The 288358-nt window shown below is 46.8% G+C and overlaps 5 protein-coding genes, 1 long non-coding RNA gene and 3 pseudogenes across 6 annotated transcripts in view; 4 read left to right on the top strand and 5 right to left on the bottom strand.

Moving 5' to 3' along the window:
- Positions 1–14000: 14000 nt before the first annotated feature.
- On the bottom strand, positions 14001–14753 carry LOC146188825 (uncharacterized). The gene has a single exon (XM_084605130.1). The coding sequence runs from the start codon at positions 14745–14747 to the stop codon at positions 14001–14003; it is 747 nt and encodes a 248-aa protein (XP_084461256.1). The 5' UTR covers positions 14748–14753.
- A 7204-nt stretch (positions 14754–21957) lies between these two features.
- Positions 21958–22797, bottom strand: LOC146188824 (kelch domain-containing protein 3-like). The gene has a single exon (XM_084605129.1). The coding sequence runs from the start codon at positions 22795–22797 to the stop codon at positions 21958–21960; it is 840 nt and encodes a 279-aa protein (XP_084461255.1).
- Positions 22798–37098: 14301 nt separating this feature from the next.
- Positions 37099–38583, top strand: LOC146188823 (uncharacterized; annotated as a pseudogene).
- Positions 38584–83931: 45348 nt separating this feature from the next.
- On the bottom strand, positions 83932–138183 carry eIF3d1 (eukaryotic translation initiation factor 3 subunit d1). Its single transcript, XM_084603920.1, has 13 exons — positions 137961–138183; positions 137791–137836; positions 134608–134744; positions 131322–131410; positions 128928–129255; positions 125222–125329; positions 115592–115640; positions 94052–94182; positions 93419–93501; positions 89926–90198; positions 89286–89478; positions 86529–86711; positions 83932–84038 (listed from the first exon to the last, which is right to left on the bottom strand). The coding sequence occupies exons 1-12, from the start codon at positions 138126–138128 to the stop codon at positions 86568–86570; spliced, it is 1749 nt and encodes a 582-aa protein (XP_084460046.1). The 5' UTR covers positions 138129–138183; the 3' UTR covers positions 83932–84038; positions 86529–86567.
- On the top strand, positions 98246–100322 carry LOC146188822 (uncharacterized). Its single transcript, XR_014707257.1, has 3 exons — positions 98246–98345; positions 98428–98588; positions 100135–100322. It is a non-coding gene; the product is annotated as an uncharacterized LOC146188822 (long non-coding RNA).
- A 961-nt stretch (positions 138184–139144) lies between the features above and the next one.
- On the top strand, positions 139145–238161 carry LOC146188819 (uncharacterized). Its single transcript, XM_084603919.1, has 3 exons — positions 139145–139410; positions 233958–234021; positions 234105–238161. The coding sequence occupies exons 1-3, from the start codon at positions 139354–139356 to the stop codon at positions 234374–234376; spliced, it is 393 nt and encodes a 130-aa protein (XP_084460045.1). The 5' UTR covers positions 139145–139353; the 3' UTR covers positions 234377–238161.
- LOC146188820 (uncharacterized) lies at positions 190701–194930 on the bottom strand (annotated as a pseudogene).
- Positions 238162–287664: 49503 nt separating the features above from the next.
- Positions 287665–288358, bottom strand: part of LOC146188818 (uncharacterized) — a 926-nt pseudogene continuing 232 nt past the window's right edge.
- LOC146188817 (uncharacterized) overlaps positions 288125–288358 on the top strand; it is a 2932-nt gene continuing 2698 nt past the window's right edge. The window contains exon 1 of the mRNA XM_084603918.1: positions 288125–288358. This exon is cut by the window's right edge and continues 2698 nt beyond it. The gene's annotated coding sequence lies outside the window, so the exon portion shown is untranslated.

Below are 288358 nucleotides of genomic sequence, written 5' to 3'. Positions count from 1 at the left end.
GGTGTCCACTGCTTGTCGACCAGCATCCCCAGAGGTAGGCGCAGTGTTCATAGACTACGACGGAGTGGTCTCCCATCAGTGCTGTCCCGAGGTCCTGGCTAATCTTCGTCGGCACCGTGCACCACCGGCAGGACGTCGGGTCGAAAACGTACACGAGAATATGATCGCTCAAAGTGTAGCGTGTGTCGAACCAGTAGATGTTGCCGTTCACGGAGACTGCTGTCTTGTCGGCCGCCTCTGGCACACCCTGCAGCTGCGTCGTCCACATATATGGAGAATGTCAGTCTCTGTGGACGGATATGAGCACTTCTGCTTTTCCGTGCTGCACTGTCGCCTGGATCCTACAGGGAGCTCAACAAGCTCAGCGTTCTATCGTTCTTGTATGGGCACATCCTTTTTATGACGCGAGCTATAGGTAGGTGACGTGGCCGACTCCCTAATTTAAAAAGGTCATGCACCAGTCAGGACTCCTTCTCCACATTTATTTTCGCCTACTGATAAGGAGTCTTTGTTATGCTGCACTGGGCAAAAAGACATACCTATACTTTGTCTCACAAGATGTTTGCAGCTCTGAGAAAGGCAGAGGCACCCCGGTCCAATCAGGATCACAGGCTACTATAGGCAACTGTGCTTCTCCAACCCTCTCGCCCTTCAAATTGGTGTAGGTGATAGTAGGAGCACAATTCTCTGTTATAGTGCGCAGGGGCGAGAGCACTTAGGAGCACAATTAATAGGATTCCTCTGCCTTTCGCAGTGCTGCAGATATCTTTTGAGGCCAATTATACCTGGCCAACAAAACCCATGTGGGCCGGAAACAGCCATCCAGTGAGGCCTGCTTGCAACCCAACTCCCGGAAGAAGCCCTCTCTCAGCCGTTATCTACTCGTGTTTATCTCGCTGATACAACTAGTGTCCTTTCATTGGGCTACAGATAGCCAAATGTTCTACTCTGTTTCCAGAATCTTGTAGAAAAAAACTTTATTTTTACTTTATAGCTGCTTCTGTATTTGGTCAACCTTGATATGAAGGCAGGTGGCGGGGTGACTAACAGCAAGGTCAGCAAGGTGGCGTGTCATTCGAAGATATTACAGCCTCTTATCTGCGCTGGCATGCAGGGCTGGCCTTACCTCACTCAGCGCCCTGTACTAACTCTGCTATGCCCCCCCCCCCCCCCCCTTCCATCTTTCCTCCTACTATCTCCCGACCAACTCTTTTTCTTATATTTACCTTTTTCTCGATCCATTTTTTTCCTGGGGACACTTGAAATTAAAACAAAATTATTTTTACTGTTCAAATTAGCGTCACCTTTGTGTTTCGTTGTCTAAAGCATGAAGGGAGACTGCCAATCAATATCGCCACCCAGAAGTATAATGTGCTCTAGGCCATATCTGTAGGGTCTGCGCGAGCTAAGGATCTCTATCATTACAAGTAGCTGGTATGGTCTAAAACACGTACGCATCAATGAAAAATAGGTCAGATGCATTTCCAGACAACTTCAGGTATCCTTCACAATAAGAAGGTAGCGCGCAAGAACAAAGCGCAAATACTGGCTCCTTGATTGATTTAAACATTTATAAGAAAGCAGCGAATGCTGTAGACGACAGCGCGGAGGGTAAATTAATGTAGCGCCATCTATATTTGCTACAACGAAACCGAAACGACGCCTCTGGACTGCCAAACGGGGTGACCACAGGTATGCGTCGTGATTGCACTTTCACGCCTATTTGAAGTTGTCGCTACCGCTTGCTTGTAAAATCGTCCGAATAGCAGCCTCATAGCAAAACTTTTGCGCATCGCGCGATGTCAGGGGCGAGAGCAGCATCCACAAGTGGAGCGGGAGGTTCGGGTAAGGCCACGCTACAGTTTCATGCAGAAGTACTTCAGCCATGACATTCCCAATTTGATATGCCTGCCACATATTGTGCAATTTGCTATCAAATCCCTTTATACCTTGCGTGGTGTTTGCCAAAATCTGTCGCAGCCGGCAGCTCACAAGCAGACGCAATGCAGCAACAGCTAATAAGGCTTGACGCCACATCTGCGCTGGTTCCCTGATGTCGCCTTTTTTTATTTCAGCAGGCAAAAAGAAGCAGGTAGCATTAGACCAGCTGAGCTGAAGCAACAAGATAATTTAATATTTTAAACAACCTTTGACAGCTTGCCACTCTGATTGTGTCATGATCAGTAACACCAACCGATCATGAAATTCCACCTCACTATTGGATGTTCCTTATTATAACAGTACCGTAACACAGCGCCGGAAACTGCTGCTAAAAAACGCCGATTCCTTGCAGCTCTAACGCCGCTGATGTAATGCTAATTCCCTCTTCTAGTTCCCTCTTCTAAAGCAAGGAAGGAAACATAAGGTAATGAGCGCAAAAGCGGCGTGTTTAATCGCACTTGTGGCATTGCGTCTGCTTATGAGGTGCAGGCTGTTACGAATCTTTAGCAGACATCACCCGATAGTGTAATATTACACGTATTGCAAGGGTTGTTACTCGTCGTGCATATGAAATTGGGAAAGTAGTTTTGCGTAAAAGATACAATGCTCTTACTAGAACCCTCCGTTTCATTTCTGGGCGCTTTGCATGCCCCAGCCATTGCGAGATGTATACGAGGCAGTCTTACCGTGAGCCTGAAATGAACATTAGATGATTACGAGCATTCCGTCTCGAAAGCTTCAAAGAAACGGCCTCCTCGTTTGGCAGTCCAAAGCCTTCCTTTCGCTGCGGCGCCGATAGGGGCGCTACAACTCTTTTAAAATGTTGGCGTTCAGTTTTTCATCTGGCCTCTGGTCTATAGATCATTGAATAGAGTGGACGCCAAAGCGACACGTACTACAGCTACTCGGAAACAAATAGAATCAATTAGTTCCTCGTGATGAAGTCACCAATGAAGTGTCAATTTAGGATCGAACAGTCGCACAGAGTTAGCTCTCTACTTATAGAGCGTAGTCTGTTCAGTCCATTACATTGATTCCAAACCCTTGAATTAGCACGCTGGCAAAACGCACGCGCCCTACACATATGCAGTATTAGATGGCTCAGCATAAGGTAGTTTGTTCCCTAGCATTTTTGCCGGCGTACTGTGCACGCATTCGGCTTCGAGAACTTGCGACATTTCGAGCCGAGAATGCAAGCATCAGAGCGAAAAAAAAAATAATATTCGGTCATTTGATGGACTTATCAGTCTCTGTGTTCCTATTTTATAATGTACGATGTACCATAAAATTATATAAAAAAGAAATATCAGGTGCTTTCGAATGAAAAATTGTAAAGAAAATTTTTACAGAAAGCGTAAGACAGTGATTTTTACCCAATGCAATGGATAAACAAAACCTGTTGAAAAGAGCAATTATCATAAGGATTAAACATAAGCACGAACAGAAATGTTACATGATAGTACAACTCAAGAAGCATACCAAAAGGCCGTTTGCGATACATGAATGGAAAAGGTTTTTACAGCATTTAACAACAACGTGGCTTCTACGCTGCGGTTATCCTTATGCATTTCTTCGGTGCTCATTAACAGTGGAGTCGTGTGAAATTTGACGCAATACTTTTTTTCACATAAACAAATGTTCAGAGGTAAAAAATTATTGTTGCTAATATGAACTGAACCTGCTCAAATCATGCTATAGGTAGTGGGATACTTATCAGACTAAATCAGGTTAGTTTAAACTTACTAAGTAAACTAGGCTCTTTATTGTACAATAAAGAGGCCTTTTTTGTTGTGGTTTTTTTTTTTCATCTTCTAAATTTTCAATGCGCACCTGTAAATTTAGCATTTCTGCCTTCCTTTCCTTTGACAAATCGTCTTGCTCAGAACGGTGCTTAAGAGAAGACATACGCAACCATGGGTTGTCATGAGGAGTATTAGTTTTTCTTCGGTCTGCAACACGGCATGGAGACTTCAAAATGAAAACAAACCATGTTTTAACGTAATACCAGACTCGGCAAATCCACCTTCTCTTTCCGCAGTAGCCACACTACCGAACGACATTTTGTCCCCAGTCACATCCATGCATGCAGCAATAAAACCGTTCTTCACTCTAAAATAAGAATATTTGAATTTTCTCCGCCAGTCAATTTTAGCGTTCATAATTAGAATAATTTGTATAATCCAAAATATCTTTTTTTTTTTTTCAGTTGCCGAGTTGTTATAGGCTCACATCTCAAAGTCCTGTGCTCCTCAAAAAGGGCATGAACAGGCCAACTAATTGAAATTCAGATCCGTTTACAACCTCAAAATCACGTTCTTTTTTGTGGTTTTTTTTTTCGTCGAAGCTGGACGCTCCAACAATACGTTTGCACTTAGTGCATGCAGAAAGGAAAGAGATGGTCGTCATTCAAAGTAGTATGTTGAAAGAAGTTTTAAGTGACAGAAAAAAATTGAGGGTCCCTTTTATGCCTCTTAAGAGGAGAATGGCTAAAGCCTATACCCTCTCTCCTACAATTTGCCTCTTATCGGCGTTCGTTGTAGTGCTACATATAATTATAATTGGTTTACAGGAAAGGAAAGGCGCAGTATCTGTCACGCTTCTTCCAGGAAGTTTGTTTAGGCGGTGCACTGTCGTTCCTGTCGCGTGGCGTTCCTTGCTGCGTGTTCATGTGTCTGACGGCAGATGGCGGGAACGCTAGACTCTTGGAATCGCACCGAATATTACAGAACTCGCGCACAGATCCCGCGCACAACTCTCACGTACGGCATTTTGTTGCATGAGCAAGGGCTTTCGCCTTCCAAAAAAAAAAACGAAAAAGAAAAACAAAAATGCTGAGGCTTAGCTAAGGTAAAGCCTAGTCAGATGCGAAGTACATTGGTGGCTGGGCTTGGAAATGCACGGTTTTTCCTTGGTTAAACTCGGAAATACACGGCTTTCCTTGGTTAAACTCGGCAATAGCATGACTCGTTCATCTCGAAAATACGGTAGTATAACTGTGTTACCGACACAAGGGCTTTCGCCTTCAAAAAAAAAAAAAACGAAACAGAAAAAACAATAATCAACTGAGACAGGCACTGGACGGTAGGCTGGAAAGACAGCAGCATAGATACCTCCCCCCCCCCCCCCCCCCCCCGCCACTCGTCCCTCGTACCTCGCGGAGCTATGGCGAAAAAGTGCCCTGTAGACGCTTCAGTGTGCCACAAAAGAAGGCGGAAACCACGCAATGTCTCGAGGCTTCCGCAGGCGGTCTCTGTAGGGTGCGTTTTCCTTTCGCGACCCTCGTTTTGGAGATTCTGCGCCAAAACATACTGCCTCCCTAAATTCGAAAAGCACATTCCTAAAGTGAAGGACAAAATAGAAGGAGAGGGAGGGGCATACAGAGAGGAAGGGTGGGCGGCACTCAGTGCAGAACGGCGCACCCTTCATGTTAGCGCACGGTGCGACCGCACTAATCGCCCACACCAAAGGTAGGTACCACTGGCATGCACTTCAAGAAAAGACATGTCTGGAGGGCCGACCCACTGGAAATATTGCAGGTGTTCTTTGCGAAGAGAGGCTCCCCACGCTGGGTTTACTTAGAAAGTGCAACTGTTGGTTTGTAAAATTGTTCTTTGCAGATTATACAGAAATTGAGGGCGAACTGCCTCATTTTTATGATCATGTTCCATGTTTTTTTTTTAATCGTTACTGCTGTCGAAATTCTGTGTTTCTTGCCTTGGTTGCTTTGTACTAGAAGTGCTACCTCACATTTCTTTAAGCTCAGATTACGTGGCTTGTTTTTTTTTTTTTTTTCACCTCCTCAATGCTGTCAGCTCTTTTCTTGCCTGATCCTGCTTAAGATATTTCAACGTAACTGTGGTTTTCACACATTGGAGTTGGTTACCGCTGCCTGTCGGCCCGCTCTTCAAGCCCACTCGTGCTTCGGCAGGCCAGTGATGTAATCCTGGATAAAACTCTCAGTTTATTATCAATATCAATGTTCTTATAGAGCCACAACACACGCGTCTTTTGTTTTCTCTGGAGGGAAAGACGGGTGCCTCTCCCGATTCCACGACCTGCAAACGGGGTGAAGTTCTTTTGTCGTTTTTCAGGCTTTCTGCCTGCCGCTCCCACCATCACACAGTTCCAGTGGACATCGATGCTGAAATAAATTCGACTTTGTGATAGAAGCTCTATGCCATAGCTATGCAGTGCACAACTTGCTTTTTTATAGTCCCTTTACAGCGCTCACGCATGTAGGCTGCCATATTGTATCACGTGACGTCCGAAGCCATCGGTGGCCTTCGTTCTTCGCTGTCTGCCCGTACGGATGCTGTCTGTCCGCGCGGACGCTGCCTACCCGTGCGGACGCTGGACCTGCGAGTCTGTTACTGCAAGTACATCTGAAATATTATTTCTTCCCAAAATGGATACGACGGGATGGATTGACGACACGAAGCTTTGGCCAAACCTTCAGCGGCCGTGTAAGTGTGCTGCCTCTCTTCGGCCTTCACGCCTCCACTTTGTTTGAAGATGGCATTCTCGCTGTTTATTCCCTTTCCTAATTTTTCTAAACTTAAATGCACTGCTAGAAATTTAAGCCTGCTTGTGTGTTTGCGACAGTTTTGGCGTATGCATGTACTATCGTGAGCAATATGAGCAGGAACACGCGAGCGCGTGGGAAATAGTCTCGAAACTGAAGTGGGGCGATGCGTTGCGGCCGCTGTAGGAAACAAAGTGGAAAGGGCGCCGCGGTTCCGCCAACTGTCGGCACTCCCGCCTCACTAGCGTTGCTGCGTAATGGCAGCTGACTGCGTGTCACCGGGCGCTAGCGATGATAACGCGGTTATGTCATGCAGAGCGTGGACCGTGCTGTCTTTAGTTGAGCGCAAAATATCTTTAGCTCTCTTTTTATCATACTTGCGGAACGTATCGCAATGATACCGGCCTGATACTGTGGCGCCTGATAGCGCTCGCACGCAGGAAAAAGCAGGGTTGTTTTGTTATGCGTGTTTTTCTATGTCTCGGTTATTGTGAACAAAGAAAAGTTGTACGCAGCAGTGAATTTAAAGGTTTCATTAGACGATTGCTTTGTGGTAACAAAATTTTCATCCACACAAAAAGTATCCCAATAAATCAGTGTTACAGCTTGACCTTTCCTTGCAGGCTTCATGCGTTAATAACGGGTCATGGCTCCGCCAGCTTGAATGACGGCCTCCATTCTTTTTGGCAGAGACACGTAGAGAATCCGATGAAGGCTTTGTCATCTTGAAGATGTTTCCACTCGCGCTTTATGGCTTCCCACAGTTCATCACTGGTCCAAGGAGAGCCTTGAAAGGTTAGCCTTCATACGTGCCCAAACATGTTCTATGATATTCATGTCTGCACCCTTCGCACACCACTCCAAGCTCCTTACCCCTAGTTCGCCTAAAAGACGTGCCACGACCTTTGCTGTGTGAACGGGAGACAAGCCCTGCTGGAATCGATAATACCCATCCAGGTGTGGACCATTCAGTGCATAGGGGATCATCTCGTGCTCCAGCAATGTGCAATATGCAGAACTCGTAAATCTTCCAGGGATTCTTACAATGGGACTTAGGCCATCCCGCGAAATAGCCGCCCACGCGTTTACTGACGTGCGTCCACTTGCGGCCACCTGCTTGACGTTCTGCGGAGAGAAGCACGTATTCTCCATGCGCCACACTCTTCTCTGCTGGTCCCAGCGGCTTGAGAACGTAGATTCATCAGAGAAGATGACATATTTCCAATCCTCGACCTTCCAGCTGCGGTGATCGACAGCGAACTTTAGGCGAGCAGTCTTGTTGGCAACTGTGAGAAGGGGCTTCTGAGCAGCGATACGACTACGGAGGGCGGCTTCCCTTAGCCTTCGCCGCACCGTGCTGTCGCTTACATGTTCCAGGGCAAGAGTACTGCGCACCTCCTTCGCATTTAGAAATGGCTTCTCGTTGACTGCAGCAACAATTTGTAGGTCTTGATCCGCCGACGTGGCGCGAGGTCGCCTCTCGTGCGGCGCATCCTTAATGCGTCCTTCATCTCGGTACGCCTGCGCTATCCTGTTGACTGTGTTCAACCGGCAGCCCGTCAAGGCAGCAATGTTTCGCTGCGAGTAAGCTTTCTTCGACAACTCAACGACTTCTCCCCGCTTATTCAACGGCACTCGAGACATCGCAGGACGCTGAAACGCACTTCTAACCGCGGGCAGTCGTGGTCTCCCTTATAAGCAATTGCCACGAAAAAGAAATTAAAGATGCGCGTCGGCCGTGACGTAGCGTTTTTACTTCTTTTCTTGTTCATCAAAGATTCGAACGTTTCCATAAAAGGTGTGACTGGCCTTACGATAGACCTTTTAAGAAGTCGGCTAGAAAATATTCCCTGTCGCATGCTTGCAGATATCTGAGTCGGGTCTGACCGCTCCACATACGCACACTCATACAAAGAAAAAAGGAACAAGAAAGGTTAACAGCGCTATTTTGCGCTGAACTACAGACAGCGCGGTCCACGCTCTGCATGCCATAACCGCCTTATCATCGCTAGCGCCCGGTGACATGCAATCCGGTGCCGTTACGCAGCAACGCTAGCGAGGCGGGAGTGCCAACAGTAGGCGGAACCGCGGCGCCCTTTCCACTTTGTTTCCTACAGCGGCCGCAGCGTGTCGCCCCACGTCGGTTTCGAGGCTTTTTCCCACGCGCTCGCGTGTTCCTGCTCATATTGCTCACGATAGTACACCTGTTGATAAAGCATGTCTAGTAAAGCTTTAAAAATTTGTATTTTATGTAGCCGGCGCGTAACTACCCTAAACTACGAGAAATTTCTCGCAACAGTGCACAAGGTGGTAATGCATATTGAGGATTGATTACATTGCGCCTTATCGCACACGCCTTTCTTCAAGTTGCTGAAATCTTGCTCTGCGTGCGACCCACCGCAGATTGGTAGAACAATTAACAAGCCCCCCGACGTTAGACTGCGCTTGAGATTGATTTTTTCGCGCTTGCACGGGCAACGTGCTCGACATCAAGCTTTTCTTATTTACTTACAAGTGCAATATTCAACACGTACTGGTTCAGGTGCGTTTTAAAAACCTTGTTTGCGAGATCTGCTGCCTAACCGGCAGTTGCTGCTTTACATGTCGCGATGTGTTGCGGTAGCTTTGCGTGTGATAAACTGAAGTTGCCAGCGTAGACAGCCATAAGTTACAGCCGTCAGTAAACCGAAGAAAAATGACAGCGCAAGCATTATTCTTCATTGCATGATTTATCTGGATTGCGGCGACCGTGTTTCGATGGAAGCGGAACGCAAAATGCGCCCGTGTGCTTTGCGATGCCACTGCACGTTAAAGAACCTCAAGTTGTCGAAATCATTCTAGAGCTCTCCATTATGGGGTTCCTCATAGCTGATACCCAATTTTAAACATTAAATCCCTCAATTTCCAATTTTTGTGCCTATTTCTGCACTTGTGAGGTTAACTTTACAAAAAACGCAAGATCTGCGCATGCGATCACCAGTTCTCAGTTTCTGTTATTTTATTTGGATGTCTACCCCTGCTCAGAGCATTAGCATTGACTTTATTTAGGTCCCTTGCAAACCTAACAGCAGACAGGGAACAACTGGCATGCACACCAGCTTCTAGTATGGGGCGATTTTTGTATTGTTTCAAGAGTCAGCCAACTATGGAAGTAGTACTCACAAATGACAAAATTGATGTACATCATTTCCTTTTATTTCAGTTGTCTACAACTACATGATCAATGCTCCAGACGCTGACGGAAAACCAGCCCTAAACTATCGAGGCTTCGCCGAGGGCAGCAACCTGCTCGACAGTGGGCATGTTGGCGTGGCACTGTGCCAGCAAAATAAAAATGTGTGCAGCATAAAAGCAACAATCAGGTCATCACAAACAGTTGGCAGGATGTACAGCACTCAGATTGATTTTGGAGAAACTGTCGCAGCAAGCTGCACATGCAAAGCAGGGCTGAGTGAAAATGCAGCCATATCTGTGCCCTCTTTATGAAGATTGTTGAGGCTACATCAAGGGGACTTACTGGAGTATCAGCCACATACAGACTGTGCACATGGAATAAACCAACGTAAAAAAGTGTGACCCCGGCAACAATGGAGACAGTCTACTGTCACAAAAAAAAAACAACTGCAAAAACTCTACAGTTCCTGTCCGAGAGAGAAAGGATAGAACATTTTAAAAAATGTTGACTGGATATTAGCCAAGCGCACAACACCATGCTACACTCTGTCCTCATGCAACGCGAGAAAGCACATGCAGATGAAGGTCGACGTGCACGTAAGATTTCCTTTTCCATTGTATTGAGTATAAAATGTGCTATCAGTCACTGTGTTCAAAGCTGTAAGTAACATTTCTTTAGTTAGAACAATCCCAATATATGAAACTGCTGTGATGGTTATCCGGTGTTAAGCTTTACAGTATAGCATGCATCTTGATCTTGGGACAAGAAGTATTGCATCAAGCAGACTGTTCATTCTAATACACACAATCTAAGTTGCCTAGTAATAGAATAGGATGCATTGTCGACAATGAAAATGCGTTAATGCGATATCACTTTACAACAGACTCATTTGATATATTAGTACCACTTTGTGCCATAAACCTGGGACATGGGGCCATACTGCAGCAAACTTTTTCTCAAGTTTGTGCGATCTGGAGATGAACATAGTACATAATACCTGATTTGCCAGTGTTCATTCTGATCGCATAAAGTTTAGGTGCGAGCCACCTGAAACTAGTTTTGAATGCATACAGAAAGAGCTCATTAATAAAGCAGTCCTCATAACTTTACAGCTGTTCAGCAAGAGCATATGGGCAGCATGACACAAGGCTGTTGTGCCAGCCATGTCGGGAGTTCTACAGGGATAATGTGTTGCTGTCCCCTGACCGAGCTGTAGCCTTGGCAAAACACCCCCAAGGAAGTGCAGCCTGGTACGAGGAACGTCTACTAAGAATAACAGCGAGTGAGGCTCGAACAGTTCCTGTCAAGGCTGCCCCTGAGAAGTGGGTGACGAAGCACATACACCCAAACTTCTATGGCAATGCCAGCACACGGTAAGATCTAAACACAGTGTCACGAACAGTCACATTGATAGTAGACTTGAAGTGATGTAAAGTAGGATATAACTCAAGAACGAATTTTCAGTGTTCCTCAAGAGAAGCTGTCCTGCCAATGTGGCTGATTGACTGTCATGCCACTGGCACTAAATTCTCTAATTAGCCCGCTGTCATGACATCACATGTGGATGGCAGGTGTCAAGGGATTAACACCAGATTAATAATCTGACTTAAATATTATGACAGTTTGTCATCAGCTGGAAGATCTGCTTTGAAGGGCATTCTCACTTCGTTTTTGAGCTGTGTCCGGTCACATTTACTGTGCATGCCATGCGGAAAGTCTAGTTCTACAGCACTGATTTATAACTGCTATGCCAAGTTTGGTAGTGCAAGAAACTTGGCTAAACATTCACTTGTGATGCTGTCAATAAGCCAGTTGAACACCATGCTTTCATTATAAATTATAACATTTTAGGTAGAGCAGCAGTGTCACAAATTAGCATGGATTCTATTATAGCATTACGCAAAGTGGCATATGCTAGCCGCATCTGTCTGCAAAGCACAGAATTATTATTCAGTTGTAGCTTGTGGTGGAAATTTGCATGTTATTATTTATATGCATTGCTTTGAATGACAAAGCATTACTTGATTGTTCAAAGCAAAATTCATGTATGGTGCAATACTGACACTATTAAGTAGGAGGCTCTGAATGGAATGTTTACTGATATCCATTATGTTTTGCATGCACAGTTTGAGTGTTTCGGCATACTAATCCTTGTTGCAGTAACTTGCATTAGACAAGGTACACATGAACATGATTGCTATTTTTGCATGAAGGTATGGAAGGGAATCAGAAGTGAAAGCCGGTGCCTGGTATGAGCAGGTGAAGAATGCGGACGTTACAGAATGCGGCCTTGTCGTCCGGCCTGCTACGTCGTGGCTGGGTGCCAGCCCTGATGGCATTATTCCACGCCTGGATAAAGTTCTGGAGATCAAGTGCCCAACCCCTCAGACAATTCAAAAGCATGGAAGTCTTGCTGCCCTCTTTAAGAGTGGCAAGTATGACGTCGTGGAAAATGACAACCGCTTCACACTGAGCAAGACTGGCAAAAACAGGTCTACCACCAAGTACAGTTGCAGCTTTTTTGTTATGAGAGAAGTCAATGTGACTTTGTGGTTTGGTCACCCAATGAGGCATATGTTGTTGAGGTGCCCTATCATGACGTATTTCTTAAAAAGCAAGTAGCACATCTTGAAGATTTCTATTTTTCACACCTGCTGCCAGCAATCGTCGAGAGCAAGCAGTAAAGTTTTCATCGAAATAATTGTGAGAAAGATGTTTGGACTGGCTGCCCTTTCTTACTAATGCTCTACATAATACACGAGTATAAAAACATGAGCACATAATTTCATAATACAAAAAATCCCGCCTCCCTTCCCTCCCTTACTGCACGGTTCGGGTGTCCACGGACAAATGTGACAGTTACTGCGCTTTTCCTTTCCCGTGAACCAATTAAAAAATGTACGCAGTATACCATATTACATAAAGCAACAGGCTTGCATGCTTGCCCAGTGTTCAACTTCTGGTCAACCCTTTCCTTCAAAAGTCAATTTCTAGTTGTGAACGCAAGGAGCTCAGAAAGCATTTTTAAAGATGAGGTTCCCCGAAGCAAGCACACACAGAAACTGCCAAATATGACATTGCGTTTTACACATGACATATTCATTGTGTATTAGTATTAGAAACAGCAGGTTCTCTTAACAGTCCTGCGAGCTAAACTTCTACCAACTTCTGCACTCTGAGGAGGTGCGGACTGCCGTACTTTGGGAATCCAAAGTAATTACTGGGCCAGTCGCATCACATATTGGCATCAGTACTGAGCATGGACAATACATTGTGGATAAAATTTGGTTCTTCAAGTATAGCACCTGCAAGAGTTCATTGAAGTATATGTTACCTAAAGGAATAATGAATTGGTTTGTTCAGTTTGAAATAACTATTAATATTTGCAAAAGCAGGTAATACAATAAAACCAACTCGTAATATTTTTTGCTTCACCTTGAAAGGTTTAAGGTGTGCACTTAAGGGCCAAAGAAAAAATATCCTCCAGTGACTGAGAAATTTGATTTAGTCGAAACACTGGCAGTGACTGTGCAACCCAAGTGCAGAAAAAGCACGTGCATAAGTGCTGAGAAATATCAAAAGATTGCAAGGCAATGATGGCCATCTATACAAAACATGGCGAAATACCAATCAAAGATAAAAGACAGTTTCACAACTAATCAGGTTTTTCCAGAAGATAGCGACGGAATTCAATGGGGTGAGATCAAGTTAATTGAAAATATATTTGCAATTTTCAGATGATTGATAATAATGCACTGCTAAGTAATACAACAAGCTGTGGAGATGATCGATGACCTAAACAAGTGAAATAATAAGACGGATCCAAAATCTAATATAAAAAAATTACCTACGTGGGTAAAGAACACCAATTCACGATACAGAGCAAAGTATTGGAAGGGGCAAATGAATACACCTATTAATGTGTCTCACCATAATACTGAAATAGCTAGGAGCATACAAACAGGCTAGAGCGAACTTGACAGTAACCCTTGCATTTACCAGCATCCCCCAAGAGGGAACTATACAATAGCTATATCCTTGCCAGGAGTCACAATAGAAAAATAGTTGGATCCTAACAAAAAAGACTGGAATAAGCCTGGAATTAAGATGAAGGCAGCATACCAAGCTATGGAAAAGGATGGGTTTATTCGGTGAACATAGTTTCACTATTGGTATTTGAGCTGAAACTAACAAGCAGTCGCTGCAGGCAAGACACCTAATGCAAAGGGAAGATAACCAATAATATCAAAGCGGCAGTCAGGTGGGCAAATGAAAATGCGAAATTTAGAGAGATCTGGCATCTGTTGTCTCCTAGTCTGAATGCGATGGCAATCAAGCTCCAGGTTCTGACATTCCATCGCACTAATCCCTGATCAAACGTGGCTGAAGGTTACACAGCCCAGCTTTGGCAATGAGTATGTTGTTTGCTAGCGGTTTCTTATCGAAAATGCTAGCTGGGAATTGCTTCAGGATTCTGAAGCACTTAAGACGCCTGATTGACCGTTCCACATGAATACGTAGTCTGGCCAGTCGACGCGAAGCTACAAGTTCGGACCGACTCATCTGGGGCCGGCCTTTAGAGAAACTCGCTAGTGAAACTTTCACGCCTGGCGGAAGAAGATCGGCGATGGTAAAGCCTCTGTCGGCGAGGACTTCATCACCTTGCGTCAAGTGCTCTAAAAAACCACTCTCCAGTGTTATGTAGAGGTCACTTGCACGGCCACCATATGGTTTCGAAGTGAACATTATGAATCCACTTGGTGCGATAGAATGAAGGACTTTGGCCGTGTTGTGTGATTTGCATGAACTATAGGTTATGTTTCTTCGCAGCAAATTCTCGGGCCTGTCAATGAAAATTTCAAAACAATCCACAATGCAAGTCACTGAATAATTCTCCTCAAAACAATCAGGCAATGTTCTCTTTATTGTTTGTCGGGGCAACCAGAACACTAAAAACTCTCTGGCAAACTTGGCAAGTTCAGATACTACGAAGCAGAAAATTCTGCTCACGGCTGCTGTCGATACGCAGAAACGTATGCTGAGGTCATTGAGCAAGAGGCCTAGGAGAAGCCGCATCAATGTTAGAAGGACTTGGTCCTCAAAAGGCATCGTAAAGAGGCTCTTCACAACAGTTTTGAGAGTCCTGACCAGCTCGTAAAATGTCACTTTGGATAGTCCTGTGAAGAAACGGAACTGGCTTGCAGCTATCAATGAACTGACACTGAACACTGTTTGGCAAGCACTGTCAGCAACAACAGGGGCCTACTTGAGGTGACTGTATATGCGTGGTCATGGATATGTGCTGGCTGAACTTGAACTCCTTTTTCAGCCGTTTCGGCACTCTTGCATCTGCAACCGCAGGTCTTGCAGCTGTCGACCACATTCCGAGCTCCTTCAAACCTGTGCAAAGAAAAACGTGAATAAATATAGGAAACAACACAGCAGCATGAGCCAGAAGGTACACTAGGGTCTGTATAATATAAAAATTACTTCCCAAATCCATTTTAAGCCCCCTCCCCTTGCCACTGACAAGTAATGCCAAGGCCTAGGCTGCAACCAATAATCAACTGCGAATGCAGGGTGTGACGGGTGAAAAATCAACACGGCATAGAACCGTTTTTTGGCACCCCTATATTATACCACCCAAAACATGGTCACCTTGCCACGTGCAAGTACTATATGCAAATAAATGACCTCTATTGTACTCTCTAGCCGACTTCCTTAAGTTCCAAAGGCTTTATAAATAGTACTACCAATACTGTATTATGTCCAGCATGCAGTAGATGATTAAACTGTGCAGTAGAATGGCTCTGCAATGTACACGCACTAAAAATGAGATACCTGTCGCATATATTGCTTGTACAGGACGCCCACCCCGGGAAGTGTCGTGAAACAAACAAGTCATCATAAACATGTACAAGCTTCATGTGACAAACTAGCATTGCATGGGAAAATGAATGCAACATTGGTGGCTGTTCCACTAAAATGCAGCTTACATACTTCTGCACCATTCACTAACATGTAAAATTATTGTACTATTGCAAAGAACAATGTCCATATGCTTCATGTAGTTTTTGACAAAAATTTGGCATTTATTCAACACCAAGGAAGATTTTGTTCAGTCTAGATGCCATTATCAGAATGCAGCAGTATTTTCAGCATCACAATATTTGCAATTTCTCTTACTAATTGTCTTCCTATAGCAATACATATTTTACACCAGCCACACGAGTAGTCAAACTGCTATCAAGTTGACAGCTTTTTATAGGTATCCTCAATGGTGACCGATCTAGAGATAGTTTTGCTGCTGCCACATAGCAAAGAGCTGCTGAAACGTTCCAAAATCTAGCAATAAAGTGGTGTGAGATGATGTGGCCCACGTAAACAATAATTTTACAGTCATGCAAGCAATACGAACACATTTGTAACCCGAGAAAAGGTTTTAAAAAGTCTTATTTTGGAGCTGCACAATTTTTCGACAATTATGCAGCTCGGATTTTATTTCTTAGCATGTTCCTGACAGCATTCAGCACCCAACCCTGCATGCTGTTGCTGCTGCTGTTTGAGGGTCTTTAAAATCTCAGTTCTGCACTGCTTGGCTAACTAATAAACTATTGACTTCTGGAGCTGCCAGTGCAGCAGAATTCAACTGGCTGCTTAATTAATAGGCTATAAGTTTGAAAGCCTTCGAAATGTTCATGTGACAGGCATTACACATCTGTTTGCTTCTGACAACTCTTTCAATTAAAGTGCATGATGTACTGATTGATAAATTATTTCTGCTGATTCTTCTCCACAAGTGAGCTTAATAGAACTAAAAACACTAGATTTTCAAAGCATTATAATTTACTTTTTCCTAAACTTAGGTTCAAATATGCAAAATTTGCCACTAAATTTGATGGCATATTACCTTGCATTTTGAAAGTAAATCTTTGTGTGCTCCAGATTTATTTCACTATCATATTTAACAGCATGTCATCAGTAAATTGACTGGTAACAAATGAGCTAAACTATTTCTTCCTTCAATGCATTTGGCTACCTGCTTTCGATTGCTAGTTTGAAAATATAAATACTCTACTGATGTTATCGCTATTTGTTGCATTTTCTATGACCGTTTACCACACTTGTTGTTAGGAAGTTCCCTGGCAATTTTTACTGTGGAGCCTCCTAGAATAATATATATAGTCCATTCAATTCTACTGCATGATCTTTTCGATTAAACTCAATACCTGGCAGCATGAGAGACATTCTGGCTGGAAGCTATCGGCTGTAATCAGGTTGGCTTTGTATGAGTGATCCTAAGAAATTTTAACTCAACATGATTATGCTAGAGCTGGCAAGACCAATATGCAAAAGTCTGCTGTGAATCGCAGAATATCAGCTAAATTATAGCGGGAACAGGCTATGCTGCTGAAATTCTTAAATTCTGCCACATATTGCTGAAAGCAAAGATTTACGTTTTTACAAAAGACAAACACAAAACCATATAAAGGAGTACCCGTCAAAAGTAATCAACTGTACTGTACCTATGTTCAAGTTCAACCGCTGCAACATCCCCAGGGAGCCGGTCAGCCTCAGTGCTGTATTCGTTGTTTTGTGTGCCTGTTTCGTTGCAAGGCACAGGGGAAGGCGTTTTACTGGTCTCTGGCTCCAGAGCTGTGGCAATGTGCCGTACTAGCTTCCTTCGTCCTTTGTGATGAACAGTCTAAGGTATTGCAATCAACAAAAATACAGAAGGACAGTAAGTAGACTGAAGCAGGGAGTAAGTATGACCATATTCGTAGTTCATACTCAAAAGGGTAATAATGCTCAAACGACGACAGTGCACTATTTCTTTTGACCATAAATAGGGTCAAGTTCAAAGTCAGAGTATTTCATTCAGGCAGCAAGATTCCTAGGAAGTAGACAAAAAGGCAAAAAAGGCCTGACTCAGTGTCTGTACCTCCCCCACCCCCACACCCATCACTCAACAGCAGTACAGTAATATACAAAGCCACAGTGTTTTGGAATTCTTAAACAATACCATTACAAACAATACCATTACAACAAAAGTATTACATTAATACAGACAGTGAAAACTATTAACATTAATATGAGAAATACACAGCTGTGAAACAAAATCCACACTAGGCATGGTAATAAACCACTAAAATATGCAGCTATGAACAATGATAGTTATCAATAAAACAGGAAAATAGAAACCATATAAACGCATTCATGCTGAACTTATGTAGGACGCACCACTTAGCACCCCGAAGAAAAGAATAAAAAATGCTCAAACATGTGTGCACAAAAGGTGTATGTGTATGTTTTTTTTAACGCTTGCAGTGAGGCAATTTCTGTAATGATAGTCATTACCCGGTAATGTTTATGCTAGTTCAAAACAAAACCTCAAAATCCATACCGGCTTGCCAAGGTGCAGCGTTGGATATGGGTTATCTTTGGAGGGCCGCCTGTCAACAAAATGAATTGAGCATACCTGAAAAAAAAAATGCGAGGGCTACAACATGTACTGAAAAACAGTGTAAGCAGGCTACTTTCAAAGCCATAAATACAAAGAATATTAACAGAAACAGTCACATAATCGAGTAGAGTAATTCCATGCAGGTGCCCATGGCATTGCACGTCTTCCTTTATCCTCTTAAAAACAATCCATTGCCGACGTTTTCTCAAGGCATATTTTTTGTTTGCTTTGTTTTCCAGCATGGTCATTTATAATAATTCACAAAGGTAGGCACAGCATATGCATCACTGAAACGTGTTTGTGCATACCACTAACTTCGCCGACACAGCACAGTTGAGGAATGTATTAGTGAGGCTGTCTGGCATAAAGAAAACGCGAGCCTGCCTTAACTTCTTTCGCAATCGCAAGCTAAAAGCACAGCAGCAATCACCTGCTACCAGCATCCGCAATTACTCAACGAAACCAAGCACATATTATCTCTACTATGAAATAACACAATTCGCTGAAACAAAAACGACCAACATAATGCACTGAAGGCTTGTGGTGTTTGCAGGACTGCCTATTTCATGCGCGCGTAAAGGCCGGAATACATGGAGCGTTTTTGCCGCGTCAAACCGGCGTTTTACGCCCGACGGCGCGCACTCGACGCTCCGCGTCAGAAAAAACGCGCGCCGCCACCGATCTGGCCCAGCCAGATATTTGACGCGCGGGCGGCGCGGCGTCCTCTCGAACCGGAAACGACTGTCGACGCGAGCCAATAGGAGCGCGGAAAGCTGGAATTTCCGGTTTGAGCGGCCGCTGTCAACATGGCCGCCATGGCTGACGAGGTATGGGGCAGTTTGGTCGCAGAAATGTGGTTATCGTAAAAATAAACGCTTAATCAAGCACGGAATGTCGCTTTTTTGTGAGTATACGACCTACTCTCGGATCGCTGTGTGTTTGTTTGCTCCCTGGAGTGAAATTTGCAAAAATAAATACAAAATAACCGTGCCGCTGGTATCCGAGCGGGCATTCCGAAGTATCTTCGTTCATTCGAGCAAGCCAAATCCTTGCGCACCTATGTACGCTTTCTACATTTAGCACAGTAGCATTAGAATGAGCACTTTCGGGATTTTACCACAAGGGACAGCGTCGCTTCTCTCACGTACCTCGCTCTGCGGTTATTTCCGCTCGCTGATGCATTTGCTTTCGCATCGAGGTATCCGCGGCGGCGCTCGCGCCGTTTCGTCGTTCCATGTATCTCGAGCTGGGCGTCGCGTCGGCGCGGCAGTTTTCGACGCGCGAAAATCGTGGAAAAAAACGCCGCATGTATTCCGGCCTTAACACTCACAAGCGCCTCATCGTTGCGGTGAAACCGAAATGCATCCAACACCTCATCTAAAGCATTTTGAATATTGTGAAAGAAGGCGTCGTTCTGAATGCGTCGACGACAGAAGCGGTGTATATGTCCTCGGATTCCACAGTAGTAGCACACTGGGCGAGAGGGGCGCCAAGGTGCGTAATATGATGGCGTAGGCTGAGCCGTCGTCACGGCGTTGATGTGGTTGTAGGGCGGTGCTTGTCGTGGGGGTGGAACAAAAGGAGGAGGAGATGCAGCAACGTGAGCATAAGTCGGCGCTGTACGAGGTGCAGAAGGGTCAGGTGCGACAGGGTGGGTGATAGTTGCCAATTCTTCTTTAATGATGGTGCGGAGGCTGGCGTCATTAGAAGAAGAGTGATCACAACCGTGCCGGCAGAAAGGGCTCAAGGCTTGGAGCTCCTCGCGGATTATCGCTCGAATTAGGGCTCGTAGATCGAGGTCAGTGGAGGGCGGACCAGTAGAGAAGCCGGGCTGCAATCGGGAGGACTGCAGCTGTTCGATGCGTTGACAGGTCGTAATAATGGAATCAACACTTGATGGATTCTGGGCAAGTAGGGTGTTATAAGCCACAGAATTGATTCCTTTCATGACATGGTGCACGCGTTCAGGTTCAGGCATGGTGGGACTAATACGCCGGCAAAGTGCAAGTATGGCCTCTATGTAAGACGCATACGACTCATCGGAACCTTGAAGACGGGAAGCGAGCTTGTTCCTCGCGATCTCAGTCCGAACTGCCGAGTCGGCGAAGTATTGGCGGAACTGCTGTTTGAAGGTAGGCCAGTTAGTGGTGTGGGGCTCGCGGTAAATAAACCAATTCCTGGCGACCTCAATAAGGTAGAAGGAAACGTTGAGGAATTTTAAAGCGTCATCCCACCGGTTGTAGGCACTGCAGCATTCATAAGTGTCAAGCCAGTCATCCACGTCCCTCGTCGCGACGACCGGCGAACAGCGGCGGGTCGCGTTGTCGTGTGGGCAAAGTGGGAGGCGGCGGTGTAGCCGAGGTAGAGGGTCCGGCCGGGTCGGGACTGCTCTCGGTTGACATAACGATGGTGGTTGTTGCCAAACGGCGACCGAAACGTAGCTCCAGCGAGAGGCAGGGCACCAGGTAGCAAGGGGATCAAATTTCACCTCCACCACTTGTGAAAGAAGGCCAGGTCGAGACGCCAAAGTCGTGACGGCAAGGCAAGGTACGCCGTGTCAGCGTTTTAATCTGATGGTGAACCCAGGCGCGTGCTGGAGCCGGCGCCGCGGGACGATGATGATGGTATGTACAAAAGAAAGAAGATGATTGTGGTATGTACAAATGAAAGAAGGTCCGTGGATGGCTCACAATATATAGAAACAAGTTTGATCCCATAAGTTGTTTACAATACAAGCGCGAACGCACAGTTGACTCGTAACGCGGACGTAATTCGAAAACCTAAATGGTATCCCACTACGATCGGGTGAGCAGAGTCAACGACATTGAAAATGAAGTCATGGACACGTTCTCCCGTTCAATCGCGCACAGAAAAATTTGAGCCCGTGCTCAAGGGCATGATCACTGACGGCGGTCGGCATGGCAGCTACCATCAATAAACGATCGTTGCGCGATATTTCTACTATGCAGCATACTCACTCTAGCCGGTGTTCCAGGGTTGAAGTTCTTTCTCTGCAGGTTCGAAATCCAACGCTGGCGAATCTGCTTGTTGTTTTCACCTTGCGGGAATCGATGCATTCCGAAGGGCCTAGCGCATTTGACAAAAGCGTTTAATATATATTTTGCTTCAGCTTCAAAATCACGTAAAACCTTCCCACGAATGAGACTCACAGCTAGCACGATAGTTAATGACGTATGAAGTTGGAAACCATATCAGTAATTGCAATTAACAATTATTGTTCATGAGCTATAGTGCTCACCTGACCTGTGCTCGGTGAAGAGCGTTCAGGATCGAGTCTCAAGCAGTGCAAACAAAAAAACATCAAACAATTCAGGCGACAAAGAAGTGACACAGTGAGGTGTTACACATTTATTTTTAGGACAAAATGGTTCAGCAGAACTGCATGTCAAAAAAAGAAGAAAAAGGACCAGCCGTTAGTCTGAGCGAACTAAGTAATCAACAGTCTCTGGATCCCCCGCAATGGGCATTGGTCAATGGCATAATGAAGCGCATGGCACACATAGCAGTCTTGTACCTAACATCACCGGTAAAGGCAGCGGCACAAAACACATTTTTCACGAAGCTTACCTTCATCTTCATGCTGCTTCTGATTCAAGGTGCTGTTCTCGGAAGACGTCACACTCATTTCATAGCTTAGGTTTGGCGGCAATGGACCGGTCTACACGCCTGCATCGATGACAGCCAATAAAGATATGGTTGTCAGTGACAGTGAAAACTCCAGCACGTGAAGGTCCCTCAGATGTTTTTCTTGAGCGCTAAATATCGCCATCTGTTCGACGTCCACAGTGGTAAACCGCGGGCCTTTGCCACCGAAGACGAATATCTTTCCGTCGATTACGCAGCATCCCGCCTCAGTTCGGCAGAGGGTCCTGATCGCCTCGGAGTCACTTTGCGCCAGGTCGAGCTCTCCGGATTGTATCTGTGCATGTCTTCAAAATAGTTGCAAGAGATGTTGCGACCTCCAAAAATGTAAAGTTCTTTCTGGTACACGAAGGCAGCGTGGCTATGGCGTCCCTCTGGAGGCATGCCAACAACTCGTGGGCGCGTCCACATCAAGGTGGCTGTGTCCAGAGTGAATAGCGAGCGGTCAAAAGCTTCCGATCCCCAACAATGCACACTACGGCCTCCCCACACATATATGCTGTTACCAATGGCGGACGCCGAATGGTAGAGGCGCGTCTCTGGTACATCGCCAGTAGTGGAGACTCGATGCCACCGCAAGGTTTCCAGATCCAGGAAATCAAGAATCGTCGACGGCTCGTCGTCAACCGGAGACCCGCCGAGGAGGTACATTTTTTGCCCAACCACGCACGCCACGTGGCCATCGCGGGCTTCTGGAACATTCCCGTACACTTCTGGGCGGCTCCAGGTCACTGTGGTGCTGTCGAAGCAGTAAAGGCTACTGCAGAATCTATTGCGTGTCGACCAGACTCCCCACAGGTAGGCGCAGTGCTCATAGACCACGACGGAGTGGTCTCCCACCACTGCTGTCCCGAGGTCCTGGCTACTCTTCGTCGTCACCATGCACCACCGGCAGGACATCGGGTCGAAAACGTACACGAGGATATGATCGCTCAGAGTGTAGCGTGTGTCGAACCAGTAGATCTTGCCGTTCATGGAGACTGCTGTCTGGTCGGCCCCCTCCGGCACACCACTCAGCCGCGTCGTCCACATACTGCGGAGAATACAAATTGCTCTCTGGACGGAGGCGAGTGCTTCTGCTTTTCCGTGCACCACTGTGGCCTGGATTCTTCTGGGAGTTCAACTATTGGCCAGCATTCTGTCGGTCTTGTATGCGCACACTTTTTATATGTGACAAACTAGGTAGGAAACCTGGCGGACTCTCTCTTCTAAAGAGGTCATGCCCAAACAGGACTCTTTCTCCCCTTTTCTTTTTGCCTCCTGATAAGGGGCCTTTGTTATGCTGCACAAAGCCAAAAGACCTTCCCACTTGACCAACAAACCCCAAGAGGGAGGGAAATGTAGCTACCCAGTGAGCCTTGCTTGCATACCCAACTCCCTGGAGGAAGCCCTCTCTCAGCCTTTCATTATCTGCCGGGTTTCTCTCGTCAATAGAAGCATCTGTCCTTTCATCGGGCTGCAGATAACCAGTGGGTCTACTCTTTGTCCGGGTTCTCATGAAAAAAAAACTACTTTTACTTTAAAGCTGTTTTTGCATTAACTCATGCTTGATATGGAGGCTGATGGCAGAGCCACTAATAGCAAGATAATGTGTTCCGGAAGAAGAGAGGGAGGGAAAGTGGAGCCAGCTGGCGTTAATCGCCGACTCACATGAAAAGGTGCAGTCCAGCTGTCAGGAAAAGGTCATGTAAAAGAAGATAGCAAAACTGGGATCAGGGTGTTTCCCGGAAAGACCTTAAGCCACGTGCTACAGATAACCAGAGACAAACGGTCGGAGAAATGTGCAGACGGCAGCATGGTCATTGCAGGAGCAGGGTTAAATGTTTTGAACGGCAACGGGGCGAGAGTAGCGGAGCGGCTGGCAAAAGGTGTGGAATATTTGATGGCAGTAGCTCTAATGGCAAGAACATTAACAGTCAATGCGCAGTACCAAATGTCCTACGAAGGAACCCGGAGATTGTAATGAAAGTTGCCAGGGTCAACCAGGAAATTAGAGAATTAAGCCACGAAATGCGTTTCAAGGTAACTGATAATCAACAAGGAAGTATGTAGAGCAGGCCCTGCGAGGGATTTCAGCGAGGTGGAAACCATTTCAAGGAAAAGGAGTGCGCTGAAATCGGCTGACGCCTGACAGGTTGTGCAGTATCTTTTCAGGGTTTCCGCGAGAGTTCCGAACGTAAATAGGGCTTCACAGTGAAGCAGAGAATTTCAGGCTGGAGGACAACCAGTCGACCAGAAGAAGGCGTTAGAAGAATGCTAAGAAGAATAAATTTAACTCCATTATTCATTACAAACATGCATGGCGGCAGAAGGAGAGCGAAGTGGTTAGAAATAGAGCAGTAGTTAAGAGATGGTGAAGTCGGTGTCTATGCTATGTGCTAGGCCCCCTCAGGCACCTGGAAGCAATGTTGCCTGGAAGAACCACCGGACATAAAAGACTATGTTTAGGAAGGGTGCAACAGATCAATAAGGGAGTCGAAGGGTGGTGGGGTAGGTATTCAATTATACACCAAAGGACTAATTGGCAAATTGTAAAACCAGCTTGCAAAGAGTATGTCTGGGTTTCGTTAGTGCTCACGGAACGCGCTTGCCTCGTTCGACGGTTTACTGACCCTTGCTGCATCCGTTGCTGCTTGCACCCCTCTGATACTCTATACTAACGAGCCCCATGGCTTCGCGCTTCCTCTAGCTGTGCCCCGCCCCAGCACTCGTACGCACCGCGGCCCGGCGGCCGACTGAAGCAATGGACGGCGGAACAGCGATGTGCCTTTTCAACCTCAAGAAGACTTTCCTCTCTTTTCTCAACCAAATTTGTACCTACATTCCGTCAATACGCTTATCAGCACCTACTGCCAATGTAGCAGAAAATAATTTATCCCTGCTGAGTCTCCAAGGCTAAACAGAAGTTCGCTTATTATTTCAACAGATGAAAATCTCATTTCTAATTATTTAGTTCTGCTTTTCATTAAACTCTGCTTGAACTCCACGAACAGCTTTTTTTTTTTAATATCTTGAGCATTAACCTTTCCTTTTTTGCATGTACGCGTATAGATATGCTCTTATGCTAAAATCGCTGAAATTTTCCCATGGAAGACCGTCACATATGTGCGCTTCTACAAAATTTTCGTGCTTCACGCTCTTGTACACTAAGGCTGAGAGGCCGCATACAAAAGCAGGCGATTTTGAGTTAACATGTTGCAGTTATTTTCTTCTTTCTTTACGTCAATGCCGCAGAGGTCATCGCTAACGATGGGCGACAGAGTTATTTTTGGTTCGGCATCCGTCGAATTTTTCGTTCAGAGTATTTGAGTTCTGATTCCAAAATTAGGGCTTCATTTGCTGCACACGATATTATTGTTTGCTAAATTTTCGTTCTGACATCTGCAGGTATAGCTCCAAAAATGGAACATTATGATTTTCTAGAATAAAATGCTGTAGTGTGGCGAGAATTTCCCAGCCTCAAGGCTGTTCTGTGCAACCATTGTTTTGAGCTCTGCTCTACAAACGAAAATTACTCTTGCTATTGGAACCAGACTCTGAGCGCTCACTTACGCGGTGATATTTTACCGCTTCACACTCTTGATCAACCAATATTTTCTATGCGTATCGAATTTTGTTAGCCCTAACTTACTTTCTGTGACAAGAAATATTTAGACTGGTCCGTTTCCGCATTGATTTATTCTTGCTTGCGATGTCCACCTAATCTTGAATTCTGCATTCAGAATCAGCACCATTTGCCATTACGCTGTTCATACCTCCGGCGAGTGCAATGTATGATCAGCATCGCTGTCATTGCAAAGCATGGTGAGAAAGAAAACAGGCCTGTAGCCAAATGGAAGCTGTATAAATTAGCGGCAGCGGCTGATGCTTTATATAAACTATGGCTTGTATTGATAGTCATACTTCACTCCAGCTTATAACAGTTCTGCTTTCTTTTTATTGGCCAGCGTTTAGTACGTTTCGCTGGCGTTTTTTGTTTCTTCTTCAAAGCGTAACAGACATCCGGTGTCTCTTAGCCGCCAAGCTGACTCAGCTGGTATACCTATTTTTCATGAAACTGCCTTTTCATGCTGAAGTATTTCAGCCACAACTTTCCGAATTTGATATGCACGCCCAATAATATACAATGTGCTAGCAAAACCCTTGAACATGTAATGCACTATACCTTTTGCGTGGTGTCTGCCAAAATCTGTCACATTCTGCACATCACAAACAGACGCAATGCAGCAAGGGCGAAAATAAAGACCACTGCTGAATCTGCTTTGGAGTAATTGCGAAAGCACGAATGCTGCTTTTGGTTGCTTCTGGTTGCTTCTAGTTGCTCTATTGAATCCTTGTTTGCTCATTTTAGTGTTTCGTACTTTTATATTGCGCGCCAATCCCTTCCTATGCCATTTTTCGGCTCTACTTCCGGTTGCATGACGGCACATCCTTGACGTCACCTTAATTCACTTCTTGATTACCCGTTTTAGTCTTTAGTAATTTCAAATTGCGAGCCAATCCGTTCCTATGCCCTTTTTCGGCTTTATTTCCGGTTGCGCGACGGCACAGCTTTGACGTCACAATAATTCACTTCTTATTTATAGTATGATCACTGAATCTTACAAACTAGATCGAAAAGACTACCCCCCTCCCCCCCCCCCGCTTTCCCAGACTGGTCCTGTCACCCCTCACTGACAATGAAGCACGCATCTGGAGGCGATTTCGAGCCGGTAACTACATCTGCCCGGTCTCCAGAACACAGACCGGAGTGGAAGAAGAGTCAAAATCTAAAAATTGCTGCCCAAAAGGCACATTAGATCATATAATATGACAATGCGCCGACTCCTCAGGCGCTGGCGTTAACATTGACAGTACAGAAGCCTGGGAGGTTTGACTGCGGAGCGGAGAACCCACCGTTCGGCGGCACGTGACCAGCCTGCCGGCCGCGGCCGTGAAACCTTCTTGTAACCTCACCTGACCTCAGCCTGCGGGGCCCTCCTGACCCCCCCCCCCCCCCTCTTGTCGTGCCGGGGGCGGGAGATGCAGAGCTGCTTTTCGGTGGAAATTAAGTTTTCATTCATTCATTCATTCCCATTTTAGTCTTCGGTACCTTCGAATTGCGCGTCAATCCCTTCCTATGCCCTTTTTTGGCTCTACTTCCGGTTGCGTGACGTCACATCCTTGACGTCACCTTAATTGACTTATTTAATTATTTATTTTAGTATTTCATGTATTCATTTCATTTTATTTCATGTATTCAAATGTGCGCCAAACCATTGGCTAATATGAGACCGTTTTCGCCTTTACTTTACAGTTTTTGCCTCAAATTAATTACCTAGTAACCTAATGGCTTAATATCTCGCACACAACATTACGGCCCCCTCTATCGATTGAACATAGCGAAGTAATGCTTTCGCATTAATAAAAATGTCCCAATTGCGCTCATTCCCTGATATCGCCGTTTTTAATTGAGGAGGGAAAAAGAAGCAGGTAGCAATAGACCAGCCGAGCTGAAGCAACAAGAAAATGTCATATTTTAAACAACCGTTGACAGCGTGGCACTGATTCTGGCATGATCAGTAATAGCAACCAGTCAAGAAATTCCTCCATACTATTTGATTTTGCTTGTCATAACAGAGTCGTAACACAACGCGGGAAATTGTTGCTAAAAAAGACAATTCCTTGCAGCTGTAACGCGGCTGATCTAATGCTAATTCCTTCTTCTGCACTTTAAAGTAAGGAAGGAAATATCAGGTGATGAGCGCAAAAGCGGCGTGTTTAATTGCAGTTGTGGCATAGCGTCTGCTTATAAATTAAAAATCTTTGCAGACATCACTCGAAGGTATATATTTCGTATTACAAGGGTTCTTGATAGAGCATGGTAGATTATTTGGCATGCATATGAAATTGGAGATGCCACAGCGGTATCAGTTTTCTATAATAGATACCATGTCCTTACTAGACCATCCGTTAAACTTCTCGACGCTCTGCATACGCCTGCCATTGCGAGATGTGCAAGTAAGTCTTACCGTGAGCCTGAAATGAGCATTGGATGATTTTACGACATCCAGTCGCTAAAGTTTCAAAGAAACGTAAAACTGCAAGCGCGGTGTATATACGTGGCCTCCTCGTTTGGCAGTCCAATGCCGTCGTTTCGCTGCGGCGCCGATAGAGGCTCTACAACTCTTCTAAAATGTCGGCGTTCAGTTTACCATCCGGTCTCTGGTCTATAAAGGCATGAATAGAGTGGACGCCAAAGTGACACGTACTATAGCTACTCGGAAACAAATAGAATCAGTTAGTTCCTCGTAATGAAGTCGCCAATGAAGTGCCAATTTAGTATCGAACAGTCGCACAGAGTTAGCTCTCTACTTATGGAGCGCAGTCTGTTCAGTCCATTACATTGCTCCAGAACCCTTGAATTAGCACACTGGCAAAACGCACGCGCCCTGCACATATGCAGTATTAAATGGCTCAGCATAAAGTAGTTTATTCCCTAGTATTTTTGCCGGCGTACTGTGCATGCATTCGGCTTCCAAAATTTGCGACATTGCCAGCAAAGAATGCGGGCATCAGAGTGAAAAAATAAAAATAAAATTCGGTCATTTGATGAACTTATAAGCCCATGAATTCCCATTTTTTAATGCACGATATGTGCCATATAGATACAAGAATTATGAGGTGCTCTTGAACGAAAAATTGTAAAGACAATTTTTTCATAAAGCGTAAGATAGTTATTTTTACCCAAAACAGTCGATAAACAAAACCTGTTGAAAAGAGGCATTATCGTAAGGATTAGACATTATCACGAACAAAAATGTTACGTGAAAGTACACCTCAAGAAGCATACAAATATGCAGTCTTGTGATATATGAATGGAAAAGGTTTTCACAGCATTTAACTACAACAACAATCCTTATGCATTTCTTCGGTGCTCAATAACTGTGGACTCGTGTGAAGCAAGTTTGCCGCAATAGTTTTCTTCACATAAACGGGCAAATGTTCTGCGCCTGAAAATGATTGTTGCCAATATGAACTGAATCTGCTCAAGTCATGTTATAGGCCATGCGATGATTGACAGTCTAGATCTGGGTATTTTAGCGTTGCTACGTTAAGTAAGCTTTTTCTTGGACTTTAAAGAGCCACTTTCCATTTTTTTTTTCTTCAAAACTTTCACTGTGCACCTGTAAATTTAGCATTTCAGTCTTCCAGAGGGGATGGAGACTTCAAAATAAAAACAAACTGTGCTTTAACGCAATAGCAGACTCGGCAAATCCACCATCTCTTTCCGAAGTAGCCACAATACTGAACGACATTTTGTCCGCAGTCACATCCACGCACGTAGCAACATATAGTAGAAACAAAATCGCTCTTCATTAAACATAATAACTGAAATTTCTCTGGTAGGTATTTTTTTTAGCATTCATAAGTAGAATACTTTACTTCTCCTAAAACGAATTTTTTTTTTTTTTTTTTCAGAGGCCGAGTCATTAGAGGCTCACATTCCAAACTCCGCTATTCAAAAAGCATATCAACACGCCATCTATTCGAAGTTCAGATCCGTTTTCGACCTACAAATCATAGTTGTTTTTTTCGAACCTGTGCTCTAACGATACTTTTGCATGTATAGCATGCCGAAAGCAAAGAAGCGGTCGTCATTTAAACGACGCTTTGAAAGGCGTTTTATATAACAGAAAAAAAAATTTGCTGTGGCTTAGTAAAGGTTAAGCCTGGTTATCTCGAAGCGAAAAGCGGTCCTCTCGTACTTCTGGAGCTTCAGCCGCTAGTCTAACCTTGCGCCGTTTGATATCTTCGCTGCTTTTTAGCCAACTCTCAAGCTACCACATCTGGATCGGTGTTTCTGCTCCGTCCCACTGTGTCTGCTTCTTCTCCTTCCATGGCGAGTGTCTGCGCCTGTTCCATCAGGAAGCGCGCCTTATCAAGAGAAGCGGCGGCGGCGAAAGGTCAGGCGACGGAGTCAGCAGCCACCTGCGCCATGCTTGACGTCACTCGGTCTCGCGCATGCGCAGAAGTGGCAAACATGAGGCTCCGGCTTACGCGAAGCGCGGTGTTGACGAGCCTAGTGAAGCTTTTCGCTTCAAAAATGAGAGGGCCTCCTTGATGTCTCTGAAAAAGAGAATGTCTAAGCCTACCCTCTCTCTTATCATTTACCTCTTATCGGCGTTCGTTGCACTGCTACATATAATTAAAATTGGTTTACAGGAAAGGAAAAGCGCAGTATTTATCAGGCTTCTTCCGGAAAGTATGTTTGGGCTGTGCACCATGGTTCCTGAGTTAGCCATTGCAACACTACATTACTCCCTATCACCCTAAAATCTCTAAACCTGAAAGTGGTCGACGCAGCAAATTCGAAGTTAAAGAAAACGAACACAATCGAATAGACTTGCTCGGTACGTAAGGTCACGATTGGCTAAATATTGGAAAGGATAAACTTTTAATACATATTTTGCTGCAGCTTCTAAGACCCGTTAAATCATCTTTCTCACGAACGAGACCCACAGCTAGCTTGATAGGTAATGACGTATGAAATTTTAAACTATACAGCAGTAAAGGTAATTTCCAATTATTTTTCACGAAATACAGGGAGCGCAGCAGAAAATGCAATGTGGCCAGCTAAGAGATTATGCAATTGTGCCTAGGCTGAGGCTGCAGTGAGATCCATAGCGTAAGAGGCGAAAAAAAAGAAGAACGACGAACAAAGCGAGAACACGAACACAAGGGTTCACTTAAGTTATGCGTCCATACCGACCTGTCCAAATTTTCACCCTGCTGCAATAAGATGGCCGTGCAAAATTATTCACCACGTAGCAACTAGGTGTATTCATCCCACAATGCAGCAATAAAACAAACATGACAATTATTTTCCTTTTGTTTTTCTCATTTGGCGCGTGCTCATTTAGCTGCCACTGTTTGGGCCTCGCGAGACGGGCCTCCACCAAATACTGAACCATAGGCCACATTAGACCAACTGAAGTGGGAGAGGACCGCCTCCCGGGATTATGGCATTGCTAAAAACGAAGAAGCTATCAATGCTCTTTTTTGAAACTCCTGAAGTTAGCTGGTCACCACCGAGAGAATCCCTTCACAGTAGTAAATTGAACCAGAATTGATCGCCAACGGCTACACCGGTTTGGGATGCAGGTGCAGCGCATTCTGCACGTGAGCTGTGGAGAAAAATTTCCCGCGGCTACATGAGTGCTGAATGTTAGTTAGATTGTTCCCTGCATCGCTTATTGCCACGGATAATATTCGTCGAGTTACGCGGCGACAGCTCCTTTACTGAATAATGTGCTTACTCCCGGAGAAATCGCAGCAATGCTTCAAACACCAGAAAGATATCAACGAATAAACTCAATGGCATTAGGCGCATTGCAAACCCGGAGCCTGCTTAAAGACGCGCTTTCAGTGCCATCACGACAACATATGATGCTCACCTGACCAGTGCTCGGTGAAGGGCGTTCAGGATCGAGTCTTAAGCAGTGCAAACAAAAAACATCAAACAATTCAGGGGACAAAGAAGTAACACAGTGAGGTGTTATACATTTATTTTTGGGACAAAATGGCTCAGCAGAACTGCAAGTCAGAAAAGGAAGAAAGAAGACCAGCCATCAGTCTGAGCGAACTAAGTAATCAACAGTCTCTAGATCCATCGCAATGGGCATTGGTCAATGGCATAATGAAGAACATGGCACACATAGCAGTCTTCTACCTAACATCACTGGTAAAGGCAGCGGCACAAACCACATTCTTCACGAAGCTTGCCTTCATCTTCATGCTGCCTCTGATTCAAGGTGCTGTTCTCGAAAAACCTCACACTGATTTCATAGCTTAGGTTTGGCGGCAATAGACCGGTCTGCACGCCTGCATCGATGACATCTAACAAAGACATGGTTCTCAATGACGGTTAAAAATTCAGCACATGAAGGTCCTTCAGACGTTCTTCTTGAGCGCCAAACATCGCCATCTGTTCGACGTCCACAGTGGTACACCGCGGGCCTTTGCCACCGAAGACGAATATCTTTGCGCCGATTACGCAGCATCCCGCCTCAGTTCTGGCAGAGGATCCTGACCGCCTTGGAGTCACTTTGCTTCAGGTCGAGCTCTCCGAATTGTATATGTGCATGTCTTCAAAATAGTTGCGCGAGATGTCGTTGCGACCTCAAAAAAGGCAAAGTTCTTTCTGGTACACGACGGCAGCGTGGCTATGGCGTCCCTCTGGAGGCATGCCAACAACTCGTGGGCGCGTACACATCAAGGTGGCTGTGTCCAGAGTGAATAGCGGCGGTCAAAATTGCTTCAGATCCCCAACAATGGACACTACGGCCTCCCCACACATATATGCTCTTACCAATGGCGGACGCCGAATGGAAGAGGCGCGTCTCTGGTATATCGCCAGTATTGGAGACTCGATGCCGCCGCAAGGTTTCCAGATCCAGCAAATCAAGAATCGTCGACGGCTCGTCGTCAACCGGATACCCGCCGAGGAGGTACATTCTTTGCCCAACCACGCACGCCACGTGGCCATCGCGGGCTTCTGGTACGTTGCCGTACACTTCTGGGCGGCTCCAGGTCACTGTGGTGCTGTCGAAGCAGTAAAGGCAACTGCAGAATCCATTGCGTGTCGACCAGACTCCCCACAGGTAGGCGCAGTGTTCATAGACTACGACGGAGTGGTCTCCCACCACTGCTGTCCCGAAGTCCTGGCTACTCTTCGTCGGCACCATGCACCACCGGCAGGACATCGGGTCGAAAACGTAAACGAGAATATGATCGCTCACAGTGTAGCGTGTGTCGAACCAGTAGATCTTGCCGTTCATGCAGACTGCTGTCTGGTCGGCCCCCTCCGGCACACCACTCAGCCGCTTCGTCCACATACTCCGGAGAATACAAATTGCTCTCTGGACGGATGCGAGTGCTTCTGCTTTTCCGTGCACCACTGTGGCCTGGATTCTTCTGGGAGTTCAACTAATGCCCAGCGTTCTGTCGGTCTTGTATGCGCACACCCTTTATATGACAAACTAGGTAGGAAACCTGGCAGACTCTCTCTTCTAAAGAGGTCATGAACAGGACTCATTCTCCCCTTTTCTTTTTGCCTCCTGATAAGGGGCCTTTGTTATGCTGCACAAAGCCAAAAGACCTTCCCACTTGACCAACAAACGCCAAGTGGGAGGGAAATGTAGCTACCCAGTGAGCCTTGCTTGCATACCCAACTCCCTGGTAGAAGCCCTCTCTCAGCCTTTCTTTATCTGCCGGGTTTCTCTCGTCAATAGAAGCATGTGTCCTTTCATCAGGCTGCAGATAACCAGTGGGTCTACTCTTTGTCCGGGTTCTCATGAAAAAAAACTACTTTACTTTAAAGCTGTTTTTGCATTAACTCATGCTTGATATGGAGGCTGATGGCAGAGCAACTAATAGCAAGATAATGTGTTCCGGAAGAAGAGAGGGAGGGAAAGTGGAGCCTGCTGGCGTTAATCGCCGACTCACACGAAAAGGTGCAGTCCATGCAGCTAACAGGAAAAGGTCATGTGAAAGAAGATAGCAAAATTGGGATCGGGGTGTTTCCAGGAAAGACCTTAAAGGGCAACTCCGGGGGTTTTTCGACATTCGAATATTCTAATAAAAATTTGACTGTAGATTCTCCTCTCCGTCCTGACGCATTCTACAAAATTTGGGCGCTGTACGATAATCCTATCGCGCGCAACACGACTTTAAAATATGCTGTTTTCATGGCTTAAGTTGAGACTATTTCTGCCGGCAACACTGAGCTTCTGACGTCACAAACAGTATACCGGCGTTACTGTCCACTTCCTGCATGATTATGAAATTGTGAGGCTTATATTGAACTACCTCAGACATTTTATGCAATGCTTCATGATTTCCATACTTTATTTTCGCCATCCAACGCACGTACGAGTGTTTCTCTAATACTGAGTGTGACGTCACCATTTCGTCACCTGGGACGTCGTTTCTGGCCGTGAAAGCAGTTTCGGTTTCGATTTGCTGTTTTTTCTTTTTAAAAATACTTCTAATTGGAATTTCGAAAAACGGTTTTTTGTGTTCGAGTCAGGACGTGCCGAGGAATGTAATTCAACCAAAAACGCAGAATGATGGAAAAACCACCGGAGTTGACCTTTAAGCCACGTGCTACAGACAACGAGAGACGAACTGTGGGACAAATCTGCAGACGGCAGCATGGTTATTGCAGCAGCAGGGTTCATTGTTTTGAAGGGCAACGGGGTGAGAGTAGCGGAGCGGCTGGCAAAAGGTGTGGAACATTTGTGGGCAGTAGCTGTAATGGTAAGGACATTAACAGTTAATGCACAGTACCAAATGTGCTCGAAAGGAACCCGGAGACTGTAATGAAAGTGGCGAGGGTCAACCAGGAAATTAGAGAATTAAGCCACGAAATGGGTTTCCAGGTAACTGATAATTGACAAGGAAGTATGTAGAGCAGGCCCTGTGAGGTATTTCAGCGAGGGGGAAACCATTTCAAGGAAAAGATGGGCGCTGAAATCGGCTGACGCCTGGCAGGTTGTGCAGTATCTTTTTAAGCGTCACCTGTGTATTTGATGTCTAATGCATGAAGGGAGACCGCGAATCAATAGCGCCAGCCAGAAGTATATTCTGCCCTAGGCCATACCTGTAGGGTCTCCGCGAGCTAGGGATCGCTAACATTAGAAATAACCGCTATGGTCTAAAAACACCTACGCAAAGAGGATTATCAGTGAAAAATAGGTCAGATCCATTTGCAGACAACTTCAGGTGTTCTTTATAATAAGAAGGTTGCGCGCAAGTACAAAGCGCAAATCCTGGCTCCTTGATTGATTTAAACCGAGGTGCCACAGGGTGGCGTCGTGTTTGCGCTTTTACGCCTATTTAAAGTTTTCTCTACCGCTTGCTTGTAAAATCGTCCGAATACCAGCCTCGCAGTAATATTGCTTTGCCCATCTCGCAATGTCAGGGGCGAGAGCAGCATTCAAAAGTGGAGCGGGAGGTTCGGGTAAGGCCACGCTACAGTTTCATGCAGAAGTACTTAAGCCATGACTTTCCCAATTTGATATTGTTACAAAGCGGCAAGCCGATGACGACAGGAGACAGAACATGACCGATGACGATGGTAGATGACGTTTAATGAATGTTCGCGGGCCTTGCGCGAGCGCTCCTGCCCGCGCCACCGCCCGCTTCTTCTTCCTTGTCGTCCGTAACAATATGCATGCCAAATATTGCACAATGTGCTAGCGAAACCCTTTATACCTTGCGTGATGTTTGCCAAAATTTGTCACAGGCTGCAGCTCACAAGCAGACGCAATGCAGCAACAGCTAATAAGAACGCCACATTTGTGCTCATTCCCTGATGTCGCCTTTTTTATTTCAGCAGGCAAAAAGAAACAGATAGCATTAGACCAGCTGAGCTGAACCAACAAGAAAATTTCGTATTTTAAACAAGCGTTGACAGCTTCCCACTCTGGTTGTGTCATCGTCAGTAACACCAAGCCCGCCACACGAAATTCCACCTCACTATTTGTTGTTGCTTATCATGACAGAGGCGTAACACAACGGTGGAAATTGTTGCTAAACAACGACAATTCCTCGCAGCACTAACCCAGCTGATCTAATGCAAATTTGCTATTCTATCCTGCTAAAGCAAGGAAGGAAACATTACGTAATGAGCCCGAAAGTAGCGTGTTTAATTGCAGTTATGGCATATCGTCTGCTTATGAGGTGCAGGCTGTTAAAACTCTTTAGCAGACATCACTCGATAGTGTAATATTGTACGTATTGCAAGTGTGTTTAGGCGGTGCACTGTTGTTCCTGTCGTGTGGCGTTCCTTGCTGCGTGTTCACGTGTCTGACGGCAGATGGCGGGAACGCTAGACTCTTGGAATCTCACGGAATATGACAGAACTCGCGCACAGATCCCGCGCACAACTCTCACGTACATCATTTTGTTCCATGAGCAAGGGCTTTCGCCTTCAAAAAAAAAGAAAAAGAAAAAACAATAAGCAACTGAGACAGGATGCTGGACAGACAGCATAGAAACATTTCTCCCCCCCCCCCCCCCCCGCCATTCATCCCTGGTACCTCGCAGAGCTATGGCGAAAAAGTGCCCTGCAGATGCTCTAGTGTGCCACAAACGAAGACGGCAACCACGAGACGTCTCGAGGCTTCCCCAGGCGGTCTCTGTAGGGTGCGTTTTCCTTTCGCGACCCTCGTTTTGGGGATTCTGCGCCCAAACATACTGCTTCTCTAAATTCGAAAAGCACGCGGCTAACGTCTCTTGTGAAGGACAAAAGACAAGAGGTTGGAGGGGCATACAGAGAGGAAGGGCAGGGGGTTCTCAGTGCAGAACGGCGCACCCTTCATGTTGGCGCAGGGTGCGACAGCACTAATCACTCACACCAAAGGCCCGAACTGCTGGCACGCACTTCAAGAAAAGACATGTCTTGAGGGCAGACCCACCGGGAAATATTGCAGGTGTTCTGTGGAAAGAGTGGCTCCCCACGCTTGGTTTACTTATACCCTAGTCACACAGTCATTTTCAAAGGCGATTGAGTCGATAGCCTTCGAGATTTTCAATCGCGATCGAACTCCAAGGAGTTGTGCCGCTGCTACACGGCAAAACTCGAAGGCTATTGAAATAGTTCTGGTGTTTGCGCCAAACTTTCGTGGCGTCACTATCGTTGCTTTCGATTTTGCTTAAAGAGCTGAAGTCTTTCTATAAATGCAAAATACAATATATATGTTACCTTTTTTTTTAGCAACTGCAGATTTCTAGTTGTTATTAAAGGACAACTGTGTGTTATTTTTGTAAACACGTTGACGTTCATAGGAATTGTCGCAGTTTTGTGATGCTCTCGCAACACTGATATTGCTGATATCGCGGCCATTTGCTTGTGGGTTTTGTGCGGCGTAGGTTGCTCTCTGTGTTGCTACTGTGTTCATACAGGTTGCAATCCAGGCCATCTCCCTATCGATCCTGTGTGTTTGTGCACGTTTATTGCCATGACTGACGAAGTGACGGAGGCAAAGACCAGAGTCATGGTTCTGCTCGCTGCCATCTCCCAGCTTGACGCTGACATCGAGGCGTCAAAAGCTGAGGCAGATGCCATCGAAGAAGAGCTGCTACTGCTGACTGGACTAAACGCGGCCACATTTTCATGCGGCATAACCGTCAACCGTGAAAGATGGGCTTTCAGTCGGAACACTAGGTGGTTTGAGGAGACGCTGCCGCAACTCGAAGTACTTCAAGTGCGCGTTTCGAGTCACGCCATCTACGTTTCGATACATTGTCGAAACGGTGCGACCGCTGCTGGAGCGGCAAGACACGAACATGAGCGAAGCCATCCCTGTTGACAAACGGGTCGCCATCGGGTTATACCGGCTGTGTTCTTCAGGCGAAGAACGCAGTATCGCCGAGCTTTTCGCCGTCGGACGCTCGACCGTCAATGAAGCTTACCGCGAGTTTTGCGAGGCCGGGGTGGAACTGATGGAAAAGCAGTGGTAAAGATGCCGACGCGCAACACGATGCCGCAGCACATCAGGGAATTCTACGCTGCGTGCCAATTCCCGCAGGCAGTTGGGGCGTTGGACGGCTGCCATTTTCCAGTGTCGCCTCCCACGGAGAACGCCGCCGACTACCGGAATTACAAAGGATGGTAAGCTCTCAATCTGCTGTATAGGCACCCTGCAATGAAGTTTGCTGTGTCGATCGCCGCGCCGTAACACATACCCTAGCGAAAAGAGCAAATACTTTTAAGGCGCTTTCGTAGGGCGTTTTCACACTACCTGCATGAGCTTACAGGGGTCACATTGCACGCTTTGGCGAAGCTTTGCATGGCTTGCCGGATAACTGGGCTACATCGAGAGCGCTCAGGCAAGGACGTTATCTGTCACATGCATATCTATAACAGGGATCAATATGCTCGGTCGTTTATCGCGAACCAAGCGGCTAACAGCAACATTTTTTGGGCGCACTGTGGAACAAATGCAGCGCTGCCTAGCCAGTGCAGGTTTCCTATAATGGTAATCGGTATATATTGAGCGTCTACATGCTACCGGATGTCATACTTTGGGCGCCAGGGTCAGCAGCGTATTGGCCCCTCATGCATGCAAATGATTCATGCAAGAGCAAACAAAAAAAAAGCTTATGGCAAGCATTGCAATGCTACGCGCAAATTGTTTTTGTTATGTACTAACTGCTTGGGAATGATAAATTAACCCTATAAATTTTTATTACAGGTACAGCATCATCCTGCTTGCACTTGTGGACCACCGCTACAGGTTCCTTTACATTAAAATATGATCCCCAGGCCGCTGCCATGACTCCCATGTGTACAGTGGGTCAAAGCTTGAGCAAGCTGTGAACAGCTCTCTGTTCCGGCAGCCAGTCACAATGATGGGTAGCACTGCAGTGCCTCCGGTCATATTATGTGACCAGGCATTTCCGCTGACTGCCAACCTGCTGAAACCATTCAGCCACCGGGCCCATATGAGTGCCGAACAAAGGCAGTTCAACTATCGCTTGTCAAAGGCAAGGCGAGTGGTCGAAAACGCCTTTGGCAGACTGAAAGCCCGGTTCCGCTTCATTATGAAGCGCATGGAATGCACAATCGACAATTCCCGGCTGGCTGTTCGTGCGTGCTGCATTTTGAATAACGTTTGCGAGGAGCTTGGAGATGCCGTGCTGCAGCAGTGGCTCACAGAAGTGGAGAACACCAATGATGGCCTCTAGCAGCCGCAGCACAACACGGACGTAGAAGAAAGCACCGGCAGCGAGGTCAGGACAGCACTCGTCGAATTCTTCAAGCACAGGTGATTTCACATGGCTGCTGCGGCTATGTGTACACTGCAGTGTACCAGGAAAAGGATGTTCCGAGTTTGTCAGGAAGACACAAAAACGGTCCTTTTCAGGACCACCAAGTGTGTGCCTTGGCAAAGCCACAGTGCAGACCCCTCCAGAACCAGTTCCCTCTCTATAGTGTGCCATTATTTACAATACACACATCTAGACAGTCAGATTACCTCCAAACTCCCTGTAAAGTCAGAACACAACTAATTTCTACTGCAATAGGACATAATGTACCAGAGCATGGCAGTACCTTTTCTTGCATGTCTGTAATAACAGAATGCATTGAATATTTCAGTGCAAAATCAATGTTTGAGGCCGTGGTGACATCACCTAATGTAGTGAAGAAACAGCTTGCATAGCATTGCTGTAATTTCCACTGCATCGCCATTTCTACACACAATAGAAAATGGTGAAGCTGATATACGTCGTTTCACAAGCTATTTGCAGCACTACGAAAGCTAAGAGCGATCTGGGCCAATAAGGATAGCACGCATTGCGTGGCTGTGTTCCTGCGTGCCTATCGCTGACGGCAGCACAAAAGATTATGAGCATAGCCATGCAATGCGCACCACCCTCATTGGCCCAGATTGCTCTTAGCTTTCGTAGTGCTGCAAAGAGCTTGTGAAACGGAGTATAGTATTTTTTCAAGACGCATTCGTAGCAACAGGCAAAAATTTAAATGGGCTAAAAGCACCATGTCAAAAGATGTGCACCATGCATCATAAGCAGCACTGGAATGTGTGTGTATCATGCATATTCTGGAGCAGACAAATGCTTCATCAAAGCATGCGCCTACATTCTTACGAACGAGCTTTCAGCCAATATAGAGGTCTGATTGCTGGCGTCTCTTCTGGAACACACTAAGGTCATGCTGTTGTACTCAACACGGAAGTAGCACAAATTGTTAACAGTGAATTTTATTTTACTTCTGAAAGTAATTTTTCAATGTATTAATGAGTTCAACTTGCAGAGCGATCTGTCGCTCCCTCTGTTCATATTATTTTGCGCGGGCTGCAAGCAACTGTTCCCGCAGAACCTTTTGCTCTTGCAGTTGTGCAGCTTGAGCTTCTGCTTGGCAGTTTCCCTGCCGCTTTCTCTTTCTTGCCAGAGGCGTAGGGTGTGGTGGTGCGGCACACGACTGTGGTGGCGTAGGCGGTGTGGCACATGGTGTAGGCTGTGTGGCACATGGTGTAGGCTGTGTGGCACATGGCGCAGGCTGTGTGGCACATGGCGCAGGCGGTGTGGCACATGACGTAGGTGGTTGTGCCACCTCGAAGTCCTCTGCGCCAGGGCTGCTGCAACACAGGTCATCGTCCGTGCTGGGCAGGGGTGCTGGAATCTCCTTCAATGTGCTGGGATCTTCCCCTCTTTCCATTTGCAGAATTATCTGCATGGCAGTCATAAGAACATTATGCAGGAGAACTGAATAGACAGCAAAAGATTCTTTTCACAAAGCTCCACATTTCTATTTTTTTTTATTTGTCCTAAGAACAAGTACACACAGTCTGTTGGACCCAAAACTTTTACGGCTACTGATGGGTCGAAATACAAAACAAGCACAATGTTACTGGCAGACACGGTAAAGAAAAAAACTTTAAACGCACACAAACTATACATTCTTACATTTCAATGGACATTAGTAGTGTTTGATAATGGGTAGCCTATATTCATTTATGTACTTAGAAGAAGTACATGCAACTGCCCTTAATGACATGGCTATGCTGAAATAAACACGGCTTTGTTTAGTTTACTCCTGTTGTGCTGTTTTCCTATGACATTGTGGCACGGGCAGTGTACTGAAATAAACTTCCTGTACAGGCATCCCGGCACAAACGCAGACGGTGCATCAGCTCCTGTTTTCAGCTATATGAATGATGACTGCTATTTCAACCCATTTCTGGGCATTAACTTCATAACAAGCACTGGAATGCTCTCTACTGGAAGAACACTAATAAAGAAAAGCACGCTGTGCAACAAATACCACTGCTAAAAGCTGCAATAAATACTACCGCTTACTTCCTCAACTGTCACGTCGCTTTCCTGCGCTGTAGTCGGGTCATTGAGTGGGAGCGTCCCCAGAAATCCATGAATTCTCCAGAAGAATTCCCAGGGGACAGCTCCCGAGCCCGTCGTTCGCTTCCTCAGCCACTGCCTGAAAAGTGTAGGCAGTGAACTGTTCAGAAAAGAGAATACAGGAAAGTGGAATGGGAAAAAAAAAAGATTTTGCGCTTATCTAGCCTAGTGCATGCAAAACTATGCTGGCTTTGACCACTTCAGCAGCTGATGTTTACAAACTTGCAAAGGCTTGTGGAATCATTTTGTTAGCGGTAAAAACACGGACGCAAAGAACACGATACACAAGGGACACTTAACGCTAACAAAATTATTCGAAGAAGAAATTACCAACTAGCCCAGCTTGCAGTTTTAACGAAGTTGCAAAGGCTCTGCGCCAACATTTTAACGCGACGGACACCATGAATATAAACCCCGTGCACAAAAAAAGTCACTTACCGGTATGTTTGGCCTAAATTCTCTATCTTATTATGGACCTGGGCGCGCGTCCTGAAGAAGCCGTAATTCCGCAGGGCTGCAGCAATATCTTCGTAAATCCCCCCGTTCCGTTTCTGACGACGGAGGTCGTTGAGGCGATCTTCCCACAGATCTGTCAGCAAATACGTTTCTCGCTCACTCCACAAGTGCCGCGACGCCGGCGCGACGGAAGCACGTTTTTTATCTTGTTCAAACGTCATGTAAAAAAAAAAAGGCACGTAGAGAAAAGGAGGGACAACAAGAAGACACCTGATAACCGCTGGTTCAATTAAAAAAGAAAACGCTTTAAATGAAATTGTAAAATTTTACAAAAGCAAGGCAGAAAAATATTATTTGCTAACGATCGACAACCGTGCACCGTGGTCCGAGGACTACACCAAAATGGCTGCGCTTTTCATTGTGTTTTCTTTTCTTGGCGGCGCAGGTTACAGTGGTAGATAGCACAAATATAATGCGCCGAAAATAAAACGATGCTATTTTTAAATTATTAATAATAAACTAATATTTTACCGAGTAAATTAAAGATATGAAATAACGCTTTTTAATGTTTTGGTATCGTAAACATGTAAACGCGTTGTGCGCGAGGGTGAGCGTGGGTCAACTCTAGCAACCTTGCGCGACGTTCGATGGCCTTCGAAATCTCAATAGAGTTCTGAGCTGTTCCGTTTACTCGATAGACTATCGACTCAATGGCCGTTGAAAACACCCGTGTGGCAGCGTTCGCAGGCCTTCGAGTCGATAGACAATCCATTCGAGGGCCTTCGAAATGCCTGTGTGACAGCGGTATTAGAAAGTGCAAATGTTGGTTTGTAAAATTGTTCTTCGCAGATTATACAGGAATTGAGGGCGAACTGCCTCATGTTCATGATCATGTTCCGTTTTTTTTTGTTGTTGTTTTATTTGGAATTGTTACTGCTGTCGAAAATCGGTGTTTGTTTGCCTTGGTTGCTTTGTACTAGAAGCGCTACCTCACATTTCTTTCTAGCTCAGATTACGTGTTTTTTTTTTTTTGTTGTTTTTGTCAACTCCTCAATGCTGCCAGCTCTTTTTTTGAATGATCCTGCTTAAGATATTTCAACGCAACTGTGGGTTTCAGACATTGGAGTTTTGTTACCGCTGCCAGTCGGTCCGCACTTCAAGCCCACTGCCGCTTTGGCAGGCCAATGATGTAATCCTGGTTAAAACTCTCTAATAAAGTTTATTATCACTATCAGTGTTTTTAGAGCCACAACACCCGCGTCTTTTGTTTTTTCTAGAGGGAAAGATGAGTGCCTCTCGCGATTCCACGACCTGCAAACAGGGTGAAATTCCTTTGTCAAGTTTTTCAAGCTTTCTGCCTGCTGCCCCACCATCACACAGGTCCAGTGGACATCGATGCTGAAATAAGTTCGACTTTGTGATAGAAGCTCTAAGCCATAACTATGCAGTGTCCAACTTGCTTTTTTTGTAGACATGTATGAGTGGCACCGTGCAGCATACTGATTTCCAGGAGGAGCTGGAGTGTATTCAGTGAGCCATGGACAACACTACATCACTCACTATCACCCCAAAACGTCTAAACCTGAAAGGGGCCGATACAGCAAAGTCGAAGTTAAAGAAAACGAACACTATGGGATGGGCTTGCTCTGTATGCAAGATCTCTGTTGGCTAAATATTGGATACAACAAACTTTTAATAGATATTGTGCTTAAGATTCTAAAATGCGTTAAATTGTCTCTCCCACGAACGAGACTCTACGCTAGCACGACAGATAATCACATATGAATTTGGAAATGATAACAGTCAATGCATTTTCCAATTATTATTCATGAGCTATAGAGGGCGCAGCACAAAACTTTAATGCGTTCACTCTAGAGATTATGCAATTATGTCCAGGCAGAGGCTGCAGAAAGATCCATAGGGTAAAAGGCGAAAAGAAAAGGACGACGGACAAAACGAAAAAACACGAACACAAGCGCTCTCTGTTTTTGCGTTCACTTACGTTATGGATCCATACCGACCTGTCCAAAATTCCACCCTGGTGCAATAAGATGTCCGTGTAAAATTATTCACTACGCAGCAATTGCGTGTATTCATCCCACAATGCAGCAATCAAAAAAACATGACAACAATTTCTCTTTTTTTTTTTCTACTTTGGCGCTTGTTAATTTTATTGCCACTGCTTCTGTCTGGCGAGACGGGTCTCCATCAAATCCTCAACTATAGGCTACATTAGACAAACTGAAGTGAAAGAGCACTGCCTCGCCGCATTCTGGCCTCGCTAAAGACGAAGAAGCAATCAATGTTCCTTTTTCAAACCCGTCAATGTCAAGCTGGACACCACTGGGAGAATCCCTTAACAGTAGTAAACTGGACTAGAATTATTCGTGAACGGTTACACCAGTTTGTGTTGCAGGAACAACGCGTTCTTATCATGCGGCGACATGAGTGCTGAATATTAGTCAGCTTGTGCCCTGCGTCGCTTCTTTCCACGAATTATAGTCGTCTAGGTACACCGCGACAGCTCCTTTACTGAATAACGTGCTTTCTGCGGGAGAAGTGCTTCAAATGACCACAAATATATAAACGCCTGACCTCAACGGCCTGAGGCGCATAGCAATACCGTAGCCTCCTTCGTAACGCGCTTTCAGTGCCACCGCGACAACATACGAAGCTCACCTGACCTCTCTTCGTTGAAGGGCGTTCGAGATCGAGTCTCAAGCCATCTCAAGCAGTGCAAACAAAAATAATCAAACAATGCAGGGGACAAAAAAGTAACACTGTGAGGTGTTACTCATTTATTTTTAGGATACAATGGTTCAGCAGAACTGCATATCAGAAAGAAAGAAAAAAGACCAGCCATCAGTCTGAGCGAACTAAGCAGTCAACAGTCTCTGGATCCCTCGCAATGGGCATTGGTCAATGGCATAATGAAAAGCATGGCACACATAGCAGTCTTGTACCTAACATCACCGGTAAAGGCAGCGGCACAAAACACATTCTTCACGAAGCTTGCCTTCATCTTCATGCTGCTTCTGATTCAAGGTGCTGGTCTCGGAAGACCTCACACTGATTTCATAGCTTAGGTTTGGCGGCAATGAACCGGTCTGCACGCCTGCATCGATGACAGCCAATAAAGACATGGTTGTCAGTGACGGTGAAAACTCCAGCACATGAAGGTCCTTCAGACGTTCTACTTGAGCGCCAAACATCGCCATCTGTTCGACGTCCCCAGTGGTACACCGCGGGCCTTTGCCACCGAAGACGAATATCTTTGCGTCGATTACGCAGCATCCCGCCTGAGTTCTGGCAGAGGGTCCTGACCGCCTTGGAGTCACTTTGCGCCAGGTCGAGCTCTCCGGATTGTATCTGTGCATGTCTTCAAAATAGTTGCACGAGATGTCGTTGCGACCTCCAAAAATGTAAAGTTCTTTCTGGTACACGAAGGCAGCGTGGCTACGGCGTCCCTCTGGAGGCATGCCAACCACTCGTGGGCGCGTCCACATCAACGTGGCTGTGTCCAGAGTGAATAGCGAGCGGTCAAAAGCTTCCGATCCCTAACAATGCACAGTACGGCCGCCCCACACATATATGCTGTTACCAATGGGGGACGCCGAATGGTAGATGCGCGTCTCTGGTACATCTCCAGTAGTGGAGACTCGATGCCACCGCAAGGTTTCCAGATCCAGGAAATCAAGAATCGTCGACGGTGCGTCGTCAACCGGATACCCGCCTAGGAGGTACATTCTTTGCCCAACCACGCACGCCACGTGGCCATCGCGGGCTTCTGGTACGTTGCCGTACACTTCTGGGCGGCTCCAGGTCATTGTGGTGCTGTCGAAGCAGTAAAGGCCACTGCAGAATCCATTGCGTGTCGACCAGACTCCCCAGAGGTAGGCGCAGTGTTCATAGACTACGACGGAGTGGTCTCCCACCAGTGCTGTCCCGAGGTCCTGGCTAATCTTCGTCGGCACCATGCACCACCGGCAGGACATCGGGTCGAAAACGTACACGAGAATATGATCGCTCACAGTGTAGCGTGTGTCGAACCAGCAGATCTTGCCGTTCATGGAGACCGCTGTCTTGTTGGCCCCCTCCGGCACAGCACTCAGCCGCGTCGTCCACATACTGCCGAGAATACAAATTGTTCTCTGGACTGATCCGAGTGCTTCTGCTTTTCCGTGCACTACTGTGGCCTGGATTCTTCTGGGAGTTCAACTAATGCCCAGTGTTCTGTCGGTCTTGTATGCGCACACCCTTTATAGGTGACAAACTAGGTAGGAAACCCTGCGGACTCTCTCTTCTAAAGAGGTCATGCCAAAACAGGACTCTTTCTCCCCTTTTCTTTTTGCCTCCTGATAAGAGGCCTTTGTTATGCTGCACAAAGCCGAAAGACCTTCCCACTTGACCAACAAACCCCAAGTGGGAGGGAAATGTAGCTACCCATTGAGCCCTGTTTGCATCCCCAACTCTCTGGAAGAAGCCCTCTCTCAGCCTTTCTTTATCTGCCCTGGTTTCTCTCGTCAATAGAAGCATGTGTCCTTTCATCGGGCTGCAGATAACCAGTGGGTCTACTCTTTGTCCGGGTTCTCATAAAAAAAACTACTTTTACTTTAAAGCTGTTTTTGTATGAATTCATGCTTGATATGGAGGCTGATGGCAGGGTGACTAATAGCGAGATAATGTGTTCCGGAAGAAGGGAGGGAGGGAAAGCGGAACCAGCTGGTGTTAATCCCCGACTCACATGAAAAGGTGCAGTCCAGCTATCCGGAAAAGGCCATGTGAAAGAAGATAGCAAAATTGGGATCGGGGTGTTTCCCGGAAAGACCTTCAGCCACGTGCTACAGATAACGAGAGACGAACTATTGGAGGAATCTGCAGACGGCAGCATGGTCATTGCAGCAGCAGGGTTCAATGTTTTGAAGAGCAACGGGGTTAGTGTAGCGGAGCGGTTGGTAAAAGGTGTGGAACATTTGTGGGCAGTAGATCTAATGGTAAGAACATTAACAGTCAATGGACAGTACCAAATGTGCTCCGAAGGAACCCGGAGATTGTAATGAAAGTGGCCAGTGTCAACCAGGAAATTAGAGAATTAAGCCACGAAATGCATTTCGAGGAAACTTATAATCAACAAGGAAGTATGTAGAGCAGGCCCTGCGAGGAATTTCAGCGTCATCGAAACCGTTTTAAAGAAAAGGTTAGCGCTGAAATCGGCTGATGCCTGGCAGGTCGTGCAGAGTCTTTTTAGGGTGTCCTCAAGACTTCCGAGCGTATATAGGGCATCACAGTGAAGAAGAGAATTTCAGGCTGGAGGACAACCAGTCGTCTAGAAGAAGACGTTGGAAGAATGCTAAGAAGAATAAATTTAACTCTATTATTCGTTACATAAACATGCATGGCGGCAGAAGGAGAGCGAAATGGTTAGAAATAGAGCAGTAGTTAAGAGATGGTGAAGTCGGTGTCTATGCTATATGCGAGGCCCACCTCAGGTACGTGGAAGCAATGTTGCCTGGAAGAACCACTGGGCATAGAAGACTGTGTTTGGGAAGTATGCAACAGGTACGGAGTATAAGGGCGGTGGGGTAGGTATTCAATTATACACCAAAGGACCAATTGGCAAATTGTAAAACCAGCTTGCAAAGAACATGTCTGGGTTTTGTTACTGCTCAAGGAACGCGTTTGCCTCGTTTGACGGTTTACCGACCCTTGCTGCATTCGTTGCTGCTTACACCTCTGATACTTTATAGCATTCTATACTAACGAGTCCCAGGCTGCGCGCGTTCTCTAGATGTGCCCCGCCCCAGCACTCGTACGCACCGCGGCCCGGCTGCCGACTGAAGCAATGGACGGTGGAACAACGATGTGCCTTTTCAACCCCAAAAATTTCCTCTCTGAGCTCAACCAAATTTGTACCTACATTCCGTCAATACGCTTATCATCACTTACTGCCAAAGTATAGCAGAAAATACTTTATCCCTGCTTAGTCTCCAAGGCTAAACAAAAGCTCGCTTATTATTTCAACAGATGAAACTTTCATTTCTAGTTATTTAGTTCTGCTTTTCATAAACTCTGCATTAAACTCTGCTCTGCTTTTTTTTTGTATGAACGCATATAGATATTCTCTTATGCTAAAATCACTGAAATGTTCCCAGGAAAGACCGTGCGTGATATATATATGCGCTTCTACTAAATTTTTGTGCTTCACGCTCTTGTACACTATGGCTGAGAGGCCGCATACAAAAGCAGGCGATTTCGAGTTAACATGTTGCAGTTATTTTCTTCTTTTATTTTACGTCAATACCGCAGAGGTCATCGCTAACGATGGGCGACAGAGTTATTTTTCGTTCAGCCTCCGTCGAATTTTTAGTTGGGAATATTTGCGTTCTTATTCCAAAATTAGGGCTCCATTTGCTGCACACAATATTATTGTTTGTTAAGTTTGCGTTCTCGACATCTGCATGTAGCTCCAAAAATCGAACATTATGCTTTTCTATAATAAAATGCTGTAGTGTGGCGAGAATTTCCCAGCCTCAAGGCTGTTCTGTGGGACCATTGTTTTGAGGTCTGCTCTACAAACGAAAATTACTCTAGCTATTGTCACCAAACTCTAGCGCCCACTTACGCGGTGATATTTTACCGCTTCACACCCTTGATCAATCCATATTTTCTATGCGTATCGAATGTTGTTAGCTCTAACTTTATTTTTGTGACAAGAAATATTTAGACTGGTCCGTTTCCGCATTGATTTATTCTTGCTTGTGATGTCCATCTGATCAATTCTGCATTTAAAGTCAGTACCATTTGCCATTACGCCGCCCATAACTCCGGCGAGTGCAATGCAATATTTGAGTATCATCAGCATCACTGTCATTGCGAAGCATGGTGAGAAAGAAAACAGCTAAGCCTGTAGCCACTTGGAAGCTGTATAAACTAGTAACAGCTGATGCTTTTTATAAACTACTATGGCTTGTATTGCTAGTCATACTTTACTCCAGCTTATAAACTTTCTGCTTTCTTTTTATTGGCCAGCGTTTAGTATGTTCCGTTGGTGCTATATTTTTTTCTTCTATAAGGTGGCGGTTCCACGGTCGCCATCTTGAGAGTAGTACAGATTATGCACACCAGGCTACTCCACTAATCCATGACTAAGGAATTGATTGAGTACCCAGCCCTCTTGGCCTGCGCTGCCTGAAGGCTTTTCTTTTGTTGATGCTCGGGATTTCAAAGATTTTTGTGGCTCCACAGGGGCGTCCAGGCAGAGAAGGGGAGGGCTTGTGTCCCCGTCCTGCGCAGCAGGGGCTGTTTCATTCAACTCCCTCTTCACCCCACCGCACCGCTACTTCGAACAATACTCGCACTGACGACGGGACAAAAGCGTTTCCTCTACTACCTATACTTCGTCTCACAAGATGTTTGCAGCACTGCCAAAGGCAGAGGCACCCAGGTACAATCAGGAACACGCGCACTACAATAGACAATTGGGCTCCTTCGCGCCTCTCGCCCCCTAAATTTAGGGGAGGGGGGGGGGGGGCTACAGTAGCAGCACAATTCTCTATTATGGTGCCCATAGGCGAGAGGCACTTAAGAGCACAATTGCAAGGGCTCCTCTGCTGTGTTGCAGATATCTTGTGAGAAGAAGTATAGTTTTGGCTGTAGAGCAACGAACCCGATTGCTCCTACCCGCCTAGCGTGAGGAGGTTGGACTGGACTGCAGTAGGCTAGCTTGACTGAATAAAAATAAAACAGGGTGTCAACATGATTACACAGTGCAATTTTAGTACCAGCTTTATTTTTCCTTCGAGGGATTGCATGATAACCAACCCTCTAACGCGCAAGATTTCAATGCCTCACTCTCAGTGTAAGGCTGACTCGATGATATGAATGTAGAAAGATTTCGCGTTGTCTGGATGCATGTCTAGTTGGTAGGTTGCAATTATGACAGCACTGTTCTTTGAATGGCTGATTCCGCTTAGTCGTTTCTGTGGAAGGAAAGAGGCCTCTCTGTTCATCGGTTTCCCCGTGTTGAGTGTACTAGCGGTTATTCGCTTCTCGTGCGAGGCAGCCTCATGAGCAGCGAAATGCCTGCTTTTGCCAAACCATAGGAGGCTATGGCCGAACACAAGCATACATCCTGTTTATTACTAAAAAAAAACTAAAAATGAGTAACGAAAGCCACTACTTGTACTGTACCGGGAGCATGTTTCCTTCGATGGGGTACAGTGTTCGCTGTAGCCGGGGCGCACCTCAGATGCACGCGTGAGAGCTTTAGCTGGTGGCGTTTCGTTCCAAGAGGGGCCCCGCACACAAACAGTATTACACACTGAATAGGAGGCAATAAATACATCACAAAGCTAGCAAGTGTACACTGACAATGGATCTTTTTTAAGTAGCGCTACTGCGCATGCGCGCAACCTCCTCGGACGGCATTTTCGCTGGGATTCCATGCGAAAATAGGGCGAGGACTTGGCTGCATGCCCTTTTCCAGGAAATGATGTCCCTCCCTTCATCAACGCGACGAACAGCTGCACAATAATTGCCTGCAGTGCTAACCCCCTCCCCGCCTCCCGCAGCTTGCCTCAACAGAGAAGACGCGGCCAGGTTCGCCAGCTTCCTGTTGTCATTGTAGGGGAGAGGGGAGGGGGGGGGGGACGTTTACAGATGACTCACGTGTCTCCACACAGGCTGGACAAGAGCAGCGCTACACTCAACTATGGTTTGGAAGATTGCACAAATTCTTGGCAATGCGTCCCGTCAATAGTACTTTGCCTGGAGCCCACAAGAAGGGTGTCCTATTGGAAAAAGGTCCATTAGCGGAAGTCCCGAGACTCGATTCGTCACGGAGGGGGAGACGCAAACAGTACCCCAGGCATTGTTCGGATTTCACCCTCCGTGACAAATCCTTGGCAAGACCTTCCACTATGTCCTCACTCAAGTCGACCGCGTTTACATGCTTTCTGTAGCAGGGTCGGGACCAGTCAAACCACTCCTGCACCGCAGTTCGACTCGACCCGTACCCGCCAATGTTTATGTCCCTCGCTGGATGGAAAGGGCACAGTGAAAACGTTGTAGAAACATCATACCATCTCGTAAATACCCCTCGATTCAGGGTGTTTGTAGTGCCACCCTAATTTTTCTGAACTGCGACATTCTTATTGAAAGTACATTTCATAGATGTCGCTACCTACTACATTTATCGCATGTGGCTCTGCTATTTCACTATTATTCGTTTTTTGTGCACTTTATAGTTGATCATTGTTACCAGTTGAATAAAGAAAGGAAAGCCTAAAACTTTAACAGAAAAAAACAAGCCATGGACATTTCAATCGTGCTTAAAAAAATTTCATGAAGAGCTCGCGCGCTTCAAGCGAACCACGAAAAAATTAGCTGAAATCACCCTTACCGTGCACATTCCTCGAGAGTCGTAGAGCAAAACCGAGGCTTATCCTCTGACAGCGAAGTGTAAAGTTTTTCCACGCGAAACCTCAGCACCGCTAAAAGCTTGTTACTTGAACAGTTTATCATTTTCTTTTAGTCATTTTACAAAAAACGCTAACTTTGATCACAAATAACTTTTACACTAAATAAAGCAGACAGTTGATATTTTCAGGAAAAAGCAAACCCTACAAGGCTTCCAACTGTGCAAAAAATTTCCGCAGCAGTATGCATATCTTGAAAGTTATTGTATATAAAATTACCTTTTTTATACACTTTTTAAAGGAGCGTGGCTAATAAACTAAATAATACACCCTAATAAAAATGCTTAACTTTGTTCATTGACATCTAATCTCAAAACATCTAGAACGGTTTTTCTCTAGGTGCAAAAGGTTTTGCACAATTTTGCATTTCCTGAGACAAGTAGAGCTGAAAAGCCGTTTGTTACCTTTGCGTGTTTCTTTACAGCTTAAAGATCTTTGTAGCCATTTAAAAACCAAATGCACCATTCGAAAGCAGAGGAAATAAGCTTTACAAAGATATTAAAATCACATTTATAAACTAAACGAGTGAGGCACAGTAGACGTATGAATATCACCAAAAATCTCGTCTCTTCCCCGCTGTAGTGGGACCGCCACCTTAAAGCGTAGCACTCCTCCGATGCCTTTTAGCCGTCAAGCTGATTCAGCTAAAACTACGTAGTAATTATTCCTCCCAGGACCTGTTCACGTGTTTTATGACCATAAATGCCGTTGTTGAACACGAAGTTTGCCATGTGCCTGAAAGCACTTACGTCAATGTGTCCTACCTTTTGTTCCCACCAATTGTCTGCGGTTGCCCGAAGTTTGATATGGCTCACTCTCGAGCCGGAAAGCGCTCCGCAGTTCGCATTAGTGGAAATAAATCAAGAATGTAACGTGCGACATGTTTACTAAAGTCGCACACGCATGAGATTCATATGCAGCACAAGAGGTCATTTTTGGCAAGATAGAACTTTCTTTGATGCGTACCGAGCGCTTGCCTTAGCATCATTTCCTATGCAGTGCTGGCTTGAAATGCCAGAACGAAAAAGACAAAAACCCTGGTAGTGTTAATACAAAGGTAGAGATTTCGCTGCGAAAGAAAATGAATAAGCATATATTACCCGTCTCGCAAGGTTGTGACACACGATAGCTGCACGTGGGGAACCCCGCGAAAAGTATTCCTGTTTTGATTTTAAGGCGAAAGCCTCTAATGGCTCATACTGTGTTGGACAAACTGTGTCCCGGTTTTGCGGCGGCTTTAATTGGCCGAGGCGGAATGACGTCATAGAGGCATCAACCAATCACAGAGCACCACCACAGTATGTGCGAATGCGTGCCTTGTATGGCCATATGCCAATCAATGATCAATTACTAATTAATAAGTAATCATGCCAAATTACTAATTTCATTAATTAAGTAAATAATTAACACACACACATGCGCTGTGCGTGTCCTCTTCCTTTTCCGTCGTCTGCTAGCGTTGTTTCTCTGACATTGTATATTCGTATATCCATTCTTTTGGTCTGAGAACTATAAACTCTCACAAACCAACTTTTCGATTGCTTAAACTTGCATCATGTTGGTAATGTTGAGCTGTTTGTGTCCTCCTCTTTCTTGTCTATTGTCTGCTGGCATTCTTTCTCTGACAATGAATAACCAACTCGCTCAGCAACATACTACAAATATACAAATATAAAACTGCAGGGAGCCAACAAAAGGTTATTTAAGGGTTCCAACAACTTGCCTTCAGATTTTTTTGTGAGAAGAATTGTTATGTTTGCTCAAGGGTGCCCTATTCTTGCAATCTGTAAATTTTCACTTCCACTGAGGATGCCAGGGCAAAATGTAATGGCCTCGTTTTGAAGAACTGATACCATCGTTTAGCAAGCCCAGGTAGACAAGAATGTCGTATCCTGGAACGACATCCGAGAAAACGGTTTTATATTTTTTCTTTGAGGTATTCCACAGTCGTCTTGTCGCTGTCCCGATCCCAAGTGCGCCAAACCACCTTCTTCCCAAGAGCCTGGATTCGCTGCCTATAAAAACTAAAAGAAGCAGCTTGAAGTTCATCTCTTTTTTGGGAACGTTAACGCCAGCGCTACCATCAGTGACCACGACCTAGAAAGTACGTGTCGTCGTGGTTGTTTCGGCCACAATGTGTGAAAGGTGTCCTCGCTGATGAGGGTTCATGCCGCTGCGGTACATCTCGAACTGCATCAAATGGTGTTTCATGGTCTAGTGACTTGTTAATTAGATCACTGATTAGCAACGGTGTCAAGGTCATACAGCATTGACGATGCTGACTGGAGTTGTTACGTCCCAAATTGTGTAATTGAGAAGCATCTGCGCTGTGGCTACGTAAACTAGCTGATTTACCTTGTTTCTTTATGGTGATGCAGGCCTCCTCCAGGTGTCCACGCCGGTAGCAATTAAACGTTGCACGTAACTTCGCGACCGGCATGTCTGTATATTTTGTTCGTCACAGCTAGCGCCAACAGCAGCGACTTTATGTACGAGGCTGATATGTGCACACTACTGTTCTCGAAGGCAGAAATCAATGATATTGTCGAGGAATCCAGCGCTAGCTGTACTTCGTTGGCCGAGGAAGATGGCTAGCTGGTTTTCTTCTCTGTTGCTTTCGATTTGCAGGCCTGCTTTTCTCCGAAAAATTAACGACTATATTCCTTACCATATCACATTTTGTCTAGCCTAATATTTCAGCCTTCTCTGAGAGTCGACACCGAACGCCCGTGAACGAGAAAAGGTCAGGTGCGGATCGGAGGATGACGCGTTGCCATTGAAAGCAAGCCGTGAAGGAGGATCCGGCTTTGCAATGCGTCTTGGTCGTTTCAGTTCTCGCCTTCACGGCTTTGTGGCCATTTTAAGCATTGTTTCGACTTCCCAGGCAAGAAAAGCGCCTCACTCGGTGAACACTTAGCTGTCGCAGTGTAGCACGGCGAGTCTTATCCGCGACAAAAACGACGCAGCCAACAGTTCTTTCAGCACTCGTGTCGCCGCTGTTATGGAGCTGCGCGGCAGTAGTCAGGCTACGGGGGCTAGAAGTTGAGGTGCGAGAACAGGCCTGTCGAAGCTGGTCCCTGTGCTCACCATGCTGCAGTCAGGCAAGGCTCCGTTGGCTTTCGTGCGGTGCGGGCAGTTTTGGGGCGCTCTGCAAACAACACAACTGAGAAGGACCAGTTCTAGGAATAGGTGGGTTAGCGACAGCGAAGGGACATTTTTTATTTTAGGCCTTCTTGCCGATAGAAATTTAGTAGTACGTCTTTTTCACAAAATGTGGCACCCTCTCGGAGTGGTTGAAAATTCGTCTGCTAGTGGCTGAAAACGCCCTTCGGAGGTAAATCGGAGGGGAGGATGTTTTCGTGAATCTTTCTGCAGATCCTGAACGCGCAATCACATGACATAAGAGTGACGTAGAGCATACGTCACTGCTATGTACTATGTAATTTTTCCCCCCTCTTCGCCATAATCTCTCATCCGATGAATGAATGAAACAACTTTATTGCCTAGCCTGATCGGTTAGCGCAGAAAGGATCGGAAGGGGCGTGCAGGCTGGCCAACGCAGACGGCGCGGTTCAAACGTTGCCGTCGGAGCACGTTCGACTAATGATGGGTTCAAGCTTCTCTCGGCGCTCGATCGTTTCCGGGGGTCTAGCGTAGATCAGCATGAACGCTTGCTTCTCTCTCTCTTTTTTTTTTTTCTTTCCTAGCTGTGAGGTATGGGCTGCTGTGGCCGGAGCGGCAGCGCGGAGGGAGCTATAAAAATTCGTCTGCTTTAGAAACGGAACGCGCGTACGGTGCGACGTACGTGATTTCAAAGTGACCACTTCTTGTCTGATATACTCAGAATAAACTTCTCGAACACAGTTCATTTTGCGAGAACCGAACAGTGAATGCATGGGTTTAACTAGCCGAATGATTCCCACCTTGTTGCGGACAAAACGGTCGCTGTGAAAAATTCTTGAATAACCTTTCGTGATAACCTTAAAATCGCGGTAGACTATACTGGGCTCAAATGGACCGCGTTTATGTATGTGCATGTATGAAAACTTTATTGATCCACCGAGATTTGCACCTTAATTAAGTTGCGAATTGTGCATCCATATCAGCGCGCGCGACAAGTTGTATAATATATATATATATGTTCACGTGTGTGCATGCATGTTACTGCGGTAACGTGTTGCAAAATTAAGTCGGCATAAATAATATCGTGTTCTTGACGACCTGCAATCACGGACACGCACCTCGATCAAGATACCGAGCGCGCGATCACTTTTGCTGGGCGGGCGCGCGACTTCTAAATTCTGTCTTGAGTGTTTATAGCATAAAACCAAACAGACTGCAATTATAATATTGCAAGAGTATACATGCATATATATGCTGCTGCCGCACGGCTTTACTCCAAAGGAGATGCCTCGACAGGATTCCCAGAAGCGAGCACCGAAAGTAGCTGGGATAAGCACTTTCGCTCGGCAGGATAGACCACGTGCGCTTTTAGGGCCCTTAGCCAATGCGCATGTGCGAGACAAATGTTCGTACTGCATGAGAGCCACCGAGTCCGCTAGATAGGTCCAGCCATAGCCTCTTTTGTCCAGCTTGCCCTGTTCCTGATTTTTTTTCTCTCTCTCTCTCTCCCTTGATCTTCCTTGCGCGCCTTTACGTACTATTGTGATCGGACGAGCTACGGAGACCGCCGCGGAAGGGCGACCACGATCGAGACTGGAAGCAGGTGCCACGGACCTCCACAAGCCAGAGCAGGGGTGATTGTCCGGCTATGAGCGCCTAAAATCGGCGATGGTGAGTCGCCTGTGCACCTGCGGACGACCGGATAAAGGAGAGGAAACGACCACTTTCCGGTCCCTTCAAGTGTGGAGCATCGCTACAGAGAGCGGGCATGCATTATTCCCTTTCTTCCCGTCGTTGGCCACGGGGACAGCTTCTAGCTAAGTTGCCTCGTTGAATGCCGGCCGGCGACGTGCGGACCGATGAGCCAGCCCAGGTGCAAACACGCGCGGTGACTACCTGCTGATGCCATCTACGCCCTCTAGACAACCACCTCCTCACCTCCAAGCCAGGACCAGTCAGAGGGGCATGTCAACGAGTGCGAGCAGTGTTGGTGCATGAGTGCGGGAGAGTGAGGTGACAAAGACACTCCCTCATAAACCGGCCTGCCTCTCATCTGAGAAAGAGGGAAACAGCCCTATAAAACTGGCGACAAGTGTGTGTCGTGGGTCGTAAAACAAGAGACTGTTCCTCTAGTCAGTCTCCCACTAACCAACGCTACCATGTAAATATTGTATATAAAAGTTGGCCATCTCACTTCAAAGTCCGTTTCCAGCCGCCTCGTCCTTGTTCCTGCGCCGACAACCAACCGGGCCTACAACAAGCAACCTGGTTCACGACGGTACCAAACGAGAGTGATGCTTGGGAGTTCGCAGTCACTTCGCGAGTTTCAGCGCGCGAAAATGGCGACATTAGAAAGTGCAAGAGGAAGCAGTACTAAAAAAAGTATACAAAAACCTGAGCTAAGCTGCAGAATTGTAGACAGGTTGCATAGAGTTAGGAAGTACTCGAGTCCACGGAGCGCGAACTCTTGACTTTGGGCGTATCGTTCAAGGCTACGACTTCGAAGCACCATGGACAAGAAAATTCGAAAAAAGAAGGTAAGAAATTTCCATGTATCCTTCATTCCCGCGATCAGAATTAATATGTAATCTTTACCGCCAGATACACATGATACATCCAATAGATATTTAGCGTACGTGTAATGAGTATCGCAAGAGCTGCGCGTCCATATGTGCAGTAAAATAATAATTATAATGGAGAGATCCCAACATCTCATCGTTTATGCCCAAAGACGTCCAACTGTGCAGTCATTTGTAATTTGTTCTGTCACTTATATATATATATATATATATATATATATATATATATATATATATATATATATATATATATATATATAGAGCGAAGGGTACGCTTCATTTAAAGAAACATTTTATTAGACTCGACGTTTCGACCAGAAGCTGGCCTTCATCAGGAGTGTGAATGCAAGCAATGGGAGTAGGTTTTATATGCAAAGAGTGGAAAGAGAGACAGGTGCGCAGAGTACAATGGCATTGTAGTGATGGGTGGGGTAAAAAGCAGGTGCAGGCGGGGAGTGGAAGAAAGTGCAGGTGGGAAAAAAAAAAACGGCACATGGAAGGAAGCACAGTAATAGGTATGACCCCAGGCGACAAAAGCAGGAATTGTGTGACCTTCATTGTGTGTATGGTGGGGGAGGCTGACATTCCTTTGGGCCACCTGCAGTAAGCTTGAATTGGCCATTTTGGGTGTGTTTGTGGAAGGAATTTAGGGGGTAACTGAACTTTGAAGTGGAGAAAGAATACCAGGGCTCTCATTAATACCAGCATGCAGGGCATTAAATTTAAATATAAAGTACGATTCTCGCTGTTCCCGTTCGCGGTTGCTATGGAAGCCGCTCTGGAGCAGGAAAACTTTAAGTTTGTCGAATTTGTGACTTTCCTGTTGCAGGTGTTTGTACAGGGGAAGGTGGGGGAGAGATTTGGTGTGTGCGCGATGATTGTTGAAACGAATTCGGAAGGGGTTCTCGGTCTGCCCTATGTATTGCATTTGACACTCTATATATATATAGAGTGTCAAATGACACTCTCTCTCTCTCTATATATATATATATATATATATATATATATATATAGAGAGAGAGAGAGAGAGAGATCACCTCTGCGCACCTGTCTCTGCGCACCAGACTAATGGCCTCACTGAGCGTTTCAATCGTACCCTTGGCGACATGCTCTCTATGTACGTCTCCTCCAACCACTCAAACTGGGACCTCGTCCTTCGGTATGTCACGTACGCATACAATACCTCAACACAGTCTACTACTGGCTTCTCTCCTTTTTTTTTCTCATCTACGGCCTTCACCCCTCTGCTACAATCGACACCATACTCCCGTATCAGCCAGACATATCAGAGTATACACCTGCGTCTCAAGCAGCCCAGTCCCCCCCCCCCATTCTTACAATATATATATATATATATATATATATATATATATATATATATATATATATATATATATATATATATATATATATATATATATATATATATATATATATATATATATATATATATAAATGTTTCTTTAAATGAAGCGTACACTTCGCTCTCTCTCTCTCTCTCTCTCTATATATATATATATATATATATATTATATTTTGTAAGAATGGGGGGGGGGGGGGGGGGCTGGGCTGCTTGAGACGCAGGTGTATACTCTGATATGTCTGGCTGATACGGGAGTATGGTGTCGATTGTAGCAGAGGGGTGAAGGCCGTAGATGAGAAAAAAAAAGGAGAGAAGCCAGTAGTAGACTGTGTTGAGGTATTGTATGCGTACGTGACATACGGAAGGACGAGGTCCCAGTTTGAGTGGTTGGAGGAGACGTACATAGAGAGCATGTCGCCAAGGGTACGATTGAAACGCTCAGTGAGGCCATTAGTCTGGGGATGATAGGCGGAGGTGGTTCTATGAATAATGTTGCACTTGGTGAGCAAGGCTTTCACAACGTCACTCAAGAAAACGCGTCCTCGGTCGCTGAGCAGCTCTCGAGGTGCACCATGGCGAAGAACAAATCGCTGCAAAATGAAGAAAGCTACTTCTGACGCTGTGGCAGATGGAAGTGCGGCGGTTTCTGCATACCTCGTCAGATGATCAACGGCTACGATAGCCCAGCGGTTGCCGGCCGCAGTGTAGGGAAGCGGCCCGTACAAATCAATGCCGACGCGGTCGAAAGGACGTGGTGGGCTGGGTAACGGCAGCAACTCTCCAGCAGAACGTTGAGGAGATGGCTTGCGACGTTGACAGGTGAGGCATGAGCGAACGTACTTGAGTACAAAGGTGTACATACCCCGCCAGTAGTAACGCAGCCGGAGACGAGTGTATGTCTTGAAGACGCCCGCGTGACCGGATTGTGGGTCAGCGTGGAAATAGTCACAAATTTGCGAACGTAGCTGCCGGGGGATAACTAGCAACCACTTGCGGCCATCCGCGCAGTAGTTGCGGCGGTAGAGGAGGTTATCACGAATGGCGAAGTGGGAAGCATGGCGGCGGAGAGCACACGATGGAGAAGCAGCTGTAGGATTGGAGATAAAATTGAGGATAGAGTTTATCCAAGGATCTTGCCGCTGCGCTGACGGCATGTCATTGATGTGAACGATGGCGGGGAATCGTCGGAAGGGGAAAGGCTCGCGAACTCAGCTGTAAGGGGGCAGCGGGAAAGTGCATCGGCGTCGTGATGTTTGCGGCCAGAGCGGTAAACAACGCGGACATCATATTCCTGAAGGCGAAGAGCCCATCTTGCCAGTCTGCCGGACGGGTCTTTCAGTGAGGAAAGCCAGCAAAGCGCATTGTGGTCCGTCACTACGTCAAAAGGGCGACCATAGAGGTAAGGGCGGAATTTAGTAAGAGCCCAAATAATCGCTAAGCATTCTTTTTCAGTGACAGAGTAATTGGATTCAGCCTTCGTGAGTGTACGGCTAGCATAGGCGACCACGTATTCAGTATGACCTGCTTTGCGCTGAGCGAGCACAGCGCCGAGACCAATACCACTGGCGTCTGTGTGGACCTCAGTAGGCGCTGTGGAGTCGAAGTGACGTAGGACAGGCGGTGCCGTGAGGATGTGTCGTAAAGCATTGAAGGCATCGTCGCACGCTGGTGACCACGACGAAAGGTCGGAACTGCCGGACAGAAGTTCTGTCAAGGGAGCAGCAATGGGAGCAAAATTCCTAATAAAGCGGCGAAAGTAAGAGCACAGCCCGAGGAAGCTACGTAGATCTTTGATGGAAGTTGGTTTGGGAAAGGCTGTTACGGCACGAAGTTTGGCAGGGTCTGGAGATACACCTTCTTTGGAAACAACGTGGCCGAAAATGGTGAGCTGACGGGCGGCAAAACGACATTTTTTCAAATTCAGCTGCAGTCCGGCATCAGATAGGCAGGTCAAAACGTGCTTCAGACGGTAGAGGTGTGTGTCAAAGTCACGAGAAAAGACGGCAATGTCATCGAGGTAGCAGAGGCATGTCTTCCGCTTTAGGCCACGCAAAATGGTGTCCATCATCCGCTCAAATGTTGCCGGAGCATTACAAAGGCCAAACGGCATAACTGTGAATTCGTACAAGCCGTCGGGAGTTAAAAAGGCGGTTTTGGGGCGATCAGCCGCTTCCAAGGGGACTTGCCAGTACCCGGAACGTAAATCTAGGGAAGAAAAGAGTTCGGAGCCTTGCAAACAATCGAGAGCGTCGTCGATGCGTGGGAGAGGATAGACGTCCTTTCGCGTAATCTTATTAAGGCGGCGATAATAGACACAGAAGCGGATATAACTATCTTTCTTTTTTACAAGGACAACAGGTGAGGCCCAAGGGCTGCTTTAGGGCTGAATCACGCCATTCTGGATCATTAGGTCGACTTGCTCTTCAATAGCCTGGCGTTCGGTTGCAGACACACGATAGGGGCGCTGTCGTAGTGGTGCGTGGGTGCCGGTGTCGATGCGATGAGTGACTGTAGAAGTTTGACCTAAAGAACTTTGATGAGAGTCGAAGGAGGAGCGAAAGTGATGTAGTAGGTTCAAAAGCTGAGTGCGCTGCTCTGGAGGAAGATCGGTATCGATGGAACGGAGGAACAAGTCTGTAGAGGGGGGAGCGGGCGCAGGTGAAGGTGGGCTGAGCGCAGTCACGGCACAGTGCGGCGCGTCGTCAGGTTCCTCAGAGATCAGAAGGGATGCGATTGGCTGGATACTTCCGAGGCATTCGCCATGGCGCAAAGCAGTAGGGGTGTTAAATGGGTTAGAGACCCATAACATGGAAAGGCCAGCGGAAATAGCGAGCACTGCGTAGGGCAATGGAAGACGCGGCGCAGGAAAGTATGGGCTGGTGTGAAGAGAACGGTGTCATCGCTAATAGATGCACAAGCGACACGAACAACCACTGAAGAGCAGGGAGGAAGGTCGATATCTTCGGCGACGAGGGCTTTAGCACTGGAATTTGATTGATCAGCGTCTGGTAAGGCATCGGGCATAGTCGAGAACCCCACTTCAGCTCGAGCACAATCAATAATAGCAGCATGGCGCGACAGAAAATCCCAGCCTAAAATTACAGCGTGCGAGCAACTTGGCAGCACGACGAACTCAATCGTATAAAGGGAATTCTGGATAACTGCTCGAGCGGTGCACGCTGCTAAAGGCTTGATATGCTGAGCGCTGGCCGTTCGCAACGAAAGTCCCGCAATTGGCGTCTTCACTTTCTTTAAAGTGCGACATAGTTTTGCGTCCATTACCGAAATCGCAGCACCAGTGTCAATTAGAGCCATATGACAGCAACACCCTCGACGAAAACTTCAATTAGGTTTGTCGGCGACAGATGAGGACTTGGGAAGTTCGACTGGGTCGCAGTTCTCGCCTCAGGAACTGCGGCCTCTAGTTTTTCTCATGTGAAGCGTTCTGTCGACGTCGCATCGGAGAGATAGAGCGGCGTCGCGGCGACGGTGAACGGCGGTAGGACATGGCTGAGCGGTCTGTGGAGAAATGAGGGCGGGCTGGAGGGTCAGTAGGCGAGGAATACTGAGGCGTCGGAGACCAGTATGCAGAACCATGAGTAGGTGGTGCCGACACCGGGAGACGGTTGCGGCAATAACGAGAAATGTGTCCAGCAAGCCCGCAAGTGTAACAAATTGGCCGGTTATCCGTCGTGCGCCAGGGATTACGTGGTCTTGGAGCCGGTCGCATAAACTGCGCAGGTTCTCGCGCAGGCGCAGGAGGCGGCTGAACGTAGGCAGGTGGCGGTGGAGCATATGTAGGTGGCGGTCGGGCCACAACAGCCGCATATGTTAACGGCGCTGTAACAGGCATGGGTTGAGGGGCTGGAGGAAGAGATTCAGCTACCTGTTCTTGAATAATGTGGCGCAAACTGGGAGCTAGGTGCGAGGAAGGTTCTTGATGGCAGGATATAAGGGAGAGCTGTCGAGCAACTTCTTCCCGAATGAAGCTCTTAATTTGTGGCAGGAGAGAAGAATGTTCGCCTGCATCTGTCAGGCCAGCAAGGGACTCCGAGTGCATGGTGTTCGTGCGAGTTATGGCCCTTTGTTTCCGCAGTTCATCATAACTTTGACACAGTGTAACCACTTCCGCGACGGTGCGGATATCTCGAACCGACAGCATCTGAAAGGCATCGTCATCGATGCCTTGCAAAATGTGCTTGATCTTCTCGGCCTCTGACATGTGTGGGTTAACGCGCTTGCACAAGTCGACGACGTCCTCGATATAGCTCGTGAAATTTTCGCCAACTTGCTGAGACCACGTACGCAAGCGCTGTTCAGCGCGGAGTTCCCTCACAGCTGGTCGGCCGAAAACTTCAGAGAAGCTAGCTTTAAACGCGGACCATGATGGAATGTCCGCTTCATGGTTTCGAAACCATAGGTTTTCTACGCCGGTGAGATAGAAAACGACGTTGCTTAACTTTGTTTCCGCGTCCCATTTGTTGTAAACGCTCACTCATTCATAGGATGTGAGCCAGTCCTCGACATCGTGGTCGTCAGTGCCGCTGAAGATGGCGGGGTCTCGCTGGCGGAGGGAGCCAGGACAGATGATGGCCGAGCCAACTTGTACGGCTTGGTGGTTGACGTCCTCAGGCATCGCAGGAGGTGGTAATGTACGGCTGCGGAGTTTCAGGGCGAGAGGATAGATCTTGACCGGCACCTCCACCAAATGTAAGAATTGGGGGTTTATTCAGTAGACCAACAGGACTTGATCAGCAGGACTGAGCAGATCAGCGGCGAACACAGCGGCAGCGAACACAGTCAGATCCAGCACGCGCAGCGATCACGATGCCACTGACTGGCACGTTCCTTGTGCACTTCTTCCTCTTCACAATATATATATATATATATATATATATATATATATTGTCACGCCACTGACGATGAGGAAGAATTGTGCTGGTCTGGGAGAAGAGGAGAAAGCGTCGGTGCCTGGGGGCTAGTAAGCTTCACCTTATCCCACTGCCATATCACTGTTTCACCATGACAACTTGGTGGAGGTGCTGGGTATTGGATTGCTGAAAAACGGGACTGTATTGCCGATTCTTGGGTGCTGTTGGAGGCGTCGGACGGTTATAGCGAGGTGGGAACCTACTGCGTCAGTACCTGGCGATGTGACCTTCGACGCCGCAGCGGTAGCATATCGGCGGGGAAGGTAGAAAATGCTGTTGTGGATAAGAGCAAGGAACAGCTGGGCGCGTCATAGGTCTGGCTGAATGCTCATACTGCTCAGGAATCCTGGTAGATCGAATGGAAGATCTATGTGCACTTGAGGCGGGGCGTCAGGCATCGGCGCATTCCGGTTGGCGAAATGTATAGGAGGATAGTCAATAGAAGCCGCAACTTCAGGAGCTTGTGCGAAAGGCTGCACTTTAATCGCTTGTGGTGGTGAAGCCGGCCGCCTGGACAGAGACCTCAGCAGATTCGTGCAGGGGAAGTGGGTTGAGCCGCAGGAGTTCTTCCCGCACGATTTGCCGGATCGTCGACGGAAAATCTAGTTGGGCATGGTCATCAAGGCTGGCCATGGTAGGCACGTTGGCCAGCCGCCCAAATTTTGGCGCAATACGACGGGTTTTGAGAGCTTAAAAAGCGCGGATGTGTTTATAACATCAGAGACGGTTTCAAGGGTGTCTTTGGCAATTAAAAAGTTGTACACGTCAGCCGCGATGTCCTTCAAACTGTGGCCGACTCTGTCTTCTTCGGGCATGTTGGAATTCACACATTTGCACAATCTGAGGATCTCTTCTGTATAAGTGGTACAAGTTTCATCCGGCAATTGAGCTCTTTGAGCAAGGGTCTGCTAAGCCCGCTTTTTGCTCGGTACTGTCACCAAAACGCTGTTTTATCTCGGTGGAAAACCGTTCCCAAGTTGTCAAATTGTCCTCGTTATTCTCGAATCAGGTCATAGCCGTGTGAGTTAGAAAGAAAACGACATTTGTGAGCATGGTGATAGGGTCCCACCGGTTGTCGACTAACTCGTTCATAATGAAGTAGCCACTTCTCAACTTAATCACCTTCTTCTCCTTCAAATGGTCGTGGTTCCCGGTAAGGCTGGCAGGGAACAGAGCTGGAGGGGGCAGGCCTATCACCAGCCTTGCTTGCAGCGTCGCGGCTGGCACGGTTAGATTCGGTGTGGTCCATGATTATTGGAAGCGGTGGCAGTCCAGCAAGGCGGCGACTACGTCGAAACTCAAGTTGGTCTTGCTGAGCCGTACTTAGGGATCGAACGGAGCACCTTCCACCTATATATATATATATATATATATATATATATATATATATATATATATATATATATATATATATATATATATATATATATATATATATATATATATATATATATATATATATATATATATATATATATTGTCACGGACAACAGGGCTAGACGTAACAGACGACAAGACGAAGCTGTACCAGCAGGCAAAACGTTCGGCGCACAGCACGCGAGTCAACTTCAGTGTCCTCTTCTTCCAGGCGCAGCAAGAACATGGAGACACCAGGTGGTGTCAGCATCTTCGTGCTTCTGACCAGATTTGTACACAATGGAGTAATCAAATTCTTGAAGGCGAAGGCTCCATCGTGCTAGGCGCCCTGATGGATCACGGAGATTGGCCAGCCAGCACAGAGAATGGTGGTCAGTAACGACTTTAAACGCGAGTCCATAGAGGTAAGGCCTAAATTTCATAGTTGCCCACACAACTGCGAGGCATTCCTTTTCCGTAGTGGAATAATTTGTTTCAGCGCGGGAGAGCGTGCGGCTGGCATACGCAATGACCCTTTCCACGCCAGCTTGGTGTTGAATGAGTACAACACCAAGGCCGATGTTGCTGGCGTCGGTGTGGATTTCGGTGGTAGCGTCTTCATCAAAGTGCGCAAGAACAGGAGTAGTTTGCAGTCGTCTGCGTAGCTCCGCAAAAGCCTCCTGTTGCTCGGCGGCCCACACGAACTGTGTATCATCCCGCGTGAGGCGGGTCAGGGGTGCGGCTACCTTGGAAAAGTCGGCGATGAAGCGGCGGTAGTACGCACACAAACCCAGGAAACGTTTTAAACTCCTCTTCGTGGTAGGAACGGGAAATTTTGCGACAGCGGCAGTTTTGTCGGGGTCTGGCCTAACGCCTGCGGCACTCACGAGATGACCAAAAAACTTCAACTCTTTGTAGCCAAAGTGGCACTTTTCGGGCTTGAGCGTCAAGTCAGCTGACCGGAGGGCATCTAATACTGCTCGAAGGCGCTCAAGGTGTTCTCCAAAGGTTTCAGAGAACACGACAACGTCGTCGAGATAAACTAAACAGATTTGCCATTTGAGGCCAGCGAGAACGGTGTCCATCATGCACTGAAAAGTAGCCGGCGCTGAACATAGGCCGAATGGCAGCACTTTAAACTCATACAGTCCATCTGGGGTAACAAAAGCTGTTTTTTCGCGGTCCCGCTCATCAACCTCAATCTGCCAGTACCCGCTCTTCAAGTCAATGGAGGAGAAGTACTGGGCGCGGCGAAGCTTGTCGAGCGAATCGTCGATACGGGGCAGCGGGTGGACGTCTTTTTTAGTGATGTCGTTCAACTTTCGATAGTCAACACAGAAGCGAAGGGTGCCATCCTTTTTTTTCACAAGCACGACAGGGGATGACCACGGACTGTTGGAGGGTTGGATGACACCATCACGAAGCATCTCCTGAACCTGTGTGTGAATCGCTTCACGTTCCGTCGTTGAGATGCGGTACGGCTGCTGGCGTATAGGGCGGGCATCGTCGGGAGTAATTATACGGTGCTTCACAAGAGGCGTCTGCCGAATTTTCGATGATGTCGCGAAACAAGCACTGTATTTTAAAAGGAGAGAACGTAGGTCGTGCTGCTGTGTTTTCGAGAGATCTGTACTAATATCCAGACGATCAAGGGATGGGTGTACATTTTCAACTTCTCCGAACGTAAAGCATTCAGAAACGTCCGCTAAGGCGTCGGCGAATGCGATAGCGGTAGCGCGGAAAAGATGGCGGGGCTCGTTCGTGAAGTTAGTCACCAGGAGCTCAGATCGGCCGTTACGGAGATGGATGAGACTCCGCGCCGAGGTGATGCCGTGGGTGAGCAAAAGGGACTGGTTGCCCTCAGCGACCGCCGTTCCGTCACGCAGTTCATCGCATTTAACGGTCACAAAAACACTGGAACGTGGCGGAATAGAAACGCTCTCGGCGGAAATTCGAAGAGGGGCGTGGCTTTGGCGGTCTGCGGTGTCAGTATCATCCGCTTTCTCAGTTGAAAAGGTCACGGTACGCTTCCGGAGATCGATAATGGCCCCATATTCCCGAAGAAAATCGACACCAAGGATACAGTCGCGAGAGCAGTCAGGTATTACAAGGCAGCTTACAACAAACGTGGAGTTGCGAATTTGGACTCTCGCGGTGCACTGACCGCTCGGAGTTACGACATGCCCGCCAGCGGTTCGAATCTGCGTGCCAGACCATGGCGTCATCACTTTTTTTAGAAGCGCCGCTAGCTTCCCGCTTAAAATGGAAAAATCAGCACCAGTGTCTACCAATGCGCTAACCTTATAGCCGTCGAGGACCACGGGTATATCCAGCGAGAGTCTATCTTCACGCGTACGGACTGTCGTCGGGGCCGTCAAGTCGCGGTCGCTCACAGGTGGCGTTGTCGGGGGGTCTTCGTTGCGTCGATTGGAAGCGGCCTCGCCCCCTGAGGTCGCTGTCTTTAGTTTTCCCGGCTCGGACTAGACGGCCGTCGCTGCGCCATCCAGGAGGAGCTGGGCTGCGAGGATAGTCGGCGTGGAGACGGAGATCGTGACTGTCGTCTAGAAGTTGGCGCCATGCGCTGCTGGGCTACGTAGTCCTTAATATCCCGGGGTCGTTGGCCTAAAGGAGGACTACGCATGTCGATGGGGAAACCCTTCAGTCCAAGTTGTCGATATGGGCACTGTCGATACAGGTGGCCAGGTTCTCCGCAATGGAAGCACAGGCGCTGCCGATTTGGGGCACGCCACAGGTCTGCCTTTCGGTGGGGTGGTCGGCGGTTGTCGATGTACGGTTCGGAGTGGGCTGAATAAAGCGAGCCTTGGTCGGGTGGCGGTAATTGTGTGGAATCGGTTGGGGAACGTCGCAAGATGTCCGCATAGGTTGGCCGACAGGGCTCGGTGGAAAAGGATGGCGGGTTAGCGGATGGTACCGAAGGCCGAAATGCTTGTTGGAGCTCTTCTCGGACAATACTAGCGATAGAGCCGATCGTCGGCTGGGGAGCACCGAAGAGCGTCTGGAGCTCTTCACGCAAAATGGAGCGGATGATGTCGCGAAGAAGGTCCGGACTAGCCCCGAAGGCCGAATGCGGCTCCGTGAGCGAAGCGGCGAGTACCGGCCTGTCGTAGGTCGTAGACCGCTGCTGGAGCATCCTTTCCATCGTGACTGCCTCCGAAAGAAACTCTGCAACTGTGCTCGGCGGATTGCGCACGAGCCCAGCGAACAGTTGTTCCTTAACGCCGTGCATGAGATGGCGTACCTTTTTCTCTTCGGGCATGGCCGGGTCAGATCGTCGGAACAGCCTAGTCATGTCCTCCACGTACATGGTTATGGTCTCGTTCGGCATCTGTATGCGAGAACGTAAAGCCCTTTCCGCTCGTTCTCGGCGATCCGGGCTGGTGTAGGTGTCCAGGATGCAGCGGCAGAACTCGCGCCACGATGTTAGGGTGCCTTCGCGATTCTCATACCATGTACGAGCGCCATCTTCCAGGCTGAAGAAGACGTTCCTGAGCTTTGCGGCGTCGTCCCACTGATTAAGTGCGGCGACGCGTTCAAACTGGGTGAGCCAGTCTTCGACGTCTTCCGTCTGACAGCCGTGGAAAACCTTAGGCAGTCGTGGGTTCTGGAAAGTGTAATACGTTGGCGTTTGCATGACAGATCGAGGGGCGGCTGCGGTGGTGAATTCCAACGGCCCGTGCTCAGGTGGTAGGCCTAGGTTCCTCCGGCTAGCGCGGTGAACAGGCGTGTCAATTGGCACAGGACCTGAATCCTGGGTATGCGGAGGAGTGCGGGACATATACTGGGATCGATACCCTGCGCCGACACCAAAATATGTCACGGACAACAGGGCTAGACGTAACAGACGACAAGACGAAGCTGTACCAGCAGGCAAAACGTTCGGCGCACAGCACGCGACTCAACTTCAGTGTCCTCTTCTTCCAGGCGCAGCAAGAACATGGAGACACCAGGTGGCATTATATATATATATATATATATATATATATATATATATATATATATATATATTGTCACGTCTCGGTAGAAGACCAAGGAGAACCTAGCGATAGATGGTTTGAATGGTCGACCAGAACAAGTCTTGTGTTCAAGCTTCTTTCACTTCCAGGCTCGCGCTTGTCGTCATCTTTTGCGTCGTCTTCTATGCGGCATTTGCCCCCCTCCTTAGGAAGCATCGTCCCGATGAGAACAAAAGGAAGTAGGAGGTTAAGGTCAGACTGAGTGGTATGGCTTCATACGCACGACGTGGACGACGTCAGCTTGGTGCTGGCGTCGTTTTGATGTCGACACCCCGTCTGGCATCACCTCATAAGTGACGTCGGTTAAACGTCGCTGAACAACATAGGGTCCAAAGTATCGTCGCAATAGTTTTTCGGAGAGTCCACGGCGGCGAATAGGTGTCCAGACCCACACTTTGTCGCCAGGTTCGTACATTACATGCCGGTGTCTCTGATTGTAGCGTTGTGCATCGTGCTCCTGCTGATTTTGAATCCGCACACGAGCTAGTTGGCGAGCTTCCTCTGCACGCTGAGCAAATTCCTCGGCGTCCTGGTCGAGATCATCGGTGTCGGCATTCGGGAGCAACATTGCATCCAGCATAGTTGTTACTGGTCGCCCGTGAAGGAGGCTGAATGGTGTCATGCGAGTGGTGTCTTGGCGGGCCGTATTGTAGGCGAACGTAACGTAGGGAAGTATTTCGTCCCAATTCTTGTGGTTTACGTCGACGTACATGCAAAGCATGTCTGCGAGGGTCTTATTGAGGCGTTCCGTCAACCCATTGGTTTGAGGGTGATAGGCAGTAGTTTTACGGTGACTGGTACCACTGAGGCGAAGAACGATTTCCAAAAGTTCGGCCGTAAATGTAGTTCCTCGGTCAGTTATAATAAGTGCCGGAGCGCCATGCCTCAGGACAATGTTCTCAACGAAGAACCTAGCTGCTTCGGCGGCGGTACCCCTTGGCAGAGCCTTGGTCTCCGCGTAGCGGGTCAGATAATCAGTGGCGACAATTATCCATTTATTCCCGGCTGTAGACGTCGGAAATGGTCCCAGGAGGTCCATGCCAATTTGCTTAAAAGGTGTCGCTGGCACTTGAAGAGGGTGGAGTATGCCAGCTGGTTTTACAGGGGGTGATTTACGGCGCTGGCAGTCAATGCACGTACGTACATAGCGTTTCACTGTCGCCGGCAGTTTTGGCCAGTAGTATCCGTGCTGTACTCTAGCCAACGTGCGGGTGTAGCCTAGGTGACCGGCGGTTGGCTCGTCGTGGCACGCTTGCAAAACTTCAGTGCGGAGAACCGATGGGACGACGAGCAGAAAACTGTTTCCCCCAGGACGGAAGTTCTTCTTGTAAAGGACGTTGTTGCGAATAAAAAATGAAGAGATTACTCGGGCGAAAATCTTCGGCACAACCGTAGTTCGCTTCTCCAAGAAATCAATAAGAGGGAGCAATTCCTGATCCTCTCGCTGCTGTTGGGAAAGCGTTGCGTTATCTATGACACCTAAAAACGCAGTGTCTTCATCGGTCATAGTGGAAGGTTCGACCGGCGCTCGCGAAAGGCAATCTGCATCTGTGTGCTTCTTTCCAGATTTGTAAATAACTGCCATGTCAAATTCTTGCAATCGAAGGCTCCAACGCGCGAGTCTCCCTGAAGGGTCCTTTAAGTTCGTCAGCCAACAGAGAGAGTGATGGTCGCTGACGACTTGAAAGGGGCGAGCGTACAAATAAGGGCGGAATTTCATAACCGCCCATACCACTGCAAGACATTCTTTTTCGGTTGCCGAGTAGTTCGCTTCTGCTTTAGATAGGGTCCTGCTGGCGTAAGCAATTACCTTTTCCACACCATCCTGGCGCTGTACTAACACAGCACCTAAGCCCACGTTGCTGGCATCCGTATGAAGCAGTGTAGGGGCGTCGTCATCAAAGTGCGCCAGGACAGGTGGTGTCTGTAGACGCCTCCTCAGCTCATTGAAAGCTTGTTGCTGTTCTTCACCCCAGCGAAAGACTGCGTTGTCACGAGTCAGTGAAGTTAATGGCCAGGCTATTCGTGAAAAGCCAGCAATAAACCGACGGTAATAGGCGCAAAGACCCAAGAAGCGCCGCAATGTCTTTTTGTCCGTAGGTGTTGGGAACTTGGCGACTGCGGAGAGCTTTTCAGGATCCGGCCGAACACCTTCTTGGCTGACGACGTGGCCTAAGAACTGCAGCTCCTCGTAACCGAAGTGGCACTTCTCGGGTTTTAATGTGAGGCCCGCAGATTGTATGGCCTGAAACACAGCTAGCAAACGGAGTAGATGCTCTTCAAATGTAGCCGAAAACACTATCACGTCGTCAAGATACACCAAGCATGTTTGCCACTTAAGTCCCGAAAGCACAGTGTCCATCAGTCTCTGAAATGTTGCTGGCGCCGAGCATAAACCGAACGGAAGGACTTTAAACTCATACAATCCGTCGGGAGTGATGAATGCTGTCTTCTCCCGATCCCTCTCATCCACTTCGATTTGCCAATATCCACTTTTCAAGTCCATCGACGAGAAGTAACGTGCATTTCGTAGGCGATCTAAGGAGTCGTCGATGCGAGGGAGAGGGTACACGTCTTTTTTGGTCACTTGGTTGAGCTTGCGATAGTCTATGCAAAATCGTAAGCTGCCGTCTTTCTTTTTAACAAGTACCACGGGGGAAGCCCAGGGACTCTGTGACGGCTGGATAACGTCGTCTCTAAGCATTTCGGCCACCTGGCGCTGAATGGCTTCACGTTCTTTCGGAGCCACACGGTAAGGATTTTGTCGAATCGGGCGAATCGAGTCATCCGTGATAATTCGATGTTTTGTCAAAGGCGTTTGGCCGATCCGCGATTCTGAAGCAAAACAGTCTCGAAATTGATCTATGAGATCCAAAAGGCGGTCCCGCTCTGAAGAAGACAGATTTGGGCTCACATCAACGATGGTTACGGGTGTCTTGCACACTGATCCTCTCTGTTGCAGTAAGCAACAGTGCTGCGCATTTGGGAGGCTGTCGAAAAAGGCCACAGTTGTGCCTTTCGGAATTTGCTGACGCTCGTCGCTGAAGTTTGTCAGCAGCAGTTCGGTATGCCCATTGGTCAAGTTGACCAGCCCTCGAGCTATAGAAACACCTCGGCTGAGTACCAGGGTAACTGCCCGTTCGGCGACGCCATCGCCTGTATGCGCCACGTCGCATTTCACTTCAACAAGAGAACATGATCTCGGAGGTAATGTCACCGTCTCATTGGCGACGCGTAAGGGCAATAGTGGTACTTGCGCATAACCAAGGTCTTCATGGTTATTGGTGAAGGCAACGATGCTGTCACGGATGCTGATTACAGCCCCATGAAGACGCAGAAAGTCCATGCCCAAGATGAGGTCTTTGCAGCAGTCAGGGAGAATAACGAAGCTGCCAACAAACACCGCGTTTCCTATTCCTATCCGGGCAGTGCATTTCCCTGTCGGTGCCAGTAGCTGACCCCCAGCACTTCTTATTACTGGCCCAGTCCATTCAGTTTTTACTTTGCGCAGGGTGTCGGCCAGTTTCTGGCTAATAATTGAAAAATCTGCCCCGGTATCCACCAGAGCATGTACCGCCAGCCCATCAATGGAAACGGCGAGGTCAGCGCTAACAAAATTATCTGGGTTGATCGTCCCTTTCGGCATTTGCGGCGGAAGCGCGGCAAGGTCGGCGCTGTCAGCTTCGTCGTCATGGCTGATCATCTGGTACGGCATTTTCGGCGGTAGTGCGGAAATGTCAATGTTAGCGGCGGCGTCAGAAGCCCGGGTTGTCGGTAATTGCGGCGGTGGTGAGGGTTTCGACACTTTTAGACTGGTTGCAACCTCCCCTCGCGAGGTTGCAGCTCTTAGTTTCCCCGGTGAGGGCTAGGAGACCGCCGTCCGCTAACGCCAGTAGTGTTGCGACGTGTCGGCGAATAACGCTGTGGCGATGGGGAGGAGCGGCGGCGGAAACCCGGGGTTTCGGTTTCCCTGCTGACCGGAGGGTCGTCGTCGATTTGGGCAGAATTAGTGTCGAAGCGGCGGCGAGCAGAAGCAAGCGGAAAGGACTGCCCCTCTTCGCGGTGGCGGCAGTACCGATACACATGGCCAGGTTGTCCGCAGTAGAAACAAAGTGGTCGGCTGTCATAACTGCGCCACCTGTCAGTTCGGCGCAGTTGAGAGCGCCTGGGAGGCGCCCACTGAGGCCCCTGGAGGAACCGAATCTCCTGACGGTTCGGTGAGCTCGGTGGGGCGTGGTCTGGAGGTGGGCGACGAAGGACCGCAGCATAGCTCTCGGGCTGCGGCTCGAGGTAAGCTGCAGGAATGTTGGCGGTGCAGCTGATCGGTTTTGGAGCGTGGTATGGTTCGGAAAGGGGTGCCGCGTTGTAGACTGGATGAGACTCGTTGCATGGTGTAGACGGTGATAGGGCGTATCGAATTTCATTCCTCACTGTTTCCATGAGGGCCCCTGACGACTGAGCCTTCGTAGTCGTAATTCGCTGCAGCTCCTCAAGGACAATGCCTCTAATGATGTCTCGAAGAGTGGTCGTATCTGTTGCAGTCAGCGCCGCCGCAGTCGTCGGGGCACAGTTGACCGGTCGGTTGTACTGGCGGCACCGGTCTTGGAGGGCTCGTTCGATAGCCGTAGCGTCCTTAACGAACTCACTCACGGTTTTAGGGGGGTTGCGGACCAAGCCGGCAAACACCTGTTCTTTGACGCCATGCATGAGATGCCGTAGCTTCTTTGGTTCACTCATATCAGGGTCGGCACGGCGAAAAAGGCGAGCCATGTCTTCCGCAAACATAGCCACGCTCTCATTTGGCTTCTGGATGCGCACTTCAAGCAGGCGCAGCGCATTGTCCCGTCGGTCAGTTCTCGCGAAAGTGTCGACCAGCTGGCAGCGGAAGTCATCCCATGTGGATAAGCTGGCCTCATGGTTTTCAAACCACGTTCTAGCATTATCCTGAAGGGCAAAATAAACATTACAAAGCTTCTGGTCCGCGCTCCACTGGTTGATCTTTGACACTCGCTCAAACTGGTCGAGCCAGTCTTCCACATCTTCAAACGCTTCCCCGCGAAAGCACTCTGGCACCTTGGTGTTCTGTAGAGTCACCGGTGTAGGATTGGTATGTGCCATGGCTTGAGAGGTCTTAGGAACTTGGGCGTTTGAGGAGTCGTTCGGCAGATGACTGTACTCCGGCGCTAGGCCTAGAAGGCGGCGGCTAGCACGATGGACAGGCGTGTCGATGTTTGGGATCCGCTGTGGACTGCCGGAAGGAGTCCTATGCATACCCCAGCGCGCTCCACCAGTGTCACGTCTCGGTAGAAGACCAAGGAGAACCTAGCGATAGATGGTTTGAATGGTCGACCAGAACAAGTCTTGTGTTCAAGCTTCTTTCACTTCCAGGCTCGCGCTTGTCGTCATCTTTTGCGTCGTCTTCTATGCGGCAATATATATATATATATATATATATATATATATATATATATATATATATATATATATATATATATATATATATATATATATACTGGACGGAGACTGGAAGGTGGTATACCACCGTCCAGTCTCAGCCCGGACCTGAAGACAAGAACAGACAGACCAATCAGAACAGAGACGAAGGACCCGAAGGAACCGATGGACACGAACACGCAACCCCCGCCCAAGCTGCCCGACGTGACCTCGAGCCATCGGTCCCATGGACTCTGGTGACGGATGGTTGACAGCTCCAAGGGAGGCGGATCACCCACGCATCAGATGATGATGATGATGGTGATGTCCTGAGGCAGAATGGCACATACCCACGGCGGACATCGTACCGGCAAGCCGTTCTTTTCTTACTTCTTCCTCTTCTTCAAGAATCCAGACACGCCCATCATCATGCCATGGAATCATCGGTAAACTTCCTCGCCTAGTTCGGGACCATCACTCGCCCTGGGTCATGTTACGGACGAAGGAGAAAGAAGAGGACATGGCGCGGGCAGGAGCGCGCGCGCTAAGCCCGCACACATGCAGATTCATAAAACGTCATCTCACGACCATCAAGCATCTTCTCTCTGTCCTCTGTTCTCCTGTTGTCATCGCTTGCCGCCACGTAACATTATATATATACTTTATATTTATATACACACACACCGGGTGTCCCAGCTAACTTGAACCAAAGGTTACAAAATAATATATTTGCAGTAGGTATAGTTGGTCAGATCTGGGCTTGAAGGGCTGGGGCGAAGCCGCTCGGCGATGTCCCTGGGTCCTCGGTCGATGGTCCCGCAGCTTACAGATGGCGTCGATGCTCCAAGGCGAGGATGGGTATGGGTACTAGCCACTGTAGTATGGGTACGCCGCACCTAGCTCCAACCATATGTTACATGGCGGCAAGCGATGACAACAGGAGGACAGAGAGAAGATGCTCGATGGTCGTGAGATGACGTTTTATGAATCTGTTTGCGGGCCAGCGGGCGCACTCCTGCCTGCGCTACTGCCCTTTTTTCGCCTTCGTCCGTAACAATATATATATATATATATATATATATATATATATATATGGTTGGTTGGTTTGTGGGGTTTAACGTCATATATATATATATATATATATATATATATATATATATATATATATATATATATATATATATATATATATATATATATGTTTTAGCAGACAATTATTATGTTATATGTGGTACTTAAATTATTGCTTATATAGAGTTGACATTTCAGTATTGCACCTAAAACTTCATCTATTACAGCTCAGCTATGTTTCTCTTTGGAGCGTGGAATTCCGCTTCTGCATCATGCCATTCAGACTGATCTCAAAGGTTCACAAAGTATGCCTTTTTGGAAAAGATCAACCCAAGAAAAAAGAGCAGCTTCAATAGTGACGAATATATGTATTCTGAATGAAAACATTTCCACTAGTTCATAAACCCTTATTCGGAGCGCACACGCACACGCGCACGCACACACACACGCACACACACACACACACACACACACACACACACACACACACACACACACACACACACACACACACACACACACACACACACACACACACACACACACACACACACACACACACACACACAACACACAGGTATATTGGATGCATGGCAACAGGCAACTGTCAAAACCATACAAGTTTTGACTCATTGAAGGATGTGGCTGTGTGTGAAAGTTAGCAACTGTTTAAATACTGCAATGGCATAGAAGTCCCACGAAAGCAGATATAAAGCTGCAGCTGCTGTTCAGAGTTTTTTGTGCTGCTAGTTTTTTTATAAAGCTACTGCAAATATTGCAGGATTCATGACATAGTTATTTGCATCTTGGTGACTCAAGTCACCACTTTGAGGATTGAGTAGCTGCAGATGTGTGCCCAAAATCATAATTTCGCGTACATATTTTGGTTAAGCTGCACTTATTCTAACCTTTGCTGATATTATTTTATTATTGAGTATAAGCAACAAAAATTTACTAAATAAAATAGACAAATAAGAATGCAATATATATGAACAGTATTGTGTATGTATCATACATGTCTAGGAGCTAGTACAAAATTCCAAACTGGTTATCTAAATTACTGAAGTAATGTAGGTGAGAATAAGTGGTAGCATTAATTTACCTCGTTGACAGAGATCTTGCTCACTTAAACATGTGTGAAACATTTCACCTGGCGTCAGTAAGCAAGATTACACATTATTTGTTGTACACATATGCCACCTACAGCATTTTTGCAAGCCACTTCATGCAGCAAACAAATATTAATAAAATTTCTCATTTCATTTAGAGAAAGCTGCATGAACTGAAATGCTATATTTTATAATTTTGTCAAAACTGTATTCTTTTCTCGTGTTGTGAAGCAAAAGACATAAGAAGAGTGGCTTCCTTTATTGAATGCTTGGGGATATGTAGTGCATATTAGGTACCACAGTTACAAAGATGTTAGTGCATATGCAGATGCAATTCTGGATTACTTTATGTTTGAGACAGCTGAGAGATTGAAGTGAAACTTCTTTCAAACCGGTGAAAACCACACTGCATTACCTTCATCAACCCTTCTGCAGTAGTAGGAATAACACAATTCAACTTATTCTTTGAAACAGTCAAACGAATATAAGTGATCGATGATGTGTGTGGGCAGTTTTCATGACTGGAGCCCTTGTCGTACATATTTGAACTAAGAATTCAAAATCAAAACACAACAGATAGGTTATGATTGACTTCCTGCTAGTGCTATACTCTCACATATTAGAAGGAAAAAAAAAAGACCAGGTCCTCTTTTCATTTTTGCAGAGCAAAGATTGCAAGCCAGAGTGGAGTCACGAAACCTTCAAGAGAACAAAGACCAAGTTGCAGGGCACACACACACACAAAAAAAGGGGCTGTGTGGCGGTCATGCTTATTAAGGTTATTGACACATTTCCAGAATACAAGGCAAGTTGTGTGTGCTACTTCCACACTAGCAGAACAAAGTGACCACATTTTTGTGGTGCATTACTTGGCCATTTTTCTACAATACTGCGAGATTTAATTTGTTCAGTTATTATGTGCTAGTACTATAGAAAGATGGAGCCTTAATTTTGCAGCTTTGGTGATGCATAGTAGCTGAACAAATTTAAGTTGAGTAAAGGATGTGTATATATATATAATTCTCAAACCTTATGCTTATCGACATATTTCAGAATTCTGCCATATGTGTAGTTGTGTACAGCGAAAAGTACACGATCAGTATGTGCTCAGTGTGATAATATTAATGATCAAAAAATGTCTACACATTATGTTTCAGCTCATAGCATTATCAGCTAAATGTTAATTTTGACAAAGTCTACAGCCTACCATTCTGATTAAGCCCCAACTCATGCTTACACATTGGCAGAGTTATGCACTGTTCTGGAATCTCAAAAAGTGTGTTTATCTTACAGCTCGAAGCACCAGAAGGAATTTCAGAACACAAGGTTCGACGCCTGAGGACAGCTTAGCTGTCAAAGCTGGCTGATGCTCTTTTTTTAGGCCAAGACTTTATAACACAAAATGATTTTCTTTGCAATGTCCCCAAGATCATGCCCCCACACGGAGCACGACTTTTCGGAAATTATTAACTTTGGCCAAACAGTGGATACTAGTATCTGTTAGCGTATTAAGGATTTGGTGTGTGAAGGCATCACTTCAGTTTCTGAGGTAAAGAAATGTGTTTGATACTATGTTAAGGGTGTATACTGTTTGTGGGCAAGCAACCTCCTGATGCCACATGCCATGCATTTCATTCTACTAATCAGGATATTGCTAACCACATTCAGGCAGCACTGCAACAAAAAAGGTGCAGTGACCTGGATCAAGAGAATTCTGCTCAACTTGTTGATGAGTTGAAAAAGCAAGACACTGATGCTAATTTTTTTATGCGTACCTACAAAGAAAGTGAAGGTGCTTCACTCGATGAGAATGAAAATGTTGAAGAGTGGATAAAAAGGGGATGTGGCAGCACATTTATTTTTTGCTATCAGTCCAAATTTATGGCTAGTCTTGCTTTTCAGCAAGAAGTTTAATTTGTCCTGATGCCACTAATAAGACCACTGACTACGGCTTACCGCTCTTCTTCCTCGTCGTCAAAACACCATTGGATTACATGGTTGTGGGCAGATTTGTAGTGCAGTTCGAAACAGCAGCCCGCATAAAAGAAGCACTAGATATATTTAGATTATGGAGCTCTGGGCTCAGCCCTGAGTATTTTATGACTGACTGTTGCCAAGCAGAAATAAAGGCTATTAATTGCGCATTCCCAGAAAGTAAAGTAACGCCCTGCAATTTTCATCAAAAGCAAGCGTGGGAAAGATGGATACGAAAAAAATAAAGAAAATGAAGTAGAAAGTAGAGAAGATGCCCTCTCACTTCTGAGGCATATGGCATATGCTTTCCTCACCTCATAGGTATGATGTAGCATATAAGTCGCTGACTGAGTCAGTGCACTGGACAAATCCCCGTTTGAGGGAATACATGCATACATCGTGGCTTCCCATCTCCCACATGTAGGTAAAGCACTATACCAGTCAAGACTATTCCATTATTGTGACTACAAACAATGGAACAGAGTCAGAAAATAAACTGTTAAAGGAGTTTTTATCTAAAAGGGGGCCATGGCAGAAAGAGCCTGGCAGCACTCATTTGTCTCGTAAAGCAGTTTTTCCCCGATCGGCTGCAGCACTTTCACCAAGAAAATATTAAACGGTCATTATGTTACAGAATTTATCATGAAACTGTGCCAGAGTATCAGCAGAACAGGCCACCAGCCTCAGTGAAACACCGCCACACGGACGCCCGGATCGAGCACTCGGCAGGGTCAGTGAATCTCCTGGTGACGTCATTATCACTTCCGGCTTTTAGGCATAGCTGGATGTGATGACACAATGTCGCATCCGGTCACGACGTTACGGCCGATGACGTCACCATGTGATGGCATCATAGTCATTAATCAGGACTAATTAGAAGTAGTTAATTATACTAGTTAATCATTAGTTATTACTGATTAGACATTAGTACTGTTAGTTAATTAGCCTGATTGGGTAATTAACTAAGTAAACTCAGACCCACTTTGGGTACTACTACACCAACCCTCTAATTAGTTGATATAGTGAGCAGAATGGAAACTGCACATTGTTACACAGAGGCAGATATAACCAACGTTTTTAGATCCCTTTCAGTTTGAAAGCTACGGCGCGGGGAGTGTCGCCTTTCCGTTTCCTGCCGCGCGGTGGCGCTCGCCTCGCTGTTTGCCCCAAAACGTTGGTTTGCCCGACTGGCGCGGCCCTTTATACCTGCGCTCGAGTGGTTTTGCACGTGTGCGTGTTTGTGGTGTGTGGTGCCGTGATTATTGCCGCTTGCTTATGTCTACGAAGTGAGTAGCGAACATGCCACGTTGCTTCGTGCCCGGCTGCAAAAGCGGTATGACTCCCAGACACCTGCTACCGGAAAAGATTTTTTTTCGGCCGCCCAGTGACCCTGTACGTCTCCTAGAATGGCAGCACAGACAGCTTTCGAGCTCTTGCGTTGTATGTGATGTACACTTCCACGACGAGGATGTACTAAAACATTTTGTGCACCAGATTAATGGTGACACTGTCGTCATTCCGCGCGACAAGTGGGCATTGAAAGCCCATTTTATATTTTTCAGCGCCACTTTGGACTTGTACGCTCATTTGGAGGAGATGAGTCTCATCCTTCAGTTGTCAACTTTACCCAAATATTTCGACTACTTAGTCTGTACACTCCTATAAAGACAGGTCTGCGTAGAAGTGTGGAGGGTGCACCGAGTGCTGTGCTTGTGGGTGTTCAAGACACACTGAAGAAATGCAGAGAAGCACACCGATGCAAGCAAGCTCACCTGCGTGAACTGATTGAATCAAGGATACTCGACCTAACTTCTGAAGTTGACACGCCCGATCACAGTGACAGTGACCACATTTACTCGAAAGCAGAAATCGATGAAAGCATACTGTACTATTTTTCACGCTATGTGGTCCACAAATTCTCCAAAACCTCAACTTGCACTTCCTGCATGGAAGATATCAGCTCTCATGTGCCAGTTGTTGGCAAAGACGCATGCCTTACAGTGTATAAAAGCTTCAAGCAAGGATGCCTAAAGCATCCCACAAAAAAGATGCTAGAGTTTACTAATATTATGAAGAAAGCAGTTTCGATTTCCTTGAAAGGAGGTCCAGTTTTTGGGGACATTTTTTGGGATGAGCTGGAATTCCAAAACCTTGCCCGGCTTGGTTGTGCAGAACATAAAGCCACTTTTACATGCCAGGTTCTGCCTTCTGTAGCCATTCTCTCTGTGCTTCCAACTCAGTGTGCCTGCATTTAATGCTTGCCTATGCTCACTGAAATTAACATTCTAAAAATTAAAGTGCAAAACGCTGCTCCCGGCTGTGCGATCATTGCAAATAAAAAGCTCGTCTTCTGCAGCTGTTCCCTCCGTGCATCCGGCTAAGTGTGTCTGCGTTTAATACTTGTGTCCAGTGAAATTGGCATTGTAAAAAACGTGAAAAACGCTGCTCGTATGTGCGGTGGTAACAGCGCGGAATTTCGTGAATGCGATCTAGAAACGGAACATCGTTGGTCCTCATTCCTTAATGTGTCGTGCATTCTCCCAAATAGCTATTGATAGCTTTACTCCAACAAATACTAAAATGTCCAGGATAAACGTCGCAAATGCGATGCGATAAAGCGCGAGGCAAATAAACGATCTTTTTTTTTTTTTCGAACAGGCATCAGCCTGCTCTTTACCTCACCCAGCCTCAGGCGAAACAGTTTTTTTAACCATGAGACTGAAGTTTTAACGTGACAGCTCCAAAAGCCCAGCAAATTTGAGCTCTACGTGTCCGTTCCCAGTTTTATCGCGGATGAGAACCGGCGAAGGCTGCCACCCCACCAACAGCTGAGTGCGAGCGGTTTCGGGCCGACAGCGACAGCAGCGCCGCGTGACGAGTGGAAACGGACGGGAACCGCTTTCTCGGGAGTGACTCGGGGGAGCTTGCAAACTGAAAGGAATCTAAAAACGTTGGATATAACTGATGGGGTGAAGATGGGACTTTTTTTGTGAAGTCTAGTGGTGCCTGAAAAACACCACGTCATTATTTGGCATACCATCCTGCTCTTGCCTAGACTTTGCACAGAAATTCTTTGCCAGAAACTTACAGATCAGGGCCACTCTTGGCCATCGACACATGCAAATTTGACATGCCAGAACCGCCCTCAAGTGTGGATTCATTCAGACCACAGGATGACAATACCAGCCACCCTTCCAAGAAGAACAGCGGGAAGAATGAGGGAAGGCGCTGACAAGCTAAATAAAGGCAATGGTAAGGTATTGTTCTGAAAGGGATAACTTTGAGCAGGCCCACTTTCACCTCCTTGAAGCCCAAAAGTATTTGGCACAGGGTACCCCAACCTCAAGTGGAATTACTGTTCGTGGCTCTCCAGCGAAAGGATGTTCTGGACAGAAATGAGTAGGGCCATCTGTGTCCTTTCGCGCTGCAGCTCTAAAGAAAGCAAAAAGCATTTCTCTGGAGCACTGGAAGTTGAGGGGCAGATTTGGACAAAAGGCTGAATCAATCCGGAAAGGATACACAGCTCCTTCAATATAAGTACCTTAGATCTCCAGGCAATAATAGCACAGGTCAACTTAGCCTTTTTAAGTTAAGGATGATATTGTTGAATTAACATCAATCTTTTTGCTGGAATGGTCACCTTGCATAATTGTATACTGGGTGTATTTATTTCCCTTTACTGTGTGTTTAACATAAGCTTTGGTTGCCTCCTTAAGCAAACAGTGTTTTGATCATAACTGCGTAGTTTCATTTGTTTTCTATGGCTGTTATCAGACTGCCTGAAGCAAGGCTTTCATGACATGGTGAATGGTCTCCATGAAGTGCTATGCTTGCAAAACAGCTATGGCAGATATAATCCTCACATCAAGCTGTTTTTATGAAATGTATGTCATGCAATCCTTTTATGATAACTCTTTTTACTATATCAGTCTTTAAACTATTGTATATGTGTCTTGTTATAAACGGATGTGCACCTCTCCACCTGCACAGATGTACAAAATGCGTCTTCTTTTTGTAACAGATATGTGTTACCTACAAAATTATTTACATGTACAATCACTTAGATTTATTTTTCAACATCTGCTGACAAACATTGACAATTATTCTATGTTTACCTTATAATGCTTTTTTCAAGTATTATATTTTAATTACTGTCCACATCTAACCCTGCACTGTACTTATTAAAGTGTCTATTTACCCATTCCTTTACCGGAAATTATTTGCAGCCAGTGAATAAACAAGTCTATCTATGTAATATGTATGTAGCATGATTTTTATGAGTGTTGTTCGATCATTACTGGAGAACATTTTGGTTCTCTGCATGGTTTTTCTGGTGAACATATTCATGCCTATTAGACAAGCCCAAAATGTACGTTTCAGATCTTATTGCTATTTTTAGCTATCCAAAAACAAATGACGTTGAAAAGTTGTCTTTTCCTTGCTACTCACAAGAAGAGTGGGTGATGCGAGTTATATTTATGCAACGGGTTTAATTTGAGCTGCCAGATGATTTAAGATTAAGTGATTGTATTTGCGCAGGTGCTGCGCGATCATGCTTTCATGGGAGCATATGCAGTTATAACTCAACATGGCATGCATATAAATAAGTGTTCTAGAATATATATATAGCTCTTATCAATAAGAAAATGAATTAACAGACACACATACGCACACCATGCAGGCACGTGAATAACAGTACGCACGCGCAAAGTTCAGGGCATGCACCAATTCGCACTGTATAATTAGACTACGATGCTCTCTTTTCCTGAAAATAACTGATCATCTAGGCACTGCATGAGATAACGATTTCCAGCGCCGCATATGTCGTTATAGTGTGCCTGCGTATGTAATATATATGTTATATGACACAGCAAAAGCACAATCTGCGCGCGCTTCATGTGAAGAAGGAGACTTTATGCTCTCCCTATGTCGCCTTGCATTCCAGCCACACGTCAAACCGACGGAAAAAAAAAGAACCAAAGTAACAAAATGCGGGTGCATATAAAAGACGCTCTTCTTACTACTCATCCAGTCTTTTGACCGAGCAGACCGCCTCCCTCAAGAAAAAAAACAAACATGCATGTGCTCTATCTTGGCAGTTATTTCTTTTCAGTCATGCATGGACGTACGAATCATATGTGCACAAATAACTCATGCGCAGCTAGGTATTCAACCGCATACATGCAAGTACAGTCAGTGCTCTTGAAAAGCAAACGCATATGATACCTGCACGCTATGAACAAGCAGCTAGACTCACTCTGGCCGCCAAATGCCAAACCAGCCAGAGCGTGCTTTTCTTAAAAAGAAAAAAAAAATCATGAGATCAGTGTCTGTGACGTATGATCTAAGTCACCTACGTGTCACGTGATTGCATGCTCAGGCCCTGCACAAATATCCTCCTGGGTAGAGGCAGCCGACTCAAAACGGCATGATGATGTCACGGTCATGCCCTTTGCAACGGGTGGACGTCGGTTTACAAGAGTCCAACCAAAACCGTTCTTGACAGCCACCACCATCTGTCGCATAGGCCTGTATCGAATACTGACTAACATGGTCTCGGAGATCAGCTCCTGCTGTACTGATCGCGGAGGCCAAGAACTGCGTATGCGCAGCTGCGGTTGGCGGTTAGGAGAGAAGCTTGCATGCGCAGAGCGGCCTTGTGAAAAAGGCGGATTAAATAGCAGACACAGCGCATAAGGCAACTAAATGACATGCCAGAATCTGCCTGCTGTTTATTAAAACCACGTTGATTCAAATTTATCTCCAACTGGCCGTTGGATAACAAGTACACGGCCCAACAAGTGATAAATCTTTTCATATAGTGCAGTTTTCCACTCTCTCTGCTTCAGTATTGGAATCATTCTGAGCTGCACCGTTTAGACCATATATAAGAGTGACACCTGCCCATTAGTCGTCTGGCCTAGCTGCAACATCTCACAGGCGGCATAAATCATGCTGCCCAGTAGGAGAAATTACAAGAAAATAGCTAAAAGAGAGAGGTGTTTCTCTACTTTCAGGATTAACGTTTCTATACACGTGGACATTTTGTGGCTCTACAGCAAAAGGAAGGTTAAGGGCTTCTGTCCCTGTCCTACTTCGGCCCTACTCTGAACAATATATGACACTGCATGATGACAACGGCATGGGCCCTTCCGTCTAGCTTGTCCTTTCGAAGCTTTTAAACTGAGAGGAACCCAGCACACAGGTACCTTGTACACCGCGGCACACCGATGGCAACATGTTCTTCACCTGAGTGTGCACTCATATTAAGGCACATGTGCTCCAACTTGCCAAGTGAAGCATCTTGATGAAAAAAAAGAGAACCTCTTCACAGCAATCGCATTCGATTCCCTATTTATTTATTACAAATTTATTACACTCTCTTGACAAGGTCACAGAAGGCGGCTTTTTTCTCAGAGAACCTCGCCACCTTGTCCGTGACCCCTAGAAAGAAAAGAAAGGCCAGTTAGTCACTCAATGTGACTCGTGCAGAAGTGCACGCGTCTACACCAGAGTCTGCCTGCAGTTTCAGCCTCCTGTTAGACTGCGAACAGAGACTTTGCTTATCTTCGAAAAAAAATAGATACCCCAGATCATTCTCACATCGTATTACCCCAAAACAGAAAACAGAAACCATGTGCCAGAAGCAAAATTTATGGGGGTTTAAGCATGGCTTGAACCCAGTGACAGAGCAAAAGCTGAGTGCTGCAGCAATAGCTTGTTATAATTTTTATTTAAATTAGGTTTTGGGGAAAGGAAGGAGCCTGGACTCCATGGAATTGACGACACCTACACCTAACCAGGTATAGATTCATATTTTTTTCTTGCATATAGTACATTTGGTTATAAGAAAGGAAAGGCGCAGTATATGTCTTTGACCTTCAAGGTTGATCAAGGTGACATTGCCCAACACAGGGCTGCCTCCGTTTTTTTTTAATTACTGCAATAGGAGAGGAAAGGCACAGTATCTGTGGGCACCTAAACAACAGGCAGTACTTGTTCTGTGGACACCTGAACCACCCAGCAAGGGAAAGGTGCATTCCATATGTGAAAAGCATCACCTAGACTTGGCTTGCATTGTCTGCAAAGAAGGGGTGCTAAGAATGAACAGGCTACTACCATGGGATGTCTCCTCCCCCTCCCAAAGGACTGTCACCTTAAAGAAAAAAGCCAAGGTATTGTACAAGAGGCTGCACTAATCACTCCACTGAGCCAGCTTGGATGCCCATATACACCTAACTGTTATGCTAAAACGATCCGTCTTTGGCGCCTTGAGCAGGCTGAGGACTGGTGGGTGCATGACCAAAGTACAATTCTGAGTTCAAACGCTACATTCACTGTGAAAATGCGTGCAAAGCCCGTATCCAAACCTTCCACGACCCATGTAGTAAAGGCCTTCTAAATGCACGTGCACAGGAGCTTTCAGATGCCGTCCACGAATAGCGGCCAAGGTCGCGGGTCATCATTATATTTTCCTTCTGCCGTGAGCTTCCGCAATCATGGGCATCGCCAGCCCCTGCCACTCTGGCTTTGTTTTGAGACTGTCAAAGACACGTGAGTAGTGGTAGCGTGATTGCCGTGGTCGCACGCCATAGTTCTGGCTCTTGTGTGCTCTCTGCTTAATTTCTCGGAAACTGCTGTCGAGCGTTGCCATTCTAGCACGGCAAGCTTTGAACTGAAAGTAGTGGAGCTCAGAGTTGAAACACTAAACTAGTGACGACTGAATGGTAAATAAATGCCACACATTCACTGATTCATCTGTTTTAACACGAAAAAAAATTTTTTTTTCCCCCGTATGTTGCACGTGTTGGTCGCACACCAAAAGTTGGCCCTCTAATTTCAAAAAAGCATGGCCCTTACATGTGTTTACATGACATACAGAATCCCCTGCTTGGTCTGCCCGGCCTCTTACTAAGGGAAACTAACTTCATGCTGGGAATGAAACAAAACAGAAAGGACGTCTGACAAATGCATGCGACCACAAAATTGAATTTGAGAAACCGAAGCAGTGGCATTCAGCAAACAGGATCGAATGCTTATTTCCCTACTTTTTTCCCTACTCCTTTCTTATATCCATGGTTTGCATCCCCTGACCCATAAATAGGCTGTCCGCCGAGCTGTGCCTCGCCTGTAGTCAGACCATGAAAATAGAACCTGGCAAATCGTGCTTTTTCTGTGAAAGAACTTGATTCATTTTTTCTGCCTTGCAAATTTTTGCCCCTGAATTTGCTTTTCACCATGGGTGTGTGGTATTGGGGGGCAGCTAGAGGCTCGTATGAGGCTGGTGGATGACTTTAGTTAAGTAGCAAGTGCACCTTCCAGGTCCGGAGAATAGAGCCACCGAACACCATCGCCGAGCACTTTTTGCAACAACGGCCACTGTAAGGCGATGCATTACAAGACTAATTATATAAATAGCTCAGCTGCTGAGTCTGCACTGCTGCTATGTCCAGAGAGCAAAACAAGTCTTGTTCAGCACACCCGAAATCGGCATCCCTGGTCTAATCACACTCATTTCCCCACTGGTGGCCACTGACCAGATTGCACTGTTACGGTTTTGAAAAGTCTGCCACGGGTGCGTGTGACGTGATCGAGATTATGGGGTCATAACAAAGTTGGAATCTGTGCACGAAAGTTATGGCGAAGCGGCGTCAGAGTGGAGCTCTCGGAGGATTGCTACTGTGCAAGGAAAAGGTAACTTTAGGGCCATGAGAGCAGTGAAAGGCTGTCATACAATTAGATATTGGCTAGAAACAAGCACATCATTAGGGACACCACAGCAGCATAAGTTTGGCATTTTGGCCGCCAATGCTGCGGCCCAGATTGGGAAAAAAAGAAAAGAATGATGCCAAACTTCAAGATGAAGCTTACAAACATACCCCCTACCCTTCCTGCACTACTTGTGAAGTGACTCTGTTGCCAACGGGCACTCACCAAATGAGGCAGCTGCAGCTGCAACAGTGGCACAGCACCTCAGGCCTTCTTGTCGCCTTCACCACCGCCAGCCCCGCTGCCAGCTGCCCCTTCTTCATCATCCTCGTCTTCGTCCTCCTCATCCTCGGCCTCGTTCTCCGTCTCGAATGTGTTGTCCGGAATGTCGTACAACCGGATCACAGGCTGCAAACAAGCAGTTCCAGCACTGAACTCTGGCCGTACTACCAAGTTCAAATACATTTAGGGCATGCACTTGATGCATTAGAGAATGAGAAAAAAAAAAAAAAAAAAATTAGTTACATTCGTTAAAACACCCTACTCTCATAGTAGGGCATCCTGGCATCCTACGGTTTTCAATGCATTCGTTACCGACAGTTTCCAGTAGACAGCGCAGAGCTGATCAAACAATTAGTGAAATTTCATTGCTACGATCCTGCTTATTAAATTTTTTGGAACATTTTCTGAACAAAAATTCCCGCCTGCACGTGCGAGTCAGAGCTCTTCAACACCCCCAGTTGCGAAATTTCCCATAAGGCCCATGTATAAAAAAAAAGGCGGTTTCGATTGGTCAAAATTTGGGTGTTTACGAATGGTGGTGGCATCCGCGGCCATGAAAGGAAACTGCGTCGAAATTGCAAACTTTCCGATTGTTGATAAATGCATAACCATCAAAGAAAATAAAATTAGTCGAAGACTTGCAGTAGCAAAAATTCTTAAATATAACAGCCATGTAGTTATTTAAAATGTAAAAGAAGAGAGAAAATTTGACTTCCAAAAGGTAATGATGGCAACAGCAAACAGCTTGTACTGACCGCTCCCAGATGGCGCGGCAATTTATAGACACCCGAGAAATGCATACAAAATCCAGTCACTTTTGAAGTGGAGTTTCGCAACTGGTATGATCCAAAAGCTCTGATGCGAATGGCATGAACAACCGACTGGTGAACGACACACAACACACAGAGGAAGAAAAGAGGCAGGCGGCTAAGCCTGTTGGTTACTGCACGTTGAACCCCAGCTTTGTGGTGGCGCCAGGAGTTGGCACCAGATACAGTGACGATGACAGCTATAGCTAATAGCATACACGCAGAAATACAGTCGAAACCCGCGATAACGCAATCTCGAGAATACGGCAACAAAATATTTCCGTATCTCTCGGTAACAAAACATTTTCGTACCGCGATCCCAAGATAACGAAGTTTGCTGCAAAGCCGGTCCGCATATTGTCTCCCACATTATGAATAACAGCGTCAAAAAAGTGCTCAAATTGAGTACACTGCCACAGCGCACTTGCGTGGCTGCAGTGACGGTGTTGGCGCCTGGCAACCTTGCAGCCGGAGTGACTTTAGCCACAATTTAGCCGGCGCTAGCCACCATGCCGGTGCTCGCGGAGGTACGACTTGAACAAGCCCAGAGCACGACCTCCAAGATCACCCACACGCGTTCGCACACTGATCTCTGAGGCTATGTTCAGGGGAAGCAGCCTCGCAGCGACACCATCAGGGGGCAACACTAGACATCATCGGCGCTACATTTTTAGCCCTGCTGAAGCGGGGCAAGTGTGCTCGTTGTGTACGGAGGTGGTGCTGTGTGTGGGTGTGTGTATGAGCAGCAGTCGGCATGTTTGCATTTCGAAAGATGTCTCCGCCAGCCAAACAACAAAGATTTTTGTTGCTGCAAGAGAAGGCTGCCATCAATGCTCAAGCAGAAAAAGACAGGGAAAAAATAGATATTGTCGACGAGTACGGGATTGTGTGCAGCTCTCTGTCCACAATTTGGAAAAGTAAGGCAGCCATGCTCGGTGCGCTTGAAATAGTGCTCAAGCACAGCACAAAACAGTGACGGCTGCGGAGTTCCTGGACATCGACAAGGCGGTGTTTGGCTTGTTTTGTGAACAGCGCGTGAACAAATTTAGTGACTCTGTCTGGCAAAGTGCTGCAACAGAAGGCTCTGGGCTTTGCCTGCATGCTCGGGCATGAACAATTCAGAGCAAGCGCTGGCTGGTTGAGCTGCTTTAAATCCAGTCCCGATATTGTGGCTTGCAATGTGAAAGTAGAACTATGAAGTTGTTGCAAGGCAAGGCTCGGCAAGCCAAGCTAACTGAGACTCGGCAATAACTGTTCTTTTTGTGAGTTTTCTATCTTTTCTGTCTGATTTTCGCGGCAACAAAATCCTCACAAAAGCTTGCTGTCCCCGGCGATTTCGTTATTGCGGGTTTCGACTGTAGCGGTTTGTGTCACAAGGCCTTGATTATGCAAGAAAAATTACGTATGTAATTTTGAAAAAATGCAGTATATTGAAATTTGCAGTTCTAAAATATTTACACATTGAAAACATCAAAAGTCCGTTGGGGATTTTTAAAAAATTCGTTAATGTGGTGTTCATAGTACCGAAGTCTTACTGTAGGGCAGTGGTCATACAATTGAAAAGTTCAGTGAAAAGTCTTCCGGGTCAAATGGTCAGAGGGTCGGCTTGTATGCAAATCTCATGCAACTATTTCCGATGAACTTCTTTACAGTCAAATCCACAAGAAACAAGAACAATGACTGCAAGCTACACTATCTCTAGCTTTAGGTGTTCCATAGCTTTCTGCAAAGAACTCTGTTTAAACATTGCATGGAGGAAGTAGGCTAGGGAGACAGTACTGCGGTGCCAGCAAAGGAAGAATGGAAATACTGGGGTTCTCTCCCGACCAATCTCTCTTTCCTTTGTGGCAATCACAGGGCCAAGTGAAAGATGCCGTGATGGACTGCTCACCTTGTTGGGGTCCTTGAGAATGAGGTACTTCCCCTCAGGCAGGCGCATGCAACAGTCTATGATACAGCGCAGGATGCCCCAAGCATTGTCCATGTTCAAGTTGATCTGGTCCGCAAACTCCTTGGGCTTGAACTGCTGCGTGCCCAAGATGGCGTGCTTGGACGAGTCCCGCACGTGCACCCGCGACACGTACCTGCGCCATTGCCACACCCTTCCCTCAGGGTCCCAAACCTCACAATATGCGGCAGATGCTTACCACCACTGTAAATGGCATACTGAGAGTAGACTGGCTCTACACTGTTCAGCACAACACAACTCCTGCACACGCTTTTTCAGTCCCGGTTCCACAAGAGGAAAGGCTTCATCACACAACTCTGCATACAGAGATTTGCCAAGCAGGATGATTACAACAGAATGACTTATCCGCGCTGCTAGCACATCCCCCCCCCCCCCCCCCCCCCTGAAAATTTCTGATATCACGATGCCACAATTCCAAACCAATTAGTCAGCAGTTTTGCACCTGCTCGCAAAAAAAGAAAACAGCTCAAAAAACCCTCAGCACCTTCACCTTTCACTGCAAACCTGGATAACTAAAGACCTTGCACATGCAACCGTTTAGAACAGGCAGTGAGGAACTCACCCGAACTTGATCTGGTCGGACCCGGCCAGCAGCGCCTGCACGGTCCACTTGGCCAACTTGCATGAATTGTTCTTGAGCTCATTGGCCAGCACAGCACCCCGCTGGGTGTCCAGCTTCTGGCGCCAGTCGATGCCACCGGAGTAGCGGGGGTCCCACTCGTTCAGCGCTTTGATGCTGACGAACTGGAGTTCCCCGTTAGGGCCCACCATGGCCCCATCGTGTTCGCACCGCACAATCAGCCCCACGTTGTCGCCCAGGTCAAACTTGCGGTACCTGTGCCACAACCACCACCACATACTACAGCTAGAGTACACACCGGTGCAAATAGTGCACTCGCATTACTATGACAAACAAAACCTGGCCAGGGCAAGTCTCATCACATACTCACACAAGTTTTTATGGGCCCACTTCCTGGTTCTACAGTGTAAAGAGGAGAGTGCGTCCCGCAATTACACAAGTTTACTAAAAATTTATAATGCAAACAAGACAACCCCAGGGAGATGACGCACATATAGGGGAGACAATCTGGGCCAGAGAGCGCTGCGCCGCTCTTTGCGTCAGCGCTCTCCATCGAGACCTCGGCAAAACCTCTGCATAGCACGGCCGCGTTGTCTGCTCCTCGCTGCATTGAAATGCATGCTATCGTCTGCTCCCCACTGCATTGAAACACACGTTGTCGTCTGCTTTGTGCTGATCTTCCAGCGAGCGGTTGTTTCTCTCCTGGCCGCATTCTGGGCGCCGGCGAGTTCCAACAAAGGGGGCAAAAAAGAATGTGAATGCAAAAATGACGACGCGCTTTTTTTGCAAAACTTGTGTGGTAAATGGTAATGAGGTGGAAGTCAGTCCCTCCCTTCCCCCTTCAAGTATCTCGCACCGCTTGTATTGTGTACTGCTGTTTGTACCTGGCAGTGCCGCAGCGGCCACCATGGAACCGAGTTGGCCTCGAACAACAGATATGTCAATCCTTCTATCCTCAAACGCGATCCTGCTTTGGGAGATCAAAACTGTGCACTCGCTAGAGGAGATAACTGAAGTAGGGATTTAACAGAGTAGCTGTAGAACTATGAAGAAAAAGGTTTCCGTGGAGAGATGTCCCCTTCTGCATGAAAAGTCGTCAGGCATTTCCTCGCTGTTTGTCTGTGGAAAGAGAAAACTGAAGCAGGAATGGCATGCCTTGGCTTCTGGTGAATGACCCTGGTCGTTAGGAACCAGTGATCGTTAAAGGTAGATAGGTTATTGATATTTCGAACAGAAGCGCCGCAGCAGCAAACTTTCCCCGGCCGTTGTCGGCAAAAACCAAAGGGTAAGGTGTGTTTTATGCCATTGTAAGGAACATGTGTAGTTGTCGCTTGCTGAAGCGAATGGGTCATTATGGGCGGCAACGTTTACTTTTGTTCCCCTTGGTGGGGGGTTGCCTAAAACCTTTGTCCACAAAAAGTTAATGGGCCCCTTTCAAGTGAGCAGTTGCAAAGGGAAAGGAAGCTATGAACAGCATGCACATCGGGGCTTCCACATTATTCTTTGCTCTCCTACACCTTGACAACACAAGAGGTGCAGCCTCAAGTCCCTCAAAGTACCTGTTACTCGCCTCTCGCCTTTGAGTAGCGAATCCGCATTCATTTTTTTTTTTTCATGCCTGAGCCTGCCAACAAGCGCTCTTTGAAGACAATGCTCGCAGCAATCAATCATAATTTCTCCCTTTTGAAAGCACCGATAAAAAACATGTTTCCAACCAGCCTCTTTGTCAGCCGGGGAACTGAAAATAGCAAAAATAAGAAACTCCACTGGCAAAGAGCGCCGGCTTTGCGCGTGTCTGCACGCGACTGTTACCCCCCCATTCTCCTTCTCCGCGTACATGCGCGGCTGCGTCTAGCACAAGCTTCTGCATGAGCAGGTTGCGCAGATGCCACAGACAGCCGTGTGCTGCGTGACTGCGGTTGCGCGTAGGCTTTGTAGTTTCTCTTCGCTCCGCCAGAAACCGAGCGCTGGCATCGCGGAGCAAACTCCAGCTTGGGTTCCCGTGCAGCTTTCTTGTTTGCACTACATCTTTTTAGTAGGGGTGTGCAAATATTGAAATTTTTGAATAAGAATTATACAGTTAAACTTCTATCGAACCTCCATGTAGTGAATTCATCGATATTACGAAGATTTTCGATTCCCCAACGCTGCCCCCATTGAAGTGCATGTAATTTGAAAACTCCATGTAACGAACGTGTTACGGCGGTAGACTTTGATACAACAAACTCGCGGCGCCGACTGTCTCTTAGCTAGTGCCAAGCTACTGGAAATTCTCAGAACCCCGCAAGAAGGATGATAAAACACGAACTGAAGTTAGAGGAACGCCTACTTATAGCAAAGAGTGACTGCAGTTGATACGTGCTATGTTTTAGCTCTGACGCTGCATCTCCTTGGCAGATGCAGCTGATTCGCTATCAGAACATGGCACTACAATAGTTCATGCTTAGAAGCGGCAAAAAATAACAGAAAAGACACTGGGTGAGCAGCGCGTGTTCATCGCTGCCACGCGGTTGCACGGGGCCTCCCGTGAGTCGGGCTCCCACGCGGGACAGCGGAGCGCGCTGGTGACTCGAGGCAGAGTTGGTTTCCTGGGACCATGGTGGTGGGCGAGCGCGCATGCGTGGCGCGGCGGCGGTGCCGACAAGGCCGCAACACGCGCTCTCTCCCCTGAACCGATTCCTCCTCCCCCTCCTTTCCTCGCAGACGCGTCACGCCAGGCGCAAAGGAGCTGAAGGTTACCTCTAGAGTTGCTAGCAGTTGTGCCGCGCTATCAGTGCGTTTGCGAAGCATTTCACCGCTTCCATTACTTTGAATAATTCTGATTTACTGTAAAGACTTTCACGATGGTTTCCCTTACATCAATTCTTAATCTGGTTTTCGTTCTACATTGCCTTTTTGCGTTTTCATGCTAAACCTGCATGCAATGAAAAATTGCGGACATTTTACACTTTTGTTATAACCAGGTTTAACTGTATATGAGAAAAAAAAATTCCTCCCAATATTGAATATCTCACCAGGAAAAAAAAATTATAAAATAGCAAATGCTGTTTCATCCTCATTATTAGACATACTATACCTACTGCAGGGCGAAAGCCTCTCCCGTATTCCTCCAATTGATTTCAACTGCGCGTTCTTGTTTGCACACACGGTTTCAAGTGTAGCTGTCTTCTCTGATAATAGCTACTTGTCTCTTTTGCTTCCTCTTGGGTAATTTTCCACTGTGGTACACACCTTCCCAAAGCCATGGGAAACCAATTCTGAAGCAGAACCCATCAAGGCCAAGACAAATTCTCACAGTATCTTTGATTACCAACAGCACTGCGCAAAAGTTTTGTGTGCAATAAATTGCTCTCGAGTACATAGGGCTTCATAACTTTGGGCTTCGGAGGTGGATCTTTGAAGAAGTCCCACACAGGTACAAGATGCAACAAGCGGTGCTCAATGAGCATCGCAGCCTGTAGAGTAGGTGACTCACCTGTAGGCCACTGAGGCCACCTCCCCTTCCTCATCATCCTGGATGAATGGGTTCACATTCTCGAAGCTGTGTTTGTCTTCACCCTGAGAGGAAAAAGACAATGAGGCATGAGGATGGGAGCCTTCAGCGACAGAAATACGGGGATCCCGAGAACTCCACTCCCCTGTTTGATCAAGGCTAGGCCTGGTCACACGAATTTGCACACTGGGGACTGCCTGCCATTTCGAACCTGTGATGTCACCCGCCAGGCTGATCAGCCCGAGTGACATGAACGTGGCTTTACACCCTTGCCACGTGTGCGGACAGCGCTCACGCTCAGTGGAGGGATCCTCCTCTCCCTTGCCAAGCGAAAGTGCGATGAACTGCTTTGCTCTGCGACTAGGATGGTTGCACGACGTTTTTGAGGATAACACTCGTGAACCCTAATGCTACCGTGAAACCAAATGCTACACTGGCTCCTAACAGCTTCATAGCATCAAACTACTAATTCCAAATTTTTATGATAACCTTTGTGACACTGCCATGCTTATGACCTGGCAGATTGCATTTGTGTGGTGGTTTCGGCCCGATGCTACTGGCTTGACATCTGAGCGCTCGTCAGTAGAAACTGCCCAGCTGCTGCCCTCTACTCACCATCTTGAGCACCTGCTGGGAGAAGTTGTGGTTGATGAAGGTGGCCTCCAGAGCCAGGTTACGCGGGGCATTGATGCTGTTGCCTTCCTCGTGCGGGGGTTCCGAAGCAGTCTCGTTCACCGTCAGAAGATCTGCAGAAACCAAAACCAGGGGCCTCAGGACTGACAGCGCTGAACGACACTCCTAAGTCCTCTGTACGCAAGCCCTGACCACTAGAGCCCTAAATGTGTGGCAACACTGGATGCAGACACCACCAAATTAAAAGACCAATCCCCCGACCCTCCGTTCAACAATAACGTAAACAGCAACATGCCATGACACGTACATCAACATCATCAGCCGGACTATACCCAATGCAGGGCGAAGGCCTCTCCGATATTTCTCTGATTAACCCTGTCCTGTGCTAGCTGCATCCACTTGACCCCTGCAAACTTCTTAACCTCATCCGCCCACCCAACTTTCTGCCGCCCCCTGCAACGCTTTCGTTCTCTTGGAGTCTAGTTTGTTACCCTAAGCGACCATCAGTTATTCTCTCTTCACCCTACACGCCCTGCCCGTACCCGTGACATATATACAGTCGAACCCGGATATATCGAACTCGAAGGGGATCGCGAAAAAGTTCCGATATATCGATAATTTGATATACAGAAATTGGCTTGTGACGGCACTTACGATGCGAAAAAATGATACCATATTTGCCGCGTAATCAACCCACTCGCATAATGAACTCACTCTCCACTTTTGCACCCAAGAATTTGGAAAAAAGCGTTAAGGGGAGACACGGGGGTTCGCGGCCGAAAAATGACCAAAAAATTGACTTTTCAAACTATTTTTTTTCCGAATCTAGATGTTCTGAGGAACCCATACATAAAATATTATAACTGTCAGTTAAGTATTTATTGACTTATTGCTCTTCAAAGTCATCAATGTGACAGTTTTCCTCGCGAAAATGACTGAAAAAAAAAAACGGTCAAATTCAAAGGCGTGCCATACAAGAACGCCGCTGCGGAGCGCCACCATTTTGGTTTCGTTTGAAGCATGAAGCTCTCTGCTGTCCGTTTTTAGTGGGAAACCGTGCATGCGTCTGGCAACAGCAGAGCCACAAGCCAGTAAAAAAATAAAGAATACTCGCACCGCATTGGCGCTTTTGCGTCACGTGCTACGAATCCTGCCTCCCTATTGAACACTGCGAAATCGTCTGCTAAAAAGATAAAAAAAAAAACGGCATCGCGTCCGCCATTTTGGATTGAGCTTTCTCGAACACGCTACAACGCTACGATGGCTGGTGGCAATAGAAAGTTCCGCACTGCGCACGCATTCGGAAAGAAGAAAAAACGACGGCAACCGCGCCCGCAACGGCTGCAGTCACGCGAAATGCTGCCGGATGCACCGACATCGGAGACCGCCGACACTTCAATCCCTGCTGCGGCGTCGTCTCAAGATGATGCAACAACCGACGGAGCCGGGAGAGCCGTCCGTGTAGACACGCCTTTTCTGTCCGACGCCGATAGAACAGAACTAGAACATCGCGCGACGGAGGCACAGCGTGAACTTTCGTCAGTTTCAGGCACTCGGCGAAAGCGGTCTCTTTTGGGATCAACGATCGAAGATGCGCCCGCGTCAGGAACGCCGTTCACTGTGCTAACCCTAACCTCCGTGAACGAGCTGCTTGAGTGCGTGAAATGCAAAGTGTGCGGCGGTTCCGTAAGCATTGCAAAAGGTGAGCTGGAATTTGGGCTTGCTGTTAAGCTCGCGCTCAATTGTGAAGTCTGTGGGCAGGTGAAAACCACTTGGAGCTCGCCTAGGGTAGGCACGAACGCAACCTGCAAGCCTTTCGAAGTCAACGTTCTCGCCGCGCGTGCTGCTGCAAGCACGGGGAACGGGCAGACCGCGTTGAATGACATTTTCTCCGCGCTCAATATTTCGCGGCGTGGTATGCACTGTAAAACATACCAAGACTACTTGAAAGGCAAGTTAAACCCTGCTGCTCTGAACGCTGCCGCACAAGTGATGATTGACTGTGCTGATACTGTGAAACTTACCTACCGGAACCTGAACTTTGGACACACGGGAAATATAGCTGTGTCGTTCGATGGAACGTGGCTCACTCGGGGCCATTCCTCACATGTATGTGTTGGGACTGTAATTGAGCTTTTTACGGGCTATGTTCTCGATTTTGTGGTTTTGTGTAATTTCTGCCTGGGATGCCGCTTTGGTCCTAAGGAGGGCGAACCAAACTTTGAAGCATGGAAAGCGGGCCACAAATGCCAGAAAAACACCTCCAGCAAGCCAGGTGAGATGGAAGTTGAAGCAGCCAAGATTCTGTTCAGCCGGTCAATTGAAAAGTATGGACTGCGCTATGTAACCATGCTTTGTGATGGTGACAGCCGCGCCTTCAACAGTCTTCAAGACGCGAATGTGTACGGATATGTGCAGATTCAAAAAGAAGACTGCACCAACCACGTCAGCAAGAGGATGGGAACAGCACTTAGAAACCTAGTGCATAAAAGGAAGGGAGAAAATGGACCAAGCCTCAGCGGGAAAGGAAAGTTGACTTGTGAGCTCATTACAAAGCTCACCATGTACTATGGCTGGGCACTGAAAACGCACCAGGGTGACATTGACAAAATGCACAATGCGGTGCTTGCTACATATAGCCATGTGACATCAACGGATGCAGAGCCAAACCATAGTCTCTGCCCTCAAGGGCAAGAATCCTGGTGCAAGTATAACCAGGCTTTGGCTAAAGATGAGCCACCACCAAAGCACCGCTATAATTTGCCAGAGTATGTCGCAGCTGCACTGAGGCCTGTTTTCATCCGCCTCTCCGACAAGAAGTTGCTGCAGCACTGCCAAAGGGGAAAGACCCAAAACTCCATTCCATCATTTGGTCCCTGGTGCCCAAGACTAAGCAGTCATTAGATTCAATGCCGGCAAGGAATGCGCTACCAAAGCCATTTTGCAGCAGCTGAGCGTGAACCATGGCACTACAGCCATTGAAAGGTCAGCCGAGAAGGACAGGCGTCGGCTTGCGGCATCTGATGGAAAGCATGCACGCGCAGAAAGCTTCCGCAGCGCAATGAAAAGAAAGCGCACAGTTGTAAAAGACAGTGATTATATGCCTGGTGCATTCTAGAGGTCAGCCCTTTCGTATCCATGGTTGCTTTTGGCCATAATAAAGTTTTGTGGTGTTCTAAAACTTATTTTCTTGTTTTCTCAAAATGGACTTTTTTTCCACGCTGACAACCCTTGCTCACGATATTTTGAGATCTACTGGCCCAATTTGCATCATTTTTGTTGCATTTGAAAGCTTATGAGATGCTTTCTGCAATCATACTAATACATTTACATATTTTTGTGCATAAATATAAATAGCAACCAATTTATCTGGTTTAAGAAAATCTCATTTTCAGACTAGAAATTTCCAAAGACTGTAACTTTTTTGGGGATTGGTTTAAAATTATGCCTATGCTATGGTTGCATTCCCTGGTCCTTCTAGAGCATGTAAATGTAAAATATAGGCCAGTATTTGCATTGCAAGTTGCCTTAATTTTGGGCAAGGTGGTCCAACATGACACATTGAATATCTTCACATCTATATAAGTTAGGTAAAATCCAATTACATATTTGTTATCAGCAGAAAAATCTTCATCAGCTATAAAAATTTCAACCTTGTAACTTAAGAAATAAGGAAAAAAGGTCAAACCCCAGTGTCTCCCCTTAAAGGGGTCGTGAAACGTTTTCCGGAAATTTTGCACGGCTTAGTTAAATGGAATCCTTGTCCTGCATCATATAATATACCTCGATTCGTTTCATCGCCCGCGTTGATTTAATAGCGACAAAAACAGAATTTCGGTTTCCTAGCGCGCGTCCTCCTCAACTCAACAGATACGTCATAGCGCTAAGCCAATGAGAAGCTCCCGTTGCCGGAGCCTGCTGAGCCAAAGTTGACCAAGCTCGGTGTATTTTAGAGGTTCTAATTGTGCCCTACTCTGCGCTCACACAGGGTTTTTTAATATGGCCGACGCCTAGGTTCCTCCGTGGGTTCCAGCGTCGCTGTGCTGCTATAGTGAACTAGAATATAGTCGCTACTGTTAAAACATGGTTACATCGTGGGCTTTGAGCCTTACGCCGACGCAACTTTTCGGGTGCCAGGTCGGCGAAGATGGTCCCTGCGAGCGACCGGTACAGTAACACTTGTGTCGAGAGGCCGCGGTAACCGCAGCACAACTCCGGCTTGCAGAAGCCCCGACCGTCAGCCTCCCGATCCCAGCCGTTTCGGAACTACGCATTGGTATGTATGTCCGAGTCTTGCAGCCTAGCCTACGTTTGACCGTTGCGAGAGTGCACAATCGCTAACCGAAGCTTTCGAACAGGTGCAGCTGCGGGCGGTGCGTGCCGATGCCGACTGCTCTTGAGAGCATCTGGCGAGATCCCGGCGGCGACTACGTAGTTGAAGCAGCCGTCTGGGTGTTACAGATCATCCGCATTTACTCCAAATGCTTCTTGATCATGGACTGCTAGTCGAGAACACAAGGTAAGAACCTTGAGCGAAAGGCGACATAACTTGAACAAGCGGCACCTGTTTTTCATTTTCTCGAGCAAGAAATGCTGTAATGAAATCTATTGCGGAAGGCAGTGTTAATAAAATAAAGCTTCCCCTTTAACGTTACTTACCTGCGATCATCTACACTGTCTACAGTGTTGATATAGCGCCACGTTAGCGCGAACACATCGCTGGTTTTAATATTTTTCTTGTTTTCGTAGAAGCGCATGAGCATGACGTTTCACCATGCAAATTACTGGTTTGCTTAATTCCATGCACGAGTAAATGAGAAAACACGCATCATCTGATAGTGTGAACTTGCTAAATGGAAAGGGCATGCACATTGATGTGAAGTAACGAGGGGGGGGTGGGGGGGGGGGACGCTGTCCGGACACATTTGCTTGTTTTATTAGCCAGGTATGACCTTCAGCAAGTGCAGCACTTCAAAACATAAATACATAAGGAATGCCACAAGAAATGCAGTAAATAAGTACAAAAGCAATCTCATTTCGGAGGACTCTGTGCTAAGTGAAATTGCATGCAGTGAAGTAGCCTGTCTCCTGCGGAAGCCGTGGGAAAATGCACTAAAAAACGACACAGAAAAGAAAAACACACAGAGCAGGACTGGCTTCTGCAGACGATCACTAACTAGCCCGACAACTCTTGTTATAGCCTGTCCCCACTTGCTGCCAGAACAATCACCATACCAGCACTCAAAGTTTTATTTGCTAGTTTTTTTTTTACCCACTTGCATTAGGTGAGTGTTGTATAGTGTGCAAATATAATTAAAAAAATTGACTTCACTGATACCATCATCAACACCTGCACACAGTAAACCTCTCCAAAATGCTTTGACACTGACATTTTACATGTGCTGAAATGTAACAACCAAAAAAAAAAAAAAAAGAAAGAAAGACGTTCTCCCAAAGGCCAGTACGCCGAAACTTCCACAGTTTGAGTAAGAGTTGGAAATTTTACAGTTAGCAAATGAAGTTATAGAGTAGTTTTGGGGCACTTGCAGAAAGTTTGGCACGTGCCGTGTTGTGGGAAAACTGAGAGCTGTTGACAGAAGTGCACTTGTAGTTTATGGCTCCTTCGAATAGAATGACTCCATGCACAGAGCTGCTTAATGCATAAGTCGCATACTTAACATCTTCGTGCTATGCGGATGATATCAGCGTGGACATTGACATCGGCCACAACACTAGTATAGAGGGTGTAAGACGACTACCAGGTTTTGTCAGTCAAAAGCTGCATTGCCTTCAGGCATTATTTTGCTGCAGTAGCAAATTGTGATTGCACTGGGGTTCTAATATTGGGTGGGTCTCATTCTCTCTCAATCACCTTCAGCAGAATTCAAAGTTTGGCATACTTCCAGGGAGAATAAATTGACAGTGAAAGTTACACTGTACAGCTTTTGTTAGATGGGAATTAATTGTACAGATGCATGAATAACTTTCAAATTTGTAAAAGACCTAAATCATATTTTCATTTTGCTATGCTGAAAAGTGAATATTGCTTTTTCTCTTGTCAACAGGAGGCACCACTACATCTGCTACAGCCAGCTTGCGCACTGGCTTTGGGGATGCCTCGGCAGACATCACAGTAAAGTCCTCCCTATTTGTAATGCAAGCCAAATAAGGGAAAGGTTTCCATCTGACAGTTACACTGGTTTCCAGTTTGTGCAAGGTTTGTAGAGTCATCACCTTATTCATTCTGAAACAAGCCGGAAAATATGATTGCAGGAAAGCTGGACTAATAACTGGAATTTTACTAAAGGATAGAGGCAAAAGAAGACTTGCACAGAGATGCACATGTAAAAAAGGCCCCAAAAGACTGTTGACCGATTTCTTAGCCACACACACGTCCTTAGCCTTTGCAGTATAGTGTGCCTTTGGACTTGGATCTGTGGCTTCCCTTTTGTAACGAGTGGTTCTTGACCATAAGGAATTTGCTTTTTTTTAGATTTTGATTTTTTAAACCCTTTCTGCTTTCCACGCTTTCACTGCTTTGGGGGTTTTTCGTGCACGTGCATTTCTGTGCGAATCTTCTTTTGCCTCTTTCCTTCAGTAAAATTTCAGTTGTTAGTCAAACTTTGTCTTGTGCTCCTCTCACGTGTTTCGTCTTCTGGCTGGTTTTAAGATGAATCAGTACCAACTCATCCAGTTGTTAGTCTTGTTGATATCACTAGCCTGACTGCACCCACTGCTGGGCAAATGCTTCTCCCATATCCATCCGAATAACCCGATCCTGTGCCAGGTGCACGATTCTCGCAAACTTCCTAATTTCATCTGCTTGCCCGAGTTTCTGCCGCCCCCTGCTAAACTTGCCTTCCCTTGGAATCTAAAAGACATATATAGGCTCACTTAGAATGAATTTTGTGTACTCACTCCCTTCCTTTACCTTTGACGGGTAGAATTTTTCTTCTTTTGGAACTGACCGCAGATACATCAGCTGCATCCATATGATCTCCGCAGACTTCCTAATCTCATCTGTCTGCCCGAATTTCTGCCGCCCCCTGCTACGCTTGCCTTCCCCTGGAATCTACAAGACATATATAGGCTCACTTAGAATGAATTTTGTGTGCTCACTCCCCACCTATACCTTTAATGGGTGGAATTTTTTTTAGCACTGACCGCAAATGCATCATAATTGTGCAGTTGTGTATATACCTGCTTGTATAGATGTCTCTCCCATATCTATCCTAATAACCCGATCCTCTGTCAGCTGCATCCATCTGATCCCCGCAAACTTTTTATCTGCCTGCTTGAGTTTCTGCTGCCCCCTGCTATACTTGCCTTCCCTTGGAATCTACAAGACATATATAGGCTCACTTAGAATGAATTTTGTGTACTCAATCTCTAACTATACCTTTGTCGGATGCATTTTTTTTTTTTGTTTAGCACTGACCTTAACACATCATGATTGTGAAGCTGTATATACACATTTGTATATTTAGGAGAGAGGAAGACAGCAAAGAAGCGTGAATAAAAGATGTCTTGCTCTAGGTCAACTTCCTTCTAGCCTAAAAATTTTGTATGCACTGATGAACCTGCGGCCAACCAATAAATTATTTTGAAAGCAACATGTCTCTAACACTCATTTGGTAACATTAGATAATGCCCAAATGTACTACAAAGTGGTGGTCCTTGTGGCACTGACAAACCTAGATTTTCTAGTTGCCGCGTTCACCTTTACACGACCTCGAAAAATAGTGGCTCATGGGGAATAGAAAAATCAAACCGTTTTCTGCAAAAGCTGCTTTGAAAGGTGGCCACTGTTTTCAGCATTTTGCAGTCTCATTCAGAAGCAAGCCAGCATAATCTGCAATCTGTAGACATGCATACAATAATATGTGCCTTATACTTTGAAATGTACCAGACTTTAACCAGTCATAAAACAGCGTGCTGAAAAGGTATGTATAGTAAAGCCTCCTTCGTTGATGATACCCGTAGTTTGCATGAAAACATCTGCACTAGAACCTGCATGAGGTTGAGTTAATTGGCCTGCTGGTTGAATATGCCACCAAAATGCTGGTAATACAATGAACTTTGTCGGTGCTGGGGTCAAGTCTAGAAATATAAAGTTGGGATGATTTAATTGTGAAACCTTGCTGCTGAATTCACTGCAGGCTAGAATGTAACAGGGTTAAAGGGCAGCTGTAGACGTAAGGGCAGTCCACATTGTCACGGCATCTTATGCGTCCTAGTACACATATCTACATACCGTGCATGTTTTGCTAGTAAACAATGTAACCACAGATTTGCGAAGCTCCAAGAATGCTACACTGATGCTGTCTGAGTAGCTGCTTGTGTCGCTGAATATTGTGAAAGCCTTTTGATGGAACGAAAACTGCTTGGTGAATACTTATGCAGAGTGAGGTTGGTCAGGAGCGCAGGTGATATGTACACCCTCGCTATTTAACCATACTAGCACAGACTGTATGATACTCATACAAATTGAAAAATATAAGGGAAGGAATTGAACTGAAGACTTCGCGGTTCGACAGTCCAAACTTCTACTACATGTGCTTTGGGCTGTGTGTGCTAGCCCGCCTGCAATCTGATTGCCCGAGCCAGGAAAATGGTACACACCCATATGAGCACCACTCCCAGTACTCTTTAACATGTACATAGAAGTGCAGGTGCTTGGGATAAACCTTGGCTGCCGCAATGCACCTCAAACAATGGCATGTTAGCCAGAATAGCAGGTTGGGCTTGTTGGTTTTCCATCCTGAGGTAACAGCGCAAAATGTGGACGGGAGCACAAGACGAGAAGACGATGAGACATTGTGTCGTCTTCTCGTCTTGTGCTCCCATCCACGTTTTGTGCTGTTACTTCAGAATGTCACGTGCCTGCCCAATATCTACATAATTGTCACACGAACCACTTTGTGTGTATTTACGACTACTTGCACAACACCATTGCCACCCACTGATGATGAGCAGCTGAACAGCAGTTTTTCACGTACACTCCGCTGCCATTAATTACAAATGCTATCACGCTACGACTTCCCATACCACCCCACCCAACCTCTGTGTGTAATGACTCAACCTTTGGTGCGTTTGCATGTTCTCGGGATACTGGAGAAATCCAAGATATCAATTAGTAGATTCAAGCAACTTAATCTGACATACATCTGGTGAGAATATTACAACTCTATCCATGTATACACAGATCTGTATCACCGCAAGCGTCGCCTACAATTGTGGTGATGCCGCTCAGAACATGACTCGCTCTTTTTTTTAGGGGCATAATTCTCCACAAACCTCTGCTGAGCTTGTGGCCCCTTGGTAAGAGGCTTTCCACATCTGTGGGAAACCACTTTAGAAGTGGTGTGAATTCACAGTTTCAAAGCCTGCATTACAAATTTTTGGAAGTTTTCAACACCACACCCTTACCAGCCTTTGGCACTACACATCACTGAGTTCCTTATATCTACTTGTGCTCAAGGCCACAAGGTAGTGCTTTAGTGGATCCATACCCACTTGCCAATTATATGCCATTATGCATGCTTTCTCCATAGACTGCATCTAAATGTGGTTTCACACACAAATATTTATACTTACAGCCCAGAATGTTCCACATGTGACATTACGGAGACTCTGGAGCGTGTACTAGTGGTGTGTCCCAGTATATGCGTGCAAAACAATAACTCGAGTTACTTCTTTGAAGTGTTTTGGCAACAGGCCTCTCTCAGAGGACTTATTGGCCGGTTGGCCAGAAATGGAAAGCTCTACAGGCAGTGCAGGCTTTCTGCTGCTTCTTGCATGACACAGGACTTGACTCGTGACTGTGGTGCAAGTTACTATTCCTGTATATATTTTAATCAAGTCATGACCCTCTTTGTTCTTCTCTTTCTGTAGCAGGTCAGATATTAAACTTTTAAGCCAATCTATCCGCCTTTCCAATCAATAACACTTGCGTGAATGCATTTCTCCTGGATGGTTGATCTGGTAATCACACCATCGTAATGCAAGGACATGGGGCGTATGAGCTTTTGAGGTGAACAATTTTTACCCTAGAAATGTCTTTTAAATGATGTGAAGGATTCTGTATATATTTTAATCAAGTCACGACCCTCTTTGTTCTTCTCTTTCTGTAGCAGGTCAGATATTAAGCTTTTAAGGGGGGACACGGCTCTTTGGCACCGAAAATCGGCCTGAAAATCGGACTTTCAATTTTTTCATTTTCGTATTCCTCGCACTATTCCGCATCTGCACGCAAATTTTCATCCTTATACCCCGCGTATTTATGAAGTTATAGCGATTAAAAAATGCAGTACCACACCCACTGCCCTTTAAATTGTGGACAAACGACACCCAATTTCGATCGCCCGGCGCATGAGAACTACGCGCTCCACCGCGGCGATTTTGGTCTCGTTCGAAAGCGCGCGTTTTCGGCTTATTTTTTCTTTCGGAAAGCAACCCTGTGCGCTCCGCCTTCCCCATAAAAAACAAACAAAAAGATAGCATGCAGCGCGCGCTACTATTGGCCGGTTAAGGCACGTGATCAAAATGGCGTCGTTTGGTTGGTTCCGGCAAGCTAGCCCTGAAATGCGGACTCCCAGTGACGCCATTTTGTCTTTCTGCCGACCACGCTAGTGCAACGCGAGAGTCATGCCAGGCGCGAAGAAGTACCGCTCTTTGCACAAGTTCGGGCGAAAGCAACCAAAGAAACGCGTTAAGAATGCGACTTCGTTGCATACTGTGCAAGAAGCAAGTGCCAGTGCTGCGGGATTGTGTGACGATCACGTTGCGGGCGGCGACGCTTCTCCGATTCCGCTGGACAACGGCGCCGTTCTTCGTGCCGACTGCAGTCGTGTACGTATTGATACCGCGCCTGTCACTAACAGTGACATAACTCAAGTGAGTGCCCGTGAGCAGGCTACGCTTGATAGACTGGTATCGACGCCGGCGACGGCACGAAAGACCGCGCTGTTCGCCGATGCAAGTGGTGCGTCCGCAGAGTCAGATGCGGACGGAACAGCCTCCTATGCGGTAATTGACCTCAGCATTGTGAATATCCTTCTGGATGCCGTGCGGTGCAAAACGTGTCGTGGATGCGTGCGTTTAATTACCAGCGACCGGAGCTATGGCCTCGCCGTAAAACTGATCGTGCTGTGCGACAACTGCGGTGAGATTGCGGCCGAGTGGAACTCGCGGAGGGTTGACGGCGAGAAAAGGTGCAATCCTTTTGAGCTGAATATTCTGGCTAGTCGAGCAATGCTGTCGACCGGTAACGGCCAGACAGCAATGAACGATATCTTTTCGGCGATGGGGTTGTCGCGGCGCGGGATGCACAACAAGACGTTTCAACGGCATCTGAAGAACACACTGCAACCCGCTGCTACCCGAGCCGCCACGACCGCTATGGCACAAGCCGCGCAGGCAGTGGCGAAGGTCTACGATGACTTGTGTTTTGGGCATAGGGGGAACATTGCCGTGTGCTACGACGGCACATGGATGACGCGCGGACACTCATCACATATAGGCGTCGGTGCCGTGGTGGAACTCTTCACTGGTTACGTGCTTGATTATGTGGTGTTGTCAAACTTTTGTCTGGGCTGCGAAATTGGTCCCAAGCCAAACACTGACGGCTACGAACTTTGGAAATCACGCCACCAGTGCCAAAAAAACACCAACTCCAAGGCTGGTCAAATGGAAGTAGAGGCTGGCAAAATTCTGTTTGAAAGATCTCTGCAGCGCCACAACATGCGCTACACAACCATGCTATGCGATGGGGACAGTCGCACGTTCAGTGCTCTTAAAGATGCTGCAATCTATGGCTACATTGAAATAGTCAAAGAGGACTGCATAAATCACGTGCACAAGCGTATGGGAGCAGCTTTGCGCAACCTCTTGCAGAGACACAAGGGTGCAGGGAAGCAAAGTCTTGGCGGCAGAGGAAGGCTGACAGCTGATCTAGTTGACAAGCTGGCAATATATTATGGCCGAGCGCTTCGATCAAATGTAGGTGATGTGGATGCCATGCAGCGAGCTGTGATGGCGACATATTACCACATCACATCTACTGATGACTGCCCCAAACACAGTTTGTGTCCTACCGGTGAGAAGTCATGGTGCCGCCACAACGCTGCAAAGGCAAAAGAGGAGCCTGCACCAAAGCACAATTACAGTCTGCCAAGAGATGTGGCTGATGCTCTTTTGCCTGTTTATAGTCGTTTATCAGAGAAGAGCCTGCTGCAGAGGTGCATTCGGGGGAAGACCCAGAACTCGAACGAAAGCTTTCACTCGGTCATCTGGACCTTGATCCACAAAGAGCGGCACTCATCACTGTTTGCTGTGGAAGCAGCCACAGCAGAAGCTGTGCTGCGCTTCAATGCCGGCTGCAAGCATACAGCAGCAGCAATTCTGCAAGAATGCAGTACAAATGTGACAGCAGCTGGGTCCAGGAGAGCTGAAGAAAAGGACTTGCACCGTAGCGTACGTTCTGCAAAGAAGCGGGCGGCTTCGCTTGGCGTTGCTAAAACAGAAAAAAGAAAACACCGCGACAGCATGCACCCCGACTATGCTCCTGGTGCATTTTAATAGCATGAGGTCTTTGGGGTTGCCCTTCCTGATTAAATGCTGTGAGGCTTGAGTGCTTCCGACAATCCCCCAATTTTGGTAGTGTTGCATTTTTTAAAGATCAATATCTCTGGTCCTGTTCTTGCTATTGCTTTAAAAATTTTTTTTCTAGAAAGGGAATCCTGCGAGTCTCATGAAACCAAGGTAAATGCAGTGACGACAAAAAAAAATTTGCTGAGAAGGTTATGTTGTCTTCGGTACCCAAATGGAATTTTCCTTTCAAGCGTTTCCTATTGCGTAACTTTGGCTCAAATTGGCATAGACCATTAATTTTCGCTTCAGATCACTTCCCACCTGTTTCTGATCTTGTTGACATATCAATCATTGACATAATTCACACCTACATGCTGTGAAGTGTTTTTCCTCGTTTTCTCAAAACTGCAATTTTGAGGGTGCTGCAATTTTGGAGGAGAGATATCTCTTAGTCTATTTGTGCTATAGCTCTCATTCTTGTCTTGTTAGAAAGAGAAAACCTTCGACAGTGCCGTAGGACAAAAATATGTACAGTTATTATGCGGCAACATTTACCGAATTAATTATCAATCTTAGGTGCCAACCTGGGCTTTTATTCATAAAAGTTTGACTTATTGTAACTTTGGTTCAAATTCTTCTACCACGTTAATTCATGACTAGCGGCACTCTATGATCCTTCTAGATCACTCTGGCAGGGCTATTCTCCTCATGCCATAAAGTGTTTAGTAATTAACTCACCTCCAAACGAAGAACATGAATTAGGGATTATTTTGAAAGCTATTTCATCTACAAGAAAACTAATCAGATATTTGAAATCAGCATGCAAAAGTACATTAATGGTGCAAGTTTCAGTCAGATCCACCCATAAATAAGGAAAAAAGTTTTAAGAGGGGTGTCCCCCCTTAAGCCAATCTATCCGCCTTTCCAATCAATAACACTTGTGTGAATGCATTTCTCCTGGATGGTTGATCTGGTAATCACACCATCGTAATGCAAGGACATGGGGCGTATGAGCTTTTGAGGTGAACAATTTTTACCCTAGAAATGTCTTTTAAATGATGTGAAGGATTCTGAGCTCTGCTCAACATGATCCTCCTCTTTGGAGTCTTCATCAGGTTCTATGGGACTAGATGAGTGCTGTGGAAAGAACGTGATCGAAGTGGAACCAAGGGGCCTGTTCTGGGTGGTACGATATGCTGGTAGGGGCACCTGTTGTGCTGGCCTCACGGTATCGTTCAAAATAAAAAAAAATCCAAAATGCGCATATTACTGCTATGAGGGCAATCTGGCAGGAAACAATCAAATAGAACTGGTGGCTTCTGCGAGTCGAGTAGTTCTCAAATAAACATATCTGTAAGGCTACAAATCGCAACTACGTTTACTGCCTTTATCACGCGACCTACACTTTTTTCTGCCAATGCACTGGGCCAGCGGTTTTGAGTCGGTACGACGCATCGTTTGAGGTGAGCTTTCTTCGTTTCCGGTCCATGCCGAGGCTTCGAATGACGCCGAGGTTCATTTAGGACTTCCAGTAGAAAGTAGTACGAACACACGAACCCAATCGGTGTGCCAAAACTTGTGAAAGCGAACGTTACTTCCACTCGGAGAAGCCGTGCTGCAATCGATCGCGACGTACATGGTTGGCATAGCGAGCACTCAAACCCGCACAACACGCCTAAACCCAGAACCTAACGGTGACAGGAAAAATAGGCGAAGTCTGAGCACTGTAGACGTTGTAGGAAGTATGCTTCCTCTTTTTTTTTTTTTTTTTGAGAAAGGTTACGAGAGAGGCGTCGGGAAGGTGGGGGAGCAAAGCTGCGACAACGCGTAGGGTGAAAGGGCCACCCAAGTACATTGTAGCAACCTTTTTTTTTTTTCGGTTTCCGGCTTTCCGTGTAGTGCCATAGTTCAGGTCATCCGGACGAAATAAAGGAAGCGAAGCTCGACACGCTATTCTCAGTGATGCAGCGCGGAGGCGAGCAACTAATATACGAGTACGCGCCGCGGCGCCCGCTCCTGAAACACTCCACCCACCACTCGGATTGAACACACTTGTCGATTTCTTTGACCTGGAACCGTATTTAGATCGTATCTTTAATGACGCCAAGAATAATAATAATAAAAGAAATTACAGCAGCGGCCGCACAACCAAGTTGTACCGGTGGTATGAGACTGCTCAAGACGTTGTGCTCCATCACGAATGTTCACAAAAAAAGAAAAAGAAAATAACAACAACAAATTAGATTGGAACCATTGTCATTTGGAGTACCCGGCGGAGCGAGGTATAGCCGTCGTTACCGAAAATCTGAACTTGAGCGTCACCTCTCGCTCTGTTCCAGAGCGCAGCGAGAAGCAGACACCACCCGTAAAGTGAGCTTTACCACCCGTCCTGCTCCGCCGCCGCCGACCGCGCGTCACGTGACAGTATTGTTGAAGAAATGCGTTTGCGTGAGCGAATAATTGATATAATATATTTTTATTTGCTAACTTTAACAGCAACCTATTATTGTATGGGAAATAATGATTATATCTGCGTTTCCAAATGGCTAAACATGACGTAGGCGAGTACTTCTAATTCCGGCCTACAGGGTCGCATGGTCGCTTCAGGAACGCAAAAATGCTTTGATTTCAGAATGGTATTATTAAATGCAAAAGCAATATTTCGACGAGATATTTTGGAATAGGCATACCTAATGTTTACTGAAGCAAGGAAAATTGCAACTGGGCTGCTACATTTTCGTTTCACGACCCCTTTAAGGGGAGATGCGCGTCGAAAAAGCGAGTTTTCCGAGTAATTTTTCAGTTTTGAGTTTTTGCCTGTAAAATTATCTTTGAACATTTAGCTACAACTTTCTAAAAGATCAAGGCAAAATTCGATCGTGAAGTTAGTAAAAAGTCCATTTTATTCAACCACGGTGGCTCGAGAAAGTGCTATTTTCCGCGCAAATCGTTAATTTTCGTGCGCCTATACTTCGAGAACGCCGCGTCGCCCGCCATTGCCGTTTGCTGGGAGAGGTTGAGCAAGCCTTTCTCTTGTAGATAGCATCTCTCGCAGTTTCGTATCTCGGCTGCAAATAATTAAAAAAAAACGTTTTCCGCGCACGCTTCGAGCGTCCCTACTGGACCTTTTAAATCACGTGGTGCTCTAGAGAGGCCGCCATTGGCCTAGACTGATACGACGCTGTGGCGAAGCCTACCTCCTGCTTTCGTTTTGTGCAGCGTCTGGATCGCGCTATATCGTGCTCTGCTAGTTCTTTTCAGCGGCCTTTTAGCATTTGTTGAGTTCGCGATGAACGACACGCAAAAGCGCAACTTCCGAGCTCGAAAGTCTCGGTCGAAGAACCCGTACCGAGGACGCCGTCGCGGACCTCACCGGAAAACTGCAGCGGGAGACGCAAGCTAGTCCTAACCAGGCCAACGTGCACTCGGACGAGATCGATGCCGTGGTGAACTTTGTGAGCACCTCGGAGGTGAAGATTGGACTCTTCAAGGAAGATAGGGCAGCATGCGGTCATCGATATTCTAAGAGTGTTGCGATATGCGAGATTAGCACGCTTACGGTGCTGGTAAGCGGTGCTGCTTGCCCTACGTGCCGCACCTGTACCCTTGCGGTACGCGAACCGGTGGAAAAGCGAAAGGGGATTTCGGCCTTTCTTCAGCTGCACTGTGAAAGTAGCAAGTGCCTAGCATCAGTGCTTTCTGCTGTGTACGCGTTGTGCCCGGTGGACTTGCAGATAGCGCCAGTGGAAATCGGGACTATCGGAGTGGAAGCTCTCGCGACAGCTTCGCCGTCAATGTGAAGGTGGTGGTGGCTGCGCGCGCGATTGGCATCGGACACGAACAGCTGTCGCGATTTTGTGCAATTCTTGACCTGCCGAACCCATTACACCACAAGAACTTTGCTGCTATCGGCAAGAAAGTTCATGGTGCGGCCATGAAAGCAGTGGCAAGAAGTTTCATGTGCTTTTGTTGTGTTTATGAAAAAATACAGATGTTTGAAACTTTCAAATGCAATTTTCTCCATTCGTAGTTTTCAGCATTTTTTACATTTTGTGCAACAAATTTTGAGTACTTTCAGTGGTCAGATTTGGATGAAATTTTGCGCACAGCCTCTTCAAAGTGTGTAGAATGTTGTCATCTACCTGGTTATAAAAAATCTCTTGAACTTTTTTTTTTTTAAATTCAGAATGTTGACACATGGTGCCCAAAATATACACATTGGTGTTCCTGAATTTTTTTTACAATTATAGGATAAAATGAATAAATTTGAAGTAGCTTTCGACATACTATATTACCAAAGCAACATAATGAGCTATTGCAAGCTGGTCTAAACATGCATTTCATTATCAAAAAAGTGTGCACAAAAGGCCCTATATTGTGCTTTTGCAGACACTTCTACACAAAAACTAATAAAGATATGTGAAAAGCAAAAACATATTTGGAATCAGCATTAAAAACTCTATAAATGGCCAATGTTTCATAACCTTAGGTTCAATATTAAAGAAAAAGTGTTTTCGAGGAGCATCTCACCTTAAGGCCAGCTCGCTCACATGCAAGCGATTGAGCGATCTCAGCGACAAACGGCAGCGACAGAGCGAAAAATTTCCAACTTGTTGGAACTGCGCCCCGCTCGCTGCTCGAGCCACCGCGGCAGCTCAAAACAACGTTTCTGTGTTGCTGCGGCAGAAAATCGCGAGCGTTTTCGCTTGCATGCCGATGGTGCGCGTCACTCCGTTTCGGTCGTCGCATCCACAGCTCATTTCTTGGCAGCGTGCCAAGATGTTGGGCAGCGATAACGTCAGGGCGCATTTATCTTTTTATAGCTCCTCCGGTGGCGGGGTGTGAACTTGGCAGAGTGCCCGTGATGGCTTGATTGCACAAGTCCGGTTCGATTTATCATGCCGCGCTTGGGGCGGGCATCATGATCGCAGCAGCTGAAGGCGTGCTTCCCTTGATTCATACATGCAAAGATAAACGGCTCCCGCCAAAAATAAAAAAGCCTGCCGCTTCTTAACGTCCAACGTCCGCAGCCGCCATATCTTGCGCTACGTCGCACGTACAGCACAACGATAAGAAAGAATGACAAAAAAAAAAAAAAAAAAAAACACAGAGCTGCCGCTTCATAACATCCGCAGGCGCCATAGCCACGTCAGCCGCCGCGCGCAGAGGGTTCGCCACACACGCTGGAGAAAGCGTCCCACGTCTGTCTGAAAACGGGCTGAGCTGGCTTGGCGCATGCGTTGCGCGTGCTGAAGGAGAGAGCTCCGCAAAAGAATGGGCACACCCACGCACATGGCTTGCAAACGTGATGTGTTGACGCGCGGGAAACGATAACTGCAGATGCGCGCGCCTTTGGGGAATGGGTGCGGCGCTGTCCAGAACTGTCCCCTCTCATTCCTCCACGCGTGGCTTGAAAACGTCACGCAGCAAACGGCCAAGGGTGATGCGATCGTCTTTGGGGAAGGCACACTTTCCAGTGCGTGGTGCGGAGTTCGATATATCGAACGACCGGCGAAATTGAGTTCGATATATGACGCGGCTTTCCTATACTTTTACATGGGATTTTCAAGGGGATATTCCGCGAGTTCGATATAACCAAAATTCAATATATCCAGGTTCGATATAACCGGGTTCGACTGTATCTGCCTACAATGTTTGCAAGTGTTCCCGAGTTCTTGAACAGCCAGCCAGACAAATGTTCATGATGATCGCGATAGAGTGGCCCCACATGTTCTCACTGTCTCGAAATCGCAACTTTGTGTGCATTGCAACTTTACAGCCCTGCCATGACTATTTACACTTTGCCGAAGTCGTTCACCACGCCCCAAGTCAGTCTCCAATGCGACATTTGTGTGTGACCTTCACTGGACGACACCCACCACATGTCCACGATGCTGTCACTGGCATCAGTTTGCAGAGACTGCATTGCAGCGTTCGAATAATGCAAGGCAGCCTCGTTGCTTCCACTGCCATTCTCATTCTTTGCTTTCGTGAAGGATCGTATAGCATGCCGATCATTCTCGTCACTGATTGGAGGCCAGTTCTTGCTTTGTCCAATAAACCTGTTGAGGGCTACTATTTCTGCGGTGAGGGCTGCATCTACAACGATTAAGGGACCCCAACATTGCGTGGTAGAAAATCTTTAATGCTGCATAAGATGTCAAATTGTGCCTCAGAATGCACCTCACACAACGTTCGCAACTACTGCTGCGAAGCTTCTCCCTGAAAATGGCTAACTGCAGTTACCGTTGTTACTCTGCTAGTGCATTTGGCACTTATTGGGAAGAGCACAGAATAAATCAGAGAATCGGAAACGCCGACAAAACACCCGTGTGGTTCGATATGCCCTCAAGCCGAACTGTTTCCGAGAAAGGGGCGAAGCAGATAAAGCTTCTAATTACGGGAAACGAGCACTCGCGATTCACTGTGATGCTCGCGTGCACAGCCGATGGGAAGAAGCTGCCCCCTTTCATCATTTTTAAAAGAAAAAAATTGCCGAAGGAGGAGTTCCCACGCGATGTCATCGTCCGGGCCAATGAAAAGGGCTTTATGAACGAAGCGTTAATGCTGGAGTGGATCCGGCTCATCTGGAAGCAGCGACCTGGTGCTCTCTTTGAGCGAGCGAACATGCTCGTTCTCGACTCATTCCAAGGTCCCCTCACAGCCGACGTAAAACGGGCCCTGCGCGATGGCAAGACTGATCTCGTGGTCATACCTGGTGGGCTGACATCTGTGCTGCAGCCACTAGACGTTGTGCTAAACAAGCCTTTTAAAGATAGAACGCGCGAACTCTATAATGAATGGATGCTGGGCGACAACCTGACCACCCCCACCGGCCGCCTGTGACGTCCACCGCTTGCGACTGTCTGTGGTTGGGTGTCTTCGGCGTGAAAACCTCTGCCCGAAGAGATGGTGCTAAAGGCATTTAGAAAATGCAGCATCAGCAACGCGCTGGACGGCACAGAGGATGATGCTCTGTAGGACGTGGGCAGTGACAAGTACTCGTCATCAGACTCGAGTTTGGACGACTCTGAGTAGACCAACGCTTGTGCACTTCGCGTCTTTTCTGTGTACCGTACACATGACCAATTTTTCAACAGTGTCGCGCGATAATTGATCCGCATGCTTGTCAGTGCCTTATTAACGGTGCCGAGTGGTGAAACAAACGAGGTACGCGCATGTGTACACTTGCGCTTACTCTCGCTTCTTTCGCTGCTCCGTGCCATGATGATAAGGTGGCTGACAAACGCGCAGGTCAATGGTCGCACAATACTGTTGAAAAATTGGCCGGGTGTACATACGAGCAGCATTTCAGTGAAAATAAATACTGTTACCACTGTGCAACCGGTTGAGTTGCATTTGCTTCAAGGTAAGGGTGTCTTTCGGTACTTTTGCCATTGAAAAAGATTTTTTTCGTTTTTAGAATTGGTGAGTTAGGGGGTCGACCTATAGTCCGGTTTTTACAGTATCTTATAACACAGGCTGTGGAACAGATTAGCAGCAAACTGAACGCTTCCTCGTGCGCTTCATAACAGAACACCTAGTCTGACCTAATGCGTTTACCTATTTTGACTTGATAGATTCAAATGTTGAGTCTACCACTTCGATGCAGCGATACTAATTTGGAGTTGAGATTAATGGTCATAACATTTCCGCTCCCTATCTGGTGCATATTTATTTATTTAGAATACACCTCAAAGTCCCTTATATGGGATACTACACGATCCTTTTTGATCCTATGCCTGGGCTGATAAATTCCTGAGCACTAGTTATGTTGTCTGCCAAAAAGCCGCCTTCAGACCACACTACTGCGCCTTGACAAGCTTGGCGCCAGTGCCGCTCTTGTGATTTTTGCCTACTCTGGGATTGTAGATGACTGCACAACCACCTCGTTCGCCTTGTTTGTTTGTAAACATGGAGGAGGTCTACAAGGGTGGAAGCAGGCTCAAGCATTTTGGAGAAGCTGTGGAGTACAGACAGACAACATTGAAGGGTACACTATTCTTCAGATTTACTCCCCTGCCTCCTGGCAATAGTTTATCGCTCATTTTTAATATCTTTGCGATAGGCCACATGCCTTTCCAACACTCTTGAGAAGCTTCCTAGTGATTGACAGCTTTGGCATAGCAACCCATAACGCTTCAAGTATGAGTTTGTCTGACGTAGACCTGACGTGCTTGTCAAGGACAAAAGGGCTCCATGTTGAAGTACTGGCTTGTTGTCATAGTAAAACCATTAAAATGGAGCCGGACAAGTTTCCTAATGGCTAGCGGTAGTTTATGCCATCTGCTTCATTTGCTGCTCTCCCTACTCTCTCCACTGGCGATGCAAAAGGCTGGGAAGAAGCGCTACATCACATGCACAGTGCATTTTTTTTTTGCAATTATCTCCAATTACCGGTAGCTCATACTAAATTTACTTGCGAACAAGTATACATTTTGCTCCATGCTTCCTTCCCTTACAAAAATTTCATTTTTATTAAGCCCAATGCAAGATGCGTTATATCTTTGCCCCCAATGCCGACATTCCCGTGCTCTGCTAAAATTGATGGCAGAACATCGAGGCAGTCAGTTTGGAACTATTTTGGAGCAATATTGAATTTTGGAGCAGGGAAAGCAGTTTGGAGCAGAATGGAGCAAGTGGAGCAGCGCTTCCATCCCCGTGTAATTGAAAAGGCCTTGTATATTCCAAATCCGATCCTTTCTAAAAATAGCCTTTTTTTTTTTGTGAGATTTTCGTAATTTGACCCCTCTGCCCCCTTAAATGGCCTGAATTCGTGTGAAGAGTAACACAATAAAATCTGCCATTCTGCAAAGGGAAAGCAGAAGGGTCTGGAGCACAGACTACCGTCAAAGGCTACGCAGTTCCACCCTACAACTTCCAGCCCTCGAGGCAGTGCTTGTAAGCTCATCTACTCTCAGGGGCACTCACCAAACTCGGAGTCGTCCCGCTTGTCAAAAAACAGCTTGTCATTCACACGCTGCAACAGAAAAGAACGAGTCTCAGAACAAGTACAAATGTGCGCACTGACCGGCACACACACACAAAAAAAGCCCCAACCTTTTCTTTCTTTTTTTTTTTTTTTTTAATGCTGCGGCCAGACAGAAAGTTTTCACAGGAAAAAAGAAGGCACAGAACTCCATTTCGAAACAACGCAAGACCGACTGCCACGGCGCCTGGTTTTAAAATATGCAGCCACGCAGATTTTTTTTTTTTTTTTTTTTAAGTGCCCGTTTGCAAGTTAAAACACCAAGACCAGGCGCGAATTCCGAAACTTCTCAACAACAAAACGACTCCTGGCTTGCAAAATCTCACCTACACATGGCTGATTTTTTGCAGCAAAACTGAAAATTCGTTTCAAAACAACAAGCAAGTGTGCTTAGTTTAGAAATGTGCCACAACCTGTCACCTCCACATTTAAGACCTTAAGCACACATCCGTGCGCATTGCAAATCTGCCGCTTTTCCCTAAGAGTGCGCTAAAGCTGGCAGCGATTTCTCTGTTTCAGACCTAATTAGTATTCTTGTAATAAAACTGGGGGCACTTCCTCCACGCCCATGCAGTGTCCAGTTGAGACGCATATCATAACTACAATCACACTCATATACAAGTGACGCATATCATAACTACAATCACACTCATATACAAGTGGTCTTGGTCTAGGACTCAGCAAGACCAGCAAGTACAAGAAGGCTTCATTGCATGGGTCCTGGAGCTAATTTTGTTATTTTTTGACGAACTGTAATAAAAAATCACAGCCTTACTGAATTTTTCATATTGATTTCAAATATGCACCCCCCCCCCCCCCCATAAACCCCATTAGTTTGCAAGATAATTAATAATTTACTTCTACTGTTTATTGCCTAAATTCTGAAATAATGGGTTGCTAAAAACTTAAATTTGAGGCATGGTTAGATAGCCAGGAGAGTAAAGAATGAAATGTTGGGAGCAGTTTCCAGATGTTAACTACAGTTATTTACTCGCATAATTTGTGCACTCGTAACTTATTACCCGGATTTATATAAAAAAAAAAGCACATTTAACCGCATATTTCGCACAATTCATTGCGCGAAAACGCCAGCATGCACGTGGGAACGCACAAGCAGACCGCATCGGTGCGGCACACCGCCAAGGCCAAGCCAAAGCAATCCCAGCCGAAGCGAAGCCGCAGCGCAGTTGCGTCTGGTGCGTTCATCTCTTTGTTGTTGGTGGCTCGGCCTTGTGCGTAGTGGTTTGACGTATGGTTGTTCTGTTGCAATGGCATACCACAACTATCCGACGAAATGTAAACTCTAGGTGATTGAATTTGCCGAAGAAAATAGAAATCGTGCCGCTGCCAGGCAGTACAAGCTTAATGAAAGCCACGTGCGGTACTGGCGAAAGCAGAAGGCAGAGCTGATAGATGCAAGCCTGGAAAGGAGAGCATTTCAGGAAACCTAAGAAGACTGAATTCTCCACCGTTGAAGTTGCGTTATGTTCGCGAGCATCGGGCCTCCAGGATTGCAGTGTTGTGCGAGATGCTGCAGTTCCAGACGAGGAAAATTGCTCGCGACAAAGGGATCCTAGTTGCGATGTTCAAAGCAAGCAGGGGGTGGGTGACCCGTTTTATGAGACGCCACCACCTGTCTCTGAGACGAAGGACAACTATCTGCCAGCGTTTACCATTATGAGATGCCACCACCTGTCTCTGAGACGAAGGACAACTCTCTGCCAGCGTTTGCCAGTAGACTATGAAGAGAAAGTGGTGGCATTTCACAGTTTCGTGATAGCGCAGCGCAGGACCGAAGGTTTCATCATGTCCTAGATCAGGAACGCTGACGAGACGCCGTTGGCATTTGACATGCCACCCAACGTGGTGAGCGAAAAGGGAGTTTCGTCTGTTGCCATAAAAACAACTGGCAGCGAAAAGCAACGGTGCACTGTAATGCTGGCAGTGACCGCTGATGGTCACAAACTGCCAACCTTCGTCATATTTAAGTGGAAGACAATGCCAAAATTGAAAGTTAAAGGATGCATCCATGTTCATGCACACGAAAAAGGGTGGATAAACGAGGCATTAATGCTTGACTGGCTGGACACTGTGTGGGGACTGACATCGATGTCGGTCCTTGATAGCTTCAAGGGCCATCTCGTCGACAGTGTCAAACAGAAGTTGAAGGAGATGAAGACCACAAGCCGTTTAAACAAGAAATTTCCGGAGTCCTCCACTACGGCGTCTCTTATAGCTTGAGCTGCTTTGGCAAGTTAAGGGGGGACACTGGTCTTAAAACTATTTTTCTTATTTACCAACCAAAATTGATGCAACTTGGTGGGTTTGTGTAGTTTTTTGTGCAGATTCCAAAACTGCAATTATTTCTTTTGCGATCCAATTATTTCATGAGATAATTACACCAATTAGTCTAATTCCTACAAGAACAATTACAAAATGACCACTGAATAAAAACTTCAGATAAACACATTGCTGGACACTAGAAAGAATGAGGAACACAATGTTGCAAGCAGTTTTTTGATTAAGCAATTATTTCTTGTTTTATTGCATAACAAAGTTCAAGGGTCAAAATATAGCATATAATGGTCACACAAAAAAGACATTTTAAAAATTTTGAACAAGAAATTAAAAAATCTACTTGCAACATTGTGTGCTTCACATATTTGGCTTTATGCTGAAAAAGAAATTATTACTCCATCTGCAGTAGGTGCAGAGATATTAAGGCCGCAAAACTGCAAGTGGTCGACAATGCATGTTTTGAGAAAAGAGCAAAAAAGAAACGGGACTACCGTATTTACTCGCATAATGATCGCACCCCTGAATTTTGAGGTCAAAATTCCATTTTTTAAATTCCCCGTGTAATGATCGCACCCCGAACATGGAGCCGCCTGGTGGTTGATCTGCAGTCATCCCGCAGCGAATGCATTCCGACGAGTTCCCAACCTAGTCTAGTAACGTTGGAGTTCCCATGATTCCATGCTTTGCGGCCCTTCCTCCATGTTTGCGGCGTTCGCCATTTTGCAATTCGGCAGCGTCGTAGCGTGCTTTGTGCTTTTGTGCGAGTTTACGCCATTTCACCATGGGGCGGTATGCCAGTTACACCGCCGCGTTCAAGCTCAAGGCTGTTGATTATGCACTGGAGCATGGCAACCGCGCTGCTGGTAGGCATTTCGGTGTGGGCGAAATGAGGATACGCTATTGGAAGAAGCAGCGCGAGAAGCTGATGGCTACGAACAAGACACGGCGGGCTTTCCGTGGACCCAAAACGGGCAAGTTCCCTCGTGTTGAGGAGGCGGTCCTAGAATACGTGAGGGACCTGCGCAAGGATGGTTGTGCAGTGTCATTAGAAATGATACAGACGCAGGCGCGCACAACTGCCAGGAAGCTGGGAATCGCCGCAAAGGATTTCCGCGCTAGCTCCGGTTGGACGACTCGCTTTATGCGACGGAATGGACTTTCCCTGAGGCGGCGGACGTCGTCGTGCCAGCGGCTCCCAGCCGCGTATGAAAGCAAATGATAGACTTCCATCACTTCGTCCCTAGGCTTCGCGAAAAATGCGGTTACCTCATGTCGCAAATTGGAAACGCCGATCAAATTCCACTGACGTTCGACATGCCCCGGAATACAACTGTGAACGAGAAGGGTGCTCGGAGCATCCTCGTGAAGACGTCTGGCGCAGAAAAACAGCGATGCACAGTCATGCTTGCTGTGACGGCCGACGGGTGGAAGCTGCCACCATACGTGATCTTCAAACGGAAGACTATTCCGAAGGGAAACTTTCCCCGTGGCATCCATATACGTGCACAGATGAAAGGGTGGATGACTGCAGACCTGATGGTCGACTGGATCAAGACTGTTTGGGGAAGAAGACCAGGAGCATTTCTGCTTCCCTCGCTTCTGGTTTTGGACAGTTTTAGGGGTCACCTTGTGGACAGCGTGCGTGCCAAGCTGAAAGAGCTGCGCACGGACATTGCAGTCATTCCTGGCGGCCTGACTTCGCTGCTGCAGCCTCTCGACGTGTCTTTGAACAAACCGTTCAAGGACAACGTTCGACGACTTTATGCTGAGTGGATGGCGATGGGCCAGCATGATTTGACGCCGAGCGGAAAGATTAGAAGGCCATCCGTGGAGATGCTGTGCTCGTTGATCACAGAAGCGTGGAGCAGTATCCCCGACGAGGTAGTGGCTAAGAGTTTTAAGAAGACAGGCATATCTAACGCTTTGGATGGAATGGAAGATGACTTCCTGTGGGATTGTGAAGATGCTCCCAGCGACGACACTGCCGTTTCCGATGAGTCGTGCAGCAGTGAAAGCGAGGATTCAGACTTTGATTAGAGTACTGACGAAAAAACATAAATGGGCATTGTGCACTCCATGTGATGCTTAATGTGCGTGTTTATTGCGAAGGTAAGCCTTACTCAGCTTTTATTTTTGGTTGTAATCGAGATATATGTTCTAAGACGTCTGACCTGCAACTTGTTTGCGTTTTCGGTGCTCAAAAATTTTTTGTAGAAAATTTACCCCGCGTAATGATCGCACCCCGAAATTTGCGTCAGTATTTAAAAAAAAAAAAGTGCGATCATTATGAGAGTAAATACAGTATTTAACAGACATTCACTGGTGCAATGCACACATTTACAATTTAAAATGGCTAGAAACCTCCAGGGATGTAGTCTCTTTGCTTTCCAACGTCCAAGCGTCGCCTATTTCATTTTGATTTGCAGTTGCAGCACATTCAGTTGTCACTTTTTCGGCTGCGCGAGTCACATGCAGGCAGCATTTTCCTTTTTTTTCGTTGTTTTGCTACGTCCTCGCATCAAGACCGCGGTGAGGAACGTTTATTGCGGAAAAGAAATGTAATTTGGAGCTGTTTGCTGCTTTCCTGTGCTCTGCATTGCACTGGAAGCAAGTGCATTCACTAAGGAGTATGAACGAGGTCCGATCGGCGCAAACGCGCGGCGAGCATTACGAAGACGACGTGTCCCGCAGTTTACGCATTAGAGAATAAGTTTGACGGCGATTTCTTATCCCCGTTCACTTTTTTAAATGCCAATATCGCCGCCGTACGTTTTAAGCTTCGCCAATCTTGGCAAACTGTTTAGATCTGACGATCGTGAACTCCGCCTCGCCAAGCGGACTGTCCGCCGCACTGCCGTCATCGTCACGAAAACAATCCGTCTACCGCTTCACTGCTGGAGTTGGCGCGAGTTCAAGCTTTTTCTGTTTCGAGCTTATCTTTCTGTTCATCTGCGGCGGGTGCGACCGCTGGCAGTAGCAGTCTCCCGTGCTGGGGAACACGCTAGGCCTACTTCAGGCTCGTACACACGATCGTTTGGCGCACGACTTTCGTCGACCTGAGTGCGCACAGCCGGGGCAGGGCATCACTTGAAATGATTAATCAACTATTTCTTTTTTTCACTTTTTTCACGAATTCTTGCTGTGAATGCACCTCGCAAATCGGGACCAAGCGCGGCCGGCGTCATGTCTCTGCCGTCTCCTCGCGGCTCGGGCGTGCCGAGCAGACGCCGTCAGCCAGCTCCACCAATGCGGTGACGCCTTATCGTCATGTGCACCCCGAAAGCCAATGGGATTGCAAATGCCCCATTTTCTTTTTTGCTATTTCTTATGCGACCAATGGGCGAATGTAAACAGCAGAGGCGGCAATTTGAAGACGAAAGGCGGCTCTTTCGAATGAGACCAAGATGGCTACGGTGCCGCGCACAAAATGGGAGCTACGCCTCGCGGAAAATGGTTGTTTCGGGGGTCGTTTTCGGCCCAAATTTGGGCGACATCGATTATATAAATTGGCATTGTGACTAAAATACTGACCCTAGAGATGAAAAACTTAGCAGATCAGTAGATAAAGAGCTACTGATCTCGCTAATCACATTTTCTAAAAAGTGATTTTTTCGCGATTTTTTGGCCCGAAAGACCCGTGTCCCCCCTTAAACCCCCCAAACCAACCAACCAACAACATGCGGAAGCTGTACGAAGAGTGGATGGCCAGCGGAGAACAGTCTCACTCTGACTGGAAGAATGAAGAGGCCTGAATGGATACTGGCAGCGTGGGACAGAATCTCTCTCAACGTTGTGGAGCATAGCTTCCAAAAAACTGGACTATCAAATGCGCTTTATGGAACCGAGCACGACGCTATTTGGGACGCTAACAACGATGGTGACTACGGCCGCGACTATGTCAGCCATGGCTCAGAATCCAGTTTTTCGAGCAACAACTCCGACTAGACTAAGTATGTGCACTTAATAAAGGAAAGTGTTTTGCTTGCATATGATGCCTCACTTTTTTAGATATATATTGTTACGATGTGGCAAGCCGATGAAAACAGGAGAACAAAGGACAGAGAGAAGGTCGATGACAGTGAGACGACGTTTTATGAAATGTTGCTGGACCTAGAGTGAGCGCTCCTGTCTGCGCCACTGCCCGCTTCTTCCTTGATGTCGTCCGTAACAATATATTGTGCTTTATATTTTCTTTGTGGGTGAGTTTTAAGGCATGTTTGCAAAATTTTAGCGTAATTTGCGCACCCTTTTTGAAGCCTTAATTTATAAAAAAAAAGTGCTCAAATTATGAGAGTTAATATGGTAGCACTCATTTTGCAGCCTCATCAATATACAAAGCGTGTGTACCAAGTGGGAGTAAATTCATCAAAAACATTATTTTAATTTTCAAAAACAAAAAATCTGCTTGCAATGTTTCACACAGCATAGATTCAGCTTCCCATTGTAAACAAAATTTCAGCTCTATGTGCTTTGCTTTTCCCCCTCTCGTTCCCACCGGTTCTCTCTGGTTCATTCACGCACATGGCTTGCAAACGGGGAACGATAATCGCAGATGCGCGCGCCTTTGGGGAATGGGCGCAGAGCTGCCCTAGACCAGCCATCGCCGAACTGTCCCTTCTCAATCTTTCCGCGCGTAGCTTGAAAACCTCACGCGGCAAACGGCCGAGGGTGATGCGATTGTTTTTGAGGAAGGCACACTTTCCAGTGTGTGGTGCGGAATTCGATATAACCAAAATTCGATATATCCGGGTTAGAATGTAGTGTAGTTTTTGTATTCAGAAAAGTGTCCTAACATCCAAAATTCGATATATCCGGGTTAGAATGTAGTGTAGTTTTTGTATTCAGAAGTGTCCTAACATTAGTGGTAGTTTTCGCCACATGCTTCACTTCATGTTCTTGCTTCTCTCTCAAACTACTTGCGGCTCGCTTTAAATTGACTCGAGCACAAACATCCATCCCTCTTCCCGCTTCTCTAGCTTTCAAAAATTTTTATATGTATGCTTCTGCCACCAGGGCACCGCAATCGTTCCAGTGTTCAGTTAAATTTGATGGTAAAACACCACGCCAGCAAGTTTGGAGCAGAGAAGCTGTCTGGAACAGAATGGAGCAGCACTTCCACCCCTGTACAATATTTCTTGCAACATTTCTAACACCGCCTTAAGGGGAGATGCGCGTCGAAAAAGCGAGTTTTCCGAGTAATTTTTCAGTTTTGAGTTTTTGCCTGTAAAATTATCTTTGAACATTTAGCTACAACTTTCTAAAAGATCAAGGCAAAATTCAATCGTGAAGTTAGTAAAAAGTCCATTTTATTCAACCACGATGGCTCGAGAAAGTGCTATTTTCCGCGCAAATCGTCAATTTTCGTGCGCCTATACCTCGAGAACGCCGCGTCGCACGCCATTGCCGTTTGCTGGGAGACGTTGAGTAAGCCTTTCTCTTGTAGATAGCATCTCTCGCAGTTTCGTATCTCGGCTGCAAATAATAAAAAAAAAAACGTTTTCCGCGCACGCTTCGAGCGTCCCTACTGGACCTTTTAAATCACGTGGTGCTCTAGAGAGGCCGCCATTGGCCTGGACTGATACGACGCTGTGGCGAAGCCTACCTCCTGCTTTCGTTTTGTGCAGCGTCTGTATCGCGCTACATCGTGCTCTGCTAGTTCTTTTTAGCGGCCTTTTAGCATTTGTTGAGTTCGCGATGAACGACATGCAGAAGCGCAACTTCCGAGCTCGAAAGTGTCGGTCGAAGAACCCATACCGAGGACGCCGTCGCAGAAAACTGCAGCGGGAGACGCAAGCTAGTCCTAACCAGGCCAACGTCCACTCGGACGAGATCGATGCCGCGGTGAACTTTGTGAGCGCCTCGGAGGTAAAGATTGGACTCTTCAAGGAAGATAGGGCAGCTTGCGGTCATCGATATTATATGAGTGCTGCGATATGCGAGATTAGCACGCTTACGGTGCTGGTAAGCGGTGCTGCTTGCCCTACGTGCCGCACCTGTACCCTTGCGGTACGCGAACCGGTGGAAAAGTGAAAGGGGCTTTCGGCTTTTTTTGAGCTGCACTGTGAAAGTAGTGAGTGCCCAGCATCAGTGCTTTCTGCTGTGCACACCTCGAGCCGTGTTGTGCCCGGTGGACTTGCAGATAGCGCCAGTGGAAACCGGGACTATCGGAGTTGCTCACGACAGCTTCGCCGTCAACGTGAAGGTGGTGGTGGCCGCGCGCGCGATTGGCATCGGACACGAACAGCTGCCGCGATTTTGTGCAATTCTTGACCTGCCGAACCCATTACACCACAAGAACTTTGCTGCGATCGGCAAGGAAGTTCATGGTGCGGCCATGAAAGCAGTGGCAAGAAGTTTCATGTGCTTTTGTTGTGTTTATGAAAAAATACAGTTGTTTGAAACTTTCAAATGCAATTTTCTCCATTCGTAGTTTTCAGCATTTTTTACATTTTGTGCAACAAGTTTCGGTGGTCAGATTTGGATGAAATTTTGCACACAGCCTCTTCAAAGTGTGTAGAATGTTGTTATCTACCTGGTTATAAAAAATCTCTTCAACTTCTTTTGAAAAAAAATTCGGAATGTTGACACATGGTGCCCAAAATATACACATTGGTGTTCCTGACTTTTTTTACAATTATAGGATAAAATGAATAAATTTGAAGTAGCTTTCGACATACTATATTACCAAAGCAACAGAATGAGCTATTGCAAGCTGGTCTAAACATGCATTTCATTATCAAAAAAGTGTGCACAAAAGGCCCTATATTGTGCTTTTGCAGACACTTCTACACAAAAACTAATAAAGATATGTAGAAAGTAAAAACATATTTGGAATCAGCATTAAAAACTCTATAAATGGCCAATGTTTCATAACCTTAGGTTCAATATTAAAGAAAAAGTGTTTTCGAGGAGCATCTCCCCTTAAGTGTCATAGCAGTGTAAAGATCCTATCACGTGCAGTGAATGATTGACAGGGAAGCATCTCAGAAAAAAAAAGAGAGAGACAGTAAGAAAGATTAAAATCGCCTTGATCCCCTGAGCATCCCTTCCATAAATCCCGGCTTCCACAACTACCGTGGCACATTTTTTTTTCCCACACAAGCCACTAGATATAACCACTGTTAGCCTTTTTCGTTGCTTGATTATGCCAGCATGGATTACTTTGGCTGAAAATATTTTTGCCAAGAGGAAACGTCAAAGGTGTTCGAAACTCGAACCAGCAGGAACTTGTGGCACCGGACTGAACTTGCCCGAGGTCCTTTATTCTTTCTCACCTGCACGACAATATCCCAGGAGTAGACAGAGCGGCCTGCACACATGAGGCAGGCAATGATGGCGTCCGTGGCAAACACCTTGTTGTTTTGCCCTTCCGTCTTGGCCAGCTGTGCAGAGCGGAAAAAGAACACAGTCTTTCAACCTCCATAGAGAAAAAACAGAACACTGCCTCACAAAGAGGGAAGAGGGGCAAGTTAGATACTTGTTTTCCATCAAGCAGCCACACTGTGAGCAAGGCAATGAAAATAATAATAATAATAATAATAATAATAATAATAATAATAAAAAAAAAACACTCTACCTTTAATTAGTGAAATTGCTGCTTTGTTGCAAACCTAAGGATGCAGTAAAGCGGCGGCATTCCGAGTATTGTAAATACTGAGTTATCAATTATACCCCTTCCCCAAACCCAGCAAAAAAAAAAAAAATTCACGCAGTTCGCAGCATAGTGCTGAGCTGTTACATTATATAAAATTTGGTTAAGTCCGGTTCAAGACTAGACAAATGTTCATCACACCAGGCACAACTAGCCTCCTCAGTACCTGCTGTCATCATGCACACTGGCTTCTCTACTGAAGTTCTCGGCTACTTCGGAGAGGCCTGTTGACAAATAAAGAAGAATTTGCAAGACCACCGTCTGCTGACCCCTCGCGAAACTAGCATCTTTCACCAATCAACACATGGCACTAATAGCAACCTAATGTGTGCTTTTCGTGGGCTCTCAACATTAGGTAAGCTTCTGCATGGCTTAATTATGTATCTATTCAATAATCTTTCCACACTGCTCCCATTTGTGACATGACCATACCTGCTAACATGGTGAGGTAAAAAAACTGGATTACCACATATGGTCATGTAACGAGCCATTTTTTCTTTCCCAAGAAAAATTGACATTACTTTGCAAGGAGCTTCATTACATGGGGAGAAAAACTGCAGCCACTGCAGATAGGCGTTAAAATGGAAGAGCGTAAGATGTTCAGTGGTTAAGATGCTTGGCTACAGAACCGGTGTACCTCGGTTTGACCCCAACTGTGGCGGTCGGTGAGTTTTGATGGAGGAGAAATGCAAAGGTATTCGTGTGCTGTGCAATGTCAATGCACGCTAAGATCCCCAGGTGGTCGAAATTACTCCGGAGCCCTCCACTACGGCACCCTTTTCTTTCTTTCCACTTTCACTCCCACCTTCCTCACTGCGCGATTCAGGTGTCCACCAAGCACCCTTCCCCAACTCCCTCTTCCTCTACGAACGAGGCACGCCGTAAAGGCGATATTGTACCTTCGCATTAACAGCTAATGATTGTAGGACTCTGATCAATGCTTTAGCTCTCTTTCTTGAACTTTCGGAAGAAAGCTTAAACAAAAGTTCGCAGCATAGATTGCTGGTCTATTGTAGTGAGCTGCCCCTATCCCGGTGAACATGAGCAGAATATGTGAAGAAATAGGTCCCTGAGATGCTCTTGTTTACGTTGTGGATCATCATTATCGTCGGCTGTATTTAATGAGAAATACTTAACTCTTCTCATGCCTAAGTAATGCTGCGGGGGTCGTGTCACAGAGACATGCGCCTTTCCTTTCCTCTAAACCAAATTTAACGATTTATCGCCACGTTCGCTGGAAGTTACACCCCCTTATGGTTGCAATGACTAGAGGTAGCCGATATGACTCCTTGACATATTTTAAAGCTCGAATCACTAGCAATTTTGTGTGCATTAACCCAACGAACCGTTTACCCCCGGTCCGAACCTTGGGTGACCAGCGATTAGACCACAATTTTGAACCCCGCTAGCAGCTTCAATCTTACAAAGGGACTCTGTGCTTGTCTTGTTGTCATTCTCTGCAAAGACCCCAATTGGACGCACCTGTCGGGTACAATCAGCCATGTGATAGTTCAGTGGGAGCCTGTGCTCGTCTTGTTGTCATTCTCTGCAAGGACCCCAACTCGGCGTACCGTATGTACTCGAATCTAACGCGCACCTTTTTTCCGATATATCGTGTCCAAAAATTGGGTGCGCGCTAGAATCGAGTACGACCCTAAATCTCCGATATCATATCGACATCGGCATTTCAAAATGGCCGCCTGGTATGCACTTCGAGCCTACTAGCTGGTCTAGCTGTCTATGCCTAGCTGCAGTAGCGTCCTTCATGTGCTCTGGTACATGTGCTTTGGTTAGCCTACCCGTTTTCTGCGATTGACCGACCAGTATGGACGTGCCGAAGATTCGTCGAGTTCATCATGATGCCGCATTTAAACGGAAAGTCATCGTGTGTGCAGAGACGGACGGAAATCGGGCCGCATCACGCGCATTCGGAGTTCCGGAAACATGCGTGCGGGACTGGCGCAAGCAGAAGGAAAAGATTTTCGGCAGCAAGGCTACACGAAAAGGTTTCAGTGGACCGAAGCAGGGCCGGTTCACCGAAATAGAAGAGCGGCTCGCAGAATATGTTCTAGAGCAGCGAGCGGCGCAGCGGCCAGTGACGACGGACCTGCTCAAAGTCCGGGCGATGCAGCTAGCCCTACAAACAGGGCTAACGCGGAGCGACTTTAAAGCGAGCAGGTGCTGGCTGTCTAATTTTATGAAGAGAAAAGGCTTTTCTCTTCGAAGGCGGACAGGGATATGCCAGAAGTTGCCTGAAGAGTACGAAGAAAAGCTGCACAGTTTTCAGCGGTTCGTTCTAAGTTTGCGCCGCAAGTACGGCTACCACCTCGGCCAGATTGGAAATGCCGATCAGACACCGCTGTACTTTGACATGCCTGCCACCACAACCGTTGAAAAGAAGGGGGCGAAGCAAGTGCGCGTGTTGTCTTCCGGCCACGAAAAAACACGCGTCACCGCAATGCTTTGTTGCACCGCGGATGGACACAAGCTGCCCCCGTATCTCATATTCAGGCGCAAGACGCTCCCGAAAGGAATCGTGTTTCCGAGTGGCGTGATTGTGCGCGCCAATGAAAAAGGTTGGATGACAACGGACTTGGTCGCCGACTGGATCGATAACGTCTGGCGCAAGAGACCCGGCGGCAGTTTGGGCCTGCGTGCGATGCTTGTGCTCGACGCTTTCAAGTGCCATCTCGACCAACGCATCAAGGACAAGCTCGCTGCGTGCAACACCGACCTTGTCGTGATACCAGGTGGCATGACATCGCAGCTCCAGCCGCTCGATGTTTGCTTGAACAAGCCAGTGAAAGATAGGATTCGGGCGCTGTACACCGAATGGCTTGTGAGTGGCTGCCATGAATTCACTCCCAGCAACAGAATGAAGCGTGCCTCGCTGCAAGAGTTCACTGGATGGGCGAAAGATGCGTGGTGCACGATACCGTCTGCCATGGTCATCAAGGCCTTTAAAAAATGTGACATATCGAATGCCATGGACGGCACCGAGGATGAGATGCTTTGGTCCGTCAGCAGTGACAAGGAGTTGTCTGACAGCGACGACGAGTGAACCTTGTGCCGGCATAGTGACAATCTTGGCAAGATAAGCCGTTTCCTTTTGTGTGTGTGTTTTTTAGTGCACCAAGATTAAATCTTTGCTTTTCCAAACGAGACAAAGTTGTATTGCTGTATGAAAGCGTTAGGTGCGCGGTACTCTTTTTCGCGGAGAACGGGTGCGCGTTACAATCGGAGCTTTTTTTTTTTTTCGGGGGTGGGGGTCACGAAAAACGGGTGCGCGTTACAATCGAGGGCGCGTTAGATTCGAGTAAATACGGTACCTGTCGGATGATGGGGTCATCGGTGGTGGTGACCTTGTGGAAGATGCGATTGATGCGCTGCAGGGGCCGCTCATTTTTGCACGTGACCAGGTTGTACGCCTTGTCATAGAATTCCACGGCCCCGCACAGGTAGACGTCACGGCCCTCCCCAACGCTGGGCAGCGAGAGCTTGAAGAGGCGCGGGAAGTCCATCTCTTCCAGCACCTTCCAGCTGGGGCGCACCGCCACCGAGGCCTCGCGGTGCTTCACGGGCACCTGATTGCCGCCCTTGTTGTCAAACTTCTGGCGCATCTGCTTCTGCCACTTGCGAACCTGCTGCATTCGCTCCCTGTTCAATCGGAGGAGGCGATGCGCCATTAAAACGAGAGAGAAATAGGGGTTGGAAATAAAATCACAATTTTGAATGCTGACCATCAAATTCTAGGCGTGGCCTAAGTTCGATTTTGAAGTTTTCAAAATGCGTCCATTAATTCTGGCAGCTGTCCTGGCCAGCCCAACCTTGATATTTTGCCGAAGGACCTTTCAATTTTTTGGGTTGAACTAAGGGGCCCTTTCAAAGCTTATGCCCATTCCTGATTGGTCATTAAGTGGTGACACCCCAGCCCTGTTAAAACCAACTGAATTTTTCAGTGCCACTTTTTATGGCTGCTGGTGCTGACACCGCCATTTTTCTAGCAATGAGAATACAAGACTGTCGCCTTGGAACTAGGTACAGTTAAATCTCGTTACAAGAGACACTTGGTTAGAAGAGCCACTTGAAAATGGTTCGGTTGGCTTTCCTATGTTTACCATGTTAAAAACATTGCATACAAAAGGCATGGTTACAAGAGAGACTCAGTTACTAAGGGCAACCTTTTCAGGTCCCTGGAGTAAATTCTTCAATATTTAGAAGAGACACAACCCAGGTGTGCTCATGTAATGCAGCTGAAGCATACCAACTCGTACAATGATGCCCTTCAGATCCCTTAGCTAAATTCTGTTCCATATCAACGTCCATAGCACCAACTTGCCCCTCAAGAAGCTGTTACTTTGAGTCATTTTTATTGCATATGTCAAGAACTGAGGAGTGCTTCCCCATGATTGGAAAGTCAAACCGACTCCACGGTTTCAGCCACTGGCATCACATTACAGCAAATAAAAATTCATGAATGATATCTAGCATTTTTAACTCCACGGTTTCAGCCACTGGCATCACATTACAGCAAATAAAAATTCATGAATGATATCTAGCATTTTTAACTCCTCGCTGTTAAGATTTGATCACAAGATGAAAGCTCAGAATCCTGATGTCTTTCTCTTTGCGAACAATGCTTCTTGCAGCACCAAAAGCACCAAAGTTCTCGTGCTCAAAGCCACAAAAGTTATTTTTCTCTCCAAACTCCACACCCTACTTTCAACCAATAGACAAAGGCATTATGCACTCTGTCAAGTTGCTGTACAAAACAAGGTTGGTAGAACGCCTGTTGCTCGACAGGCAGCAAGACTGTACAATAGTAATTGATGCGAAGTTTGCTGTTCAGGTAATTTCAGGTGTCTGGAATGGCCTGAGAAATGAAGCTGAGTAAAACCGTTTCAGACAAGTAGGTTTTAATTGTGGTGACGTGATGTAAGAGGGCCCATATATGGATACTGTGGAAAGCTTTCTTGAAGATGAAGCTTGGGCGAGCATCCAAGAGACCGCTGAGGTACCAGAGCCTTTTGAGGAATTCATATCTGCAGACGTGGACCTTGTGTGCTCTCGAAGAGCTTACAGACTGCAATTCTCGCATAAGTGGCACATGTTTCACAGAGGATGACAACGAGGACATTTCAGAGGAAAAGCGTCAGCATCTGACGGTGACGAGCATGTAAGAGTGCCTCAAAGGTATTAGAGCAACAGGAAGGCTTGCAAGGTGAAGTGCTTTACCTCCAGAATTTGGGAATACACTCTGCACTCAAATACATACTAGTATGAATAACTTCTTTAAGCTTTCCTGAACAATTTCCTGTTAATGCATGTGAATGCATTTATATGCTGATGTGCAGTAAACTAATCAACACACTGCTTTTAGAATTTTTGGTTACAGAAGACATTTTTTTCGGGTCCCTTGAGTGCCTCTTGTAACGAGGTTTTACCGTATTTTGCCTCATCTCCACAACTACAATGCAGCAATCAACAAGAGTCATGTTTACCAGGCCGCACAGTAAACAGCTCTTCTGATTCCTGTGAAAGAAAAGGAGCTTCATAATAACTTTGCGGTGCGTGCATTACTGAGATGTGCAGCTAACACCATGAGCTCTCGCAAGCACATAAAAGCCGCAGCAAGGTCGCACAGTTAACAACAAGACTATATTTAACAAAATGACACCCCCCCCCCCCCCCCCTACCGAAGATGAGATGAGAGACAAACTGACCGTTCGCGACCTTTCGCAGACTTCGACAGCACCTGTAGTTGCTGTTGCTGCACCATCTTCTGTCGCTCACGGCTACGCAGGTTGCGTTGCTACACGGAAATGAAAAAGAGACAACAGGGTAAGTAGGGCAAGTACAATTTGCCACTCAAAAGCAGCTCATGCACAGGCCAGCTATTCAAACTTTAAAAGTGGTGCCAGAGTTACAGGGTTCAATCCCCACTGCTAGTGGCTGCGTCTCAATGGAAGCGAAACGGAGAGGCGTCCGTGAAGTGTGCCATGTCAGTGCACGTTAAAGATCCCCAGGTGGTCGAAATTACTCAGTAGCCCTCAACTACGGCATCTCCTTCTCTCCCCCTTCTCTCCTGTCTTCCTTCCTTACCCTGCGGTTCAGGTGTCCACAGAAAAAGTGTTGCAGATACTGCACCTTTCCTTTCCTGTGAACCAATTATTTAAAAGTGGTGCATTTGCTTTCCTAATGCTGCGAAAGTGCTGCAAGATGGCTTCTTTGGGTTTGCACCATGCACTGAAGTAGACAAAACCATTCGCTTAATCCATTGAGTAAGCTCTATGCAGCTAAAAACAACAACAAAAAAGCTTGAAGGTGTAATTATGTATCTTTGCACTGGCTACCTTCAGCACCCCAATTTCACAGAGTCAGCCTTGAAGAATGGTCCGCTCGTAACCAGCAGTTTCAATCCCTGTAATATTTCCCTTGCAAGAGGAGGATACCATAGGCAATGAATATATGGGCTGTAAAGGCACAGTTTATAGCCTGTGCCCTGAGCATGGCTTCTGCTTGCAAAAAACAAAAGGTGGCTTGCCATCATGACTCGAGATGCTCTGGAGAGCGGGATAGTAGACCCCCACACTGTCATGGACAACTCGCATGATTTCTGCACCCACGCATTTAGTTTCCTTCTGTGCTTCATTCTGCAACTGCAAGGTACACTCGTGTCTTGTTGTAATACTAACCACAACTACATCCATTAGAGTCTCTTTTTTTTTTTTTTTTGGAGAGGGCAAAGCGAGAGGTCATCGCTCAACCCCTACTGCATCGTCAATAGTGGAGAGTTCAATCGCAGCGCACTAGAAATGCCTCGTCACACCATGACATGCGAGTGATGACGAATACTGTCCATTCACTGGTCGCAGAATTGAAAAAGAAATTTTGTTTTTATACCTGACGTGCACGGAGCAACGGCAGCTAAGAACTGCGTTAGGAGATTCTAAATAGTATATTCAACAGTGGGAAATGCAGCACCACTACTTTGAGAGCCAGCGCAGAGGTCAACAACTTCAATGCTATATTTGGGGACAGCTTTCTGTGGCTATGCAGCCAAGGCTACAGGGGTGGGGCTTTCATCAATGCTCTATTACACCAAGCAGTTGAGGCATATCTAGCCACAGCCGGTCTCGAGGAAGAGCGCGCTTCTCTCCTCTTACGACCTCACCAATGAGGTCTGTTTCCATCTCCCGCCGCGCCTTGGTGGGGCCGTCACCGCCCCACTGCCGCGCCTCTGCTACCGCCGCTCACGCGCAAGGAAAACGCGCGCTCGCTCTTCGCTCCGCACCAAATCAACTGCAACTGCCAAGTCCAGACATTTCACCCCTTATGATTTATACAAAGATGCCGTAATCAGCGTCCGAAATTTACCGTGTATGAGGAATAAAATGCGGTCAATAATCCGCGCATACGCGCGCGCACCTTCGTCAGTGTGGCCGCGCAAGTTCGAATAAATCTTCGGGTACAGTTGCCTCACCACTTTTTGCCCCTAAATTTTGTACAAAAATGTACCAGGTTTTGTAGTCTGCCTTTGGAAGCTGTAAGTAGGTGTAGTGCAACCTGACGTGAGTGCATGGTAAACTGATGGGTGGAGATTTTGTCAATCGCTGCCGTTTTCGTTTAGAGTAAAAGAGGCACCAGCGAAAATTCATGGCGTGTCTTAAATTCAGAGTAAGGAAAAGAAATTTCCACATATAGTTAGAATTTCAGTTTTCTAGTGGAGTGGGCTGTTCTATCTTCGGTCAAAACGTATCAGTCCGTTGAAAGACCGAAGATGTATATGTAGTCTCGAGGCTGACGCACACCTATGATAGAAGTAGTCTGTTTAATACATAGATAAATAACTTTTAATCAGGGAAATTGGCATAAACAATTATGCATAATTGAAAAGAGCGGCAAACAATACAAAAATTCTTTTTCAAAGTTATACATTGTACTGCATATTTATCAATTCATCAAACTGCAACCTGCCGCTAAAAAATTCAGTCTCAAAATCTTTCTGGACGGCCTGTACATATAAGGAGCTGGCATCTCGTTCCTATTTGTCACTTTTTCTTGGCATCACTGATTAGAAGGATACTAAGAAATTTTTCAGATATCAAAGAAGCGGACTTTATAGCATGGCCGTTGTCAATTCTTTCCGGGCAACTCGGCAATGGTGAATTCTGAAGTGCTGGTTGAATTAAGATCTTAAGTGTGTAGTAGGTGCACATTTTTTCAAGAAAGAGAAAAGAAGAAGAAAAAAAAAAAACCCTTGTTCTGGTTTCAGATAATGCAGGTGACTAGCTAGAACCTTGGCTTGTAGAAGAATGTACGTTGGGCTTATTCTTTCGCTAGTTTCAAGAAGGATAGGGCAAGTTTCACACCCGAAGTCACTGATTAATTTAACAATGTATCCAGCGGCGTGAGCTAAACCGGAATATGTGACAGTGGGTAATGGGATGACAGGAGATGCCACCACTTCCGTCAATTTGTCGGTTACTGACTGCGGCAGCGCAGAAATAACTCCTTCGGCACCAATGCAAGGTGCCTCGATTTTGCTCCCATATGACACATTCGTTTTGGCAATGTTATCAAGTGCCACTGTTACAGCTCTTGAATCTAGCATGTCGTTCCCTCCACACATAAGCCTTACTTTCCCGAAGACAGACTTATAGGGTTGCTATTGAGTTTCCTGGTGAGGATGGAGCCAACACCTTTCCGAAGGAGGTATTCTACTGGATTTCGTGGTGAGCAGCAATGTTTGAAAAGCCACCCATTGCCACTGAAGCAGATGCGGAGCGAACAGTGAGCAGGTTGCACCCCTTGCGGCGGCGGAGAGCGTAACTCTAGGGCGATTAAGAAGGCCGTAGGAAAGAGCGTGTGCTCTCCCTCGAGACCAGCTGTGATCTAGCCTCCGTTGTGCCTTTACATTGCACTACTATTGTTCAAGCCGCCATCTACGCAGAAGTGTTCCCTTACACCACCGCTTTTAGTACTCCCACGCAGAGAGCATGCACCCACCTGGTTCATGCGGAACCGACCCCGCTGGTGCATGGGCTTGTGCATGCGTGTCGTGTCCACCAGCTGGAAGGTGCTCTCGTCCTCATCGTGGTAGTAGGCGTACTGGGTGCCCGACCCAAACTGAGACGAGTACTTGTCTGCGGCACAAAGAGGCACACGTCAGGGATGCACCGGCGTACATCCACTGTATGCTCCCAGGCAGCAGCATGCTGCTGCTGCTGTAACAAGAAGCTTCCAGCAAGGGCTCTATGGCCTGTCACGCCATTTCAGCTTACACGTAATGTACAGTCAGGGTCAAAAGTTTGCGGGACAAGAGTTCGTGAAAAAAAAAAAAAAAATATCTGTGTGCGGTCGGGCAAATATGAAGAAAGAAAATATCAGATGACAAACCAGCAGGGCAAGGAAGAAATAAATGCTTTTCTACAAACCCGCGTCCCGCAAACTTTTGTCCCTCGCAGTACACAAGCAGGGACTGAGCATCTAAAAGGAACACTGAATGAACCCCATGTATTTTCTGTTCACCTTTTGATGTCAAAAAAAAAAAAAAAAACTGCAATAATCATTTTTCCAAAATACAAAACTAAAAGGGGTTAGTTATTTTTACACTGGGCTGAAAGGTGGCGTATCCTGGCTCCAGGAATCGACGCTAGAAATAAAAAATTAATAGAAAACTGTCACACCATTGCCATACCTTGCTTGCAAAACAGCTGGCAACAGCAGTATATGTGCATTTTAGATTACGGTCTTTCCTACCTTAGAGAAGCTTCTCTAACTCACCGACACATGTGTACCAGTTTGTCCCACTGTCACTCTAAGTTGGCACACATGGCATCAGGACATAGACCTGCAGGCAAGTGGTGAATGCTGGCTCTTTAGACTGATGATGTGCACATGATGGTTGCTGCTCTGTGGCAGTGACGAGTCTCGTGAAACAAATTAGAGGGTAACCCCATTCCCTACTGCTTTGGACCCAACACCAACCATCCACTGAGTGCATGGACGTCAAGAACCACGTTCAGCCCTTTGCGAGCTTCTTCGGAACCTGAAACATTTATATCACCACTATCACGGCCCAGCCCAATCACCCCAAACTTCTGAATATTCTGAAGTTCTGAATATTACCACCAAAAAGTAATTAAAGAGTGGATTGTTTTAACAGCAAGGTTATGGTAGAGCAGCTACTTTTTAAATCTTTCAGACACTTCACTTTCTTAATGTTTTACTTCATATGCTTTCCCCCACAACTCTGTTAGTAATATATACAGGCATTACTCAATGTTGACATTTTCCTCCCATCATTTGCCATCCCTGCTTGGATTAGATTGAGGGTTTACAGTACTGTACAAGTAAATAATAAAATGTCTAGATTTGTACGAGAAAAACATAAGTATGCTGATAGGGAATCAATGGTCCCTCAACTGTTTGCTGAACCCAATGAAGTGCCACTTTAAGACTGAATGGACAACATCCTAAGCTCATGCAATTGAACGGAGCGTGCTAGTGGGGATGCAACCTACATAATGCAATCTTCAATAGAACAATCATATACTAGGTGTTGTGCTGTGTTCAAGTAAGAACATCTCTGAGAGTAACTGCTTTAAGTGCTAGCAGAGGGGTTGTTGGCGGTGCTTCCTCCAAACACGCACCGGTCAGGAGCTGGGTGTCAGGCTGGGACACTCGTAGCCATTTATTGCCAGAGGGTGTCTGGCAGTGGGTTTCAAAGTCGAGGCAAACATCCAAAACCATCAGATCACAACTACACCATCCTTGCACCACCTTAATGCCTGCAATCCATGTGAACTGCCAACTCCCACATGCAAGAGAGATGCTTGCAATTTTTCACTCAAAATGGTCACCAGAGCCAACACAGAGTGCCTTCCTCCTCCACTTCTTATCTCGCATTTCCACCTTTCCCACTTCCTGCACTGCACTCCTCATTCTCCAGCTACGTCGGCCTTCTTACACCTTTCGTTGTGCCCCTCTACGGGGGCACATTCCTGCACCCCTGCCATAACCTTCTACTTCCACAGTAGCCACCCTTCAGTTCTCATCGCACCACCCTCAGATTGCGCATTCTTCAGCTCTCATCATAACATCCTTCCACGGTAGTCATACTGTGGGCTCTTACCACAACAGCCCAGTTCCAGCTTTGTGTTCCTTCTTTCTTGCTACACAGCTCAAGCCACTAAGCAACCCGTTGCTTCTCACCTTCTTCGCTGTAAAATATGGGGAGGAAATTTGCACCTGCTAGCTGCAGCAGGTGGCATTATACCATGCTGCTACCAGCCATGATTGGCAGGCGGCATGCGACTACAACAACGAATTAAGGAACAAGAGCAGATGGCTCGGATCTGCCCTCTGTAAGAAAATCAGCAAAATTTTACCTGAAAATGTCTTTCATTCGATTTCTAGGGCCTGTTACTACATTTATTTTGGTTCTTTCCCTATTCCTTTCGCAACCCTCCTCTCCAGCCATCACATATACTACTCAATCTATCCACATCTGCCTGAAATTCTCCACCCGACACATGCCATATCAGCTTCATGAATATGCTGCCAAGTGGGGACTACCTGCAACACTGAGCTCGAACTCAAATTTGAACACACGGCTGAAGCCATTCTGAGCCGTAGCAGCTGCTTTGCGCCATGTCCCAGACGGCTTAAAGATATACGTTCAAGCTACACCGATGCTTACAAGTCAGTATCCTGATAACAGCTTGGCCATAGAAGTGCGATTTGTGCCGTGAGAGATGTGTTTTCGCAGCATGCAATGATCCCTTGCGTATAACCAAAGGCCTGTCAGTACAAAGGCAGGAACCGTGAGATTTTTTTTTTTTTTGTGCTCGTGCAGTATAGTTGCCCAAAATATTCACATTTATCATTCACGAGTACGACGGCATTGTGACAACACCGCGGCAGAATCGAACAACGAACAATCTCAGTACACTAATCCCTCCGCATTCCAGGCCTGTTCAGCCGAACACGGTCAAGTACCACTCGAAAACTCAGATTTTAGGGACGACAGATGTGTGCCAGTTTAAACATCTGGCAAACACGAAGGAAAAAAAAAAAAAAGGACGAAAGCAATCAAGTCATGCGATTTGAATACGGTCTTAACTGGAGGCTCGGGGTCTCAATGGGCACACCGCAACACGTCACACGGTCAATCGATACAAGACTCACTGGCAGCTCTTCTGTCCTGGTACGTGGTTCCCGTCCAGTCTGCCACCTGAGAAAACGTACGAGAAGCCCGTCAGCTCCTCACAAAGCACGAGAACGCATCGCGTCCGCGAACGCCAGCAGTAATGATTGGCATGCCGGTGGCGATGTCTCGCTAAGCCTAGACTACTCGCCTTGCCCAGACGGTCGCTCTTGGCGAACGGCTGGTATGGCATGTCCTGGTACTGCTGTGGGATGGCACAGGGACCCCAACCATTGGGGTTATCTTGGATCGGCGGCAGCACGAAGCGAGCCGTCATTGTGGACGATGTATTTCTACCGGCACCGCTGTCGGCTACCATATGCCTCTTGATGGTCAAAGAAAGCCGGAAACGGAAAACGTGTTTTGCGAAGTATGACCGGCATAGAGTTCCTTACACTAACTAGAGGGAAAGCTGAGGGCGCTGCACTTCAGCCACCATGGGCGCGCTAAGAATCATGGGCCGGTGTGCTACTTGTTGCGGGACAGTCGGTTTTTCTCGGGTACGTGGAGTGGCGTTACTGCAATGTTTCTTTTTTGTTATCATCATCATCTGAAGGTGCGTACATAGACCGCGAAAGCCATAGTAGCGAAGGCGCAAAAGCAGACGTCGCCAATAAATGGTTTTTGTTTCCCGAAATGCCACTAAAAACTTCCTTAAGTGATTGCACAACGATAAATATTTTTAAAACATTTTTTTTGTTTCAAAGTGTGCCTATTAACTGTGAATTATTGGTATTTGTGCTGCTCAAAACTAAGCCAATAGGAGAAAGGGTCATCGCTTATATTGGATAAATCTCACACTGGCATTCTGTTTCTCTCTCTTTTTACAATTTATAGTCACAATATTCAATCTTAGGACATTATTTACGGTAGAACAACGTTTATCTTTGCATTACTTTTAGCCAAAAGTTGTAGTTCTGCACTCGGTAGCTCTCCGGCCCATGATGCTTTGAGCGCCCATGGTGGCTGAACTGGCCGTCTGGAAACTCCATGTAAACTCCCATAGACGGCAGCACAGCTATAGTGCTCTAGAAGATTATTCTAGAGCACTATAGCACAGCTTTCCCTCTAGGTAAGAGTAAGAAACTCTATGATGACCGGTATGACTGGGAGGACCCTGTAGACTAATAAAATGAGCAGTCCCACAACAAAATACATTCCAAGAATACGAAAACAAACTTGTATAAAATATAAAATAACATAAAATAAAAAATAACAAAATTTTTAATAATTTATTAAAGAGGTGGGCAATTATAAGCACCGTGATTATAAATTATAACCGAGGCTAGATAGCGCAGGCTACCTCCCCGTACTGGGATACTGGGATGAAACGAACACAAAACATGACATCTATGCATCCACATCGTCTCAATATGTCGTGGTCGCAAATGGTCGCAACGCACGCCGCTCGCCACACACGCGATGCCGCGTGCATTGTTACAATGTTAATCTTGCTGTTGTGGGTGGATTTTGCTAATTTGTGGACTTTACACTTGCTTGTGTAGTGGTAGCAGTACGAAGCGACGAGGACTGTCTCCAGCGTCATGATTTTGTTTTCTCCCGGGACGCAACTGCTGTGTGCCTCAAGGGTATCGGGAAAGGTACTGTACTGAGCTTGCAGTGGCATATGCGGCGTTGCATGTGCGTTCAATCCGCTGCGCTACTGTGCATGGTTTATTTCAGTTATCATTGCGCTGCCTAAAGAAGTACTTTGGTTTGGTCTAGTTGGTTCATAGCTAAAGTTGATTCTGAGGACGGCGCGAAAGGGACGAAGACAAAGAAGGAACACGAAAACAACAGGACAGGCGCCAACTTTCAACTGAGGTTTATTCGCGCAAACCTTGCTTTTTTATGAAGCACCCAAGCCGTATCACAAAGCCAGCCACATGTAGCGCCAAGCCGTATCACAATAGCCTATCGCAAAGTCATCCACGTGCAGAGTTCAGAACGTTGTATGTGGATGACATAGGCTATTGTGATACTGCTTGGGTGCCTCATAAAAATGCAAGGGTTTGCGCGAATACACTCCAGTTGAAAGTTGGTGCCTGTCCTATTGTTTTCATGTTTCTTCTTTGTCTTCACCCCGCCGGGGTGGTGCAGTGGTAAGACGCCCGACCACTGTGCCGGAGTACCCGGGTTCGAACACGACCGCGGCGGCTGCGTTTTGATGGAGGCGAAACGCAAAGGCGTCCGTGTGCTGTGCGATGTCAGTGGGCGTTAAGAAACCTCAGGTAGTCGAAATTTCCAGAGTCTTCCATTACGGCGTCTCTCATAGGCTGAGTCGCTTTGGGACGTTAAACCCCACAAACCAAACCAAACCTTCTTTGTCTTCGTCCCTTTCGCGCCGTCCTCAGAATCAGCGCTGCGTTAGCATATATCAAAACAATCTAGCTGGAATAATCTTTCGTTTGGTTCATCTGTTTCGAATTATATCGTTCTCATCGAAAGAGGCACGTGACCAACGGGAGTGTAGCGGCGGTACCGTTGTCAGGTGGGAGGAGGTTTGGCTCCAGAAGGCGCCGGGCTTCTGCCAGGCGCCGCACCTCAAGGTCTCACATAACCTATCTGCCCGTCATCATTCATACATCATCCCCGGTACCTCCCCCTCCTCCCGGATGTCCGGGGGGAGGAGGATTTTGATTCGGGATGACGGCCGTACCCTGGCAAGGGGGCAGTTGTGTGGTGACACGCACACAGCAGTCATCGAACACTATGCCAACTGTGTTTAAGGTCCCCGCTGTGCTAGCAGGCTAAACACAGGGAGACCGGACCTTCTTTGGACCTCTGATGTCCTGAAGGACAACTGTAACTTTAAAGGGCTTCATATCGACACTGTTATGGTACGCCCAGAAACCTCGCAAATAATCGGTGGCCTGCTCCACGTGTCTATGAACTCTTGCTCGCTGAGGTGACGCTGCTCACGGCTTAAGTGAAACCAGACCTCCCTGCGGACTCGTGCGAGCACCTCATGAAGGCCTGGAACACTGCGCGAAAATGCAGCGGCGCACCTGGCAGACCAGACTTGGTACATGCACTCAACGAGCAAGAGCACAAACTGTTTCACAGCATGCCTGGGTAACGGGTTGAGGTACCTGACAGTTTGATATGGCACTCCTGGAATGCTAAACAAGGTAGCCACTCGTCGAAGGAGGGCTGCTGGGAGAAGACATTGTGTAAAGATGTGCACAATGTCTTCACGACCACCACAGAACGGGCAAACTGGATGCAAGCTCGCTCGTGTGAATGCCTGGCTGCGGATGGGGAGCCGTCCGTGTGCAAAGCGATACATGAACGTCGCTCTGCTTGCATCCAAAAAGTCTGCCAGTATCAGATTCCAGCTTGGACGCATATTGGACAGATCTGTTTGAATATACCTAGGGGGGAGCTTCGGCGTCAAAAGATTGGCTAGGTCTTTTAACGGTACTGCCAGAATGTCTGTGTCGGCCTGGAGGCCTCTGAGTCGCTCCAAGCAGTTAGCTGCTTGGGCGTAAAAGGGCGAAGGAGAGCCAGAACGGGGAACACAATGGGAGAACGTGCTTTGCGAAAAAAGACGAAGGCGGGTGCTCAGGAAGAACGAGGTCAAGCTTCGAGTCAGGGATATGTCTGAATTCAGGGCTGTCTGGGTCCATCTGACGTGTAGCACTGCGGTTACTATGCCCAGGTCGGGGAGGCCAAGGCCTCCCTTGTCCCGAGGCTGTTTCACCACAGGCCTCCCGATTTGATCTATCATTCCGTTCCACAGGAAACGGAAGAGGATTCTTTCAAGCTGCAGCTTGGTACGTGCCGGCAGAGGTGTTATGCAGGCAACATACGTCAGGAACGAAAACAGAATTGACCGAACGACAGTAGCCCGTGCCGTGAGGGGGCACGCCAACGTCCCATATTCTCTAACTCTCTTCTCAAGCTTCTCTTTAGCAAGAGGCCAGTTGGTCTCGGATAACCCGTCGGAACGGAAGTGGAATCCTAGTATACGAACTTCATCCCTCACAGGAAGGCCATGAGAGGGGTTTGGACTGGACGGTGCTTGCCTGATGTACAGGGTGGCACTCTTGGATTTATTCAGCCTAGCCCCACTAGCCCTGCAGTACCCTTCTATGACGTTAAGGACGGAGCACACAGATGCCTCGTTCGGAACGACGATAGTCAGGTCGTCTGCATAGGCAAACATGGGGACAGGCGGAGAGCCTGGCGGTAAAGGAAATCTGCCTATCTGGGAGTCTTTTGCTAGTCTTTGGAGGAGAGGTTCGATTGCAAGCACATAGAGAGCAGGTGATAGGGGACATCCCTGTCTAACTCCACGGCCTACATCGAAAGCCTGCGAAACCATACCTTGAACTGTTACCGCAGAGGTAGGCCTTGAGTACAAGACTCTCACCATCCTCTGAAAATCAGAGTGGAGGCCAGCCTCCTGTAACACTCTGAACAAGTAGGCATGACTAATGATGTCGAATGCCTTTTCTTGATCAAAAGAATAAAGAATGCCTGATACATTACGCGCCTGCGCCCAAAGAAAGAGGTCTCTAAGGGCGAAACCATGAAGCTGGGTGGAGCGGCCTGGAACACAACAAGCCTGATACGGACCTAATAAGTCTATTGAACAATGTTAACCGTTTGGACAGGCATCTTGCGATGAGCTTGTAGTCGCAGTTCAGGAGCGTGATGGGACGCCAGGCTCTCAGGTCAGTGCGTCTCGACTCGTCCTTACACAGGAGAGTGATCAGCCCCTCCCTTTGAGTATCTGACAGAGCCCCCTCACTAAGGAGCCTATTCACTAATGAGGTGAAAGGACCCCCCAGTTGCCCCCAAAATTTGACGTAAAACTCAACGGGGAGGCCGTCCGTCCCTGGACTGCGATTCCGATTGGAAGCCTTAATGGCTGCTAAAATTTCCTCTGCCTCTAAAGGACCACCTGGGACATCTACCATTTTTGACGGCCTCTCAAAAGGAAAAGAGGTCATTGACGGAGGAGGAGCTGTGTACAAATTAACATAAAACTGCCTTGCCAATTTCAAAATGCCCTCAGGTGTTTTTTCCGCGGCGGTTTCCGTGTGTCGGAGGGAATAGACCATCTTCCCGCAGCGCCGAAATCAAGTAAATGGTCACGCATGCGTTTCCCTGTGTGTCGGCTCCCTTTGCTCAGAATCCCCTCTCACCCCACCCTTCTTGTCGGCAGTTGAAAATGCCGGGAGCAGGGGTCAGCGCCATACTGCCCTCCACAGAAGAATGGTTTTGAGCGAGCATCTTGGTGACGAGCTTGTGCACGTTTCCTTTTTTCTTTTTTTGCTACTGGAGTTGAAGGGCGCTTGAGGGCGTGGGGAGTAGAGGGCTGGACCAGGCAGACTGGGTTCTGCGAAAAGGGGGAAAATGGCAGTTTCTTCCCAATCTTTCTTCAAGCATTGACGTAAAGACATTGCGGCTCAGACCACACGTGTCCGCTTATCGGTACTCGATGGTTTAAGCTAAGCTGCCGAGCATTGCTGTTGCGCAGGCTTGAGTACAGGTGTGTGCCGCTTCACGGTTTTTGTGCAAGGTTACGTTGGAATGACACATGGTGGTGTTTACAGAGCCGAAAAGTGTTCATTAAAATTGGCTGGCCTACGAGTGTTCAGGAGCACATTAAATGGCTGCATCGAAGACGACAGGGTTCTGCAAGTGCCGAAAGCGTCCCTCAATGTACTTGAAGAAAGTTGTATTTGAACAGCAGTGAAAAATAACTGTTCAGGATGAAGGTGTTTTCTTTTCATTTACATGCCGCAATGAATGACTCCCTACCAAGGTGTAGAGAAAGGAAAATTAAAGCTGGTCCCACATACGATTATCCAGAGGACGGCCGGTCAAGCTCTTAAATTTACTTCATATTTTATATGCTGTTGCCTGATCTGCAGAATAAAGCGATGTAATTACTCGCTCCCCCATCCACACTTAAACTTTTTGAAGCACACATTATATTTTTGTTAAGGAAAGGTTGGTAAAGAATGAAGTAACATCATGCGTAGTAGTAATATACACTGTTATGTCCGCGGTTGGCTTGAAGAAACAAGGCGTTTGTGAACACGAAAAACTGTTTATTAGAACTAGACGAGCGGTACGCGCTGGCGGCCGCTCACTGGGGCGGTCCAAAGTCATCTCTCTCCAGACACGGTTGGCCAGTGCAGACAGGAGAGGGCTGGGGGAAAGAAGGAAGGGAACATCGAGAGGGTCGTTGGTCCTTCGTTCACAAGCGCAACCCTTGCAAACACAACACCGCGGCGGGAATCGCGCACTGGTTCAGCGGTTCATTGCTCTCCCAGCTACGCACAAGACACACTACCTCCTCCCCCCTTAGAAAGGGGCCTTGTAGCGGTCAGGAGGCTGGCGGGAACGTGTGGATGTGCACTATATTATGGCCATGGCATCAGAACAGGCGCTTGCCGTTTCTGTATTTGGCGTACACCTTGCATGTTGGAGCGATGCGTCCTCTGCCTCGATATCCCAAGCCATGGTACCAGGGACCGAAGGGCTGCTTGTTTGGATCGGTGTTGTTTGTGGTGGTGCCATCAAAAGACGAAGCTGGTCGAGATGTTGGCGGGCAATGCCCCCTCCATGTGTACAAGCCAGGATCTCTTCCCAGTGCGTTTGTCTATTACAACTGGGGCCCGCGCCTGCTGTCCGTGGAATTTTTGAGTGAGAACGCGTTGACCGTCTTGCATTCTCATAACGCGGGGAAGATCGTCTTCCTTCTGCCCGGTTTCAGGTGCTGGCATCGGAAGGACGGCACTCAGATGGGTTCACAGCTCGCATGCGAACATGAGCTGTGCTGTTTGAAGAGAAAGCGGGTGATGAGTAGGTGCAATGACCCAACTTGTTCCTTCAATAGAGCTCGCTTGAGCTCTGCCACATATTGTTTAACCTGGCCGTTTGTAGCCGGATGGTAGGGAGCCGATGTGACGGCTGCGATACAGTTTTGTTTGAAAAACTGCCTGATCTCTGCTGACAAGAAGGTGCAGCCATTATCAGAGGCGATTTTTCTTCGCAATCCAAACGTGGCAAAAAATGTTCTCAATGCATCAATGACCGCAGCTGACATTACTTTGGTCATCTGTTTGAGCTCGACCCATTTAGTGCAGGCGTCGACAATAGACAAGAAACGTGCTTCCCTCAACCGATCCTGCAAAATCGATATGAATAGTGTACCAGGGCTCACTTGCCTTCTCCCACTGTGGGGCCGGGGCCTTTGGTGGTGCTTTTTGGTTGTTTTGGCATATCTTGCAATTGTGAGCACTTGCTTCGATGTCGCTGTCGATTCCAGGCTACCACATAAATCTTCAGGCGCACTTCTTCATAGCAACAATTCCTCAATGTCCTGCATGAAGCAGTGACATAGCTTGCGTGCGTAATGCTGGTGGGATAACAACTCGTGACCCATAGGTGATGCAGCCGTGGTGCGTCGTTGATCTCTTGTGGTATGTGTTGAAGTTTGCTCTCTTTAGTCAGCTTATGTTGCCTTCTTGAATGGCGTTGAAAAGCTGCGATAGGGATGGGTCCTCTTGCGTCTACGTAGCAGCTGTATCTGCTGTTAGTGGCGGCTTGGGCAGGGCCTTGAGCATGACCACGTCTCCTGGGTTAGGTGGCTCTTCGTGAGTAGTGCTCAGCGGTAGGCGGCTCAGTGCGTCTGCATTCTGGTGCTTCTTTCCCAATCGGTGTACAAGGTCGTAGTCATATGCTGACATCTTGATGCACTAGCGTGTGATGCATGGTGACTTCTGGGGCCCGAAATGCCTAGCAGTGGCCTGTGATCTGTTATGAACGTTACTTTTCACCCAGCAATGTACTGGTGAAAGTGTTCGGCTGCGTAGACCAAAACAAGCCCCTCGCAATCGAGCTGAGAACATTTTCTTGGCTCATTTCCTGCCATTTGGCACCTATCCTTCCTGAACCATCATCGTGAGCGTCGGTTTGCATCCACCTAGTCTTTAAAGCAGGAAGTCAATGCGATCAAACTTTTTGTTTATTCTTTTAAGGAAAAAGGGGAGCAGGAGAAGACCCTCATGAATGCAGCTGGATGAGGTTGATTCCAAGCAGGCCGGTACTACAATATTACAAGTACAACATTAAAACAAAATAAACTTACAGCATGAAATTAAAGAAGTGAGAGCAAAGACACAGACACATAGGATTTCAATTACAACATGAAAAAAAAAATAAAGGCATTTTTATTATGCACACATTAAAGAAACAAAATAAAAGCTGTGCAAAGTATCCTGAAGAAAATGCAACGTGGAAAACTCACTATGATGTAAACCAGATACCCACGAAACCACGGCACAACATGAAACCATTGTATTATGATGGAAAACACTCGTCAATAATCTGAAGAAACAAATGGCTACTAGGTCTGTACATTACGAAAGGAAGCATATGAGAATGAGATGTAATGAACAGATATCCAAGATTATTTAAATTTTTTTGTTCAATGATTCCAACCACAATGCTTGAAAATAAGAGTATGCCGTACTGTGGGCACTTATCACACATAAAATAATAGGAAACATGTATGAGCAACTTTACTTTTCTATTTTTGCCGAAACAGAATAAAAACAATGTGCTGAATATTTCACACTCCACGGAAGTGCTGCATCATCTTCAGAAATTGCCCTAGGTTCAGTTCTCTGCTGGCAAGGCATTGCTCCAATTTCTGTATTTCTTCGTCCTTCTTTGCCATTTCTTCCTTTCCTTGCTAGGCCGCTGTTAGACATTTGAAGCAAGGAAGCTCTGCTCACGGCCTCATCCCACTTTATTATGTCTTCAAATGTGTAGATATTTGGGTGGGCCTTCCCAAGTGTGTCAATTTTTCTGCAAATGAAAATCGCGATGGTTGGACAAATATGAAATAAGCGCTAAAGAAATGATGACAATAACGTCCTTGCCTATGCCAGGCTTCCTTTAGGTTATTCGTCTGTGCTCCGCTGTTCTGGTGTTGATTCCACTGCAGGACGTTGAAGTTGCCATTGATCCATGTATTCTCGAAGTACAGCATCAGCTGCAAAACCCCCTGTGTCACTGATGGGGCCGCTGCTTTCAAACCACGCCATGCAAGCCGCACAAACGTCTCGGTGGCATGAATGCCCAGCTTATCATCTGGCGTACGAATGTAGTCACTGACACATCTTCTGCATAAGCCTTCACGAGGCCTGGCACTTGCACTTTTTGCCAGATTGCCTGGGAAAAATGAAAATGACAGCCCCGGCCGAATGCCATGAAAAACAAGAAAGTGCCGGAATGAGCGAAATTTCAGTCTGTGCGCGCTTTAACCAGCGATAAAGGCAAGTTCGGTCGCAGCACAGTTTCCTTAAATGTTGTGAAAGCTGACACGTATACTTCTTGCTGTTTACCTGGCAGAAGGAAGTGTGCAACGTTAAAAACGTATGCCATATTTCACCATACTCTGTGTAACAGTTCACAGAACAGTGATGGGCGCGAAAAAAATGTGCCGTCGATAAGCACTTCCTCTGCTTCCACAAAATTACTGATGGCCTCGTGTGTAGAAAAGCACAGCCCGTGGCCTGCACTTTTGCCGATGTCGAAGAGTAGAAGGGCTCTTTTGTCGATGGCTTGGGTGTACACTCCACGTAGCTTAATTTCGGCCGCTTCTGCAGGCAGTGCTGGCTGTTTTCTTTTTTTTTCTGTAAATGATACTTTTGACGCTCTCAAACGTCAGGAGCCTGGCTGTGGTTGAGTCTTGAGATCGCTGATCGCTAAAGCGTGTGAAGGACATGGCATCTCACGGCCACAAGGAAAGAAAGCATACATGATGCTGGATTACCAAGCCTGTCAAACTAACGACTTTTGCTGTATATCAGCGTCTACTCTTATATTTTTCATGATAAGGAGACTATGAGGAATGCAGAACTTGATTTTTTATGGCCCCCACGTAGAGCAGGTACATCATTTCTTGCAGCACTATTCAGCTCTCGTAAGCACGTGCACATGCATGCATGATTCAGCTAAACGAATGTCTCGACTCTTAAGATGTGTTGGCAACACTTCGCACTGTTAAAGGCTGTGCCATGGTAGGTAAAAAGTCATCACAATATTTTCAAGCCGCTTTTTGCACCACAGTGCAAAGATACAAGCAAACTTTTAGCTTTTTCATTGATATGACTTTCTCTCAGAGTGCACAGTCATGGCGCTCGGACCAAATAACCAAAGCTGCAGAGATTATGTTCATCGCTCAGAAAATACCATAAGGATTCCAACTCTCATGCACTCTCTACAGGCTGCAGGCATTTTCATAAGACTTCCCTTATGAGCTAGGTGGTCCTTACCTTGCAGCATGCAACTGCTATGCACGACTTAGTTTTGTGCACCACATACCTCATTTCCAACATAGTGTTGACCGGTACGATTGGCTGGATGAGGCACAAGGCATTCATGGTGCAGGAGAGCCCATGAGCAGAAGCTGCGATGAAGCCAAGATCCCACAATCGCTGTGCAGCATGATTATTTCAGCACACACTGAAAGGAAATAAAAATGGTTGCTCTTGCTGAGACAGGGCTATTTCGGGCCGGAATCGTACTCGAAAATGAGCCGCCGGCGACTGATCGAAGCATAGGTATTGAAGGTGCTGCTTTCTGGCACACGGAAAGGAGCTCTGTAGTCCCTTCTACGCTTCACTTGAAGCTATCGACTCACAGCAAGATGCCGTAAAAAGAATTGTGATCACTGAATATCGATGCATCAATGCAGAAAACTTTCCAAGCAAGCTGTAATTTGGGTAAAGCGGTGCCATGAGCTCTCCTAGAGTTAGCGAGGCAAGTACGGGATGCCGTCGTGTTTTGCGCTGCATTTTTGCAGTACACACAGTCTGGAGAAACGTGCAAGGGTAGGTGCCGCCCGAACTATTTTGCAGAATCCATTTCAGTCCGGTCAATCTGAAACAACGCGATGTGAACGAGCCTCTTGCCTGGCACCTGCGCCACTGTGTGCCAAAATTGAAAAGAAAAATAAGTCATCAGCCCCGCCAGGATGGCGCAGTGGTTACGGCGCTCGACTGCTGTGCCCAAGGAAGCGGGATCGAATCCCGGCCTCGGCGGCTGCGTTTCGATGGAGGCGAAACGGAGTAGTGTCCGTGTGCTGTGCGATGTCAGGCATGTTAAAGAACCCCCAGGTGGTCGAAATTTTCGGAGTCCTCCACTACGGCGTCTCTCATAGCCTGAGTCGCTTTGGGACGTTAAACCCCACTAACCAAACCAACCGAAAATAAATAAAAATGCGACTGCGGATTTTGGCGAGAAGAGCTTCTGGGCCTGAGCAGCCAAAAGCACATTTCCATGAGCAGGGCACTTCTTGGAGGGCTGGCTGAACCATTTTGTTCTGTGCGTGTTTGGGCATGATATTGTCACGGTGACGAGAGATCCAGTGACCTGCACACATACAGAAATGAGATTTTTAAAAAAATATGAAATAGCAATCTACCATCCTGATGACAGGCTAAAAAGAAGAAACCTCTTATTTATTCCACACTACAGAAAGAATTTGCCCTGCATCCTAAAACAAAGGTTTTCTGAACAGACTGAAAACACTAGGTACAATGGAGTAATACCGCTGTCACACTGGCATTTCGAAGGCCCTCGAACCGATTGTCTATCGACTCGAAGGCCTTCGAACGCTGCCACACGGGCGCTTTCAACGGCCTTTGAGTCGGTAGTCTTATCGAGTCAATGGAACAGCTCAAAACTCTATATCGAGATCTCGAAGGCATTCGAACGTCGCGCAAGGCTGCTAGTGTTGACCCGAGGAGTGCCACATGCACTTTAGTGCACAGCATGTTTAAGATACCAAAACATTAACAAGCGTTATTATTCCATATCTTTAATTTACGCGGTAAAATATTAGTGTACGTAATAATTAAAAAATAGCATCGCTTTCTTTACGGCGCAATATTTTTGTACTCACTACCACTGTAACCTGCACTGCCGAGGAAAGCAAACACAATGAAAAGCACAGCCACTTTAGTGTAGTCCTCAGACCACAGTGCACGGTTGTCGATCGTTTGCAATATTTTTCTAGTGTTCTTTTGTTAAATTTTCCAACGCCATTAAACCGTTTTCTTCTTAATTGAACCGGTGGTTCAATTAAAAGCGGTTATCACAATGTTTTCTTTTTTTCCCTTCTTTTCTACATGCCTTTTTTTTTTTTTGTTCTGAAATGGCGCACTCATATGGGCCCGGTGACTGAATGGCTTCAACAGGTTGGCCGTCATAGGAAATGTCTGGTCACATAATATGACCGGAGGCACTGCAGTGCTGCCCATCGTGGCGATTGGCTGCCGGAACCGAGGGCTGTTCATAGCTTGTTCAAGCTTCGATCCACTGTACGCATGGGAGTCATGGCAGCGGCCTGGGGATCCTAATTTAACGTACAGAAACCTGTAGCGGTGGCCCACAAGTGCAAGCAGGATGATGCTATACCTGTAATAAAAATATATAGGGTTACTTTACCATTCCCAAGCAGTCTGTACATAACAAAAACAATTTGCGCATAGCATTGCAATGCTTGCCATAAGCTTTTGTTTGCTCATTACATGAGGGGCCAATGCGCTGTCGGCACTGGCGCCGAAAAGTGTGACTTCCGGTAGCAAAGTTTTAATTGCAGGTGGACGCTCAATATATACCGACTACCATTATACAGGAGATTGAGAGCTTACCATCCTTTGTAATTCCTGCAGTCAGCGGCGTTTTCAGTGGGAGGCGACACTGGAAAATGGAAGCTGTCCAACGCCCCAACTGCCTGCGGGCATAGAACTCCTTGATGTGCTCCGGCATTGTATTGCCTGTCGGCATCTTTATCCACTCCTTCTCCATGAGTTCCACCATGGCTTCACAAAACTCGCGGTAGGCTTCATTGACTGTCGACCGTCTGACGGCGAAAAGCTCGGCGATACTGCGTTCTCCGCCCGAGGAACACAGCCGGTATAGCCCGTGGTGACCCGCTAGTCAACAGGGATGGCTTCTCTCATGTTTGTGTCTTGCCGCTCCAGCAATGATAGCACCATTTCGACAATGTAGCGAAGCGTAGACGGCGTGATTCGAAGCGCACACTTGAAGTACGTTTCGCCGAGTTGCGGCAGCGTCTCCTCGAACCACCTAGTGCTCCGATTGAAAGACCATCTTTCACGGCTGACGGTTCTGCCGCATGAAAATGTGGCCGCATTTAGTCCATTCAACAACGGAAGCTCTTCTCTGATGGCATCTGCCTCAGCTTTTGACGCCTCAATGTCAGCGTCAAGCTGGGAGATTGCAGCGAGGAGAACCATGAACTTGGTCTCTGTATCAGTCGCTTTGTCATTCATGATGATAAAAGTGCACAAACACACCATATCAATACGGAGATGGTCTGAATTGCAACCTGTACGCGAAGAAACATAGCAGCAACACAGAGAACGCAACGTACGCCGCAGAAAACCCACAAGCAATAATGGATGGCCGCGATATCAGTGTTGCGAGAGCATTACAAAATTGCGACAATTCGTGTGAACGTCAACAAGTTTAAAAAAAGAATAACAAAGTTGTTCTTCAATAACTGAAAACCTAGTTACTGAAAAAAAAAAGACCTCGCCGGGGTGGCGCAGTGGTTACGGCGCTCGACTACTCTTCCCAAGGACGCAGGATTGAATCCCGGCCACAGTGGCTGCTTTTCGATGGAGGTGAAAAGCAAGGTGCCCGTGTGCTGTGCGATGTCAGTGCACGGTAAAGAACCCCAGGTGGTTGAAATTTCTGGAGTCCTCCACTACGGCGTCTCTCATAGCCTGAGTTGCTTTGGGACGTTAAACCCCACAAACCAAACCAAACTAAAAAAAAAAAAGGTAGCAGTTATATTGTATTTTGCATTTATAGAAAGATTTTAGTTCTTATCAAAATCGAAATCAACGATAGTGGCGCCACGAATGTTTGGCGGCGAACACCAGAACTATTTCAATAGCCTTTGAGTTTTGCCGTGTAACAGCGGCACAACTCTTTCCAGTTCGATCGCGATTGAAAACCTCGAAGGCTATCGACTCAATCGCCTTTAAAAATGATCGTGTGACTGAGGTATAACACTATTTCAGTGCTGGACAAACGGCCTCACAATTCTTGCGGAGCATGCAGACAGTGAAGGTCCGTCTCACCCATCGTGCCATTTTAATGCCTTTTTGCCAACGCGGGCCAATCAGTGCTGCTTCCATCCCTGTTTTTGGAGGTGCTTTTAACTATTCTTACAAAAATTTTTCTGTTGCATGCATCCTGCAAGAAGGGTTGGACCTGGGCAGCCTGCACTTGCTTTATCACAAATACAACCAGTGTATGTGCTCGAGTGCCCACCATGATTCATGCTTCGTTTTGTGTCAGTTCTTCAGCTAGCAATTAATCATTGCAGGGGGCATTACAAGCGTTCCTGAAGAGCACAGATCGAAGCAGCTCAGCTGCACTCATGCTGGCAGTAAGGCGAGCATCAAAACTGCAGAATAGGTTCACCAGGTCATCAGTACCTGCATACACTTCTGCTGCTACAATGCACTGTGAGGCAACCCATGCACTTCTTGCATGCCCCGTTTTTCTTTCTGGGGATTGAAAAAGAATGGTGGAACTGCTGCAGCACCTGACAAGTTCCAGTAATTTACATACCTTTAGGGACGACTTCTCAAGGTGGTGGCATTTCCTGCAGAAGGAGGTCAGCTACAGCTAGGGACCTCAAACTACAAATTTACGTTGAGTAGATGGTTCAGGGACAGACCTGCAAGGAAGGTTTGGCATCGCAAAGCACATAACGAAAGGGTACACACAACATACGTCTACTATAATGCTCAAGGAAAGATAGCCTGCAGTGGCTACTGTGAATATATTTCACTTACAAAGTTGTTGCTAAACAAATCTTGCTTTGAAGGCACTGTAGCCATTAATAAAAATAGTACCTAATAAAGTACAAGTAAGTTTATATATTTATTCACACTGTTAACCCTTACTGAGGGCCATGACGGATGATCCACTAGCTATTACACATACACTAGTTACACTAGTTAATGACCCACTAGTTAGTGCACATACTCTGTCGAGCTGTCTAAGGTCTGCTGGTAGGTGGTGTCATGAGGATCGTCGTCAAACGTCAGGGACAGTTCAGCACGTTGTGGTGAAGACCGTGGTTCCATCTCCTCACGTAGCATAATGTCTGCAACTGTGAGTTCAGTCTGACATTCTGAAATTAACAGAAGAATTGAAGGCAATGTGCAACTTGCAAACAGGGTGACAGTAGAGTGCTAGAAAGGTGAAGATGGATCACAAATGATGGTTTTAAGGGGCTTAACATTTGAAGGCAACTAAGGCTGTGATTGACATCGCTTTTGAGCACTCCAGAAATTTTAACCATCTGGGGTTCATTAACTCGTATTACATGGCATGGTACACAGGTCTGGGACCACCGTGGCTGGAATTGAACCAGTCATTTGGATCAGCAGCCAACTATAATCTAACAAAGAATGGGCGTTCATGATCTATCTTTATTCATTTAGTCACTGTTCTCTTTAATTTCCTTTGATGTTGATTACCTAACAGCCGGACCGTGCTTTCGTTAATCTCGTTGCCCTCTTGAGTAAGGCGTGCCATTTTTTTTGCGCAATTTATGTGCCCTTTTCTCAGCTTTTCCTGCTTGAGCCGATTCTTCATGTAGTGCAAGTAACTGCTAAGCTGCTCTCCCGCTTGCGTCTGCTTCTCTCACCTCCACCTCTTCCATCTGTTGTGCTGGCAATATTTGCTTTGCTGCTGCAATTTGCGGGATCACTTTCACTGGGTAGCATAGCAAGGGGAGATGTGCTCAGTACTGCAGCAGTAGTGCTGCTACTGTGTGTGCCGGCAACAAGGACTAGGGTGTCAAGGTGTTTCTGAGGGGACCATCCTCCCCTGAAGCGAGCACTCTGGTGCCTCAGTGATGACTGGCAGCTGCACATGACCAAGTATAGCATATAGCATTTGTCATCTTCACGGGTGAGGGGTTAGTTGACCTAATGGCAAGCAATCATCAGCTACCCTATGCTATGCCGGCCAAAACAAAAAAAGGTACAGTTCAAAAACTTATCTGCACATAACTGCATAGATATATTAGTGAAGAACAACTTAACAACACAGTCTTGTAAGCTGATAACTCAAAAACAGTAATGAATAGTACGTTTAAAATGAGTGAGACATTGAGTGTGCCATTTGTAATATACACCCTTGACAAAGGGCCATACCAAGACAAAAAGTAAATAGAGGTAGGAACTATAGTATGACACTGTGGTTGTACTTTTACAACCCATGGCTGTACAAGTACTCTCTAATATTTGCAGCTGGCCTCCCTTTTACGGTGTTCTGTACACAGTATTCTGTACATAAAAAAATCAGTAGTGAAGGAATAATGCCATCATTGAGTTTGGCACATGTTTGTCGGCCACGGCAGCTCTGGTAGCCATGACCAAACTTTTGGCAGTTGAAGCAACCCCTAGGGTTTGGGATGTAGGGTCAGATGTCTACTTTGATATAACCTATGGAGTCGGGGAGCTTGCTGGAATTGAAGGTTAGGACTATGTGCTTTGTCGGCACATCTTGTCTTTTCTGATTTTGATCCTGTGCACTCTGATTACATTTTACTCGGAAAGGCCTTCTAGTAGTTCATCAGTGAGACAGGAAATCCTTCTCTGAGATCACACCCTGAACAGTGTTCAGCGATCTGTGGGCAGTGACTGTTACTGGGATGTCCCCAAATGTGACAAATTTATGAAGATTTGTATACTGGTCGGTGCTTTGGAGTTTGAGCAGGAGATGCCCGCTGGCCAGTTTGCATACTTTGTATCTGGGTCCTAGGATGTTTGTTAGGGACTTTGAAACTACAAAAGGTGAAATTATCCGGGTATGTTTACTAGGGTTTTCGCTGTGGATTACATGGTACTTGGGGAAAAGAATTCGGCTGTTACAATGGTCCGCCTTTTTTTAAGGCAGTCATTTGGTTTTGCTCAGGATGCCATAAAAAAAAAAAAATGCTGTTCGGCCACGGTGCCAGCCGCCCACCACGGAGCCCAACAAGGGGACGGGACAGGAAATTGCGAACAAGTCCTGCCTCTGCCCGCTGTACACCATAGCTATAACCTAATATGGGGCAACGCAGGGTAGTTACTCTACACAAGGTTGACCCTTGCTGCTTCAAATGACCACACATCCGAGGAGTGTGATGCCATGCGCTACACTGTGCAAACTGTGCTGGTGGACACGCTGCATACTCACGGTCATGTCCCTCTTGGAAGGAGGAAAAGGACATAATAACAATAAAAGTAAAGGAAAATATAACATTTAAAGAGGCACGTAAGTGTTACCTTGTTGCACAGGGCACATTCGTTTTCACTGTTAAACCAAACTATTCCAATGTTGTGGAGCATTGTGGCCTCTGCCCAGACACAGCCTAGGGCAGGACCATCCCTGCTCCAGGCAGGAACAGCAAGAGCTGTCCTGCCATTGCAGAAACGGCCCGTCAGCCTCTCAGGCGGCAGCCTACACGGCTTTCCCCCAACAGGAGAAGCCAGAAAACGCCACATCCGCATCTCATTCGCGAACCTCCATTGCCTCTGAGCAGGCAATCGATACAAACACCTTCCGCCACTGCTACAGAGGCGGAATAGCTCTTTGAACGGAAAAAAAAAAGAAAAACGTAATAACTGGACCAGACAAACCACAAACTTTTTTTTTTAATGAAATCGGTGCGATTGAGAGCAGGCAGGAAGGCTCTCTGGAGGCGTTGCAATTGCTGTCAGGAGTGATGTTGCAACTAGCGAAATCAGCCGAAGAACTAAATTCGAAGCCGTGGCTGTAACAGTCGTTCATTTTAAAACATTAACAATATGCTCTTTGTATCCACCACTACCTTTAACCATAAACCTTGCTGACTTGTAAGAACTTCTGCAACAGCTTCCAGAAGCATATATCACATAGTCGGTGATTTTAATGCTCACTCATCATTTTGGGGAAGTGAACTAACCGATACTAGAGGTCGTATTTTAGAAGATTTTATGTAACATCTGCCTTCTAAACACGGGAAAGGAAACATACTGCTCGCCAAGCTACGGAAAAATGAGCTGCTTACACCTATCATTCTGTTCACCCTCCATTTTTGGCAATTGTAAATGGGATGTTCTAGACAACCCTTACGGGAGCGATCGCCTGCCTGTGGTTATTAGCCTTTTATCCTCCCCAACAATCTTCTCTACTAAACCACGCCATTTGGAAATTGCACCTGGTGGACTGGTCATTGTTTAAATCAGAAGTCCATCTGGAGGAGATATTTTCAGATAGTCTCTGTGTGTATGAACTCATGATATTTTTACATCCTGTATTCTCGCTGCTGCGCATCTTGCCATTCCTCAGAGTTCAGGAGTGGTAAGAAAAAATAAATATTGGTACACACAATAATGCAAGGCAGCAAAGAAAGAACAAAATAAGGCATTGGGCGTCTTTCGTAGATACCCAACATACGAAAATCTAATATTTTAAAAAGGCCAGAGCTAAAGCTCTGCATATTCGTCATAGCGCTCAAAAAACATCCTGGCAAAATTACATATCCTCAATAAAGAGTTCAGTCACATCCAGAAAAATGTGGGAGCAGGTAAATAAACTAAATGGCACCTACTCTCCCTTCACTCTTTCCCTGCTGACAGCCCCAGGTGTGCAAACCAGTATGGAGGAGCAAGCTAATATATTAGGGGAACATTCTTCCACAATTTCAAGTTCCACACACTACACTAAATCTTTCTTAAAGCACAAAACAGCTTAAAAACAAAGACTTCCAACAAGTGGAGGCCAAGACGAGGAGCACAATAGCCTAATCACAATTCAGGAATTCAAAAGTGTTTTATCTGCAGGTAAACAAGCTGCACCCGGTCCTGGCCAAATACATTATAAAATGCTCCCCAATCTATCCGAATGCTCAAAAGAAGCACTTTTGAAATTTTTTAACAAAGTATGGATTGCCGGAATACTCTCAGAGGCTTGGAAGAAGGCAATAATTGTACCATTCCTAAAGTCTGGAAAACCACAGACATCTCCAAGCAGTTATAGGCCCATTACCCTCACCAGCTGCCTAGCGAAATTTTTTGAAAGCGTTCTTAATATCAGAATAATGTTTACTCTTGAATCCCATGAACTTGGCACCCGAGGGTGCCGCGTCCCAGGATCGCACATAATCCATCACCCTATCATCATTCATCCGACGCCCCCGGCAAGGCCCCCTCCCCCTCCAAAAATGCCCACGATTAAGTTACTTCCTAATGCGAAATTTGAGCGCAGCTCATCAGCTGTTTCATCTTTTCGATAAATTGAGGCAAAACGAAGAGGCGTCCGTGTGCTATGCGATGTCAGGGCACGTTAAAGATCCCCAGGTGGTAGAAATTACTCCGTAGCCCTCCACTACAGCTCCCCTTTCTGTCTTTCCACTTTCACTCCCACCTCCCTTCCCTTACGGCGCGGTTCAGGTGTCCACAGAGCAAATGTGACAAATACTGCGCCTTTCCTTTCCCGTGAACCAACAGAGAAAAAAAAGAAGCAAGGATTTCGAGCAAAGCACATAAGCACAATTACATACTTCTTTTTTTTTTTAATTTTTCACACGTATTCCTTCAAGAAACACTCCACTAACAGTTCTTGGCTGTCATGAAAGAAGCTTTGTGGTCCGAGAAATGAAGAGAGCAATTGAGTTATCGGGAGGTTGCGGGAGGCAGCGCGTGGGTCCATAGGAACGTTGCGCAACGAACAGATAGCACCAACTCGCTGACGCCGCTAGCGAGTGAAGCGAGCCTGGAAGCGAGTGAGAACGGGATGTACGCACCGTGATCCGCCGCTGTACGGTTGCTTTCTGCGGATGAAGGATGCGAGCGCTATTGTATCCTTCTCCGGACCGGTCGTTTCGGTGCGCCCGCATACTTGCGGAGCGGGTCGGCGTTTCCGCAACCGGAGAGCACCCTCTCCTCCACTCAGGAAGAGGGGGGGAGGGGGTCTCCTCTTTCTGCATGGCGGTGACAGTGTTCTACGCAGCACGTTGTGTTGACTAGCTAGCGACGTCAGTGGCTGCTAGCGCTGCCTCCGGCGACCCCCCTTTTTTTTTCCTCGTGTGCTCCGGTAGCTGCGCGCGCTCCTGCCCCCATCATTCGCCGCTGAGTGTACCCCCCCTCCCTCCTCCTGCGAGGCTCCGGTGGCCAAAGCGCCGGCTCGAACGGGGGGGCTGAAAGGGGGGCGGAACTGGTTACGAGGCCGACGCTGCCGCGAAACCCGGGAACAGCCGCCAAAGAGCTGCGCTCTAAAATGGGGGGGGAGAGTTTTTTGTTCTGGGGCGAAGGTCCTACCCAGACAAGGGCCGCAACGCGCCAGGAAGGCGGTTACTGTCACGGGGCATCTGCCCCCTCCTCTGACGAAGAGCTCAGTTCCACACAGTCGCATTGGCCTGGAAAGGCGCCACCACATAACACACATGGCGCAACACTCACACCCTCGGTCATGCACAGCGATGATGGTGATCGCTCATTGCGCCGCTTCGCCTGAGTGGCAGCTCCCGATGTTGCTGAGCTGCTTGCGGAAGCGGTTCGATGACGAATGCATGGCAGCGGTCTGCCTCGTTTCCTCCGGGTGACGGGTGTGAACTCTTCGTCATCGGATTGGCCGAGGCTGCCGTTTGTCTGTTGCTCTAGTTGGTCGGCTGCCTCCTGCGCAGGCGCTGCGTGCTCCGAACTCTCGGCCAATGGTGGCGCTTGTTGCTCGATGGGATCAGCAGGGCCATGGTGCGCGTGGTCGCTCCGAGGAGCGAGGCGGTTCGGCGCGGCCTGCGAAGACAGTTTGGATGCGGTGAGAGAAATGTCACTCACCGCGACTGCGTTGTCTGTTGTCTCCTCGTAGTCCTCGGTGCCTTCCGGCGGTTGCTCAGAAGACAACGCGTCGGTCGGCTCGCTGGCAGCAGGCTGGGTGGGTTGTGGCAAAACTGCGGCTGCAGCGGCCACTACCATGGCGTGTTTAGCCACGGACGCGAACGTCCTAGCGCCACACTTGATCAGCGCGTGGTCCGCGCCGCACTGGGGGCAGGGGAGGGTGCACGAAGCGTGGCCGAAGGCCCCGCAGCGCGCGCACAAGGGGACATCGCACGCAGCGCGCACGTGGCCGCTAGCGCCGCAGCGCCGGCAAACACGTGCGACCCCCTCGTACTCGCACTGCAGGGTGAATTCGGCCACCTGCAGAAAGTTCGGCAGCGGTCGTCGCAAGTCCATCTTCACGCGGCGGTTGCTGCTCGGTATCCCCTTGAACTCCGGCACGAACTCGGCGGTGATGGACTCCACGGGTCCGTACCGCTCCAAGGCCTCTCGCAGCTCTCTCACGTCCAGGTCGTTCGGAAAACCAAACACGCGTACAGTCGTGCTTAGTTTACCGCGGTACGCGAAGCGTACGGCGGTGCCCTTCACGGTGATCACTGGGTCGGCAAGGAAGGCTTGTACCACCCTCTTGTTCTTCAGGCAGATCTCAAAGCGTCCAGCTTGGAAGTCCTGCACGCCTCCAATCTCAGCTCTGGTAAATCGGTTCACCAGCTCTTTGCAAATGTCGGTGCTGTTCACCCCCTTTGGTACGCGGCCGTAGAAGGTAAACGGACACAACCTAGGCTGCGGCGGTGCCATCGCAACGACTTAGAGCCGTCTAGCTAGCTCAATGCCTAACCTAACCCCACCTAAGCCTTCTTTCCAATGCGGTTTTAGAAAAACATATTCAACAACAGACCATCTGGTTCGCCTTGAAAACACAGTTAGGCTTTTATACACAAGCAACACTGCCTCGTCGTTTTGTTTGACCTAGACAAAGCGTACGACACAACCTAGAGGTTCGGGATCCTACGTGACCTAGTAGACTTAGAGATCCGTGGCCGAATGCCGGAAGTTCTGAACGATTTTCTATCCAAACGCACATTCCAGGTGTGTCTAGGTACTACATTGTCGAAATCCTTAACCCAAGAAAATGGTGTTCCGCAGGGATGTATTTTAAGCACAATGCTCTTTATAGTTCAGATGACTTCCATTTCCAAAGTAATACCTAAATCTATTATATACTCGGTCTACGTCGACGATCTTCAAATAGCTTGCACCTCCTGAAACGTAGCAACATGTGAGAGGCAAGTGCAGCTAACTATTAATAAGCTAGTGACATGGGCAGACAAAAGTGGATTTCAGTTTTCTCCACAGAAAACAGTGGCAGTTATGTTTTCACTCAGACGTGGAATACAAACTGACCCCACTCTGCACCTGAACGAGACCGAATTACCAGTTAAAAATGAGCACAAATTCATGGGGATAACTTTTGACAGAAAATTCACTTTTTTGTCTCATATCAATACCCTTAAAAAGAAAGCTACCAAATCTCTAAATATACTCAAGGTCCTTTCAAGAATACACTGGGGGTCCGATAGAACATGCCTTTTGAGCATTTATCACTCTGTTGTACTGTCTTGGTTGGATTATGGTTGTGTAGTGTATGGGTCTGCAAGAGCGTCGTACCTAAAACGACTGGACCCTGTGCACAACCTGGGCTTGAGTCTCTCATGTAGTGCATGTAGAGCCTTTCCTATAAACAGTCTCTATGTTGAAACAAAGGAGCCCTCCCTCGAATACAGAAGAACCATGCTTACATTTTCATATCTCCTCACAATACGCTCATTACCAAAACATATATGCTACCCTCTTGTTACAAAGTGCAGCTCCAGAATGTTGTTGAACAATAGATCGCACTTAATCAGACCCTTGCTACTCCGGTTCGAGAATAAATGCCAAGAGCTGGGAATACTAAATGCTCTCCCTGATATTGAATCAAGGCACGATCCACTGCCACCATGGTACAGACCCCCCATTGTTTGTGATTTCACATTGACTCAGTTTTGTAAACAGAAAACACCACATGAGCATATTTTGCAAGAATTCTTAGCTCTTGAAGAAAAGTACTCAAACTGCACACAGTTTTATACAGATGGCTCCAAGACAATCAAGCATGTTAGAAGTGATTAGTGCAAGTAAAATGGGAAAAAATAGACTACCTCAGTGTACGAGCATTTTTACCGCTGAGTGTTATGCACTTGCTATGGCAGTAAGAAAAATAGCCAATGGGCACATCACAAACAGTATTATTTACACAGACTCTCTAAGTGTTTTAACAGCCCTTCACCACAAAAATGCAGTTGCTCCACTACTTGGAGACATCATACATAATATATCAGCAGCCTCTGCTCAAGGACATAACATAACATTTTGTTGGGTCCCGAGTCGTGTCGGAATTGGAGGCAATGAGAGAGCAGACGTTTGCGCTGCTCAAGCCCATGACAAACAGATTAAGAACATAAATATTCCATACAGAGACTGCATGGCGCTAGTGCGCTGTAAACTAAAGGAGAAATGGCAGTCGTCATAGTGTAGCGAGATAAATAACTTACTGCAGTTGGTGAAGCAGATTTTGGGCGAATGGAAATCATGTCATCATCAAGAATGTTTCATAGAAGTGATTTTATGCCGACTCCGCATTGGCCATGCACACTTGACACAATTTTTTGTCGAGAAAAGAAAACAAACCATTGTATCAAGGATGCGGAGAGGAACTCGCCAAAACCATGTTTTATTTTCATGCACAGGACTTGAAACACGAAGGAAAAAGTATTTTACTAGATTTTACAATGAGCACATTCCGGTCCATCCGTCATTGATTTTAGGTGAAAATGGTCTTGTTGATCTATCATGCGCTTTTAGCTTTCTAAAGGAAGCAAATTTTTTAAAGAAACTGTAGAATGAATTTATATACTCCACTAAACTCAAGATACATCCTTGTGCCTGCCGCATGATAGCCTGAGCCGCTTATGCGCCACTAAACCCAGTACAGTACAATACAATCCATCATTGAGTTGTCTAAGGATGGTAATGTTATAAGTTACAAATGACCTCCAAATTTTCCTCAACCCGCCCATCATCATTGATGGGGCGGCTACCGAGGAAACTGTGAAGCTGCCAGTAAAACTGCCACGGGACACCAGGTGAGCCAATGGATGTTCCCGTTCGTCTTAGCTGCCTGGAAAGATGGAAATGATTTGAACATTAAATGTGCTCTTATAGAAAATATATTTACGCTTGATATCAGCAGTTCTCTTAAAGCCATCAAGCTTCCCTGTGAACACTGGGACTGTGTCTAATTACATAACGAACTGGCAGGTACTGGTAAAATTGTGACTTTACTGCACCAGTTGGAGCTTTGCTAGTGGTTGATTCAGCTGATAGCGTTCTAGCAATATCTGCGCAGTAGGCCAACGAGGCCGTCAACAGCCATATATGAAAAGCCAATCGAGAAATTTGCTCAATTGTTACCCTAGCTGGTAACCAGAATCACTCCATAATGAGAAATTGAAAAAGACGAAGTCTGCATGAAGAGCGTTGAGCTCTCGCTGTGTTTTGCGTGCAACATACACTGCTTCTGCCGTGAGGGCTCGGGAGCTCGCGAGGTAAGCAAAACGCGCTGACGGCGAAAGGAATTTGCAAGTTGCTGAACATATGAGATGGCAACACACCATGAAAACAGCGCTAAGAGAGCAATGCAATAAAGGTAAAGGTCGCACTTATCGTTATTTCTTGTTCAGATTGTCCATTTTTTGCTTGACCTGCTTGGCCGAGTATGGGCCTTTGCCCGGCGGTAGCCCGGCGTTTAGCTCTTCTGCTATAGCAGCATATATACGCACAATGCGTATATTTCCACGCAGAGCTGGTAGCTGGTTTTCCCAGATGGTAATCAATACCGCTGTTGTATCGGGCCAGTTCACACGCCTCTGGGAGGGTGATTCCTGTGACACTGACGCTCCCTCCGCCATCCCTTCCGTGGGAGCCGCCATTTTGTCGGCTTATTGTAAATGGAGGTTTAGCCAGATGGTTAGTGGCGTAACTACGGCTTGGCTTGCCGTGTGAGCTTGGGTAACTATAGTTATGTGTAACCGCAGTTTACTTAACCGTGGTTAAGAGTGCCCGTGTAAATAAAGTATTAGGGTGCGGCCTTTTAACTGCTGGTGCCGTGTTACCAGAGATGTTACAGATACACACAGTGCTAGAAGAGACCAGATTGCTTAATGACGCATGCTTTTGCTTTGTTTTCAATGCCACTTAAGTCATACACCTGTACCCTGCAAATGAATTGGCGTCGAAAACCAGTCTATATAGGCATGGGCTAGCAGTACTGAAGGCAGTGTAGTCAGTTTAACATAGCGACAACGAAAAAGGCCATCGCTCTCATCATCGCATGTTGACTCGACACTGCACAACTCTAATTGCACTAAAAAAAAAAATACAAAAATGTGCAAGGATTTTTGGCATGTTAACAAAGAAGTATTTCAAAACCTGCTTTTGTCATTCAGCATCAGGCTCAATCAAGAGATAAAAAATACAGTAATTTAAATTAAACCTGCTGCATTAATGGTCAGATATCAGTGCTGTGCAATCTGCCTTCCGTGATACTATTGGTGAAAGTAGGCTCCTGAGCACGCTGAACATCTCCCTCGAAAGGCTTCACTGCGGTGTGACCTCTCAAATAACCACATTTGTAAAGAAAGCCTTCAGTTTCGAAAACGAACATCGTGCTCCACTTCAGCGGAAAGCAGTAGATCAGGTCATGAAAGAATAGAGTCAAAGTGTGGGTTGCATTCTTTAGGCCATCGGGTTTTGCCTGTATGCATTTCTGGATGGTTTGGTTTGGTTTATGGCACCTAACATCCCAAAACGACTCGGGCTATAAGAGACGCTCTGGAAATTTTGATGCATTGATATCGCATAGCACACGAGCGCCATGCTTTTGCCTCCATAGAAATGTGGCTGCCGTGGCAGGGATTCGAATCTGCATCTTTGGGCACAGTAGTCCAGCGCCCTAACCACTGCACCATTGCGGCGGGTGTTTACACATTTCTGTTTAGCTTTCTAGTCTTAACATCCAGTGCTTCACGGGATCGCGGTACATTAGCACTGATCACCGGCATGCGGCGACAATTTCGAGGTAGCAACAATCGGGCGAGAAAGATATTCTGTTATGGGCTGCAAATGAAGCCAATGATAGTTGGGCAAAAATGTTATGGCCTATTTTAAACTAGGGACAACAAAATTACCACCTCACTTTGATAGTTTACTCAACTGATATGTGGCCGTCATTACTGCTGAACTGCACTGGCAGTCGTGCCCGCTTGCTTCACTGTTTGTTTTTCTGAGTGCCTTAAATAAGCTCTCGCAAATCTACTATACTTAAGCCCCTCACGAGATGTTACTCAACACGAGGACCATAAAAGAAATGACTGCTTTTTACTTACTAAATAATCACAGATCTTAGGCCTTGCAGATACCGCATCACATTTCTCAGCCTTGATAGAAGTTGTCACACCACCTAGACCACTTCAAATTTACGCAGACGTTTCGGATAAAATGCCCTAAGTCATTCATACTGAAAACAGCGTTTGAATCCTGTTAACAGCGCAAAATACTTCCGCGTTCGCAAACACGAGTCAGTACAGAACAGTTCAGTACGTAAATGTCTAGACTTCGGAACGGCTACATTTAAGGCGAATGTTCTGCCGCATACTGTCGTCCGCAAATGTGTCCGCGTTTTGGGTGCATGCCTTATATGTGCATATGCCAATTACCATTGAATCGATAGTTAATCAATAGCAATCAGATGATATCGGAACCTGATTTAAGGCATTTTCAAGGTAATTTTATGATAATTTACAACTAATAATAAAATGGTTGAGCAGACACCCATAGGAACTCGTGCATTTGGATGTATTTGTCACTATCACTAACCATCACTTACTAGTTAAGGGTTGTTCAACTAACACTAACTAGACAATGACTAGTACGGATGGATGGATGGATGAATGATAGTGGCTCTGCCTTTTGTATCGGACGGCAGCTTGCGCCGCGTAGCCAAAAAAATTAAAAGAAATATATTTATCTCTTCCCTATTTTTAGCTTCTAATTCGCCCGTATCTGCCCTCCCTCCCTTTTTTTCCTCTCTTTATTCTCTTGACTTTTTCCACCAATCCTCTAACCTCTTTTGTTATCAAAACGCATTCCTCATCCATTCGTCCATCTTCCCCAGCAAATCCCAGCGCTCTCTCCAGATCTGCCGCTTTTCCCGCGGGAAGGGCAGGGCGAAGTTTTTGGCACCTTAGAACAACATGTTCCGTTGTTTCCGCCTCAGTTCCGCACGCCGCGCATAATATATCTACTTCCTGAAATTTTTTCCTGTACGTTTTTGTTCTGAGGGCCCCTGTCCTAGCCTCAAACAGCAATGAGCTCCCTCGTGAGTTGTCGAATAAACTTTCTTTCTTTATATCCTGTTTTCAAGTTCTATACATACCCAGTGCTGATTTTCCGTGCATTCTTTCCTCCCACATTTTCCTTTCTGCCTCCTTTACCTGCTTTTCAATGCTGCTGTTTTGCTGCGGTGCATCTCCAAACTCTAGGTACTTAAATCTGAGCTTTCGGGTTCTGTTAGTCCATTTCGTATTCAGGCTTTTCATGAAGAGGTGCTTGTACATTTTTCGTGCCCACCTTGATTCCTCCATTTCGGTTAGTCTCTGATCATATTTTAGTTTGCTAATTGCCTCTCTAACCTCGAATGATGCCCAGCCCATATCTCCCTGGACTCCTTCATTAGGTGTTTTGCCATGTGCTCCCAATGCCAATCTACCTACCTTTCTCTGTCTGATTTCAAGGCCTGACTGTACTTCTGATTTCATGCACAGGACTGCATTTCCAAAAGTGAGTCCTGGTACCATAACACCCTTCCATACCCCTCTAACAACCTCATACCTGTTATAATTCCAGAGGGCCCTGTGTTTCATAATATCTGAACTCCTTTTCCCTTTGTCTATCGTAATTCTTTCATGCTTTTCTAGGTAATTTTTTCCTTCATTGTTCCATATGCCCAGGTATTTATAGCTCTCCACATGTTCAACCTTGGTGCCTTGTATTTCCAGCACATCCCCCCTTTCATCATTAAATACCATTATTCCTGATTTTTCGCTGCTAAATTGCAGTCCCAGCTTTTCGCCCTCTTCTCCACAGATCTTAAGCAGCTCCTGCAACCCATCCCTCTTATCTGCCAGCAGTACAATGTCATCCGCGTACATCAATCCTGGTACAACTTGTGTTACTTTCTGTCCTCCCTGCATATAGCTTGCATCGAATCCCATATTACTGTCCTCCAGGCGCCTTTCCATTTGGCTCATGTATATCATGAAAAGCAGCGGTGACAGTGGGCACCCTTGCCTAAGCCCCCTTTTTATTTTTGCTGGTTTTGTTGTTTCCATCTCCCATACTATCACTGCCTCATTATCTGCATACACTTCTTGTATGAACTGAACCAGGTTTTTATTCAGGCCATATTCCTTCAACTAGTCCCACAGTTTTTTCTGATCTACACTGTCATATGCCCTTTTAATATCTAAAAACGCTATCCATAATGGTCTCTGACTTGCTGCTGCTGTTTCTATACACTGGGTAACCACAAATAAATTATCCTCTAGTCTTCTGTCCTTGCGGAAACCATTTTGTAGTTCTCCGAGGATATTCCCTCCTTCTGCCCATTCCTCCATCATTACTTTTACTAACTGCATTGCTACCCTGTATATAACTGATGTAACTGTGATTGGCCGATAGGACTTTATGTTATCTCTGCTTCCCTTGCCTTTGTATATTAGTCTCATCCTGCTTAATTTCCAATCTTTTGGTACTTGTCCGCCCTTATTGTTTGTTCAATCAACTGTCGCAATTTTACTTTGCTTTTTTGTCCTAATCTGGTAATCAATCCCATGGGTATGCTATCTGGTCCTGTCACTGTTCCCAAGGGGACCTTCCGTTCTATTCTTTCCCATTCTCTTGCTGTCATCTCCTTGTATTCTTGCTCCTCGTCCCTGTGGTCCTCATTATTCTCCATTTCTTCTGCGGCATTCACTTCCAGACTGGCAAAGGCTGTTTCTATTGTGCGCCTTACATACTCCTGTGCTTCCTCTCCCTCCACTCTTTTTCCTTCCTGTGTGGTCAGTGAGTGTTGGACCCCTTCCGTCTTTTTTGCTTGTAGCCTTATGTTGTTCCAAAACCTCTTTGCACCATTTTTATCTTTTTTTACTTATGTCCATAATCCACTGGACCCCAGCTTTTCCTATTTTGATTTGGATTAAGGTTGACGCCTCCTTTTTTTTCTCAAGGTACTCCTCCCATTTGGATTCTACTTCCCTTGGTGTGGCTCCCTTCTTCTTTGCTAATCTGTGCTCTCTGGATGCCTCTTGACGCCTCGTTATGGCTGCTTTAACTTCAGCATCCCACCAGCTTTTTGGTTTATATTTTCTCTTTCCTCTTCTAATCTTGCCCTTTTTTAGTTCTTTTAAATACTTCTACTAGGTCATCGTATGTCCATTCTCTATTTGGTTGTTGGTTTACTATGTCCTCAATGCGCTTTGACCCTTTTTCCAACTGCATATCATTGAGTTTCTGGTTGCTTTCACATACCTGCATTTTTGTTGCGGCCGCTGTCCCGCCAAATTGGAGTTTAATCCTTTTGTGATCGCTTGCTAAGCTCTTCGCCCCTTCTTCATCAATTTCCATACCTACTAACCTGTCATGTCAGACAATAGTCGATAGTGGAATGAAAGTTATTTCTTTCCCATGTTATTTTTCCCTCACACTTTATCTCTGAATTAACTATTGTGAGATCCTGGGTTTCACAAAATGTTCCTAACATTTTGCCTGTCGTATCGGTAGCTCCATCAAAAAATTCCATATGGGCATTCATGTCCCCTAAGATTATCACTTCCTTATTCTGGCCAAATTCCTCTATGTCTTTAGCTAAACATCTGAAATGTTCTGAATTTTCCTCATTTGAGTCATTTCCTGTTTTTAGGTAAACAAACCCTAGTACTGTATCCAGGTTTCCCACTCTACCCTGGAGCCATACATGTTCTCTGCAGCTTTCTGTTATCCTTTTCCAACCTTGGCCTTTGATTAGTGCCCCCAGGCCACCTCCTTTTCGGTCCTTCCCTTTTCTATTGCACCCCAGCCATGAGTATCCTTCAATGTGTGGAGGTTCTTCACTGTCTCTAAGGTGGGTTTCTGCTACATCATATACTACAAAATTTCCATTTTGCAGTTGCTCCTGAATTTCATCCCATTTAATTCTACTTCTACCCCCTTGCATATTAATGAAGGCCAAATTTACGGTTTGTTTCTTTTTCCTCCTCCGTGCCTTCGTCCTGCCCTTCCTCCCTCCATCTTTGTCTCCTACTTCTCGGTATGCAGGGGCAATCTGCTCGCCTGTAAAAAAGCTAGCGCCCTTCGCCCCATCCGTAGCCCAAGCTGCCATCCCGCTGGTGCGGTGTAATGGATGCCATCAGGAGTGAAGGGGAGGTAGTTCCTATCCCCATGTATCACCCTGTTCACATCCATGACATCGCACCTGAGGGCCTTCCCTACCTCCCAGATCATCTCATTAGCCCTCCGTACTTGGTGTGCTACGTACGGGCCCTGTCCCTTGACTGCCGGCACTGTGCACAGCACTATGTGCACATTCTCAGCTGTAGCCTGTAGCTTCGCCACCCCTGTTCTTATCTGCCTGCCTAGGTTTTGTCCCCTGTTCTTCAGCACGTCGTTTACTCCGGCATGGATGATTACCAGATTGTCTCCTTCTCTATTTTCCCACAGCATATCCTTTGTCCTCTCCACTACCCGCCCAAAACACTCGCCCGGCCTGCTTTCCACTTGCACTTTCTCATTAAAGTACACAGAAAGTGCAAGTCATGGTTAACTATCACTAACCAATAGTAATGGTTAGACGTTTCGAGACGTCCGTAGCAGTCACATGGTGACATCATCGGCCGTGATGTCATGACTGGTGATGACTTCACCAGAAGATTCACGCATATATGAAGCTGACCCCGCCGGGCCTTCCATTCCGACGTCCGTGCGGCGCCTTTCATTCGGCGCTTCCTCAAACGCTGCACCACAGCATAATATAGAAATAGACGCACTACAGCAGGCATCAGCGGCGTTTAAAATTGGTTGACAGCAAAGAGAAGGCAGTATCTGTCACAATTCTAGTCAATCGTAAACAGTCTCGCAGTCATTGCCTAAGCAGCGTGGCGGGGAAAACTTCCGCCTTGGAGCACTTTAGTGAGCCAAAGTGCCCCTGAATTTTTTAGCTTGTTAAGCATCAAGCCGAGGATGGTAGCGATAGTGCCGTAAGGGCCGAAAATCTGCATTTGTCAAATTTTACGGCAAAAAATACATGAAATGGTCCAAATTGTGTTAATATTACTATGTGTGTAACCTTCTTACACGTAATTGTATTCGCTCCGCTTTGAGCGTTGCACCCAGTCGGCAGAAGGACGTCGTCAGCTGCGCTAGCAGATACTAAGGTAACTGAAGTGCACACATTTGTAAACGTCAACGGGTTACTTGCCTGTTCCAGTAAAATCCCAGGATGAAACTAGCACTGATGTAACCATCAAAGAAATTAAACCAGCAAGCATCCTGCTGGAACCAGCACAGCCAGCAGGTTGCCGGCTTGGACCAACAGAAGCGCACTGCTGGATCCAGTTCAGCCATCAGGTCGCATGCTGGGATCAGCAGAAAACCAGTAAGCACCCTGCTGGAACCAGTACAACCAGCAGGAAACGAGGAGGCTACCTGCTGGTTTCAGCACAAACCAGCAGCTTCCAGCAAGAAACCAGCTGAAAATATTCACCTGGGGAGCCTCTACAAGAGCTGCAACACCTGGGGTCACATGCGCATGTAAATTCTACCACTTCGGCAGCAGTCTTCATGTGTCTGTGCTGGAGCAGCCATCCTTAGTTTCCTGTTGCGGTCAGAGAGCTGCCTGAGCTTTGCTGTGAGCTTGTCGACAGGGTTCAGTACATGTTCATATATACTTACAGAACAAAGAAATGCATGTTAGTGTGAAAGAGTCACAATTATAATCCTGGTCATAAGGGGAATTTCAAGCTGACTTCATGCATGGTGTTGGAAGACCAGACAATGTCATGCTCACAGCTGTCACGTTCTATCTATGTTGGTCTCACAATCAGTAGCAGGCATGTGGTTGTAGCGCTGTAGGGCCCATTATCCAGCTGGCCTTGTATAGGTAAATACACATTAACTGGCTGCACACAACTAATGAAGATAAACGGCAGGCCTTCCTGTTAACTTGCCCAGGGCAGCTGCATCACTTTAAAAAAAAAAAGGAGTTCGGAATACAGATATATAGTTTACGACCCCCTGAAGACGAATACTACGTTAAATTTAGTCATAAGTGACCGCAAGCTACTTTTTAATCAGAAAAACGTGCACCAACGCCGTGGAGCGTTATGAAAGTGGCGCTCTTGCCTCTGATTGGTCAAGCGCGCCGTGACGTCAATGACTGTGTGCCATTGAGTGGTAGCGCGGTCCAAGCGATTGTACATGCACGCACGTGCTTTTCTGTGGATGTATGCCGCTGAACATGCAACGATCACGCTGCTCAGGGGAATATGATATTGAGCCATACTTGTTCGAACCAGCGGCGGCTTCGGAACAAGGTGACACTGGCGGCAGCGGCGACATGACGAGCGAGGAGACAGCGCTAACCTTTTCCCGCATGGGAAATTCACACCGGTACGTACCGCTGCGCTGCACTGCTGTATGCGCCTGTGATCCGCTCTCAATTGAACATATCTGCGTTACTCGTGCCCTAAATCTACTGCCTGACTCAAACGAAGCAGTGTCACGTCAATGCGCTTCATGTGCCGATTGTAAACAAATGAATTCATCCAGACGAGCCGTCGCCCCAGTTTTGTTGCGTGAATTTAGTCATTTATATGTCAGCAAGAGCAGCAAAAGTCATGCTCTCAGCTCCCGCAATCTCGAGTACGTATACATTTTATTCTGGCGGGATTTAGCAAATTAACGCGGGAGCGCGGTATCGACGAGAAGCCAGGCCGCTGCCTTGCTGCGCGCGCGTAATCCCATTTAGAACACCGGTAAAAATACCGAAACGCTAGGACAGCTATCGGCAGTCACGCGTTGCCATGTCGCGAGTTTAGCGCACTTCATTTAGCTGCGCTTAACATCGCGACTTCGACCACAGACATCAAGCTGCCCCAATTTCTTTTCTTAATTGGGATAGCTGTTGAAATGAGTCTGATAGTGGGTAGCTCAAAAGAAAGCTGAACACAGAAGGCAGGGGGACAAGACACACACTAGACTTGCGACTGAATTTTACTCCGGAAGGAACGAGTTTATACGCATTTTTTTATCTTTATCCAGGTGCGACCAAGGAAGATAAAAAAATGCATAAATTCATCCTCTTCGGAGTAAAATTCAGTTGCAAGTCTAGCGTGTGTCCTTGTTCCATTGACAGAGATGTATAACGCGCCCCAGTCCGACGCGCGCGGCTAGCGCGGTCGTTCGCGTTCTCCCGGTTCAAGTTACGAAGCACGGCGCGCACTTCGTGCACTGGGTGCGGCGTTGGGGTTCCTGGCTATGCATGAGCGCGTGTAGAAGGTATGGCGCTCCTCACATCCCACTAATTACCCACTTCCTCCTCTTAAAAAAAAAAAAAAAAAAAAGTTCTACTCTCTGACATTACTTCTCACAGTTTTCCAGCCGCGTCAGCGGGCGCCAATGCTGAATAGTTTTACTTTCACCTGTGCCTTCATCTGCCTGGCCACCCATCTGCCCCACAGAACAAAAACGTAAACAGAAAAGAAGAGCAATGTGATGTATTGGGCCTCTTACTTCGAGTTTTCTTCTTTTTGCGAAAGCAGCTCTTGGCGGCGGAGAGGTGCTCTTGTGTGCGAAGACAGAAGGCACAGCACCGGTTTTCAATCGCGCAGATTTGATCGGTATCCCAAAAGATCGCATCAACGACAAGCTTTGGTGATAGTCACTGTTGCGAAAATGATCTGAGCAGATCACCGACGATTTTGTAGGCGTGAAATCCTTCCTCTTGACCGCGGCAGCCCACTGCGCCGATAGCTTGCGCTCCTTTGGGAATTTATGAAACGCAACATCCTCTCGGCCGTCAGTGTTCGTGCAGCCATAGGCTGCGCAGAACCACGGCATGGTCATTCTTTTCGTGAAGAACGGTGCAAGATGCACTGAAAAAGCTTGCGGTAACGTTCACAAGAAGAAAACAAGCGCGAGACAAGAAAAAGGTTGCACTGCGTAGCCTGCAAGCGACAGGCGATGCAAGGCCTGCTCGGGCAATAGAAGCGGAAGAGAGGTAGATGCCGTCCTTGACGTCACTACCGCCTGTCGTACTCGTATCGTCTGCTACTGACATCCCCCCTCCAGCGCTGTGCACTGCGGAGAAGCCTGAACGCGGTAGCAACTTTAATCAGTGATTACGTCACTATTTCAAAAGCTAAAGCCAAAATATTTCGTATACTTAACATGCAAACCCTGCAGATTCGACCCTCTGAAGCGCATCAAATTCTAAAACCGGTGCAGCTTCCCTTTAAGAATGGAGGTGTGTACTGCCGGCTACTAAGTATTGCGGAAAACATGAAGCCTAGTACGCAAGAAATTCTTTAGCCATGAAACAGGCGAGAGTAGCCTGAAATAAGCATGGAGCTTGAAGCAGACGACACTGACTAGAGCTCACTCACCGATGAGTCTGGTGGGAATTCGTGTAGTAAGACACAGACGGTTGAGTCCACGCTGCTGCAATGTGCCACAGAGCATCGCTTCCTCACTTTGCACGGGCTCATCTTGCGATAGCGCAAATCTCTTCAAACGAAGACCGAGAAGCATAATACAAGGCTGCAAGAAGACTTTGCACTGGCTGCACGGCAAAGGAGATGAAACCAAGGAAACCCTGCTACAGGGGGATATTAATCTCGCCAAGCAGCGACAGAACAGTGAGCTGCAATGACGTCGAAATCTTCGCAAAAGGGACATTTTTAGACTTGCGAGGTAAAGTTATATGCTTTCCCGGGCGCACCACAGCAGACAGTGAGAAGAAACCGCTTTGTTATGTTGGCTTCGTCAGCTTCATTGCCTTGGTTACCTCTGTGGTTGCCTACTTCGCAAGAACCTAACAAGGGCTGCAAAGTTTTACCAAGACTGATGCAACATCAAGGGGGGCACAATAAGTGTTTCAAAATTAAAAAGAAATTAATAATGCTTTAATACCTTACCTCATTCACAAAGAAGGTTATCAAAATATCTATTCTTATTTTGATTCATACTTTTTTTATTTGTAGTAATATAATTCCTTAATTTGAGTGTTTGGCCCCCCGACCTCTGGCTACGCTGCGGTAATGCTAAACTGCTTTTGGCCCAGCCTTCGCCACTACTTCCGCCATGATTGTTTCGGTTGATAACCTGTTGCCAGGCTTTACTACCAGTTTTTCCAACAAATATGATGGCCAGATATACCCCAAGTTTGACGGGCACAGTGTGGCTGTTTCCACTCCCTGCAGTGCTGTCTCGTTCAATTCCTCGGGAACTTTCCTCTTCTCAATCAAGTGCTTTCTGCTGCAAAATGATCGCTTGCAGGAGCGCGCTCACTCACTTTTTTTTGTTGTTGCTTGCTACACTTTCCTTTTTTCAGCTGCTCCCAAATAATGCGATTGCCACTACGCAATGACCGCTCGCTAGTGCCCACTCGCTGTAGCTGGCAATTTCGACTACACAAGCTCTGATATAAAATTGCATACGGTTAGCTTGCACATGCCTGTTTTTCTTGCTGGCGTTATATAACCTTGACAGCGCTTCTGGCAGCCTCCGTGGCTGCGAATTTTGACTATATGTGCTCTGATATTACTTCTGATTTGTAGCAAATCGCGTACGATTAGCTGACACACGCCTTTGCGGCTGACATTACATCGTTTTGCTTCCTTTTATTATTTCTTGTAAACTAAGCCACTTACTGCTACTACTAAATCACAGGCTTCAGTGCTCAATGTTGTTTCTGTGAACTGCATGCATTTGTCACCTTTATGTGAAATTGCATAAACAAGGTAAATCAACGATTGGTCCTTTATCATTCGCTTCGGATGCCCACACTATTCAATATAAAATGCATGGGTAAGCGCTGAGCTTGGAAAAATAAACTGGAGATGTGGCACTGGTAAGCAACTACGAGTGACTTGAGAGAGGGTTGGGGTGGAGTGGATAGCGACGACCCTGCCTAGGCATCTCTTGGTGGCTCCGATAGGACCTGGTTAAAAATGGGGACAGCTAGTGCTGTCGCTGAAGCCAGCGTTGTTGGCCTCCAACATCAAAGCGAATAGATGATTGGCGATGTCGACGGCAAAGCCAGGGTCCTTCACAATGTATAGCATCTTGCGATGGCCTTCATGAGGTGCAGAAAGGGGTCCGAACACTTCTTGCGGCCATTGATGGACTGCTGCCAATGCCAGTATAGGTGCAACTCCAGAGGAGCTGACGATGTCTTCTCGCTGTTCCATGCTAGCTTGAGCTTGGTTTTTGCCTTGTACTTTCAATATGCTGAGTGTTTGCCCCGGTCACAGGGTCGACAATGGAGGGTGTGGTTAGCTGTGTGCCATTCAAGACTCGGGAGCTCTGGTTGGGTCCTGAAGGCTCGGAATGGAGTTGTACATGACCCATTCATCGCTGTACACTGTGGTTCCTGGCTTGATGTTAGCCGTGACGATAGGGCCTAGACTAATTGTGTCCCTCTTGTCAGCTTTGAAGAGGCAAAGCTCTCCAATCTGGGACCACACCATCCTGAACACCTATGAATCCTTGTCTCTGGCTAGAAGCCTACCTTTATTGGCCTTCTGCTTCCCGCGCAAGAGGTATTCGTCGATTTGTATCTATTTGCAGACTCCTCCCATTGGAGGCTGCTGGAGAAACTCCTACTGTAGCACTTTCCGAGTGTAGTTCCGCCAGTCAGTGGGTATCGTTATGAAACTCGAAATATTTGAGCACGAGCTTGCGAGTCTGGCTGGATGTAAGCTCTTTTCTCTTGCAGAAGGTGATCCAAATCATGTCTCTCTTTGGCAGGTTTGCATTTGGACGTTCAAAATGGTCCATACAGGCAAAAAAGGACCCTTTGCCTTGTTTCCCTTGAAGCACACCGCTGCCATGAAACTGTGATAGCTGCTTGCGGTACTTGTTGCATCTAAAACTTGGCTACATTCTGTTTTTGGCCTTCCGGTTGAATGTAACCACTTTCCCTTCGCAGGACGGCTTGTCGGCTTTGAACTTGAAGTCTTTACACACACCCCAGTATTCCGACGTTGCAGGGTGGCCTGCATAGCTACTGGCTCGGGTTGGCCGGCTTGCAGTAGATTCGGAGGTAAGCCTTAGCTCGCGGATGAATGCTTGCTCCACCTCACAGGTCTTCATAGGGGCACACACCTCACCAACCGAAGAGTCAATCCTTGAGGTCACCACATCATAGAGTTGCTGCCAACCAACACGACACTGTATGACACGATAGGAAGACTTGCAAAACTGGAGGATCCAATTTGACTACTTGTGGGCAAGAATCAGAAAGATGTGCACGGAGCGACTTAAGGGAGTCTTATGTTTTGTTTTGCAGCACGCCCGCTCGGGAGCCTTCACCGCTGGTTCTCATCCGCTGTAACTTTGTGAACGAAGACGGAGAATACAAACATGCAGTTTTTTAGGTGCCATTTTCAGATCAGTCTCATGAATAAAGAGCAGTTTTGGCCCACCAGTAAGGGCGAGATGAAGGGCATGTTGAACGAAGATCGCGAAAAACTGCGATCGATTACTTGGTTCGAGGGTCACTGAACGCTTCTCGTTTGCTACGTGCTTGTTGGCATAACACTTCTATTTTTGGTTCCAGTGTATTAAATGTTAGAATTGAAAGAGGGCAATTGTTTATTCTGTTTCTAGAAGAGTCGCAAAATTGAGCGCTCACTTATTAGCTGTGCACGAAACAGAGCACAGACGAGAGCAGGGCTTTGCTTGCTTGCTTCTAAAAACTTTATTTCAGTGCATATAAAAAAGAAGAGTGAATCCTTACTTGGCCAGAAACACAAAAGAAATAGCTACAGAAGGCGAGAGTGTTTATTTGAGAGGCGACGCTTGCTTTTCTCAAGCCCGTGATTCACGTCTCTAGCATAGAAACGCATGCAGGTGACAATTAGAAAATTCATCACCTGGCATGTTAACGTGGCCCTATGCTCCGCACACCAAAGGTGAGCAAGGCAAAAAAAAAAAAACCTTCCCAAGCATCTTGAATTCAGAGCAGGTAGCGCTCAAGGTCTAAGTTGTGCATGTTGTTCGTTGCCAGGTATCACCATCCTTAGTGGCCACCGAAGACAACAATATATGGGGATATAACTTGGCAAGACAGTTCGTGCACAATTTTAACTTGTCCACGTCGCAAAGAAAATAGTTACCTCTTCAAGAGAATGCATGCCCTTGATTTCATTATCGCTTTACGCTGTCGACTGCACAGGTTTACCATAAGCACTGGCTGAAAATTTAAAGGTGGTTGTCACTACAACGACCTTTTCTACTTTTGGAACAGCATCTTCGACTTCCAACTTATACAGGACGAAAAAGCATCAAAAGCTTCGGCCAGCCAACCTTCAATCTTTTGCCCTTCCTTTTTTATGCAGGAGTTCGTTGTACAAAGCTGATATTGTCTCTGCAGGAGAGGGCTGCAATCCTCGTCATTACAGCTCACTTTTGGCCCTCCTCGGTCGCCGTCAACTTTTTTTTGTGCCGCTTCTCCGGAGGGTCTGAGCGCACTGCAGGCTCTTTGCTTTTCCGCACAGTTTTTGATAGGTATTTTGGGCAGTTGGGAAACAAACGTTGCACAGCGTTGTCTTGTGCATGCATTTAATATTGTGCACAAAGATTTTTTACCCAGTCCGCACCTTTAAAGTGGAGGTTGCACATAATGGAGGAGCTTGAAAGCTGTTCTAAAAGTATTCAGTGTGGCTTTACAGTCGTGAAAACCGTTGTGCACTTCTGCGTGTTATCAAGGTGTCGCCAATGCGACGTTGGCGGATTTACCTCATTACATGAGCAGGAATACTTGCACTTGAAATAGCGGAAAATATTGCTTGGTTTTTGTTTCTATAGCTGAACAAAACGTCTCGATCGAGAACTTCGTGGGAAAAAGCACACCGAGCTTTTGATATCCGTGCCCTATGTATCCCACTGTGCTAACATTCAAAATGGGGGGAAGTAAGTTTTTTCAAAATCATTGAGTATACAGGAATTTTGTATTGGGATTCAGCGCGCAAGGTATTGTAACGGAAAGTGCAGCTTTGCGGTGCCAGCGAAAAATTAATTTTGAGCAAGTTTTGCTCTACGCAGCGTTCTCCACGACTAGCACAGCTCTCGAAAGGCACGATATCGCGCGCAGCACATGCTACCCGCTTACGTCAGCCAGCTTACACTTGCAACCGGAAAGCAGCGACCACCGTTTGTGACCGCCACGCCGACGTTCGGCCCTGCGCCCGCTTTGTTGGTCGGCTGAGCTGCTTAGTTACTTTTGGCGAAGACGGTACATCACGTACACATCTTCCAGGCAAAGCTAGCTAGCCTACAATAGCTGAGCGAAAGGTCGCTAGTTTGAACTGAATTCGCCAATTTATTTGTTTTTGTTTTTTTTTTCGCCTGGATGTGGGGTCCGGCAATGACACGAGCCAAATTTAACTCTCGTATAATAGCTGCTTCAAATACACATTCCTTCCATGAATCATTTCCGGCAAGAACAAACGCTGACAATTTTGTACTCACAAAGCAGGTTAGTTCACATCGATTGCTTTTTGTGTTCCTGCCGTAAGCACTATAAGTGCCCACTACAGCGGAGTCGACAAAATAGACAAAAGAATTGAAAACAGAAGTGCCCGACTTGCGTCGCAGGCTTGATATATGCTTATTGAACTCTGGATGAAAAAGAAAACGAGGAAATTGACTTTACAAAAGAAAATAAGGAACTTGCATGCTGTAATTAGCAATTAACACTAGGATTGTCTGAATAAACAATGGTGAAGTCAAAGGAGTTCCTTCGACCCAGGGTGAGAGCTGCGTCGCATTCTAGCAACAAATCGGCTCGAAAATATATAGTTGTCCAACTGTGTTTTAGAGACTTTTGACCTAGCTCTGCCGCCGACCGCGGCTGTTCACCGCTTCCGCGCACCGTCAGCTCAGCACGCGCTGATTGGCTCCCGCGTATGGCAACCGCCAAAATTTCACAGGTACGTGGCGCCATCAGTCGCCATAGGTGTGATCTGCGCATGCGTAGTGACGCTCGCACGGCAGCGGCCAGCGGCAGCGCTAAACTAAATCTATCAAAAACACTCGATGTAGCATTTAGGCCGCTTATAGCTCCTGCCTGAACGCATTTTAAGTTTCTAGGGCGTAGTCGCTGAGGGCTTTTTGTCTAGCGTCAAGATATTCAACTCTACGTGCAGTTTTTTGCACTTTAGCTCCTGCCTGAACGCATTTTAAGTTTCTAGGGCGTAGTCGCTGAGGGCTTTTTGTCTAGCGTCAAGATATTCAACTCTACATGCAGTTCTTTGCACTTTTCCAACAGGTGCCGAGCCCGCGAGGTCGGGCCGGTGCGGCGTTGAAGCGTATCCTTCAAACAATCGTAGGGCGCCAGCCATTTCAACATGATACTGAAATTCTTGCACTGTTTCAGGTCGCGATCGTTGTTATCTGCGCATGCGTGGTGAGGCTCGCACGGCAGCGGCCAGCGGCAGCGCTAAACTAAATGTCTATCAAAAGCACTCGATGTAGCGTTTAGGCCACTGATAACTCCTGCCTGAACGCGTTTTAAGTTTGTGGGGCGTAGTCGCTGAGGGCTTTTTGTCTAGTGTCAAGATATTCAACTCTACGTGCAGTTCTTTGCGCTTTTCCAACAGGTGTCGAGCCCGCGAGGTCAGGCTGATGCGGCGTTGAAGCGTATCCTTCAAACACTCGTAAAGCGCCAGCCGTTTCAACATGATACTGAAATTCTTACACTGTTTCAGGTTGCCATCGGTGTTATCTGCGCATGCGTGGTGACGCTCGCACTGCAGGCGGCAGCGGCAGCGCGAAACTAAAAGTCTATCGAAAACACTCTATGTAGCGTTTAGGCCGCTGATAACTCCTGCCTGAACGCGTTTTAAGTTTGTGGGGTGTTGTCGCTGAGAGCTTTTTGTCTAGCGTCAAGATATTCAACTCTACGTGCAGTTCTTTGCACTTTTCCAACAGGTGCCGAGCCCGCAAGTTCAGGCCGGTGCGGCGTTGAAGTGTATCCATCGAACACTCGTAGAGCGCCAGCCGTTTCAACATGATGCTGAAATTCTTACACTGTTTCAGTGAGTTCAAAGCCCGCGAGGACAGGCCGGTGTCCTGTCCCGCGGCGTGGCACACACATGGCACACTGGGAGCGAGCCGACGATCTCGTGGGAGACCGCACTTGCTGCAGTTCGCCACGGCCGCCTGCTTATCAGCAAACTCGACGCCGCCGTCGTCGCAACAGAGCCGTTCCACCACGACCTGCGGAGCATACACACTCTTCGCTGAATGCATCCAGAGTTGTGACACGAAGCTCTTGTTTCTCACCTCTTGTGATTTGGAGTTGTTGGCGCGGGCCATCCATCTTCGAGGGCTGCGTAAGCGGAAGGGGCCGAGCACTGATGTCTTTGAAGGTCGTATCGGACTTTTTCTGTTGTGTTATTGTAAATAAATAAGCCCAATATCCGGAGCTCCTCAACCTCTCTGATGGGACCTCCCGTCAGCGAGATGTGTAGACTCGTGTTATCTTTTGGGCGTGATGGATATGTAAAGGTTCAGATTTCGCGGGAGCGCATTAGAGTACAAAAGTCTATCTTAAACACTCGATGTAGCGTTTAGGCCGCTAATAACTCCTGCCTGAACGCGTTTTAAGTTTGTGGGCGGTGTCCTGTCCCGCGGCGTGGCACACACACGGCACACTGGGAGCGAGCCGACGATCTCGTGGGAGACCGCACTTGCTGCAGTTCGCCACGGCCGCCTGCTTATCAGCAAACTCGACGCCGCCGTCGTCGCAACAGAGCCGTTCCACCACGACCTGCGGAGCATACACACTCTTCGCTGAATGCATCCAGAGTTGTGACACGAAGCTCTTGTTGCTCACCTCTGGTGATTTGGAGTTGTTGGCGCGAGCCATCCATCTTCGAGGGCTGCGTAAGCGGAAGGGGCCGAGCACTGATGTGTTGGAAGGTCGTATCGGACTTTTTCTGGTGTGTTATTGTAAATAAATAAGCCCAAAATCCGGAGCTCCTCAACCTCTCTGATGGGACCTCCCGTCAGCGAGATGTGTAGACTCGTGTTATCTTTTGGGCGTGATGGATATGTAAAGGTTCAGATTTCGCGGGAGCACATTAGAGTCCACAAAAGTATCGAAAACACTCGATGTAGCGTTTAGGCCGCTAATAACTCCTGCCTGAACGCATTTTAAGTTTGTGGGCGGTGTCCTGTCCCGCGGCGTGGCACACACACGGCACACTGGGAGCGAGCCGACGATCTCGTGGGAGACCGCACTTGCTGCAGTTCGCCACGGCCGCCTGCTTATCAGCAAACTCGACGCCGCCGTCGTCGCAACAGAGCCGTTCCACCACGACCTGCGGAGCATACACACTCTTAGCTGAATGCATCCAGAGTTGTGACACGAAGCTCTTGTTGCTCACCTCTGGTGATTTGGAGTTGGCGCGAGCCATCCATCTTCGAGGGCTGCGTAAGCGGAAGGGGCCGAGCACTGATGTGTTGGAAGGTTGTATCGGACTTTTTCTGGTGTGTTATTGTAAATAAATAAGCCCAAAATCCGGAGCTCCTCAACCTCTCTGATGGGACCTCCCGTCAGCGAGATGTGTAGACTCGTGTTATCTTTTGGGCGTGATGGATATGTAAAGGTTCAGATTTCGCGGGAGCGCATTAGAGTCCACAAAAGTCTATCGAAAACACTCGATGGAGCTTTTAGGCCGCTGATAACTCCTGCCTGAACGCGTTTTAGGTTTGTGGGGCGTAGTCGCTGAGGGCTTTTTGTCTAACGTCAAGATATTCAACTCTACGGGCAGTTCTTTGCACTTTTCCAACAGGTGCCTAGCCCGCGAGGTCAGGCCGGTGCGGCGTTGAAGCGTATTCTTCAAACACTCGTAGAGTGCCAGCCGTTTCAACTTGATATGGAAATTCTTGCACTGTTTCAGTGAGTTCAAAGCCCGTGAGGACAGGCCGGTGTCCTGTCCCGCGGCACGGCACACACACGGCACACTGGGAGGGAGCCGACGATCTCGTGGGAGACCGCACTTGCTGTTGTTCGACACAGCCACCTGCTTATCAGCCAACTCGAAGCCGCCGTCGTCGCAACAGAGCTCTTCCACCTTCACCTAGCCTGAGTTCTGACACGAAGCGGTCCTTGCTCACCTCTGGTGATTTGGAGTTGTTGGCGTGAGCCATCCATCTTCGAGGGCTGCGTAAGTGGCAGGGGCCAAGCAATGATGATGTGTGGGAAGTTCTTATGGGACTTTTCCTGGTGTGTTATTGTAAATAAATAAGCCCAAGATCCGGAGCTCCTCAACCTCTCTGATGGGACCTCCCGTCAGCGAGGTGTATAGATGCGTGTTATCTTTTGGGCGTGATGGATATGTAAAAGATCAGATTTTGGGGAGCGCATTGGAATCCACAGCCAGCGGCGTAACCATCAACTATTGTGGCGGCCCGCTGGAGGCGGTCCTCCATGTCTCCAAGGCTCCCCTCGCTTGTCCAAATTATGTCGTCCGCGTATAACGCGTGACGGATGCCTTTCACCCGGGCTAATTGGTGGAGAACCTGCATCATTGCTATATTGAAGAGGAGGGGTGACAAGACCGCCCCTTGGGATGTGCCCCGTGTTCCCATGGTATAAGGTCCGTCCGTGCTCCTCGTCCTCGATCCTGAGGAGAGCTTCGAGAGAAAATCTCGAATGTAGGCGAAGGCATTGTGCCCACAGTTAGTTGAACTCAAGTTAGACAGGATACTGCCATGTTTGATGTTGTCAAACGCTCCCTTCAGATCGAGGGCGAGGATGGCCTTGCCATTTTGGTGCATGGCAGTGGGTCTGATTATATCTCTGTGTAATTGGAGTAGGACATCCTCCCGGAACCTGAACATGGTGTCAGCAAAGAGTCCCTTGGACTCCATGTATGCAGTGAGGAGATCCCTTACCATAGTCTCCATGAGTTTGCCCACACACAATTTGAGTGATATGGGCCTCACGTCTGTATTCACCGCCTTCCCTGGTTTCGGAATGAAAGTGACCAATGAGGCCTTCCAGTCTTGGAGGAGTGGACGCCCGTCCCAGGTCTGATTAATATACTCGAATAGATGTAGGTATGCCGAGTTCGGAAGATTCAATAACAGTTTGACTGGTATGCGATCTCGACCCGGAGCAGTACCTCGTCTCATTTTAGCTAGCGCTGCCTTCAAGTCATGCAGCTGTTTGTACTGCACCCGCTTGTCATCTAGGTCCCCTGTAGACCGGTCCTTCGTGTACCTTCTGGGCTGCTGCTTTTGGTGGGTTGGCGAACAGAATAAACTTTTACATACGGAATTGTGTGGGTGGTATGCTTAGTCTAGGATTTCAATTTCTTGGGCTGCATTCCAGGCCTTGGTGAGCAGCCTGCGCTGCTCAGATACTCGTGTGGACCAGCTCTGCCTCCCACTCTGACTGCATGCTTATTTTATATTTCCCTAACTGTGCAATTCCATGTCGTGAACCAGTGGCGTCGCTAGGGTCACGTACACCCTGTGCGGAGCCGACCCCCTCCCGTTCCCGCGTTTTAAGCCATGCACCCAACCATGCAGTGCGAGTGCAGTGTCATTTTTTTTAGCATATGGACGCTGGGATCGTGCCCCACGACTGGTAATTCAGCAATACCTCACAAAACCTGTTCGCGCTCCCTCCCTCGACATTCAGTTTCAATGCAGCTTATATGCTTTTCATTTCAACAAAGACTGCATCTGCTAACGAGAGACTAGTGTTGTCTGGTAATGATACCTTTGGGTTGGAAGACAAGCCCTGCAAAGGAGTTGAATTACACAAGTGGTCTCTTAGAACAGAGGCCATAATAGTAAATGAACATTATTCTTTTTTGTACAGGATATCCAGAGCTTAGCAGTACCCAATAGTAGATTGATAGGTACCCTGTGTGCGGAACCCTTTTTGGAAAAGTTTGACAGGTGTGGCACGTCAGACGGTGAGTGTTAACGCCAGTGGCAAGCGTCGGCCAGTGAAATGAACTGCGTATGCGCTGCTTGGTCCTCTTTTGCAGTTTCCCCCGCATGACATATCGTGCACCAATGTAAGCACTTCCTTGCGATGAATTTTTGGGAGGCCCAGCTGTTTACACGGTCTACTCTCGACCACCTCCTGGTGTAAAAGTGTAAAAGCATCTCCTGATCTCTCAGCATGCCATATGTGCCCGTTCGCGCTTGCTCACAGGCATTAACTAGAGATGGGTCTGCTCTCTGTTCATCCGCAAATCCGCGGTCAGCTGTGGTAGTTTCCATGGATAGTATGGTTTATCCGCCACTCTGCTGATCACCTGCTATCATGGCACTGAACTGCTATCAGCAATGCAAATTATCGCCTTTTGTGAAGTGCACAGTAGTAGGGTGCTGCAGTTTAATTCTGAGCACATGGGGATCTTTAATTAGCGTACTGTAAAAAAAATATTTTTGCTGTGGCTTTTTATAGTCTGCTTACAAGGAAGTTGCACAGCAACTTTTATGCATGTCGGGGTTTCAGGAACAAAGTTACGGCTATGTCGCGAAAACTCGACAACAGGTTGTAATACATCTGAAAATATTTATTTTCAAACACACTTCAGAACTCATTTCTTTGTGCTCAGCACATATGTACATCAGTTCTTGTGAAAAGATATGAAACAATTTGAATTTTTATTTATGCAGAAAGAAACAGGTTGGCCTTTGCAGCCAGGCATCTTGCACCGTTGTCGTTGCTGCGACACTTCAGGCCAGTGGCAAACATTGTCTTGACGGACTTGAACGTTAGGTGTTGGAGCTGCTGGTCCTCTTCTTTTCTTCTTTTCAAGCTCTGCTTCCACAGAAAGAGACGGCCGGCCCCTCTTCTTCATTATGTCCTTGTTCTGATTACAGAGGCAGCTGGCCAGAGAAACCTTGAACGCTAAAAGATCTAGTTGCTCTTTCTTTGGTATCGCTAGAGCATCACAATCCCTGCGGTAGAGCAGCCAGCTGCTTACAACAGCCATGTCAACAAAATGGAAAAAAAATCGCAGGTAGAATTTCTTCGACTTCAGAAAAATTCTGTAGTACGCCATGAGCCCATCTAGAAGGTCGACTCCACCCATAAAAGTGTTGTAAGTCTTCACAATGGCTGGCTGCTGAACTTCGCATCTTTCTTCTTGCGGTCATACCGCTGGCAGCTTCCTAGTGGCTCGGCACTCCCGAATGTGCTGGCAGTGTTCACTCCCCGGCTGTCGTACCACTTCACTACTCGGACTTCGACTCCTTCAATAGTAGCCTCCCTTTCCACGTGGCTTCCTCTTCCGTTCTTCTTCATTTCTGCATCGCTGGGCAGTCGGCCTCCAGAAATCCTGTTTGCGTGCAGTTCCCATGGCTGGAATACCGCGCTGATGCAAATTTACGAGCAGTTTTATGGACTTGAACCAGTTGTCAAAAAAGAGCAAGTAGCTCTTGTTTTCTGGGATGGAGCGCGAAAGCTCGAGCACAACATTAGAGCTTGCTCCAAGGTCAGGTAATCCAGCAACAGGGCGGATGTCCCCTGTGCAAATAGAGAAGTCATAGACCAGTCCATGGGTGTCGCAAAGTACGAAAATCTTGTAGCCCCACTTGTGAGGCTTGCTAGGGACGTATTGCTTGAGTGACGAACGGCCTTTGAATGGCACAATTTGCTCATCGACCACCAGCATCTGTGACTTTGGAAGGATTTGAAATTTGGGCAGCAGATTGTCAATGAGTGGTCGAATTTTGAAGAGCCTGTCTTTGCCAGCATTCGCTTGTAGTAGATTGTTGTCGTTGAAGTGAACGTTGTTCTTTATGGCTTGCCACCTGTCACGTGACATAACCTCTGTCACTTTTTCTACTCGCATCTCGCGGTTCCAGTACATGCGCGATCGCAGAAGCCTGTATATGGACATATACATTGTGGCGGCACGAAACTGCTCTAGTTCAGCGCTTGTTAGGCGTAATGCTTTGTTGGCATTCTTCTGTACTGCATAGAGATTGGACTGGTCTGTAATCTCGGCAAGAAGCTTGTCGTCAAAAAAATAGCGGAAGTACTGAATGGGAGCTTTCGGCTCATCTGGAGGGTCTGGGAGACCGTCTTCCTATTCAGGGTGGCATGTCCGCGGATCGTTCGCTTGCTTCCAGAGGGAACCCCTTGCACTTGACGTTGAAGGCTGTTCGGTTTCATCTTCGTCACCTGCAAAAAAGAAAAAGAAATCATTGCGAGGTCGGCATACCACATTTGAGAAGCCCTACAACCTTGGCTTGAAAAAGAAACGGACGCGCCACTGCAAGCGCCGCTGCAATACAACACAAAGGAACGCTGACGACATTTCACGTTACGGCGGAATGCAACTCGCCCAACAAACAAACAAAAACATTGCGCACCTGTGTCGCTCCCGGACTGCCCAGATTGATCTGCTGGGGCAGCGTATTTCGTGTCAGGGCTGTATTCGGAATCGCTGTCGCTGAGGCAGCTATCTTCACTTTCTTCAACGGGTGGAACCCTGATCCCGTAGAACTTTCTGGTGTCCATCACGAACGAAAAGCATTGAGTGACTGCAAGAAAACAACAATTACTAGTTCCCTGGCCACATCCCAAAGAAGATGAAGTTGTGCATAAATCAAAACCCTACAGCCTGATGATGCGAAAACGCGACAAAGCGACGGACGCTTGAAAAAACAACTAATCTTCAAAAACAAATTACTTGCGCGATCTGCGTGCGTTATTCAGCCAAGTGTCCGCTAGGCAATATTTTCCTATATTCAAAATACTTACATACCTTGAATGGAGTCGGATGTCAAATCGATGGATGCTGGGAAACTTTTGTCGGCATCGACTCGAGAAATGAAAGCCGTCTGCTCTTTACCGAATAGAGGGTAGATGGCGCTGCCTTTTCCACATGTGGCCAGGCATCTGTGGATTCCCTCTGAGCACAGGGGTAGTGGCTACAGATGTTCTTTTCTGGTGGTGCGGCTTAAAACCGGTGTGATGCGAAATCGCGACAACAGGTCATAAGAGGTTAACCCTTAACCTTCATGATATGATCGTTGACGCAAAAATAAAACAAATGGAGGCCAATGATTGAAGAAATGCGTCTTACATTTCAAAAAAGCTCCAGTGCACTTCCTTGTTATTAGCGTATGACACTATTGTGAATTCCTTCGCTGCCGCAGATTCCGGTTGCGTTTTTGACCCATAATTGGTACCTGCAAAGCCGATCGGAAACTTGGACAACACAAAAAGGTCCAGACCACCTGTTGGTCTACATTTCTCTTAAACCATAAAATAAAAGGAAGACACACCGAGAAAGCCGCTCATATGTTCCGCGCCAGGCATCTCGCGACTGCAATCCCCCAGCAGGGACCGATTACTCGTTTCACTTTTCCTCCAGTAGATGGCAACACTTTTGCATAAGGTCTGCTCCACAGTTTGTAATTGCCTCTGCAGCTCGGTCATTTGCTGCGCCAACGTCGTTACAGTAGGAGGGTTAGTCGGACTTTCCTTTGTCTGACTCGTGGCTGCCAACTCTGTGCCCCGTGCTCAATCTCTCTCTGTTTACTCCTGTCGCTCCTTAAAATCAAAGACTGACAGCACGAGCCGGACAGAAACGGAAAGGTACTCGCCTGGCTACCGTAGCTCCGCATTACAAGGCTGTCAGTGCCCCAACATGGACTAACTGGCAGAGAAGTTTGTCGCTGCGCCACCTGGTCCCAGTCAGGAACTCTCCTTCACTAGCATTGCCTTTGCCAATCGCACTGCTTCCTCCCATTTGGAATTGCAGTATGCATAAATATAACGTGCATAATTCGTCGCATGTCCAAAGGGGAGATTCGTTTCCGTAGTGGCCCCTTCGACTGTTTCAACGGGATCATCAGGAGTCCTGGCACCCTCTATATTACCCAGTATTATATCATATATTGGATCCTGCATGCACAGTGTGACAAGACTTCTGCTTTAATACAGGGTCTGGACCAGCACCTGCACTTCTGGGAGCATCTTCACTGTGCCGTTCACCAGGTATACAGGATTACTTGTCCCCGTTAGCTGGTCATCGGCTTATAAATTCCCCCGGATAATCACTGTGTTGCAACCGGTGTCACACAACACAGTGATTGTCTTCTCGTCCAAACTTCCCGCAACTAAGGATAACCCTTCTACTAAAAACTTCTGTCGCGCCGTTCAAACCGCATTGACAGCTGGAATACGGCTACCATTCTTCAACTCAACGTAGCAGTCGCAAATGTTCTCTCTACTTCCCTCGGAGGGGAATACACACAGGCTGCCTGCTTTTTCAGGTGCTCCTTGCCGACACACATTCGCTTTGTGCCCTCTTCAGCCACATTTGAAGCAGTGGGGAATGTGATTGGCAGAGTTGCTGCTCTGGCAGTGCGTGGCATTGTGCCCGCTCGGCTGCAGAGATAACATCTCAACGCTCTCCACTCGCCGCCTTCCTTTCGTCGCCTCCTGCTTTGTTTGCTTTTCTTCCCCTCGCTAAGTTAACACAGTCTTGTGCGTCCAAGGATTGATCAGCGAGATTTATCATTTTGTCTTCTGTTCCTTTAAGTGCAGTGACATGCTGGTGTGACAACTGCTCAGAAATTGCTCCTTAATGAACAGCTCATGAAGCGACTTGTACACTAGGGTGATTTCGGACAGCTCCACCCAGCGGTCTAAGTAATAGCCTAGACGCGCTGCGTATTGTGCGGCTGTCTCGTCGTCGGCTGGTTTGCCACCCCGGAATTTCTCTGAACCCCTCGACAGTAATTCTGAAGCGCTTCAAGAGCGCCGCCTTGACCTTCTTGTAATCGGAGGCGTCTTCTGGCACGAGTTGGCCAAAAACGTTCAACGCCTCATCGCATAGGCATGTGCTTAATTAATGCCGTCGCCCATTGGTCTTCAGGCCACTTCTGGCTAAAGGCTATGCCCTCCTAGACGACCTATATGCCTGATGTAGGCATCTAGGTCGTCCTTTTATCAAAGGAAACAAGCATCCTGCTGGAGTTCAGTCGGAAACTGGGTGTCGCTATCACGTCGCTACCATCAGCCCTTTTTACAGACTCATCTCCCGCCTGTCGAAGTTCTAATCTTAGCTGAAGAAGCCTGGCTTCGAGCTCACCAGCATATGTAAAAGCTCATCAGCTTTTCACAGTGCCCAACTATATAAAGTGAAATGTATTAAGTGCAACTTACAGAGTAAACATTCATTTCAGGAAACGCCATGGAAAAGTTCAACCTTTCTGAGCTTCAGGTGCTTCTGGCTCTCCCTTTGCAGTGCTTTGTCTGTGCTCAATGACCGTGAAAAAAATGCAGCCTCGTGATCGCAAAGAACGGAATAATTTTTGCTGTGAGCTGTTTAGAATGCGCCTCACAACCAACTTGCTCCAGGTGTACAGTGCTCAGAAATTTCATCAAATCATGAAGGCTGAAAGTGTACAGTTGAGTAGAAAAAAACGACGTGAAGGCTTCCTCTAGTACTGAAACAACTTTGGCGAGCTCACTACCTGGGTATAACCTCTTCACTACCAAACTAAGAAGCAATTGAAAACAAATGATTTTTTCTTGCTATTTTTATTGAGCATCCTCTTAAAATGCATAAAAAATAGCCAAGAAATTGGATTTCTTTTACCTGAAACAAACAAAAGTTGTGTACACTATGTACGGGTCGACCACAAATGTGGGAATCTGTGCCCAGCATTATGAAATTCAGCAAATCAGTTTCGTTTCTGAAGGCAGAGAAAATCATTGGATTTCATGCACCTCACCCTTCTTCTTTAAAGGGGGCATGAAACTGCTAGAAAGGTCACTGATAAACGTTGTCAATGTGTAGAACAAATGCTTCCGAGCATTCATCCAAAGTAAAACTCGGAAAAAATCCAGCGATTGATTAATAATTTTCAAAAACAGCATGTTTTGAAATTCACGGGCTGCGCTGTTTCCGTGTGGCGGCAAGATTTGGAACTATTCTGCCGTGATTTCCTACGTCACAAGTCGCAGAGTGACAGTCCACGACTGGCTGCCCATTGGCTGTAGCCGCAACGGCGACTATGTCACGGACACACTTCCGGTAGCCGCGAAAGTCGTCTGCTCGTGCGCTCCTCGCGAACCCATCAGGTACAATGCCTCAGGCATGCGCGAGCGAGGTCAATGCCTTCGCGCATATGGTTTCAATTTACCGCTGCCGCATCCTTTTGTCGGTGGCTCCGAGGCCATTTGCCGTGTCTTGAGCGTCAGCTCAAGATCACTACGCGTTGCTGTGTTGGCTGTAACGCCAGTGACCGGCGAGGCATTGAACTCTGGCACGTTTTGCCTAAAGACGAGCATCAGCGATCTGCCTGGATGAAGCTCATCGGATTGCAAGCGCCGGACTCTAGACGAAGACTCCGAGTTTGTGGTCAGCACCTCGCAGCTGACGCCTATTACTACAACCCAGCGCTTATGCGAATGTCAGGCATGGATATCAAGAACCTGAAGTTTCGACCAAAGTCCATGCCGACGTTTCTTCCCAGCAGGATGGTGAGTTTCCCGGCTAGTAGGCCGGTAGGCCAGGTAGCGGTTCCGTCTGAAATAACAAGTGTTACATCTGGACGTGAAAGCGCGCTTCTGGCGTGTGACGCTTCTGCGCTACTACCTGTTCAAATCGTCGTCCTCTTCAACTTCGACGCCGTCGATGAACTCCATATATACAGCATTTAGTACCTGTGCATTGCAGCACATACTGAGGAATGTGGCATTGGCTGTTATACAGCCGTTTGCCTGCTCTTGTACGGCCTCTGGCACGCCATGACAGCAGACTCGCTCTTCCTGCGTCGGCATCTCGCAGCGGCCGCAGCTGCACCTGCGTATGCACAATAAAAGGCTATATATTGTGTCTGCTCTGTCCAATCTTCGACCGCGCAGACTTGCAGATATTGAATGATAGTTCAAGATAACAGTTGCAAAAACTGCTATCAGCCTTTGCCCGCGAAATAAAAAATTATGTTGGGGAATATAATCATGCATCTGTCACTCACCACGAGATGCCGTTGTCTCTGCCGCTGCCCGGAGACTCCGGTGAGCCCGCCGACGAGTCGCTGCTGTCGTCGCTGTCGTCGCCACCGTTCACCCGGTACGGGGTGAATTTATAGGGCTCGATGCCCATGGCAGCGGTAATCGCGAGCAATCGCGCTTATAGTTCAGGATCCATTGTAGTACTGTGACTGTGTAGATGAGAAGGAAAGGCAACGACGGACAGACTGCGAAAGGCGAAAGGAAATCTGCTCCGCATGGGCTTCGGCCGGCTTGCCGCTGCTTTCCCACTCCCACGCTACCACGCCTCCCAAGCTCCGGCGACAACCGGAAGTTGGCATTGAAACGTCATCAGATGACGCTTCATGGGCGGGGCCATGGCAGGGCGCAACCCTCTAGATGTTTTCTTTATTTTTCTTTGGTGCCTCGGAGTTGAGTTGAGGGGAGAGAGGAGGATCGCCTTTTTATAATCGCTGATATCTCCGGTGTTAATGGAGCTAGCTCAAAGATTCTTGTGATAGGTTGATTAGTGAGGGAATACCTATCGCTCGTCTGCTTTGCTAAACACCGTTTTACACGTTGCTTGGTCCCTTTAGCAGTTCTTCCTGCACCACATTGCATTTTCGAGCTGGCAGTATTCTGGAAAGTGATCAAAGTGGTCGCTACGGATATCATTGTTGCGGAGTTGCACAGGCCTTGTTTGGTTGATTGGGGGCTCGTTGTTAGCTCTTTCAGTCCTGCTGTTCTTTTACTGGAGTCGCTTTGATCAGTGTTTCTGCTATGTCTTGCTTGAACTGAAGCAAGGGAAGAATTTTTTTTGGAAATGCCCAGTTCGTGGGCGTCCCGCAGGTACTCAATCCAGGCATTGGGCACGGCAAGGTCAAGGAAGTGCGTGAAGAATCAAATTGTTCATTTTCTTGTTTTTATACTAACTCTGTAGTACGACTCATACTGTCGGCCAAGTCCACACCGCCTATGCACCTGTTGTAGAGTGACACAATAGCTGGCTGTGGAACAGGTGTTTTCTTTTTGTCTTCTTTTGACCACCGCTTGCACATACAAGTTGTCACACCCAACCACGCCCTACAAGAAAAGAACCCCTTTGCTATCTTTCCATTTCACAAGACAGACTTTTCAGTCCTTGCTTCACGAGGCAAGCATTATCACCACAGTTCATTGACCTATCACTTGGCAAATTTCCGACTTCCCCTTGCTTGCGGTTAGCGTTCACAGTGCCAGTCAAAAACATTTGCTTTTCAGTGGGGTAGTCTACATTTTACAGCCCCGTGAAAAACCTGTCTGAGCACACATGCGCCTTCTATTCCTGGTGGGGTGAGTCCGCTCTTGCAGTCTCCAGGGCCATGCCGAGAAAGTCATCGGTGCCTTCGCGCCCATAGGGGGGTCCAAGTGGCGAGTCCTGCTCTCTTTCATTAATCGGGACAACCCTTTTCCTTAGTGCTATTATATCTGACCCTGGATCAAGGCAAGCTTTGAACAGATGCTTATCACAGATAAGCTCCACTCACGTCAGCCTAAACTCCTGTGCTGTCCCACTTGTTTCTACCTCTCTATTGACTGTTCGCATGGCCAATCTGGAAATCTGGGAATTCCCGCCTGATTCTTGACTTGCTGCCCTCTTTGGTCTGGTCTGCAGACAGTTTCACTGTATATGCCTGAGGTTTCCACAGCCAAAGCATTTTGGTTAGCATTGATTTCTTTGCTCATTGTCGGCTGATCGGCTGCCTGCCTCTCGCGGGTGACCACCGATTTTATTAGGTGCATCAACTGTACCCTGGTGGCGTACAGTATTGCTTTCCTCAAACTTCACAGCGAGTTGGGCAATCTTTGCAGGCTTAACCCATTCGCTGCCGCGCAGCGCGCACGACTGGTCCGCCCGTACCGCCGGTTTTCAGCACTCCGAACTGAAGTGCACTTCACTCCCGTTTCGGCTTCTGTTGTAAGCCGTTGCAGTAAACACGATTGCTGAAACTGGGAAAAACACACCTTTATTTCACTTAGAGCCCTGAGTTCTTTTGGGAACGGTTTAGAGCTGTATAAATTTTTCCTGGTGTGAAATAGCTTAAAACACTCAGGCATCTGTAGCACTGCTCCACACTTCTCACACTCCCATCGGCTCTCACTTTTTTCCCTTTTACCTTGCAAACTTGACATTGCCTTGAAGGATTCTGCTTCACTGCGTTCGGCGGTATCTGGCGTGGAAAATGAGCCCATTCTGCTGCTTCCAAACGCATGGGAGATGGTCCGGCAGTCTGCACACCTCGTCTGCGGTAGCTGAGAGATACTGTTTCTTCGATTACTTCCTCGGCAAGGCGGATTTTTCAATCCGTATAAATTCCTTTCATCCCACACTTTTTTGCTTGCAGTACGTAGGCATTGTATACTGCGATGTCAAAAATATAAAAATATATTTTTTTATATCCTTTAGCATATCGCCGCATGATGGCAAATGATGCTAATTGCTGGTCTTGGCGGTCAACGCCTCCCATGCCTTTGTTATAGTCAACTATAACTTTGGTTTTTAGCACTGGCTCATTACCCTTGTGCCGTCGTTTTCCGGTGTCAGTGATTTCGGCTCCACTGTGGCAAGTGGAAAACACGGTGACAGGCTTTCGGTCCTGCCACTGAAGCGCCATGATACCATGAGAAAACGAGGTCTCACACTGACCCTTCTTCAGGCGCAGGCCTTTGAACTCTTTCGGCATGTTTTTTCTGTTCACTCGCACCGTTCCCACAGCATTGGAGCCACTATTTTTGATAGTCAAGAAGAGCTGGGGTGACGAATACCAATTGTCCAAATATATGGTGAAGCCGTCACCAAGCCTCTCGCCGACGAGATCAATGACGACTGCTTCGCTGCATAGCATTGAAGAGGTGCGTCTGACTTGGTGTTTTGGCCGGTGTATATAAAAAAATTCAGGCAGTAGCCACTGGATGATTCACACAACTTATAAAATTTGATGCCGAAGCGCGCATGCTTTGATGGGTTGAATTGTACGTAGGGCAGGCGTCCACGGAATTTCATTAGGCTTTCATCCACTGCAAGGCGCTCCTCAGGAGAATATGCACTTTCAAAAGCTTTGAGCAGATATTCAATAGCAGGACGGAGCTTGCGGAGTCTGTCATCTGAGCTTGTTGCTTCTGCATTGCAAAAATGTAGTACTTTGACAGCTGCCAAAACCGCTTCCATGGCATCACTTCTCCAAAGATTGGAGTTCTAATCGCACTCCTTTCAGACCAGTAGGCGTGTATCGAACTTTTTTTCACTTGACTCATCAAGATACACAAAGCAATGTATACTTTCATCTCTGCTGGTGTTGTCGGGAACCATGAAGGGTCTGGCTTGGAATGCTGCGTCTCTCTTGTGAACTCGTTCGTGTAGTTGCACACCAGTTTCCAGATCTCATTTTTTATTAGGGCATTTAAGGATTCTAGCAGAGAACTTTTGCTAGTCAGTGCCCCATCCATACGACGTTTCAGCCCTGGTGATCCAGTAAATGAAGCTCTCCTTACTTTTTCGGCACTGTCGGTGTTTTCCTACGTCCATTCAAGCTTCTTTGGGCGCTTAGCTGTCGAGGAGCGCAGGCTGTCGTCTTGAACTTCTGGCTCAGAACAGCTGTCTGAATCGCTGTAGTTGTCGGATGATGGCTCACAAGAATTACTCGTGTCACTAAACATCTCTTCCGCATCGCTCTCAAAAAGAATGTCCAAAATCTCAGCGTCGGAAAGAGCGCGTCGGCCTCCGCGGTCTGCCATTTTTTTTGGGCATGACGTAGCAAAACGTGCAAAATAAATATACAAAAAACTTTTTTCCACCTGTGATGTGCTGCCATCTGTTTAACATAGATACAAGTGTGTTTTTACAAAACTACAAGCAGCGCCATCTAGTAACAACTTTACAAAGCAGCAAATAACAAGCGCCCGTCGTTTCGCCGGCTTTGGAAATACCGGCATAGCGCGCGCCCCTGGCGATTCGCCAGCTTTGGCAGCGAATGGGTGAAACCTCTCTTCTGCTTCGTGCTGCAAGACATCCGCGTAGCTCGTCAGACATCTCTTTCGCCTAGTTCGCGACCAACAATTGATGCAGGTCATCTAACAGCGATGCTTCTGCTACGGAGGTAATAATCCTACAAAATTTCCACTTTGGTCATGAGCTGACCCCAGCTTTCGTTACCCTTATGACATGCATAAAGTCTGCGCTTGTACTCTTCTGGGGTTAGTTTCAACGTAATTAACACCAGCTCTCTGATTTGTAAGTGAGTACCTTTGTGCCTACGGCCTGTGGTGGCAGTAGGCCCACCTCCTCAAGGGAACCCACAGCAATGGAGGATTCAGTTGCGGAGCGGAGGGACGGCAGCCATCTACTATGCCCAGTCGGGCTGCCTCCTCAAAATAAACACCGCACCAGGTGAGTCTACAAAGGTCCGGTTTCCGTTGTCGGGGAATTCACACCAATGGAAGTCGTGGGCATTGGCAGGGATGTGGACACGATCGTCCGAACTTTGGCCTCACCAGGCTGGATGCAGAAAGCTTGGAAACCTGGCACTGCCGTGTGAAAAAAGAGCGCCAGCTGGTCGGCCGCTCTCGTGAGTGGTACTGGGGCACCGAATGCGCACAGGACTCGTTGCTGGGCACCACCTTTGTTGAACACGTGCACCATCTGGCCGGAGTTGAGCACAGCTGCCCAGCCGACATCCATCGCAATATCCCAAACCATCTCATTGTCCTGCATGTTTGCGTTCGAGCCAATGGGCAGGCGGGACACGCCTGACTTGGTGGCTAGCAGCATCGAGCGGCCGCCCATTGCAGAGGTGCAGCTTTCGCCGTAGGGAAGTGCATAGGTTGCACACACTGCCAGCTTGTCCAGAATATTGTCTCCACGTTAAGCAGCTGATGCAGCAGGCATCTATGCTGGTTGACTATCAATCATTTCTTCTGTGTGGCGCCATGTGACTGTGTTGCACACCTTCAGCGAAAATTGAAACAAGCCTTGTTGCCTATCAGTAGTTAGTATGTGTCATGTTGTATCCCACCCTCCTAAAATCCCATTTGGGGTTGCTATATGTATAAATAAATATAATGTGCATAATTCGTCGCATGTCCAAAGGGGAGAGATATGCGCATGCGACAGCCTCCCTTACCCTGGGCATGTGCCCAGATCCCACTTCTGACGTATTTGCGGCACCACTTTGGTGCCTGTGTAGCAGTGCAACTCAACACTTAGTGACAGTTGCTCAGTGAAGTGGCCAGATAAATGTGTGCCTTTGACGAGCGTCCTCCCATTTATTTTGCTTCGCTTGGGATGGTTCGCAGTGCTAAAAAGGAAATTCCGCTCTTCTTCTTTTGACTGGATGTTGTGTTTGCCATGATAAAAGCATGACAGGAAGCTGTTTCTTTCCTAAGCTTTTCGTTCCTGCAAATCGAACAGAACAATCGTCTGAAAAAGAACAGGTGGAATCTCAGTGCTCACATATTCTGTAGTTTGGTGGGAACTAAATTTTTGTCTATGAATATCTGGTTACTTCAATTGATATTTTTGCGAGCATCTCTGCTTTGACGTTTGCACTTGTTGCAAATGCACCGATAGTTTGGCACTACTTTCCAGTGAATGACACATGCTTTCAGATGTGAAATAGCCTGTCTCGATAAATCCTTCTATGTGCCTCGAAGGAGTAACAGCAAGATGCTCCGACAACTTCACTTCATGATGAAAAGTCCACTGTGCTTATTCATACTGCTGATCTTTTTTTTTGCTTAACCACAAACACCAAAAACACCAAGAAAATGTGCTTCGCAGCCAGGGTCTCCACTCTGTAATGCAGGGGTTGGGTCCATTCGGCACAATACTACATTGCAGCAGTCACCTACCAGTCTTGTTCCGGTGCTGTGCACGAGATGGCAGCACAGGATAACTAAAGTGACCGATTTGTCTGGAGGACTGTGCAACTGCAGCTAGGCGTATCATTTCAAGATTCACAGCATGTTCCACAGCATGTTCCGCAGCGAAAGGCAGAAGTGATTCAAGGCGCAACTACATTGCACTGATTGCTAGAATTGGTTCCCTTGTCACCTTATTTTTCTGAAGGCTCTTCATGACTTCTGTCCCTATTTTCCTCCTTCTCGCTTTTGATGGCTTGATGTCGTGAGCTGTCAGTTCAGAACAGGTCATCACGTCTTGAGCCATGGCGAGTTCATCAGCTGTCACTCCTGCTGCTGCGTTGCAAGAAGTGACACACAAGTTGCGCCATTTCCGCAGTTGCGTCCTAGCACTAGAAAGTGTCATTGGTGCACTTGTCAGGTGCTTTGCTAGTGATCTTTGTGATACAGCATATCAGTCTTTCATACACAATTGTGTGCAACATATGGTGGCATACTTTACCGGGCACTCATAAAAATCAAATTTGAAATGGTTATCTATTTGGCTACATGGCTGCCCAACCTTCTGCTCGAGGTTGAGCAGAATTCTCTCTGCAGCTTTCTTGCACTGTAGTGCGCTTTGGCAGACCGTTCTATGCCTTGATTCTCTTGGCTGCAGTAGGGAAGTGCAGTGCGGTGGCAAAAAATGGTCACATGCTGCAGCGACTCTAGCTTGTTCCTTTCAGCGCAGTTGTCAACAACAAGGGCAGTTTTGCGGTTCTGCAGCTATGTTATTTTCTCCACCTGCGGAAGCCGGCCGTGAAAAGTTTTTAGATTCCTTCTGTTTGCAAGCTCACCCCCTGAGCCGCGCGACAGAAAGTGTCCCCTCTTGGTTTCCACTCGCCACACGGTGTTGCGGTTGCTGTCAGCCCGGAGAGCGCATGCCCGCTCGGCAGCCTTCACCGCCAGTTCTCATCTGCTGTAACTTTGTGAACGAAGACGGAGAATTCAAGCTTGCAGTTTTTTAGCGGTCATTTTCAAATCATATTTTCATGAATAAAGAGCAGTTTTGGCTCACCAGTAAGGGCGAGATGAAGTGCATTTTGAACAAAGATAGCGAAAAACTGCGATTGATTACTTGGTTCGAGGGTTACTGAATGCTTCTCGTTTGCTACGTGCTTGTTGGCGTCACACTTCTATTTTTTTTGCTTCCAGTATAACAAATGTTAGAATTGAAAAAGGGTGATTGTTTATTCTGTTTCTAGAAGAGTCGCAAAATTGAGTGCTCACTTATTAGCTGCGCACGGAACAGAGCACAAACGAGAGCAGGGCTTTGCTTGCTTGCTTGCTTCTAAAAACTTAGTGCATATAAAAGAGCGAAGTCTTACTTGGCCACAAACACAAAAGAAACAGCTACAGAAGGTGAACGTTTTTATTTAAGATGGCGACTCTTTTGCTGTTCTCAAGCCGATGATTCAAGTCTTGCATAGAAACGGATGTGGGTGACAATTAGAAAATTCATCACTCAGCATTTTAACGTAGCCCTATGCTCCGCACACCAAAGGTGAGCAAGGTTTTCAAGCATAGATAAAAGCTTCCCAAGCATTTTGAATTCAGAGCAGGTAGCACGCAATTTCCTTTTCTACTTTTGGAACAGCATCTTCGACTTCCAACTTTACAGGACGAAAAAGTGTCAAAAGCTTTGACCGACCAACCTTCAATCTTTTGCCCTGCCTTTTCTATGCAGGGGTTCGTTGTGTACAAATTTGATATTGTCTCTGCAGGAGGGGGCTGCAATCCTCGTTGTTACAGCTCATTGGTGGCCCTCCTCGGTCGCCGTCAAGTTTTTTGCGGCGCTTCACCGGAGGGTCTGAATGCACTGCAGGCTCGTTGCTTTTCCGCACTGTATTTGATAGGTATTTTGGGCAGTTGGGAAACAAACATTGCACAGCGTCATCTTGTGCATCCATTAATATTGTGCACGAAGATTTTTTACCTAGTCCGCACCTTTAAAGTGAAGGTTGCACACAATGGAGGAGCTTGAAAGCTGTCTAGCTGTCTTCTCAGAGAATAACGCGCTGCCATTCCAGAAAGCGTGCAGCATCGCTGCGCGGCCTGAAGAAATGCCATTTCTCTGGCGCTCTTGCAAATCATACCCGCTTTTACAGCCAGGCACAAAGCAACGCGTCATGTTCCTTGCTCACCGAAATGGCATAACAAAGCGGAACTATTCGCTACTTGACTGAGCTCAATTAGCCACACGGCTGCGTCACGACACTCGACGCGTCGAACATGCGGCGTCAGCGGCGATAAGCCAGGCTGGACGGGCAAACATTGTTGTAAGTGCCACCGCTCGACAGGAAGAAGACATGTTCTGCCCGCTTGAGCTTTCAAAGTGATGCTAATCTGAAAACTGTGAAAACAATTTTGCCGTCATTCTGGTTTGTTGGCCATGTAGTCAGCCGGAAGGTTACATATTTCTTTGAAGCACCGCTGTGTTGCAGACCTCTGATCACAAGTATCTTCAGCTTTATGGGCAAACCCAGTCCACCACAAATATAAGTGTCTGGTATGTGGGCCCGTGGAGGTGCTTTGCAGACATGAGAGACATGAGAATGTGACAAGGTTTCTGATATCACTGTCGTTGGCTTGGACATCACTGAACTGAAAGCAACCAACAGCCGTAAGGCCGCTTGCGACAGAGCACTTGTGCGCCGGTGGAGGAAAAATATGGGCTTAGAAGCCAAAAAAAATATGCGCCGGCCAGCGACAAGTTATGAAGCAATATCGGTGCCGGCGGCATCTCCGCTGTGCAGCTAGTCTGTTACGCGTGGACCACATGCGCATAGAGCCTCCTTGACACGCAATATATATCTCTTGCAAACATGCAGATCTTCCCATCAGCGCCCTTGTTGAGGGAGCCTTTTATGTGGGAGAACTGCAGATCATACTTTTGGAGGGGCAGACTCGGTGTGAGGTGGGTGCTCTATGACGTTGATCGCGTCAGGTATGTCAAAGGATTATGATCAGTGACTACATTGATCCTTGCACCAAACAGTCACGTATCCAGACATCCTAGATCTAGCCCATATGATAGCGAAGACCTCTCGTTCAATCGCAGACCATTTTGCTTGCTTTGGTGCGAGCTTTTTGCTCAAGAACGCTATTGGCCACTCTTTCCCTTCATGCTCCTGCACTAGATATGCTCAGACTGCTCTTTCTGAGGCATCGGTGGTCAAAATAAACTCCCTTCTCAGGTCCGGCACGGTTAATCTGGGCAACTTGGCGAACTCTGCTACTGCGGAGTTAAAACCATGCTCTGCATCCTGGCTCTAGGGGATCGTGTTTGGCACTCTCCTGTTAGTGAGATCTGCTAAGAGGCGCACCAACTCTGAGTAGGCTGGAATATAGCCCGTGTAATAGTTGAATAGCCCTAGCGCACTGCATAGATCCTCTTTTTGCCACTGGCGATTTCAGCCTCCGAATGGCATCCACCCTTCCTGGTTCACGATAATGGACCCCGGATTCTACTATATGCCCCAAGTACCTCGCACTGCGCTGTGCGAACTTGCATTGGCCGGGTTAATCGTTAGGTCGACCTCTGAAATTGTTCTCAACACCTTATACGAATGGAGGAGGTGGGACTCCCATGTCTGCGAGTACACTGCCACATCGTCTAACAGGCATATCCATTGTGCCCTTGGAGGGCTCATTTATGACTCGCTGAAACGTGGCTGCTGAGTTGCGCAGCCCGTATGGCTTTACTCGTCACACAAACAGTCCTTTTGACGTAGCGAGCACAGTGTACTTACGAGAGGCTGGCTCTGTGGAGATCTGTCAGTAGCCCTGCGTCATGTTCAGGATAGTGACATAATTAGCAGTGGCTGCCTCGTAGAGCAGTTCTGTTACGTTATCCTTGGGAAAACTATCTGCCTCTGACACTGCATTCATCTGCATAATCGACGCATTGTCAAACTGTCCTATCCTTTTTCACCACAGACTATCGGGTGTGCAAAGCTGCTCTCTACTGGGTATTCTAGGCCCCATTCTATCAATTCTATCTGCCATCGACCTTGGCTCTGAGTGTGACGGGCACTCTGTACAAGTAAGCCTTCGCTGGTTTCGTGCCTGGCTTGAGGTTAATCTCGTGCTCGCCAAACTTGCATCGACCTGGCCTATCCGAGAAGGTAACGGCGTGTCTCGTTATTACCTGCCTGAGCTGTGTCACTTGATCTGCATTGAGGCTTTCCTCCTCCTGTGATATATCAGGAATGCCGCTCCTGTGCCTGTGGGTGTCTGGGAAAGTTTCCACACTGTGGATATAAATATTACCCCAACACAGGCATAGTATTTTCTCATGCAATTTGCATGCACCCATTGCTCTCACCCGTCCTTAAACTGGAAGATATAGCTATCCGGTCGCTTTCGCTCTGACTTTAACCGGGCCTATCAGTTTAGGTTGCACTTTACTTTGCTGGCGTGTCTGAAGGACCAGTACTTCAATGCTGTACTAGCACGGGCCCGAAGGCTGTACTTTTCTGCGTACGCCCTTTGCACCTGGCTGATCCGCTCGTCTGCTTTTTATGCTGACGCACTCATCTGCTGCCGGAGCTCAACCAGATAAGTAGCTGCAACCTTGTTAATACCCATCGGGGGTGCCCACCTACTGGTCCAAGCTATTTGTTAAATAGTGAGCGGGCCTTGCGGAACTCATCGGTACATCATCTTGAATGGAGATGCTCCTGTTATTTTGTGCGGCACCTCTGGATATGCCCAGAGCATGCAAGGGACAAATCGGTCCCATACACGCGTTTGCTCGCTTATCAATGTGTGTGAGCATTGCCTTGAATGTCCCGTTCCAACGTTCTATCCCATTACTCTGGGCGTGGTTGAGCGCTGAGAACCTCATTTGTATCCCAAGGCGTTCTATCAGCTCTCTAGTTAAACTTGAGTTAATTCCTTGATCGCAGCAAATAATCTGGGCAGTCGGTTGGGCAGTCAGAGATTGCAGTGGTATCACCTTGGGCCATCTGGTACACAGGTCTATTACACATAGTGTACCTTTGCCCATGTGCTGAAGTGGGCTCAATGGGACCTATGCAGTCCATATATACTACCTTCAATGGTTCTTGCAGCCACGTCAGCAGATTGATGGGTACCCTTTCTGTGGAAGCCCTGTTCGCAAAAGTTTCACAAGTGTGGCCCATCAGACAGTGAGTCTTAACGCCAGCAGCAAGTGTCCGCCAGTGAAATGAACTGCGTATGCGCTGCTTGCTCCTCTTTTGCAAAGTTTCCTCCACATGATATATCCTTCACCAATGTAAGCACCTCCTTGCAATGATTTTTCGAGGACCAGCTGCGTACACAGTCTACTGTCGACCACCTCCCGGCGTTAAAGCATCCCCTGATCTAATGGCATGCCCTGTGTGCCCGTTCGTGCTTGCTCCCAGCATCCGCTAGAGATGGGTCTGCTCTCTGTTCATCTGCAAATCCGCGGTCAGCTGCGGTCATTTCCAGCAGAGAAATAACTTCAGTTTGCATCGTTTGAATGTCTCCAAGGGTTTGCACAGCGACTTCATCAAGTTCGAAATCTAGTGCAGATGCATCCGTCTCATCAACATCATGCTGGGTGGTTTCACTGTGCTCTCATTATTCTATTGGCCAATTTAACTCCCTCTTTTTTTACTCTGCTCACTCCCTCAGAGACATCAGGGGGCCAGTAGAGTGTCTACTCCTTCAGCCAGCTTATCAGTAGCGGCAGAAAGTATGCATGTTTGTGGATCCGAGCTTCCGTCCTTCGTGACCAAACTAAGGGGGACGTACATATGATGGCCAGCGCAGTGTGCCCGAACTCTCCACGCGATCGCACATTCTCAGCCCTGCTCTCTTGCATTAACCGGGACAACCCTTTTCCTCAGTACTGTTATATCTGCCCCTGGATCAAGGCAAGCTTTGAACAGATGTTTACTAAAGATAAGATCCACCCACGTCAGCCTGGACTCCTGGGCTGTCCCACTTGTTTCTGTCTCTCTTGGCCTCCAGCTCACACGCTGCTCTCACTGCCAATCTAGAAATCTAGGGATTCCTGCCTGATTCCTGACTTACCGCCCTCCTTGGTCTGGTCTGCAGACGGTTTCGCTTCTTATGCCTGATGTTTCTGCAGCCAAAGTATTTTGGGACCGGTTGGCTTTGATTTCTTTGCTCATTGTCGGCTGATTGGCTGCCTTCCTCTCGTGGGTGGTACCGATTCTCTTAGGTGCATCATCTGTTCCCTGGCGGTGTACAAGTTTGCTTTCCTCAAACTTCTCAGCGAGTTTGGCGATTTTTGCAGGCCTTTACCTCTCTTCAGCTTCGTGCTGCAAGACATCCGCGTAGCTCGTCAGACATCACCTGTTTCGCCTGGTCCGCGACCAACAATTGATGCAGGTCATCTAACGTAGCGATCCTTCTGCTACGAAGGTAATAATCAACAAAATTTCTACATTCGGCGTCTACTCCTTCAGCCAGCTCATCAGTAACTGCACAAAGTATGCATGTTTGTGTATCAGAGCTTCCGTCCTTCGTGACCAAACTAACGGGGGACGTACTTAAGATGGCCAGCAGAGTGCCCGAACTCTGAACGCGTTCGCACCTTCCCCGAGACCTGCTCTCTTTCATTAATCGGGACAACTCTTTTCCTTAGTGCTATTATATCTGACCCTGGATCAAGGCAAGCTTTGAACAGATGTTTATCACAGATAAGCTCCACCCACGTCAGCCTAAACTCCTGTGCTGTCCCACTTGTTTCTACCTCTCTATTGACTGTTCGCGCGGCCAATCTGGAAATCTGGGGATTCCTGCCTGATTCTTGACTTGCTGCCCTCTTTGGTCTGGTCTGCAGACAGTTTCACTGTATATGCCTGAGGTTTCCACAGCCAAAGCATTTTGGGGTTGGTTGGCGTTGATTTCTTTGCTCATTGTCGGCTGATCGGCTGCCTGCTTCTCGCGGGTGACCACCGATTTTATTAGGTGCATCAACTGTTCCCTGGCGGCGTACAAGATTGCTTTCCTCAAACTTCACAGTGAGTTGGGCAATCTTTGCAGGCTTAAACCTCTCTTCTGCTTCGTGCTGCAAGACATCCGCGTAGCTCGTCAGACATCTGTTTTGCCTAGTTCGCGACCAACAATTGATGCAGGTCATCTAACTTAGCGATGCTTCTGCTACGGAGGTAATAATCCTACAAAATTTCCATTTTGGTCATGAACTGACCCCAGCTTTCGTTACCCTTATGACATGCATAAAGTCTGGGCTTGTACTTTTCTGGGGTTAGTTTCAACATAATTAACACCAGCTCTCTGATTTGTAAGTGAGTACCTATAGTTAAACTTGTTAGTGACCAGCTTGTGGCTCTTTGCGTTTAGAAAGGGTAGTATTATTTGGCCAGAAACAGCATCAGGGATAGGACAGTTTGGGAGCATGCTTTCTGCCTTAAACCATGCAGGCACAAGTTCATCAGACTCGTACGTCGGTGCAAGGACCACCTTAAGCTCGTTTGGGTGTACTCCCAATCTTGTACTATTGCCACGACCTCCACCTTTGTATGTTCCATCCAAGAAAATTTTGGCGAGTTTTACGGTCTGTGCAGGCCCCGGAAATAGTTAAGGGTAACAGTATGTCCCAAAAGAAATGCAGGAATGGCCCAAGGTGGAGTAAAATGGTAGGTACTGCAGAGATTGGGCTTGCAGCAAATGAAATGTGGATTAAGATCCCGATTAGCCACTTTCGTCCAGTTGATGTAACCTTGCTGATGGAAATAAGATATCAGCATAACTTCAAGTACATAGCTTGTACACCAAGCCCCAGGTTGTTTCCAAGGGCTGTTTGTTTGTTTTGGAACCGGGTCTGTAGTGACCTTTCTGACATTACAGCCACTGCAGTTAAAGGTCAGCTCAAACCACAGTCATACTTTTCGCTCCTTTCGTTATACAAAGCAGCCCTCTTCGGCTTGGGGCAACTATGAGTGTCAAGGTGCTGTGTGGCAGGTATGAAGTGAGTTAGTGACACCGCCCTTGTTCCTGAGATAGCCTGAGGCCGTGGTGTCTTCGCTGCATCTGTGCCTCTTTCAAAGGAAAAGTCTGGTAAGGGTTCGTCACTGCAGAGTCCCAGACCATTCCAAAAGTTAGGTCCTCCAGCATCTGTAGGGACCGTACTGGGTCCTACATGTGCCAGAGTGGAGACTTATGCACCAGTGCTGCTTTCGGGCAGGGTTGCCTTTTTCTCGAAATATGCAGTTAACTTTTTGTAGTAGCACACACATGATTGCACTCGCAAGAATATGTTCATTGTGAGTAAGTTTATCATTGCCAAATGAAGCTTGAGATTATAGTCAACAATGACCTTCAAAGGGAATTGTGCATATCCAACAGACAATGGTAGCAACTTGGTTGCAGCATGAAGCAGTGAAACCATAAATGGTTACTCGTGCTCAGAAGTGTGCAGTCTCGACTGCCATCTAGCCATTTATTGAAAATACTGTAAAAGACGTGGTAAAGTAGTTTCACATGTCCTTGCTGTATGCCATACTGACGCACACAACCATCACAAAGTAGCTACATTCTACAACCTTTGTCCGTAAACTCCTTATTAAGGAGGTCTGTCAAACTTTGCCAGAGCAGCTTCTTTGTCCTAAAAGAACAAAAACAAAAGTGGTTTGGGGCATATATCAACAATACATGAATGGTGCCCGAGATTAACAGTAGATAACTAAATTTACCGGAATCCTCCTTTCTACCTGACCAGATCTTTCATTTCAGAGTATGTATTAAATAAAAATTTTGTTTTTCTTAAGCTCCACAGCCCATCACAAATAAGATCCGGATGATCCGAAGCGGACTGGTCCGCTGAAGCGTTCCGCAAGCTGCCCGTCCTCGGGCTGGCAGAGACCTCTGAACCACTATCACTTCAGTACTATCTCGAGTGAAAATGAGTGTAACGCTCCCCATCTGAAGAGAAAAAAAAATTTGTAACGATTATAGCATACATTTGACAGCATAACACCACATCATACAGTCACCACCACGAGGACTAACATTAATTTTGCAATAATAACGCGTACATAACTTCCTTCTAGGAAACGCATTAGTGCACTGATATATGCAGACATTCTTTTTTCAACAGGTTATTAGGCATTAATCCCAACTGCGTGAATCCTTTATTTGAAGCGCTACCCTCGTGCACAAAGTACTAGTTAACGTTTACTCACCTGGTGTTTCTTATATATAGCCTCGGCAGTCACGGAGGTATGACCCATCAGGATTTGTGACGATTGCCACGTCTTTCTCTTGGTCCGCAATGCTTATACGCATGGTCTGCACAGCGGCCATCGCCGCACTTGGCTCGCCTGCCATCGCTGCACCAACTTTGCTGCACTCGGTAACTGGCCAGTTAAGAGATTCGGTGAACTCGCGCTGAACTAGGCCTGTATCTTTGCAAAAGAAATAGCAAGGTGCAGGGGTTGTGCGCTGCACTGGAAAAACGATTACAAAGGTGTTGCACTTTATGAACTAGTGCAGCTAGTTCAGCCAAATCGAGTAGACCTAGCATTTTGGTCAAGGTGTTGCACTTTATGAACTAGTGCAGCTAGTTCAGCCAAATCGAGTAGACCTAGCATTTTGGTCTGTTATGGCGTGGTCTTGCTGTACGATTTCTCTGATTCGAGCCACGCTGCTTTCATTTCGGAAAGTTGAAGGGTGCCCCTGCCTTGCTGTCGTCTTCCACTGATCTCCCCGAAACAGACCTCGCTCGCACATACTGAAAAACAGCTGCTGACCGTCGCTAGAGTGGTACCCCTGCCTTAAAGCTTTCTCAACACCTGTCGCAATTTTTATCGCTTCATGTTAAGCTATGCGGGTAACACTCCACAATGGCTGATCTTTTGACTCGTGCACACCGCACTCAGTGCTCAGCGATCCAAACACTTTTCTTCCTCTGGTTAACACATCCATAAGCAATGTGGTGGGGCCCAGACGGCTTCTTGGAGAAGTATGCACACTTGGAGGTTACAAAGCCTCTTTGTTTTGCATTTCGCATAATGTGAAGGCGCTTTGCAGTGTTCTGGCTGTCCAGATAAATATGGTGCCTGACGTCTGGGTTTCTGGGTGATTCCGCCTTGGGCTCGAAAGTGCCATATTCTGGTCTATATTCTTCCATCCTTCGCTTTTGGTATAGGACAACCTAATCTATTATTTTACGTATCTTCATATTCGTAACACGACAGGTACAATTTTAAGGAATGTAAAAATTCTTATTTTCTATCGTGGTATATTTGACAGGGCCCATTGCCACCGACGAGGGTGCCGTAGCCAAGCACGGTGGGAGGTAACTCCCCGCCCACTTGTTTGTGGCAAGGCCCAATAATTTGGTTTTGTCTAAACATTTACCTTTGTACCCTAAATTATTACACCCTGTTGTAGTTCTGCCACTTTTATGTCATGGTTTATTTCCAGCTGTTTATGTTTTGTCTCATTTAATCCTTTTTATATCATTGGGTGATTCCTTTGCCCGAGGGAGACTCAAGACACACACGCAGCAGGTCGTGAAACAAACATTTTTATTTTACAAAGTGCAGGCTGGTCTGTCTATGCAGATGCAGGGGGTCTTTGTGTAGAGAGCAGCCAGGGAGCGGGCAGCAGGAAACCAAAGAGGGCGCGAGGCATCGGCGCGCCTTGTTTTATGGGGTCAGAGCGGATACCGATTGGGGACCGGTTTCCCCTCTGAATGGTGTGCCGGTAAGCGGCGCGCCTTTCAAATACGATGTGGTGTGCCGCTGCCTTTAAAGGCCTGTGGAGCAAGGCCCCACATCTCCCCCCCCCCCTCCCTCAGAATCCAACCCGGCGTCCGCCAGCAGGCGTTCCAATTCGTCCGGGTCCGGGCTAGCGTCCATGGGGGGGGGGAGCCCGTAGGGGATGCTGGGGGCATGCGCATGCCTGATTTGAGAGTGCTCCGATCACTGCTTCTGCCGCCGGGGACAGCAGCTCGGGGCAGCTTGTTTGAAGGAGGCGTACGCATTCCTCCTCCACGCTGCCCCTCTGAATGGGCTGTCCGGCTACCAAAGCGGTCGCTGGACCATTTCCTGGTGCTGTCGCTCCGCCACCTCCGCACAGCTCTTGTGCAGTGCCCCGGCCTTGTGGACGGCGCAGCACACCAGCAGGGTGCCGCAGAGGTCGCACAGGCCCGCCCGTTCCTCTTCTGTGTAGTGGGCCGGGGGCTCGTTGTCCCGGTCGGTCAAGGTAAGGCCTCGGAGTGGCAGGGGCACCGACTGTGGGGCCTTCCTGGGAGAGGCTTGGCCTGGTCTCGCCACCTAGACCTCGCGCAGCCCAGTGCTTCTCCGGGCTGGTAGGCCGGCGGTGGTGGTCACTGTGCCCGCTCATTCCAGGCCGCTGGCACAGCCTCTGTCGCTAGTAGTGGACGACCCTGTTCATGCATGTTTTATCTGATGTATGCATTGTCCAAGTCAGAATTGGAGCATGCAAGCAAAGCAGCTCGTCAGCTCAGGGTGCCACCGAGTTCCACTGCCACGCAGTGTGGGCGATTCCTCTGCCCGAGGAATGCGCACGACAAACACACAGTGGGCCGTATAACAAACATCTTTTATCTCACAGGGATCGTCGAAGTCGGTGCTAGGTCGTCGTCCGGGTGGCTGCGGGTCGTTTCCGTGGAGAGCGCCAGGAGCAAAGCAGGAACGAGGAGGCAGGGACCAAGAGGGAGCGAGACGGCGGCGCGTGCCTTCTTTTATAGCCCCCTCGCGCGGGACCGGTTATACCCGAACAAGCGGGGAGGGGGAAACAGGCCGCGCGCAGGGAGCATTGGGAAGTGGCGCGGCCTTCGAATCCGCGGCGCGCCACGAGCCCTACATCTTCCCTCCCCTCAGCGTCCGACCCGGGCTCCGCCAACAGCCGGTCCATGTCCATGTCCGAGCCCGGGTCGGCGTAAAATAGGGAGGCTTGTCGCCTGGCTCTGGCGGGATGCCCTCTCAGCTGGTTCGTGTGACGGGAGAAGCAGCAGGCATGGCGGGACTGTTCCGACTGGTCCCTCTCCGGCAGCGGCCACATGGGTGCTAATTCAGCCCGACGTTGGGCGCCAGTTGTGGGCGATTCCTCTGCCCGAGGGATGCGCACGACAAACACGCAGTGGGCCGTATAACAAACATCTTTTATCCCACAGGGATTGTCGAAGTCGGTGCTAGGTCGTCGTCCGGGTGGCTGCGGGTCGTTTCCGTGGAGAGCGCCAGGACCGAAGCAGGAACGAGGAGGCAGAGACCAAGAGGGGGCGAGACGGCAGCGCATGTCTTCTTTTATAGCCCCCTCGCGCGGGACCGGTTATCCCCGAACGAGCGGGGAGAGGGAAACAGGCCGCGCGCAGGGAGCATTGGGAAGTGGCGCGGCCTTCAAATCCGCGGCGCGCCGCGAGCCCTACAGCAGTTATCACTTGCGGAAGAGAGCATTCAAGTCACTATTCTATGGAAGCAGCGGAGGAGGACTGCTGCAAAATTTTTTAGTGTAGCTTGGGGGTTTGCCAATTTTTCACGCAGAAGTTTCCAATATTGACTTCCGAAAGGTCTGAGTAGTGATTAAAGAAGGCTTCAGCAACCTCTTCGTGCACGTTGACAGTGCTACCTGCGTGGCAGACTTGATCGTGTTGCATGCCACCCGCTCCAGCTCAAAGGCGCAGAAGACTTTAGATGATTGTGCCCGTACCCAACCATTTGCTGCCAGCTGCAGACCAAAATGCCCCTGTCGCACTGCTCTGGGTCATCCTTAAACTTTTGTTATTTTTTTTTCAGTTTTTAGGTCCTCTGAATCTCTTGGCTGCTCCTCATCTGCTGTACGAGTTCATGAATAGCGTTCATTTGCTGCCGTACCTTTTCTTCCTTTTGTGCCACTTTCCTTTGTCCGATCCCTGTCGCAACTCATTTTTGCTCTTTGAAGAGTATGAAGGATGAAATCGGTTGGTAAAGGAATTAGACAATGCGAAGTGGCATGCTATAAATATAAAGCCCATATTAAGAGAATGGAAATCACGTCAACATCAGGAGTGCCACTTCATCGGAGTAGTCTTCTGTCGCCCACTTGTAAGGCACACACATCTTGTGCCCAATTTTTTACTAACAAACAAACATAAACTTGTATTGGATTCTGCAGTGATGAGCTCGCTGTAAATCACTTTCAATCACATCTTCAAAACTCGAAGGCTTCAGTTTCTTCCATCACTGCTTTTAGGAGAACATGCAATTGTCTGCTGTTGCGCTCATCAACGCGACATACCACACCGTCGGCTTCTGGACTGGCGCCTGCTCGTCGAGAGCGCAGCTGCGGGGCATGCACTTGAGGGCCGGAGCGCGGTGCGTGACTTTTCGTTCATTTCCCGTGACCCTGGATCGCGGATCGCCTGGCTGGCGCGGATTTCAAGTCGCCGACGCAACCCCGCCCGCAAGACGACTCCGGATGTCCCGCGTCGGCAAGGCCAGCAGCACTATTCGAACCGCAGATCATCCACGGTGTGTGGAGGTGTGTGTTTGTGTGTGTGCGCGCGCTGGGCTCTTGTGTAAAGGAGCCGCGGAGGGCAGGAAGCTCATTCCCACGGGACTCGGGCTGTCCGGCAAGGACGTACGTGACCACGGCGGCAGATTTGAACTCTGGAATGTGCACGCGTGATGTTGTGCGTACAGGATGACGGGAGTGAGGAGGAACTGTGCTGGAGCCTATTGGCCCCGCCCAGAGAGTTTACTGTGTCCCTATTGGCGCAATGATAGGGGCTTTGTTTAGGGAGTCTATTTAACAAGCTGTCGGGGGTAATTTCAAGGGAGGAGAGACCAGTACAATAAAGATGTTGTAAACCTGGTTCGACTCCGGAGTAGTACTCCAAGGTGCCCAGCAGGTACAACTCAACAGACCGCCGGTCAGCGCAACCGAGCACGGCGGGTGAGAGGAGAACCCTTTCGAATGCCAACAGCTGAACAGACCGTCGCCCTCTGGACGAGCACGGCGGGTGACAGCGTGGAGAGCGGCTTCGAAACTTAACTGGCGCAGTCGGCAGGATCTGAAGTGGTAGCCGGACATGCGTACAAGGTACCAATGGTGTTTCGGAAGGAAGTGGAAAGGCAGATTAACGAAGTGTGTGAGTGGGGTCTGATTTTTCCGGTAGAGAGCGCCCATGCCCATCCCATAGTTTGTGTATCTAAGAAGGACGGCGGCATAAGGCTCTGCTGCGACTATCGCAGGCTCAACAGCGTTACGGAACCGGACGCATTCCCCATGAGCATACCTTCGGAGCTTGTGTTTCTGGTGGCAAAGGCGCGTTACATCACCCTCATTGACATGCTGAGGGGATATTGGCAAATACCGTTAGATGAGCAGTCTCAATCACTGACGGCGTTCGTAACGCCGGTCGGGCAATACGCTTGGAAAGTGATGCCTTTCGGGCTTCGGAACGCTAGCTCCACGTTCCAGCGAATCATTAACGAGGTATTAGCACCACACAGAGAGTATTCCTGCGCTTACATTGATGATCTCGCCATATTTTCCGAGTCGTGGGAGGATCATCTGAGGCACATCGACAATGTTCTAAGTTCCGTAGCAGCTGCGGGATTCACTGTGAATGCAGCTAAATGCCGATTCGCAAGAGGGGAGGTAGAGTTTCTTGGTCACATAGTAGGATCGGGTAAGCAAAGCGTGAATCCTGCAAAGGTCAGCGCTATTGAGGAGATTCCCCCGCCACAGATGAAGCGGCAGCTGAGGAGTTTTCTCGGGTTGGCAAACTACTATAGACAGTATGTCCCTGACTACTCGCGTATTGTTCTCCCGTTGTCTAACCTGACGAAAAGGAGGACCCCTCATCGGCTACCTTGGGACAGCGAGGCACAGAATGCGTTCGAGAGCATTAAAGAGTGTTTAGGGCGCGCGACATCGCTGTATGCACCAGATCCTAGTAAGGAGTTTATACTATCCACCGATGCCTCCGACTACGCCGTAGGAGCATGTCTCGCACAGTGCGACGAGGAGGGGAACGAACGCCCGATTGCATTTCTAAGCAAGAAGCTCAGTCCGACCCAGACTCGGTGGGCCACAATCGAGAAGGAAGCCTACGCGATCATATGGGCACTGAGTAAGCTCGAGGCTTGGCTATTTGGTGCACAGGTGCGTGTGGTAACGGACCACAACCCCCTTAAGTACCTTACGCTTACCAGCCCGCATAGTGCCAAGTTAACTCGCTGGGCTCTCGCTCTCCAAAGGTTCAATCTTACGATCGAACATAAAAGGGGCACTCAAAATGCCAACGCCGATGCTATGTCAAGGCTGGTGGCGGCCAACTAAATGGAGCTAAGCGCATCGAGGGAAAGGTAAATGGCCTAAGAATGGTTTGGGCTTTGTCATTGCGTGCGGGCGCGGATGGCGGGGGGTATTGAACCTGACGCCAGCCGCGTCGCGTTGTTCGCTTGTGTGTTGTGTGTGGCTGCAGTATAAAGACTTATGCAGCACACTTGGTGGGGAGGTGTTGCGCTCATCAACGCGACATACCACACCGTCGGCTTCTGGACTGGCGCCTGCTCGTCGAGAGCGCAGCTGCGGGGCATGCACTTGAGGGCCGGAGCGCGGTGCGTGACTTTTCGTTCATTTCCCGTGACCCTGGATCGCGGATCGCCTGGCTGGCGCGGATTTCAAGTCGCCGACGCAACCCCGCCCGCAAGACGACTCCGGATGTCCCGCGTCGGCAAGGCCAGCAGCACTATTCGAACCGCAGATCATCCACGGTGTGTGGAGGTGTGTGTTTGTGTGTGTGCGCGCGCTGGGCTCTTGTGTAAAGGAGCCGCGGAGGGCAGGAAGCTCATTCCCACGGGACTCGGGCTGTCCGGCAAGGACGTACGTGACCACGGCGGCAGATTTGAACTCTGGAATGTGCACGCGTGATGTTGTGCGTACAGGATGACGGGAGTGAGGAGGAACTGTGCTGGAGCCTATTGGCCCCGCCCAGAGAGTTTACTGTGTCCCTATTGGCGCAATGATAGGGGCTTTGTTTAGGGAGTCTATTTAACAAGCTGTCGGGGGTAATTTCAAGGGAGGAGAGACCAGTACAATAAAGATGTTGTAAACCTGGTTCGACTCCGGAGTAGTACTCCAAGGTGCCCAGCAGGTACAACTCAACAGACCGCCGGTCAGCGCAACCGAGCACGGCGGGTGAGAGAACCCTTTCGAATGCCAACAGCTGAACAGACCGTCGCCCTCTGGACGAGCACGGCGGGTGACAGCGTGGAGAGCGGCTTCGAAACTTAACTGTCTGCTATTTGCATGTTGTAGTATTTAGCAAAAAAGGTCAATCTTCATGGCAAGTATAGTTGTCTAGACACCTAACCTAGGGTTTGGCACCTGGTAACCATAATAGAGGCTTTACAAAAGTTAGCGCCATCTAGTGAAAGAAACAGAAACTGTGCGCTGCGGCCATGTTTTGTTCATTCCGCTCGCGCCTCCCATCGAGTACGCTGTCAACGTGCGCCTTCGTAGAACCCGTGCATGCACCGAAAGGTGCATTGGAATGCTCACAAGCAATTGTTTCATTTTTTAACATCACAGCAGTCGCTGTTAGCACCAAGCTCTATTCGGAATGATGCCAGCATGTTGTTGCGTGCCCTTCTGCAGCCAGCGCACCGTCGTAGACGCGCACGGAATCAAGGTATACGCACGTATGCGACCATTCGTTTGCAGTCCTAATCGGCTTTACAAGGGTCACTTGCGTCATGTAAAGCATTACTGCACGTCCCTCTGACTGGGAGCTAGCTCACAGAATTTGCTATCACATAAAACAGCAAGGTTGTTTTGCGCGCTATGGAGCCTTGTGAATTTGAAGGATAAGCTTATGCTGCGATGGAGGACACGGGAGAAGGAGCAATGCATCTCTAACGAACGCTGTTGTGCAAATACCTTCTCTGGATTTAAGACACGGGCATGATTACCGAAACTACTTTTCAGTCGTACGAAATGGTAGTGCTTGGTGCAGAGAGTAATACGGTTGTCTAGTGCGCCCGAGGTGCGTGTTTCACGCTACAAAAGCAAGCGGCTGCCAAACCCGCGGCTAGAAAAGCAGGAAAAGATGACATCCCACTAGTGTGTTGTAATATGCTCACGTGCAGCCCGTTTTGACCGGTCCACGTCCAGAGCACGCAGCTCAGGCTTGCATTCTGTGCATTATACCTGCCAGCGCGGCCGATAAAATAACGAAGCGTGCGCTTCACTTTTGTGTGTTGTTTCGAGTCACCCGATGGTTCGTTAATTCACAGCTACCTGAAATTCACTGGAATTTTTAAATATGTCGATTTCTTGTTTATTCCTCTGCCAGAAAGTAAACGTTTGCCGTAATCTCATATGAAAGCGCTGACATTGGAAGCTTCGAGGAACTCGGAGGAGGAGGAACTCGGCTGAAACGAAAAGAAGTTTGAAAAGTCAACTCACATTACTGCGAAGTGTTTGTGCTTTGTGCAACTGGCTGTGTTCATAAAATCAGATTTATATTATATCATATCGTTATAGAAAACTTAGGGGATCACTTAAGCTCCGCCGTTACAGGTATAACGCGATAGTCTCTCTCTCTCATACACACACACACTCGCACGGTGTTTTCTTTCTTCACGTGTTATATTTTAGCTCTTTTATTTATTTTATTTACCAAATACTGCAGGCCCTAAATGGGCCTTAGCGGGAGGGGCGAAAAGAATAAAATGCAGTGAAATACGAATTCGTCAAAAGTAACATACTACACACAAGTGTAGTATGTTATATGTTGTTATGTATGTTATATTTCTATGTTATGTATGTTTTGTTATATTTCTATCATTTCTTTATGTTTTATTTTATTTGACGTTTTATATTTTTTTACACCAATACACATGCGTCAGCAACAATTCTGAGGAATTTAACACTTTTGAATACATTCTTCAATTATTTCAGTTAATCAATTACACATTCTAAATTTTCTTCCTTAGCATCACCAAGCACTGGTTTTTCATTCTGACACCTTTAAACCCTTACTTTCCAATTTTCCCTTTTATCGTTTCTTTATTTCATCAATTGATCAATTAATTACAAAGATTTTATTAACTCGTCCATCGCCTATCGCACACCAATCATTATTCAATCACTGGAAGCCCAAATTACCATGGCACTTTTTTTTTTACGCAGCCCCCAATTATTTCAGAGACTAATGCCAACTACTGCGTCGACGGCATGGGCAGGAAAGTGATAAGCGCCAGTCCAACTTACGTCAAACTACGCAAGATTCTTTTATCATAAAATAAAATGCATCCTCGCTCATTTCATCAACCAAGTATCTTCCAGTGGGATGAGCTACGGTGATTGCGCAAACCAAGCAAACAAACTTGCGATGATCTCTCATAGGCGTTTAAGTAAACAGCAAAGACGCACAGACAAAAAAAAAAAACCACATTACAGAACTCTGGATACTGTACCTGGATAGGGATGACGCTGCGGATTGCCGAGGGGCTCATCCACGACTCGTAGAGCAATTTGTAACTGCGCTCGGCAGCGCGGCCGGTGGGCCCCGCCACGTCTCGGCTTTCAAAATACACTTCTAGGCGTCGCTAACAGAAACCGCCAGGGACAGAGGAGAGGTCCAAGCACAGCGCACTAGGTTAAAACGGGAAAAGCGCGAACAGAACGGCGAGCGCTGACGGACGGACACGAAGCGAACAGATGGAGCGAACAAAATATGGCGGCCAGCGCGGGATCAGCGTGCCGCTCACGGTTGCCAGACGTACTTTTGTAAACCCTCTATTGCCAATGCACCATAAAACCTCGTATAACTCACCTGATAACTATAATTGGTTATGTGCCATAAAACCTCATATAGCTCACTAACTTTCCTTGAAGAGCTCCCGTCTAACGCCGCTGATTGGAGCAGAATTTAAATACTCGATTTCCTGATTTACCTGATACATGATTTCCTCATTTAAGATGATCTTAAAAATCATAGTCGAGCGCTTTCCTCGGAAGAATTGTGGAAGCTGTTTTCCTTAACCTAACCGTGCATTCCTCAGGAACTCAACTTTCATAAAAGCCAAATCAGATGTTACTTTACTCACACCCTAATGTTAGCCTTACCAAGCTGGCACTGCCGACCAAGTGTGTTGGGGGAACAATAGAGCAAAAGACGGCACTAACACTGTAGTTGCAAGTTCAGTCTGTATGAGGGTCCCAGCTACTACTGTGTCACTTGTGGAGAACTGGTACAGAAGACCCAAAAGTCATCGCAAAGCAAATAGAGCCACCTCAGCGCCGTGTAGCGTGCCCCAGTGCCACGTCAGCACCTCCTCCAAAGCAGAATAACACGTAATTGATTACTTGTATATACATTTTGACTATTTCTGTGATCAATTCATTACTTTTGTAGCAAGAGCTACGGCCACAGTCTCGCTATTTTGTCATGCCTGTCCGAAGAGCGAAGAGAAAGAAAAGATTAGATATGTCTGTAGTTAGTAAAGGCGAACGACAGCAGCCTATTCTTTCGTCTGTTTGTTTTGCGCTGTGAAGTTCTATTTGCATTACCTATGCCTTAAATTTCTCATTGCTTGACAAATGCCACAAATGTGAGCCGTGCACCTTCCAAATAACATCAAAGTGAAAACTTTGCAAAAAAAAGCCTTTACAAAACATTACCTCTGGTCATCCATTGCCTGTTTGCAAGGAGCTCATGCAGGCATTTGCTGTATGGTCTATCATTGCCATCATGCTTATCGCATATGTGGTTCAACAGGTTGCACCACATGCTGATGATCAGGCCACCATCACCCTGGCCCAGGGCAGCAACATAGTAAACATGACTTGTGATTGTCTGGATCCATGGTTCTATTGCTTCACAGGCCTTTGACCTGCTCACAGCTTTAAACTTTTTAAATGCAGTATAGAACAATGTTATTACCATGTGTTTGCCCTAATTATTAAAGCAAGCAACTGCACGCATCTTAAGTAAAGTAGTGCTGTATGGTCATACAGGTTTGTGACAGTATTATGGGAAAGTATGCTGCTCAATAATATTGCCACCGGGGAGTTTGAGGTAGTGCCTGAGAGGCGAAGAAGTTGACTCATGCGCTACCTCAAGCGTGTGAACACTTAACCCTTTATGACGAGACTATAAAATAACTCAAAAAATCGTTTATTTTTTATGTCTGCAGTTATTACATCATGACAAAGCATACTTTACAAACACAAAAAATTGGTACATAATGTCAGCTGAATTATAGCTTTGTTGCCTGTGGGCAACAGTAGGCATGAGTACTTGAGAAGGCTTCACTGCATGGGTCTTATAGCATAGTGTGGAATTTGTACATACACTCTTTTCCTGGCATGAAGCAAAGATGCACTTAGCACTTTCTGCACATTACATGTGTGATGCCTGTGCAGTTGGGGTATTTGCATCGGCCTTTTTTTTGCAGAGAACATTGGGAGGTGGTCAATAGTGTCCAGCCTGACCTCCTTGCAGGGTACAAGAGCTGCTGGCCCACGCCGCTACTTTGCTTGTAGTTCATTTTCAATTCTTGAGGGGCCCAATGGTCACCTTCTAGAAGGTCTTGCAACCTTTCCTTGCTGTTTCAAGACGGACGCAATCTCTTCTTTGAAAGACAGTGGGGTCAATTGCTGGTTGCGTGGCACAATAGCCGCGTTGGCATCTCGGCGGTAGAGTAGCCAGCAGTTGACGATTACTACATCCAATAAATGGAAGAGCCGCCTGTACCACTTTTTGGATCTCAAATGGATACGGTACAGCGCCACAAGCATGTCCATTAGATCCACACCACCCATAGATTCATTGTAGACACCTACAATAGAAGGACGAGGTATGCTCACCGTCGTTTGGGTTTTCTTGTCAAAGCGCTTGACAGGAGTGTCCGGTGATGCCGATGCAAATGTGGACAGCAGCGTCACAGGACGGTTGTCAAACCACTTCACAGCCCTCAAACTGACCCCTTCAAATGTTGTCTCCATCTCGACGTAGGAACCGCGCCCTTTATTTTTTAGCTCTTTGTCGGATGGAAGTTTGCACCCTTTCAGGCGAGTTTCACGTACGGTGCCTACAGAACTGATCCCAGCTTTCTTCAGGACTACCTGCAAGTCCACACTGCAAAACCAGTTGTCAAAATACAGGATGCATTCCAAAGCGCGAGGCACGACACTCGCCATTCTCACCACTATGTTGCCGCTGGCGCCGAGATCTGGAAAACCTGGCTGCGGAAAAATTTTGCTTTTATATAGACTTCATAGTTGTACATTATACCGCACTCGTCGCAGAGAAGGAATAGTTTATAACCCCATTTTTGGGGCTTGTTTGGCAAGTATTGCTTCAGTGATCTGCGGCCTTTGAATGCCACTAGCTGCTCATCAACGCATAGCTTTTGAGATCTTGGTATCTCCCGGCATTTAGAAACCACATGGTCCAATAGGGGCCGAACTTTGTGCAACCTGTCACGTTCAGGGTCATTTGGGTCTGGTGCCTCCTGGTTGTCACTAAAATGCAGTGACTGTTTGATTTCTTTCCATCTATCTCTTGTCATGATGTCGGCAACCTGACTGATGCGGAACACCTCCGACCAGTACATGCGTGTTTGTGGGGGCTTGATAATTGACATACTGAGCACCGTGCCGATAAACTGCTCCATATCATTGACTGTGATTGAAGTAACTTTGTTCGGGTTCCTCTGAGCGCTATACAGAGAAGACCGCTCACAGATTAGAGACAGGAAGTCCACGTCAAAAAATTTTCTGAAATAACTGATGGGAGACTCCACCGGGGATGGATGGGGTGGTACTTCCTTCCACTTTGGCATGGTATTACCAGAGGAGTCTTGGACAACTCCATGCGGGACCAATCTTCGAAGGCCTGGCAATTGCTTCCAATGTACTCTCAATATTTTCTGTGCTTGGAGTTCCGGAGATGTCTTCATCTTTACAGTCAGCTGATGAATCGGTAAATATGGAGCAGAAAGCAGGCGCAATAAAACATGGAGAAAAGGAAAGGGAAGTGAATTTACAAATTGCTATATGATCTACCAAGTGAACAGTGCAGTCCTAATTACACAAGCGAAGAATTATTGCTTTGCTATATGGGCTAAAACGAGATGGTGATTGAAGCGCACAAAGCAACCCCTACAGCGCAGCTTACCAGGCATTCAGTATATATATATATATAGATATATATTCAGTAGAATCTCGATAAACGGAACCTCAAGGGACCGGGAAAATATGTTCCGTTTATCAGGAGTTTCGTTTAAAGAGAGAATAGGTTCAGCATTGCGCAATCCGCTTCCGCGTGAACCCTACGCGGCTGGCGCACGCGCGCGCAGTTGGCAGTCTCAGCGGATCTCAATTTGCGAAATCTAGGTAATAAGGAGAACGGTACACTATGAGAACAAACTTTATTAGAGAAAAATAAGCAGTGAATTTTTGTTCCAGTAGTACTAGTACTGAAATTTAAAAAAAAAAAATGTCAAAAGAGTGGGAATTACCACTTATTGGCTAGTGAAAAAGGATTTTATATTTGCTTGTTTGAGCTCTCGCAGCTGTTTTTTGTTAATGGCATCACCCATACTTGACAGGCTGTGCAGAAACACTCTCGCAGCTTGTCCTTGTCCTGAAGAATTCTTGTTAGGCTGCGTTTGGGGACGGCGTACTTCGTCGCTAGCGCCGTGTTCGTGAAGCCACCACTCTCGAAGTCGTTGATGATCTCCATCTTCCTTTCCAACGCAAGTGCATTGTGCGGTCGTTTTTGCGCTGCCATCGGACCGAACAAAAGCTCTAGGGCTCTAGGGCTTAGGCCTAACTGAACACAACCGCCGTGAACGCGAGCGAGCGATGCGGAGGGTAGTGTACGAGCAAACCGGAAACCGCCGGAGACGGAAACCAGAGTGGTGACGCAGGGAGGAGGAGGGGAGCATTGATGCGTACCGCGATGGCACTGCGCTTGTCCAACTAGTTGCGGTTTCGAGTTTTTCGGTTCCGTTAATGCGGTGGTCGCAAAATTTGAGTTCCGGTTAACGAGGTTTTTTTTTACATTGGCTTAATACAAAACCAACCAATCGCGAGGCGTTTGTTCCGTTTAAGCGATAGTTCCGTTTAACCGATTTTCGTTTATCGAGATTCTACTGTATATATAGCTGAGGAAAAAGCGTAGACACGATAACGTCTCTCATTGCTGGCGTCATTGGCTACACGCGAAAGTGCAGAGCCAAATGTGCTCAAGATGTTCGAGCCCTTCGCTCCCCCCATATCGAACCTCTTCACTCTGCAACAAATGCTACTTCATTTGGGGCTCGAATGTTTATGTAATTAGAAGTGGCGGAACAAAAGGAATCCTTACATGCCCGGGCCGAAGTACCATTCTCTGGTTCTTCGTCGCTTGACGAGTCGAGGTCCGAGTCATCGCTGTATTCAGGCGGCGCCTTTCCGGCTATTTTTTCATAAATTATGTTAGGATCCATTCTTTGTACCTGTAGACAGGTCCATGCGTCCTGCATGATGTCGTGCAGAAGATACGTTAGCGGTGTGGGCAGCGTACCACACTATTGAAGAAAGGCAGCGCACCGAAAACACAGCGGAATGAAAAATACTGCCAGGTGTTGCCTGTAGGCAACAAACACTAGACGCGCCCCTACGAGCACAAATTAGCAGTGCCAGTTACGTAATTCAACATGGAGCAAACCAAGGCATTCTTCTAAGCAACTGAGAAAAGACAGAGGAAAAATAAGCGCTTACCAGGAAACCGGCGCACAGAGGTTGAAGCCGCGTAGTCGACTGCTCTGCAGAGATATGCACGCCAAACATCTTTTTTCTCCATCAATTTCGTTATTACTCACCAGATGGCGCAACCTGTCCATGTAGTAGTAATAATACATAGCTTGCACTGACGTCACTTCCGCAAACGCGGGGACTGTTTTCCGGCATTCTGGAGCACCGCAGGACCGCGCGCCAGTGCTCTCAGTGCTGTCAGTCGTGTGTACATAGCACTGTTTTTATGATGGCTATTTGCGCTGTTGTTGGCTGTAGTAATCGCAGTAAAAGCAGTTCGAGGAAAGAGTCGGCGAACACGAACCTTTTTCGCCTTCCGAAGATCGTGGAAGGGCAATGCGAGCGAACGAGGGAACTCAGCGCGAAGCGGCGCAGCCTGTGGCTTGCGCGTATCAAGCGCGCGGATCTAAGAGCCGAGCTTCCAAACATTCGAGTGTGCGGCGCCCACTTTGTAACAAGTAAGCCTTAATTCATTATTATTGCTTAAGGTGCACTTTACACTGCACTCGAATAACATTTGCTCGCTTTTTGTAGGGAGACCGTCCAAGCTCTGGGACGAAACGAACCCGGACTGGGCCCCAACTCTTTTACTGGGATACAACTCAAAGCACAGATGTACTGGGCGCTACGAACGGGCTTCAAAACGCCGATTAAAGCTAACGACACCTGAGCTCAACGACGAAGAGGTCGAGCTCAAAAAATTGCGGGTACAACACCACTTCTTTTAAATACACTGCACAAACGTTTCATCTCGGCTGGTGAGGCTGGTGGCACATTCACTCTTTGTTTAGTCACTTTGTTTGCAGGGGTGCTCCCAATCCGTTCTTCTAGCTGTCGCTTCTTTCCTTTGGCAGATGAAAAATCGATCTCCTTCAATCTTTTAAACTGCACTTTTTCTACCTAGGTAGGGAGCCAAATGTTGTCTCTCTGGGTGCAGGTAACAGAGCTCCTCATCCGAACACCCGTGTCGACAGCAAACAAACAGGCACCGACATGTGAGCAAGCTTCTCCCGCACCGGCCATGCAGGTGCAATGTGCAGTCAGCACGGCACCATTTTCAGTGGTTTCTCTCCCAGCCGTTGTGAGTGGTTCACCTGCAAAACAAAGTAAAAGATGGAGAGATCTTCAAAGTACACATCGTGTACACAGTGCAGAAGTATGAAAAAAAAAATATCACAGCAAAGATGCACTGTCATCCTTTCAGCCTGAAACACTCGCGAAAAAGCTATCTTGTTTAAAAATTATGAAATCTGAGGCATGGCTCATGAATGCAGCTAGCGCGATTACTTTAATTTTAGAGTGATTCAGTTGACCTCTGCGGTGCGCTTCAATATCGCGCGCGTCTCTTGTATGCATCGACGACTAATCAGGAAACGCTTCATATTATTCTACACAACGTACGAGACCAAAGCAAAGGATCAAGCTTACCTCTCCTAGTAGCAGCACCTTTTCTCCTTGCAGGCGCTTCGCCGACAGAGTTTTCACCCAGCCGCTTGTAAAATAGTTGTGAGACTCAAGCGATTTGTACGCTTTCATTTCCTCCAGTGTCACGAAACTCGAGGAGAACACCAAGTAGTTTACAATGTCTCCGTGTGAAACTTCAGGGAAAGCGTCGACATCCATCGTCGTGTCCGCACCCGGTCGCAACGTGTACGGGTCCACATCGTCGCACAGCCTGATCTTCTCTTGGTAGCGCGCACGCGCCGATCCAATTAGTCCAGCATAATATGCCTCGTTAAAAGCAGGCTTACTATAAACAGGCGGCATTTCTCATAAAAAGCGGCGACATCCGTCTAGAAGCACAAAGAAAAACGAACACTGCAAGCACTGTAACAGGCGGCGCGCGCGGAGTCCCGCTTCCGAATGGTACTCCAGCATGGCTCTGACGCGTCGGCACGGGCGGAGGTGACGTCACGTGCAAGCCATATATATGGGCGGAGCTTGGAGGTAAGAAAAAGCGTCCGAAACCAAAACTGCTCCAGAAAAAAAAATATTTTCTGGTGTGTTGCCTATGGGCAACACTCGGCAAGAAAGGGTTAAATGTAGGACACGCAAACTGGCTGTATTAGATGACAATGCGGCATATCGAGATGTATTACCTCCCTCATCCAGCTATGTGCTGGGGCAAAGAATATGAAAGCGATAGTGACACAGGGCTAGCCTCCTAGGAGTACCAGGAATTCCGACTACTCGTAAAAAAGGGTCTCTCTCTCCAGGAATTCCTCTTTAAGAAATGATGCATCCACATAGTAGTCGCATCCCAAACTTCATTTTGATGTGGGAATCTTATTTGGCTGTCTCGCAAAGGAATTTGCGCCCACCGCGCTCCACGCTGCATGTTGTCCTCAAAAGGATTGCAGTCTCTTACATCTCGCAGCATATCCAAGTCGTCGTTCTTCGAGAACCGAAGGCGCGGAGGTGCAGCACTCATATTGACGACGTCTTTGTTGACTTCTGACCACGGTGTGCTTCTGAGTTGGGCTTGATTTTTCCGCCTTCCAAACCAAATCTCGCAAGCTTCCGAGTTTCACCAGGGGGCACCGGTTTTGCTGTGCTTCGCGTGATCTCGCGAGGCCATTGCTATGGCAACAGCAAAAGCATCTTCGTCAGGTTTAACAGCTGTAAAATCGTGCTTCTATCTAAAAAAATAAAGGCTATTTGTCACTAAAAACATTATGCGAGGGTAAGATTGGGCAAACTGAAGGCGAATACAACAGTTTAGAGCACGATATCACGCCGAGGAATTAGCGACGAAGCTGTTATCGATGTGAGGTGGGCTCTCTGGTCGCCACCATGTTGTCAACGCTACGAGTACGCCAACAACGCGAGGACCGCAACGTGAAAATCCGAATCTCACGTACATCCGTGAAACTCGCGCGGATCCTTCACGTTCTGCGCATGCGCACTGGTCAAACGCAGGCGCTTCACGTCCGTGAAGCTTCCGCGTACGTGAAACTAAAACTGTAATATGGTGCCGCCCGACGTCTTCGATTACGGCCGGCAGTGCAGCGACTGCGTACTGAATCCTTGTCTTGCCTGCAGTATCGTTTGAGCGGCTTGTTGCTGAGCAGAACGTCAAAAAATGCGCGGCCTTAACTATGCAGGTACACGAGTTCGCAACACTTGCAGCACGGATGCCGCGAGCAGGCTGATGTACGTTACACAATTACTGCGGGGGTGGGGAGCGCGAGCGCGGCGAACGATGGCGCCGTGCGTGACCGTCCCTAGTCGTCGCTCGGCCTGAATTGTTTCGCTTCGAAGCCGCGGTGGTTGGCACTTTGGACCTGATCAACGCTGTCGTAAATCGCCTACTTATTATGAAACTGCCTGAATCCTGCCATAGTAAAATAATTATAGGATTAACTCTGGCGACGCATTAATCGCAGAACTAGTACGAGCAGATCGGATGAGCCGAAATGCACCAGCGGCAGCTGGTTTGAGCAGAAACTTGCTTGTATCACGGCTATCGCTCTTACCAGCAATTTGCTGCTGGTCAGCGATCCTCACGAGGGCTTCATACTTGATATTCGGCTCAGTATTCCAGACGCTAACAAATTTTAGCACGTTTTATTTCGGACATCGGTGCTAACGATTCGCCGTGTCGTTCGCGAATGGTAAGCAGGAGGAGGGGCCACAGTGGCGGTGTTTACGGCGGTCGACGAGGTGCTGCTTTCGTGCGGTGCTTGACCGTGCTGTTGACGCCTCGTCGGACGACACTCCGGTACTCCTGAAACCACGTTATATAAATAAGATATTTGTAAATGCAGCTTCGTTCCGCCGATCACTGCGTCGCATCAGTTGTTGTTAAGTGATGGGCAATGGCCGCCTAACCGATAAGGGCGGCGAGCTGTGTAACAACAGCCCGCACATCGTTCGAGCAACGCACGAGCAGACGACTTTCGCAGCTACCGGAAGTGTGTCCGTGACATCATGGCTGCAGTGGCCGCAGCGAATGGCAGCTTCTAGCAAGCCTTGCCAGTCAACGAGTCAACTCACGCGTGACATCACGGTTTAAGGAAATAGTTTCATGCGACACAGCCAAGTGACGACCTCTCTGTCCGCGAATTTCAAAAAACGCTGTTTTTAGAAATTATTAATAAATCGCTGGCTTTGTTTCGAGGAGTTATACTTTGGGTTAATGCTCAAAAGGATTTGTTCTACACACTCAACACATTTATTAGTGGCTTCTTGGTGGCCGTTTCAGGGGACCTTTAATGCATAATGCCTCCCGACCTGGCACGGTGACGTTTTGTGCACTCTTCACAGTTTCCGGCACCTGAAGCACACCAAACAGGTAACCAAAGTCCGCTTTATCGAAACGGAACTGCTGCCTGAATAGGGAGGGCTCTATACTGTCAATATTGAGGAGTGCACAGTGCGAGCGGTAGCGCAAAAGTTCCGATTCTCTCTTTCTTCTGAAGTGATATTCAATATCCTCCAGAGAGCCTTTATAAAGATCCCACTCCGCTCTCGACATCATGAGATCATCGATCTCCTCCCACGACAGTGTGGAGAGCAGGTAGCGGTTACACAGAATACTCCAAGGCATGTTGCTAAACGCAAAGGTGGCAAAGGTATACAAGAACAGATGCGATTTACACTGGGCAAGGACGACCCGATGCACCGTCGCTTCGACGCAGTTAAACAGGCTTGGCTTAGACTCGTATTAGAATGGCTGCAACAGTGTCTGTATTTGTCAATAGATGGCGCTAGGAACGACGTGCAGCATGCGTCGCGAACATGTAACTATAAGGATTTCAAACGACATGCGCGTCGGCTACGTTGACTTCTCACATTCACGTCCGTGAACGCCTCACGTACGTGAAACTAAAACGGTCTATTATATACATTGTGGGATTCTCTACGGGGCAGCGGCTCCGCTCTCAGAGCAAACAATGCTCCGCTAGCTCAGACCACAGTGGTGGCCCCAAGAACAACACGAACACCGAGAACCAAAGGTTAAACCGGTTTAATGGTTTCCTCGGGCGCGCGCGCGATCAACCAATTCTGTTCACCTGATGCCAGTCCCGCTTTTCCAGACTCGTCCGCTCAGCTGGCCCGTTTGGTCCGCTCTCTGTCGAGCACTTTCGTGCTCGTTGCACACCACCACAGGCACTCACTCTCCCCGAAACCACACCCAGTCAACACAGCACGTGCTTCCCTTGCCACAGCAGTCGAGGGAGAGAGGGGGAAGGAGGCTGCCACGTGATGTATAGAGGAGAGGTCACACCTCACCCTCGCCGCCGCGTCGTAGCCAGGGGGGAAGGAGCGGTGATATGTGCCTTCCCACACCCCTCCTACCTCAATCGAGGCGTCCGCCCGGGGGTGCCGGCGCGCATCGCTTCCACCCTTAAGTGCCGTTGGTCTGGCTTCTCGGCAGTTCCCTGCCGCTGGACACTAGGTTGTGCCACGGCCGGTCTCGAGGGAGAGCGCGCGCTCTTTCGTACGGCCTTCTCAATCGCCGCGGGAACAATGGGAACTTTTCTCCTTGAGTTAATGCCCGTTCACATTACAAAAGGGAGCGTGTTCGCTTCTGTTGACGCCCGCACCGGCGGAACCGCTGCCGCTTCTCGCTTTTCCACGAAGACGGCCAGAGGTTCGATTCCGCTTTTGCGACTTCACATAAGGAGAGCACGATAACTTGCACTTTGTTTCCAAAATCTTGGTAACTTGTAACAGTCATATATTGAGTGTAGGCTTTGTTCCCTCCCGAGGCTTCGCATGGATAACACAACAAACAAGCTAGGCTACATATCTTGTACATTTTGGGAAATTACTCTACTCACATAGGGTCTCTCGCAACCGGTTCCATGATGGCTTGCATCTGTGGAAAATGCTTCCATTTAATAGTGGTGACGTCTGCGGCACCGGCACCGCTCTTCATAGTCGTTCTTATTTGGTTTCTGATCTTCATGAAGGTGTCCTTCAAATTTTTTTATTTTTTTTGGCACAGCGAACCTAGGAAAAGTAAAAGGCGCTGTTATTCTTTGGTTGTAAATTAGCGTGAAGCGAATTGATGGCCTTCTAGTTTTCATTGTTTGCGGTCTCATGCCATTCAGCGCAGCAGCTACGATTATTTTGAATGGCTATTTATGCTCTGCCACAACACTCATCAGCAGTTCTGTCTTTGGTCGACAATAACACAATCACTATCGCTTGCGGGCATCATTCCTGTGCATCGGCTGCCGGCGCAGATTATGAATCGATAAAAATAAGTTATGCTTACTATTGTCGCACAGAAACGTTCACATTGTACTGCGCTGCTTTCGCGGTGCCGTCTGCATCATGCGCGTGCGCTCGGGCGAGCCACGGCGCACGAGCGGTGCGGGCAAAATTATTGCTTACGTGTGACTGAGACTAGGCACAAAAACAATACTGGCTCTGAAAAAGTCGAGCTGTGCTCCGGCATCAGCATGCATTGGTGCGAACAAGCAGGAATAGCAGTTGTACTTACAACTGACACCCATTTCTTTGCCGATTTTTTCCCATAACTGATCCTTGTATGCGACGTCCTTAAAATTTAGATGACTCTTGTCGTAGAGTATCGGGTACTCTATGGCGTCGATGAACATCTCCACGGAGAACGTCGGAGTCACATACGCAGTGGCTGCCATGTTGAAAATACGCAGGATGTGACGCCCAAAACTACACTTCCTACCGCGGCGAAAGCGGAAAAAATCGGTCGGAGACCGATCGCCCTCTCCACGCCGCTTTCCGCCTCGGTCGGCGTCAAAAGCGGCAGGATATCTGGCGTAGTGTGAACGGGCCTTTACGCTCTCCGCCGCCGCAAGGGGCGCAACCTGCTCACTGTTCGCTCCGCATCTGCTTCAGCGGCGGTTTGCATTCTATTAACAGCTTTCCACTGTCATTTTGCGTATATAAAATTTCCTTCAGTATTGGCCGGGAGTTATATATTTTGTCCAATGGGTGTTATACACTACCGCCCGGGCCGCATGTTTTCTTCAGAACGTACGTAGACACACCGTTCACTAGTCATGCTGGTTGTCTTGAACGTCACATCGGCGTTGCCACAACATTAGAACTGATTGGGACGCCAGTTCGCTTGTTGCTTGCACATGGCCGCCCGCATATGACCCCGTGTAATATTCTGCGGTTAATTGAGCGATGCGACTAATTTCAAAGCTGTTATTCGGCAAGTGAGTGACAGTGGTTTGTTGCGAAAGTTTTGTTGCCTCTTGATATTTTGAACCATGCTGTGCATGGTTCTATATAGGGAAGGCAGAGGCTATATAGGGAAGGCAGAGGCCACCCAAATGCATATCAGCGCTGCCGTCATATGTTTGCATCCAGATACTTCACCTCGTAATCTATAAGTCCAACCGAACGATCGCTTTTGTTCACTGAATATATGTTATCTTTTGGCCATAAAAATTTCTGAGTCTGCGCACGAGCTGTCCACCACTTTTGTCCATTTGTTTTTTGAGTGCAGTACCCCCTTCATACTATGATCAGGAGTCTTAGGTGTAGTCTTGCTGAAGCATTCTTTTTTAGTTGTTGTTGCATCATCATCCTCAGCCTGACTATACCCACTGCAGGACAAAGGCCTCTCTCACATTCCTCCAATTAACCCGGGTGTGTGAGAGCTGCATCCACTTGACCCCTGCGAACGGCTTAACCTCATCCGCCCACCTAATTTTCTGCCGCCCCCTGCTACGCTTTCCTTCCCTTGGAATCCAGTTTGTTGCCCTAAGTGACCATCGGTTATTGCAGTGTGGGCATCCATCTGGGCAATTACTCGGTCCAAAGCAGACCGGGATATCTGCCGGTCGGACTCATTGTCAGCCTAGTGGCCTGGTCCTGTGATGGTGTACCGGAAGTGATCTGGTGCTGCAGCCGATGGGGAGCTGAACAGCTGAGCCATGTGTCTCATGAGATGGTCTTGTATCTTGATCTTGCTGACGTGCACGCCGGTTGCTTCCTCTCTGAGCACAGGCTGGGCGGGATGCCTGTTGAGTGCCGACACGTATCTCCAGAACTTTTGGCTTAATATTCCCTGGCTCCCCTGTGGTAATGGATTTCAGCTTACTGTGGTCATGTGCTCCAATCTTGCATTACACCACCTGCTGCATTGCTTGTTCGAGGCCTATATCCTCGTGAAACCTGAATGACGAATTTTTGTATGCAGATCAAGAAAACGCATTTATTAGACCAATGAGGCTATCTTATCACGATAAAAAAAGTTTTGTTGATGAAGTATTTTTTGTTTGCTTAACAAAGCATGTGCAATATATTGCACATTGGGACTCAGTGGATGAAAAAAACAATATCATGAGAGATTATGGATAATGGGCAAGAAGGCTTTTATTGTGCCCTTCAATGATATCTCTAGGCATGAAACTGTTTAAAGCAGTTTCTTGAAGAAGTTATACAAAGAAAAACGTCACAGCGAGTGCAACGAAACTTTGTGCGTTCAGAACAGGAGGGGTTACGGCATCTTGATGCGGACTTCTGCAATGAAAGTTCGGGCATGTGTGTTGCTCCGGCTGTCCGGAAGGAGACGGGAGGCAATGGTGTTGTCTTACTGGCAGGACGCTTCGCTGGCGGCTCATCGTCGTCGCTGCCCACATCCAATTCTGCTCTCAGCAAATCATTAGCAATTATCAGTTTGAAGTCCAGTAGACTTAGTGTGTTCTTGCTGGCAACTCCTAGGAGTTGAGAGTCTTCTTTATACTGCAACCATGCATTAACGACAGCCACGTCCGCAAGAAAACAAAGAGAACGAAGAGTCCAGCGCGTTGTCCTTGCCTTGCTTGGGTAGAGACTCACCATTCTATCGCAGAGGTCAACGCCTCCCATATTCTTATTGTACTCTTCTACGATAGCTGGCCGAGGTACATCCTTATAGACTCTCTCCTTCTTGCACCATCTTTTGCATTCTCCTACTGGCTCCTCACCAATGTGTGAAGAAGCGAACGTAATGGTCTTGTTGTCGACCCACTTAACGAGGCAAATGCCATCAGCCACATTGACAGTTTGGCAAAAGGATCCGCGGCCTTTCTTCACCAAAGCTTTGTCATCAGGGAGCTTAGAATCCTTTGGTACGCGATTCTTCATTATGGTGCCAGTTCCACGCAGGCCTTGGCTCGAGAGGTGACGAAGCAGGGGTGCAGAAGTGAAGTAGCGATCAAAAAATAAAGAACTGCCTGTTGGCATGGACTGTGACAATCTAAGCACAGCACAAGCACCCACACCAAGCTCTGATCGGTCAGCTGCGAGCGCAGACTTTCCCTGATATATTTCGAAGTCTAGAACCATTCCACATGGGCTGGAGAGCACAAAATTCTTCAGCCCTGTTGGATGAGGTTTACCAGGGACGTATTGCTTTAGTGTAGTTCTGCCTGTAAACGGTATTATTTGCTCGTCTATGCTTGCTGACGGGCTTCTTGGAAGCTGGAGGCAAGCCGTCCTTATCATTTCGATGAACGGTCGCAGTCTCCACAGCCGGTCGGCTTTCTTTTCCTCATCACTGATGTCCAAGTCATTCACAACTTTTATGTTTTTTCGCAACAAGAAGAAGCGATCGCGAGTCACAACATCAGCGATTGCAGCAACTCGTGTTTGCCTTGCCCAGTAAAGACGAATCTGTGGGTATCCTAAGCAACTCATCATGAACGTTGCACCTATGAAATGTTTCATTTCGGCAGTGCTGCTATTGAGCAGAGTCCCCTTTCTTTGATGGTAGCCCACCTCACTCTTTTCGTGCATATTGCGGTAAAATTCTTCAGAAAAATATTGCTTGAAATAGTCCAGAGCTGTCCAATTCGTTCGAGAATCGGGCTCAGTATCCGGAGTATCCGGAACATCGGGTAGAGATGACACAAACGGAGCATGCCTCCAAGGAGGGAATTTCCCCACACTTGTTAATGGCCCGCTGCCGGAATCTTCCTCGTCCGAGTCGTCTTAAAAAAAAAAAAAAAAAAAAAAACGGCGTCAAGTTCCGCATTTTGCACTTACATTGTAAAAACTTATATTAAGAAACTTACCTGAACAGGAAACATCTGGTTGTGGCGCTTGTGTTGACTTTTCGTTCAACTCGTCATCCGACAAGTCGAGATCCGACCCGTCCTGGGAGGCGATGGCCTCCAAAATCGCCTCTGCCCTGCTCAGATTCAACCCTGGCAGGGGCCAAAGAAAGCCTAAATTACAAACGTTGCTTACATATCAATTGGAAATAACTTTTTGAGTAAAACTGAACATCATCATAACGTCTTCCCACGCAGGAAAGCACTTACGGTGAACAGAATGAAAACAACCCCATGTGTTGTAGTTCAGTCCCAGTGTGCAATACAATGTACACAAAAAAGTTCAAAGTGGCCACGAACAAAATAAGCGCTTGCCTCACGATAAATTATGCTCAAAATGATGCCTGTACATTCCTGAACCTGTTCATTGCAAAGTTCAGAACATTTAGCAAAGGGTTAAGTAAATAGGGGCAACTTACTTGGTCGCATTGAATAAAACGACGTCGTCGGTATGGACGCCATTTTCGAACCTGCCCAGCAAGCGCTCCCGCGCGATTGACTTCTCTCAATCTTGGCCAGATGGCAGCACATGTCTGTGCAATACATTGCACAGGAGGACTTAGCGCGTACCGCAGCTGCAGCAGGGCTTCGACGCTGAGACCGAGTGTGCAATAAATTGTACACTGGGTCTCACGAGGATATATTGGTCCCACAGATGTTGGCGCTCGGCAGTGGGGAGCACTCTTTTCACCACTGCTCGGTGCAGACGGTTGACCTCGCAACGCGCGTGAAGGGCAGCCTTCTTTTTCCCATCCCACCACCCTTTGCGTCGATGGCCACATCGTGAGCTGGACCGAACCTCATATATTTTTCAGGCTGCACCTGTGCTCACGTGCATACTGTTCATAGCTCTCTGGTGGCGCAGTTTGCAGTCGAGTTTCAAAGTCCGCGACGGTCTCTTACGTTAAGGCCGGGAGGTAGCGTCGGGATGGCTCACGCTTGTTTCCTGTGCCGATTCTGCCACACCGACGTCGTAAAGGAGACCTTTCTGCGGTTGTGGTCACTGCTGGCACTGAACCGCCCCTCGTCTGTGTGCACACACTGAATATGTTGCACCAGCTTATGGGACACGGGAACATAGTCGATGCAGCTGCAGCTGTTCCATGCACACCACGTAAATTCATCCACGCAGTCAGGGCGGAGATTCAGGACTTCCAGCAACAGATCCTGCGCTGTCAGTAGTAAGAGGTTGCCGTTGGTGTCTTGCAAGCCGCCCAGGGGCTGGATGTCTAATGATGCACATCTTCCCTTATGCAGTCAGTGATGCTCTCATTGTTTGTACTGCTCCCATGGGACTGCAAGGTACACAACGCACAGGACTGGAATCACTAGTATGGTCCCCGGTCACCAACATGTGTTCGCTGCACACACCTTCGAGCGCAGTCCAATCAGAATCGGCTCTCCACAAGACACCTATTTCACCGCCTTTGTGGCTGTTGAGTCACGGCTGTGGCCAGACTAGTGCCACCGTGGGTGGAGAGATGGTTCTTCATTCTTGCGGAGGTAGGTCTCCACAACACCGTACACAACCATATCTTCTACATCCAGGTGTTTGTACAATTCCTCCCATTTGCCGGTATTGCCCACGCCCAGGCTCTTCATGGTGCCGACGATGGCGGTTTCAGTGTCGGTAGGGCCTCTGATGGAATTCTTGTCGCTTCGTTCCCTAGCATCGGCCACTGGAGCGCCAGGTGTTGGTGAACCAGGTCCCTGACTATGCGGGAGAGGTCGCAAACAGCACTGGAGACCAGGCGGCCTCCACGGGAGTGTTACGGGTAGAGGTCCCCAGGGTGCGCTGGCCACGGCGGACGTATCATGTTCGCCAGTTGCGAACACGGTGGAGTGCTCGGCGATGGGTGAGGCATGCCTGTAGTTCTGTAACAGAAGCATTACATGCTATGACGAACAGTAGCATAGATCAGAAAGAGTTGAAGAATATCAAAAAGAAGCACTTTATGACATGGCCACTGTAAATCCCTGAAACGTTTGACGGTTTGCACCATACAGCAGCTGTTCCACGTAGATGATAGTGCATTGATTTTGGCTCAGGCTGCGTCACCTAGCACCAGCTTATTTTGTAACAGGTGTGGCAATTCATCATGTGGAACTATCATTGTGGCTAACTGCACTGTCAGCATTTTGAACCAATAATGTACAGATCCCGGCTCTGTTATGTCCAGCTGCACAGGTGCCAGGTGAAGTGGGCCCAAGCTCAAAGCCATGGCCATTGTAGCTCACATTTGAATGAGCATTATCAAAAATATACATCTCACAAGATTTGTTTGTAAGGCATGTAGTGGGGCCCTTGAAGTATTGGAGGAAGCCCTGAAATTTAAAGACGAGAGTTCTCTATGTCTATGAGGTATCTGGAACTTTGGAGATGCAAAGCCATATTGCATGCCTCAGGAGCATAAGCCTGCCAGTTTTTCTTCCCAAAGACCGTAAATATGCCAATTAAAGAAGCCCAGAACGACTAACAACAATGTTTTCTTTTTGTGTAGGGTGAAGCATAACAATGGTTGTGGCCTGTTTAGGCTTACATTTGAATGAAGGGACAGTCGCCTCGGTGAGAGTATAAAAACTTATATATACAGGTTCATACAGGAACAGTAAGAAGACTAGTAGAAGGCCAAAGATTAAAATATATACTGCAGTTCAATAAAGCAAAGAAATATTAACTCAAGTAAACAAATAATGGGAAACAGTACAGTGAACAGTGTACACTGAACGATTCAATGGTGAAAATGTGCACAAATGAACATAGAGTAACATAATTTGTATACGTACTACAGCATATTATTAAAAAAAAAATAATCTAGGCGAGGTTTCATTGCTTCCCACTGAGCATAATCCACTCCTGAGAAAAAATAAGTCCCCCCCCCCTCACTCAAGGGCATCTGTCCGGTTAACTGACAGTAGTACTCATGATCCTGTGATAACCTAGGCTCACCCTTGTCAAGAAACTGAGCATAAAAGTCAGAAGCCTTCCTTGATTCTACATCAGAATCCTTCAATGAGTATGGACATTTAACTTCAATGACTCCAAAAGTTCCCTCCTCTGACTAACCTTTCGGGTGATGCCCCAACCACAGACATGAATGAGCAACAACAATGCCGCAGTGTACTACTGTCACATGCCTCAGCTTTCCTTAGCACTTCCACATAGTGCTCAACAGCAATAGCCTCATTTTTTCTGCTGTATGGCTCGCTCTGAACAGGTCTTTAGGGTCAAGCAAGTTGCGCAGGCCTTTCTGCGTCCACACCTTTCTCATCATCACCTTGCCAAAGGCTGAAGCAGTCGGCCTGTGTCGGCAACCATCAATCCTCTATGCTTGTTGCTGCGTGTTCTTTTCTAGCTCACGGGCGTCCTTAGCCGATATGGATATTTCCTGCAAATAAAAAGATTTAAAGCTGTACTATAAGGCACGAAACAAAAGTGCCTTTTGGATTCAATCATGGCATGTTTATAGGCAGCCAGATACTTCCGGACGACAACAATTCGGACAAAGAGAGCTATGCTCATTGATTAGTATCTGCGAAGGAAAACAGACTTCCATAAACAAAGGGGTCACTCCTTTGAATGCCTGTTATTTGAAATGATAGCTGTACAGCAAATGGCGTGGTTTATAAACAAAGACAAAGAACATACAGGTACACATATTGGTTATGGCTGTACCCCTTTGCTTAGCAAGTACCTAGTTCCAATCAGCTACCATAGTGTATGGATGCTGTAGCATTAAATAAACGCTGAGAAAATCATGCTGTTTAAGCGTTCATCGAGACAAATACCTTGTCAGGCACTAGTGGTAATTAGCATGTCCTGCCAAGGACCTGTCACGAGTGGAAGCAACTGTCACATAACCGGCATACAATCCTTTTTTTCACATCTGGCAAGGGCACATGAAAACTATTGGAAAAAGCTTTGTGACAATGTCTTGTTCAATGACTTCAGTCACAATGCAATCAAAATGCTCGAAACACCCCTTCAATTCACAAAATAGCAGAACTTATAGCCTTTTCTTCACTCGAGCATCGTCCTTCAAAGACATACTCTTCAGCGTCGACAAAAAGCGCAATGCTCAGAAAAGTGCATATCTGATCTGTTCCAGGCAAGCAGGTTGCCCAGCAAAGTTGCATACCTAGACGGCTGGCGAGACTGGTGGTATGTCGCAGGTGAGCCGGCACTAAAGGACTCATAAAGGAGTGGACTCGGCGGCATTGATCGGCCAGACACGCTAACATTTTGCCTTGTGCAGCTGCTGATCCTGTTGTGTTCCTGGCCATCCGTTTCCATCCCCAGTGGCGCAGTGGACTGTTCCGCTGCGACTACGCAGTCCCGGGAGCCCGCCGTTTCCGAAGGAATGCTATTCCAGCTACATCGCCTGTCGTCGCCGCAGGAACCGCCCGCCCCAGACCCGCACTCATGATCTGTCGCACCATTCCCGGAACCACCTTTCTGCGCACCCTCTCCGCGCATTACATCACCATCACCATCAAATCAGTCGACATTGTCGACCATAAACCCTGACTGCTCATTGGAGGGTCAAATTCTAAAGTTAAAAGCTCAGATACTTTGGTCATCTGATGAGAAGAGAGGAGTCTCTGGAGAAAGATTTGATGTTGGGAAAGGTTGAGGGTTGCCGGAGAAGGGGTAGGCAGCGAACGCGATGTTCTCGAGGCGCTGCAGATGAAGTTATGTGATGTTAGGAAGATAGAGACCGGAAAGTGTGACGTGACATGGTCTATAGGGTCATGAAGAGTCGGACATAACTGAACTGAACTGATGCCCGATGCACTTGATTATCACACCATATTGAAATCTGTAATTTATATTTGCAAATCAAAATAAAAGTCTGAGCACATTTATAGAACATTTTAAGTTCATAACATATATATAACCACTAAATTACATTAAAGGTATTCAAGTGAGTTCATCACATGAACTAATTAACCACTAAAATATTGTGCCGTTTGTCATTATTTTGCACCCAAATGACATGATTTCAGGCAGCAAGAAAATGAAAAAGGCAATTCTTGTAATTTTAGAGTAATTTTAACTTTACTTTCAAATATGGTTTACAAGTGGGACCTTAGCACACAACTCAGACCTGGTGCATCTGATAATTTGTTATGCAACACATACTTTATTAATGCTGGAAGACTGCCACAGATATATTTGATACATGGCAATAGCGAAACACTCCTGTTACAGCAGTTTGCTACATATATTTGAGTAGTGCCAAAAGTGAACAGCACATTACAAATTTAAAATATATATTACAAAAAGAACTCAACAAGTAGAACATTTCAGTCGTTTTTCATTACAAGAAGAATTTAAATATATTGCAAATTTTTATGGTTTTAAAGTAGTGCAGAACAGCAACAGTCGGCTTGCATAAATAAGTCAGTAGCAAATGCATTTTTGTAGTGGAGACTGCTGCAACTACATCCTTGCTAAAGGTGTCTATCATTCATCGTGCATGACTCGGCACATCAGTTGGCTTTTCTTCAATTTTCCAGTTAAGTGGCTTAGCTCTGAGAGATACACAAAAGTATCAATAACTGAATTTTGGTAATGTTAGCAACCTCAGAGAGCACATGTGCAGTTTGTGTCCATAGGCAAGCGCTTGAATTACAAAATAGCATCAAAACTCGTGCCTGCTGCAATAGCAGTCAAACATGAATGTGTATATCATTAAAAATAGGCAAGAATAGGGAAAAGCTACAGCTCAGAAAAGAAAGAAATTTGCGTGCACACTGCCAAAATAACACAGATTAAGATGAACTTAAAGTACCAAATATTCAAGCATCATTTGCAAAAACAATAAAATCACATTTGAATTGCAGGAATGCACGATTGCACTAATCAAACTTGTGGAGTAACAGCAAATGATACACGAAAAACAGCACAGGTTGGAGAGGGCATGGGCTTATGAAGGGGATTTTCACAAAAACATGCATGCTATTTGCATAAACCTGCACATGGTAATGTGCTTGCTTAACTATCACGTGCTCACACCATAGTCAAACCATTTTTTAAAGACAAATGATGTCACCACAAAGCCGTTTTTCTTTTTAGCAAACGGAGATATGCACTCCTGACTCTCACGCAATACAAATAATTAATTATTGCTCTGTGTTAGCATCATTTCATTATGTGAGGAGATATAACAATAGTAGAGCTCCAAAACTGCTGTTAGCCACACAATAAAAAATTTCAGAAGTGTTGCAACCGGATGCAGTAAAGGTATGCTAGACTGAGAAGTGGCAAACAGAATATCACATACTTGGCAATCAACAAGAGGTGTCTGTCATAATTGTTGTCGTCGTGTCTGCGTTGAGAAATTTGGTCACAGAATAAAACTCCGGTGAAACTTAACAAACTGATTGAAATTCTGTACAGTTTCTTCCATGTAGCCATTAAAACTGACGACAGTTTCCTTCAGCGTCTTGCAAGCTAGTCGAGGACCGTTGGCCGTGTTTCCCTCTCCAGGCATTCACTTGTTCCTCTTTTTCTTTAGAGGGGCTCCCGGCCCTTGGAGCCTTCGTTCGGCGGTGTCGATAATAGAAGAATCCTCCTCGCGTCCCTGGTGCTAGCCCGCAGCCCCCTCGTAGGCTCGAATTGTGTCTTTGACGGTGCCAGTGTAGCAGGAGGGACGCTTTGAGGGGCGACGAGCCGCTGGTCGACTGACCGGCAGTGGCAAGGAGCAGCCGTGCCATTTCCAAAAAAGCACTGCTTCGCGTACACATACACACACACAAGCGCGCACAAACACACACCCGCGATTGGCCGCTCGGCCAGAGATCAGGGGAACGAAGCAGCAGTCTCCTGACAAGCCCTTCGGTTCTGGCCTTTCTCCGTTTTTGTCCCCGACAAGAGGTTCACACAATGGCATTAATCTCAAATCACACAAGGTACTACTAATAATCAACAAGGCTACCAAAAAAAACAGTGCTGTCGCCTTCCCACAAATATGACACTCCACAATATATATATATGTATATGTAGTATATATATGTGTGTGTGTGTAAACCGAAGAGGGTGCTGTGTACTACTTCACTAAAATGCTGCGTCCCAGTGACTTGACGCTATCGGCAGGTGGGAAAAAATTTGCACATGCGCACGAAGGTTCGAGGTCGGCTTATGCAAGCGCACTTGTTTCATATCCCATCAGGTGTTTGCAAAAAAAATAAAGCCTGATGTTTTTTACGCACAGCTTTTAGAATCCATTTACCTTTAGAGAGTATTTTATGAAAAATATGCTTTGACCATACTCTATGTATGTAGAGGGAGTGGCATCAACAACCAATTCAACAAGGTTCTTAGACCCTGTTCTTTCACACTTCATTATATGCTTGGAGTGGTGCACAAATCGCGATGAAAATGTCTCAGAGACAACATAAATCTGGATGCCCATTGATATCCTGAAACGACACAATATGTTCTACCTTCAGACAAATTCCTTGGTTTGTCATTAAGGCAGTGCCAGTTTGTTTTGTTTAGCACGGTCATGCTCCACAACAGGCCCATTTATGTTGCCAACCTGGTTTTGGACAAAGTCAAGTAATGGCCCAGACACATCCCGTGGCCTGCTCAGAAGGCGAATGCCTCCATTGCTTGCTGGGCCAGTGATAGACAAAAAGTTCCTAGTCCTAGGACTAGCTTGTGCTCTCAGACGTTTGTATTTACTCGCCAACATGAGGCGTTCTAGAATTTGTAGGGGCACACCTTGTGCTGATGTCACAAGTTTTTTTTGTTTTATGACACGCTGCACACATTGCAAAATGTCATGTGCTTATCTCTGTACAGGAACTGCACATCTACCACAAATTTCACAAGGCAGTCAGTACTAGCCACAATATCAGTGCTACACACTGTTTCTTGTAGCAGTAGGGTAATGCCCTGTACAAGAACGGCAAAATGTCTCAAATACTGCCTCGGCAGGAAGCCTTCCAAACATTGCAAAGAAAAAAACAACCAGTGTTGTCATTCAGAGGCTTTCCAGTATTTTCGGAGAGAGAGGGAGTGGTGTAGCCGAGAAATGCTAAGATGAGGCCTTATATTACAAAGGCACTCATCAATTGCAAAGATATTGCGAAGACCCAATATAATATGGCTCACCTACATTTGACAGCCAACATTTTGTTAGCTGCCGTGACAGCCCTAGAAGCACGCAGGGCATGTAATCTGGAGAACTCCAGATTACATTAAAGTTTGTAAGGTTGATCAAGGGTGTTGGGCTGACTCCTTCAATAACCATTCCGGTTGCCACAGCCTGGTGCATATTTTATTTTGTTTCCTCGAAATTTCTGTCAGGTCAACTGGATACTTGAAAGATGTCGCAAGAAGCAAAAAATAAGAGCCAGTACTGTCATGCAATGGTTAAGCATACATATATACATGGTAAGCCACAAGTTATAATCTGCCCACTTTTTCCGCAGCACACTCATGCTTTGTGAAGCAAATTTAAATGGTAAAAGTGTAAACAATATACTTGTTGCCACCTTGCAAGTCCTGATGAACGGCCTCTTTCCCTTGTGCCCGTGAAGGCTGTACAAACGCTGCACTTCTATCCCCGTCAGTGCTGCCATTATGTTGTTGCTTGCCTCTTTCCAGCCGCATGAGCTGGTTCCGCTGAAATGAAATCCACAGTTTGACAATTACTATATGGTAAAAAAGAGCATTGATGACCACTTAATAACACTGAAATCATGTTATAAAAATATTACTGTCGTTACTTATGAACTCACATGAATGATGAGATTTTATCAACTATGCATTTCGCTGTCTGACCTTGCTAGTAATTTTACTGTAAATTTGGTTAATACAAAAGCCTAGAAGGTACGGCTAGGTTGGCATTTCTTCAACAATAAGTGGCCAGTTGCAACAAAAGTAATTAGTCATTGTCATAGATGGCTTGCTCACTGGATGCTTCCCAAATAGCTGACTGGTGTTTTATAATTTTTTTTTACATTGCACTGATATACTAAAGGCTGAAACAACAAATTCAAGTGTCCACCTGAAAGACCAAGCAACAGCAACAAAAATTTGCGAGCTGTGCCACAGCGCCAACTGTTTTTGGTGTCCATTTGCTCTATCACTTGGTTCTGAATTCCAGATAAAAAAAGTCTCCTATCACCCGAAACTACTTTATAACCAGTCAGACTCCTACTTGCCATCCATGCCCCCAGTTTTGCTTATTGCTCTTCTCCCATCCATGCTCATTTTAATCAGCCTCGATAATTTGAACTTCCTTAATTCAAAATCCTGGATAAATTTTCTGGTGAGCATGTAGGTTGAGGGAGGCGATCTTGGCAGAATACCAGATTCCTTCAACAGAAGTGCTAGCGGTGCACAAGTCTGCTGTTCACTATGTTTTCTTCATCATGCCATGAATCCATGCTTTATCACGGAGTGAGCTCTGTCTTTTGCCACAAAATCATTGTAATAAGTGACAGCAGCAAATGCCTTTTGAAGCAAAAGATATGCTAAAAGCTGGCGTCGTCATTGCGACTGGCCATACGTTTTTGTTGACTGATGGATGAAGGATTGGTGATGACGATAGGGCCGCAGCAAGCACCCTTGCACGGCTGCGGTTGCGACTATAATAGTTCTCATTTCCTTCCGTTTTTCGCCGCATATATCGAGTTTTCACATCATTGTCGTCTTAATATTTTATCTTTTATTGAATATTCAGTCAAATGTCCGCGGTAAATACATAGCGGGCGGCGATAAAGCTATCATTGTATCCGATGTACCGCCAATAATCGATCGTTATGTCCGGTTTATAGGGGCAATGGGAAAAATGATAAATCTCAAGAATTTCATCGTTATAAGCGATATATCGCTTGCACTATAGCTTTTGAAAAACAAATATTTATAGCAAAAGCGATCACGTACTATTCTAACCTTAAACAGGAAATCTAAGAAACTTTAGGCTGACTGTTTGCTGGCCAGGTCTTCTTTCTTCATTCAGTCGTCCGTGCACACCCTGCTGGCCCAAGACGCTCGCCGGTTGCCCCGCGCCGGCCTCTCCGCCGGGGCAAAAAAGCCCCACACCTCGCTTCCGAAGCGCTTATCTACCCTCGTCTGTCGCTGCTAACATCACGCCCCCCAAGATTATCTGCTTGCTCATGCGCACTCGCGCTGCCCGTGCAAACACAATACATAGAAAGACACGCGCGCGGTTTAAAACATCTAAAGGGGCTGCGGAGCCCCACAAAATTTAACTCTGAAAAAAGTGTTTGTGTACTTTTATCTAAGCAGCATGGCATCAGACCCGACGCCAACATTACATTGAATGGTAGCCTAGCCCTTAAAAAGGAACATAAATTTCTTGGCGCAGTTGTTGATGAAAAACTTTCCTGCATTGCCCACATAAAACAGTTGCGACTGAAGTGTCTCAAAGCAATGAATTTGCTAAAAATCCTCTCTCACCTTTCATGGGGCACAGACCGCATATATGACTGCAATGGGACGACTGCTATCAATGACTGAGGAGTGGAAGGCTTGCAAAAACTCTGACTGTGTGCTGCAATACAACTTACGAGATTTGGCAACAACAACCGCCTCACACAGAGTCCATTCAGACCCAGGGTCCACCCTTTCATAGATTAGGTGAAGTATATTTGTTGTTGCCGCTGGCCAGTGGCATGCAGCCTCATCTTCAGAGAGCCATCCGATGGACACAACTGCCAAGCTTTCCTCCTCCAGCGGAAATTTGACCACAGCAAAAACTTTGCCATTCTGCAAGGTGAAAGCAGTGATAAAAAAATAGGGAACAGTCCTTCTCACTAGTGCCTTCATCTGAGGTCAAGTTCATCTCATAAAAACATCAGTCATGTTACAAACAGGCACAGAGCATAATGAGTCTCCGAGCAGGATGGTCAGCAAGGCTCCAATGAAAGAAAGACAGCCGATACAACGGGAACACACTTGGGCTGCATGAGGTTCTCAAGTCAAAGCATGCCGCTATCATGAGTCTTTATCAGCATACTTTAAAAGGCAAAAGCGCCCAAAATTGAATATGGCAGTAGAGGATGCAGACGATCATGAATTATGGAGAACTTTAAATTTACCTCGCCTGTCCACCAGGCGAGAGGCTCCGGGATCTTCCTCTGCGTATAAGGGTGAGCCAGAGGCGACATATATTAGAACCCCTTAAGCTATCCATACTGCATGGAAAAACTACCTTTAAAAAAACCTGATCGACCCCCGAAAAGGAGTCACACCGAAGTGACGCAAAAAATCACAACACCAACTGAGAACTTTCCAAAATTTCTTGTCTTGCGCTCTATAACCGAATCTAAACCAGTAAATGAACTGTCAGTCTTTCTGATTGCCAACTCTCTGAAGGCCATCATTGGGGCAAACTACAAAGCGAAAAAACTAGGATCTGGTGACCTGCTAATAGAGGTATCAGACAAAAGTCAGTCTGACAACCTCCTCACAACAAAAACATTTGCTCACCTTGACGTCCAAGTATCACCCCACCGCAGTCTTAACAGCTGCCAGGGAGTGGTTTCTGAGCGAGACCTCCTAAACAAAACAGAATCAGACCTTGAGGGCCTACAGAACCAAGGTGCAACAGCAGTACGAAGAATAACAATCAGGCGAAAGAATGAAGAAATAAAAACAAAACATATTGTTCTCACCTTCAACCGGAGCACACTTCCTGGTGGAATTCATCCGATGCAAAGTTAGCCCGTACATACCAAGCCCGCGCAGGTGCTTCAAGTGTCAGCGGTACGGGCATGGTAGCCAGACATGTCGAGGACGCATTACATGTGGAAAATGCAGTGCACATGACCATGCAACCGATAATTGCAGTGCAACTGACTACAAATGTGTGAACTGTGGGGGCACCCACCCTGCATACTCACGGTCCTGTGCAGCCTTTCAGGCCGAAAAGGAAGTAATCAATATAAAGGTAACTGAGAAGATAATACGGAGAGGCACGAAAAAAGCACTGAATGCTTTCCTCCGCTCCCTATGCTGACGCAGCCCGCAGAGTGGCCAGGCCGCGTCTAGTAACGGTGGGCATGCAGTGCAAGGCTGCTGACGTGCTCCCACCACGGCTCCTCACTAAGCAGCCACCGGCTACATCAATATTTGCAATCCCGGAGGTCACTTTCCCCCAGACGTCCGGGACACCAAAGACATCTGAGAGGGACTTGGTTCCTCTTGAAAAACCTTCTGCCTCCATGCCTTCACCAGAGGCGATGGAGGTGAGCATGGACTCCGCAGCGTCAGCGGCGCCTAGGGAGTCCGCCAATGAGAGGTGGGGCCTGCTAGACCGCCTCAAATCAAAAAACATACACCACTTAAGCCCCCTGATAAGGGCAGCGAGTCTTAACCCCACTCTATATTCTTTCCACACCTACCAAAATGGCTGCCGAGACCATCACTTATAAAAACTTTCGAGGACTTCTAAAAAATCTAGATGACGTTATGAAATCCTCGCCGAACACCAACCAAACAGTTTGTCTGCAAGAAACGCATCTGAAACCAAGCAGTATCGTGTATTCAGGAAAGATAGGCAACGCAGTACTCACCCCCTCCGGTGGCATTGCCATTGTAACACAAAAGTCAATCGCTTGTCGAAACATCTCGCTTAACACAGACTTAGAGGCAGTGGCAATACAAGCCTTAATATTCGGTAAAAGAACAACGGTATGTTCGCTGTATATTCTGCCAGATCATAGACTATGCAACAAAAATTTTGAAAAGCTGATTGACCAACTCCCAGAACCATGGCTGCTGGTCGGAGACTAATGCCCACCACCCATTATGGGGATGTACAAGAACGGACTTCCGAGGTGCACTAATTGAAAAGTTTTTGTTGTCCTCAGGATCTTGTTTACTCAACTCAAAACAACCAACATACTACAGCTCAGCTCATAATACGTACACAGCCATTCATTTAGCCATTGGCTCTCCGATGCTCTTGGCAGCTACAGAGTGGGTTAATTATTGACAATCTCTATATGGAAATGACCATTTCCCATCTCTCTGAAGTACACAGGCAATAAAAGTGTACATGGATCTAGTCCCAGGAAATTTAAAGAATATGCGGCCAACTGGGAGATGTTCAGGGAACACTCAGCTCTGCCCTGTTCATCAGTTACTGCCTTAGGCATTGACGAATCTCAACTCTTGATCACGCTGCACATTATAGATGCTGCAGAAAAATACATCCCACAAACATCAAGTAAGCCACGAAACAAACGAAGGCCGTGATGGAATGCAGAATGTATGACTGCCAGTGAAACGCAAAACAAGGCATGGTCGATGCATCCCCAAGCGAAAGCTGGTCATCATTCCTTTCTTCTGTGAACTCTTATTCTGATGCTCACAAAGTATACAACAGAATAAGAGCACTCAAAGGATATAGCACAATCCCAACGCCCCTTGTTAGCACCAGTGGTGACTCTCTTGAACACCAAGCAGACACACTAGGGCAACACTTCGAATATGTATTCAGCTCAGCGCACTATACAGATTCCTTTTTGCGGCACAAGGTAACTGAGGAGAGGAAGCCTATATGTGATAAAAGACTGCACAGGAGAGAGTACAATAGCCCTTTCACCATGCAGGAGCTGAAGATTGCACTTGGCACATGTGGGAACACAGCACCAGGTCCTGACAGGATCACATGGAACGTTCAAACACCTGCATATGGACACGCTTGGCACCCTACTCTGCCTGTATAATAAAATATGGGCCATAGGACGCTTTCCTAAAGCATGGAAGGAAGCGATCATTATCCCGATATTAAAACCCGGAAAAGAACCCACTCTTGCTGCCAGTTACCAGCCTATTGCTCTAACCAGCTGCTTATGCAAGCTTTTTGAAAAAATGGTAAATCACAGCCTTCTACATTTCCTTGAATACAATGGTCTTCTTCATCAAAACCAAGCTGGTTTTAGAGCTGGGCGGTCAACAGCTGATCAGCTCATTGCATTTGAGTCATATGCAAGGGATGTTTTTGCACACAAACAACATTGTTTATCTGTCTTTTTCTATCTTGAAAAAGCATATGATACCACGGCGCTATTGTATCATTCGCGACCTCTCCTCTCTTGGTATCACAGGGAACATGTTGAATACAATACGAGGTTACTTGTCTGAACGATCCTTCAAAGGTTGTGTTGGCAATGCAGGAAAATGGTGTCCCTCAAGGTGGTCTTCTCAGTTGCACACTTTTCATAGTCAAAGTGAACTCTTTAAAAAGTTTGCCAAAAACCATTTCTTGCTCTTTATATGCTGATGACATCCAGATAAGCTTCAGATCTTGCAACTTGGCCATCTGTGAAAGACAGATTCAGCTAGGTGTTAACAAATTGTCCGGGTGTGCTGATGACAATGGGTTTAAATTGAAGGCCTCGCTTTCAAAAAATTGCTAGGCTTTATGTCGAGGCGAACCGATGGTCACTGCAACGAAGAAGAGAATTTACTTGTGTAAGGTTCTATGCCAACTAGATCATCCATGTCGCCGGCTCCTGCTTGACAAAACTAGCACTGCACTTTTCTCAAGAAAACCATCTCTGACACCAGCATGCCCAATCAGAGTTGCCAATAAAAAACTTAATTCCTTCTTGGGAAATGCACACTGTTAATTGTGACCTGTCGTTTCTCGAAGTGGGGAAACATGCATCCCCTATTGCATACAACAGCACTTCATGTCACTTCAGAAGTACACTTGTGATGAATATTACACTGATGCTTTGAAGTCTGCTCAAGTCTCCTGTGCAGCACTTAGACAGACATCGATCATCTATACAGACTCCCTCAGTGTTTTAACGTCCCTATCCTTATGGAAGTGGCATAATAAGAATCCAGTCCTGAATTCTCTCTATAACACCCTTATGTCTGCCTATAAACTAGAACTTAAACTTACACTGTGTTGGGTGCCAGGCCACCGCTCTATACCAGGTAACGAGGAAGCTGATAGGCTTGCTGCATCAGCTGCCCTTCGAAATAACACAGACATTGATAAGATAACTTATCATGACCTCAAGCCACACATAAAAAGCATGATTCGACAGCAATGGCAAGAGGAATGGGTCACAGCAACAGAAAATAAACTGTTCAAAGAAATAGCTCTGTGCAGACTGAGGATAGGTCACACATACACAACACATTCATACCTTTTAACAAACTCTCCTGCACCACATTGCCCGAGATGCGGAGACCGACTAACAGTCATCCATGTTCTAATTCAATGTCCAAGACTTCAACAGCAAAGGAGACATCATTTTCCCGAATTACACAAGCAGCATATACCCACACATCCGTCCATCTTTCTTGGTGATGATCCAATGTTCTCTTTAGATAGGGTTTTTAAATATTTATTTAAAGTAGGCTTTTTATACGGAATTATTCATCAACGTGGGCGTAAGCCCGTTTCTTTTACTTAGATAGCTTTCTTTTTCTTTTTACTCGGACCACTATACATCGAAAATTCAATGTTTTAGGCCCTATACACCACTGTTTTTAGACTATACACTCCGAAAAAACTTTTAGGCCCTATACACCACCGTTTTTAAGTTCATCATAAACACCACACATCGGACATTTTATTAACTCCAGTTGACACTTCACCCTGCGTTTGGCGCTCTTTGGCCTAAGATGCCCTTGCGCCAAAAAAAAACCAGTTCATCATCATCATCAACAGAAAATAAACTGCACACAATAAAGCCAAGCATAGGCAGGTACACCACAAAAAAACAAGACAGATTTAAGAAGTAGCTCTGTGCAGACTCAGAATTGGTCACACATACACAACGCATACATATCTTTTAACCAACTCTCCTGCACCGCACTGTTTGAGATGTGGTGATCGGCTCACTGTCATCCATGTTTTAATTATATGTGCACAACTGGAACAAGAAAGGAGACGTCATTTTCCCTCCTTGTTCACTCATCAAATACCTGCACACCCATCCATTTTTTATTGCCCCGCCGGAATGGTACAGTGGTAAGACGCCCGACTATGCCGGAGTTCCCGGGTTCGAACCCGACCACGGCGGCTGCATTTCGATGGAAGCGAAACGAAGTGGCGTCCGTGTGCTGTGCGATGTCAGCGCACGTTAAACATCCCCAGGTGGTCGAAATTACTCTGTAGCCCTCCACTATGGCTCCCCTTTCTCTCTATCCACTTTCACTCCCACCTTCATCCCTTCCCTTACGGCGCAGTTCAGGTGTCCACAGAGCAAGTGTGAAAAATACTGCGCCTTTCCCTTCCTATGAACCAACCAACCATCCATTTTTATTGGCGACAACCCAATGTTTCCTTTAAAACAGGTGCTTAAATTTTTATCACGTAGGCTTTTTTTACATGGAATTTCTTACCGACGGGGGTCTCAGCCCGCTCCTCCTTGAGAGGACTGGCAAGATATTTTAAAACATCTACATATACATTGCACATCCATTATATATCGCAAATGAATTTTAGGCCCTATTACACAGAGCAAATACCTTTTTAGGCCCTATACGCCACTGTTTTTTATCCCTTCATGAAACATCGCAACTATCTCATTACATAAACTTGAGTACACCACTAACCTTGAGTTTGGCGCTCTTTGGCCTGAGTCGCCCATGCGCCATTAAAATCCATCATCATCATCCGATTTGTGTGAAGAATCTGCAGACGCCCACTTCGTCTGATCCTTGCGTATATGAGCACATCGATACAATTCAGTAAAAGCTGAGTAGGGTAGTGAAGAAAAAAATTGTTAATTTTGTAAAGGAGCAGAAGCTCACTGCTTGCAATGCAAGTCGGCTACAACGCAGCGCTGAAAACTCGCCTCTCTGTCACCAAGTCCCGTCGTTCCGTGTGGTGTGCACCAAAGGGAACGACAGGCGTTGACGGCGGTGTCGCACGACGGATCGCCAGGGGCTGTCGCCTCATGCGGTTACCACGTAAGATATGCCGAGCAGTGTGCTGTCTAAGGAACCGACCTCATGTCGATACCTGAGAAATACAGGATACAGGGACGCATCCTACCCAGTCTTACCACCATTTTACGAGCATATAAATTAAATTCCTACGCCCCTCTCCCCCCCCCCCCCAAAAAAAAAGACAAAAAAAGATCACAAGTCGCTTCAGTGCATGAATGTCACGTTAGTAATTTATTGGTGAAGAAAACTAAACATGAAAAAGTAAATTTCAACACCATTGCACTCGTCCCCACCTACGAGAGCTCATACAACCTTTGACAATTTTCGCAAATCCTGGCTCTTATTGTCCTTCTCACTCTTCAATTGCCTGCAATATTGACGCATAAAATATCATTGCTTCGTAAAAAAGCGTATGAACCACTGCAATAGGCACAACAGAATCCAGTCATCTGTGTATTGCCGGTTTCTCTTTGTTGCACTCCGGGCAGCTGAACTACATTCCTCTAGCAAAAGCATCTGCGCTGGTGGCATATTCAGGGCTGTTTACTTCTGACGTCTTCTTCCTGCAATTTTTTTAGCCCCCGCAGGGGGCACCTGTTAAAGCAGGTGTTTGTGTGTTTTGTGCGACACCACGGACCCCGAGCACCCACGCTTAGCCGTGCGTGGCATCGTCGTGTCTGGGGAAAAGGGGATCCTGGTGGTTGAGCCGATGCCGAGTGTTTGGACCTTTAAGGCCCCTCGGCGGAGGCAACACACCACTTTGGCCCACGCTTCCCATAGACGGCACCTCCGGGCTGACCCACCCGGGGGAAATCGGCAGTCGCCTTTTCCTGTCCTCCTCTCCATCTTTCACTTTCCTGTCATCTATCCTACAACTCTCCTGTCCTCTACTCTCTTCTTGGTTTTTTTTCCTTACTTCCCGGCGGCGAGGGTTAACCTTGTGTGGCTGACTACCCTGAGTTGAGCCATATTAGGTTATAGTTAAGGTATACAGCTGGCGTGGGCAGGGCTTTTTTTTAGGCACCTGTCCCGTCCCCTTGTTGGACTCCATGGTGGGTGGCTGGTACCATAACCGAACAATAAAATAAATTTTATGGCTTCTTCCCTTTCCGCAACTGATCGCCCTCCCGCCAAGAGAGGGCGCACCGATGTGACGAACAAGTTTTTCACTAAAAATGTAAACAGCTTCCCCCGCTTTCATGTCATTCACTCCGAACAAGCAGAAAAAACTGCCCGTCAAGTCTCACCGTTCCTTGTGACAAAGACTCTCACAGACACAATAGGTCCAGGCTACAAAGTCAAAAAGCTACCAAATGGTGACCTCCTCTTAGAAGTGCTGTACAACCACCAGTGCGAAAAGCTAGCAGCTGTTACATCATTCGGTGATGTCCCTGTCACAATCTCACCACACCGCTCACTCAATACAGTTCGTGGGGTCATTTCAGATAATGACCTCAAGTTTCTGACCGAAGAAGAATTGCTCGAAGGACTCAAGGACCAAAATGTCATCAACGTTTACCGAATCAAGATCAGGCGAGACAACAAAGAGATCCAAACTAAGCACATCGTCTTGACATTTGCACTGAGCACCCTTCCAGACTCCGTTGAAGTAGGATACACAAAGCTGCAACTCAGACTGTACATACCTAACCCACGTCGCTGTTATAACTGCCAGAGATATGGCCACAGCTCCCAGAGCTGCCGAGGCCGACTCACCTGCGCAAAATGTGCTTCAAATGAACATGCCACTGACAACTGCCAAACTGAACCAAACCTTTGCGTAAACTGTGAGGGCAACCACCCAGCATACTCAAGATCCTGCCCAACATGGAAGAAAGAAAAAGAAATTGTAACCTTAAAAGTCACTGAGAACATTACATTCGGAGAGGCGAGAAAGCGGCTTTCATTGGTCCAAAGCCCAACTTACTCCGTTGTGACGCAACAGGGCGCAGCGTCACAGCGTGCTTCGGCACCCGCCCAGGTCACGGGTAGTGACCCTGGTGTGGAGCCATCCGCGCCCACGGTGGCTGCAGCTGGCGCTGCTCCACCACCCCCAAAGCAGGCTTCGCGACCTTCCAGGTCTGCGGGGCCCAAGGCCTCTTCTCACACGGGGAGGCCTACTTCAACCGTTCCGGTGTGTTGTCCGCGGTCATCCAGCGTGTCTGAAGACGCGATGGACACGACAACACAGGGTAGTCCTGTGCCGTCAAGACGGCGGGACTCCTTAGAGCGTGCAAAAAAGGACAAGCCCCGAATCACGGGGCCAAAAACAACGTAGTCTCTATTTTACTCATATAGCTTAAGATGGCTTTTGTAATAAACTGGAATTGCAGGGGACTGCTTAATAACTTAAGCGACATAAAAGACATTTTAGCAACATATTCACCTGTGGCCTTATGTCTGCAGGAAACAAACCTGAGTCCTCTACATGTGAATATTCTTAAAAAATACAAAGTCTTCCGCCGTGATCGAGAGCAGGCATGCAGGCTCTCGGGCGGTGTTGCCATCATAGTTAAAAACAATATTGCATCTCGTGAACATAGGCTCAAAACTCGGCTAGAAGCAGTAGCTGCCACACTTATCACGTATAAAACAATCACAATTTGCAGTATTTATATAGAGCCACACTTAAAAATAACACTCCATGATATCGAAGACCTTTTCAGCCAACTGCCAGATCCATGCGTAGTAGTTGGCGATTTTAACGCCCACTCTTCTTTCTGGGGCAGTGAAAAAACTGACACGAGGGGCCAAATTTTAGAAGACTTTATTCTGTGCAATAATATCTGCTTACTTAACACCGGAAAACCCACTTACTGCTCCCCGAGCTCCGGTAAACTGAGTTTTATTGATTTATCTTTCTGCTCATCATCGGTTCTTAGCGATTTTAAATGGGATGTCTTAGATAATCCGCATGGAAGTGATCACCTACCTACAACAATCAGTCTAACATCATCACCATCTATAATTCAAACCAAACCAAGATGTTGGAAGCTGCATTTAGCAGACTGGAAGCTTTTTAAAGAGAAAGCCGACTTGAGAAAACTATTTGCCGAAGATTTTAATGTCGACGAGTTAAATGAAAGATTTACCTCTTGTATTTTAGCCGCCGCACGCCAAGCCATCCCTCAATCATCTGGAGTTGTGAGACAGAACTGTAAAGTGTGGTGGACAAAAGACTGCAGGGAGGCAAAGAAAAAACAAAATAAGGCGTGGAGTATATTTCGCAGGTACCCCACACAAGAAAATCTCCTAATTTTCAAAAAGGCTAGAGCTAAAGCCCGCTATGTGCGTCGTACTGCTGAAAAAGCTTCATGGCAGCATTACATCTCTTCTATAAACAGTCATATAACATCCAAGGATATGTGGGCACAAGTAAATAAATTAAATGGCAAGTACTCCCCGTTTACAGTTCCTCTCCTTACAGACCCAAATACCCAGACAAGCATTCAAGAGCAAGCGGACATTTTAGGTGAACATTTTTTCATGGTATCTAGCTCATCACATTATTCAGAATCATTTTTAAAGTATAAAAGCCAAGCAGAAAGACAGAAATTACCTACTACTGGCAGCGTTCACGAATCATACAACAGTCCCCTTACACTACAAGAAATAAACACAGTTCTCTCTTCCGGCAAACGTACAGCACCAGGCCCAGATGAAATACACTATCAAATGCTAGCCCATCTTTCTGAATCCTCAGTTGAAGCACTCTTAAAATTTTTTAACAAGGTATGGATGTCAGGAGAAATACCGCAGGCCTGGAAGAAAGCCATTATTGTTCCGTTACTGAAACATGGAAAGCCACCAACATCCCCAAGCAGTTATAGGCCCATAGCACTAACGAGTTGTATCGCTAAATCGTTTGAAAGTGTTCTAAATATCAGGCTCATGTTTACACTTGAATCTCGCAAACTTCTCGACACACGCCAATGTGGATTTAGAAAAGGATGTTCGACAACTGATCATCTTGTGCGCTTGGAAAATACGGTACGAGAAGCATTTATACGCAGACAACACTGCCTTGCCGTATTTTTTGATTTAGAAAAAGCTTATGACACAACGTGGAGGTATGGAATCCTACGTGACCTGGGAGACCTTGGCATCCGCGGCAGAATGTTAAAATGCTTGAAAGAGTTTTTGTCCGACCGTTCTTTCCAAGTTCGTCTCGGTGCTACTCTGTCAAAACGTTTCACTCAGGAGAATGGTGTCCCTCAGGGGTGCATCTTGAGTACCACGCTGTTTATAGTAAAAATGAACTCCATAGTAAAAATAATCCCAACGACCATCATGCATTCAGTCTATGTCGATGACCTACAAATAGCATGTACATCCTCTAATGTATCAACGTGTGAGAGACAAATTCAATTAACAGTGAATAAACTAGCGACATGGGCAGATAGAAATGGTTTCAGGTTCTCTGCACAGAAATCAATAGCCGTTTTATTCTCACTTAGACGAGGTTTGCAAGTGGACCCTACAGTTTACCTCAATGACATTGCTCTCCCAGTAAAACACGAACATAATTTTCTAGGCATTACTTTCGACAGAAAGCTTACTTTCCTCCCCCACATAAACACCCTTAAAAAGAAAGCCTCCCAATCTTTAAATATACTCAAAGTGCTGTCACGTAAACGCTGGGGAGCCGACAGGACATGCCTTCTGCAGATTTATCGTTCAGTTGTACGTTCGAGCTTGGACTACGGTTGCATAGTCTACGGTTCCGCAAGACCCTCATACCTAAAACGACTAGACCCAGTCCACAACCTAGGTCTGCGTCTTTCGACCGGGGCATACAGGACGTCGCCTGTGCGAAGTCTGTATGTAGAAACCAACGAACCATCTCTTGAGGACAGAAGAACCATGCTAACTTGTTCATACATTCTTAAGATCCGTTCGCTACCAACACACCTCTGCTACCCCATAGTAACAAAGTGCCCGTCCAGAACCCTGTTCAACAACAAACCGCAAGCAGTCAGACCCCTTCTCCTCCGCTTCGAACAGATGTGCGAAGAAATAAAAATACTCGATACACTCCCCGACATTGCACAATGCCCTGATCCATTACCCCCTTGGTATAAATTTCCCTGTGTATGCGACCTTACTTTAACACAGTTTGACAAACAACAAACTCCACACGAACACATATTACAAGAATTCCTGACATTAGAGGAAAAATACAAAGACCACAATACATTTTATACCGACGGTTCTAAAACTACCTCATATGTTGGTAGTGGTGTCGTAGAAAACAATCGCCAGAAAACAGTTAGGTTGCCCAATTGTGCATCAGTGTTCACTGCAGAAAGTTATGCCATATCCATAGCTGTGGAAAAAATAATAAAATGCAATATTGAAAAGAGTATAATCTACACTGACTCCCTCAGCTTAATCACAGCATTACACTCTAAAAATGCAACAGAACCTGTAGTGGGAAAAATAATACATTGTATAACATCAGCCGAAACACGAGGTTACAAAATTAAATTCTGCTGGGTACCTAGCCATGTCGGAATCGTAGGTAACGAGACAGCTGACGAATGTGCAGCAGCTGCCCGAAAAGCAAAAATAGAAAAAGTAAATGTACCACGCAAAGATGTTTTGAAATTCATACAAAAAAAGCTCAGGGAAAAATGGCAAGCCTCATGGAAAAATGAAATAAACAACAAACTACACGTCGTGAAACCAGTTGTCGAAGAATGGAAGTCATGCAGTCACCAGAAACGCTTCATGGAGGTAATATTATGTCGCCTTCGAATAGGACACACGCATCTTACTCATAGTTACATTCTCAAAAAAGAAGATGAACCCATATGTGAAGACTGTGGACATGGACTGACGATAAACCACATTTTAATTTCATGTAAAAAACTCGAAAAGCTACGGAAAAAGCATTTCACTCTATTTTACACCAAACAGATACCATTCCATCCATCACTTCTCCTAGGAGAGAATGCAATTGTAGACATTTCATGTGTTTTTAGTTTCTTAGAAGAAACATCCTTCCTGAACAAACTATGATATCTTAACACTTCATTCCTTTTAAAAAAAACCATAATATACCTCGTGCTTGGCGCATGATAGCCTGAGTTGCTTATGCGCCATAAAACACAACACAACAACACAACAACAATTTTTTTAGCTCTGTTCCGGTGTCCTGTATCTGCTTGATCAAGAGCTTGTTGCACTTCATAAGCCACACTCGTGACCACATTTCAGGCCCACCATGCTTATGTACTTGCTCACAGTAGTAAGGCATGGAAAAGGCAAAATATCATTGCTTCGCAAAAGCGTATGAACCACTGCAATAGGCACAACAGAATCCAGTCATCTGTGTATCGCCGGTTTCTCTTTGTTGCGCTCCGGGCAGCTGAAATACATTCCTCTAACAAAAGCATCTGCGCTGGTGGCATATTCAGGGCTTGCAGTTTACTTCTGACGTCTTCTTCCTGCAATTTTTTAGCTCTGTTCTGGTGTCCTGTATCTGCTTGATCAAGAGCTTGTTGCACTTCATAAGCCGCACTCGTGACTGCTGCAATGGTCATTTTGCACGGCGCAAAGCTTTGAGCTTCTCTTGCTGGGAAGGCGGCACGAAAAGCCAAATGCGCTTCAATAGTCGCTCCAGTTTCACTCTTCCAGCTTGGCGGTCAGCATGCAACCTAAAGGTGTCGGCGAGACCGCGGCAGTGATGACATATGACACCTCCAGGTGACAGTAGTAGGCACTTGTTGTGTCTCCATCTCTTGTGGCAGTCGACGGAAGCACACTCCAGGTGCACACGCGGGAAGTCCTTCAAACTGCCCTCCCAGGCACACATCAAGGCTACCCTAATGAAAAATGCAGTGCCACTGGGATACACTGGGCCAGTGTCTCCTGATTATCGTGCCAGTGTGGCACTGTATACTGAGATACTGGACACTGGCTGACACTGCGTACTGTTACACTGGTCACTGGCTGGCACTGGACACTGACTGGCTAACACTGCGCACCGGCACACTGGGTGACACTGCGCGGGTGCACTGGGTGGTACTGTGCTGTCACAGCGGCACACTGGCAGCAGCTTGCCAGCATACTAGACCACACGTGATACTAGTGTGAAGGACAGGGTAAACCCTGCAGAAAAGCAGGTGATGCCCTGTCCCAATGAACTGCAACAAACAGACAGCTTTGCACAATTTATGCTGCTTTATTTTCACACACTTCCTTGTGATGGCCGACGCGCCCAACTTCTGCGAATATATCCCTAACGGCCTTTCGGCCCACAGCCATCTTTTTGGCAGCTGGCACGTCGCTTGCATTTTCGGTAATGACCTTTTGTATTACATCTAAAAAAAAAAGAAGATATATGTAAGCAATGGAAGAAAAATGGTGTTTAAGGTCAGGTTCAAAATTAGTCTGTTGATCTGCCACGACTAATTTTCAAGGATTTATTTCAGCAACAAGCATATAATAAAGCTTACTCATGACTGCCGTCACTTTCGCAGGTGTTGCCGGCATCTTTGAAGCACTGCCTGCGAACCGCCTGCACGGTTGGCCCGTGAGGCTCCTCTCCATCAATTCTTCAGGGGTCCAGAAGTAACGCACCATCTCGCGTCCCACTTTTGCTTCATTTTTTGTACTTGTTATGAAGTGAAGTTTCCCCTCGTCGATGTAGAGGTCAGACCCTAAGTGAACCTGCAAACACAGAATTGGCACGCATATGTAACTTGTAAATACAGAAGATGGAAGAAAAAGGCCCAGTCATACAAAAAAAAAATGCAACACTAAGATGCTTTCAAAAAGTACTTTAGTAGTGTTTTATGGGGTTTAACGTCACAAAGCGACCCAAGGGCTCCAGAAATCTTTAAGCGCTAACTGCATGAGGCGACAATTCGCAGTGGCATGCCGTGCGACAATATAGCGTGGGGGCCGCGAAAACAATGCTACTCCTTGCTGTCACTCAGGTTCTAGGTTTTTAGAAAATTTTGCGTGTCACCCAGAAGCAGCTCATGGCAGCCAATCGCAGAAGGCTTTGGGGTAATCAACTTCCATTCTGACTTTTATTTTGCAAGTGAAGTTTGTTTTCCTATATCCGGTTTGGGTGAAGGAAAAACCTGCCGATGATCACTTCATCTAATCTATACATATACGAGCGCTATAGTCAGAAGATAAACATGCCATGACATTATTGCTGCACAGCTCTCAGCACACTGACAATAAATGACCTGTGGATGCAACAGCCAAAATGGAGAGACGTGCCACTAACACATTTTTTTTTTCAAATCTTTGGCAGCAAAAGTAAAGGGCAGGTTTATTATGTAAGTGAACTGATTACGCAACAAATACAGTATCATTTTTCATTATCGCAAATGGCGTCTGCAGCCGGTTTTTGTATATCGAATTACCGTATACACGCGTGTAATGGCCGCACGTTTTTCCGAGATTGGGGTGAAAATCAGGGAGTGCGGCGATTACATGAGAAAAAAAGACAGCAGAAAAAAATTATTTGCGGTGGTACCTGCCTTTATTATTGTCAAAAAACTCCGTGTCCTCCTCCGCTAAACTCATCGGAATTTCAGGCTCGTCCCGTGTTCAAAACATAACTCCTCGTCGTCGGGCTCCTCCGAACTCATCGGGACTTCAGGCTCGTCCTTGTCCCAGATGAGGTCATCCTCCGTACCGTCCAGCCTGTTTGATATCCCTGTCACCTTGAAACTTTTTTCCACAGTCTCGAACGAAGCCGTGGCCCACGCTTCGAGCATCCAGTGGTAAACGGCCACAAGCGATGCCCGTTTCAGTCGGCCGGTTGGAGTCTTCTAGTGGAGGGCCATTGCCATCCTCCCGTACGCACGGCGAAATCCACACTTAAAAGGGCGGTTTACGGAGACGTCCAGCGGCTGAAGCATGCCGGTCATGCCTCCAGGTATGACGGCCAAGTCCGTGTTAGATGCGCGGGGCTGTTGCCGCACGCTCTCTGTCAGGTGCCCCCTGAAGCTGTCTAGGACGAGTAGAGAACGCGTCGCAAGAGAACGCGTCACCCCTGGTCGCTTCTCCCAAACACACTTCAACCAGTCTGTCACCAGCTCATCCGTCATCCATCCTTTGTCCTGCGCACGAACAAAGATGCCATTAGGGAATTTGTCCGCAGGTAGACGTTTCCGCTTAATAACTACGTAAGGCGGTAGTTCTCGTCCATCTGCTGTGATGCAAAGCATGACCGTGCATCGCTGCCTTTCGCTTCCCGATGTAAGCACACGCACGCTCTTCTTCCCCTTCGCCTCGACTGTCACATTCTGGGGTGCGTCAAACCAAACCGGAATTTGATCGGCGTTACCAATCAGAGAGAAGGTGCTCATGTTCTCTGCGCTTGTTGATAACAAACTTGTGGAACTGCAGAAGCTTTTCACCATACTCCTCGGGTAGACGTTGACACATCGTCGTGCGACGGCGAATGGACAGGTTTTTTCGCTTCATGAAGCGCGAAATGCACCCATTGCTGGCTTTAAACACAGTAGCCGCAATCCCCTTGCTACGTGCAATGTCTAGCGCTTTCATGCACAACGTCTCAGTCGAAACAGCAAAGCCGTTGCGCCGCGTCTTCGTCACATACTCGAGAAGTGAGTCTTCAACTTCCGGAAACATGCTCTGCTTCCCTTGGAAAGCACGCCTTTGAACATTTGTTTTCCTGAGGGCATCTTCTTGGGAGCACCATCGCCGTACACATTTTTCGTCAACGCCAAACTTTCGTCCAGCCGCTCTTTTTCCTTCTTCTTTCGCGTAGTGAATCACTTTCAGCTTAAAGTGAGTGATATAACTAACATATTTTCCCATCGAGGAAAAAGAAAATCTTCAGCTCACGAGCGCAGAACAAATCAGGGGAGCGATGCGTTCAAATTGTGAGATCGCACGTGATTGCTTCGGGCGATCGAGGAAATGGCTGTAAAAAGGAGGAGCGAACAGACTTGGATTGGATTGGATTTGCTGGCCTCACCCTTTGTAACGGGCGGGCATCGCTGCGGCTAGGAGTGCCCCCTTTGTAACGGAGGTGGTGGCCGCTGCCCCCATGCTCGACTTTGCCCCTGCTTGACAGGTGCCCCCGCAGGGGGCACCTGTTAAAGCAGGTGTTTGTGTGTTTTGTGCGACACCACGGACCCCGAGCACCCACGCTTAGCCGTGCGTGGCATCGCCGTGTCTGGGGAAAAGGGGATCCTGGTGGTTGAGCCGATGCCGAGTGTTTGGACCTTTAAGGCCCCTCGGCGGAGGCAACACACCACTTTGGCCCACGCTTCCCACAGACGGCACCTCCGGGCTGACCCACCCGGGGGAAATCGGCAGTCGCCTTTTCCTGTCCTCCACTTCATCTTTCCTATCTCTTTTCTCAGCACTGTCCTGTCTCCTCCTCATTTCTTGTTTTTCCTTTTTTCTTGGCGGCGAGGGTTAACCTTGTGTGGAGTAGCTACCCTGAGTTGCCCATATTTGGCTATAGTGGCGGTGTACTGCTGGCGTGGGCAGGACTTCTTGCAAGTTCCTGTCCCGTCCCCTCGTTGGGCTCCATGGTGGGTGGCAGGCACAACTACCGAAAACACAAACCCTTTCATGGATTCTTTCTCCCAAACAAATGATCGCCCTCCAAGCAAACGAGGGCGGACCGATGCTACAAGCCATTTCTTTGTGAAAACAAAAGAGACTTTCCCAAAGTTCCATGTCATACATAGCGAGGAGCTAGAAAAACCCGCTCGAAAAAAAGTATCAAAACTTGCAAATGGTGACCTCTTGCTAGAAGTACAAACTAAGTGCCAGTCCTCCAACCTGAAAAACATTGTGTCGCTTGGGGACATCCCCGTCGTCATCACTCCCCACCGATCCTTGAACATTGTAAAAGGAGTAATATCTGAGATAGACTTCATTGCTCTCACTGAAGATGAAATGGCAGAAGGACTAGCAGACCAAAACGTCATAGCGGTTCACAGAATAAAAGTCCGAAAGGATAACAAGGAGATCCCTACAAAACATCTGGTTCTGACTTTCAATAGCTGCACCCTCCCAGAGTCAATTGAAGTTGGATACATCAAAATAAACGCCCGACCGTACATCCCAAATCCGAGGAGATGCTTCAACTGCCAGAAATACGGCCATGGTTCGCAAAGTTGCCGTGGCCGCAGAACTTGTGCGAAATGTGCTGCGAACGACCACAACTCTGATAACTGCACCGCAGATCTACGCTGTGCAAACTGTAAGGGGGATCACCCCGCATACTCTCGATCCTGCCAAAAATGGAAAGAAGAAAAGCAGATCATAACACTAAAAACAACAAAGAACATCACATACAAAGAGGCACGTACTCAGTACAACAAAACCAAGAACGCATTTCAGTTCACAGCGAAACCAAATCTCGCCGATGTGGTGCGACAGGGCGGGGCACCACAACGGCCTTCGGCACCTACCCAGACCTCAAACGAGGCTGAGGTAGTGCCATCCCCTGCCCCGGTGGAAGCAGCTCCCGCTCCTCCACCACCCCCAAAACAGGCTACGCGTCCCTCAGGGTCGGCGGGCCACAAGACCTCCGCCCACGAGGCAAGGTCTAAAAAGAAAGAACACGTGCCTCTGGCACGTTCGTCCAGCACCTCAGACGAGGTAATGGACATAGGCCAGGACAGCTCTTTGCCGTCTTCGTCACAGAGACGGCAGAGCTCCTTGGAAAGAACCAAAACAGACAAGGCCCGAATCACGGGCCCTGGAAAAAACCTAACTTAATTTCTAAGCTTTCAACAAAATAAGATGGCATTCCTGGTACAGTGGAACTGTAGAGGACATCTAAAGAATATTAATGACATAAAAGACATTCTAGATACAGTCTCGCCAGTTGCACTGTGCGTACAGGAAACAAATTTAGGTTGCATGCACTCGAATATACTGAAAAAATATCAAGTCTTCCGCCGAGATCGAGAGCAAGCAAGCAGGCTTTCGGGTGGTGCGGCCATCATATTGCAAAGTGGAGTTTCCAGCTCAAGAACTGAAATTAAACACTCCCTTAGAAGCTGTAGCAGCCACAATAATTGCCTTTAAAACTCTTACTGTGTGTTCTGTCTATCTTGAACCAAATCTTAAAATAACACTCCATGATCTAGAAAACCTTTTTTGCCAACTACCAGAGCCCTACCTAGTAGTAGGAGATTTTAATGCACACTCCCCTTTGTGGGGAAGTGAAAAAAGTGATACACGTGGACAGCTTATCGAGGATTTTATTCTTAGTTCAGACATTTGCTTATTGAACTCCTGTAAGCCCACGTACTGTTCACCAAGGTCAGGAAAAATGAGTTTTTTAGATTTGGCTTTTAGTTCACCTTCCCTTTTTAATGATTTTAAATGGGATGTTCTGAACAACCCGTATAGTAGCGACCACCTGCCAGCAATAATCAGCTTATCATCCTCACCATCAGTCATGCCGACCAAACCGAAACGGTGGAAACTTCACTTAGCAGATTGGGAGCTTTTTAAAGTAGAGGCGAATCTAGGAGCAGTTTTCTCAGATGCCCTTAGTGTCGACAGACTAAATGAGTTGTTCACGACTTGCATTATCACTGCCGCTCATCTCACCATTCCACAGTCCTTAGGTGTGGTGCGACAAAAACACAAGACGTGGTGGTCTCGGGAATGTAAGGAGGCCAAAAAGCGACAAAATAAAGCATGGGGTGTTTTCCGAAGGTACCCTACACACGAAAATCTTACAGCTTTTAAAAAGGCCAAAGCTAAAGCTCGATACGTCCGTCGCAACTCTGAAAAAGAATCCTGGCAGAAGTATGTCACGTCAATAAATAGCTCAATGACGTCTAAGAAAATGTGGGAACAAGTTCGTAAACTCAGTGGAAACTTTTCCCCGTTTACAATTCCCATCCTCACAGCCCCTGGTATTCAGACTAGCATAGAAGAACAGGCCAATATACTAGGCGAACATTTCACACACGTTTCAAGTTCGTCACACTACACAGAAACATTCTTAAAATACAAAAACATAGCTGAGAAACAAAAACTCCCAACAAGTGGTGGCAGAAATGAATCATATAATAGTTTTATTACACTCCAAGAAGTAAAGAACGTCCTTGCTGCTGGAAAACAGACTGCACCTGGCCCTGACGAAATTCATTACGAAATGCTGGCTCATTTATCTGAATCCTCTGTAGAGGCACTTGTGAAATTCTTTAACAGAATTTGGACTCTGGGTAAACTCCCAGAGGCTTGGAAACAAGCTGTTATTGTTCCGTTTCTGAAACCAGGAAAGCCGCCGACCTCAGCGGGCAGTTACAGACCCATAGCTCTGACCAGCTGTTTAGCAAAATGTTTTGAAAGTGTTTTAAACATCAGACTAACTTTCATCCTAGAATCTCACAAACTTCTTAATGTTCATCAGTGTGGTTTTAAAAAAGGGTGCGCAACGACCGACCACTTAGTGCGTCTTGAAAATACTGTCAGGGAAGCGTTCATACATAAACAAAATTGCCTGGCCGTTTTCTTTGACATGGAAAAGGCATACGACACGACTTGGAGGTTCGGGATCCTACGCGATATAGCAGAATTGGGCATCCGAGGCCGGATGCTAAATGTTCTGAAGGACTTTCTATCAGGTCGTTCATTTCAAGTACGTCTCGGTACCACCTTCTCGAGGAACTTTATTCAAGAGAATGGGGTACCTCAGGGGTGCATTTTAAGTACAACTTTGTTTATTGTAAAAATGAATTCTATTAGCAAGGTAATCCCAAAATCCATTATGTTCTCGCTGTATGTCGACGACCTTCAAATAGCCTGCACATCCTCAAACATATCAATTTGTGAAAGACAAGTACAATTAACACTAAATAAACTAGACTCATGGGCTTTTAAAAATGGGTTCAAATTTTCCCCACAGAAAACAGTGGCAGTAATGTTCTCGCTGAAACGAGGTATACAGATCAATCCCAAGCTACACCTAAATGGGATTGAGTTGCCAGTAAAGAGCGAACATAAATTTTTGGGTGTAACGTTCGACAGAAAACTAACATTCCTGCCTCACATAAACATCCTAAAGAGGAAAGCCATAAAATCTCTAAACATCCCCGCAGGGGGCACCTGTTAAAGCAGGTGTTTGTGTGTTTTGTGCGACACCACGGACCCCGAGCACCCACGCTTAGCCGTGCGTGGCATCGTCGTGTCTGGGGAAAAGGGGATCCTGGTGGTTGAGCCGATGCCGAGTGTTTGGACCTTTAAGGCCCCTCGGCGGAGGCAACACACCACTTTGGCCCACGCTTCCCATAGACGACACCTCCGGGCTGACCCACCCGGGGGAAATCGGCAGTCGCCTTTTCCTGTTCTCCCCTCCATCTTTCACTTTCCTATTTTCTTTCTTAGAACTGTCCTGTCCTTTCTTACCTTCTTCATTTCTTCCTACTTCCAGGCGGCGAGGGTTAACCTTGTGTGGCTAGCTACCCTGAGTTACGCCATATTGGGTTATAGTTGCGGTGTACAGCTGGCGTGGGCAGGAATAGACAATTTCTGTCCCGTCCCCTCGTTGGGCTCCATGGTGGGTGGCTGGCACTGCAGCCGAAAAATACACTTTTTATGGCATCTAAACACCTTAACCCCGATCGTCCTCCTTCTAAAAGGGGGCGCACCGAGACCACCATGTTCTTCTCAAAGAACATAAACAACTTTCCTCGTTTCCACGTGGTCCACAGTGACCACGAGGAAATCACTGCACGACTTGTGTCCCCATTTGTTGTTTCTCGAACGTTGACTGAGGCCATTGGCCAGGGCTATAAGATAAAGAAACTTGGAAACGGTGACCTGCTACTAGAATTAATATACAACCATCAGTATCAGAAGCTAAGTGCAGTCGAATCATTTGGAGAAATACCGGTACAGATTAGCCCGCACCGATCACTAAACACTGCCCGAGGAGTCATCTCTGATGATGACCTTAGGTACGTCAGTGAACAAGAACTTCTTGAAGGCCTGAAGGAACAAAATGTCACAGATGTTTACCGGATAAAGATCAGACGAGATAACAAAGAGATAGAAACAAAGCACATTGTACTCACCTTTGCTGCAAGCACTCTCCCAGAATCAGTCGAAGTAGGCTACACAAAGATAAAACTGAGGCCCTACATCCCTAACCCACGCCGCTGCTTCAAATGTCAGAAATATGGCCATGGCTCTCAGAGTTGCCGTGGCCAACTCACATGTGCAAAGTGTGCCTCGCACGAACACCCTACAGACAACTGCGAAGAACAGCTGCTTCTCTGCTCAAACTGTCAAGGTAACCACCCAGCTTATTCACGCTCATGCCCATACTGGAAAAAAGAAAAAGAAATAATTACACTGAAAGTCACCGAAAACATATCTTACGGAGAGGCACGAAAGCGGCTTTCTCTCCCTCAAAAGCCACACTACTCCGTTGTGACGCAGCAGGGCGCGGCATCACAGCGGTCGTTGGCACCTGCCCAGGAAGCACACAGTTCTTCCAGGGCAGCGCCACCTGCGCCCTCGGTGGAGTCAGCTAGCGCTACTCCACCACCACCCGCAAAGCTGGCTGCGCGGACCCCCAGGTCAGCCGGCCCAAAGGCCTCGACCCATGAGTCGAGGCCTAAAACTGACAATCCTGTGCTTTCTGCACAGTCGTCCACCGCATCTGAAGATGCGATGGACACAACTTCTTCACCCCAGCTGCCTAGGCGGCAAAGCTCACTGGAGCGAAAAAGAAAGGGAAAAGTCCCAATAACAGGTCCCAAGGACCTACAAACCTAAATTTAAACTTGTCCCTTAAATAACTTTTAATTATGGCGCTCCTCATTTATTGGAACTGCCGAGGACTCTTTAAAAATTTAGATGATATATATGAAATTCTTGCGGACTATCAGCCAAACATACTTTGTCTGCAAGAAACCCATTTAAAACCAGCAGACTCAAATTTCCTTAACCCCGCAGGGGGCATCTGTTAAAGCAGATGTTTGCGTGTGCTGTGCGACACCACGGACCCCGAGCACCCACGCTTAGCCGTGCGTGGCATCGCCGTGTCTGGGGAAAAGGGGATCCTGGTGGTTGAGCCGATGCCGAGTGTTTTGGACCTTTAAGGCCCCTCGGCGGAGGCAACACACCACTTTGGCCCACGCTTCCCACAGACGGCACCTCCGGGCTGACCCACCCGGGGGAAATCGGCAGTCGCCTTTTCCTGTCCTCCCCTCCATCTTTCACTTTCCTATCCCCTCTCTTACAACTTTCCTGTCTTCTCTTACCTTTCTTCGTTTCTTCCTACTTCCAGGCGGCGAGGGTTAACCTTGTGTGGCTAACCACCCTGAGTTACGCCATATTGGGTTATAGTTACGGTGTACAGCTGGCGTGGGCAGGACTTGATTGCCAACTCCTGTCCCGTCCCCTCGTTGGGTTCCATGGTGGGTGGCTGGCACCGCAGCCGAACAATATACTTTTTTTATGGCTTCCTCTTCTTCTTCAACTGATCGCCCTCCTTCGAAACGAGGGCGCACCGACCAAACTGCCCAGTTCTTTTTGAAAACGAAGAGCACCTTCCCACACTTTCATGTAGTTCATAGTGAGCACTCAGAAAAGACAGCAAGACAAGCCTCACCGTTCATTGTTGCAAAGACACTGACTGAAGCTATAGGCAAGGGTTACAAGATCAAGAAGCTTGCAAATGGAGACCTGCTGTTGGAACTTTTATATCATCATCAGTATGAGAAACTCTCAGGAGTCAGCGCTTTTGGTGACATTCCTGTTGTGATTAGCCCACATCGTTCTTTGAATACTGTTCGCGGTGTTCTTTCTGACCAAGATTTAAAGTACATGACAGAGGAGGAGTTGCTGGAAGGGCTGAAAGAGCAACACGTGACAAATGTATACCGAATAAAAATAAGACGTGACAACAAAGAAATCGAGACTAAACACTTTGTCCTTACCTTTGCACTGAGCGTACTCCCCGAGTCTGTGGAGGTGGGGTACACAAAACTCAACCTGAGACCATACATTCCGAACCCACGACGTTGCTTTAACTGCCAGAAGTACGGTCACGGTGCTCAGAGCTGCCGAGGCCGACTCACTTGTGCAAAGTGTGCTGCACATGAGCACCAAACCGATGACTGTCAAGCTCAACCCCATCTCTGTGCAAACTGTCAGGGCAACCATCCTGCTTATTCGCGTAACTGTCCGGTGTGGAAGACTGAAAAGGACATAATCACTCTAAAGGTAACAGAAAACATCACGTTCACCGAAGCACGCAAACGATATTCAATCCAACACCCTTCCTATTCCTCTGTGGCGCAGCAGGGCGCGGCACCACAGGAGTCTTCAGCACCTACCCAGGCAACGAAAAATGAGTCTGGGGTGGTGCCATCCGCGCCCCTGGTGGAAGTAGCTGGTGCTGCTCCACTACCCCCAAAACAGGCTGCGCTGACCCCCAGGTCAGCAGGCCCGAAGGCCTTGTCCCAAGGGGCAAGGCCTAAAACAAGTGCACCCGTGCCTTCTGCACGAACGTCCAACACATCTGAGGATGTGATGGACACATCTCCCTCCTCGCCGCCGCGTGAGCGGCGGCAAAGCTCTCTCGAGCGAAAACGAAGGGACAAAGTCCCAATAACAGGTCCAAAGGACCCAACTGCCTAGGTTTTTAAACCATCCTCAACTAATATTTTATTATGGCATTTTTAGTTCACTGGAACTGTCGTGGACTTTTAAACAATTACACTGACATAACAGATATATTAGGTTCTTTTTCCCCAGTCGCATTGTGTCTCCAGGAGACAAACCTTGGACCACAGAATAAAAACATCCTTAAAAAGCATCAAGTCTTTCGTTGCGATCGACAGAACCCAAGCAGACTCTCAGGCGGCACTGCTATTGTGGTCCAAGGTGGTTTTCCAACTCGAAAAATCGACCTTAAAACCACATACGAAGCAGTTGCAGTCACAGTGCTCCATTTTAAAGCCATAACAATATGCTCCATTTACATTGACCCTCATCTAACCGTTACACTTCATGACTTAGAAACTCTTTTAATACAACTACCAGAGCCATATCTTTTAGTTGGGGATTTTAATGCTCACTCCTATTTTTGGGGAAGCAGACAAACTGACGTCAGAGGTCAGGTTTTAGAAAGTTTTATTCTGTGCAACAATGTCTGTTTGTTAAATACGGGGAAACACACATACTGCTCTCCAAGCACTGGCAAATTCAGCTGCCTAGATTTGTCTTTTTGTTCACCAAGTGTTTTTACCGATTTTAAATGGGACGTCCTTGACAACCCCTATGGAAGCGATCATCTTCCAGTCATTATCAGCCTAGCATCATCACCATCAATCACCCTAACAAAACCACGGCGCTGGAAGCTAAATTTGGCCGACTGGGCGCTCTTCCGTGAGGAAGCTGCCCTAGAAGAAATCTTTTCGGACAGTTCTGATGTGGATAAATTAAATGAAACTTTCACAGCACGTATTATTGCCGCCGCTTACCTAGCCATTCCACGGACTTCCGGTGTGGTGCGACAAAATCGTAAAGCATGGTATACGCAAGAATGTAGAAAAGCAAAAAAGGAACAAAATAAAGCATGGGGAATTTTACGCCGCTACCCAACACATGAAAACCTGATAAATTTCAAGAAGGCAAAATCTAAAGCTCGGTATATCCGCCGCACAGCTGAAAAGCAATCATGGCAGAGGTATGTATCTTCTATCAACAGCTCAATTACATCCAAGGACATGTGGGAAAAAGTACATAAACTAGATGGAAAGTACTCCCCCTTCACAGTTCCATTTTTCACAACCTCTGGTGCACAAACCAGTATAGAAGAACAAGCAGACATATTGGGAGAATATTTTGCTGCAGTTTCAAGCTCTACGCACTATACACAATCTTTTTTAAAGTATAAATCAACAGTTGAAAAACAAAAACTCCCAATGACTGGTAGCATGAATGAACCTTTTAATGCTTTAATTACACTAGAAGAAATACATAGAGTACTGTCAGCTGGCAAACACACTGCACCAGGACCTGATGATGTGCACTACGAAATGTTAGCCCATTTATCAGAAACCTCTGTAGAAGCATTGTTAAAACTGTTTAACAAAATCTGGATATCCGGAAAAATTCCTGAGTCCTGGAAGAAGGCCATTGTAGTGCCACTTTTGAAGCCTGGAAAGTCTCCAAATTCTCCAGGTAGTTACAGGCCAATAGCCCTGACGAGCTGTCTTGCAAAGTGCTTTGAAAGTATTCTAAATATAAGATTGATGTTTGTCCTCGAATCCCAAAAACTGCTTGACACTCACCAGTGTGGCTTCAGGAAAACATGTTCCACTACTGACCACCTTGTCCGCCTCGAAAATACAGTTCGAGAAGCGTTTCTACATAAGCAACACTGCCTTGCCGTCTTTTTTGACCTTGAAAAAGCCTACGACACCACATGGAGGTTTGGGATCCTGCGAGATTTGGGAGAGCTTGGAATTCGCGGCAGGATGCTAAAATGTCTAGCTGACTTTCTACATAATCGATCCTTCCAAGTACGTCTCGGTTCCGTACTTTCTAAAAACTTCACACAAGAAACTGGAGTGCCCCAAGGGTGCATTTTAAGTACCACGCTTTTCATAGTAAAAATGAACTCTATAGCTAAAGTAATACCGAAATCCATTATGTATTCAGTTTACGTAGACGATTTGCAAATTGCGTGCACATCATCAAACGTAACTACATGTGAGAGGCAGATTCAGCTAACTGTAAATAAGCTGGCATCATGGGCAGATAAAAATGGTTTCAAGTTTTCCACGCAAAAGTCTGTGGCTGTTCTCTTTTCTCTTAGACGAGGACTGCACACTGACCCCACCATCTACCTAAATGAAATCACACTACCAGTAAAACACGAACACAAATTTCTAGGTTTAACATTTGATAGGAAGCTCTCTTTTCTTCCTCACATAAACGTCCTGAAAAAGAAAGCTTCCAAATCTCTGAATATACTCAAAGTCCTCTCACGCAAACACTGGGGGTCTGACCGGACGTGCCTTTTACACATCTACCGCACAGTCATTCGCTCTTGCCTAGACTATGGCTGCATTGTATACGGATCAGCAAGACCTTCATATTTGAAGCGCTTGGACCCTGTACAAAATTCAGGCTTGCGTCTTTCTACTGGTGCTTATAGGACATCACCTATCGCAAGCCTTTATGTAGACACCAACGAACCATCCCTAGAACTTAGAAGGACCATGCTCACATTTTCATATATCCTGAAAATACGCTCCCTACCAAAACATATATGCTACCCCATTGTCACTAAATGTGCCTCCAGAATATTGTCCAAAAATAGGCCTCAGTCAATCAAACCCTTGTTACTTCGATTTGAGGATAAATGCAAAGAATTAGGAATACTAAACGCCCTCCCCAATATTGCATCAAGGCAAAATTCACTGCCACCATGGTACAGCCTTCCTGTTGTGTGCGATTTCACACTAACTCAGTTTTCTAAACATAAAACACCACCTGAACACATCCTGCAAGAATTTCTAGCTCTTAAAGGAAAGTATGACAATTGCACACAATTTTACACGGATGGATCCAAGACAACAAAACACGTAGGAAGTGCAATAGTGCATGGAAAATGGGAAAAAACTGTGAGATTACCTCAGTGTGCAAGTATTTTTACAGCTGAATGTTATGCTCTGGCAGTGGCTGTAAGCAAAATAGTAAACGAGAACATTACAAACAGTATTATATACACAGACTCCTTAAGTGTTCTCACAGCCCTTCACCACAAAAATGCAGTTGTACCACTACTCGGAGAAATCATACACAACATATCAACAGCTTCTGCTCGAGGACATAAAATAACGTTTTGTTGGGTCCCGAGTCATGTCGGCATTGGAGGCAATGAGAGAGCAGACTTTTGCGCTGCCCAGGCCCATGGAAAACGAATAAAGAACATAGACATGCCATACAGAGACTGTATGATGCTGGTGCACAACAAGCTAAAGGACGAATGGCAGTCATCATGGAGTAAGGAGGTAAATAATAAACTGCAGTTGGTGAAGCCCACTTTAGGGGAATGGAAATCATGTCGCAATCAAGAACGTTTTATAGAAGTGATTTTATGCCGTCTCCGCATTGGCCACACGCATATGACGCACAATTTTTTGTTGAGAAAAGAAAACAAACCTTTGTGTGAAGAATGCGGACAGCAACTCACCATAAACCACGTTTTACTTTCATGCACAAGATTTGAAATGCTAAGGAAAAAGTATTTTACTCGATTTTATGATGAACACATTCCTTTCCATCCAGCTTTGATTTTAGGTGAAAGCGGACTTGTCGATCTATCATGTGTTTTTAGCTTTTTAAAGGAAGCAAATGTTTTACGGAAACTGTAGAATAAATAGTGTACGCCATTTACAACCTTGTGCTTGGCGCATGATAGCCTGAGCTGCTTATGCGCCATTAAACCCAACACAACACACAACACACTCAAATTTCCTTAAGCAATATAATGTATTCAGGAACGACAGGCAAGGCAGCTCTCACTCCTCTGGTGGCGTTGCCATTGTAACACAAAAATCAATCCCCTCTCGAAACATCTCACTCAACACAGACTTAGAGGCAGTGGCAATCAGAAGCTTAGTTTATGGCAAAATAACAACCGTATGTTCCCTGTATATTGCTCCAACTTATAAGCTAAGTAGCGAAAGTTTTGAAAAATTGATTGATCAACTTCCGGAACCTTGGTTGCTGGTCGGAGACTTTAATGCTCACCACCCATTATGGGGATGTACAAGAACGGACTCCCGAGGTGTTCTAATCGAAAAATTCTTATTGTCCTCGGGATCATGCTTACTAAACACGAAACAGCCAACTTACTACAATATAGCTTATAACTCTTACACATCCATAGACCTAGCCATTGGCTCCTCGATGTTCCTGGCAGCTACAGAGTGGACTGTCATTAACAATCTATACGGAAGTGACCATTTTCCGATCTTAATAAAATATACTGGGAACGGAAATGAAAATGTGTCGAATCCCAGAAAATTCAAAGAAAATGCAGCCAACTGGAAGATGTTCAGGGAACAGTCATCATTGGCCAGTTCATCAGTTACTGACTTAGGCGTTGATGAAACTCAACGCTTAATCACGCTGCACATCATAGAGGCAGCAGAAAAATACATTCCACAGACGTCAAGTAAGCCACGAAATAAACGAAGACCCTGGTGGAATGCAGAATGTAAGACTGCTCGTGAAACTCAAAACAGGGCATGGTCGAAACTACGCCGATACCCCACAGCCGAAAACCTAATAGCCTTTAAGCGTGCAAAGGCAAATGGCAGGCGTATTCGACGCATCTCCAAGCGAGAAAGCTGGTCATCATTCCTTTCTTCAGTGAACTCCTATTCTGACGCACACAAAGTTCACAACAGGATAAGAGGACTTAAAGGATATAGCACAGTCCCCCCCGCAGGGGGCACCTGTTAAAGCAGGTGTTTGTGTGTACTGTGCGACACCACGGACCCCAGCACCCACGCTTAGCCGTGCGTGGCATCGCCGTGTCTGGGGAAAAGGGGATCCTGGTGGTTGAGCCGATGCCGAGTGTTTGGACCTTTATGGCCCCTCGGCGGAGGCAACACACCACTTTGGCCCACGCTTCCCATAGACGGTACCCCCGGGCTGACCCACCCGAGGGAAATCGGCAGTCGCCTTTTCCTGTCCTCCACTTCATCTTTCACTTTCCTATCTCTTTTCTCAGCACTGTCCTGTCTCCTCCTCACTTCTTGTTTTTCCTTTTTTCTTGGCGGCGAGGGTTAACCTTGTGTGGAGTAGCTACCCTGAGTTGCCCATATTTGGTTATAGTAGCGGTGTACTGCTGGCGTGGGCAGGACTTCTTGCAAGTTCCTGTCCCGTCCCCTCGTTGGGCTCCATGGTGGGTGGCAGGCACAACTACCGAAAACACAAACCCTTTCATGGATTCTTTCTCCCAAACAAATGATCGCCCTCCAAACAAGCGAGGGCGGACCGATGCTACAAGCCATTTCTTTGTGAAAACAAAAGAGACTTTCCCAAAGTTCCATGTCATACATAGCGAGGAGCTTGAAAAACCCGCTCGAAAAATCTCCCCTTTCATAGTGTCAAAGTGTCTCACTAAAGACCTGGGCCCTGGATATAAAGTATCAAAACTTGCAAATGGTGACCTCTTGCTAGAAGTACAAACCAAGTGCCAGTCCTCCAACCTGAAAAACATTGTGTCGCTTGGGGACATCCCTGTCGTCATCACTCCCCACCGATCCTTGAACATTGTAAAAGGAGTAATATCTGAGATAGACTTCATTGCTCTCACTGAAGATGAAATGGCAGAAGGACTAGCAGACCAAAACGTCATAGCAGTTCACAGAATAAAAATCCGAAAGGATAACAAGGAGATCCCTACAAAACATCTGGTTCTGACTTTCAATAGCTGCACCCTCCCAGAGTCAATTGAAGTCGGATACATCAAAATAAACGTCCGACCGTACATCCCAAATCCGAGGAGATGCTTCAACTGCCAGAAATACGGCCATGGTTCGCAAAGTTGCCGTGGCCGCAGAACTTGTGCGAAATGTGCTGCGAACGACCACAACTCTGATAACTGCACCGCAAACCCACGCTGTGCAAACTGTGAGGGGGATCACCCCGCATACTCTCGATCCTGCCAAAAATGGAAAGAAGAAAAGCAGATCATTACACTAAAAAAAACAAAGAACATCACATACAAAGAGGCACGTACTCAGTACAACAAAACCAAGAACGCATTTCAGTTCACAGCGAAACCAAATCTCGCCGATGTGGTGCGACAGGGCGGGGCACCACAACGGCCTTCGGCACCTACCCAGACCTCAAACGAGGCTGAGGTAGTGCCATCCCCTGCCCCGGTGGAAGCAGCTCCCGCTCCTCCACCACCCCCAAAACAGGCTACGCGTCCCTCAGGGTCGGCGGGCCACAAGACCTCCGCCCACGAGGCAAGGTCTAAAAAGAAAGAACACGTGCCTCTGGCACGTTCGTCCAGCACCTCAGACGAGGTAATGGACATAGGCCAGGACAGCTCTTTGCCGTCTTCGTCACAGAGACGGCAGAGCTCCTTGGAAAGAACCAAAACAGACAAGGCCCGAATCACGGGCCCTGGAAAAAACCTAACTTAATTTCTAAGCTTTCAACAAAATAAGATGGCATTCCTGGTACAGTGGAACTGTAGAGGACTTCTAAAGAATATTAATGACATAAAAGACATTCTAGATACAGTCTCGCCAGTTGCACTGTGCGTACAGGAAACAAATTTAGGTTGCATGCACTCGAATATACTGAAAAAATATCAAGTCTTCCGCCGAGATCGAGAGCAAGCAAGCAGGCTTTCGGGTGGTGCGGCCATCATATTGCAAGGTGGAGTTCCAGCTCAAGAACTGAAATTAAACACTCCCTTAGAAGCTGTAGCAGCCACAATAATTGCCTTTAAAACTCTTACTGTGTGTTCTGTCTATCTTGAACCAAATCTTAAAATAACACTCCATGATCTAGAAAACCTTTTTTGCCAACTACCAGAGCCCTACCTAGTAGTAGGAGATTTTAATGCACACTCTCCTTTGTGGGGAAGTGAAAAAAGTGATACACGTGGACAGCTTATCGAGGATTTTATTCTTAGTTCAGACATTTGCTTATTGAACTCCTGTAAGCCCACGTACTGTTCACCAAGGTCAGGAAAAATGAGTTTTTTAGATTTGGCTTTTAGTTCACCTTCCCTTTTTAATGATTTTAAATGGGATGTTCTGAACAACCCGTATAGTAGCGACCACCTGCCAGCAATAATCAGCTTATCATCCTCACCATCAGTCATGCCGACCAAACCGAAACGGTGGAAACTTCACTTAGCAGATTGGGAGCTTTTTAAAGTAGAGGCGAATCTAGGAGCAGTTTTCTCAGATGCCCTTAGTGTCGACAGACTAAATGAGTTGTTCACGACTTGCATTATCACTGCCGCTCATCTCACCATTCCACAGTCCTTAGGTGTGGTGCGACAAAAACACAAGACGTGGTGGTCTCGGGAATGTAAGGAGGCCAAAAAGCGACAAAATAAAGCATGGGGTGTTTTCCGAAGGTACCCTACACACGAAAATCTTACAGCTTTTAAAAAGGCCAAAGCTAAAGCTCGATACGTCCGTCGCAACTCTGAAAAAGAATCCTGGCAGAAGTATGTCACGTCAATAAATAGCTCAATGACGTCTAAGAAAATGTGGGAACAAGTTCGTAAACTCAGTGGAAACTTTTCCCCGTTTACAATTCCCATCCTCACAGCCCCTGGTATTCAGACTAGCATAGAAGAACAGGCCAATATACTAGGCGAACATTTCACACACGTTTCAAGTTCGTCACACTACACAGAAACATTCCTAAAATACAAAAACATAGCTGAGAAACAAAAACTCCCAACAAGTGGTGGCAGAAATGAATCATATAATAGTTTTATTACACTCCAAGAAGTAAAGAACGTCCTTGCTGCTGGAAAACAGACTGCGCCTGGCCCTGACGAAATTCATTACGAAATGCTGGCTCATTTATCTGAATCCTCTGTAGAGGCACTTGTGAAATTCTTTAACAGAATTTGGACTCTGGGTAAACTCCCAGAGGCTTGGAAACAAGCTGTTATTGTTCCGTTTCTGAAACCAGGAAAGCCGCCGACCTCAGCGGGCAGTTACAGACCCATAGCTCTGACCAGCTGTTTAGCAAAATGTTTTGAAAGTGTTTTAAACATCAGACTAACTTTCATCCTAGAATCTCACAAACTTCTTAATGTTCATCAGTGTGGTTTTAAAAAAGGGTGCGCAACGACCGACCACTTAGTGCGTCTTGAAAATACTGTCAGGGAAGCGTTCATACATAAACAAAATTGCCTGGCCGTTTTCTTTGACATGGAAAAGGCATACGACACGACTTGGAGGTTCGGGATCCTACGCGATATAGCAGAATTGGGCATCCGAGGCCGGATGCTAAATGTTCTGAAGGACTTTCTATCAGGTCGTTCATTTCAAGTACGTCTCGGTACCACCTTCTCGAGGAAATTTATTCAAGAGAATGGGGTACCTCAGGGGTGCATTTTAAGTACAACTTTGTTTATTGTAAAAATGAATTCGATTAGCAAGGTAATCCCAAAATCCATTATGTTCTCGCTGTATGTCGACGACCTTCAAATAGCCTGCACATCCTCAAACATATCAATTTGTGAAAGACAAGTACAATTAACACTAAATAAACTAGACTCATGGGCTTTTAAAAATGGGTTCAAATTTTCCCCACAGAAAACAGTGGCAGTAATGTTCTCGCTGAAACGAGGTATACAGATCAATCCCAAGCTACACCTAAATGGGATTGAGTTGCCAGTAAAGAGCGAACATAAATTTTTGGGTGTAACGTTCGACAGAAAACTAACATTCCTGCCTCACATAAACATCCTAAAGAGGAAAGCCATAAAATCTCTAAACATACTGAAGGTTCTCTCTCGGAAACATTGGGGGTCTGATAGGGCGTGTCTTCTACATATATATCGATCTGTTGTGCGGTCTAGCTTGGACTACGGGTCCATAGTCTACGGGTCAGCTAGACCATCATATTTAAGGAAATTGGACCCGGTACATAACCTAGGTTTACGCCTTTCTTGTGGCGCTTACAGAACATCCCCTGTTGATAGTCTGTATGCAGAGACGAACGAGCCTCCGCTGAAAGATAGAAGGGCTTCACTCACATGTGCTTATGTCCTTAGAATAAGATCACAGAAAAAACACCTCTGCTATCCAATAGTCTCAACATGCCGCTCACGAGTAATTTTCACAAATAAACCACAAGCAACGAGGCCACTGATAATGCGTTTCGAAGACATTTGCAGTGAGCTAGAAATTCGGGACACCTTGCCCGACACTGCACCAAAAAACAGGCCCCTACCCCCATGGTACAAACTTCCAAATGTCTGTGATCTCACTCTAACACGCTTCAACAAAAGCCAAACTCCTAAAGAGCATATAATACAAGAATTTCGCACAATAAAAGAAAAGTACAGTAATTATGCAGAGTTTTATACAGATGGATCAAAAACTTCTACTTATGTTGGCTGTGCCGTAGTTGAAGAGAACTGGGAACAAATAATTAGGCTTCCTCAGTGCGCATCAATCTTTACAGCTGAATCCTGTGCTATCCTGACAGCTGTAGAAAAAATAGTGAATGAAGGCATTTGTAACAGTGTCATCTACACCGATTCGTTGAGTGTACTGATGGCTTTAAATCACAGAAATGCTGCCATGCCTCTAATCGGTGACATAATACATAATGTAAAAATGATCACAACACAAGGACATAACATAGTGTTCTGTTGGGTCCCTAGTCACGTAGGCATTGACGGCAATGAAAGAGCAGACAAATGTGCTGCATTTGCCCACAACAAATTTATTCAGAAAGCAAACATACCACATAGTGATTGCTTGAAATTAATAAAACATAAACAGATGAATAAATGGCAGTCCAGATGGCACAACCAAGAAAATAATAAGTTGCGTCTCATAAAGCCTGTACTAGGAGAATGGAAATCGAGCACACATCAACAACGTTTTATGGAAGTGATAGTATGCCGTCTTCGTATTGGACATACTCATCTTACACATAACTTTCTGCTAATGAAACATAACAAACCGACCTGTGAAGAATGCGACGAGATACTCACTGTAAACCACATTCTAATTACATGCTCAAAACTTGAGGCACTACGGAGAAAACATTTTACTATATTTTACAATCATACCATCCCATTTCATCCCACCTTGCTTTTAGGAGAAAGAGCACTTGTAAACCTAGCATCTGTTCTCAGTTTCCTAGAAGAAGGAAACTTTTTAAATAAACTATAGATTTAACATTAACCTTGCTCTTGGCGCATGATAGCCTTAGTTGCTTATGCGCCATAAAACCCAACACAACACAACACAACACAATAGCACAGTCCCAACGCCCCTTGTCAGCACCAGTGGTGACTCTCTTGAACATCAGGCAGACACACTAGGGCAACACTTTGAATACATATTCAGCTCAGCACACTATACAGATTCCTTTTTGCGGCACAAGGCAAGAGAGGAGAGGAAGCACATACATGATAAAAGGCCATCCTCAGGAGGATACAATAGCCCATTCACCATGCAGGAGCTGAAGATTGCACTAGACACATGTGGTAACACAGCTCCAGGTCCTGACAGGATCACATATGGAATGCTCAGGCATCTGCATGTGAACACTGTTGAAACCCTACTCTACGTGTATAATAAAGTATGGGCCACAGGACGCTTTCCTAAAGCATGGAAGGAAGCGATCATCATCCCAATATTAAAACCCGGAAAAGAACCCACACTTGCTGCTAGTTATCGGCCTATCGCACTAACCAGCTGTCTATGCAAGCTTTTTGAGAAAATGGTAAATCGTCGCCTTCTCCATTTCCTTGAATACAATGGTCTTCTTTATCAAAACCAAGCTGGTTTTAGAGCTGGGCGATCAACAGCTGATCAGCTCATTGCCTTTGAGTCTTATGCAAGGGATGCTTTTGCACATAAACAACATTGTTTATCTGTCTTTTTCGATCTTGAAAAAGCATATGATACCACTTGGCGCTATGGTATCATCCGCGACCTCTTCTCTCTTGGCATCACAGGAAACATGTTGAGCACAATTCGAAGTTACTTGTCTGAACGGACCTTCAAAGTTCGTGTTGGCAATGCATATTCAAAGCAGTACATTCAAGAAAATGGTGTCCCTCAAGGTGGTGTTCTCAGTTGCACACTTTTTGTAGTCAAAATGAACTCTTTAAAAAGCGTGCTGCCAAAAACTATTTCTTGTTCTGTATATGTTGATGATGTCCAGATAAGCTTCAAATCTTGCAACTTGGCCATCTGTGAACGACAAATTCAGCTAGGTGTAAACAAATTGTCCAGGTGGGCTGATGACAATGGGTTTAAATTTAACTCTGGAAAGAGTGTTTGTGTACTTTTCTCTAAGCAGCGTGGCATCAGGCCTGACCCCAACATTACACTGAATGGCCAGAGCCTTGCCTTTAAAAAAGAACATAAATTTCTTGGCGTAGTTGTTGACGAAAAACTTTCCTTCATTCCCCACATAAAACAGCTGCGACTGAAGTGTCTCAAAGCGATGAATTTGCTAAAAATTCTCTCTCACCGGTCATGGGGCACAGACCGCGACTGCCTTCTGAACCTTCTGAATAGTGTAGTTCTATCACGCATTGACTATTGCTCGATGGTTTATGGGTCAGCATCATCCTCTGCGCTAAAATTGCTCGATCCCGTGCACCACCTCGGCCTTCGCCTCGCTACAGGCGCTTTCCGAACTAGCCCAATTGCTAGCCTCTATGTCGAGGCGAACCGATGGTCACTGCAACGAAGGAGACAATTTACTTCTCTAACTTATGCTATGAAGGTACTATGCCAACTGGACCATCCATGTCGTCGGCTCCTGCTTGACAAAACTGGCACAGCACTTTTCTCAAAAAAATCATCTCTAACACCACCATATCCAATCAGAGTTGCCACGCACATTGAATATCTGAATGTTTCGGTTACCAGTCTTCATACAACTTCCATAAAAGACCTAATTGCTCCTTGGGAAATGCACGGTGTTAATTGCGACCTGTCGTTTCTTGAAGTGGGCAAACATGCATCCCCTATTGCCATACAGCAGCATTTCATGTCACTTCAGGAGAAGTACACTTGTGATGAATATTACACTGATGCTTCGAAGTCTGCTCAAGTCTCCTGTGCAGCACATGGGCCACAGTTTTCACAGTCAAAAACCCTGAACAGAAATACTAGTATATTTACCGCTGAATGCAATGGTATCCTTTTAGCTGTGAGACACATTATAGAAAATAAAATACAGACGTCGATCATCTACACAGACTCCCTCAGTGTTTTAAAGTCCCTATCCTTTTGGAAATGGCAAAATAAGAACCCAGTACTGAACTCTCTTTATAACACCCTTATGTTTGCCCATGAACAAGAAATTAAAATTACACTGTGTTGGGTGCCAGGCCACCGCTGTATACCTGGTAATGAGGCAGCTGATAGGCTAGCTGCTTCAGCTGCCCTTAGAAATGACACAGACATTGATAAGATAACTTATCATGACCTCAAACCACACATAAAAAACATGATTCGACAACAATGGCAAGAGGAATGGGACGCAGCATCAGAAAATAAACTACACACAATAAAGGCAAAAATAGGCAGGTACACCACAGAAAAACAACACAGATTTAAAGAAGTAGCCCTGTGCAGGCTGAGAATTGGCCACACATACATAACCCATACATATCTTTTAACCAACTCTCCTGCACCACACTGCTCGAGATGTGGTGATCGACTCACTGTCATACATGTTTTAATCATATGTGCACAACTGGAACCCCCCGCAGGGGGCACCTGTTAAAGCAGGTGTTTGTGTGTTTTGTGCGACACCACGGACCCCGAGCACCCACGCTTAGCCGTGCGTGGCATCGCCGTGTCTGGGGAAAAGGGGATCCTGGTGGTTGAGCCGATGCCGAGTGTTTGGACCTTTAAGGCCCCTCGGCGGAGGCAACACACCACTTTGGCCCACGCTTCCCACAGACGGCACCTCCGGGCTGACCCACCCGGGGGAAATCGGCAGTCGCCTTTTCCTGTCCTCCACTTCATCTTTCACTTTCCTATCTCTTTTCTCAGCACTGTCCTGTCTCCTCCTCACTTCTTGTTTTTCCTTTTTTCTTGGCGGCGAGGGTTAACCTTGTGTGGAGTAGCTACCCTGAGTTGCCCATATTTGGTTATAGTAGCGGTGTACTGCTGGCGTGGGCAGGACTTCTTGCAAGTTCCTGTCCCGTCCCCTCGTTGGGCTCCATGGTGGGTGGCAGGCACAACTACCGAAAACACAAACCCTTTCATGGATTCTTTCTCCCAAACAAATGATCGCCCTCCAAACAAACGAGGGCGGACCGATGCTACAAGCCATTTCTTTGTGAAAACAAAAGAGACTTTCCCAAAGTTCCATGTCATACATAGCGAGGAGCTTGAAAAACCCGCTCGAAAAATCTCCCCTTTCATAGTGTCAAAGTGTCTCACTAAAGACCTGGGCCCTGGATATAAAGTATCAAAACTTGCAAATGGTGACCTCTTGCTAGAAGTACAAACCAAGTGCCAGTCCTCCAACCTGAAAAACATTGTGTCGCTTGGGGACATCCCTGTCGTCATCACTCCCCACCGATCCTTGAACATTGTAAAAGGAGTAATATCTGAGATAGACTTCATTGCTCTCACTGAAGATGAAATGGCAGAAGGACTAGCAGACCAAAACGTCATAGCAGTTCACAGAATAAAAATCCGAAAGGATAACAAGGAGATCCCTACAAAACATCTGGTTCTGACTTTCAATAGCTGCACCCTCCCAGAGTCAATTGAAGTCGGATACATCAAAATAAACGTCCGACCGTACATCCCAAATCCGAGGAGATGCTTCAACTGCCAGAAATACGGCCATGGTTCGCAAAGTTGCCGTGGCCGCAGAACTTGTGCGAAATGTGCTGCGAACGACCACAACTCTGATAACTGCACCGCAAACCCACGCTGTGCAAACTGTGAGGGGGATCACCCCGCATACTCTCGATCCTGCCAAAAATGGAAAGAAGAAAAGCAGATCATTACACTAAAAACAACAAAGAACATCACATACAAAGAGGCACGTACTCAGTACAACAAAACCAAGAACGCATTTCAGTTCACAGCGAAACCAAATCTCGCCGATGTGGTGCGACAGGGCGGGGCACCACAACGGCCTTCGGCACCTACCCAGACCTCAAACGAGGCTGAGGTAGTGCCATCCCCTGCCCCGGTGGAAGCAGCTCCCGCTCCTCCACCACCCCCAAAACAGGCTACGCGTCCCTCAGGGTCGGCGGGCCACAAGACCTCCGCCCACGAGGCAAGGTCTAAAAAGAAAGAACACGTGCCTCTGGCACGTTCGTCCAGCACCTCAGACGAGGTAATGGACATAGGCCAGGACAGCTCTTTGCCGTCTTCGTCACAGAGACGGCTGAGCTCCTTGGAAAGAACCAAAACAGACAAGGCCCGAATCACGGGCCCTGGAAAAAACGTAACTTAATTTCTAAGCTTTCAACAAAATAAGATGGCATTCCTGGTACAGTGGAACTGTAGAGGACTTCTAAAGAATATTAATGACATAAAAGACATTCTAGATACAGTCTCGCCAGTTGCACTGTGCGTACAGGAAACAAATTTAGGTTGCATGCACTCGAATATACTGAAAAAATATCAAGTCTTCCGCCGAGATCGAGAGCAAGCAAGCAGGCTTTCGGGTGGTGCGGCCATCATATTGCAAAGTGGAGTTCCAGCTCAAGAACTGAAATTAAACACTCCCTTAGAAGCTGTAGCAGCCACAATAATTGCCTTTAAAACTCTTACTGTGTGTTCTGTCTATCTTGAACCAAATCTTAAAATAACACTCCATGATCTAGAAAACCTTTTTTGCCAACTACCAGAGCCCTACCTAGTAGTAGGAGATTTTAATGCACACTCCCCTTTGTGGGGAAGTGAAAAAAGTGATACACGTGGACAGCTTATCGAGGATTTTATTCTTAGTTCAGACATTTGCTTATTGAACTCCTGTAAGCCCACGTACTGTTCACCAAGGTCAGGGAAAATGAGTTTTTTAGATTTGGCTTTTAGTTCACCTTCCCTTTTTAATGATTTTAAATGGGATGTTCTGAACAACCCGTATAGTAGCGACCACCTGCCAGCAATAATCAGCTTATCATCCTCACCATCAGTCATGCCGACCAAACCGAAACGGTGGAAACTTCACTTAGCAGATTGGGAGCTTTTTAAAGTAGAGGCGAATCTAGGAGCAGTTTTCTCAGATGCCCTTAGTGTCGACAGACTAAATGAGTTGTTCACGACTTGCATTATCACTGCCGCTCATCTCACCATTCCACAGTCCTTAGGTGTGGTGCGACAAAAACACAAGACGTGGTGGTCTCGGGAATGTAAGGAGGCCAAAAAGCGACAAAATAAAGCATGGGGTGTTTTCCGAAGGTACCCTACACACGAAAATCTTACAGCTTTTAAAAAGGCCAAAGCTAAAGCTCGATACGTCCGTCGCAACTCTGAAAAAGAATCCTGGCAGAAGTATGTCACGTCAATAAATAGCTCAATGACGTCTAAGAAAATGTGGGAACAAGTTCGTAAACTCAGTGGAAACTTTTCCCCGTTTACAATTCCCATCCTCACAGCCCCTGGTATTCAGACTAGCATAGAAGAACAGGCCAATATACTAGGCGAACATTTCACACACGTTTCAAGTTCGTCACACTACACAGAAACATTCTTAAAATACAAAAACATAGCTGAGAAACAAAAACTCCCAACAAGTGGTGGCAGAAATGAATCATATAATAGTTTTATTACACTCCAAGAAGTAAAGAACGTCCTTGCTGCTGGAAAACAGACTGCGCCTGGCCCTGACGAAATTCATTACGAAATGCTGGCTCATTTATCTGAATCCTCTGTAGAGGCACTTGTGAAATTCTTTAACAGAATTTGGACTCTGGGTAAACTCCCAGAGGCTTGGAAACAAGCTGTTAGTGTTCCGTTTCTGAAACCAGGAAAGCCGCCGACCTCAGCGGGCAGTTACAGACCCATAGCTCTGACCAGCTGTTTAGCAAAATGTTTTGAAAGTGTTTTAAACATCAGACTAACTTTCATCCTAGAATCTCACAAACTTCTTAATGTTCATCAGTGTGGTTTTAAAAAAGGGTGCGCAACGACCGACCACTTAGTGCGTCTTGAAAATACTGTCAGGGAAGCGTTCATACATAAACAAAATTGCCTTGCCGTTTTCTTTGACATGGAAAAGGCATACGACACGACTTGGAGGTTCGGGATCCTACGCGATATAGCAGATTTGGGCATCCGAGGCCGGATGCTAAATGTTCTGAAGGACTTTCTATCAGGTCGTTCATTTCAAGTACGTCTCGGTACCACCTTCTCGAGGAACTTTATTCAAGAGAATGGGGTACCTCAGGGGTGCATTTTAAGTACAACTTTGTTTATTGTAAAAATGAATTCTATTAGCAAGGTAATCCCAAAATCCATTATGTTCTCGCTGTATGTCGACGACCTTCAAATAGCCTGCACATCCTCAAACATATCAATTTGTGAAAGACAAGTACAATTAACACTAAATAAACTAGACTCATGGGCTTTTAAAAATGGGTTCAAATTTTCCCCACAGAAAACAGTGGCAGTAATGTTCTCGCTGAAACGAGGTATACAGATCAATCCCAAGCTACACCTAAATGGGATTGAGTTGCCAGTAAAGAGCGAACATAAATTTTTGGGTGTAACGTTCGACAGAAAACTAACATTCCTGCCTCACATAAACATCCTAAAGAGGAAAGCCATAAAATCTCTAAACATACTGAAGGTTCTCTCTCGGAAACATTGGGGGTCTGATAGGGCGTGTCTTCTACATATATATCGATCTGTTGTGCGGTCTAGCTTGGACTACGGGTCTATAGTCTACGGGTCAGCTAGACCATCATATTTAAGGAAATTGGACCCGGTACATAACCTAGGTTTACGCCTTTCTTGTGGCGCTTACAGAACATCCCCTGTTGATAGTCTGTATGCAGAGACGAACGAGCCTCCGCTGAAAGATAGAAGGGCTTCACTCACATGTGCTTATGTCCTTAGAATAAGATCACAGAAAAAACACCTCTGCTATCCAATAGTCTCAACATGCCGCTCACGAGTAATTTTCACAAATAAACCACAAGCAACGAGGCCACTGATAATGCGTTTCGAAGACATTTGCAGTGAGCTAGAAATTCTGGACACCTTGCCCGACACTGCACCAAAAAACAGGCCCCTACCCCCATGGTACAAACTTCCAAATGTCTGTGATCTCACTCTAACACGCTTCAACAAAAGCCAAACTCCTAAAGAACATATAATACAAGAATTTCGCACAATAAAAGAAAAGTACAGTAATTATACAGAGTTTTATACAGATGGATCAAAAACTTCTACTTATGTTGGCTGTGCCGTAGTTGAAGAGAACTGGGAACAAATAATTAGGCTTCCTCAGTGCGCATCAATTTTTACAGCTGAATCTTATGCTATCCTGACAGCTGTAGGAAAAATAGTGAATGAAGGCATTGGGAACAGTGTCATCTACACCGATTCGTTGAGTGTACTGACGGCTTTAAATCACAGAAATGCTGCCATGCCTCTAATCGGTGACATAATACATAATGTAAAAATGATCACAACACAAGGACATAACATAGTGTTCTGTTGGGTCCCTAGTCACGTAGGCATTGACGGCAATGAAAGAGCAGACAAATGTGCTGCACTTGCCCACAACAAATTGATTCAGAAAGCAAACATACCACATAGTGATTGCTTGAAATTAATAAAACATAAACAGATGAATAAATGGCAGTCCAGATGGCACAACCAAGAAAATAATAAGTTGCGTCTCATAAAGCCTGTACTAGGAGAATGGAAATCGAGCACACATCAACAACGTTTTATGGAAGTGATAGTATGCCGTCTTCGTATTGGACATACTCATCTTACACATAACTTTCTGCTAATGAAACATAACAAACCGACCTGTGAAGAATGCGACGAGATACTCACTGTAAACCACATTCTAATTACATGCTCAAAACTTGAGGCACTACGGAGAAAACATTTTACTATATTTTACAATCATACCATCCCATTTCATCCCACCTTGCTTTTAGGAGAAAGAGCACTTGTAAACCTAGCATCTGTTCTCAGTTTCCTAGAAGAAGGAAACTTTTTAAATAAACTATAGATTTAACATTAACCTTGCTCTTGGCGCATGATAGCCTTAGTTGCTTATGCGCCATAAAACCCAACACAACACAACACACAACACAACAACTGGAACCAGAAAGAAGACGTCATTTTCCCTCCTTGTTCACTCATCAAATACCTGCGCACCCATCCATTTTTATTGGCGACAACCCAATGTTTCCTTTAAAACAGGTGCTTAAATTTTTATCACAAGTAGGCTTTTTACATGAAATTTTTTATCGACGTGGGTCTCAGCCCGCTCCTCCTTGAGAGGACGGATGAGATCTTTTAATACATCTACTTACACATTGCGCATCCATTATATATCACAAATGAATTTTAGGCCCTATACACCATTGTTTTTAGCGATATTACAGAGCGAATACATTTTTAGGCCCTATACACCAGTTTTTTATCCCTTCATGAAAAATCACAACTATTCCATCATATAAACTTGAGTGCACCATTAACCTTGAGTTTGGCGCTCTTTGGCCTGAGTCGCCCTTGCGCCATTAAAATCCATCATCATCAAAATCTCTAAACATACTGAAGGTTCTCTCTCGGAAACATTGGGGGTCTGATAGGGCGTGTCTTCTACATATATATCGATCTGTTGTGCGGTCTAGCTTGGACTACGGGTCCATAGTCTACGGGTCAGCTAGACCATCATATTTAACGAAATTGGACCCGATACATAACCTAGGTTTACGCCTTTCTTGTGGCGCTTACAGAACATCCCCAGATCACAGAAAAAACACCTCTGCTATCCAATAGTCTCAACATGCCGCTCACGAGTAATTTTCACAAATAAACCACAAGCAACGAGGCCACTGATAATGCGTTTCGAAGACATTTGCAGTGAGCTAGAAATTCTGGACACCTTGCCCGACACTGCACCAAAAAACAGGCCCCTACCCCCATGGTACAAACTTCCAAATGTCTGTGATCTCACTCTAACACGCTTCAACAAAAGCCAAACTCCTAAAGAACATATAATACAAGAATTTCGCACAATAAAAGAAAAGTACAGTAATTATACAGAGTTTTATACAGATGGATCAAAAACTTCTACTTATGTTGGCTGTGCCGTAGTTGAAGAGAACTGGGAACAAATAATTAGGCTTCCTCAGTGCGCATCAATTTTTACAGCTGAATCTTATGCTATCCTGACAGCTGTAGGAAAAATAGTGAATGAAGGCATTGGGAACAGTGTCATCTACACCGATTCGTTGAGTGTACTGACGGCTTTAAATCACAGAAATGCTGCCATGCCTCTAATCGGTGACATAATACATAATGTAAAAATGATCACAACACAAGGACATAACATAGTGTTCTGTTGGGTCCCTAGTCACGTAGGCATTGACGGCAATGAAAGAGCAGACAAATGTGCTGCACTTGCCCACAACAAATTGATTCAGAAAGCAAACATACCACATAGTGATTGCTTGAAATTAATAAAACATAAACAGATGAATAAATGGCAGTCCAGATGGCACAACCAAGAAAATAATAAGTTGCATCTCATAAAGCCTGTACTAGGAGAATGGAAATCGAGCACACATCAACAACGTTTTATGGAAGTGATAGTATGCCGTCTTCGTATTGGACATACTCATCTTACACATAACTTTCTGCTAATGAAACATAACAAACCGACCTGTGAAGAATGCGACGAGATACTCACTGTAAACCACATTCTAATTACATGCTCAAAACTTGAGGCACTACGGAGAAAACATTTTACTATATTTTACAATCATACCATCCCATTTCATCCCACCTTGCTTTTAGGAGAAAGAGCACTTGTAAACCTAGCATCTGTTCTCAGTTTCCTAGAAGAAGGAAACTTTTTAAATAAACTATAGATTTAACATTAACCTTGCTCTTGGCGCATGATAGCCTTAGTTGCTTATGCGCCATAAAACCCAACACAACACACAACACAACACCCAAGCCTCATGGGTATTGAAGGAAATGAGAGAGCGGACGTGTGTGCTGCTTAAGCAGGCAGGAAAGAAATAGAGAAAGTAAACATACCTTATAAAGATTGCATAAAGTTAATTAAACGAAAACAAAAGGATATATGGCAGTCTATATGGAATAACCAAGAAAGTAATAAATTGCACCTCGTAAAGCCTATAATAGAAGAATGGGAAACAAACACTCATCAGGAACGCTTCATGGATGTTACAGTATGCCGTCTGCGTATTGGGCACACACATCTCACACGTAATTTTTTACTAATGAAACAAGATAAGCCTACGTGTGGAGAATGCGGAGAAGTACTCACAGTCAACCACATCCTTATTACATGCCCAAAACTAGAGACACTACGGAGAAAGCATTTCACTATTTTTTATGATTGTGCCATCCCTTTCTATCCCAAATTACGTTTAGGAGAAAGAGCAATAATAAACTTAACATGTGTTAGTTTTTTAAAAGAAGCAGACGTTCTGAATAAACTGTAAACTTTAACGAACCTTCTTCCCCTTTTCAAATAAGAACAGATTTTAACCTTGCTCTTGGCGCATGATAGCCTCAGTTGCTTATGCGGCAATAAGCCCCAATACAATACAATACATTTCGGCTCTTTTCTTGTGGCAAAAATGAGAACAGTTCCCAAAAGGTTGTGGAGCGAGATGCAGCTGGCGGTCTTTCAGACGGTAGCTGGTTATATCCAAGATGAATGAGTTAGTAATTTATCCTGTGCTCCACAGGATGAATAATTAGCTCATTCATCTTGGATATAACCAGCTGGTGCAGGGACTTCTCACTTTTTTGTGTAAAGGGCGCAAGACTTCCTGTATTTTTTTTTGTGGGTATGAAATAATATTGCCCGTATTTTTTCTTGACTTTAACTTTTCATTTATGAGTGGTATCACTCGAATCTTTGTGCAATAATCATGACATTATTATTTTTTTAAATGCGGTATAGCCAACTATACCACTACTATATACATACACCTGTCACATGAACACTTTCGATCCTCATTGAACTCTATCTGCATTCAACTCAATGCAGATTGAGTGCAATGAGGATCGGAAATGTTCGTGTGACAGAGGTATAACTCCTGTGATATATTTGTATATATTTGTAACATTTATGCTTCTGCTCAATTCTCAGTGTTTCATACCTTGCATTTTGAGGTCATTATTTAAATGTTTACATTTCTGTGCGTGATCAAACCACCAGTGCTTTAACTCTTCACAGAAGCAGCCATACTTGTGAGCAGTAGTCAGTGTTTCATATTATCTATTCTAAAATAGCCATCTGTGCCGCTGTGATTACTGCATGCTGCTGCCATATTTGCAATTTTTTTGCCAATAATCAAAGTTCAATTTAGTCATTGTTGTCACTTGGAGTCACAGTGGTGATTTTGAACTCGTGCATCTGTATTTCTGGGCAGTACAAGGTGTGAAATTGTCATCCCCTTTAACATCTGTGTTGCTGTGATAACTGCATGCAGCTGCAATATTTGCAATTTTCTTGCCTATAATCTAAGTTCCTATATTTATGCATTTTAATTTTCAGTCAATGTTGTCACACTTGGAGTCACAGTAATGATTTTGAGCTCAGACATCTCTTGTGCAATAAAAGATGTACTTACAGTTTCCTTATTTTATTAATGTGGATATAGTGACTGGTGTTGTAGTAACAAACACAAGCAACAGTCTGCTTAAAAATTAATTTAATTCTTTTCATTATAGGGAACAGGTGGGACAAAGCCACAGCAGCTTGGCTAGTCCTCACCTCCTACAAAGTGACGACAGTGGATATTTTAGAACTTGAATACATGACATGGCAGTGCCAAAAAAATGAGAAAACAAAAGAGCTTGTACAACACAAAAAGGACACACACTGGTAAGCATGTACACTGCATGCCCGGGCTCACATGTAAAATAAAAATAAATTCCAGGAAAAAAAAAAGAATCCTCTTAAAGCTTCATGTGCACAAGCTGTTCAATTATCGATGCCTATTCAGGTGCCAGGTACACATTCTTGTAGGTTTCCATGAACCCTGCAATGGACTCACGGAAGTAATGGTGTGCCGGCCGTGCATCAACATCATGTGTCATGCAGCCATGCAGGCCTTCCATGTGCAGTGCAATTCCATCAGCATCACAGCGTCGAAAGGATAAAACTTGAATGGAGGAAAAGGGACTACGTTTCCTGTGGTGTTCATTGCTTTTTATGCAGGAAGCCCGAAATCATCATGTCTTCTTGGGGTGTTTAGGCGGAGTAATTGGACATACAGCGAAGAACGCTGAAAAAAAGACCTGCCACTAGATCTCCAAAGAATTTGTTTCCTACCCATAGAAACTGATGTCATCATGTCAGTATCACTAATTGCAGCTTCATTGTCATCACTACTACCATCCTCAAGGTAGACAAGGAGAATTATGACATGCATTTCATGATCCCGGGTGTGGCGCAGTTTGTTAAAGTGCTCAGCTGGGGATCCAAGGGATGGAGGTTCGATTCCTTGTAGACAAGAAATATGTGCGTTTCAGTTGACGACATCACTTGATTGAAAGCTATAGTGGGACAGGACGCCGTGACTATAGGTAAATAAAGGCTTTCGCCTTAAAAATTTGTAGTGCCCCGCCGTGGTGGTGCACTCGACTGATGTGGCCAAGGATGTGGGATCGAATCCTGGCCATGGTGGCCGCTTTTCTATGGAGGCAATAAGCAAGGCATCCATGTGCTGTGTGATGTCAGTTCACATTAAAGAACAACGGGTGGTCGAAATTTTCGTACTCCTCCGCTAAGGCGTCTCCATAGCCTGAGTCGCTTTGGGACGTTAAACCCCACAAACCAAACTAAACCAAAAATTTGTGGTCATGATGGAACAACAGCGAAGCAAACATAGACAGAGAAAAGACAGACAAGACAAGCGCTGACAGCAACTCAGCTGTAAGCAATGCTTGTCTTATCTCAGTCTTCCCTCTCTCTGTGTTTCAGGATGCCATAAGTGCAATCACTTATGGCTTCCTCACACCAGGCAGGCGCCACTGCCATTGCGTTTGACCCTCATTACAAAAAAATTGATCAATTTGTTGCGCACAACAGTGGCACTTTGTACACAGTTTCGTGCCCTCGCACTCCGCAGCTTGAACATCGCTGACTTTGCTTCTTCCCTCCAGGAACCTTCGTGGATGTTCCTGAAGGGGTCAGAGCTGTCAGCGTAGCCACGAGGGCAGTAATGGCTGCTGGCAATGTTCTCCAAACAGAGAAAATTGTGCAGTGCGCATGTGGCTTTCACTATGTTGTCCACATTTTCAGGTTCCAAGTTTATGCGCCTCTCAAATATGCGCCACCGGGAAGCCAGGATCCCGAAGGCATTTTTTGCACACCTTCTGTGGGGAAGGGGTGGGGGGGGGGGGAGGAAGAAAAAAAAAACTTTTGCTTGCAAATGTAAACCTTTTAACAACAACAAGCAAAACCATTCTGTGCCTCCATACGGTTGTTCTAACAATTTGAAAATATTGTAAGCCAGCATGTCTGTAATAATTGGCAATAAAATGAAGCCAAAAATGCACCAGCTGAGTTTCCTATTATGTTCTCACTTGACCAAAGTTAAGAAAAAATACCACCACACTGCATGAAAAGCCCGTTTAAAGGAGTGAAATTGTACATACCTTGCACGGCTGAGGCGATAGTTGTACACCACTTATT

This window comes from Amblyomma maculatum, chromosome 5 (assembly GCF_055883805.1).
Source record: "Amblyomma maculatum isolate TAMU_Amacu chromosome 5, ASM5588380v1, whole genome shotgun sequence".
NCBI lineage: Eukaryota > Metazoa > Arthropoda > Arachnida > Ixodida > Ixodidae > Amblyomma > Amblyomma maculatum.
The sequence above is the reverse complement of the archived record's forward strand: the minus strand, read 5'-3'. Positions and strand labels throughout refer to the sequence as shown.

Excerpts from the sequence above, each read along its gene's own strand:
- LOC146188825 (XM_084605130.1), bottom strand. The coding sequence starts at position 14,747 with ATGCCTTTTGAGGACCAAGTCCTTCTAACATTGATGCGGCTTCTCCTA.
- LOC146188824 (XM_084605129.1), bottom strand. The coding sequence starts at position 22,797 with ATGTGGACGACGCGGCTGAGTGGTGTGCCGGAGGGGGCCGACCAGACA.
- eIF3d1 (XM_084603920.1), bottom strand. The coding sequence starts at position 138,128 with ATGGTAGCCGACAGCGGTGCCGGTAGAAATACATCGTCCACAATGACG. Across the intron at positions 137,837-137,960 it reads AGAGCGACCGTCTGGGCAAG|GTGGCAGACTGGACGGGAAC; the intron begins GCGAGTAGTCTA and ends ACGTTTTCTCAG. Across the intron at positions 115,641-125,221 it reads CCTGGGATATTGTCGTGCAG|CGTGTGAATGACAAGCTGTT; the intron begins GTGAGAAAGAAT and ends TTTCTGTTGCAG.
- LOC146188819 (XM_084603919.1), top strand. The coding sequence starts at position 139,354 with ATGATTTTGTTTTCTCCCGGGACGCAACTGCTGTGTGCCTCAAGGGTA. Across the intron at positions 139,411-233,957 it reads CCTCAAGGGTATCGGGAAAG|GCAAGCAGGTTGCCCAGCAA; the intron begins GTACTGTACTGA and ends GATCTGTTCCAG. Across the intron at positions 234,022-234,104 it reads AGACTGGTGGTATGTCGCAG|CTGCTGATCCTGTTGTGTTC; the intron begins GTGAGCCGGCAC and ends TGCCTTGTGCAG.